We start from the raw sequence: 288,358 nt of genomic DNA on the forward strand, positions 1-288,358 counted from the left end.
AAATTTTCCTCTTTATAACCGGTTTCCTAAGAGATCAAGTCAATTGTGGTAATGGAGATTAAAAACATTAAATGAAATTAACTTATAAAAGCAGTACTGCGGAGGCAGAGAAATAAGGCATCCATGAGTCACAAAGGAACTATTTCCCTCAGATTCATGTTGAGTGGACACAATCTTGTTGCACCCTGAATACCTCTTAGTCTAATTGTCTTACTCAGTTTGGGTTGCTAGAGCAAAACACCTCAGACTAGGAGGCTTAAATAAGGCACATTTATTTCTCATAGTTCTGGGAGGCTGGGAGGCCCAAGGTCAAGGTACTGGCTGATTCAGTTTGTGGTGAGGTCCCTCTTCCTGATTTGCAAACAGCTATCCTCTTGCTGAATTCTCACCTGGTGGAGAGAGAGAGATCATCTCTCTGTGTCTCTTCTTACAAGGGCGCTAATCCCATTCAGAGGGCTCCACCCTCATGACCTAATTACCTCCTAAAGGCCTCACTTCCAAATGCCATCACATTGGAGATTAGGGCTTCAGTGTGTGAATTTTGGGGGGACACATTCATTCCACAGCACTAATGTTAGTATTGTAGAAAGGTACTTATAGTTCCAGTACAAGGAAAGCCTTATTAAGTAACAAAACTAGACTAAGCCTCAAAATCAAAGACACTAATGGATTTCCACTGGCATTTCAAACTACTCCAAGTTCTGATACTGTGATTTATAGTGTTCTCACTCTTCTGAGCCTTTAAATAATTTTGAAAGCATTTTAATACTTGGAGAAAAAAAGAAAAAACTTGGACCAAAGAGAGTACAAGGCACTGAAGTGAATTGTTGATGGGAAATACATATTAGAATGTAATAAGATGGCCTCTTGGTGTGTGCATGCATGCATTTGTATGTGTATGTTTGCAGTGGGGTGGGGGTGGGGCAGAATTTAGAGAAGAAAGGTAAAGAAAGACACCACCTCAGGTTCATCTGAATAGACCAGTGGTGGCCTTCATTTACAATCCTAAGGGGATGTTGGAGCGAATCCATTCACTTCCCATCCTTCAGATATGCCTATTTCCTTTTCCCCCCATTGTCCCTGTACCCATCTCTCCTGACCAACTTTCTCTCCCACATGTGCCCTTTGCTCTATATTCCTTTCCTTGGCCTCAGTCCCGCACTTAATACCAGAGGCAGCGTTAGACACCTCTTCAGCTTGTCCCCCAAAGCCCCTTAGAACTCCAAAATAAGTCCAAGAATCACCTTGATTTTCCAAAATAACTCAAGACTTGCCCTGTTCTCATGGGTAACTGTATGGGAGTTCAGAAGTCATGCTCCCCTTTACATGTGCATGAAATTTCCTTATAGATATTGTCATTTCAGGAGTTCTGCTGTATCAAGCCCTCAGACATCCTTCAATGGAAGATGCAGAAGAAATGATAATGGTCCCAGCCAAGAATTCTTATTAAAAGTGAGTCTAGCCCGACTAGTGTGGCTCAGTGGTTGAGCGTTGACCCATGCACCAAGAGGTCACTAGTTCAATTCCCAGTCCAGGCACATGCCCAGGTTGCAGGCCAAATTCCCAGTGGGGGACATGCAGGAGGTGGCCAGTCAGTGTTCTCTCTCATTGATGTTTCTATCTCTCTCCTTCTCCCTTCCTCTCTCTCTAAAATCAATAAAGAAAAAAAAAAAGTGAGTCTAGTGTAAGTTTAATTTTTTCCAAGTCTTAACTAAGAACAATAGAAGAAATTAGTTATCAAGGGCAATTGAGTGACTCACAATGATTAAAACATCTGCCTTGCTTGTTACTCCACCTATATTTCTTTTGTGATGTTGGGGTTACTGTGTTGAATCCAGACTGGGTTAATGTGTTGCAAATGTTGGGGAGTATCACACCCCTATAAATAGAATAAGGGTTTTCTCTGAAGGGATTCATTTTTCCCAGTGTCATTTATCCAACTGACCTTAATAAATCAAAACTTAGAATACATAACAGGAAACATGTGTCCCATTTGAGGCCTTGTTGTTTTTAGGGATAGATTTGCAAGATTTCAGGGAGGTGAATGTCTGGGTGTGGGCTCCTGGGTCATAGATGCAAAGACGGGCTCTGTAGCCCTGGATGGTTTTGCTCAGTGGTTAGAGCGTCGGCCTGTGGACCAAAGAGTAGCAACCAGTCAATCTCACATCAATGTTTCTCTCTCTCTCTCCCTCTCACTCTATCTGATGATAAACAGAAAAATATCCTTGGGTGAGGATTAAAAAAGAAAGAAAAAAAGATGGCTCTGTAATAAATGTGGCAGTCATAGCTTTCCTCCCTACAGTGCTTTGATTTGAGATAATGTTCTGCCCACAGCCCCTGGAACCCACCACAGTGACCCACTCGCCCCCAGCACAGCTCATAGGACAAGTAGTGGATTCCCAGTTCTAGATGGGTCGATTATATTTAGTTAGGGGAAGTAATGTCAACTGCTCTAATAGATAAAATTCAGTGGTTTGACAGATGCCCTTCAGTGGTTTAACCAGTAGAAGTTTATTTCTAGCTACATAAGGCCCAGTTGGGTGCTCTGGGTTGGTCAGTGGCCTCCCACTTAATCATTCACGGACCTATGGTCCTTCCTTCTTGAGAATCTGGTCTCCTCTAGTGGCTCTTAATTTATAGTTTTGGTACCAATTACTATGCTAAAGTAAATAATGCTCTGTAACAGATAAATTCTCAAACTTCACTGGCTTGACTTAATAGTAATTTACCTCTTGCTCTCACAGAAAGCCAATATGGGATTTCTGGTCAGAGAACACTAATATTTATACAAATTATGCTAATATTAACATTGAATGAATATCAGAACTATTATAAATACTAATATTAGTACTAAAGAATAGAGAGGAACCCACCCATTCAATCTTTCTTAACTGAGGTAATAGAACTATGATTAAGATGTCATCATTGCTCATCTTTTCTGCATGAGAAGTTTTCAAAAAGACAAGAATGGCCCAGCCAGTGTGGCTAAGTGGATTGAACGTTGTCCCATGGACAGAGAAGTCCTGGCTTGATTCCTACCAGGGCACATGCCTGGCTTTTGGGCTTGATCCCCAGTGGGGGGCATGCAGGAGGCAGCCGATTGATGTTTCTCTCTACATCTATGTTTCTATCTCTCTTTCCCTTCTTCTCTCTCTAAAAAATCAATAAACATTTTTTTTTTTTTAAAGACAAGAATGCTTTCCACCTTTGAAGCAGGGGAAAACCACTGCAGGTAAGAAGCACTGTGTCACCTTTTAGTTAGAGTGTGGGGACCACTACATCTGATTAAACATAACAAAAATGAAGAACTCCTATGAGCAGAAAGCTAAAACTAATGTGGTCATACCTGAATGCTCATTTTGTTTTGGTTAGAGAATAAATAGGTATTAAAAATTCTTTTTAGTGGTCTGAGTCTTTTGGCATTTTTAAACCTTTTCCTATAATTTATTTAAAAGAACCAAAATTAGGCTTAATACAAAAAAGGGGGGTGTCATCTTTGATTTTAGCAAGTGGTTAGCACAATTTTTTCCCCTGTCTTCACTTCTGAGCAGGTAGAAGAATAGTAATTTGCAAGATTTTATTGTCTACTTACAAGTACTCAGTTGGAGTGATTTCTCTCTCAGAATTTTCTTTGATTAAATGCCTACATTGTACATATCTTTCTTTAAAAAAACAGGAAATCATTCGCATTATTATTTTTATGTAACAAATACTTATGTGCTGGATGTCAGGGGTGCAGTAGTGATCAACAAGTTTATCCTGAAAACAAATGGTAACTACTGTGAATGAACAGTTTCCAAGTGAGAAATTTGTCAAGCTGAGATTTTGCTTTTGGGGAAAAGATGCAGAGAAGTGAAGAATAAATATTTAAGGTGATACTTCTTAAGAAATGACATTCACCCCTTGCCTCCACAAGCTTGAAAAGTTGGGACATTTTCTGGCTCAGAAGCTGATGTTTGGGGTTAAAATCATCATTATTCAGAATGTTGCTATTTTCTCTCTCCAGCACAGAACATTGATTAAGATACTACACACAAAGTGGCATTCTTTTTTTCTTTTTAAAGAATAGTTTACTGATTTTTTTAGAGAGAGAGGAAAGAAGAGGGAGAGGGAGAGGGAAAGGAAGGAGGGGCAGAGAGAGAGGGAGAGAGAGAGAAAAAGAGATGAAAGCACAATTTTGACTGGCTGCCTCCTGCACACCCCCTATTGGGGATGGAGCCAGCAACCTGGGTATGTGTCCTTGACTTGGAATCAAACCAGCAACCACCTGGTGCTCCAGACAACTCCCAGTCAACTGAGCCACACTGGCCAAGGCAAAGAGGCATTCTTTAAACTTTAAAGAGATGGTAGTTATAGATTGAATTTTGTTTAAGAAATTCATAGAACACACCAGTCATTTTGCTTTACCTTCATAGAAAATGATTTTTGTTTGAAATCATCCTTTCAAGGTAAAATGGGCAGAAAATCAAGCTTTCTGGAAGCTGAAATATGTTGTAGGGCTTTTTGTAATGAATGTGTTATTGTCATAATTAGCTTATTTACTAATATGAATAATAGAAAAAGAGCAAAGGCAAGGCCAGACATTATAACACATGGTCATCTGGGCAGCTTCACCAGGAAGCTACAGCTTCACACTCCCCAGGGAACCAGGGGTCCATTCCCTGTAGATCAATGTGGGAAGGGATTGAACAAAGGGCGAGATGGATACATGTGCAGTGACGACGGGGTGATGTTGGGAAGGTGCCTGCCTGACAGTCTAACCTAGGCAAAAGATCACTGGTAGGAAGGTAGACCGCAATGCAAGCCCACAAAATCTTGGAAGGGTAAAATCTCCAAAGAGCTGCCTCTCTCTTGTGCCCCTTGTTCCCTCTTGCTCTCTTGCTCCATGACCCACACTCGCCTGCTGTGCACTTGCCCACCATGTGGCCTTAGGCAGCCACATGGCCCATGGCCATGGGGACTCCACACACACTGGACTGCAGCTGGGAAGACAAGCTAAGCTAGCACGATGATGGGCTGGACTGGACTTTCATATGGAACAGAAATTCTGGGCCGTGGCCTTAATTCTAACCCTGCTGAAGACAAGACTGGACTTTTTCCATGGTGAGATGGACAGAGATGGGACCTTGGAGGGAAAACCCATTAATTTTACATCATCAATAAAGCTTTCCACAATACCCCATCCTTCTATGGGGGCCTCAGGAAATTCTTTTCCCCACAGTACCCCAAGAACTCTACTTCCACCAATAAATGAATTGGCTTTGTTGAAACAACGTTCTACTATTTAGTGATGAGAGTGAGAGAAAAGCCTCAAATACAAATGCTAAGCACGACACTGACCTGTTTCCACTGCTACCTAATCAATGGGCTGTTAGTGTCCAGAACAAGTGGGGTTGCCCTGAAAGAGAAGAGCCATCCCTTGCTGTTTAAGTGATGATTCCTGTTGGTAGCAATTATCACAAAGAGAGAAAACACTGGCTGGAAAGGAAACAAAAGTTCCTTTCCATTGTCTGTTCCTCTGTAAATTCAAAAATAATCTGTTGAAAAGGAATGGGGGAAAAATCTATCAGACAACTGGTGCTTTGTCTGTACTAGGTCGGATGACATTTTAAAAATGAACTGACTGCAATGAATGGTTGTTTTTGCATTGGGTGGAAACAAAGATTTTAAGATTTATCTGCACAACAGACTCTGCTAGCCTGATGATGACGATGGTGATGGTGACAGAAGATATTATGTATTGAGTGTTTATGATGGGCACATGATCTAATCTCCAATAAGCTAACAAAGTAGGTGCTGTTATTTTCTTCATTGTCCAATGAGGAAATGCTCAAGGTCACACATGCAGCAGAGCTGGAGTATGAACCCAGGCTGGTGAGCTTCAGAGACATATGGAGAGCATGCCAGAGAAGAGCTCATTCTTGTGAAAATTTAACTTGCAAATGCCTACAAACATACGTCAGTTGATATTAAAAACCTAACAATGATAGGCCAAAAATGTCTTGGATTTAAATAACCTTTTTTTTTTTTTTCCCTGAAGAGTCATCTTTTGAAAACACTTTCGCCATCACTGTTTTACACCACGTAGTTATCCCATTTGGAAGAGATAGAAGAAAACAATTTTTAAAAAAAATTAAATTAAATTTATTTTTGAAATTATTTTTATTAATTTATTTTTGTTACAGATGTGTAAAAGACAATTTTTATGTTTGAAAGTCCCTAAAAATGGAAAGTAATATCCATCCATTTATGTAACTTTTTACAGCACATGTAACATACTTTCAAATGATAGTGTTGATACGGTTGGGCATGGTATATAAAAAGAAAATAAGTTTAGCTTGAGAGTAAGAAATAATGTGTCTTAAATTTGGGCAAGCCAACCCATTACTTAGGTGTTCTATATATGTATACTTGGAGTAACATAGTAATAGATTCTTGGGTTACCTGACAAAGACACATGAAGAAAAATGAGATGATGTACAAGAAGCATTTAGAATGCCAAATACAAAGTTACTATGTTGCTCTATTTCACATATATGACATAAAAAACTGTGTTATATTTTAGATATATAGTCTCCCTTTTGGGGGAAGGGATTCACCTTTCAGACAATTTTTTTCTCTCATATCTCATATAGTTTCCAAATCCTGGTGGTTCCATTTCCAGGACATATTTATGGTCCTTCCACTTCTTACCATCTCTACTGCAGCTATGGTTCAAACTACTGTCATCTCTTGCCAGGGTCACTGCAAAAGGCTCCTAATAGTTTTCTCTGCTCCCACCTTGCCTTTTTGTGGTTTATTGGGTCCTATGAAAATGACTTAGTCCTCATGGTAGTGCAGGGTTGCTAATGGGATAGGAAAGAATCTACCTCTTAAAAGCTGGTTTGAAAGCAGATTTTCATAACACAAATTATGTTTGCACATCACTTATAAACTGTAACACAATTTAGAAAAAATGGTTCTAAGTTTCCAATAGTTTCCATTTTGAGCTGGTGATAAAGTGATAAAAGAATAGAAGAAGTATTAACAGTTTGATGTAAATCTGTGTACGTTCCATGCAAGCAAAGACTTTCTCCTTTTTTATTCACCATTGCTTTCCTAGCTCTTTCAACAGTGCTTAACAGATAGTAGTTGCTTGTTAATTATACACTAAACAACTGGACACATTTTGTACATGTCCCCATTAAAAGTAGTCTTATGGAATCAAATAGCAACCTAGTTCTCTCCTTTTATTAATGTCACCAGACAGCTTTCTAAGCAATGAATTTTAGTAGATACACCTCTGTCTATATTTGGGTTATTAGGTAACAAGTTTGATTTCTCCACTGAAATTGCAGTGCTGTTTTTTAAACATATTGAAGGACATAATGCTCCAACTTTGTTTGTTATATATTTTCTCATTTTGATTCTGGTTTGTAATTCAGTTGATTTATTCCCTGATGTATTTATTGAGCACCCACTGTGTGCTACGTCCAGTTAGATGCGGTCATTGAGCTTTTGCAGAGCCCCATGAGAGGTGATGGGTTCAAACTAAGTTACAGGCCATGAAAGCACACAGAGGGGCAGGCATGAACTAACTCCCGGAAGGAGTACGGCCAGGATTCGACAACTGATGGAATGTGAGGGGCAAAGGAAAGGAGCCCTGACTTTCCTGGCTCTTGCTGCTGTTCATCCTGCCCTTCCCCATAGTCACATGGAAAACATCCCTGAACTCCTCTAACTGGAGCCCTGTGAAGAAACCTATCTGCTGTGCATGGTATACAAACACTCACAAATGAGGCTCAGATGGGGACTTGAGATTCAAGGGGAGGAAAAGTTTATGGTGCAGTTCATATGTTAGGATGTCTGTAATTTGCTTTAAGATCATTCAGCATAGACTGAGTATTATTATGTGTTTGTTGTTTAGATTAAACTGCAACCTAAGTGCATTCTGATGGGAGATGACCAGAGCATTCTATCCTACACAGATGATGTTTCTGTGATTACCCACATTGCGATTCAGTTACACAACTACTTAGCAGAGCGACTGTCAAAATGACTATTTTACTGCCATAATTAGTGACTTGTAAAATAGCACAAAGAAAGTTAGAAATGTGTAAGTTCAAGATTTATGGTGAAACACTTTAGATGTTCTCCACACTTGCACATACAGCACAGAAGAGTCAACAGAATCCTGAAATATGTGTCATTAGGAATGTCGTCTTAGACTAAGAGGATTCTCGTCTATTGTTCTTGTCTCTCTAGAGTGGCTAGAGCATCTGGGAAAAAGAAAGAGAAAAGGTAGGGGAGGAGGGAAGTGGGATAGGAGGGAAAGAAAGAGAAGGGTAGGGAGGATAATATTAAACACGCGGTTCTTTTTTATTTTAATTTTTGGCATTCCTGATTGCTGAAGCCTTAATCAAGGCTTAGTTGGCCTAGTGTACAGCCCAGCAAAGCGCACCATGATGCTGTTGTCACTTTAGGCTTCTGGAGAAGAAGTCACTTGGGCATTTTGTGCCTGGTTACTTGTATTCTCTTTCTCTCTGCAAGATGCACCTGCTGATAGGAGAGCAGCCCAAGGACAGGGAGAGAATGCAACTGAAAGTCAAAGGAAGGTCAGAGCAAGGAGCCATGAAGGGACCTATGAAAAAGTGAGAAGAGTTAGGTGTGAATTGCTGAGAAATATTATCACTGCCTGGTGCCCTCAGGGCAGCTGACAGTTGGCATGATATTTTTCATATTCCTTTACACAATGGAAAGTCCATGACCTTGCTTTATTTATGAGGCAACTGAATATTCTTACTTACTCTAAAACGAGTTTTCAGACCTCTGTTTGGCATTTGATTAAAGAAAAACAATCTCTTCATCAGTTTTCAAGCACCCATTTTTTTTCAACCCTTCGGATTTTCTCTTTGTTAGTACGCTAAAACAATTAAGTTTTCATAATATCTGTGAATTGTCACAAATGGAGAAACATAGTACCAAGTTTAGGTATAAAACATATCCTGCTTGCTTTAGTCTTTCTCTTTAATTATCATTTTCTGAACTTAAATTATACAGTTGTCTATCAAAATGTGCAAATAAAAAAATCCCTACCTTGCAACACAATCAAAATAAGATGTTTTGGTACATAACTAAACCACATGTTTATCTTCAATATGTCTTATTCATAACCTCACAAAGAATTTATTTGGCTTTTGGATATTTAAAAAGCTTTCTTTTTAAATGAAGTATTGATTCATGCTGCCACATGGATGAGCCTTGATTTCATTGATATAAAATGTCCAGAATAGGCAAATCTTTAGAGATGAAAAATAGATTAGTGATTTGCCTAGGGCTGGGAAGTGGGGTGAGGGGTAGGGATCGACAGCTGATGGTTGTGGAGTTTCTTTTATAAGGGATGAAAATGTTCTAAAATTAGATTTTGGTGATGTTTGTGAGCCACCCTCTTTTATTTCCCTTTAATCCCCAACAAATTTGCACGTAGGAGTACATACCACTTTAAGTGTTGACATAGCAAAACCATATAATTGCATTTAGTGTTATTCAGTGGTGAGGCATGCTACTGTGTATACCTCATCTTTCACACGTTGGAATGTGGCCAGTGATTTCAAATCCATACACAGGGTGAGCTGTTTCCTGGTATAATTAAACAAGTGAGAATTGAAGTGATTGATGCTGTGTATCTAGTTTTAGTTCAACCATGAAACCATCCTGTAAAACCAGGAACCACAACATAAAGAAATAAATTATATTTCAATAACAATGCTCCATTTATAGAAAATCAAAGCCGATGCCACCAACCCTTCATTTTCTCTGTTCTCATTGTTAGGATCCATGCCAGTCAAGAGGGATAAACCCCTGTGAGAAGTTTTTTCTCCTGCTACCAGTTGTGCAGTGAATGAATACATACTTACACAAAAAGAGATACATTAAATGAAATCACTCATGTGAAAGAAAATAACAGTGTCTTAGTATATGGTGGGTATGTGATGAATAAATGATATAGTAGTTTCTTAAGAAGTAGGAGGAGGTATTTTCTGCTACACAGAAAGCAGGTGTCAGCTTGAAGCTTTTCGCTGATAATTTGCTGTTTTGCTATATGAAGGATCCAGAATATAATTAGTGATTTTCAGTATTTAGACCTTTGCTTTTTGGGCAGGAGTCAGAGGACAGAATATATTGCCCTGGAAAGTATGGCTCAGTTGGCTTGAGTGCACTAAACGGTCAAGGGTTTGATTCCTAGTAAGGGCACATATCTAGGTTTCGGGTTTGATCCCTGGTTGGTCTGGGGCAACAATGTGAGAGAGATACATCCATGTTTCTCTGTCTCCCTCTCCACCTCTCCCTCTCTCGTTCTCCTTTTCTCCCTCTCTAAAATCAATTAAAAACCCTTTAGAGCCCTGGTCGGTTTTGCTCAGTCGTCAGAGCGTCAGCCCGCAGACCAAAGAGTCGTGGGTTCGATTCCAGTCAAGGGCATGTACCTCTGTTGCGGTTCGTCCAGGCCCTGGTTGGGTCGTGTGGGAGGCAACCAATCGATGTGTCTCTCTGGCATTGATGTTTCCCTCTCTTCTCTCTCTCCCTCCCTGCCTCCCCTCTATCTGATAATAAGTAGAAAAAATATCCTTTGGTGAGGATAAAAAACAAAACAAAAACAAAAACTCTTTAGAATACAGAAATATGATCTACCTTTTGTTAGTAGCTACACGTTGTTAGTATGGAGGAAAGGACATTGAATCTCTTTGGTAGCTGTTGGTGTTTTTAACTTTTCACTCTGGCCTCCTTTGAGAACTGTCAGGAAGTTTTAAAATTTTTACTCTTCTGCTTTGACACCTACAAATCAAGAAATTATAGAAGCAGTGTCCTAAAAGACAAGTACATTTTCCAATTTAGCAGCTCTAGCCTTCCAGCTGATTTGAGCGAGGTGTTGAGTACATACATACCACGCCAAATTGCTTTGACCTGAAACAGTAACAGGAGGCAGAGATTAGAGACTTCAGAGAAAACTTGAAGCACGGCAGCTGTCTCTCCAATTTTACTGAATATCCCCACAGTGTCGGTCTTGGTCCCAATCCTTTCTCAGAGCTAGTAAAACCCATTGAATTTCCTAAATGATGAGAGTGTAATTTGAGTGATTGTCTTTCACTATTCATAACAAGCCCCTTTTAACCACACCTGAGTTTATGTTCATGCCCTGACTTTGGAAAGGCCTGAGGTTGGGGGCTGATTGTCAGGGGGAGCAGGCACATGTTTAGGCCTGGGGATTGAGTCCAATTACCAATGGCCAATGATTTAATCAATTGTGCTTATATAATGAAGTTTCCGTAAAACTCCCAAGGATAGGGTTTGGAGTGGTCTGAACTGGTGGACGCATGGAGTATGTGTGGGGAGAGCGGTACAGCTGGAGAAGCATGGAAGATCTACCCTGCCCTCCCCACACCGTGACCTCTGCATTTCTTCTATATGGCTATTCCTGAGTTATATCCTTTTAAAATAAACTGCTGATCTAGTAAAATAAAACAAAACAAGACAAATAAAATAATCCCCATAGTGGGCGAACATCTAACATGTTTCTCCAGCCAAGAGTGGAATATGTCTCCAAATCACCTTCAGGGGCAGTCTGAGGACAGACACAGGTGCTGTGGACCTCCTAAAATTGGGAAGTGGGAGCATTCATTTTAAGGTTGCACAGAAAAAAATGAGCTGATCTCTGGGCAGGGTGCATCATTCATTTACTCATTTCATTCTTTCATTCAGTTCAATAAATAATGAGTGTCAAGAATGTGCTCAGGCCTGTCTTAGGTACTAGAGATAATCTATTAAATCAAGGCATTAAAATTGATAGTGATGCTAAGAAGGAGATGTAAAAAAGAGGAAAGAAAATGTATTAGATTATGATTGTTTATAATCTTCTCTCACCTCACCTCCTAAGAGGTAGAAGCCTAGGTTGCCACTGGCCCACGTTCATGGGGGTAATTGTCAAAATGAAAAAACAAATAGAAACTATGAAGAAATTAGTGTGATTGCATCAGAAATAAGAAAGCTTTACTGGAAATGACAAAAGGTAGCTATGGAAGGGAAAGTAGTGAGGGAGAGAGAAGAGCTTGTTTAAATTAAGTTCGCCTGAAACTCATTTTGAAGATCCTGACGATGAATGGATGAGGGCTTTTGTGGCCACTTCTGAGAATATGCAATTAGAGAAAGAAAGTGTGAGATGAAAAATTTTGTTTGACTAAGTGACTTACTTGTTCTTTTGGAATTTTCTTTTTGGTTAAGTTTATTTATTTATTTTTAATTTATCTGTATTGTTGAATGTATTACAGATGTTCCTCATTTTTCCCCTCTTGATCCCCTCCTCCCCACTCTCGCTCCCCTCCTGCCTTTCCCCGCACTGTTGTCTGTATCCATTGGTTATGCGTATATATATATATAAGTTCTTTGGTTTATTTCCTCCAACCCCCCAATCCCCTTTCCCTTTGAGGTTTGTCAGTCTAACAACAAATTTGTACTTCTTAATCCCTTCACCTTTTTAACCCATTTTCCCAACCCCCCTCCCATCTGGCAACCAACAAAATGTTCTCTGTATCTATGAGAATATTTCTGTTCTGCTTGTTCATTTTGTTTGTAGATTCAATTGTCGATAGATATGTGTTCATTGCCATTTTGTTTGTTCATATTTTTTATCTTTTTCTTCGAGAAGACCCTTCAGCATTTCATATAATAATGGTTTGGTGGTGATGAACTCCTTTAGCTTTTCCTTGTGTGGGAAACTCTTTATATGGCCATTGATTCTAAATGACAGCTTTGCAGGATAGAGTAATCTTGGATGTAGGTTCTTGCTTTTCATCACTCTGAATATTTCTTGCCACTCCCTTCTGGCCTGCAAAGTTTCTTTTGAGAAATCAGCTGACAGCCTAATGGGAACTCCCTTGTAGGTAATTGCTTTTCTCTTGCTGCTTTCAAGATTTTTTCTTTGTCTTGAACCTTTTGCATTTTGATGGTGATGTGTCTTGGTGTGGGCCTCTTGGGGTTCATCTTGTTTGGGACTCTCTGTGCTTCCTGGACTTGTATGTCTGTTTCCTTCACCAAGTTAGGGAAGTTTTCTGCCATTATTGTTTCAAATAGATTTTCGATTTCTTGTTCTCTCTCTCTTCTCCTTCTGGCACCCCCAAGATGTGAACGTTGGCACGCTTGAAGTTGTCCCAGAGGCACCTTACATTATCCTAATTTTTTTGGATTCTTTTTTCTTTTTGCTGTTCTGATTGGGTGTTTTTTGCTTTCCTATATTCCAAATTGATGGTTTTCTTCTTGGCTTTACCTACTCTACTACTGAATCTGTGTAAATTATTCTTTATTTCAGTTAGTGCCTCCTTCATTTCTGACTGTTCCAATTTTATGCTCTTGAGGCCCTAACTAAGTTCTCTGAGGTTCTCACTAAGTTCATTGAGCATCCTTATAAGCAGTGTTTTGAACTCAGCATCTGTTAGGTTGCTTATCTCCATTTTGCTGAGTTCTTTTCCTGGAGTTTTGTTCTGTTCTTTCTTTTGGGACCTGTTTCTTTGTCTCCTCAGTTTGGCTGCCTTCCTGTGTTTGTTTCTATGTATTACTTAATGAGAGGTATGGGGCTAGCTGAGACCAGATGTTGCTTGTTTGAAAGAATTTAAGAAAACCTGAAGCAGGATCTAAGACAGGTCAATCCTGTGGTAAAGCAACTGGCAACAGCTTGGGTGGGCCTGAAAGTGGGGTGGGGCGGGGCCTCAGGGAGTCACCAGGGCGGGGCTACCAGTGTGAGCCAGGTTGCTGGAGTCCCAGATATGGCGGCTGTCTGCTGCCCCAGGGAAGGGCTCACCAAAGGAACAGAGGCTTCTGACAGCACGTCTGTCAGGAGAAAGCTGCCTTTCCAGCCCCTGCTTCAATGCCACACTACTCAGTTCCTCCCTGTATGTCTCTGGTGCCTTTCAAGCTGTCTCCCCCAGCTGGAGCCTGGAGGGTGCAAGTCTGAGTAAGTTCGTGCACAGGCCCTTTAAGAGGAGCTGCCTTGGTCTCCAGCTGCCTCAGCTTCCCTCAGTCTCAGTTCTCGCTGGTTTTTCCAGCCAGAAGTTATGGGGATTCTCTTCCTGGCACTGGATCCTGAGCTGGGCACCTGGTGTGGAATGGGTCCCCTCAGTCCTCAGGGAGGACCTTCCCAGCCGAGGTGTCCCTTCTGATTTTTATCTGCCACATGCAAGTGGGACCAGCCCGTTCGCCTCTGCACCTCCTACCAGTCTCAGTGTGGCTGTTGGTTTAATTTCATAGTTGTAGGACTTCCATTCAGCTTGATTTCAGGTGGTTATGAGTGATGCTTGTTCTGTAGTTCAGTTGTAACTTTGATGTGGTTGTGGGAGGACGCGATACTGCGTTTACCTACCTGCCTTCTTGACCGGAAGTCCTCCAGTTAAATTTATTTTTGAATTGATAGTGCAGGATTTCAGAAAAAATAAGTATATACAGTAAAGATGTTTCCCTCTGAACCTATCACATCATTCTGCGTCCCTAAGGCAGCAATTGTTAATCATTTCTAGTATGTCCTTCCAGTAATATTTTCTGTACATAAAAGCAAATACAAATGGATCATATTTTTCCTCTTTTTGTGCAAATGGTACCACAACATAAAAGAGGGAAAATGGTGAAAATGAGAAAAACTGATCATATCAATAATTGGTGAGGATGTGGAGGAATTGCTGATGGGAATGTAAAATGGAAGAGCATTTTAGAGAACAGTTTGACAGTTTTTTTAGAAGTTAGACATATACTTACCATGTGATCCAGTCATTCCATTCCTAGATATTTACTAAAGAGAAATGAAAGCAAATGTACATAACAATACTTGAACACAACGTTTCACAGTGGCTTTATTTTAAATAGCTGAAGGATGGAAACAACCCAAATATCCATCAATAGATAAATCAATCAGTCAATTAATTAATATATCCATACAATGGAAGACATTAGCAATAAAAGAAATGAACTATTGATACAAACAACAATTTGGGTTAATCTCAAAATAATTATGCTGAGAGAAACCAGAAAAAAAAGAGTATATATTGTGTGACTCGATTTATATAAAATTCTAGAAAATGCAAACATCTATGTTGATGGAAAGTAGGTCGGTAGTTGCCTGGGGCTAGGAAAAGAATGAGGATGAGTGGGAGAGAGGGAAGGAAACTTTGCAGGTGATGAATATGTTCATTATTTAGATTGTGGTGATGGTTTCATGGTTGTATACGAAACCAAAACTTACCAAATTGTACACTTGAAATATGCACAGTATATTATGTCACTTATATACCACAACAAAATAATTAAAACATGCATCTCTTTTGACCAAGTAACTTCACTTGTTATGATATTTATAAAATATGTTTAGTACAGCTAAGTTGAAATTGTAGGAAACTGAGAAAATGCAATGTTCATTATTAGGTTTTTAGTTCAATAAATGTTGATATCTTCATACAATAGAATATAAAGTTGTTAAAATAATGTTATTAATCTTTATACACTGAAGGATGCCTGAGATATTTTAAAATATATTTTTATTGATTTTAGAGAGAAAGGAAAGGAGAGAGAGAAACATCAATCTGTTGCCTCCTGTAGGTACCCTGACTGGGGATCCAACTGGTGACCTTTTGGTGCACAGGATGATGCTCAACCAACTGAGCCACACTGGCCAGGGCTGAAATATTTTAAGTATAAAAAATAATTTGCTTGCTGGAGGTGATGTAAAATGGTACAACCACTGTGGACAACATTTCCTTAAAAAACTAAATCCAGAATTACTATATGTCCCAGAAATTCCACTCCTGGGTATATACCCAAGAGAATTGAAAACATATGCACATGTGAACACTTGTACATGAGTCTTCTCGGCAGCATTACTCATATTAGCTCCAAAGTGGAAACAACCCAGATGTCCATCAACTGATAAAACTAACAAATACGGTATATGAATACAGTGAAATATTATTTAAGTATAAAAAGGAATAAAGTATTGGTACATGCTGCAGTGTGTATTAACCTGGAACACATTATGTAAGCTAAGCGAAAGAAGTCAGACAAAAAAAGGCTACATATTGTATGATTCTATTTATGTAAAATGTCTACAATAGGCAAACTCATAGAGACAGAAAATAGATTAGTGGCTGACAGGTCCTGTGGGAAGGGAGGAATTGGTACAGGGTTTCTTTTTGAGGAGATAAAAATATTCCAGAATTAGATAGTGGTGATGGTTATGCAACATAGTGAATATAGTAAAAACCATTAAAGTGTATATTTTAAAATAGTGAATTTCTTATGTGAAGTATTATATCACAATTAATATATGTTAGTTTAAAAAACCTTTCAGAAAAAAAAACAAACCTATGAAGAATAGAAGATGCAATGCTAGAAAAGGTGATTTGGGTATTGTGCAATAGAGTATGCATAGTAAAATATAATTTTTGTTTAAAAATTATATGTTTATAAATACATTTGGAAGACTATTCACTGAATTGTTAACAAGAGCAATTACTGAAAAGAGGGATTATGGAGGACCTTTACTTTCTAAGTAATACATTTAGGTACTATTTGATTTAAAAATATATATGTAACTTTTGTGATCAAGTAAAACCAAAGACTTTTAAATGATTAAAAAATATGCTAGCAGCCTGGCTGGTGTGGCTCAGTGGCTTGAGCGCCATCCCACGGACTGAGAGGTTCTGGTTTCATTCTCGGTCGGGGCACATGCCCAGGTTGCAGGCAGAAGGCAGCTGATCAATGTTTCTCTGTCACATCAGTGTTACTATCTCTCTCCCCCTTCCTCTCTCTCTAAAAAATCAATAAAAACATATTTTAAAAAATATGCTAGCAGAGTCTTCTATTGGATACATCATATAGAAAATCTTTTTTTATTTTTTTTTTTATTTTTAATCCTCACCAGAGGAGGATATTTATCTATTTATCTTCAGATAGAGTGGGAGGGAGGGAAAGAGAGAGAGAGAGAAACATTGACGTGTGAGGGACACATCAACAGGTTGCCTCCTGCATGACCCCAACCATGGCCCAGGACCAACTGCAACCAAGGTATGTGCCTTTGACAAGAATAGAACCCTCAACTCATTGGACCATGAGCCAACACTCTAACCACTGAGCCCAAGTGGCCAGGGCTCATGTAGGAAATCTTTTAAAAATAATCTTTTGAGCCCTGGCCGGTTTGGCTCAGCATTTAGAGTGTTGACCTGCGGTCCACAGAGACCCGGGTTTGGTTCCCGCTAAGGGCACGTATCTCGGTTGCAGTTTGTCCCTGGCCTTGGTTGGTCGTGTGGGTGGCAGCCACTCGATGTGTCCCTTTCACGTTGATGTTTCTCTCTCTCTCTCTCGCTTGCTCTTCCTTTCTCTCCCTCCCACTCTGTCTGAACAAAAAATGGAAAAATGTCCTCGGGTGAGGATTAAAAAAAAAAATCTTTTGATTATATGAAAAATCACTGTATATTCATTCTGTACAAATTTAGTGGTTTTTTTTGTTTTGTTTTGTTTTTTATCCTCACCCGAGGACATTTTTCCATTTTTTGTTCAGGTAGAGTGGGAGGGAGAGAGAGGAACAGAGAGAGAGAGAAACATCGATGTGAAAAGAACACATCGAGTGGCTGCCACCTGCACAACCGACCAGGACCGGGGACAAACTGCAACCGAGGTACGCGCCCTTAGCGGGAACCGAACCCGGGTCTCTCAGGACCGCAGGCCGACGCTCTAACCGCTGAACCAAACCGGCCAGGGCCAAATTTAGTTTTTTTTAGTCTGGCCAGTGTGGCTCAGTGGTTGAGCATTGACCCATGAACCAATAGGTCACAAGTTTAATTCTTAGTCAAGGCACATGCCCAGGTTGTGGGCCAAATCTCCATTGGGAGGCATGCAGGAGGCAACCAACTGATGTTCTTTCTCATCGATGTCTCTCTCTCTCTCTCTAAAATCAATAAAGAAAAAAAACCTTTTTTTGTTTTTTATATTGAAAGAAATATTTTTTTTTAGTGTATAAGATATATATACTATATATGCGAGATATTTGTATACTGAAATATTTTTTAAAGTTAAAACTTTTTTAAATTTTTCAATGTTGTATTGGTTTCTGGTGTACAGGATAGTGGCTAGGTAATCATATTGAAAGTTTCAAAGTAGTTGTTTTTTGCAGTACAAATTTGACTATTGAAAGAGTATTCAAATATTTTAATATTATTTTTAAGTTTACTACTTTTGGACAGTTCAGACTTCAATTAGGTTAGTCCTTCTCCCTCAATTTTGAGTGTAAGGATCAAAATGATCTCTCTTTCAAACTTGGTCAAATAAGCATCAACACTTCATTGGTGGCTGAGCTGAGCTCTTTGTGATCACAAAGGCCTTTATGCTTTGGTGTGGCAGCTATGAGAATGTGCCTTCCAGATCTCCTACTGCAGGGAGGATAATTAACCAGAGGCATCAGCTGCTGTGCTCTGACTTTCATTACTGTGTTCATGCCAAGACCCATTTCCCCTGGACTGCTCCCAGTGACTGCTCATGGCAGGGATAAGAATGCAGATCCATTTCTTAAAGACATAGGACTCCTCTGAAGAACATCTTGGCTTGAGGGCTCTCTGTGAGCCTTACCAAAACTTCCTTAGAACAGAGCTTCAGTCTAAGATCTTCCCTGTCTCCTTCACAGGGGCCAGATCAGCATCGGCTCAATGGCTCTCCCAGCCTTCTCCAGCTCCTCCCTTTCCTGCACCAGCATTTCCCCAGTACATCTCTTATATAACTAATCCTATTTTAGCTTTTGTTTCTCAGTGACCTAGACAAACACAAGTAGTACCAACAGTGATTAAAGAAAAGACTGTGATTTGCGACTGACCCACTGACCATCCAGTGGGCAAAGAGGATGTTAACCTGGCTGATAGGTGGGGCATGGATAGTCCCTAGCCTAAGGTGGTGACCCAAGTGTCAAAGATTTCACTGATGGTGACTCCTAAATGACCTGGCAAAGGGGAATGCTATGCAGGTGTGATGATTAAGGCATTTGAAAGCTATGGAGAGAACAATGTCCTCAAAGACAGCAGGGTTGGCCGGTTACTGCTAAGCTATACTGATGCCAGCACAAGAATAATGAGAAGCCCCAGCCCTAACTAGCAGTTAATGGCTAAGTGTGAGAGCCAGAGGGTCTCTTTGATAGCTTAGAGAGAGGCCCTGACCTCCTGCAGTATGAAAGAGCAAACAGTTGAACAAGCTGAAGCTTAGACAGACAGAAGTGCAGAGATCCCCAGATGTCTGAATGTTCAGTCAAGACAGATGTGTTATACCAAGGTCAGGGTGCTGGTTGGGGAAAATCTGGGACCCTGAAAACCGGGATGGGGACATGTAGGTGGGTGCCTCTGAGTATATTATCTCTGCAGGATTACCTCCTGTCTCCCCAATTTTTAAGGCTTGCAGAGGTGTCCCAGCCTTCCCTGGTCTGATACAAGACAGCACTTCTATCATGCTAAAAGATACTGCAGAGACGTCTCCTTCACCAGGAACAGGGGCTTCCCTCGATAGCTGCCCTCACCTCCTCCCTGTCTGATAACCAGGGTTCAGTCCCAGCATAAACTAGATGGGTACATGCTGAGAGTGATTAAGGAAAGAAGCTATACACAGAAGAGCTGCAAGAAATAGCATGTACAGGCAGAAGCCAGAGGAATACACCTTGGACTGTATTTTGAGAATACTTGACAAGGGGCCTGAAATTTAACTTTCTCAAGACTTAAGATTTTACACTTCACAAAAACCTCAGGGAATGGGGCAAACTGCTAAGGTGGTTCTTAGAAATGGAGAGAAAGCAATGACAGCACTCAGTGAAGTGAAAATTTCTTAGTTGCCCTCAGTGGGAAAGGATTCTGCAACAGGTCTAGGCTGCAGCACAAGCAACACTGCTCATTGGTCCTTATGATCAGAGGAAGAATAAAGAGGCAGGGGAAGTGGGAACTCCAGAATGTACCCTGCGAACATCCAGGCTCCGGCCACTTCGGTGAAGTTTTTAGGAAATCCAGTGGTGAGGATATCTTCTCCAAAGTGAAAGACAAATTGGTGCATCTTGTGTCCCACAACATAAAGGAAGCTCGGCAGCCTAATTAGTTTTTTGGGCTCGGGACACAATACATTCCATTGTTAGGAATATCATTCTGGTCCTATACTGTGTGGCACAGATAACTGCCAGTGTTGAGTAGGGCTCAGAGCATGAAAGGCTCTGTAGCAGGTGCAGCAGCCCTGTTGCCTGGTCCATATGGTTGGGCAGACCATATGGCTTTGGAAGTATCAGTACTGAGAAAAGATAACGCTTTTCCCAAGCCCCAGTGGGAGAATAACAATGCAAGTCACTGAGGTTCTGGAATAAAACTGTTTGGAGTGCTACTGGGCCCTGGTGGAGATGATGGTTGTGAACCATGGATGTAGAATTGCCCATTATTATTTGGATTCTGTTGAACCTTCTTAGTCATAAAGTTGGATGGACCAGTGGTAGTTTATCATGAGATAGAAATGATACATCCAATATAAAGCCTGTACAGGACCAGAGATCCTGAGTGCATTGCGTAAGCATAGAGTCCAAAGCCCTTTATCACCCTCAGTAGATGCAGCAGTGTCTCCTTCCCATCTCACACCTAAGGACATATGAAGGTTCCCATACAACCAACTGAAGGAAGAAGAAATAGCCTGAACTTGCTTTATGGATAAGGTGGCTAGGTATGAGGGTGCAAACTAAAAATGGGTGGGGTGATCTTGAAAGAGTGTGGAGAGATAACTTCTTTTCAGTGATCAGAGTTGCAAGCAGTGCGCTTGGTCATCCAACTTGTATGGAAGAAGTGTCCTGATGTGAAAATATTTACATATCCTGGGCAGTGGTCATTGGCCTGGCTATCTGGTCAGGGGCCTGGGAGGAAAAGGACTGGACAATTGGGATACAACAGAGTGGGGTAGAGGCATGTGGATGGACATAAACTATGAAGAGTTTTGTTTCACATGTTAATGTACACCAGAAGGCATCCACCATGGGAGAGGCACTGAGCAACCAAGTAGACAAAGTGATCCAGCCAACTGACATGGATCAGACTGGTATTATTCACCTCAGAACTGGCATATTGGGCACAGGAACAGAGTGGCCATGGTAGCAGAGACAAAGGCATCCAACCAGTTGATAGTGGAGGAGGTAGATGGAATAGACCTATGACATGACTATTACTATCACACCATCCAGAAGAAGCCAGCTTCATGGAATGCAGAAACAGCCTTCTAAAGGCACAATGGAAGTCAATACTCTGAAAGTATGGGATGCCATCCTTCAAGGGGCAGTATATGCATAAAACCAGAGACCTCTGTACAGTGCTGTGCACTCAATAGGAAGATGACATGAATTTGGGAATTAAGGGTGTGGATTCAGGAGCAGTCACTACAGTGACTCACTGGGGGAGTTTATGCTTTCTGTCCCCACAGATTTGGGCTCTGCAGGATTGGAGGCTCTGGTCCTCAAACAAGGCACATTCTTGCCAGTTACAGCTGCTGCCTGGGCACTTTGGACTCCTTATGCTTAGGAACCAGCAGGTTAGGAGGGGAATCATTGTACGGATAATTGACCCTCATTAAAGTAGGAAGCAATAGCGTTGCTTTAAACGATGAGGACAGGGAGGAAGAAATGCAGCTGGAACCCACATGACTCACTCAGGCAGTCTCTTGGTACTTCCATGCCCCATTACATCTGCTAATGGAACTGTGCTGCAACCTCAGCCTGAGAAGGGAATTGTTACAAGAGATCAGACCCCTCAGGAATGAAGGTTTGAGGCACACCACCAGGTGAGCCACTGAGTCCTGCCAAGGTGAGGGCTGAGGGTGAGGGGCAATTCAGAATGATGTTGGAGGAGGAAGGAGATGAGTTCTAGCTGTGGCCCTGAGATCAAATGCAGCACCAGGGCTGTGCTTTATCCTACCAACTCTCCTTTTCTGAGTTGTTCCCTCAGGAAGAAAGGCCTGTAGGGATCATGGAGAAGGTGCTCCTCCAACCTGGGAGGGGATATAGATCTGTGCAGTGCAAACAGAAGCCTGTGGTGGCCATGAAATTGCATCTTTCAGATTTTTCTTAATTGACTCACAGACCAGCTGCTGTGCTCTGAAATCTGTGCACAGATTTCTGCTCTTTAGCAGGTCTATTTTATAGAGCCCATCATAACATGATGCTCTACATTAATATTACTTATTTCCCTTTATGACTTTATACTTGTCAAGCAACATTAAGACAATAATTCAATTTTACAATCACTTTGCATTGTGGCTTCTCCCAGCCAATGCCAGAGTGTGGCAGGGATACTAAGCAGGCCTGTACCTGAAGATGCTAGTCACCTCTGCAGGGTCACTTAGGCTTTAGGACTGTCCATAGGCCTGGCTGGAACTTTCTTAGAACTGTGCTGAAGTTTAAGAAGTAACTTCCTTACTCCCTCCCTAGTTTTTTCTTTCTTCTCCTTCAGGCCTGCATCAATGTCCAATGGTTCCTCCACCAGCTCCTTCTTTTTTGGGGGGGGGAACGTGCCCCTAGTGGGAACTGAACCCGGGACTCTCTGGTCCGCAGGCTGATGCTCCAACCGCTGAGCCAAACCGGCCAGGGCAACTCCTTCACTTTCCCTCACAGGCATTTCCTCTAATAAATCTCTTGCACACCTAATCCCATCTTGGCATCTGCTTCTTGGGAGACCCAGACAGATGGCTTGTATATATGCCTATGGGCGTCTAGGGCAGGATGGCAAATATGCCAATGTTGTATGCTAAGCCTGGTCAACCAGTGGCTGCCAGAGCGCAAAGTTGAGACAGATTCTAGAGCTGTATCTGGTCCTTTGTAAAGAATGCTATGATCTATTGGCAAGGTCTGCCACGAGGGCAAGGGAGGAGGGCCTTGACCTTTCATTAGTAGCTATTTCTGAATGGGATGTTTCCAAAATCTCTATTGAGAAGAGTCATGGTCAGAGGGGTATTGTATTTGAAACTTTTATTAATGATGAATAATATTCATAATGATAGTGATTTATAATGGTTATGGTTAGTGATTAATAATAATATTAATAATGACATAAGATTATGTGATGTAATGATGTAATAATATATAAGGACTATATAAGTAAAGGTAACAGTGAATGCTGAATGGTAATTATAAAATGGTATATCATTAAGGAGCCTAAAATCATGCTAACATAAAACAATATGTAGTTTAATTATATGATATAAACAATAATATTTTCTCACTGAAAATGTCACATGGAACCTAGAAGAAAAGATTCAAAGAATAAGGATTTGTTAGTGGTCTCCTTCTCTCATTTGGGGTGACTGTTCTGATGAGCTGATGTGATTATTTCTGCTCCTTAGCAGGTCTATTTTATAGAGCCCATCATAACATGATGCTCTACATTAATATTACTTATTTCTCTTTATGTCTTTATACTTGTCAAGCAACATTATGACAATAATTCAATTTTACAAATAGATTTTCCTACTAGAAACAGAATGTGCTGATCACCTGTTATAGGTATTCATATCTAGCATTTATTTCCTGCAAACATCATTTTTAAAGTTATTAAATACTTTAAAAAGTATAAGCAAGATTTAAAGTCCACTTCTTACCTACAGTTTCTTTTCAGTCCTACTCTATAGGAGTAACACTTTATTTTTTGTTGTAAATTAATTTTCCGCCCTGAATATCTGATGCGCAAAGTGCTTTCTTTCTTTTCTTTTTTTTTTTTTTATACTCACCCATTTTTGCATTCATCCTCAGACAGAGTGGGAGGAAGAGAGGGAGGAAGACAGAGAGAAATATCAATGTGAGAGAGACACATCGAATGGTCGCCACCCACATGACCCCAACTGGGGCCGGGGACAAACAGCAACCGAGGTATGTGCCCTTAGTGGGAACTGAACCTGGGACTCTCTGGTCCATAGGCTGACGCTCTAACTGCTGAGCCAAACCGGCCAGGGCCAAAGTGCTTTCTTTATGACTTAGTTTTAAAAGAATCTCTTGTGTATTTACCCAGAATGAACTAACAAAACTGAGTTTCTAAATACACAGCCCTTTTATTCAAAGTTCTTTTTATCTTCATAATTCAGTTTTTCATTAAGTCTTTTATGAAGGCAAATATTATGCTTTGCAAGTATAAGCTTTAGCTACCTCTCATAGAATATGAGAGATTAATTTAGGAGATTATGTGTAATGTTCTGCTCAGTGCATTTTATAGTTTATTTATTTAGTCTTATGAATTAACACCACTCATTTGCTTTTGTGTGAAATATATTATTTTATACTTTTCTTTTTTTCTTCAATTTTTATTAATTTATTTTTGTTATAGATGTTTCTGCCCCCCCTAAGCCCCCACCTCCCCATCTTGCCTCCCCTACATCCTTAGCATTGTTGTCTATATCCACTGGTTATGCATACATGAATGTAAGTTCTTTGGTTCATCTCATCCACCTCCCCTGCTCCCCTACTCTGAGGTTTGTGGAGACTTTTCACTGTCCCAAGGATAAAGCATGTGTGTGTGTTTAAGAAAAGTGATTTTGGTTTTTGTGTGAACTCAATAGCACCTACTTCAACAGTTTTAAGAAGAATGCATGGTCCTGGCTCAGCGGTTAGAGTGTCAGCCTGTGGGCTGGAGGGTCCCAGGTTTGGTTCCCGCTAAGGGCCCATACTTCATTTGCAGTTTGTCCCCGGCCCTGGTTGGGGTCATGAGTTTGGCAGCCACTTGATGTATCCCTTTCACATCGATGTTTTTCTCTCTTCCTCCCTCCCTCCTTCCCGCTCTATCTGAAGATGAATGCAAAAATGTCCTCGGGTGAGGATAAAAAAAAGAATGCATGAAAACTACTCTGAAATGATGTAGATTATAAATTGGCTCTTTTAAAAAAATAGTTAAGGTTATTATTGGTCATTTTCAAAATCAAAGCAACTCCTGATGAGGAAAATTCGTTCCCTAAGATGAGTACGGGTTAAGCTTTTAATGTAAATGAAATTTATTTCAAAAAATGTTTTTTCATGGAGAACATCTGGATCTTTATTGAAAGCACTTTTATTCAAGGATTTATAGATGACATTCTTGAGCTTAAGATCTCCAAGGAAAATTATTATTTTAGAAACAGAAAATACAACTTATCAAAATATTGTTGACAAAACTATATAGACAAATATAATTTTGTAACTCTAGAAAAACTTAAATAATGGTTCCACTTAAAGAGGGAGAGACTACATACTTTTCCTAAATGCACCAATTTGCAAAATGCACTCATTTTATTTAAGGTTGATGATTTTTTAAAAAAATTTTCATACAAAACCCCAAAATTTTTGTGAAAATAAATTTTTAGGTGGGACAAATATTATGATGAACAATAAATACATATATTTAATAACCATTTGAGACAAAATTACCATACCTTACACTCTTTTTATAACCAAGAACCATAGTGGAATGAGAATGACATTCCACTTGTTGAATCTACTAGATTAGATTGATGGGTTTGATCATTTATTTGAGAGCAATAATTGTTGCTTAAGGAGCTTTAATGGATGTGTTTTGATCTTTTCTTTTTAAATTGAAGGTTACTCATGGGTTAGGCAAAATACCAAGGTCAGAATGAAAATTTGTACACTGCCTTCATATTGAATTTACCTCTGGTTTAGGAGACACAACGCTCTGTCTCCATGAGGATAACAGCTTCACTTGTCCCAGTGCTGTGTGATTTTTAGTGCAGATGCTCAAAGTAAAAATGCAGTAAGACCGCCCTGGCCAATTTTGCTCAGCAATTAGAGCATTGGCCCACAGGCCAGTGAGTCTTGGGTTCGATTCCAGTCAAGGGCACGTACCTCAGTTGCGGATCATCCCTGGCTCTGGTTGGGGTCATGCGGGAGGCAACCAGTCAATGTGTCTCTCTCATATTGTGCCCTCTCTTCCTCCCACTCTATCTGAAGATAAATAGAAAAATATCCTTGGGCCCTGGCCAGTTTGGCTCAGCGGTTAGAGCATCCGCCTGCAGTCTGGAGAGACCTGGGTTCGGTTCCTGCTAAGGGCATGTACCTCAGTTGCAGTTTGTCCCCGGCCTTGGTTGGTCGTGCGGGTGGCAGCCACTCAATGTGTCCCTTTCACATTGATGTTTCCCTCTCTCTCTCTCTCTTCCTCTCTCTCCCTCCCACTCTATCTGTGCAAAAAATGGAAAAATGTCCTCGGGTGAGGATAAAAAAAAAAAAAAAAAAGAAAGAAAAGAAAAATATCCTTGGATGAGGATTTAAAAAAAAAACACAAAAAATGCAGTAAGACCAAATGCATGGGTGTTTGCCATTCTGACATACATCAGTTTGTCCTAGAAAGTCCCAATTTAATTTTGTCCTTATTTCATATAGGTGGAGTGGAAATTTACTTTAAATATCAGCATACATGAACAACCTTTTCATAGCCATTTGAATTGCAATAAAAGTTTTGGAAGCATACTTACAAATGTTATCTCATGGCTCAGCCAGATGATGAAACATTATGAATAAAGTATTAAAATAAACAAATACAATCTAATGGCACATTTTTGGTTTTCTTAACTTACTTATTTTCCAGGTCTGATAGGTCTAGTTTTCATAGATCTGATTTAAACTTGAATTTAGAAGCCAGACCAACTAGATTTAAATTCCCAAAGATACCACAAAATTTGGGGCACAACTAAAATAACAAAATAAACACGTGGCAAGATCAACTTTTGGTTGATATGAGGGCCCAGTAGAACTAATCTTTCTGAAAAATAATTAAGAATCCAAAGTAATCACACATATAAACCAGTTTATTAGATTGTCAGTGATACTTTGAGACATATTCAAGTTATTTTATTTTGCTTTATATAAACAGAAGAAGGGAATAAAGTTTTAAACTTCAAGCTTTGTTCAGCATGTGTGCAGTTAGCATCCACAAAAGCACCATTGGATATGGAAGAATTAGCACCACAGAATTTTAGGACCTAACTGTTAACATGCATCACTGAAAAACTTGGAACATGAAAACAGAAGAAGTACATGGTATGGTCCATTATAAACAATACAAGGCAATTTATGATTTGTTTTCATACAGTACAATACAATCACCAACCAATGAGAACCTAAGTACAATACAGGACAAAAAACACTTTGTACCCTGTTAACACTAAAGCAGTTACAGATTTAAAAACATGTTTCTTATGAGAGGCAGTGGACTGAAATGATCACTCCTCCTCAATTTTTAAATTCAGAGTTATATAGTTACATGATCTCTTAAGAAAGTATTTTCAAATTTATGTTTCTATCTCAATTTTGACAAATTGTGTTTTGAAAACTGAAAAACTTGATAAATTAGAAAACAAACAAACAAGGCTGATAGAGTCAAGAAGTACTCCAGTGTGGTGGAAGACATTCCACATAAGATCAGTTTGAAAAGGTTGCCAGTGGTTTTGACACTTGTCTTCCCTTCCGTGGAGGAATGTCAAGTATAGAAGCTTTGCATTCACGATGAACTTCGGTTCATTTCTTTCACTCAATGCCTTTATTCTGAAGTGTAACATAAGAGACATTCCTTATTCCTCAACAGTTTTTGTAGGGTCATAGGGCTGTTCCTTATGCTGGATTTGACAACAGTGAAAAGGGTTGATATTCTCTCTGGATTTAGAGTTATTTGTGAGCTAAAGAAAAAATATTAATTTATATTTAGCATGTGTGAAATTTTAAAGGGAGTTTCACTATTTTCACAGTACAAACCCATAATGAATATCATTGAAAACCTTTCTGCTAGAAAGCATGTAACAAACCCTCAATTTTAAGTTGGGTCTAGGCCAATTTTGGCATACTAGATTACTGTATAAGAAATGTGCAATAAGGATAGATAGATACAGGTATATTCAGATCTCAATGCATTGATGTCAAGGAAAATATATTTTAATCACCAAGAGAAGAATATACCCCGAAGCATCTATGCAAACACATGAATCAATCATGTGTCTGCCCAACTTCTAATTCTGGAATAGTGATAACAGGGTCATTTAGGAAAAAGTACTCAATTACAGTACGGCAGCAATTTTATGTTGTATATTTTAACACCAAAACATTTTTGAAAATAGATTCAGTACTATACGGTAAGTTTACAATTCACCATTTCTATACTTGTAATACATGCGTTTGTTTTCCCAGTTTAAAAAAAAATCCCACTAGGACCAACATCTTTTAGAACAACAGTCTAACATTAAACAAAACCCTCTAGAGAAAATATTTTTAGCATTACAGAAATTTGAGAAAAGTCTGTTACTCAGCATCACAAAATACTCAATAGATCTACATTTACGATTGTTCATGCCATGACATTAACACACCTTTGGGTTAATATATCTTATTGTAAAAAGAAACAAAGAAACAAACCAAAGAATTAGCATGGAATTTATCTTTAGTCTGTCCTTGGTAAGACAAGACCGACCTCTGATAAACTTGACTCCTTTCCATAAGGATAACTGTGTCTATGAAGCAGCATTTACATTTAATAAAACACATTTTTAAACTAGTGATAGAAAGAATGCCACAGAGAAAGAATTAAAGAAAAATTATAAACACGTATTTTTTTTTTTCTTAAATGAACTGCTCCCAAACAAAAAAGAAAGCAAAGTTTGTTTATTTTGAAATATTCTTCTGTTGAAAAACATTCTTGGATAAAAGCTAGCCTATCCTTATTCATGTCAGGAAGATGTAAGATTTCTCTTGAAAAGAAATTTAACTTTTGAAAAAAATTATCTCCTGCTTTTCTGTTGAATCAGCTCCATTGTATAAATCAACTAGTAATTTTCTGAAGAGAAAACAGCTATACACAGCAGCACACCCAGGTCACTATTTCAGTTTGATGACTCACCAGGCATGGCTGACTTGAGCACAGAAGAAACAGAACTGATTTCTTAATGTTTTAGTGTTAACATTAAAAGAACCTCAACGAAAACAAAATGGAGTTATGACAGGCTGGCTTAATAGTTTTGATTACCTTTACATTGACCAACATTTCAATACAAGAAAGTACAAATTAAAAATAAGATCTAAAAAATAAAAGCTGTCTAAAATTGTTCAATGAAAACGCCTTAACATTTTACATTGTAACCTCAAATGATTGTAGACTTAGACTAACAGTTTTGCCACTATCACATCACTTTTGTTACTTTTGAGTTTTATTTCTGTATTGTTTATTGGTTATATTATGTAACACAATTTTCTGGTAAGTTAAAATAGTTTGACTTATTACATTATATAAGAACTTTAGAAAAACACATAAGTAGGATACATTTATAAAAGGATAAAGAATATTTTATGGGATTTTAGACAAATTCTATATAGATAAATAACTAGTTCAAGGTAATAAAGTGCCTTCGTTTCCAGCTAATTAATTTTTCATTAAAATATTTTAAGGCTTTATAATATCAGAAGTTTGATAATATATGGGTTTTAGAATTAATTAGTATTCTTTTGTAGTACTTATTTCATTTAATCCTTTAATCCATATTAGGTAATTTTTAATAATTAGGAGCTTAAAAAGATACAATTTGGATTGTAAATTCTGAACTCATTTTGTGAGGAAAAGAAGAGATGTATGATTTCTAAGTGCTATGATTTTTACCTAAGACTTACATGTTGCTTCTGAACAATTTAGCTTATGTCATAATATATAGCAGCCAATACCCCTCAAAAATTCAACAGAATATTTAATCCCATGGCAAATAGGACCATCATTTCATTCATTCATTTATTCTGTTGTCTTTACATTGTGCAGCTTCAAATGAAAAAGAGCATAAAAAAAATCTAAGATAAATTCTTCACAAACAAGCACAATAAATATTTTTCATTGCAACAGTTTATGTATAATCTGTATTGATGCCACCATCTAAAGTTAAAGAATTTATATTTGTTTTCATTTTGCTTCTACCATTCATGAATATGTCACAATGAATACTGGTAACCCCACAGAAGTATGTATAATAGCTATAATCATAGAGGATTCTCTTTCTTCTCCTCAGCTCTCTTTGGAGGATATGAGGGTATTTAAGCACAGCTGTGTACTTAGTTGTTTCAGCAGCTTTAGATTTTAAGATAAATTACAATTATATAGACATCAACTACTCAATTGGTTATGACCAATAAAAACTAATTAAAACATTTGAATATTACATTTCAGGAATTTAGTTATTTTTGTCAGAAAATTACTAAAGTGAGGCACAAGAGTAAATTGCCATGACACCTAAAATGCTTTGCTAATTACCATTGGATTAATTTAAAATTGTTCCTTAAATGAAAGGTTTTTGAGGTTAGGATGAAGGAGGAAAGCAAAAACTCATTGCAAAAAACATGGTTTAAATTAAATGTCCCACATAATTAGAAGAATAGGAACTACCAGTAGGAAAAAAGTGCTACTTGTAAAATTGGGTTTGGTTTTTAATTAAAGCCTTATAAGGGTAATTCCTGGGAATTAAAAACATTTTAAATGGCATAAACGTTTATACTTGCACATTCCCTTACAAAAGTGCCACAAGTTACCAATTTTTTTTAAATGCACACAATGCTACTTTTCAAAATACAAGTACATGTAAAGTTTTACTTTTTTCATAATAGTATAGTACAGTTTCACAAACTTGGCACAAATATAACCAGGACGGTGAATTTTAACTTCCTAAATACAGTATTGTGTATTAAAGAAAAAAACCAAAACTTAGAATCTTGGTCATGAGATTCAGATCCAAGTCTAGCCAAAGCATTCCCATAAAATGCAAAAACATCATGAGAGTTTATTTAGGTAAGTTTTAGTAATATTCTGCCATGCAATTCACAGACATACGCTTTTTAAAAAATATTGGTTTAGTTATCCTGTTTTAATCTGACTATATATTATACTTACTCTCTTTAATCACTGAAGCTATAATACATGTAATAACTGAGTTTTAAGAACAGTATTAAACACTGAGGTTTCTAGCCTTACTTGCTCATTTTTGTTAAGCATATAAAATGGTTTGATGCATGGGCTATTAATTTTTATGCTTCTATCTCTATTCTAAATAGAAACACTAAATGGAAATGTATAGAAATAATATAATAAGAACAAAACATGAGACCAAAGTACCAATATATAGAACAAATAAGATAATCAGCAAATGTGTGAAAGTTCTCCATATTAATAAATTTCTTAAGTCAGGGGAAGACAATAAAAATTAAGATCTCTTTACTAATAGTTTATATTAATATATATTTTAAAAATAAATAGCATGCATATAAGGTTAAACTTTAAATATTTTCATTGTTTGTTAAACTAGACATGTGTCTCATTATAAACTGAGACCCCCCCAAAAAAAATCATATTGTTCAGAGGAAGGAGAGAATGTAAGGTTACAATTCTCAATGACAAGTCATCTGTCTTCTATTATGCCACAGGCTAAACATTGTTGGGTAGAACCTCATTTAATTAGGGTGAAAATGCTGGTAAAAACATAAAAGTACTAATGTTAAAATTAGGAGTAGTTCATCATCACGAAACATAAAATGACTATCAAAAGAGATCCCCTTCCTTTTCCAATAGTTTGAGAATCTCAATCTTGAGTATAAATAATGATTATATAAAAGTATGTAAAAGAAATGCCCAATTCTATAAATTCTTCATCTTTGGATAATGTAGAATGACATATAAATTGGTATCCTAATCCTCTGAGGGAATTAACCAACTTTAAAAACATTAAGTAAAATCAGAAGGGATCAGGCATATATCATTGATAACAACTCTCCCAAACCCAGGACACTGACAGGTGAATCACGGAAAGGTTAGATTTGTTCTACATAATTTAACAAACCTTATAGTTTCTGAGTATTAAAATATAATCCCTTGTTGGTAAATAATAGTCTTAGTGGCAACATTTAAAAATTGTTAGAGAACTACTTCAAATAAACATCGAAATGCAGATTTTTAATAGAAGCTGCAGACATGGGGAAACTAAACACTATATGTGATATTCCAACCTGATTTAGTTTATGTAGTACCCAAAATAATGTAAGATTCCACAATCTCTCTTACCAATACACAGATATTTTCTTGACTTTGCAAAACGTAGGCAATTGTATTTATCTAATTTAGCTTTTCCCTGGTAGCAGTCCTATAGTGATGACAAAAATACTGAACATACCTATGAGAACCATCCTACAATATCACTTGTTTTCTATTGTTCAGCTCTTTTATAGCACCTTTCACTTCAAAAATGCCCTGCAATTAATTATAATAATTTCTCACTGTATTTGCTACGAAAAAGGCAAAGTTAATAAATCGCTTGTGCAGTGGTGGAGCTAGGCAGGGTTTTAAAAGGTCTTATGTATCTTCTCTGCCCTGTAGGCAGTTATGTAGCATTGCCCTATGCTATGTATCTACACCACATGCTCCTTGGGTCCAAAGACTAGATCTTGTTGCTGTGTAACCAGACCTTGCAGAATGTTTAGTTCATGCTATATACAATAAACATCTGTTGATTTAATAATGAGAAATGGGATTGAGAAAACAGAACCAAGAGCCTTATCATATGGCCCCTCACCACCACCTTCCCCAACTGAAAAGCTATGCTCGCTCACTCTTGCTTCTCCATTACAATAGGGTAGGAAGTCTTACTCATCTTACACAATACGGTAGTATTACTCTTAAATCACCATGGCAGAGCCCATATGGTATGTGTCCTCCAAAGTACCAATGACATGATTGACTGTTACTACAACTACTTCTAACACTTTGAATTACTCACCTTTCCTTTTGCCCAGTATTTAAATTAAAAGTTGTGCCTCTGCATATGGTAAAGCTAACTCAGGCATGAAGAATCAAAGAAATAATTCTCACAGCTTCAATCATTAGTAGGAATATGGAAAATATAAGAAGGAAAGGCAGTTATACATATATAGCAAAAGGAATTGGGAACTAATGGTTCTTCAATTTCTTGGAAATTAGTTCAGAAAAAGTGGGATCCTTGTGAAGATGGTGATGTTAGTGAACTAGGTGAATGCTGAGGTTAAGCTAGATCACGCCGAGTCTCTTTGAGTTCTAAAATTCTATACCATGCTAACTGATTCCTCCTCTGATAAGATGGTCATCTGTACAGTGGTCAAAGTTTATTTTATTTTAAGAAAAAAAGCATAGACTAAAAAAATTTGATGTTTTGGAACTTTTGAGCAGTTATTCACAGTTGTAAATATTAAACATTGCCTTTAACCCACCATTACTTCTTCTTTTGCAACAATACCATGTAAAGCCTTTTAAATCCTGAATACATCTACTCAAATCATGTCAATATCATGTAGATATATTATACTTTGTACTGTCAGCAAAATTAGTAGCTCAGAGTTTGCTCCCATTTCTACTACTTTACATGAATGTGTGCCCTAAAGAACAGGCCTGACATTCAAGACCTCATTTCCAATGTCAAAGAGAGGAAAGTAACATTATTTCTTATAAAGATTAGAGTTCTGGTTTTAAACACATCAATGGAAAAACAAATGGTTATGATAGCAAGTTTGAATCTCAAATTTAAATTGCTATACATGTTAATAAAAACAGAACTATTAACCAGAACATTTTGACTGAGAAGCAACAAAAACATTATTAATTCCAAAACTAGGAAGCAAAAATCCAATTTTTATTAGCCAGAACCATACATACATAGGAGAAAAAAATGATTTACTATCGGCTTTAATTTCGGGTAAGCTAAGACTTTTCAAAACACTTCAAGCAGCATGTACTCACTGGAAATCAGGTTCACACCCTTCTAACACTAAACTGATATCATTACTCATACTCAGATGGGAGTAAGGGCCATAGTCTCATTTTCCACATGGCAACAAACATTATTGGCAGTTAATTAAAATTTATTACCACAACTAAAATGATGATAAACTGCTGAGAGAATTCTTGGGTACCAGTCAAAAGTAGTTAATCATCTTTATCATTTAGAACATGTATCCTTGAGGCTTAGTATGCTAGCATTGTAAGTCCTCCTACGGGTTAAATTATAGTAATGAGATTCTCTTGGTAATTTAAATGTTACTGCCTTTTTGTAAGAAATAAGACTTAGGATACACTCTACAATAAAGCAAGTCGTGTGAAAGAAATGGTTCAATGCAGTATTTCTTGAAGTTGCAGAATGAAATATGAACATGGCAAAATAATTTAGGAACCTGGAGAAAATAAGTATGACTGGGAAAAAGGAAAGTATGTGTTTTTAGTGATAGGTAGAGAGACAAAATAAATGGAGAAAAAAAAAAAAAGCAAAAGAGATTCAGAGAATGGGAATAATCTGGAACTTTATTAATATTCTCTCAGTAATCTGGCAAAACTTTTTATTTCATTTGAGTTCCCTTTCCCATTGAACTGATAGAACCACTGCAGTACCATATGGTTATTCTTTCCCTTGCTGATAGTTGTATAAACATTGAAATGACACACTCATTTTCATCAAGCTAAGGAAGTGCCTGTTGTGTGTGCCGTTGGTATGTGACACAGTGTTCTGGGATCTCTAGATGGTTCTGCAGGTTCTTATTTTAGAACCTTAAGGAAGGATATGGTGCCCTGGCCAGTTTGGCTCAACGATTAGAGCATCAGCCCACAGACCGGAGAGCCCCGGGTTCAGTTCCTGCTAAGGGCATGTACCTCAGTTGCACTTTGTCCCCGGCCTCGAATGGGGTTATGTGGGTGGCAGCCACTCAATGTGTCACTCTCATGTTGATGTTTCTCTCTCTCTCCCTCCTGCTCTATCTGAAGATAAGTGCAAAAATGTCCTCGGGTGAGGATAAAAATAAATAAATAAAAATAAAGAAGGATATGGTAAGGATTGGGAGGGACCAGCCAAAGGCCAGCTCAGTCTTCTCCTTCATTTAGTTATGTCAAAATTCAGACTCCTTTCCGGTAAGAATGGAATTCTCTTGAAAAAGAACAGAAGAGAGTAAAAATTCCTCCGTTGGAATTACTAGTACACAATTTACGATGGCCTACTAGAGAATCACAGTATAACCTTTGCTTAGGTTTATTGCCACTCCCCAGAATCTCAATGAATCTTGGCTTGAAATTGTAAAATTTAGGTAAATTCAATTAGAACTTTCAGAAAAGCAAAAATACAATCTGGATATTGCTTTCATTGTATCTATTCTCATTTATATAAATTATGATCAAAGTGAGTGTCTAATAATAGTTCATAAGGTCTATGTTATATAATTTTAAGAGTACATAAAACCTACTGAGGTACCATCATATTGATAAACAATGAAAGGTTTTCTTCCAGCATGTTTTGATAATAAAGATATCATGAAAAGCCCTGACCTGTTTGGCTCAGCGGTTGAGCGTCGGCCTGTGGACCAGAGAGTCCCGGGTTTGGTTCCCACTAGGGGCATGTACCACAAAAAAAAAAAAAAAAAGATATCATAAAAAATATCTCCTCACCTGAAATTATTTTTTACATTTACTTCGAAAGGTCAAAGCAGAAATAAAAGTGGAGAAACAATAACAGTTCTGTAGCCATTGCAACTACTGAAGTGCACTCTCTGTTTTTATATTATTTTTTTCTTAATTTACTTTTAGGAAGGGAGAGGGAGAGAGAGATAGAAACATCAATGAGAGAGAATATTGATTAGCCACCCCCTGCATGACCCCCACTGGGGATTGGGCCCACATCCTGGGCATGTGCCCTGACTGGGAATTGAACTGGTGACCTCTTGGTGCATGGGACCATGCTCAACCACTGAGCCACACTGGCCGGGCCACTCTGTTTTTAATAGAATAATTTAGTTTCTCAAAAGAGTACCTCTGATGCATATAACATTAATTAAGATGAGAGAATTGTTTGAATATTAGGAGCACTGTCATTTAATATTAATATTAAAGGTTACTTTGTTCCCTTCATTATTACTATAGGTTTGCTGCCATGATTTTAATAGTAGTATGTGTCAATTAATATACTCAGTAAAGGTCTGCTTACTTCTTACCTGTTAAAAAAAATATATCATCAGCAATAAAAAGGAACAATTTGTTGATAAACTGAACAACATGGATGATCTTTAAACTATTAGGCTGAGTGAAAATGCAAAACATAAAAAATACATGTTACTTTATATGAAATTTCAGAATAGATGAAACTAAGTAACCTGTGGCAACAGAAATAAGATCAGTGATTGCCTTTGGAAGTCAGGATGGGGATGGTGGGAGTGTTGACTGGGAAGGGGGTCATGGGAATTTTCTGGGGTGAAAAAATGTTCTGTGTTGATATTCATCAAAACTGACTAAATGGTATATTAAAATATGAGTATTTCACTTCATGTAAATTATACTTTAATAAAAATGTTAAAAAGCATTACTGCTAAACACAATATTCTTGCTGAAGCATCAGAGGTTGGATAGCATTTTTCTTTTTTGCATTTCAAAACTTCTCTCTGTACACTGTCCCTTAGAGAGCACATATCTTAGAACGAGATCCATGACTAACAGTGTACAGAGGACATGGAATTTATATCAGGGCACTGAACCAAAACAGGTTGTTACTGAATAAAAAAGAAGACAAATTCTTTTACGGACTATACTAAATGTATTGGTTCTAAAAACAGATCTAAAACATGTTTAAAAAGTACCCTAGGATAGAAAAGGTTTCCAAGTCAGATTTGTCATTGTGAAAATACTAGTTTATAAAGCCATAAGATCAATAAAACTTGGTTCAAATGCTACTTAAAAGTGATCGTGGCAGTATGGCCTTCATTCTTTTTTGGTTTCACAAGGATGCGTAGATACTGGTGAAATAAGTAGTATTGAAAGGAGACTGATTAGCTTAAAACATTTAGGTGGAAAGAAAACAAGATTTTACTTTATGCTACTTCGTGCATAATCAAGTATATATATCTATCACATTTAAAACCATTTCAAATGCCTAATTTTTGGTAGCCTCACCATTTCAAATCTAAAGGACCACGTGTTCATCAGCTTTATTAAAGAGGTTACACGCAGAGTCAAAATATCTCATGAGTTCCCAATTTTTCTATAGAAATAACCTTGTAACACTATCTGACAATTCTAGAAATAAATAAGTAAAAAAAAATTCTACTGGTTCTGAGAAGAGAATAGTAGTATCCCCCATAGAACTTATCTATGAAAAATGACAAATATTTGTGGACAAAACTAAAACCGTAATCAAGTCAGATATTTATTTCTCCAGTTTATTCCTTTTTGTAATTCTAATTCAAACCCCCCAAAAGTTTATGCTGTTGTAAATCCACATTTCGTACAAGCACATTTTAAATATATAATTTTACTATTCATCGTCACCTCCACCTGAGATTGGGGGGGGGGGGGGTTGAAAGAATAAAAAAGGAAGCAATTTCCCTAGCACAATGCCTGATCTATGGGAGGAAACTCAACTATTTGTTGAATAAATAACTGAATTTTCTCTCAAATTGCCATTTCCTACCTCACATATTGGCTCCTTACTGCACATTAAAAATTCAGTGTAACTTGAGAGGAAAGGCACAGGCACATCCGTAATTAGTGGGGAAAAAAAAAAAAAAGCACTAAAACCCTTAAGCCACATGTCATTATTGCTCCTACTGCTATTATGACATAAAAAAAAATCACATAAATATAAATCAACACAACTGTAAAACAACAATAAATTGGTACAAGATAACCTATATTTTTAGCTATAAAATTTTCCTTTAAAAAACTCAATTAATGACATTAAAGGGCATCGTTTGCTTCCCTAGCATCAACAACACAAACATAGGTAATTAATAGACTGGATAGCTGTGTGATGATGTTTCATGTAAACATATCTGAGATAGTGAGAGGTTTAAAGGTTCATAAGTACCAAAGAAAAACAGAATACCAAGTGGTAGAAGACAGAAAAACAAAACAAAACAAAAAAACAGTTCAAGATTACATGAAATGAGTGAAAGCTCAGAATCAAGATGATGGTTTGTAGGAGCCTCTTTAGGGTAGTGACAGGGGCTTAAATTATATATTTACTATCCTGAAACCAACTATCAAAGAGCTTTTTTTCAGAGTCAAAATGAACCACAAACATAATTTTGTAGTGGTGTTTTCAATTTTAAAATAAACAGGTGAAAAAACTCTTCCCGCTGGGAGAAGAAAACATATTTCGAATGAATCTCACATACTATCTTCCACTGATTTTGAAGCAAAGTAATAGACATTGGGTAGTGGAAGGACTACTTAATAGGTCTAGTTCAAGTTCTAAAATGACTAAACAATTATGAACAAGTTACATGACATTTAAAATGTTTTCCTATGTTATAAAATGAGGGTGTTACATTACTCCAAAGACTCCTGCAGGCAAAAAAATAAAAATAAAAAAAATAAAAGTTGATGGCAGATTTAGACAAGAAAATCTTAAGTTGTCAAGTCACTGTGGATACCTACACCAATATGAGGAAACAGGTCAACGTTAATCCTTCTACTAGTGGGGCCAATAGTCCCCAAATCTGGCAAACTGCCCAATATTATTTTTTCAAAAAAGGAAACAGTAGTTTTGAGTTACTCCAGCAATAACCATATGCTGTGGTATTTTCCAGTCTGTGGATAGCTTATTTTCTTCATGGTGTCTTTTGATGAGCAGAAAATTTTAATTTTGATGAAATCAAAAGTTTATAGTTTATTAAACTAGGTGAGTGCTTTTTGTTTCCTGTCCAGTTGTGCACGTTCATATATTCAACTGAAAACAGTTTCAAAAGATAATATCCAGCCCAACTCCCTTGCTACTGCTACGCTTGAGCATTCTTGCAGTGAAAGGAGACTCTCTTCCAGTTTTGCATTAATTTTGCTGTACTTTCTAGGGAATGGTCCATTTTATGGATTGGGAAGAATAATGATGTTATTAATATTTATATAATGCTTATTATGTGACAGAAACTTTGCTAATTGCTTCGTGTTACCTTGAGACATTTAATTTTCTTTAAGAGAATTACAGTGGACTGTGGTTCTGTGATGGCACAGAACCTCATCTGTTTTATTATTGATACATCCTCTGGATCTAGACGATCATCCAGCACATAGTGAGTCATTAGTAAGTATAAACTGAATGCTGATTGAATAAACTCACAATAACTCTATAAAGTTATATAATTTGTCCCAAAGTTCACAGTGACAGAATTTGGACTTGAACCCAGGACTGGATGACATTAAAGTCCGTGTTCTTTTTATCCTCACCCGAGGATATTTTTCCATTTTTTGTACAGATAGAGTGGGAGGGAGAGAGAGAGAGAAACATCGACGTGAAGGGACACATCGAGTGGCTGCCACCCGCACGACCAACCAGGGCCGGGGACAAACTGCAACCGAAGTACGTGCCCTTAGTGGGAACCGAACCCGGGTCTCTCTGGACCTCAGGCCGACCCTCTAACCGCTGAGCCAAACCAGCCAGGGCAAAGTCCGTGTTCTTTATCATTCTGTTCCAGGGTCCCTGAGACTGCCTGATAACTCTGGAGTGGGGTGGGGGCACAGAACCTAAAAATACTGCTGAAGTTACTGCTGTTGTTTAAAAGGGTGAAGGAAATGGATTAAAATTATTGTCGTTTCATTCCTGTCACAGAAAAAAGCAAACATGGAATTTCTATGACACTCCTTTCTGATTATTCTAGTAAAATTGATCGTTACATTTATAACTATGTGACAATTTGTGCAGATTGAGCCAATATGAAACTTTAGTGGCCATAGAAATATAGGGACAGAAGAATTCAATCAGCATATAAGAATTTTAATTCAGCCCTGGCCGGTTTGGTTCAGCAGTTAGAGCATCGGCCTGCGGACCAGAGAGTCCTGGGTTCGGTTCCTGCTAAGGGCACGTACCTCAGTTGCAGTTTGTCCCCGGCCCCGGTTGGGGTTGTGTGGGTAGCAACCACTCGATGTGTCTCTCTCACATCGATATTTCTCTTTTTCTCTTCCCCTCTCTCTCCTTCCAGCTCTGTCTGAAAATAAATGCAAAAATGTCCTCAGGTTAGGATAAAAAAAACAACAACAAGAATTTTGAATTCAGCCTGTTAATTCCTTAGCCACGATGCTACTGAACCATGGATAACTGGGAATGCTAGGAGCAAGGTCATTTTATTTCATGGAATTTCCTAGTTGACAGAGCTTTAACTACAATGCTTTTAACCCTATTGAAATTGAATCCTACTGAAGCTTGAATAAAAATAATACAGTGAGTGTGGTTAAATTGTGTGTGTGAATGAGAATACTTCGGAGCTCTAGAACCTCTGTGGTTAACAGCTATAATTACTGTATAATCATGTAAATAAAGGTGGGTTCTTGGGTTAATTCAATAAATACTCAGAATATCCCTTTCAAACACGTTTTTGAAAAAGCCTGCTTCCCACTTATTATGTGAACATTTATCTCTTGTTCATAAGAGTGTAGGGAAAAAATATGTTGTTAAAATTTAATTATTAACTAAACTTACTTACAAGTGAAGTACTGTAGTTTTATGTCTTACATTTTCTAAATAACATTTTTTTGAAGGGTACACTGCAAAGCAGGTACCATGATCAGACTTGTGTCAATAGGACAGGAAGGAATCTTTCTGTATTTTAGTCTTTAGGATTGAGTTCTGGAAGGTTCACTAAGGTGGAAAGCCCAGGCAACAAGACAAAATAATAGAGAGGGATCAGAGACTGAGAGATTTGAGGTGAAGAGGCTGAATCTAGGCAAGTGGTTTGTGTATACTGAATACCAATATTATAACTTGATATGCCTTCTTCCTGGGCTAAACCCGATAGTTGATTGAGTGCAGAATTGAGCCTAAAGATGTGACAAAAACAGGAAAATATGTAGATACATTAAAAATAAATTACTTATAAAAATATGTGTTTAATTGTACCAAATCCTGATTTGAAGATTACTATTTAAAATTTCTATAGTGTTATTATGAAGGCTTCGAGGAGCAGTGGTTTATAAACCTTGGTATTAGATTGTGTCACTAAGTGATCTCAGAAAGTCATTTAACCTGCCTGGCCCTGTTTTCTCCATCTGTTAAGTGAGGTTAATGATACTGAACTAAACTGACCTAAGTCAGTGTTTTCATCAGAATGAAATGAGAAGCAATACGTGAAAGAATTTTGAAAAATATGTGAAATTATATGTAAATTATTATAATTTAAAATTCCATATTCTTCCCCCATATTCTTTTTACATTTAATTTAATTAGAAACTATTTCAGAATTAATGGAAATATTATGGAAAAACCTTCAGGACTAATGAATCTTTTGTACCAGTAAGTAATTGAATTTATCCATTGTTGGCTATTAATTGCAATGCATCTACAGTGAACATTATTATAACTTCTGATTTACTAACAGTCACAGTAGAATCAGGCTTATTTCATTTGGCTAAGACATTAGTGAAGTATTCATAGTTGAGAACACTGATGGAATTTTTAAAAACCAGACATATGGACAGAAAAGGAGTTTGTGAACATAGTTTATATGTGATGAGAGTGAAATAAATGAAAGGATGAATAAATACGAACTAGGGAAGGGAGGGCAAATATGTGACATGACTCTCGCCACTCCTTGCCTTCCTCATCCTCTCCCCAACTGAACGCCCCACGCTCACACAGCAATCACACGGTCTTTCATGATGAGCCTTCATGTGGCTTCACAATCATCTCCAACCTAGAGCTAGGAAGTCATCACAGCTTGAATGAAATAGGCACATGAGATGAAATAGAATTATTATTTTCATCCTCAGAGATTTGGCATGGGGAAGACTGAATTATTATTTAAAATAGTATCACTGTAGTTCTCTAAATTTGCATCAATGAAATACATTTTGAATACTATAAAAGAATATAAATAATTAATCATATTTAAAGGATAAATTGTTAAAGAGAAAATAACACACAGCATTTTATAATAGATAGCTTTAAACACTTCTATATATACCAACACACTGCCCTGAAACATGGCAGGTAATAAGATTAATATCTGTTGAATAAAAAAATGACAGTTTGATTAAGCTCCAACAGCTGCTTTGAATCAAATAATTTTCGACATGGCACACTGAAAGCTAATGGTGGTGAAATATTTTTATTTTGTAAAATGTTGTATTTCTATTCCTCAGCATAGGGCCTAGCACAGAGTAGTAACTCAATATCCACTGGGTGAATGGGACAGAATCATTTATCTATAAAGCAAGAGAAAAAATATTTTTGAAGTAAAATTCGGGATACGCAGGAAACAAAAGATCCCATATTCTACCACAAACTAACTTGTGAGTCATTCTTTGAAATAAAGTGACACAGTGTTTCTTACCAGGTTTTTAAATGATCACTTTCATTCCCACTTGTCCCCATTTTGATTTGTCTGCTAAGTACTGTGATCCTGAAGCAACAAGATTTCAAAGGCAAAAAGAGAGCCGTGATTTTTAAGTGAAGAGAGATGATTTCCGTAATCAGCACAGGTATAGAGGGGAAGAGAAAAGAGGAAGAAACAGTCTCTAAGTTTAAACTTAAATTCAAGTTACAATGATAGGAATTTATATGGGAAACGAAGTTTAAAATTTTAAATATATTTAATCAAGTTTTAGGCTGTGTCTAAAAAAAATCGTTTGGAAGTGGAAGAATGGCCTATTTAAGCTTTGTGTACAGGGTCAAAAGAGATCTATAAAGTTAAGTGGCAGGGTAAAGAGGGATCTGGGCAACTTAGAGCAACAGGGCACTGAAACACGTCAGTGAAGCTACTAAATATGAAGGATGCCAAGAAGGAAAGGATGGTTAATAAATTCCAGAGGAAACAAAGAGGATCTGGAGAAAAATTAAAAAGGCCACAGAAGGAAGTCAAAAGTAACTTTAAGTGAAGTTTCTCTAACTCTAGGGATATAGAAATTGAAAGGGTTCTTAGGGATAATCTATTCTGATCCAATCCCTACACTGATGGATAAGCAGGCTAGGGTCCACAGAGGTAACTGACTTGCCCCAAACCCAGCTAGAAGGCACAGAGCCAGGGCTTCTGAGGATAACACAGCACCCTTCCCTCTATACCTCACGGCTGTACGCCAGGAGGGCAAGGTGAGATTCTTTACATGCCATGAATGTTGGAAACAGTCCAAATACCCAACTAAAATTGTTTGGCTTTATTAATTATTGAACACATGTAGTGAGTAATTTAGCATTCACATTCATTTTATAGTTATTTTGTAACAGAATTATTAAAACTAAGTTGTTTTTGCCCTGGCTGGTTTGGCTTATCAGTTAGAGCATCAGCCTGTGGACTAAAGAGTTACGGATTCTATTTCGGTCAAGGGTATGTACCTCGGTTGAAGTCTGATCCCCAGGCCTGGTGGGGGTTGTGTGGCAGGCAACCAATTGATGTGTCTCTCTCACATCGATGTTTTTTTTCTCTCTCTCGCTACCTTCCTCCCACTATACCTGAAAATCAAAATCAATGGAAGAATATCCTCAGGTGAGGACTGAAAACCAACCAACCAACCAACCAACCAACCAACCAACCAACCAACCAAGTGTTATTTAGAATTGAATTATTGAAAATCTAATTTAAGGATCAAGTTTTGAATGAGGTATCACCTCACACCTGTTAGAACAGCGGCCTTCAACAAATCATCAAACAACAAGTGTTGGCAAGGGTGTGGAGAAAAGGGGACTCTGCTGATGGGAATGCAGACTGGTGCAGCCACTATGGAAAACAATATGGTGTTACCTCAAAAAATTAAAAATTGAATTGCCATTTGACCCAGTGATCCCTCTTCTAGGAATATACCCTAAGAAGCCTGAAACACCAATCAGAAAGAATGTATGTAACCCCTATGTTCATAGCAGCACTATTTACAATAGCTAAGATCTGGAAACAGCCCAAATGTCCATCAGTAGACAAATGGATAAAAAATCAGTGGTACATATATGCAATGGAATACTATGCAGCTGTAAGAAAGAAAGATCTATCCTTTGAGACAACATGGAGGGACCTGGAAAGTATTATCTTAAGCGAAACAAGGCAAACAGAGAAAGACAAGTATCATATGATCTCACTTATTTGTGGAATATAATGAACATAACAGTCTGAGGAACAGGGTAGTCCCAGAGATGTGGAAGTAGGGTACAGACTGACAATCCCCAGAAGAGGGAGTGGGGCGGGGAGATAAACCACAGAACTTTTGTGCATGTATGCATGACCAATGAACATGGACAAAAAAGCTGGGGACAGGGAGGGGAGGGAGGAGGAGGGGGTATCAGTGGGGGAAAAAGGAGAAACATCTGTAACAAAAATAAATAAATTAATTAATTAAAAAATCAAGTTTTGTGTTTACCTAAAATTTTTTTCTATATAAAAGATTTCCATCACATATGATGTCGATTTTATGTAATATGTTTTAAGTCAGAAGCAAATTACCTTAATGGAAGGTATTGCTCGAATCCCAGCTTGGTATGTTATTAAATGTAATATTAGGGTCTTCTTAAAAAAAAAATGAGTCAAACAATAAATGGTGATTAAAAAACCAAACCACACATAGTTACCTAATGACCCAAACAATCCCTTAAATAGTAATATAGCTTAATAATACTTGAAGAACAATAATGTGAACCAGCTTTAGTTATTATAAATCAAACAGGCATCTTTTGTTTTAAGTAAATTTAATATTATAATTGATAAAGTAGGTAAATAATTGTCCAAAAAAGGCTCAGAGCTTGGGGCTTTTTCAGGCTGGATTTACTATATTAAAGAGTCCTACTGGCAAAATATTAGTGCCTAGTTTATGTTAGTGACTACAGAGGAGAGATTAAGTTCTAGGCTGCTGACAGTACACGCTCTGAGGACTGCATAGTGCTAAGTGAATTTCTGTGATTTAAGAGTGATAATAGTGAGCAATGAAAAGAGATCTTAAATAGTGATGGGAACACAGCAAAGAAAAAAAGTAATTGCTCAGCATGTTACTGAACAAGATGCACCACAACTCTTTCACTGAATTTTTTCAACTCAAAATCATTTTCTCCTTACTGAGAATACATTTCTAATTTTATAATGAACACCAAAGGAATAATGAGAGTTGATTGTAAAGAATTTTCTTTGAAGTAAATACTATCAATATGTTGTAGCATATCATTAAAGAAGAACCTGGGTGCCACAAAAATTATGGAATCATATTTTGTTGGGCCTGTGTGATTTAGTGGATTGAGCATCCCATGGACTGAGAGGTCCTGGTTTAATTCCCAGTCAGGGCACAATCCCCAAGGGTTTTGTGCCCAATCTCCAGTGGGGGACGTGCAGGAGGAGGCTGATCGATGTTTCTATCTCTCCCTTCCTCTCTCTCTCTCAAAAAAAAATCAATAACAAACATTCTTTAAAAAATTATGGAATTATTTTAAATTGATCTAAATAAATTGTATTTGCTTTTAAAATCATAATATACCTTGGTTCTCGAACATAATTCGTTCCAGGAGGACGGTCGAGAACCGAATTGTTCGAGAACTGAAGCAATGAAACCAATAGGAAAGCGTGACTCCACAAAGCGTGACTCTCTCTCTGCACTCACACTGATGACGCAAGCAAGGCGCACTGGGCCGAATGAACGCCATTCGGCTCAACTCGGCTCATCTCGGAAGTTCGAGTTCCAAATATTTGTTCGGATTCCGAGACAAAAGTTTCTCGAATCTCCATTTGGTCGAAAACCGAGGCGTTCGAGAACCGAGGTATCACTGTACATTGATATTATAAATGGTTATATTCATAAAGTGAAGAAAGATTCAGTTATCATTATCCAAGAATCACAATCAACTAGTTTTTGTGTCAGTTCCAAGATAATTTAGGCTAAGAAAAGGTACATCTTTTTTTAATGACAGAATCATAAGCATAGTGCTCATAATTATAACATTTCTGGTTATTTAGATAAATATTGCTTGCAGGATTTCAAACTTTATTGATTTCTTGAAAAAATTTAATAACAAAATAAGATAAACTTTTTGCTTATGAAAATATGAGTGTTTTAAGAATGTTTCCTGGGTTGTGGTTTTTTTCATTGCAAATGATTTTGAAAATAATATTTGGAACACTCCATTTGCAGAAAATACACTTTTACTTATGCTTATTTCCTCCCAAATTATGTTTCCAATAAAGCCACTTAAAGGTAAATAGTGTTATATTGTACTAAGCCAAGATTTTAAAATCACTTATCGAATAATAGCACTGTCAAGTTCCAGAAAAATTTCTAATCTACTACATAAGTAATGCAAAAACAATCCTAAAATGTATATAGCAAACACCTATAGAAATTCAAGGCTTTATGCCTAAATGTCCTGGTGACTCTAACCTCAAGCTTTCAATAAACAAACAAACAAACAAATGACAAAATATCCCTCTGGAGTCCTCTAGGTTTCATGAGGAATAAAGGGCTAGCTTTCCCTTTAATCATTGGAAAACTTCCTGGATAAAATAGCCTCTATTTGCAGTTACCCAAAGACTGTAAAAACCTCTTAACATAAGCACAATTGTTTTTATTATAAACCTTTTTACATGTGAGAATTACAACAATACAGAATGCTATATGGATTATACTTGGACAGCTGAGTGGCAATAACTATAAACCCATTATTGACAGGAGTAAGACTAAGCAAATATCTTGATTTAAAAAAAAAAGGTTGAGAAATAAGTAGAATGGTGGTTGCCAGGGGATGACACAGTTTTAGTTTTGTAAGATAAAGAAGTTCTAGAGATTTGTTGTACAATAAGGTGAATATACTTAATAAGACTTAGAAACGATTAATAATGGTTAATATAATAAGAAATGGTTAAGATGGTAAATTACGTTATGTGCTTTTATTTTAATTTACTACAGCCAAAAAAAGATGAACAAAACCAGAAAAGTGAGGTATTTCGACTGACTGAGGATATTTTTTCCTACTTCTAATAAATTGTGAGTGGATCTTAAAAAAAAAAAAAGATTGAGAAAAGTCATTTGAGATTTAGAGGGTCAACTTGTAAAAAAGCAAAAGACAAATCGCCTACGAACTTGAGTCAGAATGTTTTGGTTGTGAAATCTGGGGAACATACAATCAGTGGTTAAATGTCAAGTAGTTTCGAATTTGAGTTTAGAAGGTGGGGAAGAAACTAGGATTCCATATGATTATTGCCCAGAAAACTAGCCAAAATTATAGTACAAAACTTTAAATATTTGTATTTATGTATTTAGCCTCTCTGTTTAAAGCGAGCTCTGGATATGATTTGTATTTAATAGCATAACCAAAAAATTATTATCCCATGGTATTACTTATGGCTGACAGTATTAAAACCTGGACAGTTCTGGCTGGAAAATTATATGGGAGCCCGGCCAGTGTGGCTCAGTGGATTGAGCAACGTCCCATGGACTGAGAGGTCCCAGTTTGATTCCCAGTCAGGGCACATGCCCGGGTTGTGGGCTCCATCCCCAGTAAGGGGTGTGCAGGAGGCAGCCGATTGGTTTCTCTCTCACATCGATGTTTCTCTCTCTCTCTCCCTCCCACTCTCTCTAAAAAATAAAAATAACATATAGAAAAAAAGGAAAAATAAAAAAAATATGGGAGAAATGATGCAAGTCTAAGTCCATGACAGAGAATGGCTTCCAGACCACCTGTCTCACAAACAGCAATTTTTGAACCCCACTCTGGACCAACCAAATCAGAATTTCTGGGGATGGGGACCAGAACCTCCATTTTTAATACATGATGTACATTAATATTTGAGAATGACTGAAATAAAATTTAAAGGGAGAAACTACTATCGTCTTAATGGAGGTTAGAACTCGTAGAGGCAAATATAATGTTTAAGTATATTCTTTTTGTTTTGTTTTGTTTTGTTTTGTTTATCCTCACCCGAGGACATTTTTTGATATTTTGTTCAGATAGAGTGAGAGGGGGAGAGAGAGAGAGAGAAACATCGACGTGAAAGCAACACATCGAGTGGTTGCCACCCGCATGACCCAACCAGAACTGGGGACAAACTGCAACCAAGGTACATGCCCTTAGCGGGAACTGAACCCGGGTCTCTCCGGACCGCAGGCCGACGCTCTAACCGCTGAGCCAAACCGGCCAGGGCTGTTTAAGTATATTCTTGATGATATCATCATGGCCATCATTCTTTGAGTTCCTAAGAGGTGCACTGAAGATTCTCTGCTGCTTTAAAAGAGGGACCTGTTGGGTAAAGGCAATCTCTTTGAATTATTAGAAGAGACACATTCCTAGGTGAGTCAAATGTGCTGCAAGAGCCAGCTGACAAACTAAACATGAAACTTTAAGAGCTACAATGAGAACTTTTACAGCTCTAAAGCAGGGAGGACAAATAGCAAATACCTAGCATGAATGCTGTTCTCTCTTTCCTTCTAGATGCAGATCTGAGATTCTCAATATAGCACTTTAGGGCAGTCGATCAATTGTAGAAACAAACAAGATGAAACCAATTTATCATTACTTCTCCAGGGGTAAGGAAGGGATAGGGGAAAGATTGGGTTCTCTTTATAATTTACACACACACACGCACACACAGAGTAAAATTTACTTAGCTGAATATTTAGAAATGTGTAATACAGATATAGTTTATAGACTTTGGTGTAATACATTTCAATTTAGGCCTCTCTCTCTGAAAGGTGTTATTTGTCCCCTAGACATTTGGAAGTGTTACAGTATCAAGAGAAAGTACAGATGACTAGAAGAAGTGACAGGAAAACGTGGACCCTCCAAGTGAGAACTGAGTTTCATATTGGTTCATAATATTTCCCTGAATTTATATATTATCGTCATAGCTACCCTTCTGCCCTTAACAAAGCCTGAAACTCTCCAGGAGAGAATCACACATATTATTTGCAGCAATAATCAACTTACTTGGAAACTTACTCTCTAACACAGAAAATTTAAGATGAAATACGCAAACTATGTTGTTTTTTCCATCTTAAGTAGTGCAAGAAAAAAATGGAGAATGAAAATATTTTATTGCTTCAACCGTAAATAAAATTTAATCTGGATTTTTATAAACTTTGCTAACATCCATCTAATTAAGTGTATTATCTCTTATGTCTTTCCAAATAAACCTTTAGTATGTACTTTTAGCTATATAAATACTAAATTAATTCCTTCATATAATTGTTTCAAAAAAGTATTAAAAGCGAAAATTTTCTCATAAAAATTAGAAAAGCTAGACTTGATTTTGCAGTGCAGATTTCATAAAACTTACCTCAACTAATCCATTTAATTAGTAAAGCTCATGAAATTTTGAAGACTGTTTCTTATGTTATTTTGCAATAATAAGGGGTGGGAGGGAAAAGTAATTTTTACTATGTTTTCAGAATAATACTGGAAAAACTGAAATCACATTTTAAAAAAATTCAATTTGGTAAATTAACAGAGAACCCGAATACAAGAGTTCCAAGTATTATTCCCCAAAATTCTGTCTGAGAGTTGAAAAGAATCTTTAAGATAATAACAACCCAATTTTTTCCTTAATTTTTAAAATTCCCTTTAGCATCCTACATTAAGTACATGTTTAATCTCTGACTTAAATAATTCCAATAACATGGAGATAACACTGCTTCTTGAAGTTTACTCTCATTTTGAGTGGAAAGCTATAAATCTACCATAAATCTCTATTCTGTCTGAAGCCTACCCAAATTATAATTCTAAGACTTAAATTTTTTAAAATTTAAGTTGTAGCAAGAATACAGAATAGAGAATTAAAAGAAAGTTACACTACCTGTAATAATCCTTTTGAGTTGGATTTGAGTTACACTATCTTGATTATGTCAGGGGTTAATCTTTTTCACAATTACAATCTCATTCATTGTTTTGGAGCACTAATCACTGAAGGGGTAGTAGTTAAAAAAAGACTGCCAAATATCTATAAATGAATGAATTTAGTATTTCCAATAGGATATGATCCACTAGAATGACAGGTATTAAGAGTTTATGTGTAATTATATATATTAATTGTATATATTTATATACAAAATATGATTTTATTATTTTTAATTCATTTTGATCAACACATTAATTATAGAATGTCTACAGGTTGGAAAACATAAGTTATTTTTAAATATATTAATTAAAATTTCAAATAATATTCTCAATGACTGGTCAGATGAAGTACTTCTAAATTTAAGTCAACTTAAGTCCAATTGTTAATTTTTTTTTATTAATTAATTTTTGTTACAGATGTTTCTCCTCCCCCCTCGCACTTTCCCCCCCTCCCTCTCCCTCCCTGCCCTGTCCCCAGCTTCCAATTGTTAATTTTTAAAAAGTACCATAAACACACTACAGTTCCTATATCCTGTGCATATAAATAGGACAGGGAAGATGGTGAAAATATATGCTTTTAAAAGAAATGAGTGTATTTCTTACCACATATATCTTAGGAGATAATCAGCATTTTAAGCTTTAACTTTTATTTTCTGTTTATTTAGACTATTTCAGTAATGATGAACCATCTGAGCGACATGACATGCCACAAAATTTAAAATTAAATGACTAATTATAAGTTCTCCTTAAGTCCTAATATTTAATATTCACTAAAACATATTAATTCTTGAGTATAGAAATTATTCACTTTCCTTTACTAAGATTTACACACCAGAGTTATTTAATAAATTAAAAATATGCTTGTCTCCATAAATCTGAAAGCCAAGCTTTTCATATATGGATTCATAATTGTTCATTCCTATCAGAATTATTTGAAGACAGCTGTCAAAAAATCAGGGGAGAACTAAGAAAAGTTTTTAAATATAGTGAAAGAATAGAAAGAAAATAAAATAATTTTAAATTTAAACTCTGGTCAATTTATAAAAATGTTGTTTTAAGATTTGTTTAACAAACCTTCTAGGTGATTCTTAATCACACTAAAGTTTGAAAATCACTGGCCTCGAGTAATGGAGAAAAATGTCTACTTGTAACTAGCGCAGTCATCTCAGTTTATCCAGCTGGAGTTAAAGAAGAGGAAACTTACTGATTAAATATCAACACGAACAATGTAAGAAGAGTAAGACGGCAGGAAAAAGTGGCAAAAAATCAATAAAACTCTCACTAATATTGATAAGATTTATTTCCAACTGATTTAACATAACCAGTCATTTTTGGTTCATGAAAATAAAATTGTAGACCCACAGTTAAGAGTTATTTGTCCCTTCTCTGCACTTAAGGGTAGAATTGAGATGATCCATCTACATTCTCGTTTGATACCTTTTAAAATTACTGACATTTATTTCAAATAGTTGGTTGAAATCAGAGGTTCAATCTGTAAACTATACTAAAGATCAAATAAATTGTCTTTATTAGCACCATACTTTAACCAACTAGATGAACCCTCACATAAGCAAATAAATGTCTCTTGGTAAAACTAGACCCATTTATAGGAAACAATTTTGGAAAAAAATAATTCCCAGTAATCTAAGGCAGATTTATTTATAATGGTGGTTGTGAGTAGATTGTGCTTTATTATTTAGTGGACTAAATTTCAGAGTAAGTCTTAAAGGCAATGTGGCTTGAATGAGCACAATCTTTGGCTTGTTGTCAATTTGGGTTCAAATATATTAATTCTGAAATATTGAATGAGTTTCTAAATCTCTGGAAAATTATGTTAAAATGGAGATGATAAGAGGGTTGTTATGAGGCTTAAACATAGTAGGTATAAGGGGCCCAGCAATGCCTAATATATGGTTGAGGACTCAATGAGTAATAGTAATTAGTACTAATACATTTTGATTCTTCCTTTTGTTGCCACCTTTTCTTTATTTCCGAAATTACCTGTCAATCATGCTAGTCAAAACATTTTCTGAAGATCCACTGAGTATTGAAAAGTTGAAGTAACTGACCTTTCAGTCCATATCATCCCAAGTGGAATGTTATATAGACATGTGGTAAGAGTGCTGAGATTAGTTAGGTGAAGTAATAGTCCTTCTTTCTCAGAGTCTATAGATCTAGTTCACAGGGTAGTTTCTAAATTTTCAAAGAGCAGCATTAGTCTTTATTGTTTTAATTGTCATCTGAACAAATAAATAGGATGGAGTAGGGCCATGGTCATAGTAGGAGACATTTGTGTTTCTACCCATTTCCAACAGGTTAGAGTGTATGGAGCGAGGAAAAGGAGGGAAGAAATTAACACACATGTGTCTATACACTTCAAAATACACTTGGGTTACTCTCAAACATTGTCTTTGATAAACAGGCACCAATAAGAGATGTCCAAGGAGAAAGGGGCCACTCTTTTTCAATCCTCTCTATTGATGAAGGTGGCGGGGCTGCATACTGGAGGACTGGGGTGCCTAAATAGATGCCTCTAAGACCTTGTTTGTTCTCTTTCCCTCCAATCATCAACCTTTATTGTTTCTCAAAGCTAAAAGCAAATAAACAGACCCATTATAATGTCTTATCTTTGCACACCCTACTACTTACAGGTCCTCTAAAGCAGACCTCACAGTGCTCACAGTTCTATGTCCTTCCTTATTTTCTTTGTTAAACATCATTATTTGTAACATAGGATGTTCAACCAGAACCAAGGAAAAGGAGGTCAAAAGCAGAACTTGATTCTCAAGGATCATTGCAAAGATAGTTGCGGTGTGTTATTTAGCAATGTGTTATTTATAATTATTTTAGAAGCAATGACATTTAAAGAAGTGATGTTCATTTTTAAAATTCTTTTGCCATGCAGAATATGAGAAATGATTATAGACTGTGTAGAAATAAGTGATGATTCCAAAGAATGAGACCTCATATAGATAATAATACTTAAAAAAAAAAAATCAAAGCATAGCTAGCTATGTAGTTAGTATACAACAATTTGGCCTTAAGAAGAAACAGGTACAAAATTTTACTTTGTGTGGCTAAACAGATATATATACATAAAACTGATACTTCTGCATGTTCTTTTGAATATTATCACAGGTTGCTGCATTATTATAGTTGTTTTTAATATAAAGATAGAATCTCTTACACTTTCCAGTTCTGGTATTCTCCATTTTCTTTCACACTCCATTGATATAGCATTTAAAAAGTTTAGAGTAGGGGGGAACCTTAGCTTTTGGCACAATCTTGTTCATTTTCCATATAAGGAAGCCATTCAACAGAAGTTAAATCATTTGCTCTGGGTCAGGCCATACATTGCCAGAATTAGGTATTATTATTCTTTCTCAAATACTCTTTTAAAGGTCAAATAAATATTTAGTTTTGAGAATGACTTACTTCTTCTCGTTTCTGTTAGATTGATTTCTTTTGTTACAGACAAGAAAAATAACATGCCACTACCATTCTCTTCTCTCTTTCTTCTTTTATATTAGCTACCTCTAGGCAATGACCTCATCAAATCCACAAAAAAATAACAAATAATATCCCAAAGAAGAGTATTATCCTACAGAACTATTTTCTCTAAGAAAAAGAAAATACTGCCCTGGCCGGTTTTGCTCAGAGGTTGGAGCGTCGGCCTGTGGATCAGAGAGTCCCAGGTTCGGTTCCCTCTAGGGGCACATACCAAAAGAAAAGAAAATACTAAATATTTCATTATATAGAAGTCTCAAATAAAAGAAATTTTGACTTTAATCAGATCAAATAAAGTAATCAGATTTATACCATTATTTTGTTAAAGACAAAACCAACAATAGTGCCCCCCTCCCCAATCTCACACTTTGAGTAACTCTGACTTTAAAATACTAAGAATACTTTTCTTAGGGATTACTTTCCCTTTTCTTTACCCCTAATATTTCCTGGGAACAATATAACCTTTGAACGGAATAACACAGAACCATGTATATGGGGTAAATGAGAGGACAGACAACTCCTATTCAATCTTAGAAAAAGTCAACAACATTCAAGAAGAAACTGTATATTCCATTTACGTATTTTTTTTCATATTCACATCACAAAATAACTTCATTGTAGCAGTTCTAATTCATTATGAATAAGTTTCATTTACTGGTAAATGCCTCTGACCTCAATAAGAATTAAAAAAAAAATCTCAAAAGGGATATTCAAAAGAAAGCAAAGTTTTTAAAACATAATTTACCACAAAGCATCAACATGTGAAACCCCTTGATTAGTATGGGAAATTGTTAATATTTTTTAGCCTAAGTTTAAGCAAAACTCACTCCTGAAGGTGAATTTACCTTCCTTTGGACCCCTCTAATTAAATAAGGAACAATACATATAAACCATTTTACACTTAAACAAGTAAACACCTGGAGATCTTTACCTATGTTATAGATTCTGCAAAGGATAATTTAGTTTTGTCATTAAACTAAAAGAAACAAACTTTTTTTTTGCTTTAAAAACATGTTTAAGAGGATCCCATCTTCTAAGAATACCTCTCTCATTTTACAAACAGAAAATCATTCCACCAATTATGGAGATATGATTCTAAAGTTTAAACTAATGCTTACATTTTTTAAAACCTTTAAACATTTTTATAAAATTTGCAGAAACCAATCCATTAAAAAAAATTCTTTCTCAACCCACATAGTCTTTAAGATACTCCTAACAGTATTGGATCTTTTACCTTGGTTGGTTTAATTTATGATTAAATAGTATCCCTCAGGATTCAAGTAGAAAACCTTTAATTTTTCGGATAATAATTTTTCTTGGTGGTCCTTAGAAAAGTGACCTCAAATGCCCCCTTGATGTGAATAAAAAAGAGAATTATTATTTGGGGGGGGTTGGGAACTATTAAAGCAGTTTTGTTTACATTTTTAGGAATAATAATTATGCTAATTTCATTTTTAAACAATTATATTTGCTACTTTATATCCTACCAGCAGAGAATGAAGATGGTTTAGTTGTACTTGTAACCTCATAGCACCAATGTTTTTACTCTTTCCCAAAATCATTATGGTACCTTTTGGTCCAAGGATATCTGAATGACTCTGGGTCCTTCAGCGGGGAATCAACACTTTAAACAATCAAGACTAGTTTTATCCTGTGGTTTAGTTTTGGATTTGACTAAGTTGCTAAGTAAATTATTCATTAATAACCTTATGCCTTTCTCATCAAAAACATAAAAGCTATAAATCAAAAGATTTCAACAGTCATAACATAACCTTTTGCTATAGTTCTAGTACTCATTTGCTTTTATAACTCATTTGCTTTTTACTAAAAAATAAGATAATAGTAACAGAACCTGTAAAAACTGACTAAAGTGATAATTTGTTAAAACTTTTAATATGAATCAGCGGTTGGCTCAGTGGTTGGAGCATCAGCCTGCGGACCAGAGTGTCCTGGGTTTGGTTCCCACTAGGGGCACGTACCAAAAAAACACCAAAAAACCAAAAACCAAAAAACAACAACAAAAACAAAACTTTTAATATGGGTGTTTTTCATTAGAGAACATAGTTAATCTAAAATAACACTTGGTTAAATAATTTAATATCCTCCTGGTCCTGATTTGTATTACTTCAGGAAAAAGATCAATACTTTTTTGAGGGAAGAAAGAGAAGGAAGATAGGAAATCAAGATGGCTATGCATAGGGAAGGGAAACTGAATATATATACATTTAAAAATTAATATATACACATAGTATTTGCATTTTAAGTAAATATCAATGGGATTCACTCAAAATTTGAGGTTCTCTTAGAGTAATATAGTTCAGATTACATGTTACGTTAACTAGATCAAATACTGTATCAAAATAAAAGGAAAAAATTCACTTACAGTGACATCTAAAATATGTTTCATTTGTATGTTTAAAAAGAATGTATGTATGTACACATATGCTTGTATATGCAGAGTAATTCTAGAAAGAAATTGGTAACATTGGTTGCTACTTTTCACTTTCTACCCATCTGTAGCATGTAAACATTATGTTTTCCCTATTAAAATATTGATTAAAAACTCAGTACGAAAATAAATTTAAATTACTTAAAAAGTCATATCAAATTAAGAAAAAAAGACTGTTTTTTGTTTCATTATACAAAAAATACACTAACACATATTGTTTTTCTAAGATCCACCTACATAAACTTGGATAAATTTACTTTATGACAGAGCAACTGCAATCTAAAAACTCAGTTTTCACATGACATTAAATTGGGAAAACACATTCTCCCTGTACCTCACTGCTACGATATTGTGGACAATGGATTGTCTTAACAGCATGCTATGATCCTTATTCTCTCTGATGGGCTAGCCATTAGCCACTATTTTCTCTATGAAATTCAAGAAATCTTTAAGGAAACTTCAGAAAGATTTTAAGAATCTTATTTGGCAGTGATAAATATTATACCTGTATTATTCTGGTGGCAGAGAATCCATTTTAACTTCTCTTTGTGGTTTACTTTAGATCTTATCCTGCCAAAGATGTCTGGTGTTTTGGTCAAAACAGACTTCACACTATGTGGTGACTAAGCAAAGTCCTTACATAAAGCTTGGAATCAGATTTTTAGAAATAGTTCTAATGAAAGGCATTTTGAAATAAGCAGGAAAAGAAATCTTACACATACAAAAACATTATTTTTAGGACATCACTTAATAATTCAAATTAAGTCCCATTCATTTAAATATTAAAATAAACCAGAAAACAAAATCTAAAGGAATGATAGCACATTTTTCAATGGTAGCTGCTTATTAAAAATGAGTGTCTGAGGGTATATTCCAATTTCATTCTCTTCAAATGGTGCAGCTCAGATAAAAGTTTATTTTACTGAAAATATTTGCAAAATTACAATATAAATACATGATTATATTAAGATAGGATGACTATTTATAATGTATTCTTATCCATAGATATAAAATGAATGCAGTAAATATAGTATACTCTTGATGAATTGTTAGTACACAGTGTTTCTTAGTAAAGTACATACAACCTATTATTAAGCAACAATTATCTAGTTTTCAAATGTACATCTTAGGAAGTTTTTAGGATGAAAGGATACATTAAGTCCCCCAATACCATTTTTGTTTGGTGAAAGTTAGTTCTTCTGCAAATTTTGAAATAATATATTTATCTTGGCAACTGTTCTTGGGCTCTTTACATTTCCTCAATTTGAAATTTTATTTCTGTAGTCTGGGTGTTTTCTTAATGACACCGTATCAGCCAACCATACGTTCAATTCTAATACAGTCATGTACTGTCTTTTCATTAGTTATTTAAACACATATCAACAATAAAACAGAATCATTAAAAAAAATTATCAGCACAAATTCCCAAAATTAACTTTCAGGGTATTACAGGGAGTCTCAACTAGATATAGTCTCAACTGTAATATTAATCTGGGCTTGATATAGGTTTTTTCTTTTTTAATTGCTTCTAGTCCTTAAAAATACAAATATGAACTCTACTTTAAAATTCTTTGTTAAATGTATTGGGATTTGTTTCAAAAGCATCGTCTACCCTTCTCCATTACACTGATTTAATGGAAACTTGTTACTACAGTAGTTTCAACACAAACATATGCATGCAAGAGATCACCCTATAGATTCTAACTACATAGTTATTGAAACACATTCCACCTGTCAAGTGGCATAATTGTACATCTTTTATATACAAAAGGTAAAGTGCATTATTAAATTAGTGAATTGACAGATTGTCTGCCTGGATCATATAGCTTTCAAATAGACAAATGTGAAATTCTCCCATTAGAACCAATTATTTCAAGAGGTTCCAACTAGCTTTTCCACCCTGTCATTTATTTTTTGGCCATGCTCTTTAGTGCAAATAAGCTTGTGTTTGACTCAAGTTTAAGGGACATGGCAATTTGGGGCTTTAACAAGAAAAATTATAAAATGTGGCAGAACGTTAATACTTTTATAATACATTGCATCTTTTGCATATAAGCAACAGATTAGTGCTGCTTTCAATTGCTAGGAGCATACTGCCAACTATTATGAGGAACCCGTTTCCAAATTTCATAGTATTAGCTTATATTATTACAGTTTGAGTCTGTACCACATTATGCTTGGGTTATTATGTGCAAACATCATCAGTGTTTTACCATTATACAGTGAACTAGTAATTTTGGTTACTAACTTCAATGCTCATTTTTTGACTTCTAACATCCGGATGCCTTAAGAGTATAATGTCTTCAAGGCAGGGATCCTGTTATTTTGAAGAATATCATGTACACTTGCAGCTCCATTTATGTCACAAATGACAATAAATAAAATATATATTGCACAGATAAGAATAGTAGCTTATTTTATAAGATACATGGCAATACATGTCCTAATACCAGAGTTTTGAACTGGATCTTATTTGATTATGGCTAATGATTGATTGGGAATTTTAAGTATAAAAAAATCATAGCATAATTTCATTTTCAATGAAAATATTAACCATGAAAAAATGAAACAAAAGGACTGGCAGAAGGCGTAATGATTCTAAAGCATATTCAATTGCTGGGAATAGATGATATATATGCATCTATCCAATCTGTAGTTTCAAGAAGGTAAAAACTTTGAAGTATACATACAATGTAGAACATTTGGCTGCTTAACTAATTCTTACTTAAATAATTACTGCGAAATTAAACGAATAATATTTACATACAATAAATTAAAGATATTTATCTTTGAGTCTGACAGTATTGTGTGTGTATGTATATATATGTAACATATGTGCACACACACATATATTTATATATATACACACACATACATACATACACACACAAACACACACTCAAATCTTATCAGACTGAAAACCAAAAGAGAAATCATTTAGACTTAACGGATATAAATATTTCAGAAGGGAAGGTTTTACGAGAGAGTATATAGTCACAGCAATAGTGATAGGAACACTCAAATACTGGAATATTCACAGCTCCAGTTTGCAAAAATCTGACAGGTTGATTATTATTAATAGGCACTATGATGGGCAGCAATAGCAATCAGTAGTACAGTAATTCAAGTGCACACCACTCCTTCATATACCCAAAACTATTTTTTATCAAGCCTACAATAGTTATTTTACAGTTAGGACTGTTTAAAGATCCTTGATACTTTTAGAGTCTGAACACCCACCATGTGCTATTAACTTTAGTACTAACATTATCTTCTAACCTTCAGTTGTTCCATAGTGATCCAGATGGTCCACAATTATAATGAACTAATGACATTCCTTTATATTACTTGAGGAAATGTGAAATACAATCTGCAAACCAACACCAGCATATATGTCTGGGTTATTGAATGCTTATTTTTAAGTAACATAAACCAGTGAAATTAATTTTCTTATTTCATATCATAAAGCTTCCTTAATGACCTTACTTAAAACACATTTGGGGACAAACCTCTGAAGGAAAAAATTGTTAAAATAACCTTGAGTTACATATAGCATATAAAAGAAGAGCTATATTCTGATCTCAATCCATGCAGCCAGCTCGCATCAATGAGAGCTATATTTGGGGGTTGAAATCAGTATCTGGCCCTTAAACATGATTATATGGACTTATTGTATGGGAGGGGAATAAAGCCAAGATATAAGACAATAATTTCATTCAGAATAAAATGCAGCTCAACAGATAAAAATCAGTCAGTTAATACAGGGTGGGTTGGTACACATATATACTATAACCACTTGTTTAAAAAATTGCTTAGGTGTTGAAAAATTGTTGTGGCACTTCCTGGAAAGTAATTTTTAATACATGTGAATGGGTGAGTCTTGTGTAAAGTAAACCTTTTTAAGTATTATAAAGAGCACCTTGGAAAATGCCTGAATTTTCCTTTCAAATATACTTATAACCAATCTTCAAATAATATTTTTCCCAGGCTGAAAATTTATATTCTAAATGTTTTATAGAAAACTCCCCCTTTTTGTTCCCTGGAATGAAAACACCTGTGAAAACCAGGTTTATATTGGAAGTGTTGACTCAGTTTTAAGGGTAGCAATTGCAAAAGTGTTACTAAAATATATTATTACAGATGCATTTTTATATGAGTTAACTGGTGCACCAACCCCTCTGAAATAGTGTTAAAGAAGCAGCATAAAATATAACACCTTGAGTCCATGATATATTTTTGGGAAATAAACCTCTCACAATCTTCAAATTAGCATGAAAAGCTAAAACACCAAGATTTCCATGGCAAAGCCACAAGATGAATCTTTACCCTCAATAGTGACATAAAAGTAATTCCTGAAACTTTGAAAAGTCAATAAAAATTTATGATACAATAAACAGAAATGAAGATGGGATTATAACTAGCTTAGAATAACCAATTAAAACTCTCCCATGGCTTTGATATGGCAACTATAAACTGTAGTGTTACCACAAAATTTGAAATTATAGGATACTATAGTAACTAAGATTTGATTCTTTAATGATACTGTTTAATATTAACATTCAGTTATCTAATGGACAATTAATATATTTCAACTTATACTTTTATAAATAAATATATTTATACTATACTTGAGGTCAATTTCTGTTTCTGTGGTAACTGTCCTACAGGTAAGCTTAGCAGCTTTTAATGAAATAGGAATGGGATACTTTTTTGGGGAACTTGTTAAACAGTAATTCACACTTCCATATTATGTATATGTATATTTTTTCAGGGTTATGTCATAGTGCAATATAAATTTTAGTTATGGTATTTAGAAGGTCAGAATGTCACATTTTGTGCTGATTTGCATACTTCAGTAAGTAGTCTGGAGCAGATGAAGCAGCTAAACTATTTAGCTCTGGGAAGGTGGGATTTCCCATAAGAATTATAGTGTTCTATGTAGAACGTAACATGAGAATCGGACTCCTTGAAGTATAAACTATAGAGGTATTACTAATAACAAAGGGCCAAAAAAAAAGAGGAAAAACTTCAAATGATTATGGATCAGTACTTTTAGCCAATTTATGATTTAAAATTTTGCCTGATGGAGTTCAATTTCACTCTAGTCGAGGCATTCTTGTTCTTCACCACTGGCCCTTCTGCCATCCATTCTCTTTTCTTTATGGCTGTTGCATATTTTCCTCATCTCTTCTTCATACTTGATAAAATTCTCCCCAAACCTTGTCCAAGCTTTGAACGGAACAGTAATAGTATTACGGTAAGGTGGTCTCACCTCACTTACCTTCAGGAAAATTCCATATTTATTAGAGCCCACATCAAAGTAGAACCTTTTATTGTCCACTCTGAAAGAAGTCCCCTCTGGGAGTTCAAGTGGGTCATCATCTTCACCTCTTCGTTCTTCTATGTCCCCTTCGCCATAGTCTTCAATTAGCTGAACCAAGGCATCACGAAACTCAATCATTCCTTGTGCTGGCAGGACAATAGTCTGTTCTTGGCCCAAACTGTGGCCAAAATAACCTATCATACCAGTCCCCCGCATCATGGTTTGTCTAATCCTTAGGAAGCGACCCCGCTGATTTTCCTTTAGGTCTAGATAATATTTCCTATTGTCCCTTTCTATGTAGTCTGTTTTGAGGACACTGTGAGGGTGCTCCTCGGACCCCACGGAGACTGGTGGAGAGGGTGCTGAGTGCTTCTGTCTCCTCCTGGAGCCTTGCTCTTTGCTGTGGCCATGCTCTTGCCGGTGGCCTTTCAGGCCCAGGTGGGCGTAATGTTCGATGAAGTCCCCTAGACAGTCCTTCAGCTCCGCTGCCACTGACAGGGAGAGGGTCAGTTTACTCTTTCTGATATTGTCCTGCCGGCCTCTCCCTATCCAGACTTCGGCTATCTTTAGGAACCGGCCCCGGGAGCTTTGCTTCACGTCTAGGTAAAACCTCTTTTTCTGGATGTCCACTCGTTTGGAGGCTAGCTCCTGGATTTCGGCTGCGCCCCCAGGCTGATTAGGGGTGGCTGAAGCCGCGTAGTGGGGGTAGTGGGAGTGCTGGGCCTGGGGATAGAGTCTACTCTTGCTTAGGCCAGAGCCCCCTACATTCTTGCCTCCGCGGCCGCGACCGCCGCCGCTTCCCCTGCGCCTGGCTCTTTCCATCTTCAGCTGCAAGTGACAAACAGACACACGGGGCGGGGTGGGGGAGGGGTGTTGAGAACAATCGCAGACGCCCCTCGGCCTGCGCTGCCCCCGCCTCCGCCCGGGACCCCCACACCGGGTTCCGTTCCCACGGCGCCGGCCGGCCCAGCGCCCAGCTCCTGCCCCAGCCGGATGGTCGGCGGCGGCCAGCGGCATCCCCAGTTCTGCACCGCGCGCACAGCATCCCTCCGCCGCCCCTGGCCTCCCGCTCCCGCTCCCGCTCGCCGCCAGGCGCCCAGCTCGGGCTCGGCAGCCCGGGTCCCCAGCCAGCAGACACTCACATCAGCATTGCCATCACCGCCGTGGCCGATGCCCTTCACGACCGCCGCCGCCGCCAGCTCTCGGCCCCTCTGCTGCAGCCGCCGCAGCCGCCGCCCCCCGCCTGCTCCCCCGACGCCGATCGCACCGCCCCCCGCCGGAGCAGCCCGGCAGGGGCATCGCCTGCGGCGCCCACCGCCGCCACCCCTCCTGCGGCCGCTGCGGGGGCCGCCGACTCTCTTCGGGCACCGGCCCGACACCGGCCGGGGAGGGGGGATGAGACGCGGGGAGGGTGGCGACGCGGGGCGGGCAGTGGACCCCGCCTCCTCCAGCACAGCCGGCTAATGGGAAGAGGGGATCTCGCGTTCTCCCTCCGGGTGCGCCCTGATGGAAGCCTAGCGCGTGAGTGCGAGGTGACGGGACAGGTGTGAAGATGGGAATAAGGACTAGGGTGGCGAGAGTGTTCTGACTTCTCCACGTTCTGCCGGGATGTAGGACTCCTGCGGCCCGCGGCACCCGCACACAGACTACAATTCCCAGAGTGCTCAGCAGCAGCGGGTGTCCCCGCGCACGCGCGCCGCGTAGCCAGACAGTCTGGGACGCCGGGGCTGCAACCCCGAGGCGCGGCGGCGCGCGGGGTGGGGGCGGGCCCTGGAGGGAGGGGTGCGGAAGGTTGCTGAGTGGTGTGTGCGTCGTGACGCTCCAGCGTGCACTCCTGAAGCGCCGGAATAAATTCTGTTGAATTGGTGTCTATCCTGGATGCCTGGGTTCCAGGCCGTGGTGGTGTGGCGCTCCACAGGTCATCCAGCTGAAGAATACCCATTGAACTGGTTCTTCTCAGGGTAATGTGCCCTCCCCACCCCTGCTTCCGCCGGCTCCAGACCCTGGGGTATCACTCTAGCCTTCTCGGATGCTGCAGGAGCCTGCCCCGCAGAGCAGGCCTCTGGGCGGTGTGTGGGAGATGCCGTAGAAACGGAATCTCCTTTCCACCTCCCGAGCACCGGGGAAACGGTCCCCGACCGCCTGCAGGCCTGCTCGGAGCGTCTGCCCGTCAGACACGAGCTTCCCGGCTCCTGTGACTGGTTGCCCTAAGGATCCTGTCTTTCCCCCACGGTCTTTACCGCTGGAGAAATCGAGCCACTCCATATTTACACAACAAAGTGAGAAATAATTTATGTGTAATTTAGCAAATTATGTTGAATTTCTTAAGTTGAGATCATTCAGTCCTTAATGTTTTTTAAGATAATTTTTTATTTTTCAATTACAGTTGACATACAATATTATATTAGTTTCAGCTGTACACCCCAGTGATTACATAACTTACTAAGTGATTTTCCAAATAAATCTAGTGCCCATCTGACACCATACATAGTTATTACAACATAATAGACTGTATTCCCTTTGCTGTACTTTACATCCCCATGACTATTATGTAACAACCAATTTGTACTTATTAATCCCTTTGATATCAGACAAAGTGGGGGGTTCTCTTCCCCACTGGGTACTGCTGGGTGGTGGAATTCTTGATACTCCGAGAAAAAGAATTTTCTGAGACTTGTGCAGGAAAATGAGTGATTTTTATTTGTATGGAATTAAATCCCTGTGTTTCTAAAGCCCCATTTCTCTTAGTCCAGTCATAGAAGAAGTGTAGCTGGGGTTTCAGTAAAGTTAAAAGCAAAGCCAGTGTCCAGAGTTTCTATGTTGGAGACAGGTCCAGTACAACATCAGGCTAGCTGCAGTCTATTAGTCCAGTGTGTGTGGGAGTCCAAATGGCGGTGGGCCACACAGGAGAATGAATGCCAGGAAGTCAAGAGTGGCCCATGAGCCAAGTGTGCCAAGAGGACCCAAGAGAGCCAATGTCTTTGTTCAGGGATATTATATATATCCCAAATTTACTTTGCTTGCTGTGGCCACACCCATTCTGGCCAATGACCTCTGTTCCCAGGTGTAACTGACAGCAAGCACCTTCCCTAGTCTTCCCAACTTTAGTAGGCATGCAGCTATCTTCCCTTTGTCCAGTCCCCTTCTCCCAATGATTTGAGAACATGCCTATAATGTCTGGCCGTCACTTTGCTCTTTTCCTATTATTAATAATTTGCTAATTACAAAAATATCACCTTCATCTTTTTCACCTATCCTCCCATCTGGCAACTGTGAAAGTGTTCTCTGTATCTATGAGTCTGTTTCTGTTCTGCTTCTTCCAGGGTAGGAGTTTGGGTAAGTTTCTTTTTGATTGCTTAAGTGAACTGTGAAGCAAGGTCATAAGTTGAGAGTAAGGATGGGGGAGGAGATACGATACAGTTAAGTAGAGTGGCAGAGGTATGAAATAGAAGGGAAGGATAGGAAATAGATTAGTGAGAAGTTGTTGAATTGCTAGGAAGACTAAAGGCCCACTTGAGGTTGGTAGCCACAAATTTAAGGTGAGACCAGTCACCATGGTTGTATTTTTCACCTGCTACTTTCATTCAACTTCGTAGCTACAGGCAGTCAGCAGAAAACTTGTTTTTAGACAGGGTTCAAGTTTTGCCAAGAGAATGATGAAGCTAAAGATGGGCTGTGAAATGAAGGGAATATGCAAGGAACTGTTACAGCTTCTTTTAAAAAATATTTTTTTCTTTATTGATTTTAGAAAAGAAGGGAGAGGGAGAGAGGGATAGAAACATCAATAAGAGAGAACATGGATTGGCTGCATCCTACATGCTCCCCCCTGGGGATTGGTCCCACAACCTAGACATGTGTTCTGACCGGGAATCGAACTGGCGATCTCTTGGTGCATGGGTCGACCGACGCTCAGCCACTGAGCCACACAGGCCGGGCTGGTTCCAACTTTTTAATTTAAACTGGTCAAGGGGAAGATGACTGGATAAAGAAGATGTAGTATATGTGTATAATGATGGAATATTACTTGGCCATAAAAAGAATGAAATTTTACCATTTTTGAAAACATGGATGGACCTAGAGGCTATTTTGCTAAGTGAAGTCAGACAGAGAAAGACAAATACCATATGCTTTCCCTTATATGTAGAATCTAAAGAACAAAATAAACAAACCAACAAAACAGAAACAGACTCATAGATACAAAGAGCAGACTGATGATTGCCAGAGAGCTGGGTGAAAAAGGTGAAGGGATCAAGAGGTACAAATTGGTAGTTACAAAACAGTCCTGGGGATGTAAAGTACAGCATAAGGAGTATAGTCAATAATATTGTAATAATAATGTATGGTGCCAGGTGGGTACCAGACATATTAGAGGATCAGTTTTTAAATTATATAAATGTCTAACCACTATACTAATACAAAACAATATTAAATGTCAACTGTAATTGGGAAAAAAGAAAAAAAAATACTGGTCAGGGAGGAAATAAAGACTACCCAGGGTGAGCAGAGTGAAAAGGTACTAGGATCATTGGGGTATGGGTCCTAGTTGGATCAAAAAGATTGTTTGAGTTAAGTTTCTAGGGGGAATGAATTTGAAAAATAGGAGATATTGATTGGAGAGCCAGATGCTTGGAACAGATTATGGAAGGATTCAGTTGGTAGTAACATGGTATCCACATGTGAACAGATGAGTATAGAGCAAGGTGGAGGTAAGATTATTAGACAAGAGCTAGTCAGAAAACAGGGATACTCTCTCTCAGATACTGTGCATCAAAGGTTGTGACCCATTGGGCAAGGAAAGGGAGAAAAAAGGTAGGATATAGATATAAATGGCTACAATACTGATGGTGATAGTGATCATAATGGTCCATTAACACCCAAGTCAAATACCATCAACTTGATCTATATCTAACACTTGAAAGTTAGGTAATGAGTTACATATGTTTATATGGTAACTCCTAGGCAACTCTTAAGCACTTCATGGACTTCTGTTGAGTGGCAGGTGATATAAGGCTTCTTTTCTTAGTTGTCAGTTTAAAATTCTTCACCAAAGTCTTATTATAATGCAGATTCTATAGAAGTTTTTGTTGGTTTTCTGTGTGGCTTCTTCTTTGGCTTGGCTTAGCTCTGAGGGCTGTGAATAATTTATTGGTGAGAAGGCAGGCAGAAGAGTACTCTATGACCTAGTAATTTCACATCTAGGAATGTATCCTATAGCAGTAATAATATGAATGTCTAAAGGTACACAGAAGGGTGTTCATTAAACATTATTAGTGATGAAATTTGCAAGCAACCTGTCATCAGTAGGGAATAGTTAATATTCAATAAGGATACCAATATCAATAGAGATATACTAGCAATACAGATAGATAAAGAAAATGGAATTCTATACAGGTTTCAAAAAAATCAGATGAAGAATTGGAATTAGGTTTTACTTATCCCATTCTGTCCACAGGGATGCTTTCAGTTGCAGCTCATGGAAAAACCAAATCAAACTAGCTTTAGTGATGAAAGGTTATTTATTAGCTTAGTTAATTGACACATCCTGAGGCAGATTGACCTTCAGGCAAATTCAGTCAGAGCTCAGACTGTTTTTCTGGCCCCATATTTGGCTTTCTTCCATGAAGAAGACATGAAGGTGCTTTATCTTCAGGGTGATTTCTTGTATGATTTTAAGATAACTGTGCAGCATCCATGGTAGATATTTCTTTCTTCACATCTAGCAGGAGCAAAAGCATTCTTTCCCATACCCTGGAAGGAGAATCCTGAGCTTTGCTACAATTGGACCACTTTGTATCTAATAATTATGGACAGGAATGGAGAGGAGGGAGCTGAGACCTAGGTTGTAGTTCTTATCCCTAAATCTGTCCTGTGGCAAGGGGAATGAGATTTCCCTGTTGGCCTTAAAACAATTGGGTTTCATTCCTGATACAGGTGTTGAGGTCATCCCATTCAAAAAGCTTTGCTGTTCCACATTTGAGGGCCCAGGTGGGGAGGGCTAAATGGGTTTGTTACTCTCCTTTTTTCCCTAGTATTAAGGTAGTCAGACTTTTTTGCCCCTTTCATTCTTGATTTTATTAAAACCATGAGACTGTTTGTTTATCCTAGGATCCCAAATTGGAAAACTATAAATCACTTTTGACTTCATGATTTATAGAGGCCCTTCGAATTACTTCGAACAAGGGAGATAGGAAGGAGAGAAGCAGGGAGTGGGGAGAGAGAGTGTGATCATGCTTATTGAGAAATAAACTATAGACTATTAAAACTCTCCCTCCCTTCACATACCTTACCTCAATTCTATTATTTTCCCTGTAAGGGCTCCTGTTAACTGCTATGTATTCTCCTGGATTGTTCTTTGCATTTACTTAGACACTGATTTCATTTACTGTTTTAAAATTTAAATGGCAACTATACGGGCACTTAGTTTTCCTGTTTCACTTAGCACATATGTACAGAACTTATCATGTTAATATATATATAGTTGTATTTTATTCTTTTACTATTTATTATGCCATATTATGGGTATGTCATTGTTTGTTTAACTATTAATTTACCCTGCTAATTGCTTGTAGAATTTTTGTTATTACAGACTGATATAATGAATACCCTTTGTTTACATCTTTGTGCATACGTGTATGTTATTTCCATAGGATAGATATAATTACTGACTTGAAGGATGTGCATATTTAAAATTTTGATAACTTCTACAAAACATTTTTGAAAATGATGAGCCAGTTTTTGTTCTCTTGCAAAAATTATACATGATTAATTTATTTAATTTTTGCTGATAGTGGTATATTGGAATCATAGACAGTTTTGTTGGGCTCATTTATTGAATACTTTGTTATTTTTTTGTTGTTGATGTTAATCTTCACCTGAGGATATTTTTCCATTGATTTTTAGATAGAGTGGAAGGGAGGGAGGGAGGGAGAAAGAGAGAAACATCTCACATTGATTGGTTGCCTCCTGCATGACCCTGACTGGGTATGTGCCGTTGACTGGAATCAGTCTGCTGGTGATGCTCTAACCACTGACCACACCAGCCAGGGCAATACTTTGTTTTTTTCTTAAAGATTAGAAATGCTTTTTTAAAAATCTTATGTCAAATTTTTATATTTACAGGGATCTGTTTCTGGACATAATATATTTTATTTCATTGATTTATATCTCCATTTTATGCCAGTTCCACATTATTTGAATTACTGTTGTTTTGTGTTGTTTTATGTTTAAGAGAGTGCATTTCCCTTTTTGGTCTTATTTAAAAAAAATATTTACTGTTCTTGGGCATTTTCTCTTTCTAGTGAACTTTAATATAAGCTTTTGTGGTTTCATGAAAATCCTGCTGACATTTTTTTCTTGGTATTGCTTCTTCAGTATATTGACTTAATTAATATATTTATGGTTTTGAGACAAGGTATCCAGGAACTCAGTATATCTCATCTAACTTTTTTGTTGTTGTTAATCCTTACCTGAGGATATTTTTCTATTGATTGTTTAGAGAGAGTGGAAGGGAGGGCTGGGGGGAGAGAGAAATATCGGTATGAGAGAGACACATCAATTGGTTGCCTCCCGCTTGACCCTACTCAGGGCCCAGGATTGAACCGCAACCCAGTGGTGGCCACTATGTGACCTTGACTGGAATCAAACCCACAACCCTTCAGTCTGCAGGCTGTCACTCTAACCACTGAGCAATACCAGCTGGGCTATATTTTCTTCTAAAACAAATCCAGGGGAATGCCTTAGTTTAGGCCTGAGTTTCTGAATTATCATTGTGGTAAGGGGAATGGGGTTACCTTTAGATCAGCTGGGTTTACCAAGGGAGCTTGGAGTGGGGTCAGCTTTTCTTAGCACATTGAATTAAATTTATGGTACTATTAAAAGGGTGTAGGGTGGAATGGATGCTGGATAGGCCATCATCAATGTCCACTAGATAATGAGTCCTATAAAATTTCATCTTAGGCCATATGAACTAACAGTAATAAATATAAACGGAAAAATAGGCAGACTAAGCAAGTTTTAAATGGACTTACTTGAAAACTTTCTCTGCAGTTTCCCAGTTTATAATGGTTGATTTTGCTGACTGGCTATAGCTACTTACAGAACAGAGGAAATTCATTAAAAATAATGAATTATTCAGTTGGATAGTGAGATTCAGTTATAAAGCACTTCACTGTGCCATGGATTCAGTTCCGGTCAAGTCATGTTTTGGTTTATGGGCAGTGCGGCTTTTCCCAGTGACTCAGCATTGGGAGGAGTTTTATCCTTTCCCCTTGTTGCTAGCATTTTAATGTATTTATTTGGACGGTTCCATTTACACTTTATTTCAATTGACTTCATTAATATAAATTTTATTTATACTTTATTAATACAAATTATGTATTATGTAACATTTGGCAGTAATGGAAATTTGGTAGATACTTATAAAGAACTAGGTCTCTCAAAAAAAAAAAAGGAAACAAACCTATCCTGTTTTTTTTTTTAATCCTCACCTGAGGACATTTTTCCATTTTTTGTTCAGATAGAATGGGAGGGAGAGAGAGAAAGGAACATGAAAGGAACACATCGAGTGGTTGCCACCCGCATGACCCAACCAGGGCCGGTGACAAACTGCAACCGAGGTACATGCCCTTAGCGGGAACCGAACCCGGTTCTCTGAGGACCACAGGCCAACGCTCTAACCACTGAGCAAAACTGGCCAGGGCTATCCTGTTACTTTTTAAAATTGCAGTGACTATAGCCAAATCAAATGTTAATAGGTAATTTTATTTAGCTTTTTTAGTTTGCTTGGGTTATTTGGAGGGAAATTAAGATTAGCGGATATCTATCAACAGATTAATGAAAGTCTTAAAAGCCTCTTTAAGGAAATTTAATGAGGGCTTTGTCATGGATTCTTTGGTTCCTCTTTGTTTTTCTCTGTCCCCTCCTATTCCTGTTAGTGCATTGAAAAGTAGAAAGGAATTCTCAAAAACAAAACTGGATAATACCGTATAAATTATATCTTCTACAATAAAGTATAGATTATGTGTATGCATATCTGTATGTGTGTGTATATAAATTAGTTGCTAGTATATTGGGAAGTATAAACTCAAAGGGCGAGGTTACATTTTCAGAAAATATGTAGTATAAAAGTAATATTAAACCCAAAATTTTATAAGTTCATTGCATTGTTGATTACATCTGAAAGGCTTTTTGACTAGAAGCTGCCTTTTCATAAAAATTCCATAACTGTATAGATAAAACCCAAACCGTTAACCAAAATTAGGGCATTGTTAACCATATTGAATTGCTGAAGCATTTAAGCTGCTTTGGTTTTATAAGCTTTCTGTGTTAGGTTATTGAAAACACTTATTAATCCAGTCTTATAATTTATCAGTGATTGAAATTATATTCTATATTTTTTTCTACATACATGAAAAGTTAGATGAATATATGAATATTATTCATTTGTTATGTAGACTATAGTCTCAAACCCCCTGAATATAGTTTGTGAGGTATAGTTAGAGAAAATACATGCATGTTGAAACTCAGTACTCCTTGTGTTAGGTACATGGGAAAGAATGAAGTCTTAGATAAATGAATCCATTTTGTCTTCTCTATTTGAATGTATCATTTAAAAGAACATTCTACCCCAGAAGCACTTCAGTGCTTAATTAACTTTGGGTACATTTATATACTTTGTCTAGTTTGTTTAGTTTTGGCATCTCTATCTAAAGCCACAAATTCGTAATCCCTCTCAATACACTTAAAGGGAATGACATATAATAGCAGTAAAAGATCTATCACTACTCCAATCAGGATACCAACTCATGTATAACTGCAGTTTATTTTTTTTCTTTTACTTTTTTTATTTATTGATTTTAGAGAGAGAGGAACATTGATGAGGGAGAACATCGATTGGCCACCTCCTGCATGCCCCCACTGGGGATTGGGCCCACAACCTGGGCATGTGCCCTGACCAGGAATCAAACCGGTGACCTCTTGGTGCATGGGTTAATGCTCAACCACTGAGCCACACCGGCCACGCTATAACTGCAGTTTAAAAGATGTGACATCGTGTTTATCACTCTTTATCTTCCAATGCTGTGGTTAGTAAGGCAAGTGATATATATATTAAGGCTGGTAATTTAATCCCATTTCTACAAATGAGGAAATAAAAATTTAGAAAAGTAAAAAAAAAAAAAAAATTTAGAAAAGTAAAGTGACCTGTCCAAAGTCACATGGATACTAAGTGGCCAAAGTATAATTATCAAAAAAAGAAAAAGAAAAGAAAGAAAGAAAGAAATTACTCTGTTTTCCATACAAATATAAAATGGACACATCACATTTATTTAGTTCATTAAATAGGAGATAAAATTGGTTCAAAGAGGAACTTAGATTATATAGTATATTAGTCAGGGAGTCAGGGTTCTCCAGAAAAACAGAACCAATAGGATATATATATAGATATACAGAGAAAGATATTTATTATAAGGGATTGGCTCATTCAGTTATGGAGCTAAGAAGGTCCATGATCTGGTATCAGCAAGCTGGAGGCCCAGGAAAGCCAGTGGTATAGTTCTAGGACAGACCTGTAGGCTTGAGAATCAGAGGAGCCAATGATTCAAGTCCTCCCAATTCAAAGGCCCATGAACCAGGATGTGGGAAGGCAGGAGAAGGTGGATGCCCCAGCTTAAGCAGAGAGTAGATCTGCCTTCTTCTGCCTTTTTGTTCAACATATTGGATGATATCTACCCTCATCAGTGAGGCTATTCTTTACTTAGTCTACCTGTGCAAATGCTAACCTCCTTCAGAAATAATATTTTACCAGCTCTGGACTGGTAACTCTTAGCCTAGTCAAGTTGACACATAAAACTGATCATCACATATAGATATTGGAGAAAGAAGTTTGGAATAAGATTGCTAGGTTAGGTTCAAAGCTGTCATATGGGCCAGTAATAACCATAGCCTTTGAGATGATCTCATCTACTGGATAGGATTCAGTTGCATCTTTACCAGATAAAAACTTTCAAGTTAACATATAACTTCATAGAGTCTGAGTTTTCAATCAATGGTAGATAATGAATCAAATAAAGGTATGTTTCCTAATGAAACGATCCTTGGGTGGGTTTGTGCTCCTATAAGACATTGAGAGGACATACTACCCTCTCTGTCTTCTGACTTCTGGATAATTTTTCTCAACCCAAAACAACACAGGACCTTAGGTTTTTTGTTTTGTTTTGTTTTGTTTTTTTGACATACGCCCCTAGCGGGAACCGAACCCGAGACTCTCTGGTCCACAGGCCAATGCTCCAACCGCTGAGCCAAACCGGCCAGGGCAGACCTTAGGTTTTTTGATTCCAAATCCTAATTTCTTTCCACTCTAATTCAACTTTTGCAGTATCCGCTAGCCTTTGTTATTAGTTTTCTTTTGTGCACAGTGATGATGATATAGCTTTCTTCTTCAAAGAAACATTGTGAAACTCAGTGGATATTGTAAAATTTGCATAAATGCCCAAATTGAGAAATGGAAATGATAGCTATGTGCCATGGCTGCTTTTATGACATCTTGCTAGCAAATTTCAGAGCAATTGTAAATATTCTTGCATTATTGATCAAATAAACAGATTTTATAAAACAGTGTATTTCAGCAGATTAGCCTGTACATATTTTGAACAAAATAGAATTGAACTATTTTAAGTAGCAAGTGAAGGTTGATCCACATTAAACAATATAAGTGCCTATTCGAGTTAAGCATTGAACTACTTACTGATAATTTTGTCCTGGACTTGAAATCATTATTTGTATGTGCCGTTTAACTTATCAGTGTTATTATTATTATTATTTTGATGCATTTCAAAAAGTTTGGGATACTGTATTCACTCTAGCCCTCAAGAAATTAGTCAAGTTGCCCTGGCCGCTTTGGCTCAGCCGTTAGAGCGTCGGCCTGCGGTCCAGAGAGACCCGGGTTCGGTTCCCGCTAAGGGCACGTACCTCGGTTGCAGTTTGTCCCCGGCCCTGGTCGGCCGTACGGGTGGTGGCCACTCGATGTGTTCCTTTCACGTCGATGTTTCTTTCTCTCTCTCTGTTCCTCTCTCTCCTTCCCACTCTACCTGAACAAAAAATGGAAAAGTGTCCTCGGGTGAGGATTAAAAAAAAAAAAAAATAGGCAAGTCAGTTACTGTGGTAACAGTAGGTATTAATTTTCTTACCTTAGAGCAGTGGTTCTCAACCTTCCTAATGCTGCCACCCTTTAATGCAGTTCCTCATGTTGTATGTAGATGTATCTGCATGTGGGCGGACCCGCCTGGAGATGGATAGAGGAGCGGTGTCTCAGTTCCTAAGACCATCAGAAAACACATATTCCTTAGGCAGACCCCTGTGAAAAGGTCTTTGGACCCCCAAAGGGGTCACGACCCACAGGTTGAAAACCGCTGCTTTAGAGGTTTTTGGAACAAAGAAATCTGTGAACTAATCCACTGAAACCCATTTTTCTCTTGAGACTGGTGTTAAGTCTGTGCACTCTTTAGAAGATAACACTGTTTTTTGTGGAAAAGTGTTGTGCTCTTGAGATGAATTTCTAGTCTTCCAGACTGAAGTCTGGAGTATGGTTTAAAAGCTAGATGACAATGAAGTATTACTTCACACCTTTCAGAATGGCCGCCATCAACAAATTATCAAACAAGTGTTGGCGAGGGCGTGGAGAAAAGGGGACTCTAGTACACTGCTGGTGGGAATGCAGACTGGTGCAGCCATTATGGAAAACAATATGGTGTTACCTCAAAAAATTAAAAATTGAACTGCCATTTGACCCAGTGATCCCGCTTCTAGGAATATACCCTAAGAAGCCTGAAACACCAATCAGAAAGAATATATGTACCCCCATGTTCATAGCAGCACTATTTACAATAGCTAAGATCTGGAAACGGCCCAAATGTCCATCAATAGACAAATGGATAAAAAAGCAGTGGTACATATACACAGTGGAGTACTATGCAGCTGTAAGAAAGAAAGATCTCTTATCCTTTGAGACGACATGGAGGGACCTGAAAAGTATTATTCTAAGTGAAACAAGCCAAGCAGAAAAAGACAAATACCACATAATCTCACATACGGAATATAATGAACATAACAGTCTAAGGAATAGGGTAGACCCAGAAACACGGAAGTAGGGTACAGACTGACAACCCTCAGAAGAGGGGATGGTAGGGGTGGGAAGAGAGAAACCACAGAACTTTATGCATGTATGCATAACCAATGGACATGGACAACAAAGCCGGGGATGGGGCGGGGGTGATGGGGAGGAGGGTGTCAATGGGGTAAAAAAGGAGAAACATCTGTAACAAAAATAAAATAAAATAAATAAAAAATGAAAACAAAAATAAATAAATAAAAGCTAGATGACTAGAAAGCTATCACTTCTTTGCTAATTTGGAATGCGATTAATCTTAATTCTCCTAAATTTGTTCTAACTTAACTTTTATTGGTGTGATTTCTATTGACATGAACTAGAAGTGGCTCCAGTAGACAACTCGTCTTACTATCTAATTTCTGTCAAATAAAATCAGTTCAGATAAATTTCTTTTAAAATGTGTTATAATTTTGGCAGATAAGCTCTTAACATTTTATTGACTGATGTTACGAGCCCTGCAGCAAGCCCATTCATTTAGCTATCATAAAGTTCACTTAGTTCACTTTGCACTTAATTTTTTAAAAAGGCATTACCAAGAACTTGTATTCTTTTTTTTTTTAAATCCTCACCCAAGGACATTTTCCCTTATTTTGTTTAGATAGAGTGGGAGGGAGAGAGAGAGAGAGAGAGAGAGAGAAACATCAATGTGAAAGGGACACATCGAGTGGTTGCCACCCACACAGCCCAAGCAGGGCTGGGGACAAACTGCAACCGAGGTACGTGCCCTTAGCGGAAACCGAACCTGAGTCTCTCTGGACCACAGGCCGATGCTCTAACTGCTGAGCCAAACCGGCCAGGGCAAGAAGTTGTATTCTTATTATATATTTTATGAATGTATTATGATGATTAAAAGTTAGCTGTTGTGGGATGTTAATAACTGCAGCATTGGACATTTTCCAGTCTTAGAGCATCTTGTCTGTGTACTCCAGAAGCAGTTGGCAAACTGGCCAGTGGCTCACATTTGACTAGCAGCTTGATTTTGTACTGGTTATGAGCTAAGTGGTTTTTATGTTTTTAAGTGGCTGAAAAAAATGGAAAGAATAATAGTTCATAAAATTTATATAAATTTATATTTCATTGTCTATAAATAAAGTTTATTAGAACATAGCCATGCTTATTGTAAGGTAGCCAGGCCCCGCCGGTGGGAGGTGGGAAGAAACCGAAGAGCCAAACAGCCGAATAAGCAGAAATCAGGCTTTATTGGGTACACTCCGGGCGGGTTCACAGACTCTGGGGGTCGAGTCCGAGAAGCCGCGCCCGATGCTGGGGTTTGTGATTTTTATATCCACGCCTATGGCAGCGGGAACTTGTTGTTAGGGTTAGGTCCTGAGGGGCTACGCATGGGGGCCCCTGGAATGTGAGTCTATTGTCCCGGAGCAAACAGTTCCTGGACTAGGACAGGAGAATAGGACAGGAGTTGATCTATGAGTTCGGGGCAAACAGTTCCTGAAACAGGGTGGGAGTCTAGGTTGGGTAAGCGAGGTAAGGCTGAACAGTTTGCCTGGCGCCAGTTCCCAGGCTATCGGACACTTATTTGTTTAAGTATTGTTGATAGTTTTTGTGTTACAATGACAGAGTTGAGTAGTAGCGACAGAGACAATTTTCCCATGAAGCCTAGAATATTTACTATCTGACCCTTTAGAGAAAAAGTTTGCTGACTCTTGTTCTCTAGTATAAAAAAATGTAGCCTTGACTTCCGGTCAAGATGGCGGCGTAGGTAACCGCGGTATCGCGTCCTCCCACAACCACATCAAAGGTCAGCTAAACTACAGAACAACCATCATTCAAAACCGCCTGAAATCAAGCTGAATGGAAGTCCTACAACTATGGAATTAAAGCAGCCACATCCAGACTGGTAGGAGGGCGGAGGCGTGAGGGGTGGCGGCGGCAGCGCACGATTGGCTGGACCCACACCCAAGTGTGGCAGATAAAAATCAGGAGGACTCCTCGGCTGGGAAGGTCCTCCCTGAGGACTGAGGGGTCCCCGTCCCACACCAGGTGCCCCGCTCAGGGTTCCAGTGCCAGGAAGAGAAGTCCCCATAACTTATGGCTGGAAAAACCAGCGGAAACTGAGGCTCAGGGAGGCTGAAGCGGCTGGAGCCCCAGGCAGCTCCTTAAAGGGCCCGCGCATAGACTTATCAGACTCTCTCTCTCTAAGCTTGGAGGGGAGGCAGCTCGAGGGGCACCAGAGACATACAGGGAAGAACTGAGCTGTTTGGCTCTGGAGCGAGGGCTGGAGAGGGGGCTTTCTCTGGGGCAAACGTGCTGTCAGAGGCCTTTGTTCCTTTGGTGAGCCCTTCCCGGGGGCGGCAGACAGTCGCCATATCTGGGACTCCAGCAACCTGGCTCACACTCGTAGCCCCGCCCTGGTGACTCCCTGAGGCCCCGCCCCGCCCCACCCAACTTTCAAGCCCACCCAAGCTGTTGCCACTTGCTTAACCATAGGATTGGCCTGTCTTGGATCCTGCTTCAGGTTTTTCCTAAATTCTTTCAAACAAGCAGCATCTGGTCTCAGCGAGCCCCATACCTCTCATTAAGTAATACACTGAAACAAACACAGGGAGGCAGCCAAAATGAGACAAAGAAACAGGTCCCAAATGAAAGAACAGAGCAAAACCCCAAGAAAAGAACTAAGCGAAATGGAGATAAGCAACTTAACAGATGCTGAGTTCAAAATACTGCTTATAAGGATGCTCAATGAACTTTGTGAGAACCTCAGTGAACTTAGGGAGGGCCTCAAGAGCATAAAAAAGGACCAATTAGAAATCATGGATGCACAGTTAGAATTGAAGGAGCGTTAACTGAAATAAAGAATAATTTACACAGCTTCAATAATAGAGTATGTAAATCCAAGGAGAAAACCATCGATTTGGAATATAAGGAACCAAAAAATGCCCAATCAGAACAGCAAAAAGGAAAAAGAATCCAAAAAAATGAGGATTGTGTAAGGAGCCTCTGGGACAACTTCAAGCGTGCCAACATTCACATCTTGGGGATGCCAGAAGGAGAAGAGCGAGAACAAGAAATTGAAAACCTGTTTGAAACAATAATGCAGAAAACTCTCCTAACTTGGTGAAGGAAACAGACATGCAAGTCCAGGAAGCACAAAGAGTCCCAAACAAGATGAACCCCAAGAGGCTCACACCAAGACACATCATCATCAAAATGAAAAAGGTTCAAGACAAAGAGAGAATCTTAAAAGCAGCAAGAGAAATGCAGCTAGTTACCTACAAGGGAGTTCCCATTAGGCTGTCAGCTGATTTCTCAAAAGAAACTTTGCAGGCCAGAAGGGAGTGGCAAGAAATATTCAGAGTGATGAAAAGCAAGAACCTACAACCAAAATTACTCTATCCTGCAAAGCTGTCATTTAGAATTGATGGCCATATAAAGACTTTCCCAGACAAGAAAAATTTAAAGGAGTTCATCACCACCAAACCGTTATTATATGAAATGATGAAGGGTCTTTTTGAAGAAAAAGATAAAATACATGAACAAACAAAATGGCAATGAATACATATCTATCAACAATGGAATCTACAAACAAAATGAACAGGTAGAAAAGAAACATTCATATATACAGGGAACATTTTGTTGGTTGCCAGTTGGGAGGCGGGTTAGGGGAATGGGTGAAAAGGTGAAGGGATTAAGAAGTACAAATTCATTGCTAGACTGACAAACCTCAAAGGGAAAGGGGTTGGGGGGGGGTAGAAATAAACCAAAGAACTTAATATGCATAACCAATGGACACAGACAATAGTGGGAAAAGGTGGGAGGGGGGTGGGAGTGGGGAGGAGGGGGTCAGTGGGGGAAAAATGTGGAACATCTGTAATACATTTTACATCCAACAATAAAGATTAAAAAAAAAAATGTAGCCTTGATTGTTCATTGAAGAACAATATTTCCCTCTTATATTGGCATACTGCCCCCTACCATTGCTAAGAAAAACATTTTCTTATAAAATTTGCAACATGTAGAAAAGTATAAAGATGAAAATTAAAAACCTTCTGCAGTTGTGGGATAATCATTAATATTTTAGTATATATTCTCCAGACTTTAAAAGATATATAATATATATTCTTATATAATTATACATTATAAAATATATGTACATACACATACACAAACACACACATTTATTTTGTAACATTAATCTAACTTGCTTCTTTTCACTTGATAAATTATAAGAACATGTTTTTAATAACTGCATAGTATTCTGTATTATTTAAACATTTTTTCATTGTTGGGCATATAGTTTGTTTTCAACTTTCTATTATCATAAATATTATATATTACATTTTAAATATATATTTTACATATTTAATGTATATCTTATATTTAAATATATTAATGTATAGTTTAAATGTTATTATATATAACATGGATGACTATCCTTGCATATAAATCTTTCTGGGGTATGTTGGTTATTTTGTAAGACTCATGAAAATACTTCCTTGGCCTGCCTTCATGAGGGAGATAGCTTATCTTCCATTTTGCCTCTGCTCTGGTTAGATATACTAGTTTTTGTACTAGACTATCATGCCAGTTGTTTAAATAATTTGACTCTTAAAGCTTATGGTTGACACTGATAGTTGATAGACTGGAAGAGCTGGGCTCGTGCCCTACTCTGGGTTTATGGTTTTAAGTCACAATTCTGCAGTTTGGGAAAGGAAATAATCCACTGGGTGGGCACTCCTAGCATGATTCTCAAAGCCTTAGAATGAAGTAATGCTCCAGGCCAGTATGAGTTGACACAATAGACTCCGAAGTGGGGTGGGCGGAAGGACATGTACTCCATTCCTAAGATATATTCATTCTGCAGTGTAATTACAAAGATGTACCCAAGCACTTTTCTCAGAGAATGATTTGTGAAGGGGTATTGACTTAAACATTTTTTAGGGATACCCACACCAGAAGAAGTTATAAATTGAGAGGCCTACATGCCAAATTTTGGCTTGCAGAGGGGTCTCAGCGATTGATATGAAATGGAAGGTAGCCTGGTAACATCCAGTACTTTGTCTTCTTTTGAAAAATCAGAAGGTCTGGTAACAGTGGGCCCATTTCTGACTTCCACAAGAGTTTGTTGGAGCAAAGTTTGTGGCTTCCAATTCGTGCTGCAACATAGTGATGTGGGTTGTAGGTAATTTAACAAGGCTTTGATGCTTGCATATTTTTTATAGCTTTTGAACATATAAAATAATTTTATAAAAAAAATGTTCAAAGATTTATAATAGGTAAAATTATATTTGAACATTCTTTATGTAGATCCTTTATAAACTACTTGAATTCAGTCACATGGTCAAAAAGAGTTGTGTTGTGGCTATATCATGTAGTACTTCTGACTTTCCTGTTAAATGATTTCCTACTTAAATTACTTTAATTGTGTATGTGTATGTTATTTAATCATTAGGAAAGTTATATGTGTTTTTGCACATAAAATTCTCTTAATTTTATTTGTCTTAATTTTCAGTTTTACTCTTAACATAGAAAAGAGTATGATTGTTAGCTGGTTATTATTGTATGATATTTAGTGTTCTCTAATGAAAAACAGTTAATTTTGTTAGTTTTTTGCTTGCTATTAAATTTTTAATTATTTATTATGGGCTTTTGATGTGACAGTTTGTCAAACCTGATTTTGATAGGATTCATTATATGTTTGATTTTAGAATTTAAAGAACTAGTGCTTCTATCTAAAAATAATTAGTGCCCTGGCCGGTTTGGCTCAGCGGTTAGAGCGTCAGCCTGCGGTCCGGAGAGACCCGGGATCGGTTCCTGCTAAGGGCACGTACTTCGGTTGCAGTTTGTCCCCGGCCCTGGTTGGTCGTGCGGGTGGCAGCCAATCGATGTGTCCCTTCACGTCGATGTTTCTCTCTCTCTCTCCCTTCCTCTCTCTCCCTCCCACTCTATCTGTACAAAAAATGGAAAAATGTCCTCGGGTGAGGATAAAAAAAAATAATAATAATAAAAATAATTAGTAATTGAACACATGTAATTCAGTTGATTCAATAAAGAAAATATTGGCCTTTATAACTGCCAAAATTAAATATAAAAATATTTTTTGTGATCTAGAAGTATATTTTGTTTACTTAAACATTTTAGTATTAAATTAAATGAAAATAATTATTTAAGTACACTCAATTTCTGTTTAGCCTCAATTAAAAAATTTTTTATAGAGCTAAAAGAAATACAAGAATTCAGGCAAACTGAAAATTGACAAAATCTTTTCCCAAGGAATTAAAGACCTATAGTATTTTATAATACTTTATATTCATTTATTTTCTACAGATGTTTACTTTTTCATTATAATATCTAATATTCTGATTAAAGCCAAAAAGCCATCTAATTCATGAGTTAAACATAATAGTAAATATATAATAAACAGGCAATAAAGGATTATCTCAGAATTGGATGTGGTGTTCCCATAATTCTTCACTTTAGAGCCTAAATAAAATGTAATAGTGGTGTCAAACAAAATACTCGGGTACTTTTTCAAAAAACACCGGTTTTATTAAACAGAAAATTTCAACTTTTGAAATCATCTTTAGTAAAAAGTAAGAACAAAATTCTTTTAAGAGATTGATCAAAAGTGATAACCAGATTGAGTTTAAGAAACTAGTTACAGGAGTGTACAGTTAGTAAAGCCCAGACACCTCACTGATCTTCGTTTCTGCCTGTATGGAACACGATGTTTGGGAGCAGTGAGGAAAAGGAAAGGGAAAAGTTGCCATTTTCAGTTGTTTTATTAGAAGATATGTGGAAGATTTGTCAAAGACATGAAGATAATGGTAATCCAGAAGATCATTTAATGAAAAGGGGTTCCTTGCAGATGGGGATCCATAAATATTGGCAGTGTCCCTCAATTACAAGGCTGTATAGAATTCTTGAAGAAAGCACCTGGAAAAACATTATTTTCTTGGTAGAGAAGTTCCATATCAACTGAGGATGAAATGTTCAAAGTGAAAAAAATGAATGTTTTGAAACAAGATATTATGGAACAGTGGAAGTTTGGAACTGGCAGTAATAGGAAGGTATAAAGGCTTTACCTGAAGTTCAACATTAAAAAAACTAATATTGTCTTATTCACAGAGAAGCTCTTGTAATAATAAAATTTGCCTATAGTTCTGAATTCCACATTCAAAGATATCATAAAAATGGTGAACCTAATGAAATCCAAGCTGCTACAGTGCCTTCTTATCAGCATTAGGTGAATAAATGTGATTAACTATTTCATTGCTAAAGTGTGTCAGCAGTCTAAAGGAAGATTTATAAACTAAAAGGAAAAACTCAAATTATTGTATGTGAATGATTCTCACTTTGCAGATTTGTTGAAGTATAGTTATTGGCTTCAAAAAATGATACCCTTAACCGACATTTTGAGCACTTGAATTAACTTAAAAGTGCAATGATCATGTGTGGAAATAAATTAACGTGTACTGACAAAGTTTATGGGTTCAGAGTAATAATTCAGTGTTGGGAGAGTGAAATTAAAATAGTTTTAGAAGTGATGTTTATTTGGTGTTATTTGAATCCTAAAGAAGAATTAATTAAAGTCAGTGTGTGCCTGAGACAGCTTTAGCATTATATTGAAATACTTGATATAAAAAAATTCATTTGCAGTCAAAACTTATATCATCAGAAGGAATTAACATACTTCTCAGTAGAAGAAAGGGAAAAACTATTAGATTTAAAGATTTTAGCACTCTTGAAGCATAATTTAAAGAGATTGAATTGTTGGAATGCGGGTTAATAATGAAAAAGGAATTTTTAGTATATTGGAGCAAAGCCACCTCCTCTTTTGCCATCTGCTACCGCCTCTGCTAATGAAGCTTCTTTGCAATGGCTGCTATATAGAATATTAAGAAAATGTTTTTAAAAGGTCTTAATTAGAAGTTGTGTGTAGACTTTTTAAGCATAAAACCTAATATATAAAAATTATGTTCATCTAAACAATTTTGTTTTTTATTTAAAGAGTTTGAAAATTTTAAGTTTATAAAGAAGATATAATAAAAGTTTTATAAAATTTTATATTCACATTCCCAGTTGCCCTTTCCAGTGTGCCATAAAAATATATTCATTTCTAAATGTGCCATGCATTTGAAAATGTCAACTCCTGATGTAGACCTTCATTTATAAACTAAATGAGCAACTGAGAGTCATGTATTTGAAAAAAATCAACAGATATCAAGCTCACTAAACTGACTAGTTGACCCTTGATAAAAAATAATTTGTAAACAAAGAAAGAATTTAAAGTCCCTTTAAATTTTATTAATGGATTCAATGGAACATGTGTTTATTAAACAACTGAAAATGATGGAAAAGCAAAATTCAAGGATAGGAAAGGAGTTAAAACATAATTTCCTAAATAAAATATTCAATAGAATTAATGTGGTAGAACAAATATGGCTGAAAATTAAAGAGATATTTGTAGAATAAACTGAACAACTGATTGGTCCAAGGAAGCTTACTTGATTTTTCCTGTCAGAGGACTTCCAGAAGAGGTATACTGGTGGGCTCAATGCACTCTTGGGCTAGACCTTGAGATTATAAATTTGGAGACCTGTAAATAGAGAAACAACCTCCCGATGCTTCAGTAGAAAATTTACAGTCTCTTGGTCCTTTGTTTGCAGCTTCCTGAGGGACACAGAGCTGATAACTGCTGATGGTAAATGGAGTTATACAAGCCAAGTAAAATAATAGTCCACCTAAGAAATCCAGCATTAGTGGAAACAACAATAGAACATATAGAATAGGAAACTCCTATTGAAACAGATCTTTGAAATATTTAGATTATAACTTCTGCAAAAGAAAGAAATGATAAGCACATTTAGGGAGACTCAACTAGAAGACGAAAGAACTTTCTGGAACTAACAATCAAGATCCTAACATTATAAAAATTCTGTTGACAAACTGAAAGAAGAGTATTACTATTGAGAGTGAAATTAAAGTCTTGCAAATGAAGTGAAAGAAGTATCTTAAAATACAGAACAAAATTAAAGAGGTGGTAGTCAGGAAGGGAAAAATAGAGACTGGAAGAAGAAATTCATGCAGAAAGAAATCTACTAGCATGTGAGTAAGTGCTATAGGAGGAAATAAAAGAATGGATATGGCAATTGATAACTTAGTAATAGGGGTATATTAGTTTGTACAGCTGGCCATAATTAAGTACACAAACTAGGTACAGAAATTTCTTGTCCCACAGTTTTGTAGTTGTTGGTAGAGTTGGTTCTTTCTGAGGGCTGTGAAGGATCTGTTTCAGGTCTTCTTTCCATGGCTTGTGGATTACTGTCTTCTCCATGTGTTTTCACATCATCTTCCCTCTATGCATGTATGTCTCTGTGTACAAATTTCCCCTTTTTATTAGAATACCATTAATTTTGGATTAGGAACCACTCTAATGACTTCATTTACCTTCGATTACCTCTGTGAAGGCTCTATCTCCAGGTTAAATCACATTCTGCGGTACTGAGGGTTAGAACTCCAGCACCTTTTTTGGGGGAAGATATAGTTCAACTCATAACAAGGGGAAATTTTTTTAATCTTAAGAAAAGACTTGGAAAGGAGTCCTTCCCAAGGACTCACTGATCCCAAGGATTCATTGATCCTAAGGAGAATAGAATGTACACTTAAGACCTTTAAAATATAAAAATCTTTGAGAGTCTTTCAAGCTCCCAGATGGGAAAGAGATTACTCACAACTGAAAAAAGCATCAGAAAAACAATGGATTTATTATTATTTTTTAAAATCCTCACTCAACGATACGTTTTTTTTAAATTGATTTTAGAGAGAGGAATGGAGAGAAGGAGGGAGAAGCATGGATACTAGAGAGAAACATCCATTGGCTGCCTCTAGTATGCATCTAGGCTGGGGATTGGACCTGCAACCTTTGTGGTGTATGGGAGGATGCTCCAGCTGAGCCACTGGCCAGGGCAATAATGGACTTCTTATTTCAACATTAAAAGGTAGAAGACATTAAGAGAACACCTGCAAACCACTGAAAGTCTGTTACATTGAGTTAATATATCATTCTCCTATTTGAAAAAATTTATTTTGACATGCAGGGATTAGAGTTTATTATCTACATTTTCTATCTGAAGAAAATGAAAAAGTCTGCTAATCAACTGAGTCAGAAATGATATTCAAGGTAGGGTAAAATTAAGGGAAGAGCAAACTATAGTATATATAGTAAGCAATATATACATTTACAAACATTTACATTTATAGATACATTCATATTGAAATAGATGGTGCGATTTAATGTAAATGTTTAGAAAATAGTAAGGATTCTTGAAATATAAGAGCAATACTAAGAAAACTAACCACATATCAGCAAAAAACAGTAGTTTGAAGGGTAAGGAAGTAAGGACATTCTAAGAGTTTTGTCTTGCTAGGTAGAGAGGGATGATGCAAACATAGGGTCTTGGTGGGGAAGGGAATTCGTTTTATTATTTGGCTGAGATAGTATAGTAATAGTAGGATGGACTTTAAAAAAAAAATGTTTTTATTGGCTTTATAGAGAGGGAGGAAGGGAGAGAGAGAAACATCAATGTGAGAGAGAAACATCTATCAGCTACTCCTGCATGCCTCCTACTGGGGATTGAGCCCACAACCAGGGCATGTGCCCTGACCAGTACTCAAACTGGGACTTCTCAGTCCATAGGAGGTGGCTCAGTCCACTGAGCCATACATTGATGTTTCTCTCTCTCCCTTCTTCTCTCTCTAAAAAGCCAATAAAAACATTTAAAAAAAAAAAAAAAAGGATAAGAGGAAACTGAAGAAAGTAAGAGAAATACTAATCAAAGTAAGATGAAAGGGAAAACTCAAATTCTCACACTAACTGTGAATGAGATGAAGTTCCCCATTGGTAGACAGACATGTTCAAATTGGGCTATTCAAAACAAACAAACAAAAAAAAAACAACAAAAATTTCAAGTGTATGTTATTTAAAGACAGTCTTTAAAAAAGTGATACAGGTTGAAAAGTGACAGATAGAATTAAAGGGATAGGCAAGATGATTTCAGGGAAGTTCAAAGCAAATCAAAGCACATTACTTTCTTCAAAGAGGAATTTAAGATCCTTTAATGTTACAACATAAAGCATTATGAAATGATAAGAATTGGTTTTAGAAAATGATGTGTTAAAGTTTGTACTCAATAACGTAACAGCTAAATATATAAATAAAAATTATATTATTCATTGATTATCCCTTCCAAGAAAAATCTATCTGATCAAGGATTAAAACCCTCATGTTTTGAAGAATTTCCCTCTTGCAAATTATTCTACAACTTTTAATTTACTCTATGCCTTTTTTTCTGTCCCAAGATCTAAGTGAATTTGACAAAGATGTTAGGTTTGTACAGAAGCTTACTTTCAGTTGTTTGCTTGGAAGCATCTAGACAGAATTTTATGTGCAAAAGAGAGTATTTACATCTAAAAATTAGACATTTCAAATTAAAATATTTTAGTGTTGTTGGTGGCTGTAAGGAGAGGTATTAAAGTTTATTTTTGTTTTGCAGTCTGAATGAGTTACTTACAGAATTCCAAGATTTTATAGTTTGTTTTTGTAGAGTTGTGTATTATTTGCAGAAACTTCACTTTTCTGGCAGTTTTGCAAATGATCTACTCTGTGTATAGCAACAACTTGTTTCCTAGCTTTATAAAATATATTTTAAGATTAAGAACAGACTACACACACACACACACACACACACACACACACACACACACACACACATTGGGACCAACTTGGCTCTCCTGTCAAGGGTTTTCATTTGTGGAAAATATAAGCTTATTAATAACCACTAACATTTGTATAATGCTTTACAGTGAATAAAGCATGTATATTTTTACATAGTTTATCTTATTACATATAATGCATGTGGTAACATTCAGGACTTGAATTGTCAATTATGATTTAGTGAATCATAGATCTTACCCAATGCCTAATTTTGCTGATGATTCAAAGAATAAAGGGAAGCACCAAATACAGATAAAATATTCCCCTTTTTTTTTCTTGAGGAACCCCAAGTGGTTAGACACAGATTCCAAAAATGTTTTTTTTTCTGCATTAGGACATTTATGGATTTGAAATAACATAATAGTTTTGAGCAAAATAATTACACAAAGGAAGATGTTTTGGTTTTGGATCTCCTGTTTTTTATTTTCTTAATCACACTGCATACTTTACTATCTAGATAGGTACGTACTCTTTGGTATTTTTCTGTTATAAATACCATTGTTAGGTTTACAAGGCTACTATCTGGTTTGAGGTGATTAGAATGTTTACTAGGATCCTGGTTGAAGTCATGTAGTTTTTTATTTTTAATTAAAAAATTTGAGAGAGAGAGGAAGCAGCGGGGGGAGGGGGAAAAGAAGGAAAAACATCCATTTGTTCCACTTATTTATGCATTCATTGGTTGATTCTTGTATGTGGCCTAACTGTAACCTTGGTGCATAGGGACCGTGCTCTAACCACCTGAGCTACTGGGCCTGGGCTGGTTGAGGTTTTTTTTTTTTTCTCCTCCCCTAGTAGGGAGAGTGGGTTATTAGCCTGCTGTTAACCCCTTCCCTCCCAATGATACATAAGAGTGGTGGAGTTTGTTCTATATGGAAACTTTTGCTAAAGTACTCTTTAACGTTTTTCTTCCATAAATTACCAATATTCTCAATTGGGGGGTGGGGATTATGCTTGGGAAAATGAGCGATTAAAATGGATACTTGTTAGATATTGTTCAATTTCTTCAGTGTTTATGTTGCTGAATATCAATAGGGATGACAGGCTATCCCTAAATCATAAATAGTTGTTTTGATTATTTCATATTAATGCCATGTTTCATCATAAGAATCTGCAGGTGTATATTCAAAACAGCTGCCCCTTTAATAGAAATCTGAAATAATCAGAACTAGGGTTGGGGTTTGAAGAATTTTCTTAAGAACTAAGGCTACTTCAATTTAGTATAAGTCACATGAGGGTATGGATTCATTTTACCTTTAACAGAAAGAGTATATCATGGTTCTTCCATTCATTGTTTTCCATAAGCATTCTTGAAGTTCGATTTATACTGAGGAGAGAGCCCTCAAGGCTAGTAACAGATTTTTCAAAAAACATTCTCTAGGAAACTCTCATTCTTCAGGAAACTTGTTCACTTGCTAGGCCAAGAGCAAACAAATGAACAAAAAAACCCAAACCAACCAACCAAATAAAAAAAACCCTTAGTATAGAAAAGCTGTTATCTGTCTCAAAATTCCTTTGTAAGTAGACATGTGAACAACTCTGACAGTTTGCTGAGTTTACTTAGCTCTTAGGACAGTTGATAAGAAAATTAAAGATGTCAAAAATTTATAGCACTACATGCCAAAAAATGAAACTAGACCATCAACTTATACCATACACAAAAATAAACTCAAAATGGATAAAAGACTTAAATGTGACCCGTGAATCCATAAAAATTCTAAAAGGAAATGTAGGCAACAAAATTTCGGACATCATACGCAGCAGAATTTTCACTGATACATCACCTAAGGCAACAGAAACAAAGAAAAAATGAACACATGGGACTACATTAAAGTAAAATGCTTCTGCACAGCAAAAGAAACAACCATCAAAATGGAAAGGAAACCCACTATATGGGAGAACATCATTGCCAATGATACATCAGATAAGGGGTTAATTTCCAAAATATATAGAGTACTCATACAACTCAACAAAATGAAGACAAAGAACCCAATTAAAAAATGGGCAGAGGACCTAAATAAACACCTCTCCAAACAGGACATACAAATGGCCAAGAGACATATGAAGAAATGCTCAACATCACTAATCATCAGAGAGTTGCAAATTAAAACAACAATGAGGTATCACCTCACACCTGTCAGAATGGCCGCCATCAACAAATCATCAAACAACAAGTGTTGGTGAGTGTGTGGAGAAAAGGGGACTCTAGTGCACTGCTGGTGGGAATGCAGACTGGTGCAGTCATTATGGAAAACAATATGGTGTTACCTCAAAAAATTAAAAATTGAACTTCCATTTGACCCAGTGATCCCGCTTCTAGGAATATACCCTAAGAAGCCTGAAACACCAATCAGAAAGAATATATGTACCCCCATGTTTATAGCAGCACTATTTACAATAGCTAAGAACTGGAAACAGCCCAAGTGTCCATCAGTAGATGAATGGATAAAAAAGCAGTGGTACATATACACAATGGAGCACTATGCAGCTGTAAGAAAGAAAGATCTCTTATCCTTTGAGATGACATGGAGGGACCTGGAAAGTCTTATCCTAAGTGAAACAAGCCAAGCAGAAAAAGACAAATACCACTTACATATGGAATATAATGAACATAACAGTCTGAGGAATAGGGTAGACCCAGAAACACAGAAGTAGGTACAGACTGACAACCCTCAGAAGAGGGGGTGGTGGGGGGTGGGAAGAGATAAACCACAGAACTTTATGCATGTACGCATAACCAATGGACATGGACAATAAAGCCGGGGACGAGGTGGTGGGGATGGGGAGGAGGGTGTCAATGGGGTAAAAAAGGAGAAACATCTGTAACAAAAATAAAATTAAAAAAAAAAATAAATAAATAAATAAAAAGAAAAAAATTTATAGCAGTTTATACACCCAAGGAATCTCATTGTTTTTTTGTTTTGTTTTGTTTTGTTTTGTTTTGTTTTGATCCTCACCCAAGGACATTTTTCCATTTTTTGTTCAGATAGAGCGGGAGGGAGAGAGAGGAAGAGAGAGAGAGAGAAACATAGATGTGAAGGGACACATCAAGTGGCTGCCACCCGCACAACCAGCCAGGGCTGGGGACAAACTGCAACCGAGGTACGCGCCCTTAGTGGGAACCGAACCTGGGTCTCTCTGTACCGCAGGCCGACGCTCCAACCGCTGAGCCAAACCGGCCAGGGCAGGAATCTCATTGTTAACGAGATAAAGATTATTCTTTGAAAGGAGCAAAATCAGAGAATAGGATTTTGAAACTGCTAGAACCTTAGAAATCAGTTAAACTGGCTCACTTATTTTAAAAAGAAGAAATACTAAATGTATAGTTATTAGATCTGGCATATTTATATCTATTTCTTTTTCTTTTGCGATTCTATCTGTCATATCCTATATTTAGGCCTAGATGCTATAACTGACTTTACATATGTATGTTTTGTTTCTTTAATAATATCAACAGGCTATTGCTGAGTTTTCTTCAAAGATTGTATTTTATTTATTCACAATGTAATGTTTTTTGGATTAAGCAACAGAATCTTTTAAAGATGAATGAAAAAATATTGGACCGTCTACAGCAGAGGAAACTTCCTGAATGGATGTCTATGCAGAATAAGAGATGTACTGTAGAAGAAAGAAAGGTAGGCAGTTCATCAGTTATTCCTTCGGATGGGAAATTTTATGTAAATTTGACTGTACAGTGAGTCATTCCTTACTTTTAAACCTCAGGTGATTATTTAAGTTAGAGCAGCTATTGTGTGAATGAACTAGAATCTAGTCATTGAATGGGGAGTGGGATGACATTTGGATTGGGTTTATAAAATGAGAATCATTACTCTGCTTTCCTTTTTTTTTAATCTAGTTTGCATGGTTGACCTTACCGACAATATTTACTTTGCTGAATTTTTGTGGTTCAGCAAGTTTAGGTCCTCATAGATTTAAGATCCACCAACCAGTCTTCAGCATTTTACGGCAACATTATTACATCTAGAATATAATTACAGGAAAAAAATCAATAAAATAAATGTTTTTATGAAAATAGCATTAGAAGTGTGCATATAAACTTGTTAGAAAAATAACTTTACTGTGGATGGCTTTATCTATGTCACACTGTCCTTATGACTTCATTAGTCTATAAAGCATTAGTTAATAAAACTTAGAACTATAATTTGAATGCTTCAGGGAGCTTTATTATTTCAATGAACAATTATTATTTAATGTGAACCTTGTTTGTTCCTTTTTGGAATTTTATTGATCTCAAGGCAACTATTCAGAAGAGTGTTTTTGAAGATGACCTCCCCTTCCTGGAATTCACTGGATCCATTGTATACAGCTATGAACCTAGTGATTGTTCTTTCCTATCAGAAGATATTAGGTAAGCGATTTGAATTCCTAGTTCCATTAGAATTTGGACCCTTAAATATTACTAATGTGGTAATATTTGAAGTATATTGAGTTTTGCAGTTGAGGTGTGTTCAGTGGATAATTATACATGTAGAATATGACTGATAAGTTTTAATTCTTTTTTTTCAATTTTTTTTATTATCCTCATCCGAGGACATTTTTCCATTTTTTGTTCAGGTAGAGTGGGAGGGAGAGAGGGGAACACAGAGAGAGAGAGAAACATCGACGTGAAAGGGACACATTGAGTGGCCGCCACCCGCACAACCAACCAGGGCCGGGGACAAACTGCAACCGAGGTACGCCCCCCTTAGCGGGAACCGAACCCGGGTCTCTTGGGACCGCAGGTTGACGCTCTAACTGCTGAGCCAAACCGGCCAGGGCTTAATTCTTTTTAAAATAAAAACTTGAAATCACTGAGTTTAATTACTTGTTTGCCTGTTTGTTCATTCATAAAACTTTGTATTACTTTAGCTAAATTTTTTACTTTCTACACTAATGATGTTATATACAGAACTACCTAATACATTATGTTTATTTCACGAATTGAGGGAAAAAATGCAAGAATTATTCAAACTCTTAAGTGCCCCTTTATATTTCATTAACATACCAACATAGTAGTATTGAATAATGGTTGTGGTTGGCTCTGTTGCATTTAGTTAAAAATAATTATAGCAAATGATTCTTAACACTTGAAATGACTATTAGTATTTTAAAATATTGTCTTTTTAAGTTAATACTGCAATAATTCAAGTTTAAGGCTCTTGAACCACTTTACAAGAAGAAGTAATAGGGAATTCATTCAAGCTTTTTTTTTTTTAAGTTGTTATATCTTTGAGTGGTTTTTTTTCTTTTATTAATTTGTTTTTGTTACAAATGTTTCTCCTTTTTCCCCCATTGTCACCCTACTTCCCTTCTCCCCCGCCCCATCCCCAGCTTTGTTGTCTATGTTCATTGGTCATGCATACAAGCATATAAGTTCTGTGGTTTATCTCTTCCCCCTCCCCAACCTCCTCTCCTCTGAGGTTTGTCAGTCTGTACCCCACCTCTGTGTCTCTGGGTTAATTTTGTTCATCAGTTTGTTTAGTTCATTATATTCCACAAATAAGTGAGATCATGTGATATTTGTCTTTCTCTGCTTGGCTTGTTTCGCTTAGCATAGTACTCTCCAGGTCCTTCCATGCCATCTCAAAGGATAAGAGACCTTTCTTTCTTACAACTGCATAGTATTCCATTGTGTACCTGTACTACAGCTTTTTTATCCACTCATCTACTGATGGACACTTGGTTTGTTTCCAGATCTTAGCTATTGTAAATAGTACTGCTATGAATATAGAGGCACATATATTCTTTTTTATTTTTAGGGTATATTTCTAGAAGTGGGATCACTGGATCAAATGGCAGTTCAATTTTTAACTTTTTGAGGTAACACCATAGTTTTTCCACAGTGGCTGCACCAGTCTGCATTCCCACCAGCAATGTACTAGAGTCCCCTTTTCTCCATACCCTCGCCAATACTTGTTGTTTGATGATTTGTTGATGGTAGCCATTCTGACAGGTGTGAGGTTATACCTCACATTTGTCCCCTTCCCAACTGGGTACTGGGGGTGGGGTCCTTACAGTATCTCGAGAAAAATAATTGTCTGAGATTTGCGAGGGAAAATGAATGATTTTTATTTGTGTGGAATTACATCTCTGGGTGTCCAAAGTCCCATTTCCCTTAGTTCAGTACTGAAATATGTGTAGCTGGGGATTCAGTAGAACTAAAAGCAGAGCCAGTGTCCAGATCTTCTGTTCCATGTTGGAATTGGGTCTGGTACAGCATTAGGCTGGTTGCAGTCCATTAGGCCATTGTGTGGGGTCCATGCGGCTGTGAGCCATGTGGGAGAATGCAGGAGCATGAGAGTGTGAACCAAGAGAGCCAGGAGCCAAGAGTGCAAGAAAGCAAGTTCCTTTGTTTAGGGGATTAGCTATCTCAAATTTCATGCCTTTGCAGTAGCCATGCCTGCTTTGGCCGATGACCTGTTCCCAGGTGTGACTGACAGCAAGCACCTTCCCAATGTCTCCCAGACTTTACTGGGAATGTGTCTGTTCTCCCCCTGTCTAGTCCCTTCCCCAGAGATCTGTGGGGAATAGACTGGTGGCTTCCTGGGGAGTGTTAAACTGCAACTTCCTGACAAAGCTGCACAAATGGCATGCCTGTAATATTTGGCCTTCCTCTTGCCTCTTTCCTGTTATTTATAAGTAGGTTAATTACAACAGTATCATTTATAGTTTCATCAAATTTGAAAAATTCCTTCAAATGTTTTTTTCTTTTATCCTGTTACTCTTTTTTCTCCTCTGGCATTCTCTATATACACAATTTAGATTGCTTGATACTGTGTCATGGGTCCTGAGGCTCTCTTTCCTTTCAGTCTATTTTTGTTTCTTTGTTTTTCTTCCTTTTTTTCTCTCTGTGTTTCAGTTTGAGTAGTGTCTTTTGCCATGTCTTCAAGTTCACTTATTTTTTTCTGTGGTGTCTGCTCTGCTGTTATCTCTTCTTGTGAATTTTTAATTTTATTGTATTTTTCTCTCTAGAAGTTACATATTTTCAAATGTTCCATTTAAAAAATATATATGTTTTTATTGATTTCAGAGAGAGGAAGTGAGAGAGAGAGATATAGAATCATAGATGAGAAAGAAACATCCATTGGTTGCCTCCTGTAAACCCCCTACTGGGGATCAAGCCTGCAATCTGAGCATGTGTCCTGACTGGGAATTGAACCAGTGACCTCCTGGTTCATGGGATGACTGACGCTCAACCAACTGAGCCATACCGGATGGGCAAATATGTTCCATTTTGGCTCTCATCATATTCATGTTTTCTTTTAAATCTTTGAACATATTTTGCATATTTATAATAACTATTTAATATCCTTATCTATTAATTCCATTATTCTAGTTATTTTTTTCTATTAAGTGATTTTTATACTAATCTGTGGGTCACATTTTTCTGTTTATTCTCGTGACTGGGAATTTTTGATTGGACATTGTGATTTTATCTTGTTGAATGTTAGATTTTGTTTTCTTCCTTCAAAGACAGGAGCTTTGCTCTGTTGGGCAATATTAGCTTTACATTTTGAGGCTTACTTTTAAACTTTATCAGCATAGGTTTCTACAGTAGCCTTTACTCTGGGGTTAATTTAGCCATATAATAAGATGTGATCCATTTGGAGTCTTTGCTGACTGCCCCAGGTGATCAATAAGAATCCCTACTCTGACTTTTCAGAACTTTAATGCCTCTTACCTCTATGTAAGCCCAAGGAATTGTTAAGCTCACTTTTCACTATTCTTTGTCCAGCTTCATAGTTTCACTCTGTGCTTGAATGTCCTTACCTGCCTGGCTTCCTCCTCTACAGAACTCTACCCACAGCTTCCTCCTGCCTCAGCCTCTTTGGCTCTGACTTTGTCTCCCCCACTCAGTGCCCTGCTGTGGATTCTCCTCACTGTCCTGTTGTCTGGAAAGTGTTCTAGGCAGAGAGCTGGGGCAGCAGTAGGGCTCACTCTTTCCCTTCCCTCAGAGAGCACAGTCCTGTACTGCCTGTTGTCCAGTGTCTGAAAACTATTTTTTATATATTTTTTCCCATTTTGTATTTATTCAGGGAGGAAAGGTATTTCTGAGTACAGCTATTGCATCTTGACTCAAAGAAGAAATTGAGTTAAAATGTGTTTTTAAAATATATTTTTAACTTTTAAAAATTGTGAAATATGCAAATATAAACAGTATGGATAATAATATAAGCACTTATATATATATTCCACCTAGCTTTATCACATCTTAATATTCACTTTATTTAAATCTTTATTAAGAAATGAAATAATAAAATACTGCTGAAATCCCATGTACATCCTTTCTGATTCTTCCCTTCATAGCCCACTGAGATACCTTCTATCATGAGGTCAGTGTTTAGCAGTCCCTCATATGTTTTCTATAATATGCATAATTTTGTACTACAAAATATATTGTATACATATACATACATAATATACTATTATTTTGCCTATTTCAAAACCTTTAAAAATGTTTTCACTTTATATGTATATTTTGTCTACTTGTCTTTTTCACTCAACATTTTATGTTTTTGATAATTTTTGGTATATATAGTTCTATTTTAACCTTTATATAATATTTTATTATTTCATTGTGCCACAATTTGTCCAATCTTTTGTTCCATTTTTGTCAGTAGTAACGGTATTGTAATAAACATCCTTAGACATTTCTGTCTGGTTGTGAACATATGAGAGTTTCATCTGTTTATGAGAAAAATTTGCCAGGTGATAGTGTTTATATATCTGTAGCTAGAGATTGTCAAAGGTTTTTCCAAGAGGATTTTGTCAATTTAAAAATTCACCAGTATATGAGTGGTCCCACTGGTAGATATCTTTCTCAGTACTTGATGTTGTGTGGCTTTAATTTTTTCTGGTCAAAAGATGTGATATTATATAGATTTAATTTGTATTTCTCTGGTTTCTAGTGAGATTTCATGTCTTCACATATTTATTTGGATATATTGGCCATTTGGATTTCCTTTTGGGAATTGCCTGTTCATGTTTTTCTCTTTTTTATTGAATTATTTGTCTTTTTTATTGACTTTTCAAGTAATTGTTCATATTTTCTGGCTATTCATTAGCTGTTGTATGTATCACAGACATCTTCTACCAAATAAGGCTTGTCTTAACTTTTTGAATGATGTCTTTAGTTATGCAGAAGTTGACATTTTACTGTAATTAGTTTACACCATTTTCCCGCAGCAAGAGTCTGTCAGATGGAGATGTGGTAGGATTCGACATGGAATGGCCACCAATGTACAGTAAAGGGACACTGAGCAGAGTTGCACTAATTCAGTTGTGTGTGTCAGAGAGCAGATGTTACTTGTTTCATATTTCCTGTATGTCAGGTTGGTATCCCTTCTCTTTGCTTCATTTTTATGTGGTGGATAATTATATAATGTCAATTTTATCCCTATAGAATTAAGCTCTTGAATTTGCTGGGACTTCTTTCATTACCTTATTTAAGTATTTATGTTCTACCTGATTCATTCATATCCCTATTTATTTAGTTTTCACATCTCTTTCAGACACTGATATTATTCCTACTTCAGAGAGTAAAGGACTGAAATTTAGAGGCAAAATGACCAGAAATATATGTTGGTGTTAGCAAAGGTAGCATTCAAACTAGCTGTTTTTCTTGTCATCAGTCAGGGCTTTTTGCTTTAAGTAAGAAAATAAATACTCAAAATGAATGTATTTCTTCATTTTAACATGAACATGAATTTAAATATAGACATATAATGTGTCAGAAGTAGAAAATAAATCCATCATACTTGATAGAACCTATGAAAATACTAATAAAATGTTATAGTTTTTCCTCAGGGATTAAAAATGTTGCTTGAAAATGAAACAATTAAAAAGGCAGGTGTTGGAATTGAAGGAGATCAGTGGAAACTTCTACGCGACTTTGACATCAAATTGAAAAATTTTGTGGAACTAACAGATGTTGCCAATGAAAAGGTAGCAATAATACATAGACTGTTTTTCACAAACAAGATAAATTTGTGTTTCACAGAATTTCCCTTCTATTTGAATGTTAGACTTTTTGAAAAAGTAATTTAAGGTGTATGTTTTTATAATAAAGGAGTCCCAAATGAGTGTTTCATGACAAAAACCTTCAGTTCTAATCCATTAGCAAATAGTTTCTTTAAGGAAGCATCTCCCTTTGTTTTATATATTTTCAAATTAGTTTTAATTAGTTTTAAGTTTATCTCTTTAATCCATTTACATCAGTTCCCAATACCTTTTTTTTAAAAATAATGTTTTTATTGATTTTTTAGAGAGAGAGGAAGGGAGACAGAGTAGAAACATCGATATGTGATAGATACATCCATCAGCTGCCTCCTGCGTGCGCCTTACTGGGGATTGAGCCTAAAACATGGGCATTTGCCCTTACGGGAATCAAACTGGGATCTCTCAGTCCGTGGAATGCTGCTCAATCCACTGAGCCACACTGGCTGGGCAATACTTGTTTTTTAAGGAAGAAGATAATGCAGCTCTTGTGGTATGATGCACTTAGCAGAAGTTTGACCATCAGTTCTATCACCCATATTTCACATATTTTATTAATGTAGTCATTATGTTAAATTCTCATATTTAGCCAAGTATTCATTTGGCTGGGAAGTAGAAAGCCTACCAATCTATTCAACTATTTTTCCATGAACAATACTTTTATAGTTCAAGAATTTTAATAACTACATTTGGGAAATTCCAGAATTAAATGCTTATAAACTGCAAATGAAATTTTTTATGACAGGCAATGTATTAAGGACTATGTATGCCTTACATTTTGGTATAATATTTCCAACTTTATTTGTGGCATGGTCATTTGGTGGTATTTAGGAATATATGAAAATAAAATATATGAAAATAAAAGGGAGTGATTTTTGCTCTGTTGGTTGTTCATTACTTCTAGCTAAAATGTACAGAGACCTGGAGCCTCAATGGTTTGGTTAAACACCTCTTCGGTAAACAGCTTCTGAAAGACAAGTCCATCCGCTGTAGCAATTGGAACAGTTATCCTCTCACTGAGGACCAGAAACTATATGCAGCTACTGATGCTTATGTATGTACCAAAGATCTTTAGACTATGATGTATTTTTTAAACCTAAAATAAATTGCTTTAGAAAAATTTTATTGTGGTTGTGGCACATACTCAACTAAGATATTTTAAGTCAGTTTGGCATTAAAAATGTTTAGGAAAGCATTTAGTGAAGCTGTTAATTTCCAATATTAATTAACAAGTACCAATCAACAGATTGTTCAACACTAGTTATTTTTATTGTCATGAAGCCAAAATAATGTCTAATCTGTATGTAAAAAATGTGAGTTCTCTGAAAACATGAAAGGCGAACGAGCTGAGACTGAGTACGCACAAATGGTATTGATGATGTGTCTGATTTATAAGCATTTTCAGAATAAAAATAATTACAAGATAGTTTCTATATTGAAACTGGCCTTATTTCTCATATTTATGTTGAAAATGTGGTAAAGTTTAGAAAAATTGCCTCCAGATTTAGCTTTCACTGCTGTTAGTCAGATGCATTTTCATATTTATATATTCATACATAGTGAAATCTGGGCTTATCTTTATATATAGCACTATCGAGTTTTTTTTCCAGGAAGTATATTTTACGTCCTAGTGAATTTATTTTTTCCTAATTTATGCTTTCATTTGTAGATGGATACCTTTCGTCCCCCCCCCCCTTTTTTTTTGCATCTATTTTTTAGGAATACAAATTTCTTTTATTTATAAACAAAAATATAATTTTGTTAGAAAATAGGTTGTTAATTGTCCTTTATGTTCTGTTAAAAAAAAAATCATAAAACTTGTGCAAATTAGCTCAAATTCTGTATCATTTTTATTCATGAAAAATCAATATGACTTGATGTTCCTATCAACAGTACCTAGAAGAAGGACTGTTTATACACTGATTAATATTTCCAGCTGACTTAATGAGATATGTGGAATGGATATCTGTAGTCAAAACATACTTCTCTAACCTGACTATATTTTGTTAAATTCCATTTGTAAGTTATTGGATTGGATACCTGCTTGTAATATTAGATGTTAAAACACGAGAACTTAAATTTTTATCTTAAAGCATTGACCACTTACTTTCTCCATTCTCACAATTTGTGTGGTGAATAAATGAAGAAGTTTAAATCTGTGCATAACATAATAGGTTGAATTCAACTTTTTGTGTGCTTTGGGAATCATTGTTTTGGATTTTTATAAAGATGGGTCATAATTTTGGTGATTGCTAGTATGCTCTATTCATTTTTCTTTTTTCCCATAGGCTGGTCTCATCATTTATCAAAAATTAGAAATTTTAGGTGATGATGTGCAGTTGTTTTCCATAAATAAAGGTATGTTATGATCTAAAAATAAAAGATAAAATTTGAATTGGCTCTTTTGTGAGATTTAGCTCCAAAAAGACAATCTTTACACCTGTGCAGAGTATTTAGTATTATTACATCTTCTTCAGTGCCTGCAGTTTTGACATTAGGTTAACATCTAATTGGTCAAAGATTTGGGTTTCAGGCATGTTACTTGTGGCAAAGCAGGACTTTCTGCTTTTACTTTTTATCTATGTACCCCTCATTGCAATACTACATTCTTTGACCCTCACTTTTATTCTAGATTACATTATATGTGTAAGTATATTGTGACATCTGAAGTGAAGTAACTTGACCAGGATCTCAATGAATTGTAACTAAGATTTCCATTCCTTTTTTCTTTTCTCCTTCCTTACCTCTCTCCCTCCCTTCCTGTTATTAAGTCAGAGGTGTCAACCTCACCTTTCTCGAACTTCCCTGGTGTATATATAGATGGTATCTTCAAATGACCAGTTTTGGTTTGTATTGTAAGATTATGTTTTTTTTCTTATTATTAAAGGATAAAAGATCAGAACATCAGAAAACAAAAGGATATTTGCACATTGTTTCACACTGTTAAAATATTGGCTTATTCTCAAGATGATAGCTAATAAGCACTAAATGATATAGTAGTTAAATATGTATTTGTTCATTTATTAAATATTGTTGAGTGCTTTACAATATGGGGTTACAGTAGTGAACAAGACAACCATGAATCTGTTTCCTGAGAGGAAAAACCTCCAGTTCTGTGGGAGGTATTAGATGAACAAAAAAGACAACTGCAGTGTGGGTAGATGAGTCTGTTGATGTGGGAAAACAAGGTGGCATGGTTAGCACATAGGAGAGGCAGCCAGTACATATTTGGAGGTATTAAAGAATATTTGCTGGAGAAAGTGATGATTAAGGCAAGACCTGAAATATAAGGAGGAGTTAGCTAGCTGAAAAGTGAAGAGAAAGTGTCATAGGCACAGGGGGTAATAGGTGCAAAGTTTCAGAGGTAAGAGAAATCATGGTATCTATGGGCAATTGAAAGTAGTTCATTGTGATAAACTATTGAATATGACAAGGTGAGGAATGAAGGAGAAGCAGAAAAAGAAAAGAGATAAGCCATGTTAAGGAGTTTACATATCCTCCTAAAGCTATTGAAGGTTTTAAACTCCGGAGTGACATGACTTATGTTAAGTAATAACTTGGACTGTAGAGCAGAAAATGGATTGTAGGAGAGCAAGGGTCACAGTGGGAAGAAGACCTATTAAGAGGGTATGCCAGTAATCCAAGTGAGAGGTGATGGTGACCTGACTTGGTTGTGTTGAGGATGGAGAGAAGTGGATTGATTCAGAGTAGATTTAATAAAGCAGTAGACTCTACAGAATTTGATGTGATGGCGAGAGCCGAGGATCATTTCTGTGTTGGCATGAGCAACAGGGATGAAGAACACTGAGGAGGAGGCACAAGATTTGGGGATGAGGAGTCATACAGTTGATTTTAGGGATGTTAAAGGAAGGAAGCCTATGAGATAGCAAAGTGGAGGTGGCTAGTAGGTACTTAGATATGCTGTAACTCAGAGGACAGTTTGTGTTAAAAATAAAGAATTGGGAGTTGGAGATAAAGAACTGAGGCTAAGAAGCTCGAGGAACCCTTAGTTTTTAATGTTTGAGTGGAGGAGGGACACCAGAGGAGTAGCCATAGGCATACAAGGACATTTGGAGGTGTGGTGTGCAGAAGGCCAAGTGAACATGTTTTAAATAAGAGGATGTTATCAGCTATTTTAAATTCTGCTGAGAGTTTGAGAAACTGAGGACTCAGATTTAATCATTAGATTTGGCAACATGGCAATTATTTGTAACCTTTTACTACAGTAGCTTTGGTGCACTGGGTGACAAGAGTATTTCAATGAGAAAGTTGTCGTTTAGGGCATATGCTATTAAAACAGAAAAGGGTTACCCTGGCTAGTGTGGCTCAGTTGGGTGGGCATCATCCCATGCATTGAAAGGTTGCTGGTTGGATTCCTGGTCAGGGCATATGCCTGGGTTGCTGCTTGATCCCTGGTAGGGGGTGTGCAGGAGGCAGCCAGATAATGTTCTCACATCGGTGTTTCTCTATCTTTCTCTCCCTCTGTCTCTAAAAAAAACACAACACAATAAACAAACAAACAAAAAAAACAAATCAATATAAAACAACAGTAACAACAAAAAACAAAAACAGAAAAGGGTCCACAGGCTTCAGTACATGAAGGTGTGATTGCCTTAGCAAGAGTGGAGTAGTGGAATGATGTGTGTGGAAATCATTCTAATATGAATAGAGGACTAAGAAAGCAGGTGTAAACTTTTTTTTTTATAAGCTTGGTTTGGAAAGGGAATATTCATGTGATCCTATACTATATTTGTTGAGTGTATATTATGGTTCAGGCCCTGTTCCGGTTGCTGGGAAAATTCACTGAATGACATAGTCTAAGCCCCTTCACTTCATTTGACCTGAGTGAGAGGGAATGAGCCACATGGATATCCGAGGGCAGGACACAGCAGGCATAGAGGAAAGAAACAGCAAAGCTTCTTTTGCTTGACTTGTGTGAGGAACATTGAGTATAACCGAAGTGAAATGGGTGAGGTGAGAGTAGTAGGAAAGGAGGCTAGAAAAGGAACTTGAGCCAGATAGATCATTTAGGGCCTTATAGGCTATAACTATGAGTTCATATTTCATTAATTAAAATAAATACAATGATGAGTGATCGGAAAAGCCTTGCAGGATTTGGAGCAGGAGAATGACATGATTAAATTTTTATTTTAAAAGGATTTTTTTTGGCTGCTATAAGAAGACAACTATTTATGCAGGGAAGTCAGGAGGCTATTGTAATAGTCTAGACAGACATAGTAATTGTTTGGATTAGGCTGGTAGCAATAGAGATGAGGAGTGGTAGATTCTGTATATATTTTGAAGGTATATATTGTGAAGGATTTGGTGATGAATTATCCATAAAGGGTGAGATGTCTGTCTAGTCTGAGAGAACAGTCAAGATATTTTGGTTGGATTAAGTGAGTGAATGGAGGGATAAGTTAGTGGAAAGATTATGGGAAAGAGTAGGTTTTGGTGAGAAAAATCTAGATTTAAGTTTTGGACATGCTAACTTTTAATGCTTATTAATATCTAAGAAGATATCTTAGTTGGAAATGTGATTCTGTAGTTAGGGAAGAGGTTGACGTTGGAGATGTAACTTTGGGAACTGGGTGAGATCAACTGTGGAGTCAGTGGAGCAGAGAGCAGAAGAGGCCCCAGTGCTGACATCAAGGGCACACGCGTATCGAGGCAAATGACAGCACAGCAAAGAGGCCTGAGAGGGTTGACAGTGGTGATGGTGAAGCAAGTACAGGAGGTGTGGTGTTCAAAGCTAAGTGAAGAAAATAGTTTAACTAGGAGGAGTTTATCAACAGTTTTAAATACCTTGGAGAGTTTGCATGAGATGAAGAACTAGAAGCAACAATTCAACTTGACAGTGGGAAGCCACTGGTGACCTTTCCAAAAGCAGCTGAGCTGTACTGGTGGGGGTGAACGCTCACTTAGAGTCAGTTTAGGAGAAAATTTGAGACAGAGGGTATGGACAATTCTTTCAAGAAACTTTGCTGTAAATGTGAGTAGTGATAATAATACAGACTAACTGGAAGATTGGGGGTGGGAAGATGAGTTAGTTCTCTTCTTGTTTCTATTTTCTTAGTGAAATAAGAGGTGATTTGTTCCCTGAGTAAAAAGAGAGACAAGCTGACATTGGAGGCTGGAAAGAGGAAAGAGGTATGAAATAGTCATCTTGAGAGTGGGAAAGTGGGAAATGGAAAATGATTAACAATTGTTACTGAAGGTGCCAGATCTGTGTCATGAATTTAAAGCCAAGTGAGGTGAGTCCTCATAGTTTGTTTTGTTTTCAACTATATTCAGCTGCATGGGTCCAGCATCAAGCAGGTAAAAAAGCTGGGTTTAATTAGAGTAGGGGTTTAGCCAGAAAAGTACCTCAGAGGAAGATAGGAGCAAAAGATCTGAGTCCATACAAGCAAATGATTACTGTAATATGAGTAAGCAAGGGAAAGTAAGAGAAAATGAAGAGTGGGGATGGGAAGGTTAATGGGTAAGGAAAAGGCGGAGCCAATGGAATTGGTTCTGAAAGTGTGAAAGAACTGTTGTATTGGGGAAATCATGTTTCAAAGAAAGAGCATGCTGGTGTTCAGAAGGTGGAATGCTTACAATTAGAGTTTGGAAGTGGTTGACTTCATTGGAAGTCAGGGGTATGAGTGTGGGAATGGGTGGCTGAGGTCAGTTGAGGAAAAGATTGTTGGAAATAGAGGAATCATGGAATTGAAAATGCCCCACATTTAGGTGGAGCATCTCTGTGAATGTTGAAATCACTAGGAATTATCACAGGAGCAGTAGTGAATGGAAGGATGGTGAACCAGGTGCTAAAATCTTCAATGGATGAGTGGATGTGAGTTTTCAGAGCATAAGATAACTGCAGCAATCAGGAATAGCAGATGTTATATTGCTCTGAGGAGCTGAACTTTTTGAAGGACAGGAGAAGTGATAATGAAGAGTAAGCTGGGGAATAGTTTGGGAAATGAGAATGGGTTTTGTGGTGTAGAAGGAGAATGATGTGCCAGACAGAATGAAGTTGAGAGTTTGGAAGATGTTCATTGATGGGAAAGGCTAGCATTTTATTTCGGTGATGACTGATAATGAGGGCAGTAAGTAATGGCTGTTGGGTAAGGCGGTGTTTTACCAAACTGTATTTAATACGCAGCCCACGTGGTATTATATACATTTCTGATTTTAAAATAGTGCAGATGGGTTCAGATTCTTATTTCTACCTTCTCTTTCTGTCTTGGTTCATAACCACTGGGTTGTAATATGTATGAATACAGATCATTTTGAATTTATTCTAAAATTTAAATAGCAAAAATTTGACGGGGAAGTAAAGTGACAAGTGATTTGGAGGTGGGATAAAGAAGTCTTTCTGTTGCAATTGAAAGAAAATGAAAATGTGAGCCTTAATACTGTTTAAATAAATAAATATCTCTGCTTTGTGGTTTGCAAATTGATATTGGCTCTTTGTTTTCCAGAGGAAGAAATACTACCTAGTGATGTGAAGAAACAATTGACTTCAATCTCTGAGGAGATGATGGATCTGGCTAAGCATCTTCCTGACACTTTTAGAAAACTGGAAAATCCCCAGAGGTTTTTTTATCATTTGTTTTTTAATCAATTCTGTTTGTTCTTATTGCATATGAGGAATTACTGTTCATTAAGGTAGACTTATATACGTTTGCTTGAATGCACACACAGACTGATATCTAAATTTGAGAAATATATCTTCCCTGTGGTTAAATTATGCATCAAAAAGTTTAAGGCTTTTCTCTGTGCTTTGCAGGATGTTTTATTAAACAAAGCAAAATAAAATTAACGAGTCCATGTGAAGGAAAATATTTAAGATTCAAAGTTGTCTTTTTCTTTGTGTTTTTGGATATCTTTCTTTCTTTCTTTTTTTTTTTTCTTTGTTGTTGTTGTTCAGATAGAGTGGGAGGGAGAGAGAGGAAGAGAGAGGAGAGAGAGAAACATCGTGAAAGGTACACATCGAGTGGCCGCCACCCGCATGACCTAACCAGGGCCGGGGACAAACTGCAACTGAGATACATGCCCTTAGCGGGAACCGAACCCTGGTCTCTCTGGACCACAGGATGATGCTCTAACCGCTGAGCCAAACCAGCCAGGGCATCTTTCATTTAATTATATTTAGAGTTTTCTCACTTGAAATCTATAAATAAAAGCAACTTTATACCTAGTAGCTTCATTTTTTTTTTTTTTTTTTTTTTATCCTCACCCGAGGACATTTTTTTTTCATTTTTTGTTCAGATAGAGTAGGAGGGAGAGAGAGAGAAACATCGACGTGAAAGGGACACATCGAGTGGCTGCCACCCGCACGACCCAACCAGGGCCGGGGACAAACTGCAACCGAAGTACGTGCCCCTAGCGGGAACCGAACCCGGGTCTCTCCGTACCGCAGGCCGACGCTCTAACCACTGAGCCAAACCGGCCAGGGCGCTAGTAGCTTCATTTTTTTCTGGTTATTATTTCATTATTATATAAGACTTCTACCTAATCAGTAGACTATTAGAACAAGAGGCATTCAAATTTTAAAGATTATTTTATAGCTAATGAACTAGATAACTGGAGCTATTCGGATTAATAGACATGGGGCTACTGACTGGTGCTGTGTAGCTCACTCGATTTGGAATCAGGCCTTGACCTAGTCTTCATTGCTGAATGGCATCCTTGTTCAGTGTCTAAAAGCAGGATTGCTGCGGAACAGTGAATGGTTATAATATGGCAATATAATTTCGAGGCAAAAATACTTTATAGAAATATGAAGCAGTTAGTTAAAATGGAATTCTGACTGACAAAATGAATGTTAGTGTATTCTTTGTTGGATAAGATGTGTGGTATTTTTTGATTGAGAGATTTCAAAATATGATACAGAAATTCAGCTCTTTTTCAAAGTCATTTTTCAAAGTTATCCACCCCCTCACCCCCAGCAATTTGTTTTGGAGAATTTTGGAAAGATTTAACTCTCATGGGGAAGGGTACCAATAAAGGCATTTCTTATTCATTTAGTTCACTTTTTTCTATGCGTATTATTCATATTTTTTCACTTCTTATATTTACCCACTGATGGGAAATTCTTTATTCTACTCAGAAGAATTTGTGTCTGGTTTTGAGATTTTTGAAGATACAAAACATCATTATTTTTGAATTATAGCATAAACACTCTTAGGTGTTGCAGTTGGGACTAGTTTGATCAGTAAATTGAAAAAATGTGGTAAAATATGGGGTCATAAACATTTTCTTTTAACTTAACATATTATGTGTATGTGTTTCTAATCTTTTGTTATATATCATGGCTTTTTCATTAAATATAGACCTGATGTGTGGAGTTTTGCAGTGTTTCTTGTTTAAACATACTCTTGTGTATCATTTATAATTTTTATTTTCTTAAAAATGGAGTGAAAACTTAAAACACTTGAAGCAGTCTGAGTGTAGAGTCTTAAGATTTCTTCTCTAAACTTTTATAGTTACTCGAATTATAATCAGACAGAACTATTTTTTTAAAAATATGTTTTGATTTTTTTAGAGAGAGAGGGACAGAGAGAGAGATAGAAACATTGATGTGAGAAATATCAATCGGCTGCCTCCTGCACACCCCCTACTAGGGATCGAGCACGCAACCCTGGGCATGTGCCCTAACTGGGAATCAAACTGGGACCTGAGTCAGTCCATGGGACAGTGCTCAATCCACTGAGCTACACCACCTGGGCGAGACAGAACTATTTTTTAAAAGGAAATTTGCTATGTCTTTCCACATGTTCAACTTAGAATTCAGTGAAGTAGGTTTTTGTTTCAGTGGTCATGTATCATTGGTGTGATTTGCATTTAATTTAATTAGCATAAAAATTTTTACTGGCCTAAACATTTAGTTTTGGACCAAGCACGGCTGCACTTCATAAGCATACAAGTCAGCTGTTGAATGCAAAGGGGCATTGTTGTGTTAGAGAGTAACCTACCAGCCATAGGTATACAGTGGGCATCAGGGAATGAAGAGCAACTTTAATCCACTGTATAATTGAAAAATAGAAACAAAACAAGACAGTGTGTCCTTGAAGTGAAGGTCAGTTTAGAAAGCTTCTACTTATTCAAAAGCATTAAAACTTGTCCTTATAGTTAATGTAACTAAAGCTGAATTAACCTTTCTTACATTTTATTTTTTTTTTAGGGTTTCTATGTTATTGACGGATATTTCAGAAAATGTGCATTTATTGAGGAAGGTGCTATTTGGTTGTACCGAGACTGAACTGAGGCCCAGCATTAATTCTATCTTACCACCACTGGGCAATCCAGCTGCTGGTGAAGAACAGCTGAAACAAGATGATATGTGGGACACAACACTTGATGATTTAATTATACATGATGGAGAAAACGTGCTTGGAAATGAAGTGAAACGAGAAGATGAATTTGAAGATGGGCTAGAAGACAATAAGTTGAAAGAGAATACAGAAGGAATTTGTTTAATGTCATTAGATATTACAGAGTATGAACTCCAAGTTTTGGAACAGCAGGCTCAAGAAAATAATCCTAGTGATGTTACTCACAAATCTCCTGAGGTATTAAAGTAAAGAGAAAACAATTTTCATTCACTAGTAGGGGTTGGCACATTTTTTTTTTTTTTTTAATTCTCACCAAGGATATTTTTCCATTCATTTTCAGATACAGTGTAAGGGAGAGAGAGAGGGAGGGAGGGAGGAAGGGAGGGAGGGAAGGGAGAGAAAGAAGGAGAAACAGAAACATCTATGTGAGAGAGACACATCGATTGGTTGCCTCCCACATGACCTCGACCAGGGCAGGGGACTGAACTTCAACTGAGGTATGTGCCCTGGACCAGAATGGAACCTGAGACTCTGGTCTGCGGGCTGACGCTCTAACTGCTGAGCCAAACCGGCCAGGGCAGGGTTGGCAAATTTTTTATGTAAAAGGGCACGTAGTAAATATTTTCTTTTTAGATTACACAGTCTCTGTTGTAACTACTCAGTTCTGCCAATTTAGCGTGAACGCAGCTATTGACAAATGTAAACAAATGAGCTTGTCTGTGTTTCAATAAAACTTTATTTACAAAAGGAAAAAGTGGGCTGGATTTGGCTTGTGAGCTATAGTTAGCTACTTCTGACTTAGTATAATAAGCAGCATCATAAAGTTTTGTAGTGGAAAGATTTTATAGTGTCCATACACATTTATTGAAATTTGCTATTTTAGAATTTCCTCTGCCTTTTACTTAGTACATATCTCTGCTGTTTTTGGATTCCCTACAAATCTAATAGTGTTTACTCTTCCAAACTTGAGTTTTGAGGGTAGTTTTATTTCCTCATACAGATTCTCTTGCTATTGTGAGAGGGTTTCTAATAAACTGATGTATTTGCTTGTCACTAACCTTTACTGTCATCTGGAGAGTCATTAATCTATTTTTTTTTCTTAATAGATTATCATTAAACATTCTGTATTCTCTTTCAACTTCATGTTTAGATTCCTAATTAGTATATTCTGATTAGATTAATTTGTGAGCCTTTGTTTATCTCCTGGATAAATTAAGCTTGTTTTTTAAATAGCGAGGTTGTATTAGAGGAATCATTATATTTCTTTTATTTTAAAGACAGATCATAAAAAGAGACATCATGTAGCCTTATTGTTTTATCTCATTCATTTCTCATTGGTTTAAAAATTTTCCTATGATTCCCCCATTCAGTAGAATTTCATAATTTTCTTTTACAATAACGAATTGTTTTAAGCTTTTAAAAATTAGAATTAAAAGTCATTTAATAGGGTTATTTCCCCATGAGTTTTCTAATGGCAATCAAAATATCAGTAGTTGAAGAATTCTCTATATTTTGGTTACTATATTAGTAATCACGTCTATCGGTTTAAAAATGCATTTTGTTTTAAAATTATTCTCATACCAATCATTTATAAAACAGATTCCCTTTTTGGGAAATACCTTTTGCTAACATCTGTTACCCTTTAATTTTTTAGAAATTTCATATTATGTGTATACTTTAAAATGATGTTTCATATAGTGGTACAGAATTATGATCAGGATTTCGTGATCTGGCCAATATAATTTACTCTAATTATTGCCATTTTTTATTGTGCAATAATTATTAGCATTTTTTCTTTATCCATGAAAGACCCTATTTAAAATGTAAAATAGTTTTTCTCTCCTTGTATAAAACTTATTTTAAAATCTTAATATTTTCAGGTTAATTAAGGCTATACTTTCTTTTCCTACTTATAATTTAAAGATTAGACATTCTGGGTGGTCTTTCTTCTATATTTCTTTCTTTTTTTTTTTTAATAATTAATTTTTTATAGATGTTTCTCCTTTTTCCCCCAGACACCCTCCTCCTAGTCCCTCCCCGCCCTGGCATTGTCGTCTATGCCCATTGGGTACGCATATATGCATATAAGTTCTTTGGTTTCTATATTTCTTCTGTGCGTTTCTCTTGTTCAGAATCCCATACTACTGAACACTTGCTTCCTTGGGCTTGCCAAATTTTTGTAAAAGTTCCTCATATCTAAACATCAGCAATAGCTAAATAAATAACTTATTTGACACTTTTTTTTTTTTTTATCCTCACCCGAGGATATTTTTCCATTTTTTGTACAGATAGAGTGGGAGGGAGAGAGAGGAAGGGAGAGAGAGAGAGAAACATCGACGTGAAGGGACACCTCGAGTGGCTGCCACCCGCACGACCAACCAGGGCCGGGGACAAACTGCAACCGAAGTACGTGCCCTTAGCGGGAACCGAACCCGGGTCTCACCGGACCGCAGGCTGACGCTCTAACCGCTGAGCCAAACTGGCCAGGGCTTATTTGACACTTTTTAAAATATATGTAGATGCTATTTGTAAAATATTGATTTATTTAAAAATATAAAGGTATTTTTATAATCATAGTAGCTTTTTGATCTTTTTAAAATAAGTGTGTAGATAAGAACAACTGTTGTTCCTGGCTTTGTACAGAAATTTTCAACTTGCAAAGAGATTCTTATGCTTAAAAAAGTTTGGGGAACACAGTTTGACATTGTAATGATAGTTGAACGTGTCACTTTGTATTTTTATTTAGAGTGTGGGCTTTATTTCAAGTCTGTTTATATTATATAATTTCCAATTATATTTCTTTCTTTCTGTTTTTATTTGGTTCTTTGTTTCTGTTATCTCCTTCTTTCTTCCTCCTTACCACCCTCTTTCCTTTCTTTCTATTATTCTATCATATAAAATATAAATATATATTATGAATCTATCTATTAGACAAGAGAATATTTTGTAGAAGAGAGGTATGGAGTCAATTAACTGAAAATTAATGTTGGAAATCTTCTTTTAAAAAAGGATTTATCTTCCAATGATAATGAAGATACATCTTACATAATTGAAAGTGATGAAGATTTAGAAATGGAGATGCTTAAGGTACATTTAAAATTATGGAAATTATTTTCAGTTCTTTCCAAAGGACATTTAATTAAGTAAAATATTACTAAATCTACACTGGTCCCACCACAATGAGATTGCTATCAATTATGTAACATTAGATTTTGTTCCAGTTCATAGTAATTTATATCTTTAATATGGTCTTTGAATAATGCTTTAGTAGTAGTATACTCATTTTTACAAAACGGAAAATATGTTTTGTGTGTTCCCTTTTAGGTCAGTTTCTTTTCATCTTTTCCTGGAGTGTGGGTTGTGATTCAGCTCTCCAGTATTGAAATAGGTTTCTCTTTCTTACCATTCATTTGTATCCTCGTTTATTTGGAAGTTCCATATTTATACATTCAGTATTCTTTTTTCTTTCTTTGGTTTTATTTTCTATGAATATTATTATCTAATGTTTTAAATGGTAGAGTTTTCTCCTGTTGTCAAAATGGAATTAATATTTTGTGACTTGTTTATTTTCTACTCCTTCACCCAACCTCCAGTTTCTTTGTCAGGTCTTGTGAACCAAGGATGGATAGTGAGAATGAAAAGTCTGAATTTAGCCAAATTAACTGAAAATGAAAGTACAGAAGTTCAAAATTATGCATACTGTATTTTTATTACTCATTTTATTTTTGATACTCAGCAGTTGTAATATTACTTAAGGTGTTACTTTTGAAGAGCTTAGTAGAGTCTGCCAGTTCTTAAGTATTTAATAAATATTAGCTAGTAGCAATAATAGAACATAAATGCTAAATTATATTTCTTTATTAGTTACCATTTCTCTGAAGAATGCTGTTCAGGTAGTACATTTATAGGATACTTACACGTTTCTATAAACATATTATATATCGAACCTCTTAGAAGGCAACCTGGACACCCATGTGAGATAACTTTATTTTTAAAATGCTTTTTTAAGTATGTTTGTTAATGTGAATAAACAATCAGGAACAGAACTTTTATTTTTCTTTTCTAGGCCTGAAACGAATATACTTAAAAAATAATCTTTAAAGTCAAATTTATTAAATGGAAGTTTTAATACAAAGAGAAAACTAGAACTGTGGTTTAATGATTTTTCTTGTCACTGTAAAAAATTTTACAAATGAAATAATTTTGAAATATCCTAATAGTCTTTATTTATTTATTTTCTAATAGTCTTTAAATAGATACTCTCCATATAGGAAAGGAAATCAGATATTATCAGACAAAATAAGAACAAAAAACTTTATTTCACACTTGTAATATTTTTTCCTAAAGTTATTTGAATCTTTTTGTTATTGTTGTTTTGACAATATCAAAAACACATTTATTGTTTGTTTATAGTTTAAACCTTATGCTTACTCAAAAAGAATATGAATGATTTGTGATACAGAGGAACTCATTACAAAAGTCACCTTAAAACCTGCATGTACCATTTAGGAATTGAAAATATTCAAGTATGATGAAGAAAAAAATGTTTTAAGTTATCTAAGTTCAAAAGTTATGATAACTCTCCCTAGGGACAGTTCATTATATGCTATTAATGACCTCTGTTTATGCCGAAAGTATCCCATCTTTGGCTTTATGCCTTAGACACCATTTCTGAACACACATTTAAACTGGAGCACACATGTTCTTTTGTGGTATTGCCCGCACATCTGCCAGCTCTGAACAAAATTGTAGGCTCTGTTAATAACACTCTTTTTGTATTTGGTGAGAAAGATACGGCGACACTGTCTGTGGTTTTGCTTTTAAAATTATTTTTAAACTTTCAGTCTTTGGAAAACATAAATAGTGGCACAGTAGATCCAATTCATTCAAAATGCACAGAAATGGAAAGAAATCTGTGTGTTCCTTCTAAAGAAGATGAAGATGAGGATGAAGCTATTGAGGAGGAAGAAGAAGATAGTGAAGGTAAGCACTGTAATATGAAATGACTCACCTCTGATACCTACTGCTGACTTTAATTTAGGGTCCAGTTTTTAAATGTTTTGGAGGTCAAGAATTTTGTGGCATATAGTTGATTAACTGCTATAAACTTGTCATTAAATCCCTTAGTGCTTTGGTCTTCATAAAGCACAACCTTATTATTTATAAAAGCAGAGTAAAAGAAGTATTGTGTCAGTTGGTGACTGTGGTAATGTGAACCTTTTCATCCTGAATTTTATATTTTGTCAAAATTATAAAAAATTATTAGTAAGGAATCATTCATTACTGATATTAAACATTATTATAAATGATATGGATACATAGTGTCTGTTTTATTACTTAAAACAAGTGGCACAATGTCAAATAGCAAAATAGACTGATTTTCATACTGTGTGCTAACTATAGCAAAGAAACCTATTATTTAAATGTAAGTAATTGCACCTATTATGGCAAACTTTGGGGTCATCTCAAGAAGTAGAACTCTAGAGCTAGATTTCATCAATGCTATAATGTGGAAGTTTAAAGTGCATTTTATAGGTGGGAAATACATGAAGATGTTAAAAAAAAGTCTCCCCCTTGCTTTCTTGTATTAAATATATGTACAATATCTCCAAATCAATTTAGTTTTCTATTAGAGTTGTTAAAGCTGAGAAGACTAATAGTGAATTTTCATTTGTTTAGAGATGAATTATCTTGATACTTTGCATTGCTCTTTCTTGGCCACTCATGAGCTCTTTAGCCTGTGTAGAAAATGAGAATCAGTTGGGTAAAGTTAACATCTCCCTTGTGCTATGCAGTTAGAATTTTGGTCAGAGATTTGGTGGAGTGATAACTAAGATGAAAATTTTATTTTATCTGTGCATTTCATTTGTGACTGTAATATAATTTCTGATTACCATTAATTGAAAGTTGGTTATATTATAAAATTTAGATTGATATATCGCTTAGTATGGTTGGGTCTAATGTTGATTTTTAGAAGTATAGCAAATTCCCAAACATCAGTTTTTTTACAGTGCTGGCAAAGTATGAACTTCAATAAAGTTCTAATCCTTAGAATTAGGTAATTATCAAGGTGTTTACCTGGAGTCATGACTGGTACCCAGAGGACAAATTAGTTGGATTTGAGAGACAGAAAATAGTAACCTTCTCTACCTATTCTTTACAAGAAGCCAATGAAATAAAACTTTTATTCCCTTTTACCATATGTACTTCTATTTTAACATAAATACCCATTTTATTTTATTTTAAGATCATTCAATACCAGGACCGAATGCAAAGCAAGTTACTTGCCTCAAGACCTACTTTGGCCATTCCAGTTTTAAGCCGTGAGTGTAATCTCAATTTTTAAAAGAAATTTTAATTTAATTTTTATTGATTTTTAGAGCAAGAGGAAGGGAAAGGGGTGGGGGGAAATGTCCATGTGAGAGCCTCTTGCACGCCCCACACTGGGGATCATGCCCTGACTGGGAATCGAACTAGCAACCTTATGGTGCACAGGACAACACCCAACCAGCTGAGCCACACCGGCCAGGGCTATAATCTCGATTAATTAAATTGCATATTTACTATTTTGTTCACAAGAGTAAAAAGGCAAATTATCCATCCATTTTTCAATAACAGCACAACTTTACTATGGTTTATGTATGCAACACTATTTCCTATAAGTGACCACAAAGTTAGTTTGAAGTAATATTTATATAAAATTCATGTCTGTAAATTATTTATTTACTTATTTTTTAAATCCTCACCCAAGGCTATTTTTCTGTTTTTCTTCTGATAGAGTAGGAGGGAGGGAGAGAGAGAGAAACATTGAAGTGAGAGGGGCGCATCAACTGGTTACCTCCCATACAACCTGACCAGGGCCGAGGACGAATTGCCTGCGAGGTACAAGGTACATGCCCTTGACCGGAATCAAACCCAAGACTCATTGGTCCGTAGGCCAACGCTCTAACCATTGAGCCAAACCAGCCAGGACTGTAAATTATTTTTATAAGCAAGGAAAATGATTTTCCTTTCATAGAGTTCTGGGTAGAAACTAGTTTAAAGACCCTAGTAAGTGAATCTTAATTTAATTCTGACTTGTTTTTCATTAAATATCTGTGTGCCCATTTTGTGCATCTTATTGTCCAAAACATGCTGATCTAACAGAAATTCATAAGACAACAGTTTGAAGAATGGTGATAATCTTACCATTGTTAATATATTTAAATATATTTACATTGAAGGGTGTGCATTTACAAGTATTAATATGAGATGAGGAACAAATAAATTTGACTAAAACTAGTAATAAATGTAGATATCTAGATTTGATTTTTTCTCTTCTGGGAATTTAAAATTTGATCCATGGAAAAATTAAATATTGTTCCTTTTGATCTTAAAATATTAAAAAAATATTTAACTATGTCCTACATGTAGAAAAATGCATATAAATGTACAGATCAGTGAGTTTTCACAAATTAGGTACCCTGTATAACCACTACTCAGATAAGGAAGAATAAGTTGTTATCAGCACACCAGAAGATCAGCTTTCCAATTGATTTTCTTTCCCTCAATATTTTGAAGATATACAGTAAAGTTGGGAGAATTTTTTTACTGTGAATACCTGTATAGTCAACATTTTACTATACTTGTTTTATCACATCCATTGATCATCTCTCTACCCATTCCTTAATCCATCCAGTTTTTAAAAATGTATCTCATGGTCACCTCACACCTGTCAGAATGGCTGCCATCAAGAAATCATCAAAAAAGTGCTGGCAAGGGTGTGGAGAAAAAGGGACTCTAGTACACTGCTGGTGAGAATGCAGACTGTTGCAGCCACTGTAGAAAACACTATGGTGTTACCTCAAAAGGTTAAAAATTGATCTGCCATTTGACCCAGTGATCCCACTTCTAGGAATATACCCTAAGAAGCCTGGAACACCAATCAGAAAGAATATATGTACCCCTATGTTCATAGCAGCACTATTTACATTTGCTAAACTCTGGAAACAGCCCAAGTGTCCATCAGTAGATGAGTGAACAAAAAAGCTGTGGTACATATATACAATGGAATACTATGCAGCTGTAAGAAAGAAAGGACTCCTATCCTTTGAGACGACATGGAGGGACCTGGAGAGTATTATCCTAAGCAAAACAAGCCAATCAGAGAAAGACAAATATCACATGATCTCACTTATTTGTGGAATATAATGAACAAAACAAACTAAGGAAGAAAATAGAAACATAGAAGTAGGGTACAGACTGACAAACCTCAGAATGGAGGGAGGGAGACAGAAACCACAGGACTTATATGCATGTGTGTGTAACCAATGGACATAGACAACAATGCTGGGGACGGGGCAGGTGTTGGGAGGTGGGCTCGGGAGGAGGGTGTCAATGACAGAAAAAGGAGAAACATCTGTAACAAAAATAAATTAATAAAAAAATAAAAAATAAAAATAAAATGTATCTCATGGTAAATGTGGATATCATTACACTGTCCCCTAAGTACTTCAGCATATAAATCATTAACTATAATTAAATATTTATTTATTTATTATTCTTTTGATGTGAAATTTTCATAACAAGAAAATGGTTAAACCTTAAGTGTATGTACATACACAAATCGTAAGTGCACATGTATGCATCCAAGTAACCTAAATTTAAAGTTCTAGGGCTCACTCATTTTTATATTGAGGCTCAAAAATGTAAAAGAAATTCTGTTAGAGGACATGGGAAAATTAAATGGGTTTCAACCTATCTCTTGGGTTTCTTGTTAGTAAAACAAAACAGCCTTGTACTGGACGGTTTTTCTCAGTGGTTAGAGTGTCGGCTTGAAAAACGAAGGGTCTTGGGTTTGATTCCTGGTCAAGGGCTTGTACCTGGGTTGTGGGTTTGATCCCTAACTGGGGTCCTGCTGAAATGTTTCTTTCTCACTCCCCCTCTCTCCTTTCCACTCTGTCTAAACATTAATGGAAAGATGTCCTTGGATGAGGATTAACAAACAAAGAAAACCCCCAAACAGCCTTTTGTGTTTTCACTCTCCAGGGTTCAGTGGAAAGTGATTCATTCTGTATTGGAAGAAAGAAGAGATAATGTTGTTGTCATGGCAACTGGTAAGTTGTACTTAAGCAAATAACCTACTCCTTTAAAAAAATAAAACTTAAAGGTTTTTAACTGCGTAATCTTTTATTAAACTCTCAAAATACAAATACAGTAGTCTTCCCTTATCCATGGTTTATTTTCTGTGGTTTCAGTTACCTATTGTCAGTTATCTATGGCCCGAAAATATTACATGGAAAATTCCAGAAATAAACAATTCATAAGTAAAATACTCACCATTCTGAGTAGCACAATGAATTGTCTCAGCAGTCCCACTCTGTCCTGTCCAGGACATGAATCACCTCTTTGTCCAGTGTATCCACAATGTCCGTTAGTCATTTAGTAGCCACCTCTGTTACCAGATGTGCTGCCACGGTATTGCAGTGCTTGTGTTCCAGGTAATCTTTATTGTACTTAATAATGGCTCCAAAGCACAAGAGTAGTGATATTGGCCAGTAGTGATGTGCCAGAGAGAAGCTGTAAATTGCTGCCTTTAAGTGAAAAGGTGAGTACAGTACAGTAAGATATTTTGAGAGATTACATTCACATAACTTTTAATACAGTATATTGTTATGGTTCTGCTTTATTATTTGTTATTGTTAAAATCTTACTGTCCCTGATTTATAAATTAAATTTTATCATAGGTGTGAATGTATAAGAAAAAAGATTGTACGTATTGGGCTTGGTACTGTCCATGGTTTTAGGCATTCCCTGGAGGTCTTGGAACATACCCGCCATGGTTAATGGGGACAACTGTACAAATACCAATGACGTAAAATATAGAAGAGAGTGAACTGAGAGTAGATGTTTACATTTATGCATGAATTAGCTCTTATGAAGATAGCATATTAATAAGTGATCATCTCATTCAGGTGCACTGTAAAAAGAAATCAAAGTACCAAGGCTTTATTTGATTTCAATGAGTATATTATTTTTATTTTAAGGCTATGGAAAGAGTTTGTGCTTCCAGTATCCACCTGTTTATGTAGGCGGGATTGGCCTTGTCATCTCTCCTCTTATTTCTTTGATGGAAGACCAAGTGCTCCAGCTCGGGTGAGGAATATTTTCATTGTCACGTTATTACCTTTTTCTTCTCTCCTGGGAAGGAAGCATCTGATCTCTCATGTATTTTAAAATCTAGTTTCCAGTAACACATTTCTGTAAGTGTTGCTTTATTTTTATAAGTAATAAATTACATGTTAGTGGAAGAACTTACCTGCTTTCTTAAGTTCTTGTAATTCAAGGCCACCAGTTGGCCCTAATAAAATTTGTTTTAAAGCAAATTTTATGCCAGTTTAAATTGAACTTCTCAATATTCTGTTCTTTCAGTTACGCTTGCTCTTTAGCTCAGTATGAAGTGTATACATGGAAATCTGTATTTTAGTTATGAAAAAATTTTAAACATCTTTAACTCGAGTTTGTAATCTTTTTGGAAAAAAAACACAAAACCCTCCTTAATTAACATCCTGCCTTCTAATATGGCCCTTGAAGGAATTTGTGTATCAAATTAGTTGAGTTACAAAAAGAATGAGGATTGCAAAGAAGAGGAATGTATTTTTTAAAGAATATTTTTTTATTCTTTCTCATCTAAGAATGAAATTGATATGCAGTGTGTACATGGCTCCAGAATGTATGTTTTTTTTTTTCTTTCAGAATGTCCAACATTTCAGCTTGTTTTCTGGGATCAGCACAGTCACAGAATGTTCTAACGGATATTAAGTTGTGAGTAATTTATATGATTTCTGATTAGGTTTCTATGATGTGTGAGAGAATTTTGTACACAAAAAAATTTTATCTAATGCATGAACAAAATGTTCATGATTTTAAAATATTCTTTCATTTTATAGTGCATTTACAAAACTGTTAATTCAAACTGAAAGAAATCTATTATTTCCAGTTCTCTACTGTAATGTTAACATTATAATCATAGGATTGCAAAATTTTGGTTTTGGAAGAGAACTTGGAGAGTATCTAGTTTTGCTCCACTTTACAGGTGAGGAAACTGAGGCTCAAAGTAATTTGCCCAAAATCACTCAGTGATTTAACAGCTGAGCAGGGACTAGATTCTAGATCTTTTGCCCCACTAATCTCATGATGACATAATTCCTTACTAGAATAAAATTGTCAGTCACACACAGAAATATGTGTATATGTATTAATACCTGTATATATAACTACACAAACATACACACATGTATGTACCAAGTACTGATAAATGCATATAAATATGTAACTCAAACACCTATCAAGATATACAATATTACTGTCACTCAGAAAATTCCTGTATGATCTTTCCCAGTTTATTCTTTTATCCTTCATCCTAAAGCAAACCACTATTCTAATTGTTTCTACCATACTTTTTCTTTTTCTTTATTGATTTTAGAGAGAGAGGGGAGGGGGGAGAGAGAGAGAGAGAGAATGAACATTCATGAGAGAGAACACCTGGGCATGTGCCCTAACTGGGAATCAAGCCCACAATCTTTTGGTGTACAGGACAATGTTCCAGCCAACTGAGCCACCTGGCCTGGCCAGAATGGTATTTTATTGTATGAAAATACCACAGTTTGTCTTTCATTCCTTATTGATGGACACCTAAGCTATTACTAAGAAAGTTGCTATGAATATCCCTTTAAAATATTTTTTTGAACATGGTTTCTTTTTTTCTAAATATTTTTTTAAAATATGTTTTTATTGATATTTTTAAAGAGAGATAGAAACATCACTTTGAAAGAGAAACATCAATCACCTGCCTCCTGCATGCCCCCTACTGGATACTGAGCCTGCAACCCAGGCATGTGCCCTGACCAGGAATCGAACTGGGACCTCTCAGTCCATGGGATGCCACTCAATCCACTGAGCCACACTGGCCAGGCTCTAAATGTTTTTGATCGTGTTTTTTTTTTTTAATCCTCACCCGAGGATATTTTCCCATTTATCTCAGATAGAGTGGGAGGGAGGGAGAGAGAGGGAGAGAGAAAGAAAGAGAAAGAGAGAGAGAAAGAGAAATATCAAAGTGAGAGAGATACATCACCTGGACGCCTCCTGCACAACCTGACCAGGGCCAGGGATGAACCACAACTGAGGTATGTACCCTTGACTAGAATCGAACCCGAGACTCTTTGGTCCGTGGGCTGACGCTCCAAATGCTGAGCCAAACCAGCCAGGGCTTTTTTTTTTCTCCCTAAAATTATATATAAATAGAATCAATCATACAATATGTGCTCCTTTTTTGTTTGGTTTAAATCACAAAGCATAATTATTTGAGATTCGTTATGTTGTTACATGTATCGATAGTTCATTCCTTTTTAATTGCTGAATAGATTACATCATATGGATATGTCACAGTTGTTTATTCACCTGTTGATAGGTGTTTGGATTGTTTCCATTTTGGGGCTGTTACAAATAAAACTGCTATGAGCAGTTGTATACTAGTCTTTGTATAGACAAATGCTTTGATTTCATTGGTGTAAACCAAGGAGTGGAATGACTGGATCACGTGGTAGATAAATAAGTTTAATTTCTTAATTGAGGTAAATTTATGTAATTTAATATTCATAATTTTAACCATTTTTAAAAGGTACAGTTCAGTGGCTTATAGTGTATTCAGAATATTATGCAACAGTTTCTACTATCTAATTCCAGAACATTTTCATCAATCTCCCCAAACCTCCATATCCATTAGGCAGTCACTCCCCATTGTCCCTTCCTCCACCCCCTTCCAACAACTAATATAGTTTCTGTCGCCATGATTTGCCTATTCTGGACATTTCATATAAATGGGCTCATACAATATGTGACTTTTTTTTTTTTTTAATCCTCACCCGAGGACATTTTTCCATTTTTTGTTCAGGTAGAGTGGGAGGGAGAGAGAGGAACAGAGAGAGAGAGAGAGAAACATCGATGTGAAAGGGACACATCGAGTGGCTGCCACCCGCACAACCGACCAGGGCCGGGGACAAACTGCAACCGAGGTACGCGCCCTTAGCGGGAACCGAACCCGGTTCTCTCAGGACTGCAGGCCGACGCTCTAACCACTGAACCAAACCGGCCAGGGCCAATATGTGACTTTTGGTGTCTGGCTTCTTTCACTTAGCAGAATGTTATCAGTAGTTCACTTTTTTTTAGTGGATGCATAATCCCTTTCATGGACATACCATATTTTACTTATCCTTTCATGAAGGATGGACATTTAGGTTGTTTCCACTTTTTGACTGTTATGAATAATAGTACTTTGAACATTTATGTACAAGTTTTTAAATGAACATGTATTTTCAGTACTTTTGTGTATAAGCTTAGAGGAATCACCGGACCATACCATGATTCTATGTTTGCTTTTTAAGAAACTTCCAGGCATTTTGAGAGTAGTTTTTATTTTTTTATCTATAGCCTCCGTGTGTCTTATTCTTTTCTCTGAGGAGATAAGCATTCTCAGCTTTTTTAGTCACAAAATAGAAGATTACTTTGCAACTCCTTTATTTATTTATCCTCACCCGAGGATATTTTTCCATTGATTTTTAGACAGAGTGGAAGTAGGCGGGGGACTTCGATGTGAGAGAGGCACATAGACTGGTTGCCTCCCTCACAACCCCGAATAGGGTTGGGGATTGAACCTGCAACCCAGGTGCGTGCCCTTGACTAGGAATTGAACCTGCAAACTTTTGGTCTGAGGGCTAACTCTCTAACTGCTGAGCCAAACTAGCCAGGACTGCAAATACTTTTTTTACGTTACAGGTCTCTCCACTTGCAGAGACTGACTAGTTGTTTCTTGATCAGATCCTCAAATTCTAGGACAGAGACTAATTGACTTGATTTTGATACAGTGTCTAACCCTGGCTCAAGAAAATAGAGGCAGGAGAACAGAATACATAGGTCAGTATAGTTCAACTGGTTGAGCATTGTCCTGTGCACTGGGGGGTCGTTGGTTTGATTCCTGGTCAGGGTACATGCCTGGGTTTTGGGCTGGATCCCAGTGGGGGGCCTGTGGGAGGCAGCTGATCTATGTTTCTCTCTCAGATCGATGTTTCTCTCTCTCTCTCTCTCTCTCTCCCCCCCTTCTCTTTCTTCCTCTCTTTCTAAAATCATTTAAAAAGATATACATTTAAAAAATACATAGGAGAAACATGGATGTTGTGGATGTAATCATGGGGAGGGGCCAGGAGTATGATAATGAGTTGTAGTTCTCCAAGAAGGAGGGTGGTATGTGGGTGGATAGCTAACACATGAAATGTTTACTATAGGCTTGATCATTTAACTCAAGCATTGTAATTTTGTGGCTAGACTACTAGAAACCAGAACCAAGCTTCTACTGTCATCTAAAAGCTGAGTACTCCCTGTCAGGCATTGCCAGTTTTTATGTTGATGGGTTGAAATTAAATCAAAGAACAATGTGTGTGTGTGTGTATAATATTCATTTAGTTTTTAGTAACAAGCATAATGTAGTATTTAAAAATTTATCAGTTATTATGGTTTTAAGATGTAAATCATTAGGTTGTTTTCTTTTTTTTGGGGGGGATACGTGTCCCTAGAGGGAATTGAACTTGCAACTCTCTGGTCCACTGGCCCATGTTCCAAGTGCTGAGCCAAACCGGCCAGGGCCATTAGGTTGTTTTCTTTATTGTAGTATGTTTCTTGTCCTGTTTTTCCTTTGATTGTTGTTTGTTTTTATAGAGGCAAATACCGGATTGTGTACTTAACTCCAGAATTCTGTTCAGGCAACTTGCACCTACTTCAGCAACTTGAGACTGATATTGGTAAGTGATACAATAGGATTCTAATAAGTATTTATTATATTGAGTTATCCTTTAAAGTTAAACTTATGGATGGATATTGGATTTTACTTCTGTTAAAGTTTATTTCAAACATGAATTCTTCCAGGAAATCTCTGACTCTCCAACTTGGTGTCTCTCCTGTCTTATCCCATAGAATCCTGTAATTTCTTCTGCCATAGAAATTAGGCTCCTGTATTATAATTACCTGTTTATATATGTTGTCTTCTATACTACAAACTTTTTTGGGGAAAATACCATTCTTATTTATTTATATTTCTCTAGTGTAATGCTGGGCACATAGTAGGCATTTAAATGTATTGTTGAATGAGTGTTGAATCTTAGACTCTATGAAATGATAATTTTCCTTTTTCATATATTTTGAATGTAAATTAAATCAACATAGTGGTTCTCTATCCTTGTTATTCAAGAGAATACCTTTTAAATTTTTGAAAAATGTAGGATCCTTCAACCTTGAAAAATCTGATTTAATGCCTGGGCTGGGGCCCTGGCATCTGTAGTTTTTCATGGGTAATTTTGACATGTAATCAGGGTTGGAAACCATAGTACCTTTGATTATTTGCCATCAGTGAGTATGATTAATTTTAAAAATAAGGTAATAAGTTAGAACTTTCCCCCTAGATAATTTAAATATAGAGCCAAAAGCTGATGCCATTTCTTTTTTATACCCCAAAAAATGTTGTCTGTTTTTTTTCCTTCTTGATGATTAAGCTCAGCTATCCAAGAGTTGCTATCAAGGATCTATTTCAAATGCACATATTTCAAACATTCAGTTGAACCAACCAATATTTGTTTTCTAATATTATATACTCTTATCTAATTATGTATTAAAATAATTTTACATAGGCAAAGTTTTAACATTGCGATATCTCATTTAATGGTTATTTACATATAACTCTAGGAAAGCAATTAACAATTTTTCCAATGCTATAATGAAAACAAATTTGTGTCTTTTTTGTATGTGTTAAACACCAACAAAAGAATGAGGGCAGGAATTGACATTTGATTAAATATATTGTCAAAGAGTGCATCCATTAGCTGTTAAACTCCCTTATGGGAATATTATATTTTTGCATTTAATGGGAAACAAATTTGGTGTGTCTCTTGTTAAATTGTGTGGAGGTCTTGTGAGTATTTACTTTAGATTAAGCCTAACTACCTTAGAGACATGAATTACCTGGTTTTACTGTAAAAGCTAGGGTCATGTTCATAGTGGTCTGGATGTGTTTTGTTCTGTTTTAACATTTTCTTTGTTTTTGTGATGGAGTTACTGATTTGCTTAGGTCTGCATTTATGATAGAGTTAACAATTAGCTTAAATCTGTACTTTGATCCTTTGACAGTTCTGATTCTCTATTTTTATTTTTTGTAATGGATTAAATTAAGAACACTGCAAACATTACAACAAAATGCTTTGCACATAATAGATGAAAATCTTCTTTTTGGTTGACTCTCAATGTTGAACAAAAGGGGATACATTCTAAATATTTTTCTTTGGGTTTTGTTTGCCGGAAATTGTAAAATGCCTGCAAAAGTGAATATACTCAGGATTTTATTTGTACAGTAGTCTGACATTTAGCTAATCAGATTTTTAGTTTTTATGATAAATGTTACATTATTTAAATAGCATGGATTTATAAAAGAAGCAGGAAACATAATTTATATGGAGGCTCCTTAAAACCAAACACTTGTAATTGTCTTTTAACTTTGGAAACAAAACTTGAGTGACAGATATGCCAAAATGAAATATGTACAGGACCTGCTCAGACACTTGGACTTGCACATTTAAGGTGAAAGTGGCAAAAACTTGCCTAAACTCATTGTGAGGGACAAAATTCAGCTTCATTAAAAGATAGTTAGTCAAACCTATAATTCAAAAAAAAAAAAAAATTGATTTCAGAGAGAGGAAGAGAGGGAGAACGAGAGAGAGAAAAAGAAAGAGACAATGCTCCAACCAACTGAGCCACGCTGGCCAGGGCCAAACCTGTAATTTTAAAGGTTTTAAAATAAAGGAGGAGCCACCATCTTTGTTTTAACCTTTATAATTTAAAATCTGGCTTATTTAGTTTCTAGTGGTAATATTGAATTTTCCTCAGCCACTCAGTAGTAACCAGAGAATTTTGATTCTAGTCAACCCATTTGACTCATATTTAGTAGGTTTATTTTTTCTTCTCCAGCTCTATCATAGTTGGTCACCTCAGTGAATTGTAATTGTTTATTTGCATGTCTATCTCTTCTTGTAGAATTATGAGCTCCTCAAGGTCATGGATTTCATTTTATTTTTATTCTTAGATAAGTGTTAGGATCATAGTGGGCATTTAATAACCATAGAAGAATAGTAATATTTTTTTTATTGAGATCTCTCTTTTATGCCAGGCCCTGTCTTAGCATTTTATGTGAGAGTGATTTAATATAATCATCAGAGTAACTAATAAGTGTTAGATACTATTTTCTACTGTGTGGCATTTTTGAGGAACTCTCTGTAATATCATATATGAACCATCATGGATAGATAGCTATGCACTTAATTCATCTCACTAGAAACATGCTGATTCTATCTCTTGATGGTTAATCAATGAGATAAAATTAAAAGTATTACCTAAGAGATCTGTAATACTTATAATAATAAAGGTTTAAGAAAAAGTATTACCCAAGAGAAATAAAATGCTCTTTTTTCAGGGCTTTATTATTACAGATGGTTCATGAGTAATAGACTTGAGGACAGTATTTCATTTATCTGATGAAGAATGATGAAAGCTGAAATCTAATACATATGTTGTTTGAATAATATACAAATACTTCCTTCTTTTATCTGTATACTTTTAATCTATTTATTTCCCCTGTTCTCCATAATGATTTCTGGTGTTACTTGATACTATCTATGCTTGTGTTTTCATATGAAACAAATAGTTTGAGTTGGTTATTTATTCTTTCTGTAATATTTATATATATAAGTGAAGAAGGTGATATAGATTTAGGTGACGTTATTCCTTCTTTTGGACTTTAATTTCTTTTCCCCATTTATTTATTGTTCTTTTTTAAATAGGTATTACACTGATTGCTGTGGATGAGGCTCACTGTATTTCTGAGTGGGGACATGATTTCAGACATTCATTCAGGGCTTTGGGCTCCCTAAAAACAGCATTCCCATTGGTAAGCTTTGTCAAGGACAGTGTCTTTGGCATCCTTAGTATTTGTCTCCTCATTTGCTAGGTTCCAGCTACCCTCTTCTCCTTGATTTTCTTCAAACATGCCAAGCATGCTTCTCTGGTAGGGCTTTGTTCCTGCTCTTCCCTGTTCCTGAATACTTTTCACCCAGGTGATTCACATGGTGTGGTCCCTTACTTCGCTCAGGTCTTTGCTGAAATATTACTTTTTCATTTAGGCCCCCTCGGCCAGCATATGAAAAATTCCAAATTAACCCCTCCTTCAACATTCAACATTTCTCATATTCCTTTGCTATTTTTTTGTTGTTGTTAATCCTCACCTGAGGATATTTTTTCATTGATTTTTAGATAGAGTGGAAGAGAGGGAGTGAGAGAGAGAAACATCGATGTGACAGAGGCACATTGATTGGTTGCCTCCTACTACTCTGACTGGGGCCAGGGGTCGAACCTGCAACCCAGGTATGTGCTCTTGACCTGGAATCAAATCTGTGACCCTTCAGACCAAGGGCTGCTACTCTAACTGCTGAGCCAAACCAGCCAGGGCTCCTTTGCTATTTTTTTTTAATTCCTCACTCGTTTTTTCCATTTATCTTTAGATAGAGTGGAGAAAGGGAGAGAGAGAAACGTCAGTGTGAGAGAGACACATCCATTGGTTGCCTCCTGCATGACCCTGACCAGGGCTGGGAACTGAACTGCAACTAAGGTATGTGCCCTTGACTGGAATTGAACCCACGATTCTTTGGTCTGCAGGCCGATGCTCTAACCGCTAAGCCAAACTGGCCAGGTCTCCTTTGCTGTTTTTTATTTTTTTATTTCTCACCCGGAGGAGGATACTTTTTTATTTATCATCAGATAGAGTGGGAGGGTGGGAGAGAGAGAGACAGAGGGAAACATTGATGTGATAGAACCATATCGACTGGTTGCCTTCTGCGTGCCCGACCAGGACCCGGGACACCGAAACCCAGGTACGTGCGCTTGGCCGGAACCAATCCTGCGACTCATTTGTCCACAGACTGATGCTCTAACCACTGAGCAAACTGCCCAGGGCATCCTTTGCTATTTTTTAATAGAACTTATCACTGTTGAACTTACTGTATTCTCTGTGGGAGGAGTTTTTGATGGATTGGTTTATAAAATCTAGAATAGTATATGGCATGTAGTGGTGCTCTATAAATACTTGGGTAAATGAATAAATGCCTCTGATGAGAAAGTTGAGAATGAGAAGTAACTTTCTCACATGGGCAGTGAGTAGCAGAGTTGGGCAATAGCTATGCAATGGGACACTGCTAGTTTCCAAAGCAAACAGTTTGAAAGAAATGTAAAGCATAGTTTCTGTCCTAAAATAGCCAGTAAAGGAGTTTATATTCATGCCTCTAAAAATAGAAGCTATAGTTCCAAACAATAATAAATGGTATATGGAGTAGTACAAATAATATAGGAAGATCAACAGTGTTAATTGTACATGTAATAAAGAAAGAAGATATTTGTACAGTGAAAGTCACAAGGCCAGTGTACCTTGAGGACTACTTTCTATTAATTTAGAATGGTTTAAGGTAAGCTTTTAGAAACAAGGAAGATTGCTTTCTGTAAGCCTTACCTAGGCCTTTGGTTCTAAAATGATTGTGTTAGAGGAGTTTTAAATATTCTGTGTAATTTTAAAACACATTTTAGTGTTGAATCAAGGCTTTTATTATATCTCGCTTTGGACTCCGTTGGATTATTTTCATTTCTTGGGATGATTCAGCATTGCACAGCGTGGTGGTCCAGCAATGGCTGAGAAAATCTTTTTCCCCTAGTATTTTCATGAATTCTTTTTATTAGCTCTGTGGTGAGAAATGCCACCTGGTGGTTGTGGGACTCGCGTTTTCCTCATTGTTCTCGGTGTCTTTTCTCTCCTTCCAATTGCAATTGCACTGGGATGACTGGTGTAAACCTGCAATGCTTCACACCACGTTATTTCAGTACGTTCACAAATAGCAAAGAAATCACTAAACTGTTTGGCACAAAGATTCCAGTTTGCAGAGAATCAGAGTGAGTCTCGAGAAAGCAGCCTGGCAGAAAGCTCTACATCAGTCTTAAAATTCTATAAAATTCAAATACTTTCAACAATAAAGGCAAATAAAAAAAAACACACACAAATAAGAGGAATTGTCAGATCCATCAGACACGTTGGTTCTTTCCATTACCTTCTCCCCAGACCTTTTACAAAGATCAGTGCATAGTACACACTCAGTAACTAACTGGAATGCATGAATAAATGAATGAAGCATGAGGATGTTAACAGACGGGGACCACCCCAGAATGAGTCTGCCTTGGGCCAGCCGAGAGTGTGTGGGTTCTTGACTTTGTGCAGGAAAGATTTCACAACACAAATCAAGATGATTTTGAGAGTTTGTTTCTTAAAGCTGGGAACAGTGAAACTAAGGAAGGGCTTAGGGTAGAAGAAGTATCAGGAGAGAGCCTGGGTGGGGCTCTGCCTTGTCTCCCCAGAAATGTTGTATAGGAAAGAAGTGAACCAAGACGGGACTGCTGATAGCCCGCTGGGAGGTAAAATTCACAGCGAAAGAAGTGAGCCAACATGGGGCTGCTTTTAGCTCACTGGAAAATCTGAGCAAAAGGGGGCCTTGGAGACATGTGAAGGGACGAGCTGCTACTGCCTAATGCCCCACTGATTTCAAGTCTTGTGGGGGCCCTTAGAGTTGAAGAGAAAGAAAATAAGAAGTTCATGCCTGAGAAGGGACATGGATGGTCTCCAGAGAGAATCTGAGCTGGCATCCTTTGTCTTGAGGGTTTTATCTCTCTTCTTTGGGCAAGAGTCTTAGTGGAGGGTTTCAGCAGAATATTCATCAGCTTTCCAGGTGCATTTTTAATATGCTGACGTATCAAAATGAGCATAGAGGGGAGTTTGGGATAATTCTCTGGTCAGCTTCACTGCTTTACTATTACCTTGAATCTGTCTGGCTGGAATAGGATTTTTGTTATTTGTTACCCTGACTTCATTCATCTCTGGGTTTGGCTGGTACAAATGGCATTAATTGGGTCTCTGTCCTCTATCTCCCCAATCATGGTGATTTAAGGTATTTATTCTCTGGTTAGGGAGGAGCAGTATAAACCATTTGTTCTCAAGTATCCTTGGTCAGCGAAGATAAGTTCTTGCTGTCTATTAGTTGTTCAAGTTGTTTGATTTCATTAAATTATTTTGTTTCTTCCCTAGCCGGTTTGGCTCAGTGATTAGAGCATTGGCCAGCGGACCAATGAGTTGCGGGTTCACTTCTGGTCAAGGGCACATAGCTCAGTTGTGGTTCATCCCTGGCCCTGGAGGGGGTCGTGTGGGAGGCAACCAGTCAATGTGTCCCTCTCACATCATTGTTTCTCTCTCTCTCTCTCTCTCTCTCTCTTCTCTCTTCCTCCCACTCTGTCTGAAGATAAATAGAAAAAAAAGAAATCCTCAGATGAGTATTAAAAAAAATTATTTTGTTTCAGTTTCCCCATTCCAGGAATTTTTCTAGCTAGCCTTAGTTATTATGGAGTACAGTTAGAATTAGTAACATGACCCAAATTTAGAAGCAGATGAAATAGTTATAATTTTCTGAATCTGTAGGTTCTATACCATTGAAGTATATAAATAATTCCTAAATGTGTAACCACAAGATTAATTTTTATTTTCTTGCTTGTTTTAACAAAACCTTGACATTACCAAGGACACATGGTTTTTTAAATTAATTAATTAATTAATTAATTAATTAATTTTTTAAATATTATTTTTGTTACAGATGTTTCTCCTTTTCTATCCCATTGGCACCCCCCCTTCCCATACCCCCCGCTTCGTCCCTGGCTTTGTTGTCCATGTCCATTGGTTATGCATACATGCATATAAGTTCTGTGGTTTATCTCTTCCCACCCCCACCACCCCCTCTTCTGAGGGTTGTCAGTCTGTACCCTACTTCCATGTTTCTGGGTCTACCCTATTCCTCAGACTGTTATGTTCATTATATTCTGTATATAAGTGAGATCATGTGGTATTTGTCTTTTTCGGCTTGGCTTGTTTCACTTAGGATAATACTTTCCAGGTCCCTCCATGTCATCTCAAAGGATAAGAGATCTTTCTTCTTACAGCTGCATAGTACTCCATTGTGTATATGTACCACTGATTTTTCATCCATTCATCTACTGATGGACACTTGGGCTGTTTCCAGATCTTAGCTATTGTAAATAGTGCTGCTATGAACATAGGGGTACATATATTCTTCCTGATTGGTGAAGGAAACACATTTTTGCCAGCTTAAAGTATAAGAGTTTTATGAGTTAAGAACTTGAAATAGGTGACGGTATAATTTATTGTCTAAACCTTTTTGCTTTAGACAATTAAAGGGTGCAAGATATTAATAATTATGCCGTGATGACAGCATAAACTGGAATGTCCCAGCAAACCAGGATGTATGGTCACCTTTCTCATAACCAACCTATATGTTATTTTTAAGCTTCATCCTACTTTATAAATTTTAAATGTCGTAAAGCACAAGTTCTAAGAGAAAAGATTCTATTCATTTCTGAAGTGAAAGTAAATAACTATTGTTTAAGTTTAATATATTCTATTACTTTATTTCATTTTCTGTTTGCAGAAGAAACATTTTTAACTGTGACTTTCTAGAATGTTGGAGACAAGACTGAATTTATAGTGATTTTTTTCACTGTTGGCAGGTCACTTGAATAGGGAGTTTCTAGTGGCAAAGTGGGAGTTTTTGTTAGAAGAGAGTCTAACATCAGGTAGTCCTCTCTGTCTCATATTTAGATGAAAAAAAAACCCCCCAAAAAAACAGCCCAGGAGAAGTTAGCCCTTACCAAAGTCAGTGGCAAATCTGGGAGTAGTGCCCATGGCTCTGGAGTTCTTGGATAGAATTCTTTTCAATTGTTGCAATAACAGTAATAGCCGAAACTTTTTTTGAATGCCTACTGTGTAGTATGCATTATGTTCAGACATAATATGTTTTATCTCATTTGGTCTTCACAATAACTATATAAGATTGTTGCTATTATTTGTAGCCACTTTATAGATGAGGAAGCCAGTGAAACATGCAGTTCAAAATCTCACATCTGGCTAGTGGCAAAGGTAGGATCTGAACTCAGACAACTGATTCTAAACCAGAGTTTTTCACTAATGAGCTGCTGTTTTACCTGCCTTTTCTGTTAACTTCTTCAAGAGGTGTCAGTGTTTCATGCTTATTTCCTTATTTTCAGAAATACATTGCCCATCCACTCATACATTACTTAGAAACAAATCAAACCCTCTTTTCTTACAGTTTTTTTTTTTTTTTTGGTACATGCGCCTCGCGGGAACCAAACCCAGGACTCTCTGGTCCTCAGGCCAATACACTAACCGCTGAGCCAAACCAGCCAGGGCTCTTAGTTTTTATCTTGAAAACTTCTTTCTTTATCTGTATATGCATTTAAATGGCGAGTATTTTATTAATGCGTTTATTAATTGTTTCAGTAAAGCATTTAAAATGATGAAAATGCTTTGTTGTTGTGTGGGTGAGAATGTGCATGTCCTAAGAATGCCTAATATTTAAACTTTTCTTATTCTTAGCCTTATATTTGATACATATATTTTTATTATATGTATGTACACATATATGTGTGTGTGTGTTTGGTTAGAGAAACTAACTGCTTTATAAATTCGCCTCTTTATCTCTAAGTTTTAGGCAGGTACTCTATAAATTCAGAAAATTGTCTGATTATAAGCCAGAAATCAGTGAAGTTAATTTGGGGATTACCATTTTAAATAATTTCACAAAATTTAAAAATAGGGAAAACAAAAATCCTAACTACCTGGTCACATTGGTTTTGATACATATTTTTCCAGTTAAAAAAACTGCTCTCAAACTTAATTGACACTTTTTACAAGAGGTTGGAGATAATTTTTCATTAAAACCTTACTGATTGTAAAAATAGTTTATAGTTTTTTTTTTTATCCTCACCCGAGGACATTTTCCATTTTTTGTACAGATAGAGTGGGAGGGAGAGAGAGGAAGGGAGAGAGAGAGAGAAACATCGACGTGAAGGGACACATCGAGTGGCTGCCACCCGCAACCAGGGCCGGGGACAAACTGCAACCGAAGTACGTGCCCTTAGCGGGAACCGAACCCGGGTCTCTCCAGACCGCAGGCCGACGCTCTAACCGCTGAGCCAAACTGGCCAGGGCACTTTATAGTTTTTAATAACTTGTTTTTCAAATCCTGTAAGTGCTTTATTTACAAATTGCACATATATTTTCACTTAGAAGAGAATTTTGTAAACTGATTTTTGAGGTAGATGTAGTATATTTAAAACCTGTTTTATGGCCCTTGCTGGTTTGGCTCAGAGGTTACAGCGTTGGCCTGAGGACCAGAGAGACCCAGATTCAGTTCCCACTAAGGGCACGTACTTCGGTTGCAGTTTGTTCCTGACCCTGGTTGGGGTCGTGTGGGTGGCAGCCAGTCGATGTGTCTCTCACATCGATGTTTCTCTCTCTCTCTTCCTCCCTATCTCCCTCCTGCAAAAATGTCCTCGGGCGAGGATAAAAAAATAAAATAAAATAAAACCTATTTTATGAGTATATTGTTTACTATATTTGTTGTGGGCCAAAAGGAATATTTTAAGAGTCCTGGCCGGGTACTCAGTTAGTTGTAGCATTGTCCTGATGTGCCAAGGTTTCAGGTTGATCCCTGGTCAGGGCACATACAAGAATCAATCAATGGATGCATAAATAAGTGGAACAACAAATAAATGTTTCTCCCTCTCTCTCAAAAAAAAAAAAAAAAATATATATATATAATTTTTGTTTGTTTGCTAATCCTCACCAGAGGATATTTTTTCATTGATTTTTACAGTGAATGGAAGTGGGGGGGCATGTATGTGAGAGAGACACATTGATTGGTTGCCTCCTGCACACACCACAGGTGTGGCCAGGAATCAAACCTGTAACCCAGGCACATGTCCTTGACCGGGAATCGAACCCCAGACTCTTTGGTGCTCAGGCTGAAGCTCTGAAGCTCTAACCACTTAGCAAACTGGCCAAGGCAAAAAAGAATATTTTAAGAAAGTTGTATTCATGGATGTAAAACAACTAATGATTTAGGAACAGCTTTAAGGTGCAGTCCATTTTTTTTTCTGATTATGAAATAATAGTATAGTTGATTATTACTCCCTATGATAATAGGGACTAAGTGTTAAATCTAGTTTCATGGGAGATAATGTTATCCTACTTTAGAATTTCTGAAAGATTACATATTCATATTTTTCCCGGTATGTGCTGTGCCTCCTGCTTTGGCTTGTAATCCAGTAAAAAAGTCTGTGCTAGGCTGAAAATAGAACATGGCTTGGTTGCTCAGGAATCAATTAATAATAGATGTTTCATTTTATGCATTTTTCTTATTTATAGTATGCCAACATTAACTGGAGAGAGGATATTCAGGTCATTGAGAGCTTCTAGATCTGAGAAGCCATAAACCAATATATTTAAAATCAGAAACAAAAAAGGCTGATTGCTTTGTATAATTAGATTTTTTTCAGTGAATGAGTTTATAATTTGTGAATTATAGATTAATAAAAAATAAGGCATAACAATACCCTCATTTATAGCAGCATGATTATAAATTCATATAATGTTAAAAAATAATAAATGGAGAGGTAGATAGCTAGAAGGTAGCCTTAATTTAGTAACACAAGGTAGATTATATTGTGAAATCTAATGGATTTAGTATATTATTTAACTGATTCCTGATTTTTAAAAAAGTAAATGTATTTAGAGGCTGAGAAACACTTAAGTAGGAAGTTTTTTTGTTCTCAAATAAAGTAATTTGAAAGTTGCATTTTAAACATTGTTTCTCCTGTTATTGTTTTCCAGTCTCATTGTAAAAAAGCAGTAGGCTTTTTAGGAATTAATGAGCTCTTTCCTTTTTGAAAAATGGACATACTTCATACAGGTTCCAATAGTTGCTCTCACTGCGACCGCAAGTTCCTCTATCCGGGAAGACATTGTGTGTTGTTTAAACCTGAAGAATCCTCAGATCACCTGCACTGGCTTTGATAGACCAAACTTGTATTTAGAAGTTGGACGCAAAACAGGAAACATCCTTCAGGATCTGAAACAATTTCTTGTCCAAAAAACAAGGTGAGGATTTCATGGTTGATAAATTTTTGAAAAAAAATTATTTTTATTTTTTTAACGTTTCTAATGCATATTTTAACATACTTCAAATTCTACTTAGCTTTGGTTCTAGTCAAGAGTGGTGTTATATAATCAAGATAGTGACTGAGGAAAAGTCAATTTTTGAAGTAAGAAATGAATTCTTCTAATATTTAATACTCCCTACTGTTGCTTGAACAGGACATACACTCTTAATAAAATTGACAAGTAAATAACAGAAACAGATGAGTCTCCTATCTGAATTCTATCTAGTTCACTAATTATATGACACACTTGAGTATTAGGGAATTTTTAAAAGTCATCTTAATAATAAACGCTTTTGAGCCTATATCACGTACCAAGTACTGTCTTAGGCACTTTATGTGAGTGACTAGTTTAATCCTTATAACTGTTCAGTAAGCTACACATTATTTTCATTTTACTGATGAAGAAACTATCACTAGTACTTCTTCCAATGTATTTTGTTTGAAGGCATTTTATATGTATGCTAAGAGACTTTCAGTGTTATTCCCTGATCTGTCTGCTTAGTGAAAGGCTTATAATTTTCATGTTTTGAAATGTGTTTTTAGGTCAGAATACATGGAAATAATCTTTGTTCTACTGATACAAACACAGAAGAAATCTAGTCAAATAGAGTTTAAAGAAGATCATTAGTGTTTTCCTTTTTCAGAAAGGGATTAAAAGAAAAGAAGATCCATTCTAGGTTAAGGAAACCCTGTAATAACTCTTGTAGGCCTTTAGAATGAATGTGAATGTAGGGTTTGCCACTGGCTTGACTGTCTTATATTCAGAATAAAACAAGAATGTAATGAATGTATTCTGAATGGTCTGGCTGGTGTAGAGATCTCCCAGAAGTGATTACTCATTGTACTTCACTTCCCTTCCATTCTAAATAGAAACCCTTCTTTTTTTTTTGTTATCCTCACCTGAGGACATTTTTCCATTTTTTTTTTTTTTTGTTGTTCAGATAGGGAGGGAGAGAGAGAGAAACATCGACATGAACGGGACACATGAAAGGGACACATCAAGTGGCTGCCACCCGCACAACCCAACCAAGGCCGGGGACAAACTGCAACCGACGTTCACGCCCCTAGCGGGAACTGAACCTGGGTCTCCCTGGACCGCAGGCTGATGCTCTAACCTCTGAGCCAAACCTGCCAGGGTGGAAATCCTTCTCTTGGAGAAGGTTGTTTAACCTAGGCTAGAGTCTCCTGGGTGAGATCATTATCTACTCTCCTAATCTTTGATCTTTTTCAGTCCATATTCTCAATCTCTATGGCACTTTCCCCTACCCACTCTCTCCTTTTTGAAAGTGTTTACTTTTATGTGACATTATGACATCCTATCTTTCTGATAGCATTGGCCTCTTTGATATCTTAATCATATGTTTTCTTATGATCTTTTATGGCAATTCAGCTAACTGAAGTCTTTATTACTTTTTAGCCCAGATTATTATAATCTCTCCTAACAGACCTTCCTGTTCCTCAGTGTTCCTTATTGCATCCTATATATACAGTTTTCAGATTTGTCATCTGAAAGCATATCCCCAAATCTTAGTGTTCCTTTCAGGGGGTGGCTTGCTGTTGCCTGTCTACTGAAGGTCTGACTCCTTAGCCTAACTTCAAGACCATCCAAGATTTTGATATTTAATGTGACAGTGGTTTTTCTGAAAGCAGATCAGGAAAGATTTTACACACATTTTCAGTCCTCCAAAAAGGTTTATGATAGCAGGGAACCATTGCTAGTCAGAATGCTTTCTATAGATCTTAGGCAAATAGAAATTTTCCTCTTAATTAGCAATGAGATGAAGGGTATTAACACTTCAGAGAATTGCTTTTTATTTCCATTTTTCTTTCCTTCATTTAATTCTGCCATTTTCAAAATCAGTTTTCACATTTTTTTCTACTCATTGAGCTAACAAGTTTCTTAAACTCTGAACTTATTTTCTATATTCATGATACATTTAAATTAGATGGATAAGTCTCTCTCATCTACCTAATTTATTTATTTATTTATTTTTAATTTATTAATTTGTTTTTGTTACAGATGTTTCTCATTTTTCCCCCATTGACACCCTCCTCCTCTCCCCCCCACCCCATCCCCAGCTTTGTTGTCTATGTTCATTGGTCATGCATACATGCATATAAGTTCTGTGGTTTATCTCTCCCCACCCCAGGTTTGTCGGTCTGTACCCCACCTCTGTGTCTCTGGGTTAATTTTGTTCAGCAGTTTGTTTAGTTCATTATATTCCACAAATAAGTGAGATATTTGTCTTTCTCTGTTTCGCTTGTTTTGCTTAGCATAATACTCTCCAGGTCCTTCCATGCCATCTCAAAGGATAAGAGATCTTTCCTTCTTACAGCTGCATAGTATTCCATTGTGTATATGTACCACAGCTTTTTTTTTTTTTGTGGTACATGCCCTTAGCGGGAACCAAACCCGGGACTCTCTGGTCCACAGGCTAACACTCAACCGCTGAGCCAAACTGGCCAGGGCTGTACCACAGCTTTTTAATCCATTCATCTACTGATGGATACTTGGGCTGTTTCCAGATGTTAGCTATTGTAATTAGTGCTGTTATGAACATAGGGGTACATATATTCTTTCTGATTGGTGTTTCAGGTTTCTTAGGGTATATTCCTAGAAGTGGGATCACTGGGTCAAATGGCAGTTCAATTTTTAACTTTTTGAAGGGACACATCGAGTGGCTGCCACCCGCACGACCAACCAGGGCCGGGGACAAACTGCAACCGAAGTATGTGCCCTTAGCGGGAACCGAACCCGGGTCTCTCCGAACCGCAGGCCGACACTCTAACCGCTGAGCCAAACTGGCCAGGGCCCCTCTATTTATGTTTTTAATTACTTTGCCATAGTCCTTCTTAAATGCTTTATATATATTTAATTTTTAATGTTTGCTTAGTATTTTATAGTTGAATGTATAAAGTGATGAACATTTAGATTATTTTTCACTATTATACATTTGCTATGAATATTTGTACATATATATCTTTCAGCCAATGTGTAAGTATAGTTGTGAAATAGATTACTAAACTTGAAATTGTATCAAAGGGTATATGTATTAGAAATTAAATAACTTTTCCTAAATCTAAAATAGTACATTCTTTTTATAGTTATTAAATCAGCATAAATGAATGTTTGTATGGAAATGAATATATTAAGGAATTAAGTAAGATCTATGGAAATCATCGTTTACACTTTTAATAAATAAGCATAGGTTTCTAAAACAGACTTTCTAATAGATGTTTTCCATAAAAGTCTGTCTCAAGATTACTAGTAAATACTTCTTTGAACTATAAAAATGTTCTCTTAATATTATAAGAAAGTTTTTGCTTTTTATAAATAAATATATAGAAACTCAATTTTATTATCATAAGAGAGAAGAAGAAGAATGTAATATAACTTTTATTTACTCTCCTATGTAAATATTTACTAACCTTACGTAAATAAAGACTAATTGTTAAACTGGTGCTTTGTACTTCCAAAAGTATGGAAATTGCACTTCCACTAACTTCTAAGTTTTTATCAAGGCTTCTGCTTAAATAAATAAACTTGTTTCTGGTTTTAACTTTAATTTGAACAAAAACTGAGTCAAAGGTGTTTGGGGTTTAATATAATTCATTTTCGCATTTGGCTTGCCATAATTTTTTAGATTTTTACGTAGTTAAATATATCAATGTTTGCTGTATGCTTTCTCCTTTAAGTCTTTTACTAAAAGGGAAAATTAAATAAAATTTAAACTGGTTCTTATGTTCTTTTTTTTTTAGTTCTGCCTGGGAATTTGAAGGTCCAACTATCATCTACTGTCCTTCCAGGAAAGTGACAGAACAAGTTACAGCTGAACTTAGGAAACTGAAGATAGACTGTGGAACATACCATGCAGGCATGAACATTAGCTTAAGGAAAGAGGTTCATCATAGGTTCATGAGAGATGAAATTCAGGTGAAGATCATCATTACTTTTCTATTCTCTGCAGTGGAAACAGATGTTTCTCTACTTATTTGCCAAATCTTTATTGAATACCTTCTTTGTACTGAGTGTAAAACAGTTCTAAAAAGAGAATCAAAGTATATTGTGGGAGATAGATATGTGAACAAACTATTGCAAACCAGTATAATTAGCAGCCTGTACATGGTGCTTAGGTGCACAGAGGGAACACGAACTGTTTAGGTAGGTTGTGTAATGGGATGGTCCACCCAGAAAGAAGCAATTTGAGTAGAGCCTGAACAAGTGAATAGAAGTTTGTCAAGTGTGCAAGGCCAGTAGGTGGAGAGGGAAAAGAAATTGGTTGTAGAATTCCGGGAAGGAGGGCTAGCATGTGCAAAGCACTGAGATATGAGGGTGCATGCAGGAAATGTGAGTAGTTTGGAATAGTTGGAGAAAAAGGGAGTGCGGAGTAGGAATGGCTTAGAGTAAACATATAGAGGCAGAAAGGAACTGTTAGAGACTCATAGGAAAGTTGAGTGGGTTGGTTGGCCAGGTTATAGAGGGCCTTAGAACTTGCAAAGAGGCAGGCTGGGATTGGTGTGAAGTGCCTGTACTTTGTGCAGACTACTTTAGCCGTATACGTATTTATTTATTTTAAAATATATTTTTATTGATTTTTAGAGAGAGAGGAAAGGAGAAGAAGAGAGAGACAGAAACATCAATGAGAGAGAACATTGATTGGCCACCTCCTGCATGCGCCCCACCGGGGATCGGGCCCACAACCCGGGCATATGCCCTAACCAGGAGTCGAAGCAGCGACCCCTTGGTGCATGGGTCGATGCTCAACCAGTGAGCCACATCAGCTGGGCTACAATTTTTTATTTAAATGAAATTTTGTCTAACAAGTAATATAGGTTAAGGTAGAATAGTTCTTACTGAAGTTGATGTGAGGGGAAAAGGGGTCCAAGAGCCTTTTTATCTCTAAGACAGTCTTTGTGGTTGTCCTCTAATCCCCAGAGCTCCATAGCGTGCAGTTTGAGCACCCTCTAGTCTGTGGTTTTTGAACAGGGTCATATAGTGTAGAAACATGAGACTGGCAGCACTAAGTAGGTTTGGTTTGAAGGAGAAAAACTGAAGGGAGGAAGGGTATCGATGAAGTGATGGTGAAGGGCTGCAGCTGAGATTCCTGTAGTGATTGCAGTCATGTAACGATTTCAGTCTTGAGTGATTGAATCCTGGCTCCGTGGGTGTCATAGAGAATATTTGGGAAGATTTAAATTCAAGTCACATTAGTAGGTTTACATCAACAACTTCCTACTATCAACATCATATCCACAGTCATAAGCCTGTAGACCAGTCTTCCTCTCCAGTTAAGAGATGAACTTCTACCTTGCATTTTTGGTCCAGTTCTCTCTATTTCAGCCCTCTCTATTACATGTAGTTGTTAACCACCCCAAAGCGGTATTGTTCAGACAACTTAGCTCAAGTCTTGTTTGTGTGCACTCTCTATAAAATTCACTATGCACTGTCGTGCTGAAATGCACACCTGCCTGAAAGCGTCTATTCTCTTTCTTTTCAAAGATATGAACAGCTATCACAACTGCCTAGAATAGAGATGTTATCCACGTTCTTTTTTTTTTTTTTCCTCACCCGAGGACATTTTCCCATTTTTTGTTCAGATGGAGCGGGAGGGAGAAAGAGGAACAGAGAGAGAGAGAAACATCGATGTGAAGGGACACATCAAGTGGCTGCCACCCGCACGACCAACCAGGGCCGGGGACAAACTGCAACCGAGGTATGTGCCCTTAGCGGGAACCGAACCCGGGTCTCTCGGGACCGCAGGCCGACGCTCTAACCGCTGAGCCAAACCGGCCAGGGCTTATCCACATTCTTAAATGCTTTTATTTTATTATCTCAGGAGCCTAAATCTTTACAATCCGTTTTTGAACCATTAACTGACCAACAATTTCATCCGTTATGCTGTATTACTAATTATTGATTTAGGTAAAACATCTCCTAAGAGACAGGAGAGAGTATAAACTTTATCTATATATAATTTGTGGTGATGGGAGACTTGTTGGATGCATCTGGATTTCTTGCCAATACACATCTTAATTGAAACACTGATTTGAAAAACGGCTTTAAAAACCTCACAGCAATCCCTAGTTATACCTAATATCTAGAAGGGTATATGTTTCTGTGTGCTGTTATATTTTTCTGTTTATGACAGGATGTCACAAATTTTTATCCACATTTTGAAAATTAACAGATTAACATTGATTTTGTCACTCTAGGCTGACACCAGGGTTTCTGTTGTGTCTGACAACTGGCCAGTGTACTCTTTCTTTGCCATTATAAATAATTCTAAAACTTCACATACAAATTGAGACTTCTCAGACACCTTCTCAAGATGATAAAATACATTTCCTCATCTATATAGAATGGTCTGGTGCTCTTGGTATTGATTACTTGCCATTGAGTATTTATTGAGTGTCTACTGAATGCATACGTGTACAGAATTCCAAATATTCACACCCCTATCTTTTTACAGTTGATTTATACTTTAGTGTGAGCCTAAAATTAGAGCTCATCTTCCTAGCTCATCTTCCTGACTCTTACTGTCTTGGACTGAGTGATGCTTAGAATCTTAGTATTTTCTGTTTTATAATTTTAGAAAAATTGTTTTTCTGATTATTCATAACCAAATCTAACCACCTTTAGATATAGATTTGCATTTTTAGTCTATGATCATTCATTTTTATCCTAACTTTTAGTTTTATGTATTTTATTTGCATTTTCAAAATGGCTTGAATTTCTTCTCTTTCTGGAATGAGGTTGTGAATTAACTATTTGATAAAATATCTTTATTTACATCTGAGAGAATAGGTTGGATTCATCTAAGAATAATATCATATGATGAAAATTAAATCTTAAAAGTTGTCTTCACACACACACACACACACACACACACACACACACATGCTAACTATGTGAGATGATGAATGTGTTAAGGATCCTTATTGTAATCATTTCACAATATGTATGTATATCAAACCGTCACATTATACTTAATGTTATATGTCAGTTATATCTCAATAAAGCTGGAAAAATTGAATAAGAAATAACATTTAAAAAATTAGAATTATGCTGCTTATTCACTCTTAAGTATAGCAAAATTGCCTAGTCTTTTTTTATTCCTCATCTGAGGATACTTTTCTATTTATCATCAGATAGAGTGGGAGGGAGGGAGAGAGACAGAGACAGAGAGAAGCATCCATGTGAGAGAGACACATCGACTGGTTGCCTCTTGCACGACCCGACCAGGGCCAGGGATGAACCGCAACCAAGGTACATGCCCTTGGCCTGAATCGAACCCGCGACTCATTGGTCTGCAGGCTGATGCTCTGTCTGCTGAGCCAAACTGGCCAGGGCTAAAATTGCCTAGTCTTATTTACTCAAAGCTTTTTCTTAATATATTTCCATTCCTATATTTATTTTTCTTTCACCTTTATTGTACTTCCTTTTATTTGTTCAGCATTTTCATTTTATTTCTTCCTTTTCCATGGCTAATGTCGGTCCATATCAACACATTTTTTTTATTTATTTATTTATTTATTTATTTGTTTGTTTGTTTGTTTGTTTATTTATTTTGGTACATGCCTTTAGCGGGAACCAAACCCAGGACTCTCTGGTCCGCAGGCCGACGCTCCAACCGCTGAGCCAAACCGGCCAGGGCCATGTTAACACATTTTTAAAAAGCACTTTAATTTTCATCAATTATGCATGTACATAAATAATGATATAGTTCTACAGTTCTGCCGTGAAAATCAGCCCCTCATTCCTTTCCCACTTTTGTTTCCCATTCCAACTCTTTTAGTTGATTACTTTGGTGTTTATTGCTATATCTTGCAATAATTTCCTGATACTGCTACTACTTAGTTTTTAAAAAACCTATTCTTTATTAGTTTTAGGCATTATTTATTAACTTCCCACTATGAAAGATGAAAGTTTAGCTCTTTCATATCCCTTCCTGCACTTCTGCTCAGCCTATTTATGTATTTCTAACCCCCTTTCCTCCCAATATTAATATAAAAATTTTGATTAGATCAATATATATTCAAATATATATGTGTACATAATTGTTTCTCGGTAATTGCTTTTTATTGCTCAGCCATGCAGTATATTATAGTTACTATTCTTGCACAACTTCTTGTAGTCTTACTGCTAATACTTTTTAAAATTTTTGTTTAGTTTTTTGTGTCCTTGTTGTTAATTTTTTCTGAAGTTTCTCCAGTTATGTAAATCTTCATCCTAGTACACTGATATATGTTAGCTATTCTACCACTTTTATCCTTTTAAAGATGCAGGGATAAATTTATGTTTTATTTTAGTACCTTTAATGAGCTGTTTCCTTTCATCTTAGAACAATGCTACAAAATATTAAGATTCTGTGCAATCAGGTAAGGACTCTCGAAACATTATAGTAACACAAAAGTCTTCATTTAATATGAAATTATTTTAAGAGCCTCTTTTGTGTCTTAAACTTATAGGTAAAGAGAAAAACCACTTTATTTACTAATTTTTATAGAGAGGAAACAGAAGTCCTATTTTGTGGTCTCTAATTCTTAATCTATAAATTGGCAGGTAATCTTTGAATCTTAAGTGATTGGTTGAAATTATATTAGATTCAGTTTTATGTCAAGGATTTTAGTTAATGAACTAATTCTTCTTATTAAAAGGTAAAAATATAAAATTTTAGTTCTGCCAAGTGTTTGTCAAACTATATTGTTATTTATTCTCAGTGTATCATAGCTACCATAGCTTTTGGAATGGGCATTAATAAAGCTGACGTCCGCAAAGTCATTCATTATGGAGCTCCTAAGGAAATGGAATCATATTACCAGGAGATGGGTAGAGCTGGCCGTGATGGACTTCAAAGTTCTTGTCACCTACTCTGGGCTCCAGCAGACATGAACTTAAATAGGTAAAAACGTGTATTACTTTCATGTTTGCAGATTTTTTTCTTTCTTTCCATATAAGCTTTGAAAGCATTTGAGGCAGCCTCCAGAATTTCAAGTAATGCATTTAAGCGCATTTAAAATGAAACGAAACAGAGAACATCTAAGAACATTTGTGGTAAGTGCTGCCACCCAGAGGAGCTGACCTCTTTCAGCCATACCTTATTTAGTGTGCAGAATTAACTAAATCAGGACTCTGCTGGGCATGTAGCATAGATCCCATGTAGTAATTGCCTAATATTGTGCACCGAGGAGCTGTTTTTTTCTCCTCAGCTGCTCTCGAGTTTAGATTTGTCTTCAGCCACAGTTAACTTCAGATACCATTATTTTCATTATTGGTGTTTTCATTCCATGCTACAGTGGTGCCTATACCAAATGACTTCTGCTCTTTCCTGTTAGGATATCGTTGCTCTCTGTTTCCTTTGTCAGTTCTGTGAGAGCATGCCCCTGCCCTTGACCTTGTGTGATAATCACGTTGCTCTGTACTGATTGACTGTCATGAAAAAAATTGAGTGTTTAGTGTTTAAATACAGGAAAACCATTCTACGTAAATACTAAACAGGTATTTTGTTGGCACTTTAGTTCTGTGAAATTTATATTCAAAAGGAAAACTTCACCTTGCAAAACTTTTCAGGGCAGGGTTTAGCAACCGATTTTCTCATCCACTGGGGAGGAGGGGGGAGGGGTAGTGGTTCAGGAAAAAAGTCATATGTGGTAGCTGATGGGCCTGCTAAGGTGAAGAATTTTCAAAATGCACTTCCATGTAGTTGAATACATTGAGCTCTTGAATGGACATATTAGCCCATTTTATTAAAATTATGAGAATGTCTGTCCAATGCAGTTTTAATTTATTACTTAAAAATTTTTTGTTTGTTTGTTTGTTTGTTTTTTTAGTGCCCACTGTGTTCCAAGCTTGATGCTCCATGCTGGGGTACAATGATAAATAAAAGCAGATACGGTTCCTGTTTTCATAGAGCTTACAGAATAATAGGAATGTCAGATCTTAATCAGAGAATCATGCAACTATGGATACAGAGGGTTCATTTTATTATTATCTTTTTCTGTTTGAAAATTTTAAGAATCAGGAGGTTTTTTTTTTATAAAGGATCATGCAAATATGTGTAAAATTACAATTGTGCTATGAAGGAAAGTTGCATCGAGTAGTGGGTGTGTGTTTACCAAGGTGTAAAGGTCAAGTAAATCCTTCTTTAGGAAGTTATCAGGTAAATTGAGATCTGAAAGAAGAATTAGGGATTAATTAGGTGAAAATGTTTGGTATAAATTTTAAGCTCTTCCTTTTAAGGGTAGTCAGTAGCTTTTGTTTCTTAACAGAGAGTCAATAAAACATCCTCTCAAACAGACAATTGTTGGTTTTCATTTGCCACTAGTGTCAGTGTAAAGTTTTTATAAACTAATTTAAAATAATTGGTGGGATATAACACAGCTCTGCATGCTACTACTCAGTTTGGGATTGTATCAAGCGTAAGTTGATTCCTGTTGGTTCTTATTTTATTTGGGAATTATCCTGAAGATGATGAAGACAGCCTGAGTTTTATATTGTGGCTTTGCAGGTTCATCGATAGAGATGGTTCCTGTTTTTCTAGATCTCAAAAGATACTTTAAATGTCTTTTTCATTAAGATTTAACAGGATGTAACAGTGATTAGTAATCAAATAGTGGTGCCAGAAAACTCATACTTGAGTCTTTAGTATAGACAGGATGTTCTTTGTGTCCATCCTAAGGGAAATACAACTAGGGTTAATCAGCCCTGGCTGGTTTGGCTCAGCAGTGAGAGCGTTGGCTCATGGTTCGATTCCTGGTCAAGGGCATGCACCAGGGATTCCTGGTCAGTTGTGGGTTTGGCCCTTGGCCCCAGTCAAGATCGTGTGGGAGGCAACCAATCTATGTGTCTCTCTCACATCAATGTTTCTTCTCTCTCTCTCTCCCTCCCTCCCTCTTTCCTTCTCCCTCCCTCCCTCTCTCCCTTTTCCCCTTCCTCCCTCCCACTCTGTCTAAAAATATCAATGGAAAAATATCCTCAGGTGAGGATTAAAAAAAAAAAAAAAAAAGAATTCAGTAAGGATTGAGGATGCATCTTTGTCATACTTGTGACAAACCTCTTCTGTTAGAAAAAGCAAAATGTTTAGTCTATCCTGTGCTAGAATCCTGTGAGAGAAGAAACTGGTCCCGTCATCATTGTAAATATGTAACTTTGTATTTCTTATTGCAGAAGCCATAGCATTGGCAAAGTCTCAGTGTCTGTATTTGCTATTATTTTAAATAGTCAAACCCAAGAATTATTGTAATTTTTAAGGAAATAATTTGCAAATTAATTTCAGTTTAATAAACCTTCCACTGGCTCCAGTTGATTCCTATTTATTGTATTGTTTTCAGAAATTTTCCTCTTTTTCAACTTTTATTCTGTAGGATTTTGCACTTTAATTATTGTAATACTCCCAAAAGAAAAATAAATATTTGTTTGATTGGATATTAGAGACCTGTAGTTTTATTTTATAAAAGTTGTCACTAACACTGAGAAGATTAGTTGAATGTACATCATCTGAACCAAATATAAGAGAGGATCTAGTCTTAGAGTGGTAGACATTTGTTTTCTTTCTTTTTTTAAAATATGTTTTTATTGTTTATTTTTGAGAGAGAGGAATGAGGAGAAAGATACAAACATCGATGTGAGAGAGAAATATCAATCAGCTTCCTCTTGCACACCCCCTACTGGGGATTAAGCCTGCAACCCGGCATGTGCCCTGACCGGGAATCAAACCAGAACCTCTCAGTCCATGGGACCTCTCAGTCCATGGGAAGATGCTCAATCCATTGAGCCACACCAGCCGGGTGGCATTTGTTTTCTTTGTTGTTTTTTAGAAGGAGTTGAGCTAAACAAACTAAAGCAAAAAAGGCACTAATTTTTAGCCTATGATCTAGGAAGAATGAGATTGGATATAACCTAGGAACTAGAGTCAACAATTGTAAGAGACTTTAGGAAATTACAGGCATACGTTGTTTTATTGCACATCACTTCATTGCGCTTCACTGATACTGCATTTTTTACAAAATTGAAAGCTTGACCCTCCACCAGTAAAAAGATTATGACTTGCTTTATTATGATACTTGCTTTATTGCAGTGGTCTGGAACTGAACCTGCAGTCTCCAAGGTGTGCCTGTACATGGAAGGGCGATAAGTTGTGTCAAATGATAAGAATGATTTTGAATAAGAGATCATATGTGTTCAGATATTCCAGAAATCACCTAACTGTATTCCCTGTTGGTGTCGTCCTTGAGAATTGTGCAGAGGTATTTTTATCAGTCAGAAGTTGGGATAGTCAGAATATGAGTTGTCAAGGTCCGTTTTGAGTTGTTAAGGTCCGTTTTGATGACAATCAGTCTTATCACCTAGCTCTTATAGGTAAATCATTTTTTTCTTTTGAAATGTCTGAAATGTATTAAACTCAGATGTCTATTCTTGGAAAGAATTCTTGAAAATATATGCAAGGCTGTTTGGGAGATTGTCATAATCTGGAACCTGATATTCATAGAATTTCTTCATAGAAGACTGGAATAAACAGGATACATTGTAGCAGCATTAACTTAAATACAAACAAACATGTCTTTAGAGTTATTTAACCTTTTTTGTTGTTGTTAATCCTCACCTGAGATATTTTTCCATTGATTTTAGATAGAGTGAAAGGGAGGGAGAGAGAGAAAGACATCAACATTGATGTGAGAGAAATGCATCAACTGGATGCCTCCCTCTCGGGGTTGGGGATCCAACCTGCAACCCAGGTACATGCCATTGACCAGGAATCCAACCTGTGACCCTTCAGTCCGAGGGCTAATGCTCTAACTTCTGAGCCAAACTGATCAGAGCGAGTTATTTAACCATTTTAAATAAATTTAATATTTTGAAAAAAACATTAGTAATAGTTGTTTGAGGAAAGAACTTAATTCTGGTACTTTACTGGTGTCCCATAATACCCTATAATACAAACAGAAACCCTCTGAAGAGCTAATAGGGATCTAGGCTCATATTTGGATCATGACCCTCTTTCAGTATTCCTTACATAGATGCTCTTAGTTTCTCATATAAGATAAGTAAAAGAATAACTTTTTACTGGGAAAAGGTGAATATTCATATATAACAGAAAGCTTGCCAAAAAGCCATGTAGCATATAAAAGTAAAAAACTTTAGGGTTTATAAAAAAATTTTCAAAGACAGCTAAAAAATTGATGCTTGGATACAGGTCGAATTCTTTGAAAAATAATTTTCCTAAAATATCAGAAAAATGCTTGCTTCTTGTGAGGGGCATTGACTGGGAAGGGGCACGGGACTTCCTGGAATGATAGAAATGTTCTTTATCTTGATGGGGTATGGAGTTATAGGTTATGAAAAGTGAACAGTAACAAGTAAATAAAAAGTAAAAAAATCACTAATGCAATTTTACATATTCTTGTGATATTTTTAATTGACAGACAGCGCCTTAGTGAGATACATAATGAAAATTTTCGATTATACAAATTAAAGATGATGGCAAAGATGGAAGAATATCTTTATTCCAGCAGATGTAGGCGACGGTATGTATGATTTGTTTTATATCAGTTGATCACATAGATTTATGGATGGTATTCTTTTGAGGAAAATGTTTTGCAAAATTATTAGAAGTATTTAGAAAGGATATTTTGTTGGTTTTGCATATGTGCTGAATTTTTAAGGCAACTTTCTTTTTGCCTCAGTAAACTGAAGCCAAATAATGAGATCCCAGGTGAATCAATTAATGATGATTTCACCTCATTATTTTCTGCAATGAATTTAACATATATGTTTTTGTTCTTTTATTTAATTTAAAATTTTCTCTTGGGTAGAATCATCTTGTCTCATTTTGAAGACAAACAACTACGAAAGGCCTCGTTGGGTATTATGGGAACTGAAAAATGCTGTGATAATTGCAAGTTCAGGTAAAGATTTCTTCTAAATGGACATTCAGAAAGTCTTTCTCTTCCTTTGCAAATAGTTTTTAATTGAATTTTTGTTGAAATGTATTATAGTTTTTTTAAAACAAAATAATACATTTATTTAAATAAATGACAAACAACAATATTTTGCTTTATAAATAGACAAACCAATAAAGTGGAAGACCTAAATCTAAAGATATCAATAGTTAAATTAAAGGAAAATGGTCTAAAATGCCATTTAAAGGCTGACATTATTAGACTTGCTTTAAAAATATGACTGAACTATATGCTGTCCGTAAGAAATCTACTACAGGTATATAGGTAGGTTAAAAAAGAAAAGGATAAAAACTAATACCATGAAAACAGTAATGGAAAGAAAGTTAAAGTTGTTATTTTAACATCAGACAATGGAGATTTTGGAGAAAGAATATTACCAGAGGTAAATAAAGACATTGCATGATGATAAAAGGGTCAGTCTATCAATGTCTCAGTCAGGATTCTCCAGAGAAACAGCCCTCTCAACACACACACACACACACACACACACACACACACACTCACAGATTTTAGGGAATTGGCACATGCTGTTGTGGGGTTTGGCAAGCTGGCAGGCTGGAAGGTTGGGCAGGATTTCTATGTTAACAGTCTTGAGTCATGATTCCTTGTTCTCCAGCGAACCTCAGATTTTGCTCTTTAAGGTCTTCTTCTCATTGGGTGAGATCCCCTCACATTATGAAGGGTAATTAATCTCCTTTATTAAAAGCAACTAACTATGGTAAATATTAATCACATTTAAAATACATTTATAACAACATCTACATTAGTGTTTGACCAAACAACTGAGTACCATAACCTACCCATGTTGACACATAAAGTTAACTGTCATATCCAAGAACACATACTCCCACATATGTATATATTTAACAAGACAAACGGAACTGAAAGGAGAAATAAAGAAACCCATAATTACAGTTGGTGAGTTCAACATCTTCTCTCAGTAATTAAAAGAACTGGTAGACAAAGTCAGTAAAAAGATAGGAGAAATGAATAGAACTGTCCACAGGCTGGATCTAACTAACTTTTATAGAACACTCCACCTAACAGCAGCAGAATAAACATTCTTTTTGGGTGTAATAATGTTCACAAACATGGACCATATTCTGGGGCAAAAAGCAAAACCTTAACAAATTTAAAAGAATTGTACTCATACAGATTATGTTTTCTAGCTATAATGGAATGAAACTAGAAATCAGTAACAGAAAGATAACAGGAAAGTCTCCAAACACTTGGAAATTAAATAACATGCTACTAAATAATCTAGTGAGTCAAAGAGGAATTCTCAGGGTAAATCAGAAAGTATTTGAACTGAATGAAATGAAAATATAAAATATATGGCATGCAGCTAAAGCAATACTCAAAGGGAAATTTAGAGCACTAAATACTTATAATAGAAGAAAAGTTTTCAATCAGTAATTAAGCTTCTACCTTCAGATGCAAATAAGAGCATAGTAAGCTAAAAGGAAGCAGAAGGAAGGAAATAAGAAAGAGCATGTCAATGAAATAGAAAACAGAAAAACAGTAGAGAAACCCAAAGATCTCCAAAGCTCATTCTTTGAAAAGGTCAATAAAATTGATTGAAACTTCTAGAAAAAACAAAAAACAGGAGACACAGACTACCCATATCAAGAATGAAAGGAATATCACTACAGACCCAATGGAAATTAAAGACTAATAAGGAATAACTCAGTACATGAGATGAACTGGAGTAATTCCTGATAACCTCAAGCTAATGAAACCCACAGTGAAATAGATAATCTGAATATTAATACAACTGTTAAAGAAATTAGATCCTTGTTAAAAGCCTCTGAAAATAAATTTCCTAGCCCAAATTGTTTCAACAGCAAATTATACCAACATTTACAAGAAGAAATAATGCCATTTCTACAGTATGATTCCATTTACATGTATATGACATTCTCTCAAACATGAAACTATACTATAGGAATGAAGAAAAGAAGAGTGGTTGTCAGAAGTTCTAGGGAGAGGGAAGGTATCATTACAAAAGAATGGCACACGGAAGTATTTTGCAGAGATGGATTTATTGCGTGTCCTGATTGTGGTGGTGGTAATGTTGTGGGGGTGGTTAGATGAGTCTATGCATTTGACTTCATGGATGTGTTTAAATTTGTAAAACTTGACACACACAGACATACAGTCAATTTCACTTTATGTCTGTTGTTTATTTTTTCTGTTTTTAAATCCTCACCCGAGGATATTTTTCCGTTGCTTGTCAGATAGAGTGGGAGGGACAGAGAGACACACATCAATGTGAGAGAGATACATCGATTGGCTGCCTCCTGCACGACCCCAACCAGGGCCAGAGATTGAACCGCAACAGAGATATGGTGCCCTTGACCAGAATCAAACCTGTGACTCTTTGGTCCGAGGGCCGTTGCTTTAACCACTGAGCCAAACTGGCCAGGGCCAATTTCACTTTATATTAATTGAAAAAATAAAGTAAAAACCAATGGTATACTTAATCGAATTAACTATACACCTGAATGTGGTAGTTCTATTACTATTAGACAAAAGAAGTATTGCTGAAGATGGAGATGTTCTCTCTGTAGTGATAAATGGTTCCTTCACCAAGGGGACAGACTTATTCTATGTACCTTAAAAAAATATTACAACTCTTGCCCTGGCCCATGTGGCTCAGTGGTTAGAGTGTCGACCTTTGCACTGAATGGTAGCGGGTTCAATTCCTGGACAAGGGCACGTACCTGGGTTGCAGGTTTGATCTCACGTGTGGGAGGCAACCAATCCATGTGTCTCTCTCACATTGATGTTTCTCTCTCTCTCTCCCTCCCCCACTTCCACTCTCTCTAAAAATCAATGGAAAAAATAACAAACAAACAAAAAACCAACTCTTCAAATGTATCAAGCACAAATTGACAGAACAGCTGGAAGAAATCAACAAATCTACCATCAAAGTAGGAATTTGATATAAATTTTTAATTATTGATAGGTTGAGCAATAAAAAAATTAGTAAGCTCTTGAAAATTTGGTCAACATAGAAACAAGTTTGATTTATCAGACACATGATGTATAGAATCTTGTACCATACAATTAAAACAGTGCATCTCAAACATTTTTCTTCATGCCTCCATAGTTAATGATAATGCCTGTATAGCGCTTGAGGCTGGTTGATTCTAGGTTGTCCAGAACCCTGAGGTCTGAGGGATCAACCTTTCAGCATACCTGTATCCATTTGCAGCACCCTGGATGGGAAGCACTGAATTAGACGCTACACGTCTTACACATATATGGAATATTTGTAAAAAAAATTGACTATGTATTAGAGCAGGGGTTGGCAAACCATGGATGTGGACCAGACTTGCTGCCTGTTTTGTGATGAAGGTTTTCTTGGCACCATGCCCTTTTCTTTACGTACCACCAGTGGCTGTTTTGCAGAGTTGAGCTGAGGAGCTGTGGCACAGCGACTATGGCCCACAAAGCCCAGACTGTTTACTCTCTGACCCTCATAAAAAGTTTCCCAAGCCCTGTGCTAAACTGTAGCAGGTCCCCAACGTTTTCAATGTGTTGGAGTCAAACATACCACATTTTCTCTAGAATGCAGCTGAATTAGAAGGAGATAAGAGGATAAACAAATTCTCATTCATATGGAAATGGTAAATAACATTTTTAAATAACTCATTGATCAAAGAAGATATCAAACTGGAAATGAAAACATTTTAAAAGCTTAGTGATAATTACAATAATATACATTAAAACTTTTGAAAAGCAGCATACGTGGTACTTTGTGGGAATTTAAATTCTTATATTAGAAAAGGAAATGAATGAAATAAGTATCCTGTTAAGGAAGTTAGGAGAATAAACCTAGTCTTTGTTTCCCCTAAATATATTTAGTATTATATCAGGAATACTGGATATATTCTCATTGCTATTTCAGAGATATTTATTATAAAGAAAGCATTTGAATTAAGTAGTTCAACAATATTAGTTGATATTCTCTATGGAGTTCTTTTGTTCTCAACCAACTTTAAAGGATTCACATTTATATTAATGATAATTTCAAATGTACCTTAAGGATAACTAGGAATTTAACTTCTTAAAAGGACTTAAATGACAAGTTTATCATCTCTGTGTCATATTTTACAGTCATTAGAGTTAACTAAAAAATTATTACATAGATTTGCTTTTAAGTTAAAAAAATTTTTTGGCACCAAACCTCTTCTTCCACCCAAACCTAACCCAGAAGTCCAGTATTTATATAATCAGTAATGTGAGCTCTTCGAGTTGTACTTCTGCTCTCTGATTGCTTGAACTTCTTACTCTTTTGTCTTTGGTCTGAGGTGCCTCCTGTGAAACTTGGGTCCTAGGGCACTAGTGTTAAGAACCATCAGTTTACGGCTGGCTGGTGTGGCTTACTGGTTGAGCATCGACCCATGTAACAAGAGGTCGCCGGTTCGATTCCCAGTCAGGAGACATGCCTGGGGTTGTGGGCCAAATCCCTAGTGTGGGGCATGCAAGAGGTGGCCAGTCGATGTTCTCTCTCATTGATGTCTCTCTCTCTCTCTAAAAATATCAATAAAGAAAAAAAAATTTTTTTTTAAATAACCATCAGTATAACATATCTGTGATGCTATATTGTAGTTTGTATTTCATGTTTTACATTCTTCACACGTGTTTGGCTATAAAGAACTTTATTTGTAGCTTCTGAAGCAGTTGACACATTTGAGATATTTTTTTACTTGGCTAATCATTATATTAAATCTTTATTTCTAAATATTCACACTATAGCTAAGCTTTCTAACATATTGTTATTTTTATTTAGATTGTATCATTGCTTTTCCATTGATGACTCAGATGATACGTCACAGGACTTTGGTCCACAAGCATTCCAGCTATTATCTGCTGTGAACATTTTAGGAGGAAAGTATGGAGTTGGGGTTCCAATTTTATTTCTCCAAGGATCTGTAAGTATATCTGTGAATCACCTTCATAGTTCTTTTACTCCTATTAAACTTTTCTTCAGAGGTTTGCTGTATTACAATTGTAGCTTTAGCTTTAGATGAGTTATTAGAAACTCAGAGAGTCATATTAAGTTCCAGTTAAGGACTGCATTCATTACTTTTTTTTTTTTTTTTTATCCTCACCCAAGGACATTTTTTGATATTTTGTTCAGATAGAGTGGGAGGGAGAGAGAGAGGGGAAACATTGACGTGAAAGGGGCACATCGAGTGGCTGCCACCCACATGACCCAACCAGGGCTGGGGACAAACTGCAACCGAGGTACATGCCCTTAGCGGGAACCGAACCCGGGTCTCTCTGGACCACAGGCTGATGCTCTAACTGCTGAGCCAAACCGGCCAGGGCTGCATTCATTACTTTTGATAAAGCTGTGTGTATCACATCTTCTGCTGTTTTCATATTTCAAGCTGATATTGAGCTCTGAACCGCAGTCTGGAAGCAAGTTTATTACATTGTAGCTGGATAATCCTTAGACTGGTTTTTCTTAGGATAATTAAGAAAAAAGTTAACTTTCATTGTGTTAAGGGACAAGTAGTACAGAATTCTATCTTTTGTTGTCCTGGCGAGTAATAAATTATTTGAGTAAAACTTTAATGTTAGTTATTATTTTTAAAACCAATCTTATTCCTGACTTAGAAGTCTGCAGAGCAAAGCTAAGTATTGTATATTGATACTAATTGAATAAATCAAAAGTGGGATAGAGCCCTTTGCAAATATTTATATTTATTAAAAATGTACTTAAAAGAAGAGATTAAAATTTCTCATTTCGTATATAGAATTTAAAAAATAATTTAGGTAAGCATTTATTTGTTAAATACTTGAATATTTTATGTAAATATTTTCTGACTTTATTTTGCTTAAAAGGGGGATTATTCGTTATAAATATTTTTTATGAAATATGTTGAAAACATGTTAACTTTTTGGGTACTGATTCTGAATGGAGTTAAAAATTTGTTTTAAATCACACGTTAGATTAGAAATTTAATGATAATGTTGCCTAAGGAACTTGGTTTTAGCTGGTATGAGTTTTATTTTTTTTTAATGAGAAGAATTTAAGTTACAAGGAAAAGTTAAATATAATTGAGATCTATTAAAATTTCTTTTGTCTCTGCCATCTTTAAAACCTGTATATCCCAGTTGAATGTATAATTTATCAAAATTATCCTTGTTTTAATTTGGGATAATCCAGTAGTATCCAGCATCAACAAATAAGTGTAACTAGGCTCTTAGACAAACTTGAACTGGTCACAAGAGGGATCAGATTTCACCTATTATACGAAAACCAAGTCAGCCTGCTTATACTGACAGTCTCTTCTGGGAGTCCTCAAATTAAGAAGTTTATTCTTTGTGAAATTTTATACTACCCTTGCTAGATAAAGGTGTAAAACTTTTTAAAAAGTACCACTTAATGAAAATTTGTAGACATTAACTGCAATGAAAATAAGGCACGTCCCATACTCCTCCTTCTATTTCAGTGATCTTGGTATCTCCTAAGATACTATTTTAAAATTTAGAATTGTAATCCCTTTGGGAATTTAGTAAACTGTCCACCTTAACTAATTTAGGCAAAAATCAATGTTTGTAGATAATTTTGATCTGTAAGATGGTAAATATCTTAAACTAGGAACTCTTGGAGTTTATTTAAAGATTTGTACATATATATAACAAATATAATTTCAGCAGTACATTATTCTTCTTTCTTACATAAGATTTCTCTGAATAGTGTAAATAATTATGCAGCCCATCCAGGTATTTGTGAATGGAATTTAAAATTTTGTTTTTTGAAGTACAAGTTTAGTTAGAAATTAAATAGTAGAAATGTAGCCTCAGAAACTTTGTTTAGTTGCCTGAATAGCTCACCACATAAATATCTTTAAATACTCTGTGAGAAAAAGTGATAAGATATGAAGGTATCTTAATTTTATAGATGAAGAAACAGAAACACAGTCATAATTTGCATTACTAGAAATTAAGTGAAACCTCTTTCCTTATCACATTATGGAAGTGCTAAACCTTATCATGGTTCTAGAATTAGATAACATTTTTGCTAAAATATGGTTTCACTATAGACAGCCATTGGAAAACTATTGGTAGTTTTAATTACCCTTTCTAATTTTCAAACTAACATTTAATTTTCTGGACAAACTTTTTCTTCTGATTGAATTATATTCCTAGAGATAATTATTGTTACTTTAGTTTTTGCTATTATTTTGTACATAGATTAACAGCTCTAGAAATGACTTTCTTAAACCCTGAAGTGGCAACCATGAGCTTCTTTGGCCTGTAGGAACTGGAAAAGAGGCAAAAGAAAAAAAAAAGTAAAAATATAAATAGAAACTATGGGCTTGTTTTGTACTTTAAGAACATAGAGATTTAAAACTTCTTAAGTTAGAGTTTATAACTATTTTTTTACTAATATGTTATTAAATATATATTTTTTATAGGGTACTAGACTGTTTTGTGGGGAATCCAAAGCTGAGTTAGTTGAGATTTATCTAGTATGGAAGGTGTTACTTGGGAAGAAATAAGTATAGTGCCCCTTATTTTTAAAAGATGATTTTTAAAGAAAATAATTAGATAATAATTTCCCTTTTTTAAATACGTCCCATAAAAGTATAGATACGTAGAGCAAAGAGGCTATTTGATCCTAAGGCTTTATTTTATAGTGGTTGACACCAAGTCCCAGAAAGTTAAATGGTCTGCCCTAGACCACACTGTTGCTTTGTGCCAGAATAAGGACGAGTAAGTTTCCTGACAACTATTCTAGTGTTTTTTCTATGTATTATATGAATATAATATTTCTGTGTATTATATAAATATACTATAATATGTCATATTTCTGTTCACATGCAGTTTTAATTTTTTATTGAATGATCTAGAGGTGCTAGAATGAAAATATGTGATTGGTAAGGGATGTGTGTGTAAAATGCATGCTCCTTAAAATTAATGCCCAAATCTCTGTATCTTCTATACAGAAGCTTTCTTTGCATGGTAATTGCCATGGAAACAAGACACTGTAAATTTAATTACACAGTACACAGTATTCACGATGATTATTGATCATGAGGGGAAGGGACAATTCCTACTGATTAGAAAAAAATCTCATCGCTTCATACTAGCAAATGTGTTCATTCACTTTATGTTTTTCTCTACTTATTAAAGGAAGGGCTAGAGGGATAATTTTAGTTTCCAGATTGTTAATAAGAACTAGTTAGGGCACTTAATACCTTGGTGTTATTAGTTCTCAAGCAATAGAATCTCCTACTGCAAAGGTAAGTCCTGGCAGATGTAGTGTGCCATTACAAGTATTCCAGGGAAAACTAACCAGATACCAAGTCATGGTTTTTGCTTTTGGATTAAGAAATTCAGGTTGAGTTAAAGGATCAACTGTTAACTAATGTAAACAAAGTTAATGCTGTTGAACCAGGCTCTGTTCTGGCTTCTCACTATTTGCATATACCCAAGAGATAGAAACTATACTTGTGCAGCAGTTCAGGAAATAGAAGCACGTAGAAGTAACTTGCCCAAAGTAAAAATGCTAGTAAATACCAGAACTATGACTTGAACCCAGGTAGTCTTGCAGTACTAACTACAATCAGTGTGTATGGAAAAGTATATGTATGTGTATACATATGTATATTAGTGTGTGTGTGTGTGTGTGTGTGCACACGTGTGCATGCAGTATAGTAATAAAAGATTAGAACTAGTCACCTGGAAACCTGTGTTCTAGTCCTAGTTCTAGTACCTTAGCCTACCACTTAACATCTTTGAGCCTCTCATTGTTTGTTAGCAACATGAGTAAAAAAATGACTAAGTAGGTTAATAGTTCCAGTGTTCCTTCCAGCTCTGAAATTCTATGATGTTTGATTCTGAACATTCTACTCAAATCAACCCAGTGTTAGTTAGCATAGGTAGGGATTGCTAACAAGGGAAAAGGTGTCTTGTTGTACCTTTCTATTTCTGTAAATCCTGTTCTAATAATATTTTTGTAAATATAATCATCATGATACTAAACCTTATTACTTAGCTATTTTAATAAAAATAATTGTATTTCTATTTTTATTTTAAAGATGTATGTTACAGACTCTGTTAACTAAACTTATCGGAATCCTGTGTTTTAAGCTCAGTATTAAGGCATTGATATATCTCTGATGAGAATGTATCCCAATTTAATCTAATTTCAGCCTAGATTTTTCTTTGTGTGAGAGGATTTACTTTATTTAGGCTATTTCACTGTATTCACATATTTAATATTCCAGAATGATAAAGTTGTAACTATAACATCAGTTGAGTAAAACCAGTGCATTCATGATATTCTTATAGTGCCCAAGTTATGTCTACTGAACTCAATATATAAATTCATTTGATTTTCATCCCTGCATTTTATATGTATTAATTGTTAAACCTGCATTTGAGTATAGACAAAATTGAAAATGTTGAGTGACAGGCTGTGCCTGTTTCTAAAGTTTCAGACTGCATTTTATATTAAAATATTTAGAATACACTAAATTCTTGACATGCACAAGGGATTAATGTTTTTGAAACACAAATATAACCTAAAATATAGTGTTTATATTAGAAAGCTCATAATTACTCTGTTTAAACAGAAAGGTCCTTATTACTGGGCATGCAATAACTTATAGTATTGTTGATATGACTGTATTACAAAATAGTCCACCATGAGCTGCTGCCTCTTCTGTGATCAAGAGGTTATTTGTCAATTTCAGAAGCTGCCAACACAGTACCTGACCTCAAAGTGCTCTGACTTGGGTTGCTCTGACTTGGGTGCTGTAACAACCAGAAAGGCTCTACTTCTGCTTGCTCTGGGAACCACCCGGAACCTGCTGTGATCTGTTTCAACAAAATGGATGCTTCTTGAGACTTAGGAAGCTAGTCGGTGTATGCTGGACTCTTGGCTAACACTTTCTTGTAAAAAGCAAACCGCTCCACAATCATGCACCTGCAAAAATAGCAGAGGAGCCCCTTGCCTCACTTTCTGCTTATAGATGTCATGGAAATGCCTCTGATTAGTGGAACATAAATTGTATTCAGAACCCTACCTGAAAGGCAGTTTGAGAAATAGTGTTTTTAAGTTCCCAGATTTTTGGTAGAAGTTACAGTGGATGAAGGTTAGAATGACCCTTGAATTACAATCTGCCATATTCACCACAAATACACTGGGTAGGAGCAATTTTCCATAAAGCCCTATGCTCATATACTACTATCTGCACTTGAAAGTAGTCTTTAAATATGTGGGCTGAATGTAAGAGGGCAAAGTGAATGGGAAAGTTCTTTATAGAGAGTGAATGTGGGGTAAGTCATCTCCATTAGAGGATGAGAGATTACGTATGACAGACTAGCTTCCCCCACATTTCTAGAACTTGATGGCTATGAAGAGTCTGCCATTGAAATGCTCTCTTCACTTAGGACAAAATATCTCAAAAGCAGCAACTGTTTAGCATGCACCTGCTTTTCCTGGTATGTCTGAGTGAAGCAGCTAGATCAGAAATGATTAAGTAAACTGTGCAGTGCACCATGAACCAAAGCACAGTCATAACCATGCAGTGGAAACTGAGTCGCTACACTGCGCTCACTGATTGCCAGCTACTGAGTCACACTGCCGTTCACACCCATGCTTCTAGTCGAGAGCTGTAGATTAGGGTCACTGCTTTCAAACACTAATGTGAGTATGTTCCTGAAGGGTTTAAGTTATCAAAGCTTAAATATTCCAAACATATCCAAACCTGTACATTGGGAAATGCAAGCGAATTATGTGTGAAATTCCCTGCCATTATTTTTAAGACACAAAAGGAACACTATTTTGATTATATATTTATTTGTGATATAACTATTTAGAGCAAGCAGGATGGATAAAATTTTTGTAGATTTTTAAAGCTGAAATTTAGTATTAAATGCAAAGACTCAATAAACAGTTTTGTGTTTTATTGAACCTCTTTTAATAAACAAGCATTTTTAGATATTGATTTTTATTCCTAATTTCAGAATTCGCAGCATCTTCCAGCTAAATATCGCAGCCACAAATTATTTGGCATTGGCAAGAATCAAACAAAGAGCTGGTGGAGGGCTTTTTCCCGTCTCCTCATGACTGAGGGATTCTTGGTAGAAGTTCCTGGGCATAACAAATTCGTAAAGATTTGCACCCTTACCAAAAAGGTAAACAATGTAGAAGTCTACCCGTTTGATTTATTTTTTCTCACTGTGCATTAAAAGAGTCTTCTTGTGTTCATTAGGGTAGAAATTGGCTTCATAAAGCCAATACGGAATCTCCTGAGAGACTTATCCTTCAAGCTAATGAAGAATTGTGTCCAAGGAAGTTTCATCTATCAAGGTTCATTTTTCAGCTTTTTTACTTTTTATTAATATTTGGATTTTTTTGTTGTTTAAGTTATTCAAATTGTATTCAGTTTGTAGGCACCACACAGGTAAAGTGGATAAAGATACTGTTTTTGCATATCTTTTTTGAGTCATTTGGGGGTTAGAGGTCAGTGGGAGAAAGATAAATTGTAGAACACTTTCTTGTTTGATAGGAAGTGGTTGAGGATTGTATTTAGAAAGCTGCTTTCCCATTGATTAAAGAAGCAGCATTGTGTCAGTGTTGAAGAATCCGTATACCATATTTCCTGCTTATAGGAAGGGAATACACTTGTTGCCTGCTTTTTAGTACCTTTACATGTTATCAATCATTTATCAGGTTTTAAAAATTGGCATATAATTGACATAACATTGTTTAAGTATGAAGTGTACAACGTTTTGGTTTGATACATTTATCTATTATAATATGATTATCACAGTAGCCTTAGCTGATACCTTTCTCTTTTTTTGAGGAGGTACGTGCCCCTAGCGCAGCACAGTTCTCAACCTGTGGGTCATGACCCCTTTGGGGGTCAAACGACCCTTTCACAAGGGTCACCTAAGACATAACAGTAGCAAAATTACAGTTATGAAGTAGCAACAAAAATAATTTTATGGTTGGGGGTCACCACAACATAAGGAGCTGTATTAAAGAGTTGTGGCGTTAGGAAGGTGGAGAACCACTGCCCTAGTGGAAGCCGAACCCAGGATTCTCTTCTGTAGGCCAATGCTCCAACCGCTGAGCCAAACCGGCCAGGGCTGATACCTTTGTTTATAAGGTCACATAATTATTCTTTTTTTTTTATCCTCACCCAAGGATATATTTATTGATTTTAGATAGAGAGGAAGGGAGACAGAGAGAGACAGACAGACGTCATGTGAGAGAAAAACATTGATCGGTTGCCTCCTGTACATGCCCTAATCTGGGATCAAACCGAAACCAAGGTATGTTCCTTGACTGGGAATTGAACCCGCAACTTTTTGGTGCACAGGATAATGCTCCAACCAACTGAGCCACTAGGCCCGGGCTTATTATTTTTTGTGTTGAGAAAAATTAAGATCTAGTCTGTTAACAACTTCCAAGTGATAATATAGTATTGTTAACTATAACCACTGTGTTGTGCATTTGATTATAAAAAGCTTAAAATACCCCAGAGCTTTTTCTGGGGAAAAAAAAATCAATTTTAAAAATCATTGGTTCTAAAAGTAATCTCATCTGCCTTTCTGAGCATGGAGCTAGGATGATTCACACATTAGATAATTACATTTTAACATTGGCAATAATTTAACTATTATTTTTTAGTTCTAAAACTGGGTCTGCAGGCACTGAACAGCATTCCCCTCAGCAAGGGTCAGTTGGATTCACTGCGGAGAAGAAGGTTTGTTTTATTGAGGAGGTGGTTCTTATTTATTTCATTTTTTTTATTGATGTAACTTCTGTGTTAAAACTTTACATTTTAATTCCCCTCCAGTTAAAGAGGGGCATGCCATATATTTATATAAATAAGTAAATAAATAAATAAATAAATAACATTTAGAAAGAGAAGTAATATGAACAGAATAAAATGTGCAGTGTATGATTTCTGGGGTTAATAGGACAGTTAGAAGTATTTGAGAAAGTAACACACTGATTCTTTTAAACATCTTTCATAACTCCTTTGGCTTGGAGTTTTCTTTACATGTTATGATACTTATAGTGGATAGAAAAATAAGTCTGATTTCTAAATTATATCATTAAAATTACACACACACACACACACACACACACACATTCTTGCTTTGTTTTTGAATCTTAGGTAACTATTACAGATTAAATACTTACCCACAAGCAGACTTCAGCTAATTAGAACACTGGGGTAATAGAAAATATCTGCTGAATTAAACTTTTTATGCTTGATTGAACTAATGCAGAATGTAATTTAATCATTTTTTTAAACTTAGGCTTTTGCTATGTCTCAAAGAATTATTTTGATCATATATTTTTCTATAGATTTGGGAGGAATGGAACATTATGTTGCATTTCTAACTGCTTATAGAACCCTAGAAGTTAGTAATTCAAGAGCTCATTTTCAGGTAATTTATTTGATAACTTGGTTAGTCAGAGGAAAAGTTGTCATTGTGAGGTATTGTATCTTATTTTCTTCATATTTAAAAGTTTTTTTGAAACTTCTAATTTAAAAAAATGGACTTCTCTATGTTTTAAATCAGTCTCACTTGGAGAAGATGTATTCCTACAAAGCATTTGATAAAATGTCTTCTGGGAGTAACATTCCTACAAAAAGGTACAGTTAAAAATTTTTATTTTCTATACGTACTTTATCAACTCTTTCCTTCTTTCATAAAAAGAGAAAGGCCTAGCAGCTGTTCAGCCATTTCACTGGCAGAAGGAAGTAAAGCAAAAACTTCCAGTGTTATAATTGTTAAAGCAGACCTATGAAATGATAGTAGTAATATTAATATAATAGCTAATACTTCTGGGTATTATTGTTTTCCATACTCTATGCTAAGTGCTTAGCATTTTATATGTAATAGCTCATTTAATTCTTATAACAACCTATGATTTAGCTACTATTTATCTTCATGTTATAGTTGAAGATTACCAACGGTTAAGAAGTTAGCTGACTTGCTCAACAGCATATAGCTAATGACAGAGCTGACTTTCACATCTATATTTATCAACCTCTAGCATCTAAATACTTGTATTTGTATGAAATATTCTCATCTAAACACTAATTAATTGTATTTGTATGAAATACATATTCACTCACATTTAAAAAAGATTTTGTGGCAACATAAAATGGTAGGTATTAGAGTTGGTAGAGAATAAAGGTAATGTACTACAGGTGTGGGCAAAGTAGGTGTACAGTTGTGAGTATGAAAAACACAGAGTTTATTGTTGATTAATGATTGTATTATTTTCCATACGAACAATTGCAAACCTACTTTTGCCAACCCCTATATTGTACTTTTGAGTTTAATATTTGACTTGCTGAGTCAAAAAGTATGGAGAAAATACAAAATGACAGGTCTTAAGATGGAGAATTTGAAAACCTTGTTAGGACCTATATGCAAATTCGATGGACCAAGTTTACATACATATTAGATTAAAATAAGTTAATGTGCTTTAATAGTCGTTTTTCTAATGATTTGCTCTCTTAGATAGATAATACTACTTTGATCCAACAGAAACATTTATCATAATACCAGTCTTCCATCCAAACAGTTTCTTTTTGTTTGGATATGTAGTATGTGATTATTATGTTTTGTATAAACAAAGGTTCAAGGAGTACAAAACAACATATTCATTCAGTGTGCTGAAGCAGTTCTTCATTCAAACATTCACTGTGTTTTTACCAGACCCTGGGATTCAGTGGGGAATAATAGAGACATAGCCACTTGTCCTCCCAGTTTGTACTCTAGTGGGATGCACAGGTGAGGGAGCATCAACCTACCATTCAAAGTGTTAACACTTTGAAACAGATTTTGGAAGTTACACGTAGACTTACTCAGAAGTTAGGTGAAGTGAGGAGAAGTTTTCTAAGTAGAGGAATGGCCCATATACGAAAACCTGAAAGCAAGAGAGGGTATGACATGACAGGAACTCAACAGGATGCTGGCGATTCCCTGGAGAGGGAACCAAGGGAGTGGTAAAAGTTAACACCGGAGATTGATTGATTGATTGATTGATTGATTGATTGATTGATTTGTTTGTTTATTTAATCAATCCTCACCCGAGGAGATTTTTCCATTTTTTGTACAATTAGAGTGGGAGGGGGAGAGAGGAAGAGAGAGAGAGAGAGAAACATTGATGTGAAAGGAACACATCGAGTGGCTGCCACCCGCACGACTGACCAGAGCCGGGGACAAACTGCAACCGAGGTATGTGCCCTTAGTGGGAACCGAACCCGGGTCTCTCAGGACCACAGGCCGACGCTTTAACCGCTGAGCCAAACCGGCCAGGGCAACACCGGAGAATTAAATAGGGCCCAGAATATCCACGTCCTTTCAAGCACTCCAGCTGGTCACAAAGGCAGTTGGGAGCCAAGGAAGGGTTTTAAGTAAAACTGACCTGATCAAATATATGTTTGAGAACAGGGTTGGCAGACATTTTCTGTAAAGGGTCCGATAGTAAATATTTTAGGTTTTGAGAGCCATGTGGTATCTGTGTCAACTACCCAACTTCACCATTGTGGCCTCACAGAGCCATAGATGATATGAAAATGAATAAGTATAGCTATGTTCCAATAAAACTGTATTTATGGACACTGAAATTTGAATTTCATATAATTTTCACATCACAGAATGTTCTTTTGATTTTTTTTAACTGCTTAAAAATGTAAAAGACCATTCTTAGCTTACAAGCTTTACCAGAACACACAGATTTGGCTTGTGTGCCCTAGCAAGCAAGCCCTTGATTGGTGACTGGGAGTGGAGGGGATGGACTGCAGGGTGATCAGGGTGGTAGAGACACAGGTTAGGAGGCTGTTGCAGTAGCATTTGTAAGAGGTGACGGTTGCTCACACAAGGGAAATGGCAGTGGCATGGAGAGAAATAGACTTATAAGACAGGTAGGAGAGCCCTGGTCGGTTTGGCTCAGCGGTTAGAGCGTAGGCCTGTGGTCCGGAGAGACCCGGGTTCGGTTCCCGCTAAGGGCACGTACTTCGGTTGCAGTTTGTCCCCGGCCCTGGTTGGTCGTGCGGGTGGCAGCCACTCGATGTGTCCCTTTCACATCGATGTTTCTCTCTCTCTCTCTCTTCCTCTCTCCCCCTCCCACTCTAATTGTACAAAAAATGGAAAAATGTCCTCGGGTGAGGATTAAAAAAAAAAAAAATAGACAGGTATAGGAGAGATTTGTTAGGACTCAGTGATTGCAAAGATAGGTGGGTTGAGGAAAATGGAGTTTTTGAACATAACCCTTAAGTTTCTGCCTTGGCAGAAACTTCTATTCAGTGAGTAATTCTATTCATTATATTCAGTGGGTAATATAAGAGGAACATAGGCTTGAGGAGTTGGATGTTTAGGGAATGAGGTTAAAATTAGGAGTTTAGTGATAGACACACTGAGTTTGAGGTACCTGTTGAGTGGTCCAGAAATTAATTTTAATATATAAGCTTAGTATACAGAAATGAGAAAGATGCTTACCTATCAATAACTATTATTTTATTTTATTATTTTTGTTAACCCTCACCTGAGGATATTTTTTCCATTAATTTTTAGAGAGTGTAGAAGGGAGGGAGATAGATAGGGGGAGATATCGATGTGAGAGACACACATTGATTGGTTGCCTCCTGCATGCACCCCAACTGGGGCCAGAGATTGAACCTGCAACCTAGGGACGTGCCCTTGACTGGGAATCAAACCCTTGACCTTTCAGTGAGTGGGCAGATGCTCTAACCATTAAGCCACACTGGCCAGGGCAATAACTATTATTTTAAAGTTTATTTTCATTAAAATAATACATGTACATGGTTTTAAAGTCAATTGGTACCCAAAGACATAACAAAGTATACCAGTTCACACTCTTCCCAAACCCACTTTGTTCTGTTCTATAGAAGTAGTCCCTATCAAATATTCCAGCTCGTTTCTTTGGTATTTGCCACCATATTGCTTTCTTTTTTTTTTTTAGATCTTCACCTGAGGATATTTTTTCATTTATCTTCAGATAGAGTGAGAGAGAGGGAGAGGAGGAGAGAGAGAGGGAGGGAGGGAGGGAGAGAGAGAGAGAGAGAGAGAGAAAGAGAGAGAGAGAGAGAGAAGGAGAGAGAAAAAGAGAGAAAGAAAGAAACATTGATGCGAAAGAGACACGTTGACTGGTTGCATTCTCGCACAACCCGACCAGGGCTAGGGACGAACTACAACAGAGGTGTGTGCCCTTGACCAGAATCAAACCTCGGGCCAACGCTCTAACCGATGAGCCAAACCTGCCAGGGCATTTGCCACTGTATTTCTTTTTCTTCTTCTTTTTTTTTTTTTGGTATATGCCCCTAGCGGGAACCGAACCCAGGACTCTCTGGTCCGCAGGTCAATGCTCCAACTGCTGAGCCAAACCGGCCAGGACTGCCACTGTATTTCTAAGTGACATGCTCATATTACTATTTTTTGACTTAACAGTTTTAGAAATTTTCTGTTGACACCCCATAATGGTAGAATAGGGTGTATCTCCCATATCCTCTTCCCTTTTTTCCCCTTTCAATCCCCTTCCCAACATAGTTATATTTCAGGTTTTGGTCACATTAATAACTTGTTTTTATATTGTTATATCCACTCAAATATTACTAAGCCAAACTGCGTTGTTATGGCCACCACTAACTTAATTTTCCTTAATGATAATAATTGTATTTTTTGTTTTCTTTGCTTGATTTTTAGTTTTCCTGTCATTAATTTTTCTTTTCTCCGAATTTTCAAACTCTTTGTGTTTGTATACTCTCTTGGAGAGTTCCTTGACTTTATATCCCTTCCCATCTAATGAAGTTTTAATTTTAATGATTACATTTCCACTTTTTACAAATGATTTCTTGCTCTCTTCTTTTTTTAATATATAGCAGTCTTTTCTTGTTTCATGGATACAATATCTCCACTTACCTCTTTGATGATACTCATTATAGTTACTTTGAACTTTTCTTCTTTGTACTTGTAATAGTATTCATAGGTAAAATATTTTTTATTTAACCTTTTCCACATGTATTTCTGCTTCAGGGACATGTTACCCAGAATTTTGCCAGTATATATGATAATAAAATTTATTTGTGAAATGATTTAAAATGCCATTTTTGCAAATAGTGCATTATTATAAAGATTTCCATAAATGATAAGATGAAGGTTAATATAATTATATTATTTAAAACAAATTTATAATTGTCTTGTCTTGAGTAACCTGATATGCCTAATTTTTTGCACTGCAGTTATCTTTCCTTGGAGTCAAATCTATTTAATTTTAGTGATAGGATTTGATAATTGTGAAAATGAAATCTTCCTTGTACATGTAGGTTTTGAATTCTTACAACAGAGAGATTTATAAACCGTTCTTAAATGGCAAACATGTTCTCCCCAAAAGCAGGAATTTATTTAAATTTGGCATCTTTCATATAAACTATTCTATATAATCTCATGTTTATAACTTTTCCCTTTATAGTTAATCAATGAGATACATTACTTGTAGAAATTGATTTTCTATCTAGTTTGCTGCCTAGTACTTTCCATATGTTGTTTGCTAATGGGGTGTTATATATCCTTCTTTTTAGGAGTCAAAAGCAAAATTAGTTCTTTGGTTTACTTTTGTTTGTTTGATTTTGAAGAATATTGTGAATAATTTGATTAATTTTGTGCTGATGTTCCCCACCATCCAAAGATTAGTGATATCACAGCAAAGAGTCATAGATTGTATCCCTCTTGGCTAAAAAGAAATGTTATCTTACTTCTGTATAGATAAGGAGTATTTTCCTTCGAAGCATTTGGCTGAGGAGGAAGATGGGGCAAATGTTGCTCTTAAGTACACCAATTTTTTGATGAACCCAGATTACAATTTTAACTTTACCATTGTAATGAATGTGTTTGACCCCAAATGTTTTAAGTATAGGCTCTCATATAAGTAACAGTTACTTTACTGGTATTGGGAAGAATAAGTTAGTATAAGACTTGGAAAGATATTCTCATTTTGGGGTAAAATAATAAATGAACTTGGAGAAAGAAAAGCTTTTATTATTTATTTTCTTTGAACTATTTTAGCATTGTGGTGCAATCACCAGGAAAATCTTGCAAGTCTTCAGAACCTGTTATGTCAGCTCAAGAGCTGGAGACTCAGGTATGACTTTTGTAAAACGGCAGTAAGTTTTTAAAAAATATATGTTTTTATTGATTTTAAGATAGGAAGGGAGAGAGAGAAACATTGATCAGCTGCCTCCTGCATGCCCCCCACTGGATCGAGCCCACAATCCGAGTGTGTACCCTATCTGGGAATGGAACCAGAGACCTCTTGGTGCATGGGATGACGCTGCACCACTGAGCCACATCAGCCGGACAAAAGGCAGTTCGTTTTTGAGAGGATAGTTAGGATTCTGTGCATGCTTAAAATTCTGTTGCCAGCATTTTAGAAATTGTTCTTTAGTTAAGAGTCTGAGATAGAGTTCAGTTTATTTTTCATCCTAAGGGAAAATGTAATACCTGAAGCTCTAAAAATGAAAGACTGGATTTTTCTAAGTACATTTTAAAAAATACTGAGTTGTTTCTTTGTTCTTTGTTCAGACTGCATTATATGGCAAACTGCTGGACGCTAGGCAGAAACATGCCAGTAAATTGGATATTCCTCCAGCTCTTCTGGCAACAAATAAGATACTGGTGGATATGGCCAAAATGAGGTAAACTATCTATTTGCTGATGTTCTAACTTAATTTTCTTCTCACCTAATAGATTTGTAAAACATATCTTAAGTGACAATGTCTGTGGCTCCAAATGTCTGTCGCATATGACATCGGTCACATCTCTTGGTGACTTCCAGATCTTCCACGTGCTACCAGTGATCGCCTCACTGAGCTTTGGTCCCATGTTTCTCCGTGAATGAGAACCAGCTGCTTCCAGCCATCAGATTCAGTGCATAAACAATCTGTCATAATCCACCAACACTCTATCCGTGGCTTTCATGCAAATACCAACACTCTTCTTTCTGAATTCCTTGTTTTTGTTAGTCATACCATGATGATCCTAATCATGCATGTTTAAACCTCTGATATTATTTTCACTCTTCTAACCTATGTCCCCTTGTTACTCTAATTTAAATAGTTTTTAGACCTTTTCATTTAAATGTTTCTTGTGTGTCTGTCTCTGCCTTCCTCCCTCGTTTTAGTATCACCGTGTTTGTTCATATCACCTTGGACTGTTGCAAAAGCCTTTTAACTAGTTAGTTACTCTTTCCTTAGCCCTCTCGCTCTCTGTTTCATCTGATATATGACTACCAAATTCATCTCTGTCATGTGTACTTCTGCTTAACTAGTTTCCCACTATGTTAATTTCTTTAGCTTACAACTCAAGGCCCTCCATTATGGACTTAAACCTACTTTTCCATCTGAGTCACAGAAGCCTAAGTGGTGGGGTTTTTTTTACCATTTGTTGAAGACCCCTTTTCAACTTCCATATACTTATATACAATGGTGCTTCTGCCTTTTAGTTTCCTTGATTCCTCAACACTTCTGTTAGGAAATTCTTCAAAATCTGGCTTTATTATTATTTTCTCCATGAAGTCTTCCATGTTCATATTAGTAAAGTAATTCCTCTCTCTGAGATTCATAAAGGATTTCTAACTATACATTTTCAAGATGCTTCTATGCCACTTATCACACAATGCTTTATTTATTTTTTTATTTGTGACATGCATATGTTATATCATCTAGATTTTAAACCCTGTGCGTAACAATATGTTCCTTATCCTTTCGTGTCTTTCTTTTTTTAAAAAAATCCTCACCTGAGGATGTTTTTCCATTTATTTTCAGACAGAGTGGGAGGAAGAGATAGAGAGAGGGAGAAACATCAATGTGAGAGAGACACATTGATTGGTTGCCTCCCGCCTGACCCCGACCAGGGCCGGGGACCAAACTGCAACCAAGGTTCATGTGCTTGACCGGAATCGAACCTGCGACTCAGCTAATGCTCTAACTGCTGAGCCAAACCAGCCAGGGTCTTTTATGTCTTTCAAAGCACCTATCACAATGTCTACTAAATACTATGTGGCCAGTAAATATTTAAATGGAATTATTTCCAAAGGATAGTTGTCTTTTATGCCTCCTTTTAAAAAATTGTTGTTACAGAATAGTCATGGGGATGTAAAGTAGAGCATAGAGAATGAAGTCAATAATATTGTGTTAACTATGTATGGTGTCAGATGGATACTAGATTTATCAGTGATCACTTTGTAGGTATATAAATGTCTAATCATTATGTTGCACAACTGAAACTAGTATAATAATGTATGTCAGCTGTAATTGAAAAATAAAAAAATTATTTATGTCACTAAATTTCATCCAAGAGATGTTTTATTGGTGTAGAATTTTCTAATATTATATAGTACTGATAACTATTTTATTAAAAATAGATATTCAAAGACCATACTAATATTCAGTGAAGATATTTACTGGAGTAAATCATTAGACTGGCATATTTTTAGAAAGAAGACATACAGTCTCTTAGGTATTGGATACAATTAGAAATATTGAGTTTAAAGACTAAAGTAGATAGGTTTATTGTAACAGGTAAACACTTCATAAATACTGCATGAGATTTTCTGAGTTTCTTAGCCTCTTAGTTTTCCTCAGTTAGTACCTCATAGTTTTTCTTTTCATATCTATACAAATAATAATAGTGGTAAGATCAGTAATAGAGTAGAACATTAGCCTATTTATAATGGCCTATTCACCAATTGGTACTGTGGTGGTGGTTTTATTCATAAATTGCTAAAACATCTAAATATCAACCATGTTGCTGGAATGATAATGTTTCAGTGATTTATTGACTTAGTTTTTTTTTTTTTAATGACAGACCTACTACAGTTGAAAATGTGAAAAGGATCGATGGTGTTTCTGAAGGCAAAGCTACTATGTTGGCCCCTCTGTTGGAAGTCATCAAACATTTCTGTCAAATAAATAGTGTTCAGGTAAAATACTGTAGTTTATAGGAGCTCTGAAAGAATAAACATTTTTGACGATTTCAGAAACACCCTTCAGATGCAACATTTCCTCCTTTTATTTTCATTTCCATACCAGATACTTGGAGAATGAATTCAGATTGTGTCTACAGTAAGTCAGTTAATAAAAACATGTTAGTTACCTAATCTTTCAGATGATAACTAAAGTAGTTATCCCAGCTATTCATGTCTTTTATTTTGTTGGAGGTTTTAAATTTGAATTAGTGCTCTATTTTAGGTTGATATATTATTTTACCTTCAAATATAGATACAAGTTATCCTTGCTATCAGTTGGTAAGGGGCCCAGCCACTGTTTTTCTTACTATTGTTGTATTCCCTGATTACCTTCCCCTTCCAGTTGAGCTGTCTTTTGATATTAAGGAGGTTTCATGGTATTCTCTCCATCTTAATAGTGCTTTCTTCGTATCCTTTCATTTCTTCTTGCTCCACCCATATAACTCCACTTGCAGGCTCCGGCACAGAAAATGACTGGATTCCACTTTAGAAAGCATTCTCTAACTATAAGTAGAAAACCCTTCTGCCTTTTGGATGTCACATATCCCTCTTTTAATTTTTCTTTTCATCTGTCTTTGGTAACTTTAATTTTTCTTTTCATATGCTTGTACAAGACATTATGTGAAAATTTCTTATATTTCACATTGGATATTTTTAAACAATTTGATAAAGAATACCATACCAGTGGTAATTGAATGAGTTTTCTCTTTGGACATTTGATGGTAGGATCTTCATTCATGAATTAGTGGTTTTATTTAGTAATGAAAGAATTATCCCCCCAGACCCTCTTCAGAAGAATAAGTTAAAGTGTGTGGGGGGTGGTTAACACTCCAAAGGATAGGTATAAAATTCTTTTGAACCTTCTGGATAGAAAAAAAATGCCTGTTAATTTCTGGTGGTTAGGAACCATGCCTGCACTATTATAGAAATTGAAACTATTTTCTGAAGAAAAAAATTAGTAAATGTTAGTGTTTATTAAGTCAGCTTTGTTATTCATCACTTTCATTAAGCTTTTAATATATTTACTTCAAATTTTGAAGCAAAACTTAAATACTGTCATAATGTAAATCAAAAGTTATAAGTATGAGGACATGAGTATTAAACCCATTAAGATGGCCTTTTAGGAAAAATAAGTTAAAATCACTTTGTAGAAATGCATTTTATGAAAGTTACAGTGTTTTTAAAAATGTCAGCCCCTCCAAAGATGAATTCATAGTTGGCAAATACTTAAGAAATCCCGAAAAGAGATAGACAACTCTTTTTTTAACTATACATAAAAAGTATATAGAAACAACATTCTGTAGTCATAATGAAACCTGTAACAAAGTAATTAAAAAAGTTAAAGAGCCTAGTCTCTTGATGAATAATATTGGAATAACTTTGATTAGGTTATTTATTTTTACGGTTCATTATATTATGTATAAATACATGAGGAAGAATATTGATGAGCTTCTATTTGGGAAATTAAATTTTTATATTCATATTATATAATTTAGGAATTTTAATGAAAAATTATATTAGTTGAATATTAGTTTACTCCTTGGTGAAAAATAGAAATGTTTCTGTTTGACTTTTTCATCTATATCACATTATCATATATATGGTACCCAATTTTAGAATTTGAATTATCTGACCCAAGGCAAAAAAAAGGTATTTTCTAAACCTTTTTGGCATTTCATTTTGCATATTTCAGAAGAATAACAAGACTATACTTTCACATTAACACAAAATGTAATTCCAATCAAGTAACCCTAAGGGTAAGAATTTGGAGTTGTGAACTGTTAATACACTGAAATAAAACATAGCCAGGTGTTATATATTTCTGTTTCTATTTTAAAGCTTCAGAATAGCTATGTATTTCAGTTTTTAGGAAAACGTGTATCAAGACAGAATGCATATTTTCTGGGGAAGCCTAGCTGGCTAGCCACACTGTGGCATTTGCCATGGTCTAGTCTAGAGGCTCAGTCCTCATCCTTGCAATCTTAAAAGTCTTGTCACAAAATAGTTGTATTTTTCATTATCCTTTTTTGTGGACTTGGTTTTACATATGTGTGTGTATATATAAATGTATATAGATTAAAATGCAAACTCATTTATTTATAGTGAGAAATACAACTGTAAAGTTTCACTTGACCAACCAGTGTGTTCTCTTCTATAGAAGATATATGGGAAGCTGGCTTATCTGGAAGTTGTTTAATGAGCCTGGAATATAAGAAGGAAAACTCTGAGAGTGTCTTAAGTAGTCTCTCAGTAACAAAGGCAGGTTGAGGCATTCTTACACACCACTTGCCAAAGACATGGTATTATTCAAATCTAGTTAGCTAAGACTTCCCATCTGAACAGCGTTTGGATAGGCATTGCCTACTTTTGTTTTCCTGCCTTTCCTATTTATGTTTCCATAATTGATTGTTCTCTGTTCACATAGCCTTTCATCTACATAGCACATGATTTGATTAGATTTTTTTTTGCTTGGTAGAATCACATTCTAGTGCTACTTTCTTGAGCTTATTACTCTCATATTAATTTACCTAGTATTTTGATGTTCCTGAACCTCTTAGATATACATTTACAGATGATATATGATTTTGTCCCATAAATCCTAAAATCTATATGTATTTGCTAGTATAACTCCCAGTGGTCACATTTCTAAGACCTTGGTATAGAGGTATCTCATTGTTGACTGTAGGTATAGACTATGCTGTAATCCTGAAGACTCTGGCTAGTGGAATTAGGTTTTAGGCATCCCAAGAAATTTAAGGCCGAGTTTGACTGTGTTAAGGTATCAGATGGAAAACACTTTAATTTCATTTAATAAAAAATGCTCTTCTTTGAAAATCTAGGGATGCCTAGAAACAACTTGGAGACCTTAGGTCTTAGGGTGTTGTCTGGCCTCTCTGCTTACCAAGCTGCAGTTAGTTTTACCAGGTATCTGTGAAGTAGTCTGCGGACTCACTTTTTGTTTGGGGTACCAGTGGACTAGTGTGGGTTACAATAAGCCAAGTTCTGTTGGATTTAATTATTTTAATTTAGTATTGGTTCTTCTGTTTTGGAAGGTAAAGTTGGCATTTGGAAGAAAACTATTTATATATCTATGTGAATCCTATATCATATAATTCTATTATAACTATCACTTGGCCTTTACTTTTTCCAGGCTTTAAAAAAATTCTAGTATTTCTTCATGAATCTTATTTTTAATCATTTCTCCCTTTCTTTCCTTTTAAATATCTTAATGAATCATATTTAATAATTTTACATAATACTTCAAGAGCCATAGTTTTTTGTTATTGTTGATGCACTTATTTATGCACTCATTGGTTGACTCTTTTTTAAAAAATTTATCTTTATCATTAAATATATTACAGATGTCCCTGTTGACCCCATCCTCCCCGCTCCCACCCCTCTCCCGCCTTCCCCACACTACTGTCTCTGTGCATTGGTTATGCATATATGCATATAAGTTCTTCGGTTTATCGCTTCCCATCCCCCCTCCCCGCTTCCCTTTGAGGTTTGTCAGTCTAACAACCAATTTGTACTTCTTAATCCCTTCACCTTTTTCACCCATTCGCTCAACCCCCCTCCCATCTGGCAACCAACAAAAATTTCTCTTTATCCATGAGTCTGTTTCTCTTCTGCTTGCTCATTTTGTTTGTAGATTCAATTGTTGATAGATATGTATTTATCAGCATCTTATTGTTCATATTTTGAATCTTCTTCTTCAAGAAGACCCTTCAACATTTTAAACTGGTTTGGTGGTGATGAACTCCTTTAGCTTTTTCTTATCTGGGATACTCTTTATATGTCTATCAATTCCAAATGATAGCTTTGCAGGATAGAGTAATCTTGGTTGTAGGTTCTTGCTTTTCATCGCTTTGAATATTTCTTGCTACTCCCTTCTGACCTGCAAAGTTTCTTTTGAGAAATCAGCTGATAATCAGCTGACAATCTTATGGGAGCTCCCTTGTAGGTAACTAACTGCTCTTAAGATTCTCTCTGTCTTTAACCTTTTGCATTTTGATGATGATGTGTCTTGGTGTGGGCTTTTTTGGGTTCATCTTGTTTGAGACTCTTTGTGCTTCCTGGACTTGTATGTCTGTTTCCTTCATGAAGTTAGGGAAGTTTTCTGTCATTTTTTCAAATAGGTTTTTAATTTCTTGCTCTCTCTCCTCTCCTTCCGGCCCCCTCATGATGCGAATGTTGGTTCACTTGTAGTTATTCCAGAGACTCCTTATATTGTCTTTATTTTATTGGAATCTTTTTTCTTTTTGCTGTTCTGACTGGGTGTTTTTTGCTTCCTTATAGTTTAAATCGATGGTTTGCTTCTTGGCTTTACTTACTCTACTATTGATTCCCTGTAAATTATTCTTTATTTTAGTTAGTGCCTCCTTCATTTCTGACTGTGCGTCCTTTGTTTCTGACTGGTCCTTTTTTATGCTCTTGAGGCCCTCACTAAGTTCATTGAGCATCTTTATAACCAGTATTTTGAACTCTGCAGCTGGGAGATTGCTTATCTTCATTTTATTTAGTTCCTGTCCTGGAGTTTTGTTCTGTTCTTTCATCTGGGACATGTTTCTTTGTCTCCTCATTTTGGCCGCCTCCCTGTGTTTGTTTATATGTATTAAGTACAGTTGCTATTACTCCTAGGCTTCAGAGGGTGGTCTGTTGTGATAGGTGTCCTGTTAGGGTCCAGTGGCACAGCCTCCCTGATCACCCCAGCTGGGCCCTCGAGGTGCATACCTCGTGTGGACTACACACCCTTCTGTTGTAATTGAGTCTTGGTTGCTGTTGGCTTGTCAATGGGAGGGATTTACTCAGGCTGATCAGCTGCAAGGACTGGCCGTGTCCACTGACCACTGGCCTCTGACTACCTTGGAGGAGGAGCTGTGCAGGGGTTCACCACATGGAGTAAGACTTCAGCAGGTCTCTGGTACTCACTGAGTCCACTCATTGAATGTGTTGCTTGTGGAGGTGGTTGGGTAGTGGTGCTTCACTGTGGTCTGAAACTGTCCACTGGGTGTGCTGGCTCTGGGGCAAGGTCAGCCACTGCCTATGTTCTACCCCAGACCACCAGGCATAAGCTACAAAGTGATCTGCTGATGGCTGCTTCTTGTGCTGGGCTTGGAGATACCCAGGCAAGGCCAAGTTGTGAACCAAGCTTGACTGCTCCCAGTGCCAGATCTGGGGACACTTAAGGAGAGGTATGGGGCTCGCTGAGATCAGATGCTGCTTGTTGAAAGATTTTAGGAAAATCTGAAATGGGAGTCAAGACAGGCCAATCCTATGGTAAAGCCACTGGAAACAGTTTGGTTGGGCCTGAAAGTTGGGTGGGGCGGGGCCTCAGGGAATCACCAGGGTGAGACAAACAGTGTGAGCCAGGTTGCTGGAGTCCCAGATGTGGAGCCCATCTGCCAGCCCCAGGGAAGGGCTTGCCAAAGGAACAAAGGCCTCCACCAGCACATCTGTCTGGAAGAAAGCTGCCTCTCCAGCTCTCGCCCCAATGCCAAACAACTCAGTTCTTCCCTGTATGTCTCTGGTGCCTTTCAAGCTGCCTTCCCCATGCTGGAGCCTGGAGGGTGCAAGTCTGAGTAAGTCTGTGCCTAGGCCCTTTAAGAGGAACTGCCTGGGTCTCCAGAAGCCTCAGCCTCCTTCAGCCTCAGTTTCCACTGGTTTTCCAGCCAGAAGTTATGGGAATTCTCTTTCTGGCACTAGAACCCTGAGCTGGGTGCCTGGTGTGGGACGGGAACCCCTCAGTCCTCAGGGAGGACCTTCCCAGCTGAGGTGTCCTCCTGATTTTTACCAGACACATGTGGGTGTGGGACCAGCCCATCCATGCCTCCACCTCTCCTACCGGTCTCGATGTGGCTTCTTTAATTTCATAGTTGTAGGACTTCCATTCAGCTTGATTTCAGGTGGTTTTGAATGATGGTTGTTCTGTAGCTTAGTTATCATTTTGAGCGATTGTGGGAGGAGGCAAATACCGTGTTTACCTATGCTGCCATCTTGACCGGAAGTTAAAGGGCCATAATTTATATGTATCTTTAAAAAATATATATATATACATATATATATATATATGTAGTTATGGCATTTTTGTCCTTAAGATATGTTAGCAGAATTTGTGGTTATAGTTCCTAAATTTGAATATTAATTTTTATTTTTATTATTCCTCATGCAAGGATATATATTTTTTTATTGTTTATTTTTTTAGAGACAAAGGAAGGGAGAGGGAGAAAGAGATAGAAACATTGAGGAGAGAGAACATCGATTGGCCACATCCTGCATGCCCCTCACTGGGGATTGGTCCCACGACCTGGGCATGTACCCTGACTGGGAATTGAACCAGCAACTTCCTGGCACATGGGCCAATGCTCAGCCACTGAGCCACACCGGCCAGGACTAAGGATATTTTTTTATTGAATTTTGTTTTTTAGATAGAGTAGAAAGAAGGGAGGGATGGAGAGAGAAACATTGATGTGAAAGGGACACACTAATTGGTTTCCTCCCACTTGTCCCCTGACCAGACCAGGGATTGAACTTGCAACCCAGGTACATGTCCTTGACTGGGAATCGAACCTGAGACCTTTTGGTCCTCGGGCCAGTGCTCTCCCTGCTGAGCCAAACTGTCCAGAGAAGAATATTAATTATTTTTATTCGTTCATTCAGTATTCACTTCCAGGAGGTTAGGGGACTCAATATTTAGAGGCAGAATGGTCCACATTGTAGTTCAGTTTTTCTTTCTTTTTATTGGCTAAAGGGAAGACTAGGAATTTCTAGTTCTACAACATGTCTATTATTACAAATATTTTATTAAAAACATATTCCCTCTAATCTTATCTTACCTATTTAAATTAATATTTAAAACAAATAACCAAAATCCAAAAACCCTTTTTTGAGCTTCTCATGAAAAGGTAATTTTTAACTGTTCCTTAGAGGTTTTGTGTCTCCCCCCCCCCCGGCAATGCCTACTGATCATATCGATATTCTTTCTACCATTATATTGATATTATTATTCATCATTTGTGCTACATTTACAATTTTATAGACAAACCTCTTTTCAAGTACAAAACCTCAAGAAGAACAGAAGAAAAGTCTGGTGACCTTAAACAAAGAGTGCCCACTCTCACAGTCTGCGGCCATCACCTACTCCTTATTCCAAGACAAGAGGATGTCTTTGGTAAGCGATCCGTTCATGTTAGAGGAATTTTAAATTTGTCTAAACACGTTTTATCAGCTTTTCAGTATTAAAGTTGCAACGTGGGGTAAATTTCTTCTAATTTGACAATATTTTATATTGTTCTACTTATATTTAATTTTAGAACAGAATGCCATTTTCTTTTTCTGCTAAGCCTACTTCTGTCAATGAAGTAAAAACAGGAAATAAAATTTGACCATGATTATGTTATAGAAGTGATGTCAGAGGTACTGATAAACATATTTATAGGATATTCAGCGATATTAGAGCAGCCATATTTTAAGACCATTAACAATCGGATTAATAGTTTAAAAACTATTAGTATATGTATAAGAAATCATCTCCAAGATACATTAAGTTACAAAAAAGGAAGATGTGAAAACAAACATATAAATGTGTATATATGTATGCTTGTATATTCACTAAACTTGCTTTTCACTCTGTATCCTCTAGTTCTGTTCTATTTTTTAACCATTCCTGATACTCTTTGAAATAAATCTAATTACTATGAAAAATAGCCATATTTAATGTTTTTTCACTGTTCTGGCATAAATCCTTAAGGCTGTTGAATTTTTTTTTTAAGTATACAGGCCGGGGCAAAAGTAGATTTACAGTTGTGAGTACATGAGACACAGAATTTATTCTTTTTTTTTAATCCTCATTCGAGAATATATATTTTTTTCCATTTATCTTCAGATAAAGTGGGAAGGAGGGAAGGATGAAGGGGGAGAGAGAGACACACATCAACTCGTTGCCTCCCGCACAACCCCGACCAGGGCTGGGGACCAAACCGCAACCAAGGTATGTGCCCTTGGTTGGAACCAAACCCGCAACTCCTTTATCTGCAGGCTGACGCTCTTACCCTGAGCCAGACTGGCCAGGGCCAGAGTTTATTCTTGTACTATTATTTATTAATTGTATTGTTTTTTATATGAACAACTGCAAATCTACTTTTGCCCCACCCTGTACAAAATAGAGAATATATATTAATGGAATAGGGACGGAATGAGTCTTCCAGCTAAGTTTAACTAATTTGAATTCCTATCCTCTCTGACAATAAATTGGTTTAAAACAAGCTATATGGTCTAATACCTGGTTTTCCTATTCTGTGTCTTCATGCACTAGGCCACATTACACACTTTTTATGCTGGTTAAGGTCCAATATAAATAAGAATAAATAGTTCATAGCTAGTCTTAATTACTTAGTAGATGTTCTAATTAGATAGTCAAATTCCTTAATTAAAAGTACACAAGCCAGTACACAGGAATCCAAATAATTCCAGTGTACTGTTTTTGAAACAAATTACATGATAAATAGGAATTTAAATAGTAACTTAAATTTACATGTTAAATATACTTGTATATGCATAATTTGACCATATATGTATGGTATAACTGAATATAGTTTCTAAGAAAATTTGGTGAAGCCTTCAAATTTTCTGAATAAAGTGCATGCTAATCCTCAGCTAGCTATGAGGCTTTATGTATTGTATTACATATTCATGGTTAAAAAATATGAAGAGTAACACATCTTCATTTATGTCTTTTGCTATTATTTGGTTGTATATTATTGTGTAATATCATGGTTTAATTATCTCTGCCTCCCAGGAGTCTGAGATAGTCTTGCCAGTTAACCACAGAATTAAACATGCCTAAGGACTAATTAATCAGGACCAATAATACAATTAGTTTTAGGTAACTTGATGCCTGGTGTCAAGTAACCCTAGTATTATGTACACATGGTGCACACTGTCTACTAGAAAATGGTAGACATTTAATGAAAGTAATTTAAAACCTACCTTTGAAGGGTGAAAATATTGCTTTAAAGGCTCTTTCCTATGAAAGCATCAACATTTACACAAATACAACCCAAATTCAGGCTTTCAGGATATAGTAAAAGAGAGTATTATGAAATAATTTAGAGCTGAGTGACTAAACTCAGAGTGTTTAAAAGAATGTTATATCTAATATATATCTTAAATGGATTTGGAGCAACATTTGTTTAAAAGCTATAGAAAAATGCAACGTTGTCCTAAATTTAACACAATTGATGTTTAATTCAATTCCAGGCACATGATATATTATTTCAAGAATATAGAATATTAGGTTACAGTTTTACTGTATTCAAAGGTTGTGGTAGCTTTTAGACTTAACACAAACTTACTGCTCTCTGCAACTAATAGTTTTTTAAAGTGAATAATTACAGAAAGATGAGGATTGATTTCTTAGCTAATTCTGGATGATTTTGTTGTATTCAGTATAATTGTAAAAAGTAAAATCTGTGGAGTTGTATAATGTAGGTAGTTTTAAAGAAATTGCTTATTAAAATGAAAATTTTAAGTGAAGGTTGAGTACATTGTTTATTTCTCAGAGAACATTTATTACCTGAAGGTTTTTGACATTGTGTTTTCATATAGTACCGTGGCACTTTAAAAACTCACTCATTGTTTTGCTGCTGTTTCTCTAGAAGAGTGTAGCTGAGAACAGGATTCTGCCTCTTGCAGCTGTTGGCATACACTTATCCCAAGCGGCGAAAGCTGGCTACCCGGTCGATATGGAGCGAGCGGGCCTGACTCCAGAGGTTCAGAAGATTATTACTGATGTTATCCGAAACCCTCCCATCAACTCAGGTGATAACTACGACCCTAGTCTGCAGCTTTAATGACTTGAGTCATTGAACCCAGATGAAGTATACAAGCAATCCACCAATATTTTTCAGTTTAACAGCCATCAGCCCATTATGAAAACTACTTTTGTAAGGCATTTTATTGTGTAAGAAAAACAGCCTTTCTTCCTATTATCACTCAGGGGAAAGTCTGAGTCTGGGAAATCCTTGTTTTTCTTTTTCGCTTCAGATGACAACTTACCACCCATCCTGGAATAGTACACTTTTATTCTTTTCTAATGTCCACCTCATCACTTGAAAAAAGCATACTGTACCCAGTTTTTTCTATATTCATTCCCCAAAACACTGACTCCTAGTTTTTCCTATGTCTTTCTGATTCCTTGTCATGGGTTTCACTTAAGTAGCCTTTCTAATAATTACAGTCAGTGGTATCTCTCTCACTGTGACTTTGAAGGGATGGACCACGTTCTCCAGGCCCTTGTAGGAGGGTCCCCTTTTCTCACTTTGCTATAGAACCTCAGCTGTGCTCACTTTGCTGCCCTGCAGAAATTTTTCAATATGCCTACTTTAAAATTATGGTCCTTTTTTTTTACAGAAGTAAAGATGAGACACATTAGAGGATTTTCCCTCCTAAAGGTATAAATATGAACTGGTACATTAATAACTCAATAAATCTGACGAATTTATTCAGACTGTTAGGACAGAGCAGTGGACATACAAAAAGGCTTATCTCCAAAGTTGCAGTGCAAATAACTTCTTTTATTATCTCAGATTCTTTCCCTCTTGGGAATAACTATACTATTCCTTCCCAACATTTGGAAATAAGAATAATGACATCACCCTTTAAAAGCACTATCAATACTAAATTGATCAGAACAAAGATATTCATGTCACCTTAAAAGGCAGAATTAATTCTAGGCTTGAGGCAGACTTGACTGAAGGTCTAAGAAAGAACACCTCCATCCCTTCCAGTGATCAACCATAGAAGCGCAGGAAAAGGAGAGACACAGAAACAAGTTTGGGCAGTGGTTGTCTGAGTCGATTCCAGGGAACTAAAGTTTTTCCCAGTACTATACCATGCTAAAGCTGTACTGCCAACTATTTAGTAGAAAGAAATATGCAATTTCTAATCCTGGCCAGTGAGACTTCAAGTATTAAGGGCCTGTTGATAAGTTATATCAAGATATTATTTGATGAACCTCTTAACACATTCTGTTTCTTTATCACTTCTTGGCTTTCTGTTCATCATTTGATTTTTTCTTGTAGATCTGTCGACAGGGAACTTATGTACTAGTCATGCTAATCTGAGTACTTATCTATGTGATCATTGTGAATTCATACTTATAAATTAATAAATTGGCATTTTGTGAACTTGGTTAGTGTAGATCTATTAAGGTTAAATTAGGTTTCTAAATCTGAAAATCTGAGGACTAAAGTTTGGACTGTGATAAAATTTCATGGTAATTTAGCTGTGAAACATCTTATGAACAAAGCTAGACAGCACCCCTGGTCTCATTGCAATCTATTTTTTTGTTTGTTTTTTTTATCCTCATTCGAGGACATTTTTCCATTTTTTGTTCAGATAGAGTGGGAGGGAAAGAGAGGGGGAGAGAGAGAGAGAGACATCGACGTGGAAGGGACACATCGAGTGGCCTCCTCCCGCACGACCTAACCAGGGCCAGCCGGGGACAAACTGCAACCAAGGTACTTGCCCTTAGCAGGAACCGAACCCGGGTCTCTCTGGACCGCAGGCTGATGCTCTAACTGCTGAGCCAAACTGGCCAGGGCCAATCTTTCTAATTTTAGCAGCCATTTTACTAGAAATTAAATCAGAGGAAGGAAAACATAATCACTTTGTAGGATTAGAATTGTGATTATACAGTACCACTCTTTCTCCAGTAGAAAGTGAGATAGTCAAAGATTCAGATGCCTTCTTGATTTGAATCCTCTGGAATTATTTTTTTCATCTATCTATCTATCTATCTATCTATCTATCTATCTATCTATCATCTATCTATCTATCTATCTATCTATCTATCTATCTATCTATCTGTAGAGAGAGTTTCTCAGGACTCAGAGAAATGTGTATCTTTGATGAGCTAGCTTTTGGATAGTAGGCAGTATTCTCTGAAGAGGCTATTTTTTTCTATTGACGAAAATGTTTGCAATCATTTTGCTGCCTTTCTTAAATCCTGAAGACTGATGGGTGGTGTTAGCCTAGTTAGTGATAGCAAAGGCTCTGTAACAGCTGATCTGTTTCAGGTCTTGGCTGTATCATTTCAGAGCTATGTTACCTTGGGTAAATTAATTACCCAATCTCCTTAAGTTTCAGTTTCCTCTTAAATAAAGGAGGGATAATATGCCTTTGTTACAGAATTGTGAGAAATAATTAGATACTTCACAGAATGCTCTGGCACTTCGTAAGTACCGTGTGCCCTCTGGATCCACGGGTTTACATCTGTGGATTCAACTAACTGTGGTTCGAAAATATTTGAAAAAAAGTTCCAGAAAGTTGATTCCTAAATAATACCGTTATACTAACTGTTTACATAGCATTTACGTTGTATTAGGTATTATGAGTAATCCAGAGACCATTCAAAGTATACAGGAGGATGTGCATAGATTATATGCAAATTCTATGCCATTTTATATAAGAGACATGAGCATAGGGTTCTGGAACCAATCCCCAGCCCAGACCAGGAACAACTGTATTTCATAAGTGGTGGTGGCGGCAGTGGTGGCAGTGATGGTGAACATGGCGATGATAGGAGAAGTAGATGGTAAGATCTGATGGTTTCTTTTTTTTTTTTTTAACATTTATAAAAAATTTTTTTTCTTTATTGATTTTAGAGAGGGAGGAAGGGAGAGGGAGAGAGAAGAGAGGGAGAGAGATGGAAACATTGATGAGAGAGAATATCCATTGGCTGCCTCCTGCATGTCCCCGACTGGGGATTTGGCCCACAATCTGGGCATGTGCCCTGACCAGGAATCAAACTGGTGACCTCTTGGTGCATGGGTCGGTTGATGCTCAACCACTGAGCCATATTTTTATAAATATGTTTTTATTGATTTTTAGAGGAGGGGAGAGGTAGAGAGAGATAGAAACATCGATGAGAAAGAACACTGATTGGCTGCCTTCTGCATCCCTCCTCCCAGGGACTGAGCCTGCATCCTGGGCATGTACCCTGACCAGGAATCGAACCTGTGACCTCCTGGTTCATGGATCATTGTTCAACCACTGAGCCACACTGGCTGGGCTGATCTGATGGTTTCTTAAATATACCCTTTATGATTACTTTAATACTCTATTCTTTTAGGAGCTAATTAAGAAAATCTGAAGTTCATAAATAAGTATACCAGAAGGGAACCTTCAAAACAACTTCAATAATTCAGGCAGGTTATAATTATTATTTTTCAAGTATTGAATAATTCTTGAGCAGATATTCTAGAATGACAAAATGGATGTTCTAATTTCAGTTCATTGTGGGCAGGGGAAAATGAGAGAGGAAGATTTAAGATTCTATTATTCAGTCAAGTATTGACATCTATTTTATTTGGCTATGGAGAAAAATTGAAGAGCTGCTAATTTGCTTTCTAAATCATATAGTTGTAAAGTTGTAGGATTTTTGATTTGGAAAGGAAATTTGAAATCATTATATTTTCATTTTCCTACTCCCACCCTGTTTCAGAGAGAGAAATCTGAGGCCTAGAGGGTTGCACATGGTTTTATTATCATGTCCAGGTTAATGACTGAGAAAGTTTTTCTTTTTACTATACCGTGTTCAAGTTGTACTGCCAAGTGTTTAAAAGAAAGAAATATGCAGTTTCTAATCCCGATAGAGGAGTTGAGTTTATAAACCTCTAATTGATGAGTAAAATAAATGTACTTAATTATATTCGGTTTACTATCTGTATCCATCTAGTATCTTTAAAACTTCTCTCCTTTATCTAGTACCCTCTACATTCTGAGTTTAGAAATTTCAGTTTCTTATGTTATAACTTTTTAAAGTAAGAAATATTAATATCAAGCAGAATATATAAACATGAAAAGTTATCTATAATTGCACAGCCAAATTCAACAAATGACAGGGAGATGAGGAAAACATTTGTAATCAATAGTTTAAAATATTTGTCTTGCCTGGTCAGTGTGGCTCAGTGGATTGAGCATTGTCCCACGGACTGAGAGGTCCCAGTTTGATTTACAGTCAGGGCACACACTTGGGTTGTGGGCTCGAACCCCAGTAGAAGGGGTGCGGGAGGCAGCGGATGAATGTTTCTATCTTTCTCTCCCCAAAATCAATAAAACATATTTAAACAAACAAACATTTGTCTTTACCACTGTATACTTGTTGCCAAAATTGAGAAAGTTAGGATCACAAGAACCATGAGCTCTAAATTTAATTTCTTTTGATTGTATATTTATAGCTTTTGAATTCTTGTTTTATCTTGATAAAAATTATTTGTTCTTTTATTGGAGAAATGTGTTATAAATTATGATAAGAAATGAGGATATACATAGTATATTAATGATTCAGAGATGTTATTTTTATCTTTTATTTAATTGTAGCCATATTTTATAATTCGGTGTTTTAATGAACAAGTTTGGTATTTAAATTTTACACAATCCTGAAATGAGAATTTTCTATATTTTATTATGGCATAATCTTATACTTGAAAATAGACTATTTGAATATTTATAAATTATAAATATTTATAAATTATAATTTATAAATTATATCTAATTTGCTAAGTAGCTTTGTTTTTATAACTTAAGAGTCAAGTGAATTCTGTACCTTTTTATTCTTTTAGTTTTATCATGTTTGTATACTTTTCAACTTCTTTTATGGAGTTGAGATTCTAACTATGTTTAATAATAAGTTAAGCAAGACATTTAATGAGGTGCCTGGATAATATTTTGAATAATTTCATTTTCTCATTCTTTATGTGCATATGTGCCTGGAAAAATAGGGGTGGCTCCCAAGGGACCTGCCACAAAAGGAGGGGTAATGTGATCTCTTTCAAAGCAATGAAGGAGTGCAGCCAGTGTTTATTTGTTTTCACTCTCCAATAGATGTTTTCATTACTTACCTGCATGGAAAGTTAGGGCGGAATAATATGCATCTTTAAACGTAGATGCCACTTATTTACATATGTATATTATAGGATGACTTTTATTTGCATATGTGTATTACAGGATGACTTTAAGATAAAAATATAGAGTACTTATAAAAATGAAATTTCTAATTATATCTTGAAATTATATTCTAATTATGGTATAAAACTGTACATTTATTAAATCACTAATAGTGGTTTATTATATAGGCAGATATTTATATGTCATGATTTTATGAAAAGACATTCTAATTTGAGAAATAAATTGTTTCAAATAGAATAAAATATCTTATTTTTTTCTTTTCAAAATAATTTACTTAGCCAGTGATGCTTGATAGACAGGATTATGTGGCTGTATCCCAAAAAACTGATTTCTAAATTTTACATTTACAATATGATGAAACTAAGGATGTATAGTTTGTTTATCCAATATTTAAATACCCACAGAAGAAAATGAATTTAGTACAGTGTAGTGTATTAGTTGGCTAGAGTACAGGAAAATTTGATTATTCAAAAAGAAATATAATGTGAGCTACATAAGTAATTTAAAATGTTCTAGTAGTCACATTTAAAAAGTAAAAATAAATGTAATTAATTTTATTCATATAACTTAACCCAGTATATTAAAAATGCTGTCATTTCAGCATCTAATGATTATAGAAAATATTGACGAGGTTTTTGTGGTAAGCCTCTGAAAGCAGTTATGTATTTTACATTCCCCACATATCTCAATTCTGATGCTAAATTTTATTTTACTTATTATTATTAATTTTTTAATCCTCACCTGCAGATATTTTTTCTATTTATCATCAGATAGAGTGGGAGGGAGAGGGAGAGAGGGAAAGAGAGTGGGAGAGAGAAACATCAACGTGAGAGAGACACATCAACTGGTTGCCTCCCACACAACCCGACCAGGGCTGGGGACAAGCCACAACCCAGGCATATGCCCTTGACCGGATTCAAACCTGCCACTCATTGGTCTGCCGGCTGACGCTCTGACTGCTGAGCCAAACCGGACAGGGCTAAATTTTAATTTGAATTGCTTGGTCTATATATAGCTTTCATAAAATTTACATTTCAAAAAAGTAAATGAAGATACCCACTTTGTTCCAAACATACTTTAAAATTTTCCGATAACTGAATCAGTTTCAGTTTTTAAATTTAATTTGGTTTTAGTTTCCAATCAAGCTTTTTTTTTTTTTCATCCTCAGCCGAGGATATTTTTCCATGTTTTTGTTCAGATAGAGTGGGAGGGAGAGAGAGAGAAACATCAACATGAAAGGTAAACATTGAGTGGCTACCACCCGCGCGACCAACCAGGGCCAGGGACAAACTGCAGCCCAGGTACGTGCCCTTAGTGGGAACCCAACCCGGGTCTCTCTGGACCGCAGGCCGATGTTCTAACTGCTGAGCAAACTGGCCAGGGCTCAATCAAGTTTTTAATGCAAAGGTCATAAAGTAAGTTTCTCATCACACACATTAAGACTTCATGCTTCTGCCTTGGTCCGTTGGAGCGTCGGCTTGCGGGCCAAAGAGTCCCGGGTTTGGTTCCCACTAGGGGCACGTACCACCCTGCCCCCCCCAAAAAATGCATGCTTCCGAATACTGTTGTTGATGAATTGCTTTCTTATGACACTTGAGGGCTACATACTGGCATTAGAATTACTTAAAATAAAAAATTGAGTTCCTCAGCCCTTTCAGCCGCATTTCAAGTGTTCAGTGCTTACATTTGGCTACTGGTTATTGTGTCAGACAACACTTATAGAGGTAGTTTGGTAATATGTATCAAAGGCTAGAACCTTTGAACTAGCAACCTCACTTCTGGGAATCTAGAAAGATGGAAAGATACCGGTAATATATTCATCAGAACTCTTTTTTCAAAGAAAAATTGAAGACAAATGAAAGGGAACTCTAAGTAAATTCTGATAGATACATACAAAACAAGATGATTAAAATGATGTAGTAAAACTGGCATTAAATTTCAGTGGTATTAGTGTGGTATAATGATGAAGGGACAGATAACATTTTAGTTTGGTTGATAGCTATGGTGGTCACATTGTTGATTTTATTACATTTAAAGTAATCCTTTCCAAGGTTTTGATTAGCATTGGTTTTACATTTTAAAACTTTAAAGTTAGAAACACTACAAGCCAAATAATTAGATAGCCCACTGTCCTAATATCTATTCGCTGTGTTACCTTCTCTTCCGATTTTAAATATTTTAATTTATCTCCAGTTTTATTTGGGAAGTCCTGGAGTAGCAAGATAAGAACTTTGAAAGGAATGAAGAATATAAACCTGAAAACTGTAGTAATTTGAAGACCCCCTTTTCAGAGTGTCATTTAAAAATACTTGGTTTCGGATTGTTAATTTGAATTGGGTGTCAGAAATACTTGATACCAGTTTTGTAAAGCTCATGAAGATGAGTGAATAGGTTCCAAGCTGCTTAGTTTTACCATACTCTGGAGAATTGCAGATGAATGTGATGTTGGAAGGGAGTCCTTAAAACAGATAGTGGTCTGTCGGACATTGCTACATAATTTGTAAAGGTGTGAAGAGACTGACACAGAGTGAATCAGTTCTGTTGAATTACAAAAATTAAAAATTCCTTGGTTCTGCAAATAAGATGTACCTTTTCCAGAAAACTCACTTGGTTACTAATATGCATTTTAAGCAATGGAAGTGTTATGTTATGCTACAATATCCATTGAAGGATTCTTTTATGGACATCTTATTTATAAGTGTGATTAGCTTCTATTTTAAGAATAAATTATTTTCAAAAAATTAACTTGTGATTAATATTTGGAATTTGAAGCATACGTAATTTCTTTAGAAACAGTTCGGGAAATTGTGGCCTGATTCTCAGTGTGAAACATAATTTATGCAGAGTTGATGGCACTGACCTGATTTTGGATCTTTAGGTAAAGGGGTAGGTGGCGCAGGTATAGGGGACACATTTGACCCCATTTCCTTTCTATAGGACTAGCGGCATTTGAAAAAAGAACATTTTCTTTGGCTACCTTCCTCCTTTTTTTCTCCAAAATATTTCACCATTTCCAGCTCATATGTTTTCTAAAATGTTCTGTGTAATTTATTTTTAAATCTTATTTTTTCATCCTTTACAGAGTTGAATAAAATTAAACTAATTAGAATGTTTGTTCCTGAAAACATTGACACGTACCTTATCCATATGGCAATTGAGATCCTGGAAAAAGATTGTGACAACAGACTGTTATGCCAGCCTTCCTGTGATTCCACCAGAAAGAGATGTTTTCCCAACTTAAAAGAAAGCTGTTCAAGTTCTAAGAGAAGAAACGAGGAAGTAGGCCCTGATACCAAGGTGTTAATTATATGTAGAATTTTCATGAAATGTCAGTTTGTTCAATCTGCATATTTTAGTTATCTAACACTTGAATGCTATATTTTTTAAACCGTCATAAATTCTGATATAAGTTTACTTTTCTAATTTTATGTTGTATTTCCTTTGCTTTTCATAAATCTGAGCTGAGAAGAGTGGTTTTTAAATGACAAAAGGTGAATATAGTCTGTCTTTTTAGCTTACTGTGTGGAATGTTAGCTTAAATTTTTTCTGTACCTCATATAGCCAGGAGATTATCTTTCTTTTGTAAGTGTAATTAAAACTGGCTTTACGCATATGGCAGTTTATGCGATTAATGAAAATGAAAACACATTCTAGTGTAAATAACCTTCCAAACTGGTTTGCTTGTCGTTCTGTCACTATCATGCTCTGCTGCAGTTACAGTATCTCAGGTACAGGAGAGTTGTGGCTCACGGTCCTGAGCGTATTCCGTGCGTTTTTCATGATCAGAAGAAGACCCTGAATGTAGTAGTATTTTAGATGGCACGTTTTATTAAAACCAAATGCTTTGAAAAATTATTTCTGTGTCTGGTGTGAGAAAAATACTAGTCTTTGATAATGACTCTGTTAAATGACTGTATAAATTTGAAAATTTGGCCTTCAATATCTTCCAGGTCTAAAATTACACAACTCCATGATAAATGTTTGTGAAAACTAATGATTAACTAAAAATTATTTTAGTTCCTAGACGATAAATTCAGCGTGGTTGCTAATATTTATATTGGAGAATTAGGAGCCTGTTTCAGCTCTAAGGTCATCTTTATAGGCTTCCCAACAGCTGAACTCCTTTTCTCAGTAGCTTAGAAAGAAGATAACTGGTCCTATTTAGTTCTGAACTTCAGTTAGGTTTGTATATGGTCTTGTTCTGTATAGTCTAATGAAATCTGATTTGTTGGAATTCTTTACATTATTTTGACAATTGAGCTAGCTATAAGAAGGGTGTTTAAGAAAATATATGTTGGGCCCTGGCTGGTTTGGCTCAGCAGTTGGAGCATTGGCCTACGGACCAGAGAGTCCCAGGTTCAGTTCCCGCTAGGGGCACGTACCAAAAACAAACAAAACCCAAAAGAAAATATATGTTGGGTGATGTTAGTGACATTGGCTTCTGTTGCAGCCTTTTATTTCTGAAATCTGTACCAGGTGCCTAAGACCTTATTTTTCTCCAACTTCAACCAATAATACAGGAAAAGGTATAACTTTTCATTTTTCCTGAATATTGAAGCACATTGATATAAAGTATTATTTTAACCATACATCAGCATTTTTGCCTTTTCTCTATTGAAATAACATCAGATGCTAACAACAAAGTGAGGAGATATTGGGGGTGGGGTGAGTCTGGATTTAGCCTTTCTTCCCCATTTAGGGGAACAAAGATTTGGGGACTGGGAAGTAGATTAAGAAATGAGTGAGGTAACCAAAGTATTTTCTTTCCTCATCTCTACTGACCTGGTTGTATCCCTTCATGTATTTCATCTTATTATGAGGCTTCTGATAAAAAATAATGTCAGGACAGCTTTTTATTTTTATTAGCTGATGTGTTGTTTGATTTACAACTATTGTGATTGCTATTAAGTATAAGGCCCACTTGTGCCTGTGTTTAATTTTTTTTTTCTTTATTGAATTTAGAGAGAGAGGAAGGGAGAGGGAGAGAGATAGAAACAATGATAAGAGAGAATATTGATTGGCTGCCTCCTGCATGTCCCCCACTAGGGATTTGGCCCACAACCTGGGCATGTACCCTGACTGGGAATCGAACTAGCGACCTCTTGGTGCATGGGTCAATGCTCAGCCACTGAGCCACACTGGCTGGGTCGTGCCTATGTTTAAATGAGAAAGATTATGTCTTGATATTTGGTAGTTCTGAATTAATATACAGTGGGATCTTTAAATATGTAAATATTTAATTTCAGAAGGTTTCTAATAGTTTTTAAGATTTTGTTTATTTCAGGAAACTTTTAAGTTTTACTTCTCATTTCTAATTCTCTCTTGAGCTTTTTTTCACTCAGTTTTGAGTTTTTCTGATATTGGTTTATGATGTTCTTCCATGTTTTGAATCATTTTCTTAATGTTTTTCAGCTTGTTGTAAGAGGTTATAGTTTTATTCTTTATCTCAGGAAATCTTTCTGGTGTCTGAGATTTGACCATGATACTTTTCTGTGGCTCATTTTTATGTGAAGTTAATTTTCCTGCACTTTCGAAAGAAGGCATGGTTCAGGATAGTTATTTTCCAGGTTCACACATCTTTCTCTTCTTTTGTTTTTGTATAATGTTCAAAATATGAAAACTTGGCTTATGAGATACACTTCTCTGCCCCTTCACCTGGGCTTTCTCGTCTCTGTCTCTGTACACCTGTCCGGCTGGATTTTGATTTAACCGCAGCAGTTCGGTGAGCAGGCCCTCTGGAAGGCAGCACCCCCTGGTCAGGAGAGTTCACGGGCCGCAGCCACACAAGGGACTGCTGTGCGCCCCTTCAGTCACCTGCGGAAGCCCCCCCCCCCCCCCCCCCCCCCCCGTCAGGCTTCTCACATGAGTCTGTCCTACTTTCCAGTGTGTGCCTGGGGGCCGTCGGGGCTTTCCTGTCCCAGGCACCTCTCGCTGGCCTCTGCTTTCTCCCATGCGGGTCTGTGGCTGTGGTTTGTCCTCACAGGATTATAGTTTGGGTTTCCTGAGGCTGCCTTTCAACTTTCTTTCATTGTAAATGTCGATAATGAATTTTTGTTTCTTCTACCTGGTTCTCTCTGTTTTATTGCTGGGATTCAGAGAAACTAAAAAGCTATGCTGGTGCTTCCACCCTCTTCCCAGAACCCGCTCCTCCTGTTCACTTGATTCCTCCTTGTTTCTTCCGACTGCCCGAGAGAGAGGGGGGGAGAGAGGGAGAGAGAGAGAGGGAGAGAGAGAGAGAGGGAGAATTTCCTGCCCTGCCACTGAGTTTATAAATTAAAATATACAATATGATTTAAAAACTATTTTAAGATTCTTATAAAAACAACACTCCTCATAAAAATGCTCTCTGGGTAATATTATTACAATCATTGTTAAAATTCAGTATTTCAGAATAACAATTTTATTTTAAAATTAAATGTATTGGGGGTGACATTGGTTAATAAAATTATATAGGTTTTAAGGGTACAATTCTATAATATATCATCTGTAGACTGTGTGTTCACCACCCAAAGTCAAGTCTCCTTCCGTCACCATATATTTGACCCCCTTTACCCTTTATTACATCCCTCCCACCCCCATTTCCCTCTGGAACCACCGTAGTATTGTCTGTATCGATGACTTTATGTTTGTGTGTTTGTCTTGTTTGTTCATTGGTTGCTTTCAGTTTTATATCCCACATATGAATGAAATAATATGGTCCTTGACTTTTCCCACCTATTTCACTTAGCCTGATATTCTCAAGATCCATCCATGCTGTTGAAAATAGCAGTATTTCAACAACAACAACAAAAAGAATTTTCTTCAGCTTTACTTTTTTAGGAATAGTATTTTTTAAAGAAAATAGTGCATGCTCACCCTGGCCAGTTTGGCTCAGCAGTTAGAGTGTTGGCCCGACAATGAGTCGCGGGTTCAATTATGGTCCAAGGTCACGTACCTTGGTTGCGGTTTGTCCCCGGCCCTAGTTGGGGTTGTGTGGGAGGCAACTAGTTGATGTGTCTCTCTCATGTTGATGTCTCTCTCTCTCTCTCTCTCTCTCTCTCTCTCTCTCTCTTTCTCTCCCCCTCACTCCCTCCCTCTCCTCTCCTCTTCCTCCCTCTCATTCTATCTAAAGATAGAAAAATATCCTCGGGTGAGGGTTAAAAAAAAAAATAGTGCATGCTGTAATTAGTTTGTACACCATTAAAGTATTAAAGATTGATGGAAAACATTTTGTGATTTTTTTCACTGAAGGATAAGAGTCACAGAAATTCACTAACTTGTTGGAGTCAGCCATCCGGTGATCCAGAAATAAAAGATTTATTTACAGATTATCAGTTACAGGTAAAATTGATTTAGTAAAGTAGTTTTTGTGACAAATACAGTAGGCTTGATAACTCATATGTTTAGATATATTTTCCTTGTCGATGAAATTAAATACAAATATAACATGCATATTCTCTATTTGCCTACATATACATGTACACACATAATCAAATGAGTTAATGTTTTGTATGCTCAACTTAATGATAATGGTTTGTAAATAGAATTTAGAGTATCAAAAAGATGTAAATACCACCTTAAAATGTGATTATGATTGCTGGGGATTTTAGTCTTCTACTGGTGAAGGCAGTAGTCTCTGACAGGCTTTGAGTCTGTTAGGTGACCTAGACTTCATAATTAAAGTCTCCCTGGATACTTATTGTTGAGAATCAAAAGACACTCAATGTAAGTAAGCTTTCCCCCTCTTTCTCAATGAAATAGGATAACTATTATAATTATGGGAAAAATGATGAAGATCATATTATATAGAAATGCAAGAGAAAAGACTTTTAATGATATTAGCCACCAGTTAATGAGCGTCATGAATAAATCAGAATGTGTTTTGATATTTTGCATATATTCTCATTTAATTCTCCAAATAATCTAGTAATGTTATGTAACATTATTCCCATTTTCCGTGTGAAGAAAATGAGGTTTAAATGACATCATGAGGTCATACAGTTAGCAAGTGACTCAATTAGAACTTAAACCTAGTTCTGCGTGGTGTCAAAGTCCTGGCTTATTCCATGGTATTTGCCTACAAACAGACGTAGAGCTTTTTCCTCTGCTCGGTCACTGTTCAGATTTCATGCCATGTTTTAGTTTTGGGCTTTTCTGTAATCTCAACTGTTCTTCTTCCTCCAAATGCACTCAGGGCCCTGCACTAATTGCAAGCAATGGTAGCTGTCTGCGGCCACAAGGGATGTTGCTATTAAGGTTTTTTAAGAAGAATACTTGTTTCTGGGCCAATTTTATGTCTACCCAAATGCCTTTTTTCTGTGCTACTTTATATCCCTAATATTTATTATTTCTAAGGCAAACATGATGATAAATCTAATAATCTCTTCTGGTTATCTCTTTCCTGAGGAAATAAGTACTCGGGAGAAATTTTTTTTTTTTTTTTAGTTTTTGCTAAAGTGTAAATAGTCCTTTCTTCTACACTGAATTTCTTTAATTAAGTTGGAACAGCTAACAGTTTTTATCTTTTTAAGTATAATTTTTAGAGGTTTTTTTTTTTTTTTTTTTTTAATCCTCACCCAAGGACAAGCTTAGAGAAGGGAGGGAGAGAGAGAAACATCGATGTGAGAGAGAACTGTTAATTGGTTGCCTTCTGTACATGCCCCGACTGGGGATTGAACCCACAACTGAGGTATGTGCTCTGACTGAGAATTGAACAGGACGATGCTCAACTCACTGAGCCACTCCCGCCAGGCTCTGCCAAGGATCTTTTACTGTTGTTCCCCCATCCTTACATATTTGAAACCATTTTTTTTTTTTTATCCTCACCTGAGGACATTCTTTCCCATTTTTTGTTCAGATAGAGTGGGAGGGAGAGAGAGGAAGAGAGAGAGAGAGAGAAACATCGATGTGAAAGGGACACATCGAGTGGCTGCCACCCGCACGACCAACCTGGGCCAGGGACAAACTACAACTGAAGCACATGCCCTTAGCGGGAACTGAACCCAGGTCTCTCTGGACCGCAGGCTGACGCTCTAACCGCTGAGCCAAACCGGCCAGGGCTGAAACCATTTTTAAATAGAAAGCATAATAAAATAGCAAGAAGTTAATGAACAATATATAGATACAGTCTTTATTTTTGAAATGGGATAAATCATACTTTTGTACCTTAGGCTAACAGACATTGTAACTTAGATGAGTCCACCCTATCATAGTCATTCAAATAGTTCTGATAACTAAACTAACTCTGTTGGATTCCAAGGTGTACCAGTGTTAGAATGATTTTCTGTCGTGTTAGTTTGAAGACCAGATCCTCAAAGACAACACAGAGTAATACCATTTTAGACTTTTGAACACTTACCTACTTGAAACTGTTTTATTTATTTTTTCGTGTACTCATTGTTTAATATACAATCACTGCCTTTGGTTCTTAAAACAATTTTTGTTCAGGGACTTTTAGTGTTCTCAGGCTTCATGTGATGCACGAGCCCCTAAAATTGTGCCAAGTATTGTGCATGAGTATGTTTGTGTTTTTTTCTTGGAAGTGGGTCTCTAGTTTTTAGCAGATTCTCAAGAGTCTATGAAATGGAGAACAATTTTTAAAATTTACTCAGCAAATTTAATTTAGTATCTGCTATGTCTCAGTAACGCTGCAAGGTGCTGATGATGACTGAACCACCCTTCTACCCTGTCTGCCATCGTAGATGTAGAGGTTACATGCCTTTTCAAATGCCTAATACAACTGTGTGTGTGTGCGTGCGTGTGCACACACGTGCCCAGGCAGACATCTTCCTTAGAACATTAAATTCACCCCAAAGCACATACACCATGGGACATAGACCTGAAATAATACCTAGCTCTTTCCTTCCCAAATGAGTGTCTACACTTGAATGTCTAAGAATACATAACAGGATGGCAAGTAATTTGCCTCAAGCATTTATATAGTGATTTTTGTATCTCTTTTATTTTTTTTTTACTTTTTGATCCAGAAATAAATTCTATAGATCTCTCACTGTTTTGTTTTATTTGGCAGGGGAAGGATGGTGGGTATATATTTAGTAATCTATGCTAGTTTTGTTTTTGACACACATTTTCAACAGTACAAATATTTTCTTTTCTGTTTCTTTCCTATAGACTTCATCTGAAACCTCAAAAAGAAAATTACCTGAATGGTTTGCCAAAGGAAATGAGACCTTAGCTGATACTAGCAAGAAACCAATGGCCAAAACAAAAAAGAAGGGTCTTTTTAGTTAAAATGGCAGCCGCCAGAAGAATTATGTTTGTCTTGCTGTATTATAAGAGAGGTGCTGTATTTTATCTCTGGAAGGAGTAGGCAGTAATATTTCAGTTTAAAAATTATTCCAATCATTGATCAGCTGGCATCTTAAAACAGCCTTGTGCAATTCCCCTAACGTTGAGTCTTCTGAGTACATCATAGAATGCTGAATTATTTCTGTTAAGATACTTTAAGAAACTGTTACTGCTCTGTGTTCTAATCTCTTTATTTCAGCAGTATATTTGAAAATGTAATGTGTGGTAATATATTAGAGATAACAGATTAGTAGTTGTGTGGTGATAATGTGTGTGATATGAAACATTCCTGTATTACCCAGATTCTGTCTTATACATGAAGAAAACAGTGATTTTACAAATTGTTTTTACTATCTTTAGACAATACTTACATCCAAATTGTTAAATGGTATTAGGGGACCAGAGCAGTGAAAATGAAACATTCTGGGTTCCATGTAAATAGGGATAAAGAATATAAAAAAGGAGACCATTTGCACTAGAAAATTGTATTTTTTACACTATGTATTATTTTTTAAAATAATAAACTTTAAAAATGTTATTCATACAGAATTTTATAAAGATTATATATAAATCTATTTGAAGCTTTCATTTACTTAATAACCTTATTTTTTGAGGATGTCAGAATTTGATTCTAAAGTCTATGTCACATATATACTTAAATATCTAAAACCCATATTCTTGACATTGATTTGAGTAAGCCATAATTCATACAGCTTTAAGCAGTTTACCATATGGCCTTAATTGACTTTTGCTAAGTGAAATAAGCCAGTCAGAGAAATACAAGTACCACATGATCTCACTTATTTGTGGAATATAATGAACACAATAACCTGTCAAACAAAATAGATCAGAGACATGGAAGTAGGGAACAGACTGACCAGCCTCAGAGGGAAGGGGGGTGGGGGTGGGTGGGAAGAGAGAAACCAATGAACTATGCACATATGCATAGCCAGTGGACACAGAGAACAAATGTGGTGAAGGGGACGGGGGTGGGCAGGAACGAGGAGGGGGATGTCAATGGGTGAGAAACACAAATGCAATACTTTCAACAATAATATATATATATATAATTTATATATATATAAAACTGTTGTTAATAAAGATGAGGTACATGATTATTGCTGAGAAGTGAAAAAAAAAATCACCAATAGTCCCACCAGTTAACCCTTTTATGACATTTGCCATAACTTTTTATATTCACTTCTTTTCCAAGTTTGTTACATGAATAATAAAGAATTCTCTTCTTAAAACATTCAAGCTATACTTCAAACACAAAAGTCCTCATAGTCCTATTTCTTCACATTCCATTACTGGCCCTTTACCAGAAAGTAAATTCTATTATATATATGGTTCTCTAGTCATTTCTTCTGTATTTACATGCCTTTACTTGTGTATCTACACATTTTTTTTTAACACAAATGAAATCATGCTATATGCAATTTTCTGCAACAAACTTTTTTACTTAATATATCATAAAGCCCTGGCTGGTGTGGCTCAATTGGTTGAGTGTCATCCCATGCACCAAAAGGTCGCCTGTTCAATTCCTGGTTGGGACACATGCCCAGGTTGCGGGTTTGATCCCTAGTCAGGGTGGGTACTGCAGGCAACTGATCCATGTTTCTCTCTCATATCAGTGGTTCTCTCTCTAAAATCAATAAAAACATAAAAAATATGTATCATGAAGACCTTTCCATGTCAGTATATCTTGGTCTCACTGTTTTTTACAGCTACATACTATTCTTTTACATTCCATAATTTATATAATCATTTTTCTATTGGTCTTTTCTGTTTTGTTATTTTTCAATATTTCAGATTGTTTTTATTTTTTTTTAATCCTCACCCGAGGACATTTTTCCATTTTTTGTTCAAGTAGAGTGGGAGGGAGAGAGAGAGAAACATCGACGTGAAAGGGACACATCAAGTGGCTGCCACCCACACGACCAACCAGGGCCGGGGACAAACTGCAACCGAGGTACATGTCCTTAGTGGGAACCGAACCCGGGTTTCTTGGGACCTCAGGCTGATGCTCTAACCACTGAGCAACCAGCCAGGGCCAGATTGTTTTTAGGAGTAGAATTAGAGAGTGAAACATAAACATGTTTCTTATCTTTTATTTGAATACATTTTGAACATTTTTGTCATTTACTAATCTTCCACAGATCTTGTTTTGTCGCTTTATACAGTACAGTGATTCTCTCGGTGTGGTCTGCAGGCCGTTTGGAGTCCCTGAGACACTTTCTAAGGGGTCTGCAAAGGCAAAAATATTTTCATGACACCAGAATGTTATCTGCCTTTCGTATTACGTTGATATTTGCAACGAGGGTGCAAAGCAATAGTGAGTAAACCAAGTGGTATTTTAGTGCAAAGCAAGGCAATGGCACTGAATTACTGATTTTATTAATTCTCAGTCCCTTTCAGTATTCTGTGTGATGCAATGCGAGCACACATCAAGCCCAAGTGTGATGGTCATCTGCGGGAAAAGCACTCCTTGGATTGTTTGGGTTGTAGTTTGAATTGCTGTTTTCCCCGTGAAACATCATTTTTACTGAAAAGAATGACTGATAGAAAACTAGGATTGGTCATTCAGACTTGGGCGTTCGGTGGACAGTTCCTCAAAACTGAACAAAGTCATCCTCTCATTTCAACGAAAACTCAGTATTTGTTGCCAATGATACAATTTAAGATTTCTAGCAAAGTTTATAATTTTGAAAAATGTGTTTGCAGCCAGGAGTTTGAGAGCTTCTCATAACACAGACTTTTCTAATGAGATGGGTAAGGTTAAATATATATATATTTTACATTATATAATGATTTTTGTCAACATTTAGAAGATTTGCATAACTCAGTGAATAATATTTTCTGGATGATTAATATATGATCTTATAAAATTATGCATGGGTAAAAGATCCATTCAAAGTGCACAATGGACCAAAGGATTTTAACATAACACAGCATGAAAACATTCATTTATAGTTTCAGATTACACACTGGAACCAATCTTTAAGAAACTAACACTTGTCCGGTTTGGATATAGTTTCAAAGAAGAATGTCTACAATTATTTGGAAAGGCTAATAAAATACTCATCTCTTTTCCAACCACATACCTGTTGGAGGTCAAACTTTCTTCATCAACTTTAGCCAAAACAGCGTTATCGAAACCGATCGAACGAAGAAGCAGGTCTGAGAATCCAGCTACTTCCGTTACACCAGACAATGATGTCACTTTTCTCACTATCGTGGGAGGGGTGGGGTTTCAAAAAACTTTGTTAACGTAGTGGAATTAACTACTGTTATTTATAGAGAATAAATTTTAAAAATTTTTATCTCAGTTTTAATTTCCAAAAATGGTAAATACTGATAGCTGTTACCTATGTTAACAAAATCTCTTTTGGGTCCTTAATAATTTTTAAGACTATAAAAGGGTCCTGAGATCTAGGGGTTTGAAAATTGTTGATATGACATTTTATTATATAGACATGTATGCATTATTTAACTGATTTCATATTATTGGACATTAAAGTTGCTTCCTGTTTTTCTGCTATTTTAAGGGCAGCTTTGAGCATTCTTGAAATGAAATATGCTATAGTCTCATGCCAAATACATAGCCAGAAGGAGAGAGAAAATTAATTTTGTTGTTTACATAGTGGACTTTGTGCCTTCCCAGCCTACCTGTGCTAAGAACCATGCTGCTTACGACCCTAGATGGGACCCACCTTCAGGCCACCTGTCCCCATGGTTTCTGTTTGGGTTGCTTCAGGAGAGTAATTCTAGCCTGGCTATGGGATGGCATCTGGGACCTCATCTGAACTAGTCTTTGGCAACAGTGTTTGCATTTGGCAACAGTGTAGGCATGTGACCTCAGCTGTTCCAATCAGAGTGATTCTCAGGACTTGTTATGGAAATGCTGAAACAAATACCTTCTCTTTCCCCTGCTGGTACTAATGAAGTATAAACCTTGGGAGTGTTGGAGCTATTTTGGGACCACGAGGAATCTTCCTGACTCTGAGGAAGGCAGAGTAGAAACATGGCACAGAAATCAGGTTGCTGGTGATATTTCTGGGCCACTAGTTCATGCCTTTTCTAAAATCAGACAGACGTACGTTTGAATATTTCAGATACATTCTCTGGACATACAATCAATCAGGGCATTGCATTCTCTTCACTTATATTAAACCTGTTTTATGAGGGTGTTTGTTTTCACTTCCAATTGTGTGCAGTTGTACAATAGTGGTCATGTGATTGATAGACCCTCCAACAGACACAGAAGATACAAAGTTTCTTTAATGGCAAAGGATATAGAATGTCACTGAGATAGTTCCACAAAGTAGATGACAAAGCAGCCTGCAGCAGTACACTCTGGTTTCTGTACCTCCTCTTCCTGCTGCCCCTGCCCCCATTCCCCACCAGCAGAGTGTGTTTTGGAAGCTATGTACCTGTCTGATCACCAGGTGCAAGTAACTGGTACAAATGATCACAGCACATTATAGGTATTTATTGTAAGAACAGATGCACCAAACTTGAATTTCCCGGGTATAGCACCATTCTTTAGTTGTCTCAGGCCTCAAGTCTATCTCAGGCCCATTCTTAAAAACAAGGAGCTTCTTGTAGGGTATTATTCTTAATGCTATCTCCTTCAGAAAGTATTAATTACTTTCTCTTCTATATTGTCATTGGACCATAGAACTGTGACAACAGTCAGGCAAATCCCTGACAGTTATTTAGAATTCAATGACACTATGGTCCCACCAGACTGTTCAAATAAGAGAAGAATAGAAGAGCTGTGACAGGATTAAATAAGAGCCCGAAAGATCCAGTGGAACGACCTTAAAGTCATTTTAGAGCTAAATAGACCGTAGGAGTAATAAACAGCTATTCTCGGACTTTGTCTATAGGAACGCGACAGGGAAGCCCCATTGTAATCAGAAGGCTGTTAGTGGTTTGGTCAAAGAAAGGGGAGTTAAGTAATTCTGACATTTAATGGCACCAGGCTAAATTTCTCAGTGCACCAAAGTACTTTATTTTTCACTTAACGACAGATACACACTTAAGAAAACAATTGAATAATAAAGTTTTTGGAAATTGATGTAATAGTTTGAGTCATAAATTGGTATCAAGACAGTCTTAAAATTTCTGAATATAAATTACTTTTAATTTCCTTAAAGGCTTATTGTAGCTGATTAAGCGCAGGGACATGTAAGCTGGGGAGTGCCGAAATGCAAGATGGTGAGGAACAAGGAGAGAAGAGGGCATCTGCTAGAACTCTGGGGGCCTTAGCGGAGATGTGGGGCCCGACAAGCCCCGGACCCTCTTTGTCTTAGGTCCTAACAGGGCAGTTTGTTATTTTTATTGATGGACTTGCATTTTAAACAGTTGAAAGCATCAAGAACCCACAGTTTATTTATTTTCAAATTTTTAAATTAAATTTATTGGGGTGACCCTGGTAATAAAATTACACAGGTTTCACTTGTACAGTTCTACAGTACATCATCTAAGCAGTGCGTCGTGTGTGATATAAAACTGAAAGCAACAAATGAACAAAAAAAGACAGTTTGGTGTTGTTCCTTTGGCTCCTTTTCACGCTGGGAGTAACTAAAGACAGTGACTCCACTGGTTCAAGCACACCATCTCCTGGTCAGTTTTGTAATTTCAAGTTACATGGTGCACAGGAAAATCAGACCATTGGTTTCTGGTTTGGGTTTCAGGTGTGCCACTAGTGCGGGTTTACTCTGGGCTGGTTTCTGTGAGCCAGAGAGAAGCTGGAATCTGTTCCTTCATTTACAGAGTAGCAGGAATTTAAATCTAAGTCTGCTCATTAGTTCCTATTTGCTGGGCATAACAGAATTTACTTCTCTGTTGTCAACTGGAAATCTTCCTTTGACCTACATTGAGAAAAGTCCTTTGACCTGTTTTGAGAACATTCTATGGCTCCCCACATTTCAGAAGGGAGCTCCTTAAACTTTTGTTTTCTTTTCACCTACCCTAGTCCCCAACATAGAGAACTGAGCCGAGAGTCTCACAGGTGGAATGAGGGCTATGTTGGTTCTCATTTAACAAATCTCATGATTATATCTAGTCTTCAAACCTAGATTCGAAGTGTCTTAAAGGTAGAAATGAATTCCTGTAGAGAGTACCTCTGAAGCCTGTGCTAAGAACCATACTGCTTACGACCCTAGATGGGACCCACCTTCAGGCCACCTGTCCCCATCGGTGATGACTGTAGTCCCAGGATAATAGTGTGTTGTGAGCTGAATTGTGCCCCCAGCTTCCCCCAAATTCATATGTTAAAGTCTCAACCCCTAGTGCCTCAGAATCTGTATTTGGACATAGGGTTTTTAAAGGGGAAATTAAGTTAGAATGAAGATATTAGGCTGAACCCTAATTCAACGTAACTGATGTCCTTATTAAGAGGAGATTAGGACAGTTGCACTAAGAAGAAAAGACCAGGTCGAGCCCAGGGAGAAGGCAGCCATCCACAAGTCAGGAGGGAGGCCTCAGAGGAAGCCAAACCTGGACTGCAGAACCGTGAGAAATAAATTCTTTTGTTTAAACCACCCTAAATTTAAACCACTAATAAATTATATGGAAGCTCCAGCAAACTGAAACACCTTGAGTCTCTCATTGTTTAAATGTATCCTGTAAAAGAGATTGAAATTTAAACAGTCTTTCTCGGAGCAATGGTTTCCCTTCACACACATCCCATGGGGTCCTGGGATTCTATTTCTTCCCTATTTAGACCACATTTAGGAGATGCTGATCTCAATGGAAAGGGGAATGGAGGAGAATCAAGCCAGGAGTAAGCTCCCTGATGTCTGCATATGCCCTGTCTGCATTTTTTAGGGGCTCTAGGAACCTTTCAGCCTGAAACACAAGGCCTTTTGCAGCTTGGCACCACTTTGCTTAGATTAAACTTAAAAGCAAAGTTGCAAATATGGCACATGTTCATTAGAAAAACAAATTTCCATAACTTCCCCACTCAGAATTAACTATGGTTTTCAATGAAGGGTATGCTCTCTTGTTCACTTTGAAATAAGTTCTGACAGCTCATCCTGACCATAACCCATTTTTAATGGCCACACAGCATTCTGTGTGTGATGTGCTTTATTTTATTTAATTTTGGATAGTTAGAATATTTCTATTTTTTGTCACTATGCTGCAATAGACATCTTTTAAAGTACTTTCAAGAAATGAAATTCTGGGATATGGATTTGCAGGATCACAACTTCCCATTGTAAGGCTTTGACACCTGTTATCAAGTTGTTCTCCATATATGCACCCCTATGTTCATAGCAGCACTATTTACACTTGCTAAGATCTGGAAACAGCCCAAGTGTCCATCAATAGATGAGTGGATAAAAACGCTGTAGTACATATATACAATGAAAAACTATGCAGCTGTAAGAAAAAAAGATCTCTTATCCTTTGAGATGACAAAGAGGGACCTGGAGAGTATTTATTATGCTAAGTGATATAAGCCAGTCAGAGAAAGACAAATACCACATGATCTCACCTGTTTGTGGAATATAATGAACAAAATAAGGTGATGAACAAAATAGACCCAGAGACATAGAAATGTGGTTCAGATTGATAAACTTCAGAAGAGGGATGCGGGGGGCAGGGAAGAGATAAACCAAAGAATTTATGCATATAAGCATAACCAATGGACATAGACAACAATGCTGGGGGGTGGTGTCAGCAGGGGGAAAAGGAGAAACATCTGCAACAAAAGTAAATTAATTAAAAATAAGAAAAAAAAATTGTTCCCCATAAAATGGTCATTTCCTCACCCTCACCAGCACTGATATTATCATTCTTTCGTATTTTTGCCAACCTGATAGGTCAAAAATGGCCCCACCCAGTATATAATATGAAATTCTTTTATTATTAGTCAGGATCAAACATTACTTCATCGGTTTCTTGGTAATTGTACTTTTTATTTATTCATTAAAATTAAGTCTTTAAAAGCACATAAAATGATAAAAATGTTCTTATGGATTAAGAATTAACTTTCTGTTACATTTATTTCTTAATTTTTTCCTGTTTTGCCATTTACCTTTTAATCATATTCACATTTTCCCAAACAAAATAGAAATATCTGTATTAGAAATGTATTTATTTATCCATTTATTTATTTTTTATCCTCGCCCGAGGACATTTTTCCATTTTTTGTTCAGGTAGAGTGGGAGGGAGAGAGAGGAACAGAGAGAGAGAGAGAGAGAGAAACATCGACGTGAAGGGACACACCGAATGGCTGCCACCCGCACGACCGACCAGGGCCGGGGACAAACTGCAGCCAAGGTACATGCCCTTAGCGGGAACCCAACCCGGGTCTCTCTGGACCGCAGGCCGACGCTCTAACCGCTGAGCCAAACCGGCCAGGGCTTAAGCTCCATTTAAAAGTATTTCCACTTCTCATTTATTTTGGAGAAAGGAGTGAGATGCTACTCTAGTTTTCTAATGATTATCCAGTTGCCCTGTGACCAATTATTGAACAACTAGTGCTTTTCTGGTATTACCTACTAAATTATTATAGAACTGGATCTTTTTTGGCCCCTCTGTTGTGTTTCACTGATGTATCAGTTCCTGTGCCAGTGCCCTGCTACTTAAATTGCAACTCTATAGCATATGTTCTATATCTGTAATGTATATTATATTATACATGACATAACATATATTAGCATCTGCTATGGCAAATCTTTTCTCATGATTTAAAAAACATATTGTTTCCAAAAATAGTTTTATTTTTTAATCAATTGAGGTAATTTGTATCTGTAGATTTCATTAGTTTTATAAAATAATCACAATTACCATTAAAAATTAAATGTATATTGTGCTATAATTGGAAAAAAAATTCCCTCTATTTCTGTGGTGATAATTCATTTCTAATTCATTGTATTTTCATTTTCTCCCTTTTCTTCTAGGTTAGACGTGCTGATGGTTGTCTTTTATTAGTCTTTTCAAAGAAAAACCTTGATGTTTAGTCAATTGTGTTTCTTTATAATTTTATAATTAATAAAATATAATTTTAGCCCTGGCCAGTTTGGCTCAGCGGTTAGAGCGTCGGCCTGTGGTCCACAGAGACCCGGGTTCGGTTCCCGCTAAGGGCATGTACCTTGCCTGCAGTTTGTCCCTGGCCCTGGCTGGGACGTGTGGGTGGCAGCCACTCGATGTGTCCCTTTCACATCGATGTTTCTCTTTCTTCCTCTCTCTCCTTCCTGCTCTATCTGAGTAAAAAATGGAAAAATATCCTCGGGTGAGGATAAAAAAATATATATATATATATATATATATATAATTTTATAATTCTTTTGATTTGACCATGATGAATTCCCATCTTCTGCTTTAACTTGGTTAATTTTTCTAGTATTGTCAATTAGTCTTTTATTTTTATTTAAAAAATTTAATAATAAAAATAAAGTTCCAAATCTTACTCTGAGTACTTTGAAGTTATTTCATGTGTTTGTTTTGTAGAATTATATTATAATTGGTACAGATGGCATTATAATTCTTACTCTCTCATAAATCTAAGGATCACTAAGGAGACTGATTGACTTTTAAAAATCTGCCTCCTTTTTTATTTCTAGTTTTATTCATGGAGCAGACTGAATAAGCTGCCTAACACCCAGTTCTTTTTTCTTTAGAAACTGAACTCCGGTTTTGTCAAGGGCAGCAAAGGATCTCGCTAAGATGACTCAATTTTCCGTCTGCTGGCAGTTCCTTAGGAATGTGGCACAGTTCTGACAGTGCAGGGGAGGCCCCGTTCCTGTGGAGGGAGTTGCTTTGGGAACAAAAAGGCAAAAAGACAACCAGGAGAAAGCCCACTTGCGTCTTTGCTTTTCCCTCTTCCTCCTCGGTAAATCCCCTCACTGAAATGCAGAGGTGATGTCTGGAGGAAAAGACGAGCATAATGAGAAACTCCATCGTGCTAAGAATGACCGAGCAGAACGACAGAAAGAAGCCGGGCCCCCAAAGGCAGGGTTAAACAGGTGCACCAGCTCAGGACTCTGGTCTTGCAAGTGAAGACCTAGGACACTGATGGTTGTTTCCTGTGACCCGCAGCTGAATGCAGTACTAATGGACACAAGACCCTGCACTCAGAGAATACGGCTTGCTAACAGTCCCCTTCCTGTAGTAACTATGATGTGCTAACTGCTATAACATACAGACTGCACAATGTAAATCGGAGTGGCCCATTCTCTTTGTTTAGGGTTGGGCATGGAGCTTTGTTTTGACCAGTGAGACAATTAGAGAGATCTCTTGGGTCCTTTTGGGCAAGGTTTCCCAAACCTTGGAAAAATGACTCACAAGGAAAAAGCCTCTTTTTTTGGTGTAATAGTTGGTGTAGGAATGTGAGGCCTCGAGCTGTTGAAGACAACTGATAGACTGCAGGCTTACAGCTGACACTGAGCCAGTGGAGTACAGAGATGGAAAGAATCTGGATCTTGCTAATAGGGCTGAGAGGCTGCCCTACCTTGGGACTTCTATTTTTGCGAATCAATGAATTCCCTTACTGTTTAAGCTACTTTGGTGGGGTTTTCTATTACTTGTAGCCAAAACATCTCTGGTACATGGCACCATCTACTTCATCCTCTCATTCTGCAGTTCTTATCACACGTATATTTATGTTTCTGGATCTGTTAGTATTATTAGCATCGTCATTTTCATCAGCATCACCAGTAACATTTCTAAGTGTTAGGCCCTGTGCCACATTCATTATGTACATTTTCTCATTTAAATCTTACTACACCCCTGTGACTCAGGTATTATGGTTACTGAACCTACTTTATAGATGAGGAATATAAGGCTTAGAAAGGCTATGTAATTCCAGAATCACCCATTTAGTAAGTGGCAGAGTCAGGATTCAAACCCAGGTCCAAGCGACTCCAAGACTAGGCTAACCCACTCTGATACAGCCTCCCATATCTCTTCTGTCACTCATCACCATGGTATCTTTTCCTCTGAGTTCTGAGATAATTTCTCGGACTACACTTCTAATGTTCTCATAATTCACACAGCCTGTAATTTCCTTTACATCTAAAACTGACTTTCCTGATCTTGAATTGAATTTCTCCCATTTCGTAGATGCAACATCCTTCTGAATTGTAGCAATAATGCAATAGGGCATATTGAAATTTACTGTATGTTTCTTGCAGAAACGTTATTTTATACAGGGATTCGTACTTCCATTCCACAAGTCGGTCCACTTTCTCAAACCATGAGTCTGGTGACTTCCCTTTTTAGCTTCATCTTATGGGTAAATTTGCCTATAATTTCCAGAGTTAGAAATGGACATTCAGAGATGCTGTGAGTCTCTGTTTTAATTTTTCAGTCCCAGGAAAAGAAGAAAGAGGGCCACCTTTCTTTTCTATAGTTTTATTTTGTCAGTTTAATTTCTAATTGACTGTGAAAAGCATCAAGAGAGCTACAGCCCATGGCAATTGAATGGCCCAGAACTTCACAACTGAGCCAAGCTATTTCTTTTCGAGGTTTATTGTAGCAGCAAAAGTCAGCAGAGGCCATGCTCTTGCACTAACTGCCTTGTCACCCTCATTAGGAGCCTACCCGGGCAACAGCCCCACTCAACACATGACAAGTGAGGTGGGCACTAAGGCGCTCTTCCCTGCACATCACCCACATTGCATTTTCTGCAGTTGCTTATGGGGTCGGGCTTGTGTCCTTGTCACCATCAGCTCTAGCCCCTGCCTCTCTGACTTGGAGGATGCTGTTTGTGCTTGATTACAGCCTGTTGGAAGTGGGGCTGAGGCCAGAGCCAAAGTCAGATAAAATAGGAAAGTCTGGTGCTCTGTCAGTTGTCTTCCAGATGTTGCTGATCCTCTTCCTTTTCACTTCACAAGGGTTGGCCTTCTCTCTCCTACAGAGCAATATAAAGGTTAGGTCCTCGTGTCTCTGACCGTCCTGCCCTCAGATCTTATACACCTCCTTCTTCAAGATTCTTATTTGGGTAACCCCTGTCCTCCCTCAAGAAAACTGTACCCATTTCACAGGAGCTCTTCTTGGTTCCTCTCTGGGTCCACTTTGCTTCTCTGTGAGTTTACCAGAAAAAATGTTGCAATTTGCCTCTGCACAAGTTGTCAGGCAGGAGGGTGGGCTGGAGTCCAGGGAGGGGAACAATGGTTCAATTCCAGTATGATCTTCCTGTCAATGGAACTGCTAGGCCATCAACTAATCAACTGTCTATAAGGCAATTTTAATAAACAACACAGTCTAATCCTGTACAAAGAAAAGACTAATCTTTTAATAGCAGGACTCTGGCTCTGCCCTCAGGAAGAATGGTTTCCACTATTGTGCTAAAGTATATCGGGCTATTTCTTGCTTTTGATGAGTTACTGGAACATTCATCTGGGCCTCACCAGATTTTAATGTCTGCTTTGTTTATCAACCAACAGTACTGAAAATGATTACATTCTATTAATTTATACTCTCCTGAAGATGGAGAGATTTTCTGAGTGTTTTCAAATTCTTCCCATCATATGCTACATTCCACATGTCCACGGGTTACCATCCTTCACCCACTCACCTCTCCTGCCTCCCTCAGTGACCGTGGCATAATTAGCTTGGATTCTCTGCCAGTGCACCTTGGAAGAATCAAGAGATCACTCCATACCTTAAAAAAAAAATTAACCCAGGTTGTATGTACTTTGCTTCTGTGTCAAGAAGTGCATCCTCTTTCCAGCTTCTTCCCCATCCACACCAGTACCGATGGGACACTTACCTTCAGAAGAATGTATTCCCACAGGAAGACTTGAAGGGCCTCATGGCTTGCATAAACATTTCAGCAGGGAGGAGTGTTCATGTGGAGGGGTTTACACTGTACAGTCCAGCCGGTACATCTACCTGGATGTTCTTGTTTTCCTCCAAGTCTCCCCCAGGCTCCTACATCACTGTGGGTGTCCTCAGGCCTGACCAGCCCCCAGGCTCCTTTCCTTCCTCCCACCCTAATTTCTCCTGAGGACTTCAGGTTCTTCCCCGTAAGCAGGACGGGCCCTCACTTTTATTTGATTTTTATTCTTTTGAAATGTAGGCATAAGGCAGGCCCTTGGCAGGAACTCACCTGCCTCCAGACTTACCATGGCATTGTCTCAGGGAGAAAGTCAGCGCTTCATGCCAGAGGGCTTCTGAGGAACACAGTCACCAGTCTCTTTAATCCGAACACACTGCCCATTTTTAGTGTTGGCTGGGAGGAGGGGGGTGGGGTATGTTCTGGTGGCTTAGCGCCTCCTGCCCTTCTGAACTGCATTCCGGGGTGGTGTCTGGCCTCTGCTGCGCCCTGCACAGCCCCCCTCTTTCCGGGTTTATGACTCAGTGTTTATGACTCAGTGTTTGCTGGGATGTATAATTTTTTTTTCCTATCTGGAATCCCAACTCGTTATTTCCTGCCTACTTTGCTTTTATACGCTAGAAGTTGGAATGGTAGGACCTTCGATTTGATTTGAGTTGTACTATATCTTATAGAATCTCTTCTAGTAAATACCATGCTATGTTCCAGAGCTGATATTTGAGAGGGAGTTAAATAAGTGGACTTCCAGTGCTACCCGACAGTAGGCAACAAGCTCTCTGTGGCCTCATCCCCGTACATTTTTCTCCACGAATTCTCTGTCTCCCAGACAAGTTAGCTCAGCCACTGGGAGCTCACTCTAAACTCCTTTCCATGGGCTGGACTGCTCTATTCCTGTCTTACCTCTCAAATGCTAGCTTTCTTCACAAGCCAATTTAATTCTTTCTGCTCTATACAATCTCCCAAAGTCTTCAGACCTTTTTGGAACACCTTTACCTTTTTCTTTGGTAATTTATCAAGGACTACTTTGTAGTCTCTCTTCTATTGTTATTTGCCCAATACACGTTTGAATTTTGTTTCTACACATACACTTTAACTTACCAAGGACAGGAAGCATCTATGTATGTTTCATGGTGCTCAGTAAATGTAGATTCTGTGTATTTTAATTTACTAGGCAATAGTTTCTAAACGCTCATTAGGAAAAGTGGGTAGATAATAGTAAGATGAATATAATACTTTGATTTAAGGTAGAAGTTATTCTCCAAGTAATTCATAATTTTAATAGTATCTGTAATAATTATATGTGATTCTCTTGGGGTTAGGGAAATGGATTCCTTACACCTTTATCACAGCCCAGAATCGCTTCCATTTCCTCTACTCCCAACACCAAGAATTGCATCACCCGGGCATTCTCTTTCAGGGACTCTAGGTTAATGACAAGGTGACAGTGGTTGTGGTAGTGGTGGTGGAAGGGCTGGAGAAGGATTGGAGAAAGTGATGCCAACAACAGAGCAGGTTCGGCGAAATGCAGCTCTGGGGGGATTCGTGCAGCTGGGGTTAATGGCTGCACATAATGAGAGCAAACAAAATTTGAAGTCCTTAGTTTTCCCAGATGACCCTCAATTCCCAGCAATGCTCTTGGTTTTCACTGTCATTTTCTAATTAATCACATGAACTCTGCCCTTCAAAAAATGGTAGGATCAGATTGCTGTATCTTTACTAATTAATCCTGCTATGTACTTTGGTAAGTCTTCTCCATAATTCATAGACAAGCATCTCAGCCTGCTGATCAATCAGTAAGTTTTCTCAGAGTTCTGTCAAGCGAGCCAAGATATTGATTTACAAATAAAATAATGTGCTGCCTGGTTCTGATGATATTACAAAGGTAACTAATTTCTCAAGAGTGTGCTAATTCAGTATAATATAATAAAGAAAATTGACTTGCATTAGAGAGAGGTGATTTCAGAACATACCCATTAGCCTGCTTCCAAAGTTTATTTCCTCAAATGGAGAAGAATTACTTAGTTCAGATGGCTTTAACCCTGATATATTGGTGATAAGATGCCCTAAATATATTCAAGTCACTCGTTTTTTTGTTTGTTTGTTTGTTTTATCCTCACTCGAAGACATTTTTGCATTTATCCTCAGATAGAACGGGAGAGAAAGAGGGGGGAAGAGAGAGAGAGAAACATTGATGTGAGAGAGACACATGGACTGGCTGCCAACCACACCACCCCAACTGGGGCCAGAGACAAACTGCAACCGAGGTACATGCCCTTAGCGGGAACTGAACCAGGGACTCTCTGGTCCACAGGCTGACGCTCCAGCCGCTGAGCCAAACTGGCCAGAGCTCAAGTCACTAGTTTTATGGGTTTTTCTTAAGCCAGATATATTGTCTGGGATGAGGAACAGAAGTCAAGTCATTTTTTATCATTTTTGCTGCAATCCAGGACTTACAGGAGGTGTGTGTGTACACTTATATGACTATACAAATTCCTATAAATAAGTGATTTTCAATCTTTTTAATCACATGGCACACATAAACTAATTACTAAAATTCTGCTGAACACCAAAAAATATATTTTTTGCCTACCTGGCAAAAAAAGGTATAATTTTGATTCATTCACATAGGACAGCTATTGTTGTGTTGGTTGTTGTCACTTTTTATTTGACAATCTAAAGGACAAGAGGTCAGTGTCCCTGACTAAAGAGTCAGGTATTGCATGTTCTAAAAATTCTTATGGCACACCAGTGTGCCACGGTACACCAGCTGAAAATCACTGTTATAAATCAAACTCTTGAGACAACATGAACCAACCATGAATGCTAAATTGGAACTGGTCAGATTAATTTCCTGAACAGTGAGTTGTGTGTTCCTTTACAACAATTTCTTAAACCCTAAGTCCAATCATCTTTTTACAATAAAAGATCTGAGTTTATTTTATATATATTTCTTCTTTCTTATTTTAATTTCCCTTCTCTTTTCCTTTACCTTACCTTTCTCTCTCCTTTCCCTCTATTACCAACTGACGCTAACCAGTTTTGTTGTATGATTTCTTCCTTAGCTGTTTGATAGAATTCACCAGTGAACCTATTTTGGCCTTAATTTTCCTTTTAAATTCACGTTGAGTTTTCTTGATTCTTGGTATGGAAAGTAACTTTTTAAATTGCCTCCTGGACAATATGGATATTGTTGTGAGACTCCAAATACTATTTAACATCCTTTTTTTTTAGCAGGCAGTTAGTTCCCTGTTGAGGCGTAGCTGGAGGGCCAGGTATGCTAAGCTTTCTGCTAAGCCCTGCTGAGTACTCTGGAGAAAGTGGGGCACTGATTCACTGTTGCCTCCTGGCAGACAGGTGGGTGGAAGTTCAGCTCCACACCTTGGCCCTGCTGTTAGCTTCCTGGTCTGCACCACCTCCTTGCTCCAAGTGGAGGTGTAAGATCAGCTCCCCACTGGGCCCTGCTGCCACCAGGGAGAGGTGGAGAGGGAATGGAGTGTTGACTCACCCACCTGATACCACTTTAGTTCGCCTAGTTGCTGCTGGGTGGGATGAGGCTCTGGTCCGCACGGGTCCCTGCAGACAGTGTAGCTGGAAGGGCAGGCATACCATCTGGCCCTGCTTTGCATGGCCTCATCCAGTCTTGTTATTGCCAGCTGGGGCTGGGGCTGGGGCTGGAGGCTGAACTCCCCCGGACCTTGCTGACGCTCTGCTGGTGGGGGAATCAGAGCATCCCTTGCTTCCTCTAGGGGGTGATGGAAGATCAGCCCCCCACTAGGCTCCACGGGTACCAATGCCACTGCATGTCTGTTTCCATGGGGTGGGGGGTGGGGGGCCGGCAGGTTGATTCCCTTCTCAGCCCTATTGAGACCGCAGGGGTTGGGGGTGGCTGTGCTTTTCCCCTTTGGTGTTTGTCTGGAGTAACGCAGGCTTTACCAAAAAGATTTGTTGTTAGGTCCCCATTTCCCCAGGACTTTGGCTGGGAGGGATGGATTTTTCTTGGCGCTTTTCCCATCTGTGCCTATTGGTGACTCCAGGTTGGAGGCTTCTGCAGCACGGCACCCAGGATGTAGGGGCGGCCTGCGTTAAGTAGATTGCCCTCACCGGTGTGGGTGGGCCATCATCCAGTCTACTGAGGAGCTGAACAGAGCAAAAAGGAGGAGCAAGGGCAAATTAGCTCTCTGCTTGGGTGGGACATTTATCTTTTCCTGCCCTCAGGCCTTTGAGTTTGGAGGACCTATGCCACTGGACTTCCTGGGCCTCTCGCTCTCAGAAGGCGAATCATGGAACTTCTTACCATCCGTCATGTGTGAGCAAATCCCTCATAAGCTCTTTCTATACATCTACGTACATACTATCGACTGTGTTTCTTGGGAGAACCCCGACTAAAATACCCGGGGGGCTCACCACTGTGTCATGTCTCAAGTCCTGAGGTTCCGAGGTGTTCCACCTTCTTCTCGCCACCTTCCGGGGTCTTCCAATGCTGCTTGCGTTCTGCCCAGGACTTCTGAGTTGTGGAGGGAGGACCTGGGGGTACGGGGCTACTCTTTTATCTTGGAGAAAGCAGATCCAAAAGTTTTAATGTGTGAAATTTAGCTGTTGGTATTGTCTTAATATAAATAACCTTGGTGAGAAAAATAATCTTGTGAGTAAGAATGTAGTAAGTCCTCTGCAAAGTATTCCAAATAACTATGACTGGGAATTATGGATAACTTCAGAAAGATGGTAGCTTGAGGGGTTAAAACAATTAGAAGGGGGGGAAAGTGTCTCTTTTGGTAAAATAATTTGTAGTATAATAATTTGTCACTGTAGATATTGAAATAATTTTTATTTAATCTTAATTGATTCCTCCTCTTGAGTTGTATTAGGAACATGCTTACTAGTGCCTAGATCTCATTTTTTTCCTCCTTAAATCAAATGTACTTGGTAAACTTCAGGCTCATGTTGGTATATATTAATGATGTTCTTCACATCAAGCCTGAACCAAAGGAACTTATGCTTTAGTTTTCATGGTACTTGTCCCAAATGTTTAAACTGTATTGTTCTGACTACTTGGGTATTCTGACTGAGAGATATTGGCTAGGTCTTTATGAAAACTTTCTTCATTTTCCTTTTAAATTCTATTTAACGTATTCTCTTTGTGTTAGAGCTTTTGGAAAGGTACACACTTCTCTCTGTTCCCACCAGCCACAGAGATCTGAGCAGCAGTGCCCTGCTCTGGGGGAAGGTTATTCCTGCAAAGGCTCCTCCTTAGGGAGAGTGGTTAGAACAGAGACAGGGAAACTTGGTCCTGCCTAGAACTGACAGCCACCTCATGGCTATGCTGTCGCGAGAACATTCCGGCTCCTGTGAGAACTGTTTTGTTGTCGTCGTTGTTTTTAATTTCTACTTTTGCATCCTCAGGCAACCTAATCGAAGAAGCAAATCATCTACAAGGGGGAAATCAGACTGTGCCCCCACTTCCCCAATATTAAATGGAAATTGTCTACAGAATTTTAAGAGAAAGAAGTTTTGACCTAAGGATATCATCGCCATTGGAGATGTTTCCACCACTGGCTTCTGGCACACATTCTAATGCAAAAGACATGCATGAAACACTCATGGATATTTCTTTGCGAATGAATCTGGGAAAATAAGACAAGTCAAAATAAAGAACATAAGAATAGAGATGCTGTACCAAAATGACTGGGAGGTGCATTGAATCCATCTTAAGAGCGATCTCATACTAAAATCCATAAGAATGATGGTTACAGAATACTATCTAAATGATAGGAATCTGAACCATGTTAAATAATAATATAACTAAGAAAATCAAGGGATTAGGAGAAGGGATATGGGAAAACACTTTCATATCAGAGTGGTAGTAAGTTATGTCAAAAGTTGAAACATATAAGAAAAAATAACTAATGATTGAAAACTAAATTTGCATCAATCTTTTTTTTTTACTCTTTAGAAGGATATTTTAAGAAATAATATCTCTTATGAAGAATAGACACCAGCCCTGGCCGGTTTGGCTCAGTAGTTAGAGCATCGGCCTGCGGTACAGAGAGACCCGGGTTCTGTTCCCGCTAAGGGCATGTACTTCAGTTGTAGTTTGTCCCTGGCCCAGGTTGGTCGTGCGGGTGGCAGCCACTCGATGTGTCCCTTCACATCGATGTTTCTCTCTCTCTCTCTGTTCCTCTCTCTCCCTCCCACTCTATCTGAACAAAAAATGGAAAAAAATGTCCTCGGGTGAGGATAAAAAAAAAGAATAGACATCAATTTGATTTTAACATTTTTTTCTGTTAATTTCAAGTGAAATTAAATCCAATACATTTTCTTAAAAGTGATAGAACCTCATTTACTAAAGAAATGCCACTTATTCCATCTATCTATACATTGTTGATCCATGCATCCGTCTGTGGGTACATATGCATAAAGGCGTCCTTTGAGAACGGGGTGACGGTATTCAAGCCCAAGCCCAACTAGCTGCAAGCACTTCCATAGGGCCAAACGGATAGCTTGGGAGTGTGTTCCCCACAGCTGGGAGACACGAGCACCGGGGCCTGACAGCGGCACAGGAAGCCAGAGGGGGAGAGAGGGACTGTGCTGGGAGCAGCCTGCTCTCCTAGAATTTGTCAGGACACAGGATGTGTGATCGTCTCCTATGGCCACATGTGGATCAAGTGGGAGAGAGACGTGGTGTGAGGTCTTCTTGGGGCCTGTTGTACAGGGTTGGCTGATGGAGGAGAACTCAGCACGAGGAGGCTGGTAACATCACCTCTGGATGCCAAAGCTTTGAAGAAGGAGTTGCCAAGAGGCCCCTGGGGTCATGGGAACTCCAAGGACCTTCTAAAGATTGCATGGACGGCACCACCACAACTCCAGACCCCTCAGCAGACCCCTCGGGGATACTAGTGAAGCAAGAGAACCCCTCACTTCCTCACTCATTGTCACCCCCTGCACCACAGGAGGGGTGTGAAATTGTAGCTTCCCTGTGGGGAAGAAGTAGCTGGTAGAGAAGAGAGGACAGAAGAACTAGACACCTCTTCCCCACTTCCAAACTGAAGCCAGAAAATGTTGAAGGACAGAGAAGATATAGCACTAAGCTAAAATCTGGGACTTCCACTATCATATGGGGCTAAGTAGTTCAGCTTTTGAACTAGGGCTATTTTTATGGCTAAAAGTGACTGAAGGATATTTTATTATCTCCCATGAGTCAGGGGCGTGTGCACCTGCCCCCAGCCCATGTTCACCATGGGTACCGCACCTTCATGCTGCTCTGTCTTCCTAGAAAGCTCTCCACTGAGTGAAGCCCTGCTCTCCCCAGTTCCAGTGTCACCTCCACCATGAAGCTTTCAGGGATCTACCCAAGTGGAGACTTCTGTTGGTCCCTCTACACCCTGTTAGCGCCTTGGTTATATTATCGGTTTAGTACAGCATAGACTGTACCTAGAATTTTGCCGAAGTCCATGCTAAGCAAAACTAGGGTACTTTTCTACCACTGAAACAAGCCAGTTGTCTCTTCTGCATCTATGTCTCTCTGTGCTCCGGGCAAAGGAGAGCAATATCACTTCAGATGTGAGGGAAACGAAAATTAAATTCTTAGCTCTGGGGCCCATAAAGTTGTGAACTGTTACCTTCACCAGTCCCAGCAAGGGTCTGCCCCTCCAAGACTGGTGCGTTCAGGAAACAGAAGCACAGCTGAAGAGAGAGGTTTTTATTTACCCTTCCTGCCGGCGACAGACCACACACATCATTTTATTCCTGCGGTTTCCGAGGAGCTGAGATCTGAGGCTCCCCCCATCCCGACAGCCCCTTCCTGCCAAGCGATGCTGCCTGGGGGTACACAATATTGCATAAAGTGGAACCAGTCACAGAAACAGGTCACAGAAAATGTTAGGACCTTGTTGAGTTGGAGAAGTCACTAAATTGGAACCACAATGGCTATGGAATCCCAGGGTCCCAGAATGTTGGCGGAACTGGGGATTTGCTTTGTATGATATTTTGTGGCGGCTGGGAATGTCTGTCTAAGTGAACCCATGTTCTATATCTACAGGAATAACAACGTTACGGTCACCTAACGCTAAGTAAAACAAGTGAGATGTGCCACATTCGGAGATGTTGGTGTCACCCCCAGTTGAGGTGGCCTCAGCGATGGTGTTAGAAACAGTTTGGTTAAGAAGCAAAGGAAATTATGAAGTGCGTCCCCCCTCCCCACCCTGTCCCTTGTGCCCAGTGAAAACTTAGAACATATTCTTGGCTAAATGGTTCAACTTTATCCATTTCTTCAATGAAATTTCCAGTTTATGTATGTTAAAAAAACTTCAATGGCTTAATAAAAAAAAAAAAATGACTGTTTACCTGCAAAAAAGGAGGATTTTTCTAACATCAAAATAAAGACAAACAAAGTGACCAAAAACCCTCCCTTCAGAAATGACAATTTGGTGTGAATAACTAATATTTAATTGGCTTCCAAATACCTGTGATATATCTCAGTTACTTTGAATCATTTTATTTAGCATTTCCAGGCTTTTACAAGCTAAACTCCAAACAATAAAACAAAGAGGAAGAGATAATCCTGTTGCATAATACAAGGATCATACTTCATAGCATCCTTCCCGGAAGCATGGTTCAGGTTACCTGGGTTTTAGCTAAATGAGTGTAAGTATGATGTTTTAAAAATTAATATGGGGATTAGCTATATTGTTAGTCAAGAAAGCAAGTTTCCAAACCTGCCTTAACCTGTGAAGGTTTTCGGTTGTTTGAACAGAGGAGGCCAGGAGAGCTTGATTGTTTTGCTAAGAGACCTGTGAAGAAAGTAGAAAAATCAAAATCTCAAAGTAGTCCACTTTTGGAGTAAGTGTATGCCTAGTGTTCTGAAGGGCCCTTTCAGTGCAATAAAGAGGGTTTTCTGTCGTGGTATTTAGAAAATCTAAGAGTTGCATTTTTAGGCTCTCCAACATTTGTAAAGAGCTGGTTTTCTCCTCAAACGGTGTACAGCTTTTTTGGTAGGAGAATCATTTTGAGAAAATGCTCCTGTATATGAACTTTCAAAGCTATTTTCTGAACTGTTAAACTTTTTTTTTTTTTTTTGGCATCGAACACTTTGTTATAAAGAACAAATCACTTGAAAAATAGATGCTTCCTTGCCATAGTCTTACTTTGAGTGTAAATGGAAAAGATTGCTTTTAGCTTTCACTACTCAGTTATTATTGGGGGCCCCTCTTCCTGGCTTTGCCTCTCGCCCACTTTCTTTAAGTGGAGAGGGTTCAGTTTCAGTGCATGAGTTGTGTACTGTAGATTATTTGCTAAAAGTGACGGGGAGAAGATGTAATAGAGCTTTATTGTGTTCTCAGGACAGTACTGCTGGGTAGAATGCTGCTTTCTTCTCCAGTATGAAATCGGCCTTGGTAGGTGGGGAGAGGGGCATGCCCCCTGTGTTCAGGTGGGACACTGAGGCAGCATACTACACCTTTTCAGTCTTTTAAAAAAAGATTTTTACTCTTTGATTTTACGGGGGTGGGGGGGGGGTGGGAGGGAGGGAGAGAGAAAACACTGATTTGTTGTTCCACTTATTTATGCAGTCTTGTATGTGCCCTGACCGGGGATGGAACCGCAACCTTGGTGTATCAGAACGATGCCCTAATCAACTGAGCAACCCAGCCAGGGCCTTCAGTCTTATTTTGCTTTTGCTTTTCTCTTTTTCTTGTTTCTCCTCTCTACCCATGCCCCCTACTCCCTTTCCTCCTTCCATTTTGTTGTTACCCCCTCCCAACCCCCCCACATGGACCTCCCTCAACCTCTTTCCAGAGTTCGCCAGAGTTCAACGGAGGGGACTCTGGCTCAAGGATCCCAAGATTTAAATCTAGAACAGATAGAGAAGCTGCTCTTAAATCCAAAGGAACTTACTGATGGACCCACACTGTGGTCTGATTCCAGAATCAAGTCTCATGCATTTACACTAGTGTCTTCAGGAAATCACGAAGTTTGTGGTTTCAATGGGGATCAAGCTGGGACCCAGCAATAAGCCACCTGGCCACCCCTACTCCCTCTGACATTTCTGGGTACATAGTTCTAAGGGCTCACTTACCCTGAAGATGGTCACGTCAGCATTCAGGGGCTGCCCTCATCGGCTCGACTGTTTCTATCTTAGTGCAGCACGTATAACACCAGCAGGAACCAGCACTTTAAACACCCCCCCTTTTTTTTTTATTGCTAGTAGTTTCTGAAAAATAACTTCTTTTGCTCCCTAAGAATGATATTTTCAGTACTGGAACATGCTCTACACTGATTTTCTACACTGATTTTCTGTTGTCAATGCAATGATGCCAATTCCCCTTTGCAGGGAAGGACTCATCCTCCCGGGGCTGGGGGTGTTGCCAGCAGACAGCCTTCGGCTCCCTCTGGACACTGCCGGGCTGTTGTCGGGGGCAGCCTGCAGCATCGACCAGTTTCTGGGAGAATATGAAGCCAGTTGCCCTTACTGCAGTGCAGGCCAACTCTGAAGGGCCGCCCGGCTTCCTCGTGCCCGAGGCGGGTGGCCAAGGCCTCTGCAGAGGCTGCATCACGGCTCAGCCGTCTCCCTGCTCCCCTCCATCTCTGCCACAGCGCCGAGCCTGAACACGCCCCGCACGCTCGTCTCAGTTCGGAGCCCCTCTGACCCGTCCCGCAGGTCGAGCAACGAGGACTCTAGAGGGGGAGTGAGGATGAGGAGGGACAAGAGACACAAGAAATGGAGACAAGACAGGGCTCTGATCAAGTCTGGTATATTCTGGGGAGATCCACAGTATATATAGGGCAAGGAGCAGAAAAACAAGAACATTTGTTGCCAAGCATGTCTGTGGTGACCACCCCGAAGCAATTTCAAGTAAACATCATGTAAATATCACAGGTGGAACAAAAGACAAACAGCATAACTGGCTGAGTAAATGGTTACTTAAAGGAATGCAGAAACATTGTATGCAGAGATGCAGACAGAGATATCCTGCCTTGGGGCAGGAGATGGCAGAGCAGACTTTTGCAAAATGGATGCCATGCAAACAGTCTCCCACACCCCTCCAATGTCACGTTCTCCTTCCCCGTCTTAGCAGGGAAGATAGTCATAAACAACACTAAAAAATGCTTTCATCAGTTATTGTAACAGTACATTACAGGGCACTGTGTGTTAGCATGTCAAGGTCCAGCACTCAGCTTTGGTTGGGCCACAGAAATAGGGGTAGGACCCTAAACGAGGGGATGGAAGAACAGAGATTTAAATTTACAGAATAGAAATCACCAGAACACATCCAACACCAAAATAGCAACATAGACGCAGCTGCCGGCAGACCGAGGGCACAGACGATAGACAGACTGGCTTAGCTTGAATTCTTGTCTCTGTGCTCCGCTCTCCTCATTAGTAAAACGAGAATAAGTGCCTATCCTGTGGCGTCAGGAGAGGCTGAATGTGCAAACGAGCAATGGCCCGACCATAAGTAAAAACAGAACTCTTACCCACAATGCAAAGCGACCGGCCGGGGACACCACCCCACAACCCGCAGGAAGCAGCCCAGGAGGCCGCCTGCCCTCTACAAGTCGGACAGGTGGAAAATCAAACCCCTATTTCTAGCGGGCAATCCAGGAAGACAGACAATAACCCTGTAACAACTGGCCCCCAAACAGCCAGGATTTGAGTCATAACTGACAGCTTTTCTAAATTTTGTCTCTGCTTCCAACTTAGGACCAAACAGAGAAAGGCAGATGCGCCCTTAGCCAATCACAGAGGCTGTCCTGCTTCCAGTTCACCCTACAGCTTCCTCACCCACCCCGCGGCCCCAGGCAGGGGTGCCTGAAGCCTTCCGCCTCTTCCACCGTGCATTTCCCCCACTCTGCCTGCCTTTGGGTCTCTGCCAGATGCAAGCGGTGGCGGCTGAGTCCCTCCCGCAGCGCTGGGTGAACGGCCCCTGCTTGTTCTCATTTGGGCAGTCTCTGTTTATTTCTACAGTGTTATAAGGAGTAAATGTGTTCAAGTTTGTAAACCTCTTAGAAACAAGGCTTGGTGCATAAAGTGATACAAATGTTTTTTCTTTTTTAAAAAATTTTATTTTTGTTACAGATGTTTCTCTTTTTTTACCCCATTGGCACCCTCCTCCCCATCCCCCCTGCCTCCATCCCCAGCTTTGTTGCCCATGTCCATTGGTTATGCGTACATGCATATAAGGTCTGTGGTTTATCTCTGCCCTCCCCCCTCCACCCCTTCTTCTGGGGATTGTCAGTCTGTGCCCTACTTCCATGTTTCTGGGTCTACCCTATTCCTCAGACTGTTATGTTCATTATATTCCATAAATAAGTGAGATCAAGTGGTATTTGTCTTTTTCTGCTTGGCTTGTTTCACTTAGGATAATACTTTCCAGGTCCCTCCATGTTGTCTCAAAGGATAAGAGATCTTTCTTTCTTACAGCTGCATAGTACTCCATTGTGTATATGTACCACTGATTTTTTATCCATTTGTCTACTGATGGACATTTGGGCTGTTTCCAGATCTTAGCTATTGTAAATAGTGCTGCTATGAACATGGGGATACATATATTCTTTCTGATTGGCGTTTCAGGCTTCTTAGGGTATATTCCTAGAAGTGGGATCACTGGGACAAGTGGAAATTCAATTTTTAATTTTATGAGGTAACACCATATTGTTTTCCATACTGGCTGCACCAGTCTGCATTCTCACCAGCAGTGCACTAGAGTCCCCTTTTCTCCACACCCTTGCCAACACTTGTTATTTGATGATTTGTTGATGGCAGCCATTCTGACAGGTGTGAGGTGATACCTCATTGTTGTTTTAATTTGCATCTCTCTGATGATTAGTGACGTTGAGCATTTCTTCATGTGTCTCTTGGCCATTTGTATGTCCTGTTTGGAGAGGTGTCTATTCAGCTCCTCTGCCCATTTTTTTAAATATTTATTTATTTATTATCCTCACTCGAGGACATTTTTCCATTTTTTATGCAGGTAGAGTGGGAGGGAGAGAGAGGAACAGAGAGAGAGAGAGAGAGAAACATTGATGTGAAAGGGACACATTGAGTGGTTGCCACCCGCATGACCAACCAGGGCCGGGGACAAACTGCAACCGAGGTACGCGCCCTCAGCGGAAACTGAACCCTGGTCTCTCGGGACCACAGGTCAACACTCTAACTGCTGAGTCAAACCAGCCAGAGCTCTGCCCATTTTTTAATTGGGTTCTTTGTCTCCCTTTTGTTGAGTTGTATGAGCACTCTATATATTTTGGAAATTAACCCCTTATCTGATGTATCATTGGCAATGATGCTCTCCCATACAGTGGGTTGCCTTTCCATTTTGATGGTTGTTTCTTTTGCTGTGCAGAAGCTTTTGAGTTTGATGTAGTCCCATGTGTTCATTTTCTCCTTTGTTTCTGTTGCCTTTGGTGATGTATCAGTGAAAATTCTGCTGCGTATGATGTCTGAAATTTTGTTGCCTACAGTTTCTTCTAGAATTTTTATGGATTCACGGGTCACATTTAAGTATTTTATCCATTTTGAGTTTATTCTTGTGTATGGTGTAAGTTGATGGTCTAGTTTCATCTTTTTGCCTGTAGCTGTCCAATTTTCCCAACACCATTTATTAAAGAGGCTGTCTTTACTCCACTGTATGCTCTTGCCACCTTTGTCAAATATTAATTGAGCATATTGCCTTGGGTCCATTTCTGGATTCTCTTTTCTGTTTCACTGGTCTATATGCCTGTTCTTGTGCCAGTACCAGGCTGTTTTGATTACAGTCGCTTTGTAGTATAACCTGATGTCTGGTATTGTGATCCTACCTGCTTTGTCCTTCTTTTTCAAGATTGCTGTTGCTATTTGGGATCTTTTTTTGGTTCCATATGAACTTTTGAAGTATTTGTTCTAGTTCTGTGAAGTATGTCGCTGGTATTTTGATGGGGATTGCATTGAATCTATAGATTGCTTTGGGTAATATGGACATTTTAATGATGTTAATTCTTCCAATCCATGAACAAGGTATGTGCTTCCACTTTTTTATATCTTCCTCATTTTTTTATTTCAATGTTCTGTAGTTTCTGTGAATAGGTCCTTTACTTCTTTGGTTAAGTTTATTTCTAGGTATCTTAATTTTTTTTGCCGCAATGATAAATGGGATTGTTTTCTTAGTTTCTCTTTCTGTGAGTTCATCATTGGTGTACAAGAATGCCGTCGATTTCTTGACGTTAATTTTGTATTCTTCTACTTTGCCAAATTCATTTAGTAAGTCTAGTAAATTTTTGAAGGAGTCTTTGGGGTTTTCTATGTATAGTATCATGTCATCTGCAAATAATGACAGTTTCAGTTCCTCCTTTTCAATTTGGATCCCCTTTATGTTTTCTTCCTGTCTGATTGCTGTGGTTAAGACTTCCAGTACTATGTTAAATAAGAGTGGTGAAAGTGGGCATTCCTGTCTTGTTCCTGTTCTTAAGGGAAATGTTCTTAGTTTCTGCCCATTGAGCATGATGTTGGCTGTAGGTCTTTCATATATGGCCTTTATTATGTTGAGATATGATCCGTCTATTTCCACATTGCTGACTGTTTCTATCAGAAATGGATGCTGTATTTTGTCAAATGCTGTTTCAGCATCTATTGATATGATCATGTGGATTTTATTCTTCATTTTGTTTATGAAGTGTATCATATGGTGTATCACATTTATTGATTTGCAAATATTGTACCAGCCTTGCATCCCTGGGATGAATCCCACGTGGTCATGGTGAATAATTTTTTTGATGTATTGCTGGATCCGATTTGCTAGTATTTTGTTCAGGATTTTGGCGTCTATGTTCATCAGGGATATTGGCCTGTAGTTTTCTTTCTTTTTAGTGTCTTTTTATTGTTTTGGAATTAGAACTATGTTGGCCTCATAAAATGAGTTTGGAAGTCTTCCTTCTTCTTGAATTTTTTGAAATAGTTTGAGGAGAATGGGTGTTAGTTCTTTTTTGAATGTTTGGTAAAACTCCCCCATGAAGCCATCTGGGCCTGGGCTTTTGTTTGCTGGGAGAGTCTTGATTACCTTTTCAATTTCCTTAGTTGTTATTGGTCTGTTCAAGGTTTCTATCTCTTCCTGGTCCAGTTTTGGGAGACTAGAAATTTGTCCATTTTGCTTAGATTGTCGAATTTGTTGCCATATAATTGTTCATAGTAGCTGTTAATGATCTTTTGTATTTCTGTGGTGTCAGTTGTTACTCCTCCTCTTTCATTTCTGATTTTGTGTATTTGGGTTCTCTCTCTTTGTTTCTTGGTGAGTCTAGCTAAGGGTCCATCAACCTTGTTTATCTTTTTGAAATACCAGCTCTCTGTTTCATTGATCCTTGGAATTGTTTTTTTTTGGTCTCTATGTCATTTATTTCTGCTCTAATCTTTACTATTTCCTTCCTTCTACTTGCTCTGGGGTTTTCTTTTTGTTTGCTTTCTAATTCTTTCAGATGTGAGGTTAGACAGTTAATTAGAAATTGTTCTTGTTTCTTGAGGTAGGCCTGTAGTGCTATGAACTTCCCTCTCAGAACTGTTTTTGCTGCATCCCATAGATTTTGTGATGTTGCGTGTTCATTTTCATTGGTTTCCAGGAAGTTTTTTATTTCTTCCTTGATCTCCATGGTAACCCATTCATTGTTTAATAACATGCTATTGAGCCTCCATGTGTTCAAATGTTTTTCCATGTTTTTGTTGCAATTGATTTCTAGTTTCATGCCATTGTGATCTGAGAAGATGCTTGATATAATTTCCATCTACTTGAACTTGTAGAGATTTAGTTTGTGTCCTATCATGTCGTCTGTCTTTGAGACTGTCCCATGTGCACTTGAGAAGAATGTGAATTCTGTACATTTGGGGTGTAATTCTCTGTAGATATCTATTAAATCCATTTGGTCTAGTGCTTCATTTAGAGTCTCTGTTTCCTTGCTATTTTTTTTTTTTTCTACAGGATCTATCCAGTGGTGTTAACGGGGTGTTGAAGTCCCCTGCTATGATTGTATTGCTGTCGATTTCTTCTTTGAAGTCCTCCAGAAGATTTTTAATATATTTTGGTGCTCCTATATTGGTTGCATATATGTTTATCAAGGTTATATCTTCCTGTTGGATAGATACTTTCAATAGTATGTAGTGGCCTTCTTTGTCTCTAGTTATGGCCTTCATTTTGAAATCTATTTGATCAGATATGAGCACTGCTACCCCAGCTTTTTTTTCCTTTCCATTTGCTTGGAAGATTTTTTTCCATCCCTTCACTTTCAACCTATGTGAGTCTTTTGTTGTGAGGTTGTAAACAACATATAGATGAGTCATGCATGCTTTCTTATCCAATCAGCTATTCTGTGTCTTTTTATTGGAGCATTCAGTCCATTTACATTTAAGGTGATTATTGATATGTACTTATTTATTGCCATTTTTGTTTAGTTTGGTTATATTTTTCTCCCCATTTCTCCTGCTAATTATAGCAGTCCTTTTAACATTTCTTGCAGTGCTGGTTTGGTGCTAATGTATTCCCTTAGCCTTTTTTGGTCTGGGAAGCTCTTTATTTGACCTATTTTGAATGATAGCCTTGCTGGTTAGAGTAGTTTTGGATTCAGATCCTTGTTTTTCATGACCTTGATTACTTCATGCCATCCCTTCTGGCCTATAGTGTTTCTTGTGACAAGTCAGCTGAGAGCCTTATGGGGTTTCCTTTGTAGGTAACCTGTTGCTTATCTCTTGCTGCTTTTAGGATTCTCTCTTTGTCTTTAATTTTTGGCATTTGAATTACTATGTGTCTTGGTGTGGGCCTGTTTGGGTTCTTCTTACTTGGGGTTCTCTGCGCTTCTTGAACTTGAATGCCTTCTTCCTTCACCAAATTAGGAAAGTTTTCTGTCTCTATCTTCAAATATATTCTCTAACCCTTGCTCATTGTTTTCTTCTTCGGGGACTCCTATGATGTGAATATTATTACGTTTACAGTTGTCCCACAGTTCTCTTAAGCTGTCTTCCTATTTTTTTAATCATTTTTTCCTTTTGGTTTTCTGATTGGTTGATTTTTTTCTGCCCTGTCTTCTAATTCACTGATCTGGTCCTCTGCTTCCCCTACCCTGCTGTTTAGACCTTCCAATGTGTTCTTTATTTCTGATATGTCATTTTTAATTTCTTCTTGGTGATTTTTAATTTCCAATTGGTTGATTTTCAGCATCTCTATGTCCTTACTCATGCTGTTGACCTTCCTCAAGATCATGGCTCTGAATTCTACCTCTGTTAACTTGCCTAACTGATCCATATTTATCTCATCTTTGGTAGAGGTCTCTTGTTCTTTCATTTGGCTTCTGTTTCTGTGTTTCACCATTTTGGCTATCACAGTGGGCTTTGGATCCTGCCAAGTTTTTCCTGTGGGTGTTGGTGTTCTGCTGTGTGTGGCTCCCTCTCCTGGGTTTGGGTGAGCGAGGGAGGACCCCATTAAACACCACTGTCAAGTCTTACTTTCCTGGTTAGAGTTACTAGCCCAGGAATGGTAAAGTTATCTTCTAGCTTTTTGCCTGGAGGGTATCAGTAGATTACTTGAAGAGTTTTGGGTTGTTAGTTGATTGAAAAACTCCTTCAGGTGCTCAGTGTAAGGGGATTTCCCAAGGGTGGGCAGATGCTGGTTGTTAGTGAGCCTCAATTTTGCATTTCAATAGCCCACAGGGTGGGGTTGAATCTCCAAGAGAGGGGCTGCTGCCTCTCCCCAGAGCCCTGGGAAGGAGCAATATGGCCACCGTCTTGCGTGGCTGGAACTCAGCAAAAGCTCTGAGCGCCCTCCAAATCCTGAGTGGCCCCACACAGTTCCAGTCCAGTCCGCCCTCCCTCTGCTGGAGCCCAAGGTGAGTGGCTGTGGCTATTTTAGCCTCTGTCCCGCTCTGTGCTGTGGAGCCGCCTGGGAGTTTAACCCGAGGGCGCTGCTCCCAGCTAAGGCCGCTGCCGAGCTGCTGTCTGTGGGCTCCCAGCCCCCTTCTCATGCCTCCGCAAGCCTACCGGGATGGAGTCAGTGTCCCTGGTTATATGATCCTCGCAAGCTGCCTTTTCCTGTCGATTTGTCTGTGTTTTAGTTGTAATTCCAGTTTGGTTCTGGGAGACGGTCTGTGTAGCTTCCGTTCACTCCGCCGCCATTTTGGAGTCCCAAATGTTTGTTTTAAGTAAAATAAATAAAAAGCAGTTCATAGCTTAGAGGTAACATCCACCGTTAATAGTTTCCTCATATATATTTTGTCTGATAGCCTGGGAACTGGCGCCAGGCAAACTGTTCAGCCGTTACCTCGCTGACCCAACCTAGACTCCCACCCTGTTTCAGGAACTGTTTGCCCCAAACTCATAGATCAACTCCTGTCCTATTCTCCTGTCCTAGTCCAGGAACTGTTTGCTCCGGGACAACAGACTCACATTCCAGGGGCCCCCATGCGTAGCCCCTCAGGACCTAACCCTAACAACAAGTTCCCGCTGCCACAGGCCCGGATATAAAAATCACAAACCCCAGCATCGGGCGCGGCTTCTCGGACTCGACCCCCAGAGTCTGTGAACCCGCCCGGAGTGTACCCAATAAAGCCTGATTTCTGCTTATTTGGCTGTTTGGCTCTTCAGTTTCTTCCCACCTCCCACCGGCGGCGCCTGGCTACCTTACATATTTCATTTGGTATTGTATCCTTTTTTGTTATAATAAGCCACTTTTATTTCCAATGGTTATTTTAATTTTCAGAAGTGCTGAAGTGGAGAAATCTACCTACATAGTCTGGAGAAGGTTCTGTAGCAGACACTAAGCCAGATGAATGTCCTTCTCATCCCTCTGGTGGCTTCTAGAATGGTTTTCTCAACACCCCATCTTTAAGGTGCCGGTGTTAGTTTCTCAGGTTTCCTGTTGACCCCTTTGATTTCGTCTATCTAGGCTCAAAACTTGGTTCTTGGCTCAATCCACGCCCCCCCCTCCCCCCTTGTTATACTATTTTGTGGATCCTTAAAGAAAACTATCCTTCTCTACTATGTCACTTATGCTATCTTTTCTGACCATGGCTGAAGGGAAAAATTCCATCAGGAAATTCTATGTACAGTAGTCTCCACTTATCTGTGGGGCATGTGTTCTAAGATCCCCTCCTCCACTGGATGCCTGAAACCGTGAACAGTACCAAATCCTGTATAGATTGTGTTTTTTTCCTTATGCATACATACTTCTGATAAAGCTTAATTTATAAATTAGGCACAGTAAGAAACAAAACAACAACAAATAGTAAAGTAGAACAATTATAGCAACATGCCATAATAAAAGTTATGTGGATGTGGTCTCCCTCGCATTGACCTGTACTCACCTTTTCACTTAAAGGCAGCACTTTATGGCTTCGGTTTGGCTTATCCGAATTGTCAGCCTCACTACTCTTGAGCTTTGGGACTGTTATGAAGTAAAAAAAGGGTGACTTGAACGCAAACACTGTGATACCATGACAGTTGATCTGATCACTAAGATGGTACTAAGTGACCAAGCGGTGGGAGCATCCAAAACATGGAGACGCTGGACAAAGGGATGATTCACGTCCCAGGTGGGAAGGAGCGGGTCAGCATGAGAGCTCATCATGATACTCAGCATAGTTAAAAACATATGACTTATTTCTGGAATTTTCCATTTAATAATTTTGGGTTGTGGTTGATTCCTGGTGACTGAAACCATAGACATGAACACCATGGATAAGAAGGGATTACTATACACCAGTTTACATCTTCAATCTACCAGCCTATAAGAATCATCCTATAAAGTGCCTAGAGATACAGAGAAATGTGTGTGACTCTTATTTCTACCTTAAGACTGCAATATGCAGAAACTTCAGCACCTGGCTCATCAGTTGATTACACAGTCCTCCAGACTGGGGATTGGGGATGAATGAAGCCCTGGCCTTGATCTCAAGGAGTTCAAAATTTTACTTCAGCAAACTGGCACGTCTGGGCTTCAGATGTTTCCTGTCTTTCAGTGTCCTGGGAACATTTAGGTTCATTCCTTTGGGTTGTATGTACCAGCAAACTTATAAAGAGTCAGTTCTGAGCCAGAGATTGATAGCGACTGAGGGGGTTTACCTAAACTGTGTATGGATTTCAGTTCAGTTTCAATCAGTGGTGCTGAATTGTCTTTCACATGGCTGTGCTAGGGTACTGATGGGTGTGGGTTTCTGACTTGGTTCCCTGTGGCCTAGGAAGCAGAAAATCCAGCTGAGTTAGACACATAGGCTTGTGCACCACTGGGAATGGGGAGGATGGCTGTGGTGGCTGGCGTGGGGTTCTGGTAGACCAGCCTTGGTTCCACATGATCATGGGTCCTAGGGAAAGTGAACACTGGGGTAATTGTGTCACTAGAAATTTCTAAGATGAACCTCTCATGTCATTTTAATTTTCCTGGATCCTAAAGCCCTTGGTCTGGTAACTGGTACCTTGCATTACCAAGGAGGATAACCCTTAGGGCTACCTGGATTTCAGGGTCCTGACCAGGGCTTCAGAGTACCCTTATTGGTCTTAAGCTTGGGACCAATTCATTTTACTGAAACTACCCATCAGAAAGCAGGAATCTTGTTGCATTGAGCTTGGCCTATTGCCACTGAGCTTGTTTTTCTTTTCTTTTTTTTTTAAAAATATGTTTTTATTGATTTTTTTTTTTTTTTGAGAGGGAGAGAGAGGAAGGAAGAGAGATAGAAACATCTATGTGAGAGAGAAACATCCATCGATTGCCTCCTGCATGCCCCCTACTGGGGATCGAGCCCGCAGCTAGGGCTGTGCCCCACCAGGACTCAAACTGAGACTTGTCAGTTCATGGGACGAATCCACTGAGCCACAGCGGCCGGACTGGGCTTGGTTTTTTAATGTTTTCCCTATAAGCTCCAGGCTATGTTCGGATTTGGCACCTCTATTTTGGTAAAAAACAAACAAACACGCAGACCACGTGAATTTAGTTACATGCTGGTTGGAGAACTTAATCTCTTATATAAGCAGCCCAACAGTGGGCCAGCTAGCTCTGAGATGAGACTCTGGCGTTAGGACTTGGCCTTGGTCTGTGTAGTCAACCAGGTAGGCCCTTTGGGAAGAAACATCAACACTTCGTTGGAAAGAGATTAATTGATATTAAAGAAAATTAATAATATGTAAACACTTAACAGCTGAAGAAAAAGGAAGTGTGGGGAACAAGTTTCTTTGAGAAGAGGTGACAGTTGGACTTGAAAGCTGTGGAATTGTGGGAGGGGTTTGACGGTGAGGAGGCTGGGCTCCAAGATGCGGCCAAACCTTTTAAAGAGTCACCATCCACTGGGGAGTGAGCCTTTCCTCGCGAGGTCTGCTGGAGCCTCCATCCATGTGGAATCAGCTCATAGAAGGGACTCCTTAGAATAAAACTTTGTAGCAAATTATGAGACTGAGGTGCTGCCTACTGTGCTAAGGAGGCAGGTGCTTTGTAGCAAATTAGAATGGACATTTTAAGAGAAGAAACTGCTCAGTGATAGCTGACAGCAAGTTGGAGACAGAAGAACTATGTAATACAGCAGGTGACTGAATCATCACGAATGCCCCTCAATGTATTATAGCATGCAGAGCATTGGGTAAGTAAATAAACTCTACACCGAAGTTGTTTATATACTGAAGTCTTTTATATTTTTTTAGAAAAAGATTTCAGAATCAGATTCAGCCCTGGCCAGTTTGGCTCAGCAGTTGAGCAACGGCCTGCGGACCAGAGAGTCATGGGTTTGGTTCCCGCTAGGGGTACGTACCACCAAAAAAACAAACAAACAAACAAACAAACAAACAAACAAAAAACCCCAATAAGAATCAGATTCATTTCCGACTGCTCAAATGCTCCCCTCCCATATCCCAGGTTCCCACTCCTTCACCGCCAGTTAATACATCTCTTAAAATCGGGCTTGCTCTTGGTCCTCAGCCACATCTTTGTGACTGCACAAGATCAGGGACTCTTTAAACCCTGCCCTTGAATCTTTCTGGCTTTTCACTTGTGTTTTGAGTTGGATGGTCACAAACTCCAATTTCTTTTTTTCTGTGTGTTTTCTAGGCCATCAGAAGCCAGCCAGCCCCACGATCTTTATAATCAACACCACAAATTTTATAAGCACCGTTGTTATGGCAGTGATATGTCCCAGACATTTTATCTCTCGGCAACTTGCCTTCTACTTGCAATTCAGCTCATGCTCTGTGATAATTTGAGTAATTGTGATGCCGACACATGCCATGCGTTACTCACATCCCACTTCCTCTTGACAAGGCTGTTACGGCACACTTCTCAAATGCCACAATTCCATTTGAAAGCCTTCTTCCTAGGAACACACTAGGCACCAATTACTGAATCAGTCAGAAAACATGGTGCATTCGAACTAGTTGTTTCGAGGAGGGTTTACTAAGGGATTCTTTACAAAGGCGTGGTAGGGTTAAGGAAACCCACAGAGGATAATGCAGTGACGCGGGTTGGTAAGTGGGGAGCTGATCTGACCTGGCTGAGGAGGCAAGGGGAGGAAGTGGTGACGGAACCTGGAGGAGCTCGGAGGAGAGGGCTGGCGGTAGAAGCAGTGGCCTCTGGGAGGAGCAGCCAATTCAAAGCCACCTGGGAGGGAGGAAATGAGAGGGAGAGAATGAATCCCCTGACCCCACTCCTTCTCTCCTCTAGTCTCTTTCTATTGCTGACTTTTTCCATTGGTTAAATCCTACCAGAAGCCAGAAGGCAAAGGATCCCATTGGTATAGTCTCTTCTAGTCAATCTCCTCAGGCTCACATCGGGGTGGTGAAAGACTGAGACCAAATATAAGACGGCAAATAAAGATTTCCGACCTAGGGGCTGTTAAATGAATGAAACAAGGGGTCTATTAGACAGACTGAGGTGGTTTAATATCTTAGCAGCCTGTGTAAGCAAACTCAAGCCTAAGCCTGTAGAAGCACCGCAAGGTTACCAAATCAAACCTTAGGGGCATCTAATCACAGACAGCCAACTAGGCTTTTCCAAACAATGCAAACCTGAAGCTACAGTCAAGCATATCATTGCCTTACTTTGCTTCCGTCTTTTCTCTGTAAAGGTATTTCCTCTGGCTCCTGTTGGTGCGGGGCTCCTGTTGGTGGGGGGCTCCTGTTGGTGCGGGGCTCCTGTTGGTGGGGGGCTCCTGTTGGTAGGGGGCTCCTGACCACTTCCCGTTTGGCACTGCCCCTTTCTGATCAACTTTTGCTCAAATAAACTCTTAAAATTCTTACTATACCTCAGTTTATCTTTTAGCAGGGCTAACTGTAACATAGTCTGACAGACTGGCCTGCCAGGCAGAAATTGGTTTCAAGTTTCTCCCGTAGTATAAATATATATATTATATACATGTATATGCAGTACATATGCTATTCTGCACTATCTGGTTTAGAAAAAGGATGTAAACTTTACGGGAAGCTTTCTGGTTAGATTTAGATTGATATATGTACCTTGAAGAAAGTCCCTTGAGAAAGTGTTGCCAGTGGAAAGGGGTCCTCGCGGTATTGCAGAAAAGCATTTTGGGGCCACCTTAGGTGGGAGGATGAGGTGCGGTGGGAGGATTTGTGAAGCTGGAGCAAATGCAAAGGACGGTGCTGGGTCCAGCTCCACCCCACTGTGGAAGAAGCCAGCCTTGTTTTCATCAAGCCCAGAAGAAAGGCCAGGGTGCAGCAGTTCTCTGCCATTGGTTCAGCCCCGTCCCCTTCCTGCCTGCTGACTCTGTTTCTCACTGTGCTCTGGGTGGGTGCTGCGTTGCTGTGCCCAGACTCGGCTTGGAGCCTGTGCTTGGAGCCCAGGTCGAGCTAGGCCTGCATGGCTGCTACAGGGAGAGAATGCATGAGCAAAGGGGTGAGCAGGACACACACACACACACACACACACACACACAGAGAGAGAGAGAGAGAGAGAGAGAGAGAGAGAGAGAGTGAGAGAACACTTGCCTTTGTTAAGTTCTGATTATATTATCTCGAGCTTGGGAAGGACTAGGTGCTCTTTCAAATTAACCAATCATTTTCTGAATCCTTCACAGGTTTGTGCTGGGCCTGCCTCCTAACCAATCAGCTCTTTACCCCAGGCTAGACCCCTCTCCTTCACGGCACCGTCTTGGCTCCCACCACTTATGGGCCCAGCAGAGAGAGTTCTCCTTTATTGTTTTTATTTCTCCTTAGGTGATCTTGGCAAATGGTCAGTAATGATCCTCCTGCCTGCCTGCTTCAGAAATTAGGTCCTGCGGGCAGAGGATGCAGGGGTCCTTGGGGAGCCAATGAATGCTGCAGCTTCCTGGTGAAGCAGGCTTATTGTCCAACTCAGCTTCCTAGTTTATTTATTTATTTTTAAATTTAATTTTATTTGTTTATTTATATATTTTTTGGTTAATCCTCACCTGAGGATATTTTTCCATTGATTGTTTAGATAGAGTGGAAGAGAGGGAGGGAGAGAGAGAGAGAGCAAAACATCAATATGAGAGAAAGACATCGACTGGTTGCCTCCCACATGACCCCGACTGGGGCTGGGGATCAAACTTGCAACCCAGGTAGGTGCCCTCAATTGGGAATCCAACCCATGAACCTTCAGTCAGCCAGCAGATGCTCTAACCACTGAGCAACCAGCCAGGGCTCAGCTCCCTAGTTTATATTTAATGTCTGATTCCCTTTGCTCCCTTCCTTTACTAATCCTGACTAGCTACCTACTGCTAACAAAAGTAGTGGTCGCATTTCTCAGTAGTTCCAGACAAAGCCTCGTTTGTTTTATGTTCAATAGAAAAATAATTAACTTCCAATATAAAAATAATTAACCTTTTATTCTTCCAAATTAAACAAAAATCACAACTAAAAGGAATGACTTCAATTTTGTAACCAGGATTGCTTCTCACTAATGAGGTGATGAGGGCAGAGACAAGAGACACATTTTAAAGATATTAAAGTGATATGATTGTTAGGCTTTGTAGTTCGGGGAGGAACCTGGAATGGTGCCCAGTGCCATGTGGGTGAATGCAGGGGAGCATACCCCCTGCAACAAGAGAGTCAGGAGCCCAATGTGTAAGAGAGAGGGAACTCCTTTGTTTAGGAAATCTTCCCATGTTTGCAGTTGCCACCTACTCTGGCCAGTGACCTGCTCCTGGGTGTGACTTACAGGCCAGTACCTTCTGTACATTACCCAGACTTTACTGGGTATGCATCTATTCTTTGGCCTTCCTTTTTCTCCTTTCCAGTTATTCATAACTTGGTTATTACAACAGTATCAGAATGGTGCTGTTTTAACCAAGACAGGGCACTGGAGGTATTGTAGGGCTGGGTAGAAAAGATAGTTGTGTCTCTGCTGAGTTTAGGCATACTTCTGAAATGTGCTGGTAGCAATGTAGAGAAGAATAAATTCTGGAATGGATTTCAGGAGAGAGTTCCAACCTGGAGACGCAAATTTGGGTCCTGGGTTTGGAAATGTTCTTGTGACATAGATAGAGGTGCTGATTACACGAATTTTCTTCAGAAAGGTCCTAGTAATAAGACAAACCACGGGAATCACATGTCTCAAGGGAGGGGATAATATACTTCTGCGCAGGAGCCGAGAGGGGTTGCAAAAGTGTACATTGGAAAGATACCAGGGGCACATTCAACTAGTTCACAGTTTTGTCTTGGGTTGGCCCAGATGGTGTTTCTGAAGAAATGCAGTTTCAGGGTGCACTGAGCTGCCTCCTAGCTGGGCTCAGAGTATGACTCACTGTCAGTGACAGCCAGGGGTGTTGAGACAATGAAGTACTGGCCACCTGCCTCCCTTTAGGGCTGAATTTAGCTGACAGTTTCTACCTTTTGTCATGTTAAATGGTGCCTGCCAATGTCTTGCTTCCTGGAGGCTTGTGCTTAATCTGTGAGAGAAATGAGTGACTCACTCCCGATTCCCAGTCTGCTCTTAAAGAACTCAAGCTTTCTTAAAAGGACCCCAGGGGAACCCCTTCAGGTTCAATATGAAATTCATCTTTATTTCTGAATTCCTCCTTTCAAACTTGTTTCCATTTCCTAGGGAGAAGCAGCTCTCTGCCCTTTTAATACTTGTTTCTTGGGGGTCCTGTGTGAATTCCTCCTGTTTGCTAGGGTTCTTTTTATACAGCATCATCTAAAGTTCTCCTAGATGTTGGTAAACTGGCAACCTTCAATCTTTTAAACCCCCTTGATTGTTTGATAGCCTGTTCTTATCAATCCAATATCCAAATGTTCCCAGGGTAATAGCCATGAGGAAGAGACTGAGAAGAGAATAATTTGTTTTCAGAACAAACACCCATTTCAGTGTCAACTCAGAGTCCCCAGAAGGTTCACTTTTCAAGGGCTTTGGGATTTATCTTTCTTTGCATTAGGCAGGATAGATAGCTGCTAGAGCAGATGAAGAAGAAAGGGGAATTTATCTCACCCACTGAACAAAGAAGTCAGCAATTTTGGAAATTACCAAGGTAAAATTGCCAGATGTTCTCATAAATTCTGGAAAAAAGCCACAACAATATAAAAGGGAGACCTTGAAATCTAGTCTATCTGGCAGGGGAACCTTGAAATCTATAGGGGGACAAGGTATAAAACACTTGAACTCCTACCAGGTGGGGCACTCAGACTAGCTGAGTTGCCTGCTTTTGCTTTCTTAATAAATTCTTTCACTTTGCTTCCTTAATAAATTTGCTTGCTTTGCTTCAGCAATGCTTTCTGTCACTCCCCCAAATTTTTTCATACGAGCGTGACAAGAGCCAAGGAGGGGAGAGGCCCCTCTGACTTGGCCAGTTCTCCAGTTACACTAAGATGTACACTTTGGTCTCTGAGTTGATTTACTAAAATTGTCTTCATCAGGTGTGCTGTTGCTCAGGTCATTAACTTTAAGGTTGAACATGCTCCATGCCTTACAGAACTGGAGCTTGTGATCTATAACAATACAGGGTTTGAGGTCACCTCTAGCTACCTCTGTTTGTAACTTCAGGACATCAGAGCAGAAAAAACAAGTTTTTTTTCCCTTAGGAAAGTGATCTAAAATGGCTTTAAGTAACATTTATAATAAAAAGGCTTACATTAGACAGCCACCCTAAGGAGTTTCTTTTTTTAAAATTTTTTTTCTTTATTGATTTTAGGGAGAGAGAGATAGAAACATCGATGAGAGAGAACATCGATTGGCCACCACCCGCATGCCCCCCACTGGGGATTTGGCCCACAACCTGGGCATGTGCTCTGACCAGAAATCGAACCAGCGACCTCTTGGTGCCTGGGTTGATGCTCAACCACTGAGCCACACCAGCCAGGCTGGGAGCTTCTTTTTTAAGAGGCCACAGAAAGAGATGAGGGAGAAAGAAATCCATAACCTTCCTTTTCAAAGCCTCTTGCAGCCTCGCAGGCCATTCAGCTCCCTTGTGGCTCAGAACAGTCTGCTTTTTTACTAGCGGAGCAATGGCACTTTCCAGAGGAAGCTCCTGTTGCATCTTTACTTGTAAGAAGTAGAGTTTTCTGTATTTTCTTTTTTTTTTTAATTGACTTTTTAGAGAGAAGAAGGGAGAGAAAGAGTGGGAGAGAAAAACATTGATGTGACAAAGAAACATTGATTGGTTGCCTCCCATATGTGCCCCAACCAGGGATTGAACCTGCAATCTGGATCTGTGCCCTGACCAGGAATCAAAGCTGCCATCTTTTGGTGTAGGGGATACTGCTCCAACCAATGGAGCCACCTGGCCAGGGCTCCTACATTTTCTTACACCCAAAATCCATCAACATTTTTTTCTGTGAGGACTGTTAGCACTGGAAAATGAGAGGTGGATTTCCCTTGGTTGCCAGAAGCCCTGGTTCATGATTAGTGACTACTTTTTAGGTAACACACAGGCTTGACTTTAAAATACACAAATATGGCCAAGAGACATATGAAGAAATGCTCAACATCACTAATCATCAGAGAGATGCAAATTAAAACAACTATGAGGTATCACCTCACACCTGTCAGAATGGCCACCATCAACAAATCATCAAACAAGTGTTGGCGAGGGTGTGGAGAAAAGAAGACTCTAGTACACTGCTGGTGGGAATGCAGACTGGTGCAGCCACTATGGAAAACAATATGGTGTTACCTCAAAAAAATAAAAAAATTGAACTTCCATTTGACCCAGTGATTCCACTTCTAGGAACATACCCTAAGAAGCCTGAAACGCCAACCAGAAAGAATATATGTACCCCTATGTTCATAGCAGCACTATTTACAATAGCTAAGATCTGGAAACAGCCCAAGTATCCATCAGCAGACAAATGGATAAAAAAGCAGTGGTACATATACACAATAGAGTACTGTGCACCTATAAGAAAGAAAGATCTCTTATCCTTTGAGACGACATGGAGGAACCTGGAAAGTATTATCCTAAGTGAAACAAGCCAAGCAGAGAAAGACAAATACCACATGATCTCACTTATATATGGAATATAATGAATATAACAGTGAGGAATAGGGTAGACCCAGAAACACGGAAGTAGGGTACAGACTGACACCCCTCAGAAGAGGGGGTGGGGGTGTTGGGAAGAGATAAACCACAGAACTTATAAGCATGTATGCATGACCAATGGACATGGACAACAAAGCCGGGGAGGGGCGGGAGGGATGGGGAAGGGGTGTCAATGGGGTAAAAAAGGAGAAACATCTGTAACAAAAATAAAATTAAAAAAATAAATAAATAAAATACACAAACATGGAAATTTACCAAAGGTGTAAATTAGGGGCATGACGATTTATATCACAAATTACATGTCTTCGTTCTTTTTTAAAAAAATTATCTTATGAGACCCCCCAAAATGGTTTAATCATTTGAAATTTGATTTTACACATTCAGATATATCTAACATATAGATAGTTACTTCAATTTTGATACTCATCTTATTAAAAAAAAATGAAGTGTATACTTCTAAGCCAAAAAAGTGGTTTATTTGTTGATTGGAAGGGCATCAGTATTCAAATATTAACTTTATTATTTTATGTCCAATGCTCTGATGTCTACAACATAAGTTTTGTGTCAGCTAGCTAACAAGTTGTAAAGAAAATTACTCTTCCTATGTATCTCTGACAATAATCAAACTATGGTGTTACTTTCATAAGCAGACTTCAAGATCCTACTTCTGGCGTGTGGTTGATTTACTAGGAAGCTGGTGAAGGAGAAGGTTCGAGGTGTATTTGCACTGTTGGGCAATGGATGGGGGTGGTACCTGTGAGTGGCTGGCAGAGGCCTTGGACATCTTTGTGTCCATTCGTGGAACACGTGGACAGAATCCAGCTACATGAAGGCAGAACAAAGATGATGGTTTTCTTCCCCATCTCATATGACTTCTGTGCAACTAAATGGGAAATGAGGAAGGTGTTGAGTTTGTGGATGGATCTGGTAAGAGTTGGCAGAGGACTATTCCTGTGTTTATTTGGGCCATTTCAACATGCTGTGTGACTTTTGATGTATAGAGGGTTTGCTGCTCTGAGGGGACAATGTTCTTCATTGTCCCTGCTCTGAATCTCACAGGGCAAGCCTCCACTCGAAGATTCTCATCTAACAGGTGGCCCTTCATGTCCCACATGAGGGAGATTTTACGCTTGTCCTGCAGTTCCCATTAGAGTTCTAGAAAAACTCTGAAAGGAGTCTAATGCTGATGGGAATCTCTTCTCTTGAGAGGTTTTTGGTTATGCTAAGAAGTAAACTGCGACAGTGAGTCGGAGAGACATTGGTTACATGGAAAAAGTATAGTCTGACTTATTGATGAAGAAGAGAGAGCTATGATTTCAGTATCCACTGAGGTTGAGAAAAACACTCAGTGTACTCGTGTACAAAATAAAAACATTTAAAAACAGACTGTGCAGTTATCAGAAGCTAAAGGGTGGATCGGCATGGTATAACTATGCAGATAAAATTGTTGTGGGATTTAAATATTTGCAGCCGCGTGAGTATGTGAATGTGTGTGTATGTCTGCCTGTGTGGTGCATGGTGAGTAAGGAGGGTAGGAGAGTTTGAGTCTGTAGGTTAAAAAAAACCCACAGGATTTTCTCCCTGGAAAACGTTGCAAATGTGATTGAAGAATTTATTTTTCACTTCTCAGTGGTGATACACAACTTTTTAAAAAATAGGATCCAGTTTCTATTTGCTATTCTTATAGAGAAATGAGTTTTAATTCCTGATTTTAGCTGTTGGATAAATGTGCCATTAACCTTGCTGCTTTATCGAGTCAGGCCCGCTAGTAGCCCCTAACAGCTTTTCTTCCTAACAGCCCCTTTGATGTCCTAAATGGACAGTGTGCTCTCGCTGTGTGTGTTCAGGACTCACATTTTGAAATGCAGTGACATGTGTCATATATTAAAGGAGAGAGTAGACTCATCAAGGAAGGGGATTTGAAAGTCCAAGGAGGCAGAGTACAGTCTTAGGAGCTCCACAGAATTCGTGTGCCCATTTATGGTACATGTAGAGAGAATTCAGCTGCACGAAGGATCCCACTGTGGGTTGAAACATTGAGGACAGTCATGGGACCAAAGACAATAGTCAAACCCAACAATGTGCAGAAACCTGAGAGAGAAATCATAGCTGCAAAAGAATTATTGGCCCACTTAAAGAAAAAAGGAAAAGAGTCTGCCAATGGTGGCTTTCTGGGTAATATTGGAGGTAAAATAATCAGTTCAGCTCCCTGCTTTCTGTAGGGCCCAATGGGAATGAAGATGAGCCAGGGCCCCATGTCGCTTTCTTCTGAGAGCCTCCTACCTCTTTGGAGGACTTTTCGGACACAGTGGGCCTCATGCTGCCTGCTGGCTGATCAGGATTATACTGACGTGTATAATATCAGGACAAGATTCATGCTCCAGTATTCCTACTTTGAACTCAAAATTTGCCAGTCTAATGACATGTACAACTTGAAGTTCTGCTAACTGCTCTATAATGGGACAATCTGCAGGTTAATTCTTCTAATATGTTGTTACCTAATTATTTACATTTCCCCCCACAAGTCTAATATCTTAACACGGTCAAAATGCACACTTCGTTTTTAAAAGACTTGAGAGTAGTTCTTATGGCAACATGGAGCTGGAAGAGATGTTGAAGGTGAATCAAGTCCAATCCTTTCATTTTATAAGTGAAGCGAGAGAGGCCCCTGATGTGAAACCACCCTACAGAGTCACACAACAACTTATTGCCTGGGCAGAAATCGGTCCCTGGCCTCTTGACTCTGTATCTTGTGTGGTGAGAATTGGAGTCAGAATAGCAGACAAGGGTGGGATATTTTTGGTTGATTTTTAGGAGGCAAATGGAAGCTCCCTAAATCACTGAGCCCTTTATACCTGTAGGACACTGTCGTGAAGCTGGTAATAAAAGAGAGGGGAAATACCGATCCTGCTTTGGGGGGGAGAGAGAGAGAGAGAGAGAGAGAGAGAGGAGGGGGGAGAGAGAGAGAGAGAGAGAGAGAACAAAGTTAGGAGTAAGAGAGAAATCGCAATCCTAGAGACCGTTATCTATACTGATGTATGCGGAGCAAAGAACTACTCCTGAAAAACTGGGTCTCATACGACCCATATAGATCCCCCAATTTCCGTTTGCTCTGCATTATACAACCATCAAGTATCAAATGCCTCATCTTTTTTCTTTTGTTTCTGAGATTGAGAATAAATTCATTTGAATTATGCTAAACCCTGAATTTAGAAGAAAATCGAAGGGCCTGTCCCTGGAATACAGGTATCTCTAAGAATCGGGTTTGTCCTGAAACTCAAGGAAGAATAAAATTGGTAAAAGTGTGTTTTAGGCTTGACTTCAGAGTAGGAATACAAGCCTACCACGGAGATATTGTGGGTTTGGTTCCAGATCACTGCAATAGAGCGAGTATCACAATAAAGGGAATTGTTATTTTTTGCTGGTGGGCAGGTCTTGCCTCCAATTTCTAAGAAAGCACAGCATCTGTGAAGCACAATTAAGCAAAGCACAGTAAAACCAGGTCTGCCTGTACTTGGGAAGTGAGAGGAAAATGAAGAAAATCTGTTACTTGAGCCGGAGGAAGAAGAGAATGTCTTAGGAAAAGATTGAGATCTTAGAGGTCAGGTCAGACAGACATGAAACACCTGTGTTCCTTTCAGCATCGACCTTAGGACGGGTTCTTATGATAATTAGCAAATTGTTGAGTTGAGAAGTACCCAGTTTATAATATCACTCTTTCCTGTCTGGATTCTAACTAGTTAAGTACGAAGATGCTAGAAACACAAGGCTCAAAGGGAAATTGGACATGAAAAGACTTTACATTATATGGAATGGATCCCGGGGAAGAAAGGGAATCTCAGGTAAAACCTGGAGACCTGGAGGCACCACCTTGCAGATTTCTCTATGTTGCGATGTTGGAAGAGGTCATGGGAGGACATGATTGCTTGTTGACCCTGGAGCTTGACCTGAGCAGTCAGAGGCTCGGAGCCCACCTCTTCCCCTCCTTGGGAAGTAGGTTCCACCCTCCATTCCCACAGCTGGAGCCATTTTCAAGGACACAGCCTTGAGAGAGCAAAGTGTTATTGAGATCATCTGGATGGTATAAATGACGGAACCTCATGAAGACCTCTGTATAAACTAAGATTCTGGTGAGTGGGTGTGGAGATCTGCTCATCTTGTGGTGTCCAAGTCTCCTAAGTAAGTTCCTTTGCTTGTTAAACCTGCCACCCACCAATCTGGATGGTCTGTCTCTTTCTTAGGACTCTCCCTGCCCTCCGAGTAGGGGAACAGTTTCAGATCTTACCTGGGAAGCTCCTGAGGTTATGAATCAACATGTTAGAAGACAGAGGTGTCTCAAGTGCCCTCCTGCAATAGGCATAGGTGAATTATTTTTCTTAGAAAAGCAGATGTATAATATCACAATACACTTTTGATCGTATTTTTCTCCTAATGTGATTCTGGATTGTTTTAAATACTGGATTTGGAGAATATGTTTTTGTTTGGAGTAACTAAACAGGAGCTGGTCGTTTCTGTTTGCTACATTTTGTGCCTGGGTGTTAATGCTTGGTGTCTTCTTTTTCCTTTTCACGCGGACTCTTCGGACAAGTCATTTAAGGGAGAGATTTGAGTTTGGTTCATTCAGCTTGGGAGGTGATGAAAGTGAGCCATGGTCACTGAAGTTCTGGATCTCCCCAGGCTCAGGGTGAGCACCTCGAAGACTAAGCAAAATAAGAATTTGGGAAGAGAACATTTTGGGGATTAAATTTTTTCAGCCATAATATACAAGAGGATTTCATTTCTGGAGTCCAATTTCTCTCTAGACACTCAGTATTTGAGGGGATACACATAGTTTAAATTTGGTGCATATTTATATTATTGCTAAAGAATTGGGGATTTAAAATGTGCTTTTTGCTCCTTGCACATTTCTTGGGGAGCTCATTAGACAGTGTAGATGGGCATAATTGGAGGGGAAGTAGGGATGAATCTTGGCTCAGGGTGCAGTTTGGCCTGGAAGTTAATTTACTAAATATTCTATTTTGGCCATTTCAGAGTCTTTAGGTACAAAAATATTATCCACATGAACCCAAGGAAGATACATAAAGAGCAGTAACAGGTGTAGATGGAGCGGTCTCATAAAAGTGGAAGCAAAACTACTCTGATGATGCTACAAGTTTTCTTCCCTGAGAGAGCCATGTTCCTAGCTCATTATGAACTTAGTTGTTCCAACACTGAGGTAGAAGAGTAAAGGCTGTTCATGTATGTGTGTGTGTCTGGGAGGGGGGGGGGGAGGAAGGGGAGAGAGGGGGAGGGAAGAGGGAGAGAGGGGGAGGGAGGTGTTGTAAGAGGTGGTGGTGAAGGGAAGTTGTCTCCATTATTATTTTTGCCTGTTATGCAGAGAATTTCTCCCTCATAATTTCTGCTTTCAGGGAGGGGCTAAGCAGTTGGTTGGATCCTGCTTTTCTGGGAAGAGAGGGTTAAATCTGTCAGAGGTCACAGCTCGTACGTTATATGGTTTCTTCCTATAAGACCTTATATAGGAGGTCTCTTTGCTCTGGGTTCTCCAGTTTTCTAACTTCTTGGTGTTAAGTTAGTGGGAAGTTGCGTCAGGTTGGCCCTCTGCTGGGTGCCATCAGGGGGTGTGTCGGCTGTCCTATCTTGAATTTGCATAAGTACTGTACACTGTGTGTGTGTTTGCAATTTTTATGATAGCCACTGGATGGCAGGCTCAGTTCACAGAAACACAAATCCACGCTTCCAGAATTTCCTTTTTCTAACTTTGTTAACAAAAGGAAGACACTCACCAAAGTCATGTGAAATGGCTGCCATGTAGAATTAAGATAGAACCTTAAAAAAATAATACTTCTATTGAATAATCAATTTGGGCATTTACTGCTTGATGTGTCTTAAAGAAGCTTATTGCTTTTTTATTCCCTATCTCTCCAAGAAACTTGATTTGAGAAAGCAATCAATAAAGATTAATTTAGACAACCAGGTGCCACAATCACATTAATGATCAAATTCTGTTCCTTAACTAGACCAGCTGATTTCATTCTGAGACCCCACATATCTAACGTACCCCTTAGTCCTTGCTCTGGACTGAATTGTATCCCCCACTCAAAGTGATGCTATTTGGAGATAAAGCTTTTGGGAGGTAATCAAGGTTACATGAGGTCATAGGGTGGGATAGTAATTCTATGTGATTGATGGCTTTAAAAGAATAGGATTTAACATTTCAAGATTATTTGAATGATAAGAACTGGGGAGTTGAAGAAGCCCTAAGACAGAAGAACAATATAGTATTTTTTTTTTTCATTATTCCCAAGTCTTTTAAACAAAACAAAACCCCCTAAAACTTCCTGCTATTAGGGAAGGGGTGTGTGTGTGTGTGTGTGTGTGTGTGTGTATTCATATATGTATTTTTTCTTTTTTGTTTTGTTTTGTTTAAGAAGTTAGCTGATATCCAATTGCACAGAACCAGAGAAAAGTGATTTGACAATCTATGACCAAACCTTCTGGAGTCTTCTTTCCTGCCAATTTTCCATTACATTTGTTAAAATATATTAAGTGGGGACAAGGCCATTGATTCTGCAGTTTGGAATAAAGCTTAAAAGTATATATCCCTATCTGGCCGGTGTGGTTCAGTGGTTGAGCATCGACCCATGCACCAAGAGGTCACGGGTTTGACTCCCAGTCAGGATACATGCCCAGGATGTGGGCCTGATCTCCAGTGGGGGGGCATACAGGAGGTGGCCAATCCATGTCTCTCTCTCTCCCTCTCACTTCCTCTCTCTCTAAAATCAATAAAGGAAAAAAAATTATTAAAAAAAGAAAAGTATATACCTCTAGCCCTGACCATGTAGCTCATTTGGTTAGGGCATTGCTCCGATATGCCAAGGTTGTGGATTGATCCAGTGAATGGCACATACAAAAATCAACCAATGAATGCATAATAAGTGCATAAATAAGTGGAATAATAAATCAATTTCTCTCTCAAAGTCAATTTTAAAAAAATACATATCCCTAGAAAATGTATTGTCTTAAATCCATCCCAAGGTATAAAAGATACTTCAAGGCAATAGTGTGTGTGTGTGTGTGTGTGTGTGTGTGTGTGTGTGTGTGTGTAGGGAGGGGTGGTGGTAATAAAGAAAGGGAAAGTTGAGGAAGATATAGAGAATGAAGGGTAAGAAGATAAATTATCCCCTGGTCCAGATCTGGTCAGTAGCCTCCAGATTTTGTAGATTTTTTTGTCACTTACAAAAGGAATACACTTAGAATTGAAAATAATCCTTTGGAAACAATCCAAGTGTCCATCAGTAGATGAGTGGATAAAAAAGCTGTGGTACGTGTACGTAATGGAATACTATGCAGCTGTAAGAAAAAAAGATCTCTTATCATTTGAGATGACATGGAGGGACCTGGAGAGTATTATGCTAAATGAAACAAGTCAAGCAGAGAAAGACAAATATCACATGATCTCACTTATTTGTGGAATATAGTGAACTAAACAAACTGATGAACAAAATTGACCCACAGACATAGAGGTAGGGTACAGACTGACAAACCCCAGAAGAGGGGGTGTTGGGGGAGAAGAGATAAACCACAGAATTTATATGCATGTATGCATAACCAATGGACATAGACAGCAAAGCTGGGGATGGGAAGGAGGGTGTCAATGGGGGAAAAAGGAAAAACATTTGTAACAAAAAAAAATTAATAAAAATAATGAAGAAAGAAAGAAAGAAAGAAAGAAAGAAAGAAAGAAAGAAAGAAAGAAAGAAAAGAATCCAAACTTGAATCTCAGATCAGAATTTGAAGTTCAGTTCTGACACTTGTGCCTTAGGGCAAGGTGCTTTCTGAGCCTTGTGGAGCTGTCTGAGGTGCAAAGGAGATGATGCCTATGGAGCCTCTAGCCTTGTGTGGCTCAGAGTTGGTATTTGGAGTGATTTAGAGGGGTTAAGCATCATAGTCAAGAATACAGCATTTGGGGTCAGTTTGGCCACTAACTAGCCAGGCTGTTTGAACAATGTGCTTTACAATTTCCTCATCTGTACACCGAAGGTCATATTCACTTCCTGTTGTGAGGCTAAGACAACATGCACCTGGCTTTCTGGGTAGAGAGGGCTACTCACAGGAGCTCAAAAACCAGCTGATACGTCACCCATAGGCTGGGACACTGAGCTTGACACTGGGGAGAATCGGGATGGACACAGCAGGTCTCTTCTGCTCCGGGCCCTGCACATGCTTTCACACTGTCCTCCTTACCTAGATCTGATCACGTGCTCTCTGTTGATGCATCAGACCTGCTGCCACACTGCTCAGGTTTCAAACCATGACTCCTTTTGATAGATGTAAAAAAATAACCAACCCTCATATTTCTTTCAAGATTTTGATTTCCTGCCCCTCTGTCCACCGTCTACTCCTATTTGGGCATTGCCTTCAGGGGATAATATTCCTTTAGAGGTGCCATTGCCCAAGGCAGAACTTCTACCTGGGCCAAGGCCTCCAGTAGCTTGTAAGGGTGGCAAGGAAATGATTCTCTCAGCTGGGTGGGGATCAGTCCATCTCCTTCTTATTTCCTCGTGCAGTCTCATTAATTCTGTAAGTTCCCCCTCAGCCATCCCTTCTTTAGGATCCATTTCCTAACATGACCCTTGTGGTAGGCAGAATTCCAAGATGACCCCAGTGACCCATGTCCTTGTGTAATCAACTTCCTGTGAATGTGGGCAGACCTGTGACTAGGAAGGGATGTTGCTCCTGGGATCATGTTACATCGTATGGCAAAGTTAAAGGGATGTTGCAGATGTAACTAAAATCCTGATTAGTTGACTGACTGTCCTGGGTGGGCCTGGCAGACACTTTCCTGCTGGCCTTGAAGGCGCAAACCACCACACTGTGAACTGCCTGTGCAGTGAAGAAACAGCAAGGAAGTTCAAGTAAATCCAGAGAGAGGAATGTGCAGAGTTTGAGAGAGGAAGAAGCCAACTGCTTCAGAGTAGTAAATAAAGGCTGAGAAACACCCATTTTATTATCCAGCTGTCAGGTGGTCAGGGTACATTTGTTGGAACAGCAGGGACGAGGTCAGATTGCAATGATATGAGTATAAATGTAGGATGATGAGTAGATAAAGCAAGCACAGATAAATCTTTCAAGCAGTGGCACTAGGAAAGAACAAGAGGGCAGTAACTAGAGGGGACCTAGGACCTCAAGATGGTTTTTCATAATGAGAAACGTAGATGCTCCTGGGAAGGACAAAGCTGACTGAGCAGTGAGAGGGGGCACTTCACGGCGTGAGGTTCTCAAGGAAGTAATTCTGAGAAGAGATGGAGACTTTCCCCTGGGCAGGGGTGGGCTAGTTCCTCCATTGCCCTTGGGAGGAGAGCTGGGTTAGAGCTAGATGCAGATGAGAAGGGAGAGTGGTTGATCAGTCAGGTAGAGCAGGAAGTCGAAGCATTCTTACCGAAGACCTCTATTTTCTCTGCAAAGTCGGAAGAAAAGTCATTCACTCATAATGAGACAGTGAGCGTTTGGGCAGGGTTTGTGGTGTGGACTTAAAAACAAACAAACTTTCAATATGAAATTATAACATGCAGAGAGTAAAGTGCACAAATCATCATTATACTTACCAGTAAATGATTACAATGTGAATCTGCACATGTAACCACCATGTTTTTAAAGACCTTCCCATGCCCCCACCAAGCAGCTAATGCTTCCTAAAGTGACCACTACCCTGACTTCTAACACCATAGATTCATTTTGTCCATTTTTGGTACTTTTAAAAAAATATGTTTTTATTGATTTCCTTAGAGAGAGAGGAAGGGAGAGAGAGAGAGATAGAAACATCGATGTGAGAGAGAAACATTGATTGGCTGCCTCCTGCCCACCCTCAACTGGGGTTCAAGCCTGCAACCTGGGCATGTGCCCTGACCAGGAATCAAACAGGGATTTCTCGTTCATGGGCCAACACCCAATCCCTGAGTCACACTGGGCTTTTGGTACTTTCTTTTTTTGTTGTTGTTGTTGACTGGAGTTACATAGCATGTAATGTAAAACTCTTTGATACTTCATTTTTCTTGTTCAACATGGTGTTTGCAAGATTCATCCAAGTTATTGAGTGTAGAACTAATTCATTAACTTGCATCGCTGTATAGTATACCACCTATGAATATGTCACAATTTATTTTTCTTGTCTAATGTTGATAAACATTTGGATTGTTTCCAGTTGTGGTTATCACAAAGAGGACTGCTATATATGTCTTTTGGTGTCTATATAGTACATTTCTGTTAGATAGAAATATAGGCTTGGAATTGCTGTGCATTAAGTTGTACATGTGTTCAGTTCTCAGATCTATTGCCTGGGAAGGAGGGAGCTGACAGCAGTCCAGCAATCAATTTTCTCCCTTTATTGGGGATGCCTGGGAAAGAGAAAAATGACCCAGGTAAACCCTCTTATAAACCTGCTAATGAAAGACCTGCTGGCAGATACACTAATAGTATTTACTACTGTAAGAGTTCTTATCTATGGAATGCTTTTTAGCAGCATATACTTGAAGAGTTTATGTTGCTCTTTGTAAATAAACCAGAAATGTATGTCCTTATAAGATATGGCTTCCAAGAAATGTCATCTAAGTTATTTAATTATCAGAATAGAAAATGTAGGTGTTTCACAATGGAAACAGCTCCCACTGGTCCATGAGATGCCCGTACGCTTCGCTCACAGCCTCCTCACATGACAGGAAAGAATGTGGAGCGTGGACTGGGCATTACCAATCTCCTTGCTTTGCCTGTGCGTCACAGTTACCTGTATCCTTGTAATTATTTGTTGATATAGGGGAAGATCTCTGAATCTTCTGAGTTTGATTTGACAATCTGATTCTTTGTGCTATCTCACTACCAAATAATCTTTCACAGGGATTGTTTCAATTTATTCTTCCAACAGGAGTGTGGGAGAGTTGCAATTGCTTTCATTCTTGCTAACACTTGGCAATATCAATCTTTTTATTTTAGACATTCTGAAGTGTGTGTTAGTTTTTTTTGTTTTTTTTTTGTTTTCAAAATTGCCTTGACTATTCTTGACTTTTTTATTTCCATCTTCATTATAGAATCAGCTTATCAATTTCCACAACAAATCTGCTTTAGTTTTGATTAAATTTATACACCAATGTCATAGAAAGGCCATATTTCCAATACTTAATGTGGGTTGAATTGTTTCCCCCCAAAAGTTATGCTGAAGTGCTAATTTTGATGCCTATAAATACAACCTTATTGGGATGGAATAGGGTCTTTGCAGCAGTGACCAAGTTAAAATGAGGTCAAACTAGATCACGATGGGCCACAAGTCCAATGACTGGTATCTTTATTAGGATAAGATAATTGATTTTCAGCCTTCTTTCCATTTAGATATATGATTAAATTCCCTTCTAAATATCGACTTAGTTGTACTGCTCCAATTGCAGTATGCTTATACATTCATTTTTATTTAACGAAATCTATTTTCTAATTTTGTCGTTTCTTTTTTGACCAATGGGTAATTTTGAAATGTATTGTTTAATTGAAAAAAAAAAAAGGGTAATTTCTAGTTATACCTCTGTTATTGAGTCCTAGTCTAATTTTGTTATGATCAGAGAATGTATTTTGAATGGTTTTGATCCTTTGAAATGTATTGAGACTTACTTTGTGGCACAACATATGGTTAATTTTGGTAAGTATTCCATATATACTTGAAAAGAATGTACTTCAGCAGTTGCTAGGGGCAGTGTTCTATATAAATAGATCAATTTTGTGTTTTTACATTTTTTTCTATCCTTAACTGATTTTTTTTGTGTCTGCTAGTCCTATCAGCTTTTCATAAAGGTATGTTAAACTCTCTCAATATGATTGTGAATTTGTCTATTTCTCCTTTAGTTCTGTCAGTGTTTCATTATTTGTTTTTAGGTTATATTGTATGTGTGCACATTTAAAATTGTTCTAACATTCTACTAAAATGGTACTTTTATCGTTGTAAAGTATCCCCTCTCATCTGTAATAAGTGGGAGCTCTTTCAATTGTGAGACGTCTACATCTGCGATGCTAGTAGAGGCACATGAATTCTTTTTGGTTAGTGTTTGCTTAGTGCACAGTGCATCTTTTTCCAGTTTTTACTTTAAGTCTTTTGATGTTTTCAGAATTAATGCATGTTTCTTATGAGGAATATAGAGTTAAGTTATTTTTTTCTTAAAATCTACCAATGTTTGTCTCTTACTTGAACTATTTAGTGAGGCTAAATTTGTAATTACCCAAATATAGGTTTTCTAACCTATCATATTATTGTTTACTTGATATATTTTCAATATATTCCCCCCCCCCTTTCTGTTTTCCTCTTTTGTACGTATGCTAGTAATAAATGCTTCCAGTTTCTTTGGTTGTTTCAAAATGGGCTTATTAAAATTTTCACTTTTAAAAAGGTATTTCTACAGTGCGTATATAGTACTTTAGGTTAAAGTTCTTAGAGGATACACCTTCTCCCAGTTGTTCAATCAAACACTAATCTTGGTGCTGCTTAGAGAGATTTTCCAGATGTAAGTAAGATTCCAAATCAAATGACCTTAAAGTAGAGGGATTATTTGGATAGACCTGATTTAATATCACGAGCTCTTGAAATATGGGTCTAAGACAGAGACAGAGAATGACAAAGATTTGAACCATGAGGGAGATTGAGTGTGCAAGGATTCCTCCATTGTTGACTTGAAGATGCAAGGGTGCACATGGCTAGAAATGCAGGTGGCCTCTAGGAGCTAAGAATGGCCCCTGGCTGATATTCAACAAGAAAACCAGTACCTCAGTCTTACAACCACAAGGAACTAATTCTGCCACAACCATGTGAGTTCGAAAAATACATTAGTTTTCGAAGACTGCCATAACAAGACACCACAGACTGGGTGGCTTAAACAAGAGAAATTTAATTTCTCACGGTTCTGAAAATCAAGATGTTGACAGGGTTAATTTCTGGTGAGAACCCTTCCTGGCTTGCAGATACTGCCTTCTCACTGTGTTCTCATATGGCTTTCCTCTGTATGAACTCATGGCAATGTGATGTAGGGTGTGTGAGAGAGAGAGGAGAGAGATTTCTGTTATCTCTTCTTCTTCTAAAGACAGTAGTCCTCTCAGATTAGGGCCCCACATTTATGACCTAATATTTTATTCATGAAGAAAGTCATGCCCAAAGAGCTACAAAGAGTAAAGTGATTTGTTGAAGTTTACTCTGCTAGTTAGAGTTGAAGAGAGATAAGTACTCAACAACATTATGCTCAGTTTAGACCTCTTAGTTTTTATTACTGACCTTCTGCTGATGTAGCCAATGAGGTTTTATTATAAAAAAACACAAAAAACAAAAACCACACTTTTTTTTTTTTTGCCTCAAACTCCCCTTCCTTCTGCTTTTCAGAACTTTGCACAGGATTCTTGTTTAATTCCTACCAGCATCTCACTCCAGAGATTTACATCTCCAACTTCTAAATAGTTCTTCCTTTTGGTTCACTTTGTGCAGGATTTGTATAAAAATGGTCCATAGACCACCTCTACTTGACTTACCCATGGCGCTTGGTAAAATGCAAATTCTTGTCAACTCCCCCCAACCCCCAAGAGATTCTGATTCAGTAGGTGATGCTGATACACAATAAACTTGCAGAAACACTATGACATGCTTTATGCTGCAGTGTGTGCCCTTTCCTACTTGTTGGCTCCTCAGAGATTGCAAACATCTGTTCATCATTCTATGCATAATAAGCACGAGCATAATTTTGATTACCTCATTCCCACAAGACTCAAGCAAGATGGGTTTATCTTATAATCACTGGAACGTGTCCAATGGTAGGAACCTTAATTCTTACCTCTGCACTTTGCCTGTTTTTTTCCAGGCTGCTACCATGTCATCTTTCCCTTTATTCTGCTTGATCCAGCCAACCTCATTATTACCAAAGAAGAATGGTTGTTAGGAAACACCTACATGAACCCCCATGATTAAGAGCCTTCTATTGAACATTTGGGGTTTATATAAAGAGAGCCTGATGGTTTGATTCTTGAATGCTGTTAACATCAAGAGATTTGTATTTTAGACCATGGTCGAAGTTCTGGATTTCATCTCTTTCTTAGACGTTGGGGGAAAAGCCCTGCACACTTTGTTAGAAATCAAAATGACTACCATTTTCCCTCATTAAGCACCAAGGTACTGCTTCTCAGTCTGTGGTTTAAATGATAGGAGTCTTTGCTTTCCTTTCCTTATTTGGTTCCCCAACCATCTAGAGTTAATTGCTTTTAACATTCATATTTGCTTTGGTCAAAGTGCTTGCTTTCTATTTGGGCACATGGTCACACAAAGTTCATTGGTCCATTCTACATATTATGTAAGGAAGTTATAATTCTCAGGGGTCTGACTGTCATGTATGTTTTGGATCTAGTGAGCAGGAGGATTACTCTACTGTGGGCTATTCTTTTCATAAAGATGTACACATTTATTTATTTTCTTTTGACCATTTTATTTTATTTATTGAATTTATTGGGGTGACATTGGTAAATAAAACCATATAGGTTTCAAGTATATAACTCTATAACACATCATCTGTATATTGTATTGCGTGCTTACCACCCAAAGTCAAGTCTGCTTCCACCACCATTTATTCTCCCTTTTCCATCTTCTACCTCCCCACAAACCCCCCACCCCTTTTACTTCTGGTAATCACCATACTGTTGTCTGTCTGTTGTTTTTTTTTTTTTGCTTAATACCATCACCTTTTTCACCCTCCTCTCTGACAGCTGTCTGTCTGTTCTCTGTATTTATGATTCTGTTTCTATTTTTTTTGTTCATTAGATTCCATATAAAATGAAATTATATGGTATTTGTCTTTCTATGACTGGCTTATTTCACTTAGCATAATGCTATTCAGGTCCACCTATGTTATTACAAAGGGTAACATTTCCTTCTTTTTTATTGCTGAGTAGTATTCCATTGTGTAAATGTACCACAGCTTTTTTATCCACTCATCTACTGATGGGCACTTGGGCTGCTTCCAAATCTTGGCTATTGTAAATAGCACTGCGATGAACATAGAGGTGCATGTATTCTTTCAAATTAGTGTTTAAAATGTATTCTGATATATTCCCAGAAGTGGAATTGTTGGGTTATAAGGCAGTTCCATTTTTAATTTTTTGAGGTAGTTCCATATTGTTTTCCACAATGGCTGTACCAGTCTGCATTCCTGCCAACAGTGCATGAAGGTTCCCTTTGCTCTACTTCCTTGCCGACTCTTATTGTTTTTTAACTTATGGATGGTAGGCATTCTGACAGGTGTGAGGTGTTAGCTCATTGTGATTTTAATTTGCATTTATCTGATGATTAGTGACTTTGAGCATCCCTTCATATGTCTATTGGCTCTCTGTATGTCCCCTTTGGAGAAGTGTCTATTCAGGTCCTTTGCCTATTTTTAAATTGGATTGTTTGTTTTCTTGGTGTTAACTTGTCTTAGTTCTTTATAAATGTTGGATATTAACCCTTTATCAGATGGATCATTGGAAAATTTATTCTCCCTTTCAGTGGTTTGTCTTTTCATTTTGTTGATGGTTTCCCTTGATGTGCAAAAGTTTTTAGTTTGATATAGTCCCATTTGTTTATTTATTTTTTGTTTTCCTTGCCTGAGGAGATATATTGGCAAAAATATTGCTTTGAGAAATGTCTGAAATTTTACTGTCTATGTTTTCTTCTTAGATTTTTATGGTTTCATGACTTAATTTAAGTCTTTAATTTACTTTGAGTTTATTGTGTATGGTGTAAAGAGATGGTCTAGATAATTTTTTTGCACATATCTGTCCAATTTTCCCAATACCATTTATTAAATACACCTTTACCCTACTATATGTTTTTGCCTCCTTTGTTCAAATATTAATTGACTATAAAGGCATGGGTTTATATCTGGGCTCCCTATTCTGTTCCATTGATCTATATTCCTGTTTTTATGTCAGTACTATTCTGTTTTGATTACTATGGCCTTGTATAGTTTGATATTAGGTAGCAGCATACCTCCAAATTTGTTGTTCTTTCTCAAGATTGATGAGGCTATTTGGGTTCTTTTGTGGTTCAATACATATTTTTGGAATATTTGTTCTAGATCTGTGAAATACGCCATTTGTATTTTGATAGGAGCAGCATTAAATTTATAGATTGCTTTGGGTAGGATGGACATTTTAATGATGTTAATTCTTCCTATCCGTGAACACAGTGTATGCTTACACTTATTTGTTTCTTCTTCAATGTCTTATAATGTTATGACTACAGGTCTTTTATGTTCTTGGTTAAACTTATTTCTAGGGACCTTATTATTGTTTTTTTGTAATCATAAATGGGATTGTTTTTTTTAGTTTTTCTTTTTTTTCTTAATTAATTAATTTATTTTCGTTACAGATGTTTCTCCTCCCTCCCAACTCCCCCTCTCCTGCCCTCCCCGCCCTGTCCCCAGCTTTGTTGTCCATGTCCATTTTTCATGCATACATGCATATAAGTTCTGTGCTTTATCTCTCCCCCACCACACCCTCTTCTGGGGATTGTCAGTCTGTACCCCACTTTCACATCTCTGGGACTACCCCATTCCTCAGACTGTTATGTTCATTATATTCCACAAATAAGTGAGATCATATGATACTTGTCTTTCCCTGTTTGGCTTACTTCGCTTAGGATGATACTTTTCAGGTCCCTCCATGTCGTCTCAAAGGATAAGAGATCTCTCTTTCTTACAGCTGCATAGTACTCAATTGTGTATATGTACCACTGATTTTTTATCCATTCGTCTACTGATGGGCATTTGGGCTGTTTCCAGATCTTACCTACTGTAAATAGTGCTGCTACAAACATGGGGGTACATATATTCTTTCTGATTGGTGTTTCAGGCTTCTTAGGGTATATTCCTAGAAGTGGGGTCACTGGGTCAAATGGGAGTTCAATTTTTAATTTTTTGAGGTAACACCATATTGTTTTCCATAGTGGCTGCACCAGTCTGCATTCCCACCAGTGGTATACTAGAGTCCCCTTTTCTCCACACACTCACCAACACTTGTTGTTTGATGATTTGTTGATGGTGGCCATTCTGACAGGTGTGAGGTGATACCTCATTGTTGTTTTAATTTGCATCTCTCTGATGATTAGTGATGTTGAGCATTTTTTCCTATGTCTCTCAGCCATTTGTATGTCCTGTTTGGAGAGGTGTCTATTTAGTTCCTCTGCCCATTTTTTAATTGAGTTCTTTGTCTTCCTTTTGTTGAGTTGTATGAGCACTCTATGTATTATAATTTAACCCCTATCTGATATATCATTGGTAATTATGCTCTCCCATACAGTGGTTTGACTTTCCATCTTGATGGTTGTATCTTTTGCTGTGCAGAAGCTTTTGAGTTTGATGTAGTCCCATGTGTTCATTTTCTCCTTTGTTTCTGTTGCCTTTGGTAATGTATCAGTGAAAATTCTGCAGCGTATGATGTCTGAAATTTTGTTGCCTACAGTTTCTTCTAGGATTTTTATGGATTCATGGGTCACATTTAATTCTTTTATCCATTTTGAGTTTATTCTTGTGTATGGTGTAAGTTGATGGTCTAGTTTCATCTTTTTGCTTGTAGCTGTCCAATTTTCCCAACACCATTTATTAAAGAGGCTGTCTTTACTCCACTGTATTCTCTTGCCACCTTTGTCAAATATTAATTGAGCATATTGCCTTGGGTCCATTTCTGGTTCTCTGGTCTATATGCCTGTTCTTGTGCCAGTACCAGGCTGTTTTGATTACAGTGGCTTTGTAGTATAATCTGAAATCTGGTAATGTGATCCCTCCAACTTTGTCCTTCTTCTTCAAAATTGCTGTGGCTATTTGAGGTCTTTTTTGGTTCCATATGAACTTTTGAAGTATTTGTTCTAGTTCTGTGAAGTATATCGCTGGTATTTTGATGGGGATTGCATTGAATCTATAGATTGCTTTGGGTAGTATGAACATTTTAATGATGTTAATTCTTCCAATTCATGAACAAGGTATGTGCTTCCACTTTTTTTTTTTAATATATATCGTCTTCTATTTATTTTTTCAATGACCTGTAGTTTTCTATGAATAGGTCCTTTATTTCTTTGGTTAAGTTTATTTCTAGGTATCTTAATTTTTTTTGCTGCAATGGTAAATGGGATTGTTTTCTTAATTTCACTTTCTGCGAATTCATCATTGGTATATAAGAATGCCATCGATTTCTTGACGTTAATTTTGTATCCTGCTACTTTGCCAAATTCATTTAGTAAGTCTAGTAAATTTTTGATGGAGTCTTTGGGGTTTTCTACATATAGTATCATGTCATCTGCGAATAATGACAGTTTCACTTCCTCCTTTCCAATTTGGATCCCTTTAATTTTTTCTTAGTTTCTCTTTTTGATAGTTCATTCTTGGTGTATAAAAATGTCATAAATTTTGCCCTGGCCAGTTTGGCTCAGCGGTTAGAGCGTCGGCCTGCGGTCCAGAGAGACCCAGGTTCGGTTCCCGCTAAGGGCATGTACCTCGGTTGCAGTTTGTCCCCGGCCCTGGTTGGGTTGTGCGGGTGGCAGTCACTCGATGTGTCCCTTTCACATCGATGGTTCTCTCTCTCTCTCTCTCCCTCCCACTCTATCTGAACAAAAAATGGAAAAATGTCCTCAGGTGAGGATTAAAAAAAAAAAAAATGTCATAAATTTCTCAATATTAACTTTCTTTCCTGTTACTTTACTGAATTCATTTATGAATTTTAGTAGTTTTTTGGTGGACTCTTTAGGGTTTTCTATATACAATATCATGACATCTGTAAATAATGATAGTTTTACTTCTTCCTTTCCAATTCGGATTTCTTCTTGTCTGATTGTTGTGGCTAGGACTTCTAGTACTATGTTGAATAAGAGTGGTGAAAGTGAACATCCCTGTCTTCTTCCTGATCTTAAGGAAAATTCTTTTAGTCTTTGCCTATTCATATGATGTGGCTGTGGATTTGTCATATATGGCCTTTATTATGTTGAGGTATATTCCCTCTATTCCTACTTTGCTGAGAGTTGTTTTTTTTTCTTTTTCATCCTCACCTGAGGACTTTTTTTTTTTTTTTTTTTTGCATTTATCTTCAGATAGAGCAGGAGGGAGAGAGGGGGGAAGAGAGAGAGAGAAACATCAATGTGAGAGAGACACATGAACTGGTTGCCACCCACATGACCCCAACTGGGGCTGGGCACAAACTGCAACTAAGGTACATGCCCTAAGTGGGAACCAAACCCGGGACTCTCTGATCTGCAGGCCAATGCTCTAACCATTGAGAAAAACTGGCCAGGGTGAGAGTTTTTATTTATTTATTTATTTAATTATAAATGGGTGCTAGATTTTAACAAATGCTTTTTCTGTATCTATTGATCTGATCATGTGGTTTTTATCTTTCATTTTGTGTATGTAGTGTATCACATTTATTGATTTGTGTACCAACCTTGCATCCTCGAAATAAATTCCACTTGATCATGGTGTACAATCTTTTTTAATGTATTGCTGGATCCAATTTGCTAATATTTTGTTGAGGATTTTAACATCTATGTTCATCAGAGATATTAGCCTATAATTTTCTTTCTTTGTGTGTCTTTATCTGGTTTGGGAATTAGGATAATGCTGGGCTTGTAAAATGAGCTTGGGAATCTTCCCTCCTCTTGAATTTTTTGGAATAGTTTAACATGGGTAGGTGTTAATTCTTCTTTGAATGTTTGATAAAATTCACCTATGAAGCCATTTGGTCAGGACTTTTGTTTGCTGGGAGTTTTTGATTACTGATTCAATTTCATTAGTTGTAATTGTTCTATTTAGATTTTTTGATTATTCCTGACTCAGTTCTGGAAAATTGTGTGTTTCTAGGAATTTATCCATTTCATCCAGATTGTCCAATTTGTTGGCATATAGTTGCTCATAATATTTTCTTACAATCCTTTGGATTTCTTTGGTATCAACTTTTTACTTCTCTTTCATTTCTGATTTTATTTATTTGGGTCCTCTTTTTTTTTTTTCTTGACAAGTCTTGTTAAAGGTTTGTCAGTCTTGTTTATCTTTTCAAAGAAATAGCTCTGTTTCATTGATCTTTTGTATATTTTTAAAGTCTTCATGTCATTTATTTCTGCTCTAATCTTTTTTTTTTTTATCCTCACCAGAAGACATTTTTGCATTTATCTTCAGATAGAGTGGGAGGGAGAGAGGGGTGAAGAGAGAGAGAGGGAAACATCGATGTGAAAGAGACACATTGACTGGTTGCCACCCACACGACCCTAACCAGGGCTGAGGACAAACTGCAACTGAGGTACATGCCCTTAGCGGAAACTGAACCCAGGACTCTCTGGTCCAGAGGCCGATGCTCTGACTGCTGAGCAAAACCAGCCAGGGCTCTTCTCTAATCTTTATTATTTCTTTTCTTCTACTTACTCTGGGCTTTGTTATTCCTTTTCTATTTATTTTAGGTGTAAGGTTAGAGCATTTATTTAATATTTTCATGCTTCTTGGGTAGTACTGTAATGCTATGAATTTCCCTCATAGGACTGCTTTTGCTATGTCACATCAATTTTGGGTTGTTGTGTGTTAATTTTCATTTGTCTCAAGATAACTTTTAATTTCTTCTTGGATCTCACTATTAACCTATTTATTATTTAGTATCATGTTGTTTAGCCTCTATGTGTTTGTGTGTTTTTCAATTTTTTTAATTGTAATTGATTTCAAGTTTTATACCACTGTGGTCAGAGAAGACACTTATTATGATTTCAATCCTCTTGAATTTATTGACTTGTTTTGTTTCCTAACATGTCATCCATCATAGAGAATGTTCCATGTGCACTTGAACAGATTGTACATTCTGCTGCTCTGGGATAAAATGCTCTGTAAATACCAATTAAATCTGTCTGATCCAGCCCTGGCCAGTGTGCTCAGTGGTTAGAGCATCAGCCTGTGCACTGAAGGGTTACAGGTTTGATTTCTGGTCAAGGGCACACACCTGGGTTACAGGTTCCATCCTGGCCCCAGCCAGGGTGCATATGGGAGGCAACTAATCAATGTGTCTCTCTGTCATCAATGTTTCTCCCTCTCTCTTCCCCCTTTCCTCTCTCTTCCTCCCTCCCACTCTCTCTCTAAAAAAAAAAGCAAAAGAAAAATATCCTCAGGTGAGGATTAACAAACAAACAAAAAGTCTATCTGGTCCAGTGTGTTGTTTAAGGTCACTGTTGCCTTGTTGATTTTTTGTCTGCAAGATCTATCTATTGATGTCAGTGGGGTATTAAAATCCCCTACTATGACTGTATTACTATTGATCTCTTCCTTTACGTCCATCAATATTTGCTTTAAATATTTAGGTGCTCCTATATTGGGTACATAAATGTTTACAAGGGTTATATTCTCTTGTTGGATTGTTTCCTTTATCATTTGTAGTGTCCTTCTTTGTCTCTTACTATAAAGGCTCTACTTTGAAGTTGATTTTGTGTGATATAAGTATTGCTACCCAAGCTTTAATTTTTGATTTTTCATTTGTATGGAATATCTTTATCTATCTCTTCATTTTCAGTCTATGTGTATCTTTTGTAATGAGGCTGGTCTCTTGTAGTCAGCATATATATGGGTCATGTTTTCTTATCCATTCAGCTACCCTATGTTTTTTTTTTTTTATCCTCACCCGAGGACATTTTTCCATTTTTTGTACAGATAGAGTGGGAGGGAGAGAGAGGAAGAGAGAGAGAGGGAAACATCGATGTGAAAGGGACACATCGAGTGGCTGCCACCCACACAACCGACCAGGGCCGGGGACAAACTGTAACCGAGGTACGTGCCCTTAGCGGGAACCGAACCCGGGTCTCTCCGGACCGCAGGCGGGTGCTCTAACCGCTGAGCCAAACCGGCCAGGGCTGTTTTTTTTTTTTTTTTTAAACAGGGAATACTTTATTGAAATCCATCAGTAAAATGAACAGGTTGGGTCTGTAACAAAGCATAGGCTAGTAATTGTATATGAGAGTATATACTACTACATACAGATTAACTGATCAGATCACAACTTTTCAATGTTTAAAACAGATAAGCTTCTCTGTAAAAGCAGCACTGTCGTGACATTTTAACTTTAGTATTCTTCTCCTTCTTCTGTACATACCCTATGTCTTTTGATTGGAGCATTTAATCCACTTACATTTAAAATTATTGTTAGGTACTTATATATTGTCATTTTATTCTGTATACCTATGTTCCTATCTCTCTTTTTTCTTCTTCTTCTTAAAGCAGGTCCTTTAACATTTCTTGCATTATTGGTTTGGTGGTAATGAACTCTTTTTGGTTTTACTTGTCTGAGAAGCTTCCTATTTTGCCTTCAATTTTACTTTTTTAATCCTCATCTGAGGATATTCTTCCATTGATCCTCAGACAGAGTGGGAGGGAGGGAGGGAAGGAGAGAGAGAGAGAGAGAGAGAGAGAGAGAGAGAGACAGAGACATCAACATCAATATGAGAGACACACATCAATTGGTTGCTTCTCACATGACCCCAACCAGGGTCAGGGATTGAATCGCAACAGAGGTACATGCCCTTGACCAGAATCGAACCTGCAACTCCTTGGTCTGTGGGCCACTGCTCTAACTACTGAGCAAACCAGCTAGGGCTTACCTTCCATTTTAAATGATAGCTTCACTGGATAGAATAATCTTGATTGTATGTCCTTTGCTTTTCATCACTTTGAATATTTCATGTTAATCCCTTCTGGCCTGAAATGTTTCTGTTGAGAAATGAGCTGACAGCCTTATGGGAACTCCCTTGTAAGTAACTTTCTCTTGTAGGTAATTGCTGCTTTTAAGATTCTTTATATTTAACCTTTGTCATTTTGATTATGATGTGTCTTGGTGTGGACCATCCTGCCAAGCTTGAGTCCTGCAGAAAGGTCTGTTGGCTACAGCTAACAGGGACCTTTGGCATGTTCTTTTTCTGAAGAAGCTCTTGGCAGACACTCAGATAGTCATTGAGCTGTGTAGTTTTGGAACAGGGGCCAGTCTTGCCCCACTCTTGCAAGCATTGGGCGCCAGCCCCACCCACTCTTCCCCAACCTGATGAATCTCTTGGCCTGTCCTTTTGACTCCCAGTGGTTCTGCCCTGCTGAGCTCAGTTGTGTGAGATGAGGGGAGTGCTCCACAAAGCTGGGACCTTTGGAGCACATCTCTCTCAGAGGCTCTTGTTTGGGACTTGGAAGTGTGCTGGGTTGTGATGTTTTAGCACAAAGGGGGAATGGATATTCTTGAATGGAGTCCTGTACAAGTCCATTTCAGAGGGTCCTGAAATCAGTGGTCATTTCCCCATTTCTGAAATATTTACTTAGAATGGACAAACTTCTAAGTAATCCATGGATCAGAAACTAAATCACAATAGAACTTAGGAAATATTTTAAATTGAATGATAATGAAAACATAAGACATCAACATTGTAAGATGCAAATAAAGCAATGTTTATAGGGAAATTTCTAGCTTTAAATGCTTTTATTACAAAAGAAGAAAGGTCTCATTGGAATCAACATACTTGGAAGCTGGTAACACTACCACATTGGTTTTTTGGTCTATGGGTTAAGAGCTATCATATGGAGAAGGCATACTGGAAGCCTCATAAATTGTCCTCCTCCTGGGGAAGAACATTCCAGATTGTGGAAATAGCAAGTACAAAGGAAGCATTATACTTGGTGTGCTTAAGAAATACCAGGGAGGCCAGGCTGGAGGAGAGTAGGCAAGTGGCGAGAGTAGTAGGAGATTGGTAGCCAAGGCTAATTGTGGTTTGTAAGCTTTTATTCTGAGTAAGATGGGAAGCCAATGAAAAGTTTTGAGTAGGGGAGTGACATGATAAGACTTAAATCTTGGAAGGATTGTCTGGATACTCCATTGAGAATAGACTCTTTAAAGGCAAAAATAGAAGGCAAGGAGATCAGTTAGAAGCTTTCAATGTATTTTGAGGGAGAGATGATGGTGACTTGGAATAGAAGGGTAGTGGTGGAAGAAGTCAGAAGTTTATTTTGAGTATAGAACCAAAATAATTTGCTAGTACATTTATTATGGTGTGTGAGATAGAGTAGTATAGATCAACTCCAAGATATTTATCTTATTTTTAAATATTTTTCCAGTTTTATTGAGATATAATTCACATATAACATTGTATAAGTTTAAAGTGTATATATTGTGAAATTATTACCATAACAAGTTAATTAACATCTATTACCTCACATAGTTACATTTCTTTTTGTTGATGGAAACTTCTAAGAGCTACTTTCTTAACAATTTTCAAATATACAATATAGTATTCTTAACTATAGTCATCATGTTGTACATTGCATTCTTAGAACGTACTTCATGTGATCTCACTTATTTGTGGAATATAATGAACTAAACTAAACAAACTGATGAACAAAATTGACCCACAGACATAGAGGTAGGATACAGATTGACAAACCTCAGAAGAGGGAGTGTTGTGGGGAAAGAGATAAACCACAGAACTTATATGCATGTATGCAAAATCAATGGACATAGACAACAAAGCTGGGGATGGGGCAGGGGAGACGGGGAGGAAGGTGTCAATAGGGGAAAAATGAGAAACATCTGTAACAAAAACAAATTAATAAAAAATAATTAAAAAACAAACAAACATGATGAGATACTATTGAAAAAAAAGAGAGAACTTACTTCATGTGTCTGGAAATCTGTACATTTTAACCTTTATCCAATTCCTCCACCCCTCAACCTCCACCTCTGGCAACACACCAATCTGATCTCTATTTCCAAGAGTTTTCTGTTGTTGTTGTTTTTAGATTCCACATATGAGTGAGATTGTATGGTCTTTCTTTATGATTTATCTCACTTACCACAATTCCCTCAAAGTCCATTTAGATCATCACAAATGGTAGAATTTCATTTTTTAAGGCTGAATAGTATTCCTCTCTCTCTCTCTCTCTCTCTCTCTCTCTCTCTCTCTATCTTAATATACATATACATATCGATCACATTGTTTATATTTATTAGATTCTCAGATATTTTGCTAGGGCCACTGGAAAGATGAAGTTATTAGATAGAAACAGTGTACTAAAATTGGGGGCTTGGTTTTGGTCATGTTAAAAGATACCTACTAGGCAACTAAGTAGAGATGTGGAGTGGACAGTTCCATATACATATCCTGAGGACAGAATTTTAAAATAAATATGTAAGCCAGCAGCATAGAGATGGTATTTAAAGCCGTGCACTATATGAGAATACCTGGGGAGTGAGTGCAGATAGAGAATATGTGTATATATGTAGATACTGTGTAGTATGCATGTCCAAAGGACCTTTTAGAAATTCAAGTTTGATGTAGGACAGGATTAGTATAATGTCCTGAAGCAGAAAGAAATCTCAGAGAGAATTACAGAGAAGTTTGCAGTCTTTAATACTCTATGAAATGGCTAACATGGAAAAAGTGAGAAACCATGGAATTAGTTACCATAGAGACTTCAACATTCTAGGAATGATAAGCTGACTGGACCTAACTGTGACTTGGGAGCCCTATGTAAGGGATAGGCTGCCAACCAAAGCAAGACTTTCTTTCTGGGACTTTGACAAGTAACCTTTTCTCACAGGAAGGAGCCAGATGGCTTTTCAGAGAACCATCATCAAATTAAAAATATATTCATCTTTACTTTGTCTAGTCTAGTCTTTATTAGAATCTGATGTCCAGGACATTTTCCACAAGAAAAGATTCATAGGAGATCAAGATTGGCAGGAAGAGAGAAGAATAAAGATGGGAGTTGACCACATGAACCAGAAAGGGAACAAGTATGAATGTGGGGACCTGGGAAAAGAACCGTATAGAAATGGTACCTTTTCCTAGAAGGGTATGATCAGAAAGGTAAAGATGGAAGTGCTATTAAGTGATGGGTTAAAGATGTTAATTTTTCTGTCATTCCCAATTCTCACTGAATTGAGAGTAAAATAAATAGAACTATAAGGTTTTAGAGAATAGGAGAAAAGGCAACAATGGACAGGAGATAAGAACATATTTTTGGAGGACTGAAAGCAGAACAGAGGAAGATGGAAACCAAGTATTGTTGATAAGAATTTAGACCTGTTCTGGAGTTGACAGCACAGGTACCATGAAGGATGAGATTGAATCAAAGAGTTAAAAATAGGTAGGAGGGTCACTTGAAAGTTTCATTATACAGTCTGACCATATCCCCTACCCCATGTGAGAAGGCAGACCTACATCCCCGAGAATTAAACATAAAGAGGGTCTGATTTAAGAGACATAGAATACACACACACAGATACACACACGCACACATATATGGGCTGGCATATATATAATATGTAATATGTAAAATGTGAAATATATAATATATAAATATAATGATGATAAATAATATAAAAATTATAAAAATAGAAAAATGAAAAGTATAAGTATATAAAAATGTAAAATATACAAAAATATAAAAATATATAATTAATATATAAATGATATACTAATGTATAATGAATATATAAACTATATACTAATATCTACTACATAATTAGTATCTACTATATAATTAATATATATTATATATACTATATAATTAATATATAAACTATACAATTAATATATAAATATATGTACTATATAATTAATGTATACTATATAATTAATATGTAATTAGCATATATACTATGTAATTAACATATACTTAGTATATATATACTATGTAATTAATATATACTTAGTATATATACTATGTAATTAACATACACTTAATATATACTATATAAGTAATATACACTTAATATATATACTATATATTAGTATATTGCATATACTACATAATATATACATATATAAAATATAACATATATGTATAAGACAAATTTATTTCATTTGTCTTATATATTTATCATATATTCCCTAAATGTTTTTTTTTAAATCTTTATTGTTGAATGTAGAATGTATTACAGATGTTCCACATTTTTTTCCCCCATTGACTCCCTCCTTCCCACTCCCGCCTCCCTCCTGCCTTTTCCCACATTATTGTCTGTGTCCATTGGTTATGCATATAAGTTCTTTGGTTTATTTCTTCCCACCCATCAACCCCTTTCCCTTTGAGGTTTGTCAGTTTAGCAACCAATTTGTACTTCTTAATCCCTTCACCTTTTTCACCCATTCCCCCAAACCCCCTCCCATCTGGCAACCAACAAAATGTTCTCTGTATCTATGAGAATGTTTCTGTTTTGCCTGTTCATTTTGTTTGTAGATTCCATTGTTGATAGATATGTATTCATTGCCATTTTGTTTGTTCATATATTTTATCTTTTTCTTCAAAAAGACCCTTCATCATTTCATATAATAACGGTTTGGTAGTGATGAACTCCTTTAACTTTTTCTTGTCTGGGAAACTCTTTATATGGCCATCGATTCTAAATGACAGCTTTGCAGGATAGAGTAATCTTGGTTGTAGGTTGTTGCTTTTCATCACTCTGAATATTTCTTGCCACTCCCTTCTGGCCTGCAAAGTTTCTTTTGAGAAATCAGCTGACAGCTTTATGGGAACTCCCTTGTAGGTAACTAGCTGCCTTTCTCTTGCTGCTTTTAAGATTCTCTCTTTGTCTTGAACCTTTTGCATTTTGATGATAATGTGTCTTGGTGTGGGCCTCTTGGGGTTCATCTTGTTTGGGACTCTCTGTGCTTCCTGGACTTGTATGTCTGTTTCCTTCACCAAGTTAGGAAAGTTTTCTGCCATTATTGTTTCAAACAGGTTTTCAATTTCTTGTTCTCTCTCTTCTCCTTCCAGCACCCCCAAGATGCGAATGTTGGCACGCTTGAGGTTGTCCCAGAGGCTCCTTACACTATCCTCATTTTTTTGGATTCTTTTTTCTTTTGCTGTTCTGATTGGGCGTTTTTTGCTTCCTTATATTCCAAATAAATGGTTTGCTCCTTGGATTTACGTACTCTATTATTGAAGCTGTGTAAATTATTCCTTATTTCCGTTAAAGCCTCCTTCATTTCTAACTATGCATCGATCATTTCTGACTGGTCCTTTTTTATGCTCTTGAGGCCCTCACTGAGTTCATTGAGCATCCTTATAAGCAGTATTTTGAACTCAGCATCTGTTAGGTTGCTTATCTCCATTTCGCTTAGTTCTTTTCTTGGGGTTTTGTTCTGTTCTTTCATTTGGGACCTGTTTCTTTGTCTCCTCATTTTGGCTGCCTCCCTGTGTTTGTTTCAGTGTATTACTTAATGAGAGGTATGGGGCTCGCTGAGACCAGATGCTGCTCGTTTGAAAAAATTTAGGAAAACCTGAAGCAGGATCCAAGTCAGGCCAATCCTATGGTTAAGCAAGAGCCAACAGCTTGGGTGGGCCTGAAAGTTGTGGGGGGCGGGGCGGGGCCTCAGGGAGTCAGCAGGGTGGGGCTACCAGTGTGAGCCAGGTTGCTGGAGACCCAGATATGGTGGCTGTCTGCCGCCCCCGGGAAGGGCTCACCAAAGGAACAAAGGCCTCTGACAGCACGTTTGTCCCAGAGAAAGCCCCCTCTCCAGCCCTCGCTGCAGTGCCAAACAGCTCAGTTCTTCCCTGTATGTCTCTGGTGCCCCTCGAGCTGCCTCCCCTCCAAGCTTAGAGGGAGAGAGTCCGATAAGTCCATGCGCGGGCCCTTTAAGGAGCTGCCTGGGGCTCCAACCACCTCAGCCTCCCTGAACCTCAGTTCCTGCTGATTTTTCCAGCCAGAAGTGATGGGGATTCTCTTCCTGGCACTGGAACCCTGAGCGGGGCACCTGGTGTGGGACGGGGACCCCTCAGTCCTCAGGAAGGACCTTCCCAGCCAAGGTGTCCTCTTGATTTTTATCCGCCACCCGTGGGTGTGGGACCAGCCCGTCGCACTGCCGACCCTCCTACCAGTCTGGATGTAGCTTCTTTAATTCCGTAGTTGTAGGACTTCCATTCAGCTTGATTTCAGGCAGTTTTGAATGGTGGTTGTTCTGTATTTTTGTTGTAACTTGGATATGGTTGTGGGAGGACGCGATACTGTGTTTACCTATGCCGCCATCTTGACCAGAAGTCTATTCCCTAAATGTTTTTAAGAAATGTATGTGTAATTTGCCTTTATCCTTTCTGTATTTTGTTTTCCTTATTGAGCTTTTCGTAAGAACTGGTTTATATTAAGGTCCTCCTCAAGAGACTCATTCACAGAAGGGTTCTTTTGGTTAGCATTTTATTGAGATAGAAATCATCTGTGATCTGTACCCACAAACTTCTCTCCAAAACTTTTTATGTCAATTTTCCCATCTAGTTGCTTTCAAGTTCCTTACTATCTGGCCAAACCATCAACCATTTCTCATGAATTGAGAAAGATTCATACCTCGGGCAATCTTTCCAACTCAACAAAGTAGGCAACTAAATGTTCTTAGAAGGTTTAATTTACTCATATAATTCAGAGCTATCTGTAAAAAGGAAAAAATATTTTCATTCTTCATCAACTTAATGTAGGGACCTCCTTATGAGGTCATAAATATGTGTTGATGGCAACATGGTTGAACAGCATGAATAAGTACACTGGGAAAATAAAGCAAACTCATGCATTTTGTGCCTTAATGTCTATTTGAATTCTATCTCATTTATACCTCTTTCACTTGATTATAGAGTCTTCTTTAGGCATACGAGTCTTTATGGCTTAGGGGATCTGATAATAATACCCAATCCAGGATGAGCCACTCCAGTTGCTTGTTCATTTGATGTTTCATGGTCAAGCATGAACTCTCTACCAAGGTCTATGTTTTTTTCCACTGGGGTTTGCTACACTCTTCACACAGTATCATGGTGGACTATGCACATTCGAAACTTGAATTTGTAGGGTCAAAGCTCAAGTGGCAGAGTTGCTTGCTCTGCAACTGGATAGCTGGAGAGCTTTCTCTAGTTCTAGCTCACTCATGTTTAATAGACTTTTGAGTCACTCACTAAATAGAACATTGTAGCCCACTCAGGTAATATATGTTTTCCATAAAATTCACGTGAATCACAAACATTAATTAATGCTGTGTTGGTGAGATTAATGTACAGCAACTTGTTTTTCATATTGGAGATAATCTAGTGTGGCTCAGACCACTGGACTCCCAGAAACTTTATAGAAGTAGCTTCTGAATTGGATTTATTTCTCAGTTGCTGACATGCATGTGTCTGGTACCTGCTACTTCCTGTTCACTAGATTCAGTCAGCATGATATCAATGTAGTAAACCAATGCAATGTTATGTGGGATGGTAAAGCAACCAGTTGTGGAGACGTGAAATAGTACTGTCAAAATTTTGAAAAGTTATCCTTCTGATCCTGCCAAATAAAAGCAAAATGATCCTGGTATTTATGACTTTGAGGGTTAGATAAAAAGTATTTCTTAGAACAATATCAGCTATTATATAAAGTGGACTTTGTTGATCTGTCACAATGAAGAGACCACATCTGGAACAGAAACTCCAATTAAAGTTAGCAATGATTCTGTGCTATCTTGTAAGACCCAGTTGACTTCTGGAATAGACCAAATGGTGAGTTAAAGGAACACCAATCCTCTATCTTTCAAGTTATTCTTGGTAGCATTAAACTCAGAGTTTTCCCTATATTTTTCCAATTTTCGTATATGTGCTGCCAAAGTGAACACTAATCTCAAAATTTCCCACAAGGATATAGTATTACTTTTGGTTTTCTATTTTGGTAGAAGAAGGTAGATCCAGGGACTTTCATCTGGCCCTTAGCATAATAATTATTCTTCTTTTTTTTTTAATCCTCACCCGAGGGCATTTTTTCATTTTTTTGTTCAGATATAGTGGGAGGGAGAAAAAGGAAGAAAGATAGAGAGAAACATCGACGTGAAGGGACACATTGAGTGGCTGCCACCCGCACAACCCAACCAGGGCCAGGGACAAACTGCAACCGAGGTACGTGCCCTTAGTGGGAACTGGGAACTGAACCCTCGTTTCGTGGGACTGCAGGCCAATGCTTAACCACTGAGCCAAACTGGCCAAGGCCTTTTTTTTCTTTATTGATTTTAGAGAGAGGAAGGGAGAGGGAGAGAGAGATAGAAACATCAATGAGAGAGAACATCGATTGGCTGCTTCCTGTATGCCCCCCACTGGGGATCTGGCTCACAACCTGGGCATGTGCCCTGACCGGGAATGGAACTGGTGACCTCTTGGTGCATGGGTCAACACTCAACCACTGAGCCACACTGGGTGGGCAGCATAATAATTCTTAGTGGGTCAAGGAGCCAATGTGGATGTTCTGTCAGTTGCTAAATATATCTATTCCAACCATATACATAGAAACTAGAAAAATATTCCTGGAATAGGTTTAGCATTCCATTGGAGTAGTCATGTGGAGACATAGGTCACATCTCTATTTGCCATATGGCTTTCATAAACTTCCTCCCTGATTTGAAGATTGCACTATGTATGCTCTGGGTCCACAAGGATTAACCTTAGGTCAGAACCTGTGGATAGGAAGACTCACCATCATAAAGATGTCAGTTATGATCCACCTATTGTTGACCATGTAGGCAAAGGTTCTCCATTGAAGTGTCAATAAATGCTGGTTTAATTGGATCTCAATACAGAAAAATGAATCTTGACACTTACCTAACATGATGTACAAAAATAAATTCCAGATGAATTTCAGATTTTGCCATGAGAAGTAAAACAATAAGTTGCTTAGAAAAAAAATAGGAGACTATTTTTATCTGGGAGGAGGGAATCTAGGATAGATTCTTAATGGTACACAAAATAGTACACAGAAAGGGTCACCATAAAGGAAAAATTGATAAATGTACCATATTAAAATTAAGAGTGTGTTCATCAAAAGAATGGTTAAGAAATGGAATGGGCAAACTTTAGGTGAGACTTGTATCCATAATATGTAAGAATGTCTATAAATTAATAAGAAAAAGGCAGAATGACCAATAGAAAATAGCTAAAAGATGTGAACCCAAATGAGCATATCCAAATGGTAAGAAACATTGGAAATGATGGTCAAATTCACTAGCCATCAGAGAAATGCAAATTAAAATCACAATGTGATACTTACATATTCACACACTCACTAGAATGGCTACATTGAAAAAGACTAATGGTTAAGTGTTGTCAAGGATGGTGGGTGTGGGAGGCAATCAGAATTCTTGCACACTGCTGATGGAAGTTTAAATTAGTATGATCACTTTGGAAATTGTTTGACAGTATCTACTAACTTGAACATGCACATACTCTATGAACCATTTGTTGGTATACACCCCCAAAATGCATACCTTTTCATCAAAAGACATGCAAATAATAGTAATAAAAATAAATCATAAAAATTATGAAAATTGGTTAGCAGATAACATGTCCCAGTGAATTCTTAGAGTGGAATCCTAAACCCCCACTGATCCATCTCCATCTCATATATTTTAAAATTCTGACCCTTTCTCCATATACCAGGACTCTTTTGTTTCATAGTAGAAAATGAAATGTTATTGAGAATGCCAAATTGTTATCTGAAGATTCTTGCTTGATCCTCTAGTGAATAACTTCCAGACATATGCTCATTTGATCCTTCAGAAAGACAGTTTCTTTTATTGCTTTGCTCTATTTCCCCCATAGACTTCATGCTATTTTTTCTAATTATTGACTGTCAAATATGCTGAATCCTTTCAACCTTACTGTATGTCACCATAAAGTGTGTAGAGATTGCACTTGTCCCCACTCTCTGCACTTGATTTATGGCTAATTGCCCCTCTAGGACCTAACAAGTATTCATGTATGTTCTCCTCTACCACTAAGGTATCCCAAACCCACAGCTCACTTCTTCAGTAGTTTGAACCAATGTATACTGGACACACTGCAAGTCCCAGAATGTACATATCATGACTAGATTTCTTCTTGTCTTTACACCCATCCTGCGCATTCTCTCCCTGACATGAGCACGGAGCATAGCAAGGAGAACTTTGAAAAGCTCACATTCAAAACTATACTATATGTATCCATAAACTTTCTATGTTGTAACTTTAGGATTTTCATTTTCTTAGCCTTCTTTGTGTTTTTTTTCCCCCCTCTTTTCTCATGATCACTAGTAGGTGGTTTCCTTGAGGCATCATTTTTATGATCACTTTATGAATGTTGCTTCATCTGGAAGGTGAACATAGAACTCTAATGCTATTTTGAGATGTGGGAGCTGGGATGTCAGCTGTGCTCACTCACTCCTTAAACGACTCATTTCAGTTCACCAACTTTACAGAGTATGCAATACCAATTTGTGCTTCAGCAGGCTTTTAAATTTTAGAATTTCAAGAGTCTACTGTTTTGAAGTTAAAACATTAATTAGGTTTTTCCTTAATGGTCATCATTCTAATTTCTGTTGGTACTTTCTCAGTGGAAGACCAAGATCATTCAAGAATAGATGAGACAGGTATCGGAATCTAGCAATTCAAAGGAAGATAATTGATAGAAAATTATAACCATCATTTCTCTCAGTCTCTGGTTCACTTATGTTGAATGCTACTTCTTTGATTCATTTTTGTTAGGTGCTATTTCTTCCTGTACTACTTAGATCAAAGGATCAGTTTCATGGTTTCTGTTCTTCACTTTTAGAACTCTAGACTTTGTTTATATGGTCTATTTTTGACACACTTTGTAAGAGAATAACAAGACCAGGCCTAGGAATAGCTGTGAAATAAATGAGGCATGTCTTCAGTGCCCTCAGATATGTTGTCCATTCTCCCTTTCTTTTCCTTTCCTTATTGTTTCATTAAGTAAAATCTATTATCATGAGATCCCTCTACAAGGACTGAGCCATTTTCATGGTAGAGTATGATGTTACAGGAACATTACAGTGACCATCTACTAATGGAAGTGACGTTAGAGGAGCTGATACCAGATTGCTAGGTTGCAATTTCTTAAGTGAGATAAAATAGTTAACTGATGAGCATTTCTGCTTTTTCATTTATAGATATATTCTTTTTTTTTTTTTTTTTATTTTATTTATTTTTTATTTTTTTTATTTTTTTTTGTTACAGATATTTTACCTTTTTACCCCATTGGCACCCCCCACCCCACCCCCCCTCCACCCTGTCCCCGGCTTAGTTGTCCATGTCCATTGGTCATGCATACATGCATATAAGTTCTGTGGTTTATCTCTTCCCACCCCCCACCCCCCATCCCCTCTTCTGAGGGATGTCAGTCTGTGCCCTACTTCCATGTGTCTGGGTCTACTGTATTCCTCAGACTGTTATGTTCATTATATTCCGTATATAAGTGAGATCATGTGGTATTTGTCTTTTTCTGCTTGGCTTCTTTCACTTAGGATAATACTTTCCAGGTCCCTCCATGTCGTCTCAAAGGATAAGAGATCTTTCTTTCTTACCGCTGCATAGTATTCCATTGTGTATATGTACCACAGCTTTTTGATCCATTCGTCTACTGGTGGACACTTGGGCTGTTTCCAGATATAGATATATTCTTTTAAGAAACTTCCAAAGAAGTAAGTACATTTAGATTTTCTATTCACCATGCCTTAAGCCAGTGGATAGCAAACTTCTTCTATCAAGGACCAAATACATATTTTAGGGTTTCTGCTGCAACTATTCAACTCTGCTGTAGTAGCATTAAAGCAGCCAAGACTTTGTGGGAACAAATGGGAGTGGCTGAGTTCCAATAAAACTTTATTTAAAAAGTTGATGTCAGGGGAATTGGCCAACAGGCTATGGTTTGCTAACCCCTGGTTTATGCCTAAGATTATCTATTCTCTTGGGTCATTGTAGTTTAATCTCTCCTATGTACTCCAGGTCCCCTAAAGAATGACACGGATTAAAATTATAATGAGTGTTCCACAGTATTAAGGCATGTAAAAAAAACCCAAAACACCAAAAACACAATTCTAAAAAACACAATTCTAAAATTTTAGGCCACTTAGGATGTTATTCTCCTGCTACTGAGTCTAAATCTTAACTTTTGAATTAGTTATTTCTAGGGTTACATTTCTAGTCTCTGTATATGACTTCTTTTTTTTTTTTACTGACAAGATATTCTCTGGGGAGGACAGATGCCCTAAAATTGTACTCACCATCTGGTCAAACACAGTTGGAACCAATTGTCTTTGAGGGCAAGGTGTGAACACCTGTTCTTGCAGATTGAAGATTTACGGCTGCAGGTATACGAAGTTGCGTTTGCCCACAGCTATGGCAGTTAAGCCTATTTTTAAAGCTTGAGTAAATACATCCTCAAGTTGGGCTATGGTCGGTTGATTTATGACTCAAGAACGATAAATTCGCACGTTGGAATCTGACCAGCAGTTACATAGTTCTGCACACTGCCTGCTGCTTCCTACACAGATAATTACCAGAGGCTAATTTACAGATGCCAGCGGGAACGGAAATGGAGTGAATGGCTGCCCACAGAGCTAGGAATTGGATTTTATCAGGAGTCATGGAGAACATTTGCTCTCAAAAAAAAAAAAGTTCAGGAAAGTGACTAGTTAAGAAATGTGACAGCAAAATGACTTGTCCAAAGGGCACTGCAATATTCAAAGGTGTGTTTTAGAGTTAGACAACCTGGATTTAACCCCTAATTACTCCACCTAATAGGTGGAAACTTGGCTGAATTATTTAACCTCTCCAAGTCTCAGCTCCTCATCTGCAGCATGAAAGTAATAGTAGGATCTGTTTAAAAGTTGGAAGGATTAAGTAAAATAAACACATGTAGAACATTTATCTCTGTTTCTGGAACATAGTAAATAATGAACATAGTAGATAGTAAAACTTTTTTTTACATGCCTATACTGTGGAACACTCATTAATAATAAACAGTAAAATTTAGTTATTATATTCTAATTTATGCATTCAATCTAGTGATTAGTTTATTTTTTAAAATACTTTTTTCTTTATTGATTTTAGAGAGGAAGGGAGAAGGAGAGAGAGATAGAAACATCGATGAGAGAGAACATTGATTGGCCGCCTTCTGAACGCCCCCCACTGGGGATCAGGCCCACAACCTGGGCATGTACCCTGACTGGGTATCAAACCAGTGACCTCTGGGTGCATTGGTCGCCACTCAACCACTGAGCCACACTGGCTGGGCTCTAGTGATCACTTTAAATTTTCTTCTGTATTCAACCATCATAAACATTTTCACCTTCCACATTTTCTCAAGGTTATTGGAGATTTCAAGGGTGTTTGAGTGCTCATCTTATAGAATAGAAAACTTGAGATCCATGAATTTAAATGAATTGCCCAAGGTTAGAGATTGATGGAACCAGAATTAAAACTCACCCATGATCCTCTTGTTAATACAGAATTTCCAAATTTGAGCTTCTCCAGAAGGGTACACTGACCATTTTTGACTCAGCTTAGTTCTTATGTTATTCTACTAAACAGTCAATTTATAAATGATGCCCTGGCCGGTTTGGCTCAGCGGTTAGAGAGTTGACTTACAGACTGAAGGGTCTCAGGTTCGACTTCTGGTCGACAGCAGGTACCTGGGTTGCAGGTTTGACCTTTGGCCCTAGTTAGGGTCATGCAGGAGGCAACCAATTGATGTTTCGCTCTCTCTTTCTCCCCTCCCCCCTTTTCACTCAGTCTAAAAATCAATGGCAAAATATCCTTAGGTGAGGATTAACAACAACAACAACAATCTTATAAATGACATGACTTCTGGTGAATTATATCCTCTGATGTCAGTTTTTCATTTTAAAATTTGCAAGTTGGTATGTAGAGATGATGTCTACAATTATTTTTCCCCCAATTCTGGAATTCTAACCTTAAAGACTTTATAGAGAAACTTATCACTGAGGAGAACAGCTAGTGTCATGGAAATAGGTAGGTGATGGTTGACCCATGCCATCGTTTTTATGAGGGGATTGGTAATTAGAGTTAAAGACAAACTCAGGATTGCAACTATCACCAAGACTGGATTTCCGACACCTGTAAAATGCCCTTGCTTTTTTATTCGGTGGCCAACAGAGACTACTCTGGAATTCGTATCGTGCTGCCACAAGGGAAGGACCAGGGATTTCAGTGTGTGAGGAAAGCAAAGTATATAATGAATCAACTGTGCCTTTTTTATTGAACAATTACTTAGGCAAATTTATTTTTATCTTAGAAATTATTAGTCTCATAGGTTTTTTGTTTTTAATCCTCACCTGAGGACACTTTTGCATTTATCTTCAGATAGAGTGGGAGGCAGAGAAGGAGGAACAGAATGAGAAACATCAATGTGAGAAAGACACATCAACTGGTTGCCACCCACACGACCTCAACCGGGGCGGGGACAAACTGTAACCGAGGTATGTACCCTTAGCGGGAACCAAACCTGGGACTCTCGTCCTCAGGCCGATGTCCTAACCACTGAGAAAAACTGGCCAGGGCAGTCCCATAGGTTTTTAACAATGAAAGTGATGCTATTTAGAAATCACACACACACACACACACACACACACACACACACGCACATAACACGTCCACTTATTTTGCCAGTTACATTTCTCAGTGCTTAGAGCGTTTAAACTGAACTACATCATGTTTTAGGAGGAATTTAGTAATGGAACTGAAGAGGGCTACCTAGTTTCTTAAATTCCAGTATGATACTCAAATCACTAAATTAAGATATTCTTTTTAAAAATAGCATGGAGAAAGCAGCAGAAATATTTAACAAGACTCTTATAGAGTATTTAGAAGTATTAATTAGAGCTGGATATTGTTTATGAATTTATATGATAACTGAATACTATATATGTAATGCTACTACAGCTTTTAACAGTAATCAAAGTGTAAACTTGGTATAAACATTATCTTTGATATACACACTTCAAAATCAACAGAGATTTTCAGAGATTTACATTTTTCCCCCTTTATTGATTTTAGAGGGAGAGGAAGTAAGAGGGGGAGAGAGAAACATTGATGAGAGAGAACATGGATTGGATGCCTCCTGCACACCCCCCATTGGGGATCGGGCCCACAACCTGGGCATGTGTCCTGACCAGAATCAACTGGCGACCTCTTGGTGCGTGGGTTGAGGTTCAACCACTGAGCCACACTGGCTGGACAAGATTTACATTTTTTGAGTAATCTCAAAAGATAGATAATTCTGTATAATGTAAGATACACTATTCTGTAAAATGAAATGCATCAGTAACCTGAATTAGGCAGTCAATACACAAATCATAATTTTTGGAGTGCATCACATTTAGGGAATATAGTGTTGTGGTTAGAGTGGCCTCTAGACTTGCATTTGTTTTAGGTCTTTGCTTTACTCAGCTAAGCAAAGTAGGTGACTCAGCTAAGTCTCAGTTTCTTCATTGTGAAATACAGACAGGAATAGTGACTATTTCAGCGGTGGTGTGGAAAGAATTGAGATAATTACATTTAGCTCTGGCAAATTTGGCTCAGTGGTTAGAATGTTGGCCTGTAGACTGAAGGGTCCTGGGTTTGATTCCTGGTCAAGGGCACTTATCTGGGTTGCAGGTTCAATCCACAGCCCCATCATGTGGGAAGTAACCATTTGATGTGTCTCTCTCACATCAATGTTTCTCTTTCTCTCTCTCCCCCTTCCACTCTAAAAATCAATGGAAAAATATCCTTGGGTGAGGATTTACAACAACAACAAAAGAGATAATTACATATAATTTGCTAAGCACAGTATTTGCTTTGTACCTTAATGGGTGAATAGCTTTTGCAGAAACATATACAGCTCCCAGTTAATAGTGCAGGGAGGGTGGGGGCTGTGGCAGGTTTCTGTCTACTCTGTTATCTGTGACGTCAGAAACCAGGTGAACAGTAGCAGGTGATATAAACATGCAAGTGTGGCGAGTTTTTTAAATTCACTGATCAAAACTTTTCAAGTTTGCATTTTGAAATGAGATTCTTTTTAAAAACTCCTCACCCAAGGATATGTTTTTATTATTTCAGAGAGAGAGAATAGCAGGGAAAAGAAGGGAGGGAGAGAAGGAAGGAGAGAGAGAGAGAGAGAGAGAGAGAGAGAGAGAGAGAGAGAGAGAGAATGATGTGAGAGAGAAACATTGATCGATTGCCTTCCTTATGAATCTGCAACCTGGGTGTGTGTCCTGACTGGGACTTGAACCGACGGCCCTTCCTTTGGTGCACAGGAGGATGCTCAAATCAACTGAGCCCAAACAGCTGGTGTAAATGCCTTTTATTTGCTTTTCACTGGGTGTAGAATTCACTCCTTGGCTTTAGTGGATATTTCAAACCACCTACATTTGCCCACCTCTTTTTAATTTTTATGGAACTCTGACTAATCTCAGTAGAGATATGTATTAGAAAATTAAATCTGATAAAAATTATTTATCTTTTTGGAACTTAAGCTATAGAGAATTCCTTATAGATTTTTAACTTTATGGAAGAAAAACTATTCTATGAACTTTTAATGAGAAGTAGAATGTCTTTTTGTCTACTTATATAAAGAAAGCCATCCATTTTTAAACTTTTCTACTTCAGAAATTTAGATTCAGTAATTATGTAACATTTTTAGCTCAATTAACTAATTTATATACTATGATGGGGATAAATTATTCTTTTTATTTTTATAGAAAATTAAATAAACTTTCAGTCCTTTGGAGTTCATTTAAATATGTGTAATTTCATTGTACTGGGGTCCTCCCTTTTAAAAAATTACAACTAAAAATTGCTTTTTCAGTTACAGTTGACATACAATATTGTGTGGAAACCAAGTGGAGGGGGCAATGGGAGAAAAAAGGGGGGCATCTGTAATACTCTCAACAGTAAAGATGAAAAAATATCATATTAGTTTCAGGGGTACAACATAGTGATTAGACATTTATATAACTTACAAAGTGATCACCCTGCTTAAGTCTAGTACCCATCTGATACCATACATAGTTATCACAATATTATTGACTATATCCTTACGCTTTACTTTACATCCCTATGACTGGTTTTATAACTGTCAACTTATACATCTTAATCCCTTCCCCTTTTTCACTCAGCCTTCCTAACCTCTCCCATCTGGCAATCATCAAAATGGTCTCTGGCCTGGCCAGTGTGGCTCAGTGGTTGAGTGTTGACCCATGCACCAAGAGGTCACCAGTTCGATTCCTGGTCAGGGCACATGCCCAGGTTGTGGGCCCAATCCCCAGTGGGGGGCATGCAGGAGGCAGCCAATCCATGTTCTCTTTCATCAATGTTTCTATCTCCTTTTCCCTCTCCCTTCCTTTCTCTCTAAAATTAATAAAGAAAAAAAAAATTTTTTTTTAAGTCTCTGTATCTATGAGGGTTTTTTAGTTTTTTTTAGATCCCACATATAAGTGAAATCATACAGTGTTTGTCTTTCTCTGTCTGACTTATTTCACTTAGCATAATACCATCTAGTTCCATCCATGTTGTCGCAAATGGCAAGATTTCATTCTTTTTTGTGGCTGAGTAATACTGTATATATGTACCAAATCTTTTTTATCCACTCTACCACTGATGGGCACTTAGATTGCTTCCATATCTTGGCTATTGTGAATAATGCTGCAATGAACATAGGGGTGCACATGTCTTTTAGAATTCATGTTTTGAATTTATTTGAATAATACACAAAAATGGAATTTCTGGGTCATATGGTAGTTCTATTTTTAATTTTTTTGAGGAACCTCCATACTGTTTTCCACAGTGGCTTCACCAATTTATAATCAATGGAATTATAAATTTTTGTAGTAGGTGAGAACTCACATTGACCCTCAGAATTGAGCTGTGGATAAAACATAGTGATAACGAGAAAATTATTCCAAGTTAATAAAAATAGATATGAAAACTATTTACAGTTAGTATATACAATACAAATAATTTAATGTGTGGAAAACAGAATAGTGTCTACACATATGTGTTTATATATGCCAGATGTTATTACTATGATGATGTCAGAGGAGAATGCAATTACAAATAATAGAATAAGAAAAAGAATGGGTTTTCATACTTAATGGATAACATGACTTTCACTTGATGGTTGATAACACTTAGCAACAGGTGCTGTTAGAACAAAAAAATTAGGGTCCTAATTTATTATTTAAAAATATATTTTTTTTCTTTATTGATTTTGGAGAGAAAGGAAAGGAGAGGGAGAGAGATAGAAACATTGAAGAGTTAGAACATCGACTGGCCACCTCCGGCATGCCCCCCACTGGGGATCAGGCTCCCAACCTGGGCATGTGCCCTGACTGGGAATTGAACCAGAGACCTCTTGGTATATGGGGTCAATGCCCAACCACTGAGCTACACCGGCCAGGCATAATTTACTGTTAAGAGTACAAATGCTGGCATACTTAATAGGGTTCAGTATTTTTTTCATTTGATTAAGAAAATGAGTATATACATTTTATCTTTCAGAGAAGTAACAATTCGCGGAGTCTGTAAAAGGGGAGCAAATATATTCTGCTCACCAATATGATAGGTTATTTTATTCAATTGTTAATTATAATTGTAGTTAACAAATTTATTAAATCCACATACCAGAAATGTTCTCCATTTTAAGACTTTTGACTGCTAGACTGATAGGGATTTAACTTTCTAGCGCATGGTCATTATGAAGTAGTCTCTTTTTCAATTGCAACCTTATGATTGCCATTGAATATTCTTGGAGGCTACAAACCTTTTAGTAGCAATTCTTAACATTTAGAGGGAACTTGAGAGTCTACAAAGTGCCATCACTCCCGTTACCCCATTTCCTTGTGAGACAGGCTGTATGATTCCCCATTTAGCTGTGGTTCAGACAAGTTGCTCGCCCCAGGTTCTTCTCATCGTAAATCCTAAGACAACTGCTCTTTCTTCTACAGCACAGCTTCTTGCAAACCATGTGCTTATATATTGAGATGCATCGCAGTAATACTTAAAAATAAGTAACAGCTTTAATGGTCTCATTTCATTCTGTCACTATAGCTAAATGTATTTCTTCTGTGCTTACTTGAAATCACAGGGAAGACACTTCCTCTTCCCTCAGTATTATCTGAGAGTGAAAGGATGAACGCCAAGGGAATAAAGAACAATGCTCCCTACTCCTTTGTGATTGCTCTCCCATAACTATGTGCACTGGCATCCAGGTAGATCCGGAGAAAAGAGCTGGTAAATATGACAGCAATAGGACCTAGAAAGTTAGCAATGATAAGGAAGACATCGCATTTTTAAATAAAATGGTCCACTAATGGGGAACATTTTTGGGGGAGTCCCCTGCAGCCACTGTTTTAAATTATTTGTTTAAACTTCTCAGTCATGTACCGTAAGAGCGAGGCAAGTCAGGGGAGCTGTTCTTGCTTCTGAACAGTGAGCTGGGTTCTGTTCATTCACTCTGACGGAGTCGGTTTCTACAGAGGTCACCTGCGTGGAGGAAAGTCGTTTCCATCAGGTGGGTGCCCCGAACAGCCCACTTTCCTCTCATTCCAGGTGCTATTGTCACAGTCTCAGTTTTGAAGAAAACTGAACCAAAGTACAAAAAGTCTGGCAGATCAGCAAGGTGAGGGGCAAAGCCAGGAGAAACTGAGCGATTACATCGCTCTCCTCTGATAGAGGCCACAGCTCCGGGAAAGCAGGGTCCCTGAGTCGCGGAGTAATGCCGTATCCTTTGATTTCCGAGCCCTCACACCCCTTTCACTGAACGTCCTTCTCTTTGACACTGTTTTCTAACTTCTTACACTACTAATAAAAACTAGTTTTTGTCACATTTTCCCATTGATGTTATAAAAATCAAATCAATTGTCCTAGAATTTACACCATTTTGGTTCTTTCTTTGTTGTTTAACTTAATCTGTTGTTCCCTGTATTTTCTATAATAGGAGTTAGTCCAGAGGGTCGATTAGATTAAAATCCAACGTTTTGGACAAGAACGCTTCACAGCTGGGCCCGTGTGCTTCTGATGGCACCACATCAGTCTCCACGTGATAGCTGGCTGTTCCTTTTTGAAAGTTTACAAATCCAGCCCGGCCAGTGTGGCTCAGTGGTTGGGCGTCGACCCAGGCACCAAGAGGTCGCCGGTTCGATTCCTGGTCAGGGCACATGCCCAGGTTGTGGGCCTGATTCCCAGTGGGGGGGCGTGCCGAAGGTGGCCAGTCTATGTTCTCTCTCATGGATGTTTCTCTCTTTCTCTCCCTCTCCCTTTCTCTCTCTCTAAAATTAATAAAGAAAAAATAAAAGAATTAAAAAAAAATTTACAAATCCAGTCTGAGTCCCCAAGTAGCTTGTAGGATGCTAGACCTCACCATTTGTTATCCACTTGCCTGCTCAAGTGAGGTGTGAGCCACGTTAACCAGAGAGTTCAAGTGCAATACACCTCTACTGCCAAGTACCTTGAGAAAGGTACTTTGAAAAAGGATTTGCGGCACCTTCTATGAAAGAATATCAAAAGATATAATTAGAATATTAAAATACTGTAATGAGGATGGGGGTGGTGGAAATTGACGGGATGCCACGGTGGGGTGTGAAGTCTGAACAGGAGACGGAGACTGAGGAGGTAGCGTATGACACGAAAGCTACTGGTGTCCTCCAGCAGATGAGCATGCCTGTAAGTCTCTGGTTGAGATCATCCCAGAGGATTCTCTGCTTCTTCAGAGGTTGATTTTAATTCTGCAAACATCTTCTGAAAGCCTATATACTCAGAGAATTTGCTAGGTTTCATGGAACACTTAGGAAGATGAACCAGTCAATTTTGATCCCTCAAGATGCTCATAATTTACTAGGATGACACACAAAGTTGCTTTAATCTAGGTCAGACGGTGTTAAGTGCTGTAATAAAAATGCTTATGTCAGGGCTACGGAAGCATAGTGGAAAGAATGAATGATTTCTGACAGATTGGATAAGGGAATTCCGCAGAGGATAGGGCATTTGGATTGGATTTGAAGAAGATAAATGGATTTCACTGTGTGGAAGGGAGAAGAAGGGACTTGCAGCTCACAGAAATAGCTTGAGCAAGATAAAGAAATACTTCCAAGTGTATGATGTTTTCAAAGAATGATAGAAGGTTCTTCTAAAGAAGCACACGGTGCATATCAGTACACGGAAAGGAACCCTAAAAGCTGAATAGGCATACACCTGAAAAAGAAGGTAGATGACCAGGCTGGGAGCAGTTTTTAAAGCCATGTTAAGTTTTTAGTTTTCTGCTGTGAGTAATTGGAACCTTTTTTAAGAAGAAAAGAAACATTACAAAGTTAATATTTTATGGAGGGCAATTCTGTGGGTGGCCTAGAGAATCAGTAACAGCAGGTAGAGAGAGAATGACCCATTAGAAGGTCACTTTACGTGTTTGGGACCCTGTGAAGGAAGGGAGGGTATGGACTCAACAGGCAGTTTAGAGGTTGAATAAAAAGGCCTCGAGAAACAATTCAATGTGAATTGAGAGCAGGGAGCAGTTAAAGATGACCCTCATACTGTTAGCCACCCAGTAGATGGTTGTGCCATTTAACTAAAACAGAGAATTTAGGTTGATGAACAATTCTGGTGTAGGCAAAAAAGAGCGAGAGAGAGAGAGAGAGAGAGAGAGAGATATGAATTTGAGACTCTGGGGTTGAACCTGTCTGGTGCATATTTGTTTATTTAACGAATGAATGAATGATACATCCTGTTCTAGGTACTGGGAATAGAGGTTTTAAAAAGCAAACAGTTAAGGCTCCAGCTCTTATGGAGTGTGCTTTCTAGTAGGGGAACACTGACAAAAACCAAGCAGAAAAACAATAATTTCAGATTCTAATGAGCACCCAATAAAAAAATAAAATAAAAGAAGGTAATGGAAAGAGAATGACTGGGCTGGGGATGCTGCTGGAATGGTTAGGAAAGTCTTTAGGACTTCCAAACAGAGACCTGAGTACTGAGAAGCCAGCCATAAAGGACCTAGAGTAAGAGAAGTCTGGGCAGATGCAAAGGTGGCAAGATAGGAACAAGCACTGCATGTTCGCCGATGAGCAAACCAGTATTGCTAAGGGACACAGAGATAGGTCATGAGTTCAGCCGGGAGCAGGGATGCTGATTGTGTGGCCTTCTACCACGAGACATTTGTTTTTAGTAAGAGCACACAGAAGAGTGGAAAACAAAGAAAAGATATTCTCTGGTGTATGTTGTAAAAAGACCGCTCTGTTCTGAGAGGAGAGTGGAAGTGGCGAGTCCGGTGAGGAATCTCTTGTGGATGACGGTGGTGGCCTGTGTCAGGGGTGGTGGTCATGGAGGTGGTAAGAAGTGCTCAGCCTCTAGATACATTTTGAAGGTTGAGCCAGTTGGATTGCCAGTGGGGTGGGTGTGAGGGTGAGTATAGGGGGTGGCATTTGGTGAGAGGATGGGATGTAACGGGGAGGGGAGAAGTTTGGTGGCCCAGGATCAGGCATGTGGCAGGAGTTTGAAAATAAAATTTTAATCCCAAACGTTTAATTCTTTTTGTGTGTGTTGGTCTTTAACCAAAGATAGTTTTCCATTTATTTATTTATTTATTTATTTATTTATTTATTTATTTATAGCTAGAGCGGAAGGGAGGAAGGGAGGGAGGGAGGGAGGGAGAGAGAGACAGACAGACAGAAAGAAACCCGAGTGTGAAAGAGGCACACCAACTGGCTGCCTCTCCCATGACCCTGACCCCAACTGGGGCTGGGGATAGAACCTGCAACCCAGGTAAGTGCCCTTAACCAGGAATCAAACCCACAGCCCTTTGGTCCCCAGGCTCATGCTCTAACTGTTGAGCCAAACCGGCCAGGGCCCAAACTTTTAATTCTTGTTTTCACAAAATAATGTTAATGATAGTTATTAATACGTGTTTATTATTTCTTCATATATGTTATGTCCAGGTGCTTTTCTATTTTTTAACTTTTTTCCCCTTTATGTATCTTTAGAGAGAGAGGGAAAGAGAGTAGAAACATCAATGAGAGAGAACATCGATTGGTCGCCTCCTGCATGCCCCCACACTGGGATTTGGCCCACAGCCTGGGCATGTGCCCTGACCAGGAATCGAACCAGCGACCTCTTGGTGCATGGGTCGAGGCTCAACCACTGAGCCGCACCAGCCGAGCTGTCCCAGTGCTTTTCCTTCCCAAATATTTCTCAGCCTACTCTGCTCTGCTCCATTCCTGTGGTCACCCTGTCTGGCCAAGCCACCGAGTGTGGCTACTGCATTCATCACCTTACTGGTCCAGGGCAGTGTTCTCAGAAACAGGGGGCATTTGGCAATATCTGAAGACAGTTGTGATTGTCATAACTGTGGCAGGGGCGTGACTGGCATTCAGCAGGTAGAAACCTGGGATGCTGCTAAACATCTTTCAACGCATAGGCGACTCTTCAGACACCACAAAGAATAATCTGGTTCAAACTGTCAATTATCTGGTTCAAATTGCTGTTGAGACACCTTGACAAAGGGACATCCACTCTTATCATCTGCCTTCCCCGATAAAATTTCTCCAAAGAACTCTGGATAATCTCAACAATAAACATAGAATTTTTTATTATTTTTTAAAAGTGACATTTCTATGCATTACTGAAGTCCAAAATGGACACCTATTTTAAACTAAAATGACAAATCCTATTAAATAAACTCAATTATTCTAATAATTAATGATTGTTTTAATAGTTAACATTAGGAAAACATTGGTTATTTTAATATACACTAGTAAGCAACTTTCTCTGCGTTACCTTCTCTATAATGTGGCTGCTCTTGTTTATTTCTTTTATAACTCTTATGTTTTTTACATTTAAGAATATGCTCCCTATTAGAACCTGCATATATGATATTCAGTGTTTAGTAATAAAACTTAATTAAAAATCCCAATAAAACAGCAAATTCCAAGAAAATAAAAACAATGCAAACAACATCACATTCACTAAAATTGACACCATGAAGATAACAATAAATGAAATTAGCCCTGTTATAAACTGTGTCGCTCAAATCAGCTAAACACAACTTCTTCAAAACAAGCATTAAAAATCACATGGCAAATTCGGTAGCTGTACAGTTAGCTGCTTCCTGGCCCTCCCCTGAGGATGTGCTAGCACAGCTCAAACTCCTAGGAGATGTGAGGGAAAAATGCTCCTTAGTCTGAGGGAGGATTTCAAATGAAATTCCGGAGATCTTTGGTCTCTCGTAATGAAAATGGATATAGTAGGGTATGACTATATTCAATTTATATTGTTTTTATATTACGCAACAACATAAGAGTGGAACTAAGTATGTCATATCCTGCTTAGCATCCTCAGTGGTTTCCTTTGCCATTTGTATTGTCTAAATTCTTGCCTAGAGCTTAAAAATCTATGCAAGACTCCATCTCAACACACGCCACTCTCTGCGACCTTCCGCTTGGCCTTCCTGCACATCCTTCAGAGCCGTGCCCATGTGATGCTCACTCATCCTTCTATCTCTGCTACTTTGCATGTGCTGTCTTCTGTCTGGAACATTCTTCCCTCCCCTAGTTCTAGCCTCCTGTCAGGCTTCTCTACCCCCTTTACCTATTTGCTCTCGGCTTTAGACTGATTGCTGCTTTGCCCGCAGTGTTGGAAATTCCCAATGTTTCTGTGAGGCTCATTTAAGTTTCCACGAAGGTATACCCCACTCCTAATTTAAAAAACCGATCAGGCCCTGGCCAGCTTGGCTAAGCAGTTAGAACATTGGCCCATGGACCAGAGAGTCCCTGCTAAGGGCACGTACCTCGATTACAGTTTGTCACCAGCCCCGGCTGGGGTTGTGTGGGTGGCAACCCCTTGATGTGTCTCTCTCACGTTGATGTTTCTCTCTCTTCCCTGCTTTCTCCCTCCCACTCTATCTGAAGATAAATGCAAAAATGTCCTCAGGTGAGGATAAAAAAACAAAACAAAACAAAACAAAACAAAACAAAAAAACCTAAACTGATTAGAAGCAAAGTAATAAGTATTGTATGAGTTGTAAGTGTTGTGCTCCATCAATGCCATTGACCTTTACTTAAAGCTTGGGTTTTCCATAACACAATTATGATAGTATACACCTGGACGAACCCTCACAAACTATCATTCCCAGTAAAGTGAGTGGAATCAGTGAGAAATGAAGGCAGAGAGTGCACCCCTGGGAAGCTGGAGGCCAGAAGAGCTCACACTCCTTGAAGATTCCATACAATATTCTTAATCATTCTCCAACACTTCCATAAAATTTCCGAGGGGTGATCACTTTCTTTGTAATGAGAATAGATAGTTAATTAAATCTGGTTATGCTATTATCATCTCCAAGTTAATGATTTCTGTATCATTTTAAGAACTAACTTTTCCAAGTTGGAATGTAATTTTCATCTGGAACCTTCTCGTTAGAAGAGAAAATGTAAAAGTCGTCTTAATGCTTAGCGACTGGGAGGCTGTGTTGCAGACTCACCCTGGGATGTCAGGAAGTCCAATTTGGCTCAGTTTGAATTCTGGTTCCCGACAGGGCTGTGCCCTTGCTCTGTAAGTCCTCTGAGTTTTTTAGCTGATACTATTAGGGAGTAAAGTATGATAATCTTTCAAACTGTCAGTGACTGCTTTCCTTAAATGTAATAGGAGCTTTATGACCAAATGGCAACATTGTTTGATTTTATTTTACTTGAATAACAAGTCTGCATTGATGTATAAGACATTGTGCTGTATGTGTACCTGTCAGGAGTGAGCAAAGGTATGTTTACAGTTGTGAGTATGCGAAATGGAGTTTATTCTTGTATTATTTATTTGTATTACAACTGTAGACCTAGTTTATGTTATTGATTAAAAAAAATTATGTCTGGTTATTCACCTAGATGGCCAGGTTTTATTAAGGGCAAAGACTTGACTTGGCTAGCTGTGTGCTATGTGCCATAGAGTGTGCTCTGAGAGGTTTTGAATATTTGAATTCTTAGAACTAAATGAGTTTGCAAGTGGCAACAGTGAGGCCATGTTAGCAGTGACCCACAAAACTGTATTAAAATGACAGTGTCAAGGAACTAATCATTTTAAAATTCTGGGAAAGAGGGGTAGCATAATTGTCAGGAGCTCATGTGGAGTAAACTGTTATTTTAACCACAAAGACACAATTCTGTTTATACTGTAATTTATTAGCTCAGAGAAGCATATGGTAGCCAAGAGGGTTGGAGAGGTGTCAGAGTGGAGCCTATGTAGAATGTCTTTCTACTAATTATGACATTTAACTAAAAAACAAAATAAAACAAACCCTAAAATTGTACGTAGTGTGGACACGGCCTTCCTAATTCAAAGGGATTAACGTTAGACAGATGGTAAACCTAAGAGCAGTCAGTCATTTTGCCTTGGGAGATAAACTGAAGTGAATTCTATTCTAATGCATTGCTCACGAATAGAATTAGTTTAGTTTGGCCACAGTTCAACACAGAGTTGGGTGCTACAAAAAGAGAAAATTTTTGTCTTTCATTTGTTATTATTATTTTTTAATCTTTACCTCAGGATAGTCTTTCATTGTTTTTTTTGTTTTTTGTTTTTTGTTTTTGTTTTAGATAGAGTGGAGGTGGGGGGGAGAGAAATATCAATGTGAGAGAGACACTTCGATTGGTTGCCTCCCGCACAACCAGGGACAGGGATCAAACCTGCAATCGAGGTACGTGCCCTTGACCAGGAATTAAACCAGAGACCCTTAGGTCCTTGGGCCAATGCTTTAACTGTCAGGCCAAACCAGACAGGGCACATTTTGTCTTTTAATATTGCAGACTTTATTTAATAAGTTCTGATGTTTTATGTTACCTTCCTCACATTTGAAAGCTTCCTGGGCTATATGCTTTGATTAGTTTATTAAATCATCTAGCATGGGGTCATCTAGACAATAAAAGCAGCCAATTTTTGTGTGAGTCTATTATTCTAGGCACTGTACTAGATATTTTACTTATGTCATTTAATCATTTCAACAAGCTCATAATGTGCATATTTCTTATTTCTTTTCATAATATTTATGAAATTCCTACTATTTTCCAGGCACTGTATTAGATGTCAGTATAATTAGTTCCATTTTACAATGAGAAAACTGAAAATTTCAGAAATATTTATTTAACTTTGCTAAGGTTACTGTTGTAGGGCTGCACATATAACTATTTGTTAAAATCATAATATATAGGTATTATTTATGATCCAGTAAGAAAAGATAAATGGTAGAAAAATTGACAAATGATCTCTCTTGGCATTTTACACAAGAATAAATGTAGACTTATTAAAAATTTGAATCTCATGAGTTATTTATACCAATAGGAGAAAGCAAAAGTGTGAGACTTCAGCTTTGTTTTTATAAATAAGTTTATTTTTCCAGCCTTGCACACCATCATCCTCCCTAACCTCTTCATTAGGCATCCTTGTCTTCATCATCCACCACTTAGCATAACGGGCTGGTAAATAAAATGTACTTTTGAAAGTCTCAAGTGGGTTTGCTTTCTTTGTTAGGGTATAGTACAGCATCAAGACACTATTGGAGTCAAGTTCCTAATATTTGCCTTTATTTCAATTGCATGAGTTGTGCTTATCAGTTAAAAATCATAAAGTTTATAATTTCACAACTTGAGTTGATTTTTTTAATTAATTTATTTATTTATTTATTATTATTTTTTTTTAATGAATTTTTTATTTATTTATTTTTTTGTTACAGATATTTTACCTTTTTACCCCATTGGCACCCCCCACCCCACCCCCCCTCCACCGTGTCCCCGGCTTAGTTGTCCATGTCCATTGGTCATGCATACATGCATATAAGTTCTGTGGTTTATCTCTTCCCACCCCCCCACCCCCCATCCCCTCTTCTGAGGGATGTCAGTCTGTGCTCTACTTCCATGTGTCTGGGTCTACTGTATTCCTCAGACTGTTATGTTCATTATATTCCGTATATAAGTGAGATCATGTGGTATTTGTCTTTTTCTGCTTGGCTTCTTTCACTTAGGATAATACTTTCCAGGTCCCTCCATGTCGTCTCAAAGGATAAGAGATCTTTCTTTCTTACCGCTGCATAGTACTCCATTGTGTATATGTACCACAGCTTTTTAATCCATTTGTCTACTGGTGGACACTTGGGCTGTTTCCAGATCTTAGCTATTGTAAATAGTGCTGCTATGAACATGGGGGTACATATATTCTTCCTGATTGGTGTTTCAGGCTTCTTAGGGTATATTCCCAGCAGTGGGATCACTGGGTCAAATGGAAGTTCAATTTTTAATTTTTTGAGGTAGCACCATATTGTTTTCCATAGCGGCTACACCAGTCTGCATTCCCACCAGCAGTGTATTAGAGTCCCCTTTTCTCCACACCCTCGCCAACACTTGTTGTTTGATGATTTGTTGATGGCGGCCATTCTGACAGGTGTGAGGTGATACCTCATTGTTGTTTTAATTTGCATCTCTCTGATGATTAGTGATGTTGAGCATTTCTTCATATGTCTCTTGGCCATTTGTATGTCCTGTTTGGAGAGGTGTCTATTCAGCTCCTCTGCCCATTTTTTAATTGGGTTCTTTGTCTTCCTTTTATGGAGTTGTATGAGCACTCTGTATATATTGGAAATTAACCCCTTATCTGATACATCATTGGCAATGATGTTCTCCCATACAGTGGGTTGCCTTTCCATTTTGATGATTGTTTCTTTTGCTGTGCAGAAGCTTTTTAGTTTGATGTAGTCCCATGTGTTCATTTTCTCCTTTATTTCTGTTGCCTTAGGTGATGTATCAGTGAAAATTCTGCTCCGTATGATGTCCGAAATTTTTTTGCCTACATTTTCTTCTAGAATTTTTATGGATTCACGGGTCACATTTAAGTCTTTTATCCATTTTGAGTTTATTTTTGTGTATGGTGTAAGTTGATGGTCTAGTTTCATTTTTTTGCATGTAGCTGTCCAATTTTCCCAACACCATTTATTAAAGAGGCTGTCTTTACTCCACTGTATGCTCTTGCCACCTTTGTCAAATATTAATTGAGCATATTGCCTTGGGTCTATTTCTGGGTTTTCGGTTCTGTTCCACTGGTCTATATGCCTGTTCTTGTGCCAGTACCAGGCTGTTTTGGTTACAGTCGCTTTGTAGTATAACCTGATATCTGGTATTGTGATCCCACCTACTTTGTTCTTCTTTTTCAAGATTGCTGTGGCTATTCGGGGTCTTTTTTGGTTCCATATGAACTTTTGAAGTATTTGTTCTAGTACTATGAAATATGTCGTTGGTATTTTGATGGGGATTGCATTGAATCTATAGATTGCTTTGGGTAGTATGGACATTTTAATGATGTTAATTCTTCCAATCCATGAACAGGGTATGTGCTTCCACTTTTTTATATCTTCCTCTATTTCTTTTTTCAATGACCTGTAGTTTTCTGCAAATAGGTCCTTTACTTCTTCGGTTAAGTTTATTCCTAGGTATCGTAATTTTTTTGGAGCGATGGTAAATGGGATTGTTTTTTCAGTTTCTCTTTCTGTGAGTTCATCATTGGTGTACAAGAATGCCGTCGATTTCTTGACATTAATTTTGTATCCTGCTACTTTGCCAAATTCATTTATTAAGTCTAATAGATTTTTGATGGAGTCTTTAGGGTTTTCTATGTACAATATCATGTCATCTGCAAATAATGACAGTTTCACTTCCTCCTTTCCAATTTGGATCCCTTTTATTTTTTCTTCATGTCTGATTGCTGTGGCTAAGACTTCCAGTACAATGTTAAATAAGAGTGGCAAAAGTGGACATCCCTGTCTTGTTCCTGTTCTTAATGGAAATGTTTTTAGTTTCTGTCCATTGAGTATGATGTTGGCTGTAGGTCTTTCATATATGGCCTTTATTATGTCGAGATATGATCCCTCTATTCCTACATTGCTGAGCGTTTTTATCAGAAATGGATGCTGGATTTTGTCGAATGCTTTTTCAGCATCTATTGATATGATCATGTGGTTTTTATTCTTCATTTTGTTTATGTGGTGTATCACGTTTATTGATTTGCGAATATTGTACCAGCCTTGCATCCCTGGAATGAATCCCACTTGGTCATGGTGAATAATTTTTTTGATGTATTTCTGGATCCGATTTGCTAATATTTTGTTCAGGATTTTGGCGTCTATGTTCATCAGGGATATTGGCCTGTAGTTTTCTTTCTTCGTAGTGTCTTTTTCTGGTTTTGGAATTAGAATTATGCTGGCCTCATAGAACATGTTTGGAAGTCTTCCTTCTTCTTGAATTTTTTGAAATAGTTTGAGGAGAATGGGTGTTAGTTCTTTTTTGAATGTTCGGTAAAACTCCCCCGTGAAACCATCTGGGCCTGGGCTTTTGTTTGCTGGGAGAGTCTTGATTACCTTTTCAATTTCCTTAGTTGTTATTGGTCTGTTCAAGTTTTCTATCTCTTCCGGGAATAGTTTTGGGAGACTGTGTGTTTC

The 288,358-nt window shown here is 37.7% G+C and overlaps 2 protein-coding genes across 14 annotated transcripts; one reads left to right on the forward strand and one right to left on the reverse strand.

Annotated features, from left to right (window-relative positions):
- Nucleotides 1–26,823: 26,823 nt before the first annotated feature.
- PURG (purine rich element binding protein G) lies at nucleotides 26,824–62,501 on the reverse strand. Of its 2 annotated transcripts, XM_036250211.1 has the most exons (3): nucleotides 62,240–62,501; nucleotides 61,056–61,925; nucleotides 26,824–27,705 (listed from the first exon to the last, which is right to left on the reverse strand). In XM_036250211.1, exons 2-3 carry the CDS (start codon nucleotides 61,917–61,919, stop codon nucleotides 27,601–27,603), a joined length of 969 nt encoding a protein of 322 aa, XP_036106104.1. In that variant the 5' UTR covers nucleotides 61,920–61,925; nucleotides 62,240–62,501; the 3' UTR covers nucleotides 26,824–27,600. The 2 variants fall into 2 exon arrangements, with proteins under 2 accessions (XP_036106104.1, XP_036106103.1); XM_036250210.1 differs by lacking the exon at nucleotides 26,824–27,705 and having other exon boundaries at nucleotides 60,876–61,925; nucleotides 62,240–62,275.
- Nucleotides 62,502–62,965: 464 nt separating this feature from the next.
- Nucleotides 62,966–194,034, forward strand: WRN (WRN RecQ like helicase). 12 transcript variants are annotated; one of them, XM_036249937.1, is made up of 35 exons: nucleotides 62,966–63,058; nucleotides 89,509–89,625; nucleotides 90,247–90,359; nucleotides 95,177–95,322; nucleotides 95,787–95,935; nucleotides 96,891–97,040; nucleotides 98,275–98,344; nucleotides 103,453–103,567; nucleotides 106,158–106,545; nucleotides 109,318–109,395; nucleotides 111,153–111,291; nucleotides 112,556–112,631; nucleotides 115,336–115,403; nucleotides 116,334–116,442; nucleotides 117,043–117,111; nucleotides 121,057–121,139; nucleotides 124,221–124,327; nucleotides 132,306–132,493; nucleotides 136,315–136,489; nucleotides 141,277–141,458; nucleotides 145,978–146,079; nucleotides 146,368–146,460; nucleotides 151,313–151,454; nucleotides 157,513–157,683; nucleotides 157,761–157,858; nucleotides 159,185–159,260; nucleotides 160,090–160,163; nucleotides 165,607–165,682; nucleotides 166,123–166,235; nucleotides 168,406–168,520; nucleotides 175,605–175,736; nucleotides 178,222–178,384; nucleotides 186,618–186,832; nucleotides 190,766–190,855; nucleotides 193,646–194,029. In XM_036249937.1, exons 2-35 carry the CDS (start codon nucleotides 89,533–89,535, stop codon nucleotides 193,763–193,765), a joined length of 4,278 nt encoding a protein of 1,425 aa, XP_036105830.1. In that variant the 5' UTR covers nucleotides 62,966–63,058; nucleotides 89,509–89,532; the 3' UTR covers nucleotides 193,766–194,029. The 12 variants fall into 12 exon arrangements, with proteins under 12 accessions (XP_036105830.1, XP_036105831.1, XP_036105829.1 ...); XM_036249938.1 differs by having other exon boundaries at nucleotides 62,968–63,058; nucleotides 89,515–89,625; XM_036249936.1 differs by lacking the exon at nucleotides 62,966–63,058 and adding an exon at nucleotides 88,128–88,170 and having other exon boundaries at nucleotides 89,515–89,625.
- The last annotated feature ends 94,324 nt before the right edge of the window (nucleotides 194,035–288,358 follow it).

This window comes from Molossus molossus, unplaced genomic scaffold (assembly GCF_014108415.1).
Source record: "Molossus molossus isolate mMolMol1 unplaced genomic scaffold, mMolMol1.p scaffold_m16_p_9, whole genome shotgun sequence".
Lineage (NCBI taxonomy): Eukaryota > Metazoa > Chordata > Mammalia > Chiroptera > Molossidae > Molossus > Molossus molossus.

Coding starts and splice junctions, on each gene's coding strand:
- PURG (XM_036250210.1), bottom strand. CDS start 61,919: ATGGAAAGAGCCAGGCGCAGGGGAAGCGGCGGCGGTCGCGGCCGCGGA.
- WRN (XM_036249937.1), top strand. CDS start 89,533: ATGAATGAAAAAATATTGGACCGTCTACAGCAGAGGAAACTTCCTGAA. Junction 160,164..165,606: donor AGTAACATTCCTACAAAAAG/GTACAGTTAAAA, acceptor GAACTATTTTAG/CATTGTGGTGCAATCACCAG. Junction 166,236..168,405: donor GTGGATATGGCCAAAATGAG/GTAAACTATCTA, acceptor TTTTAATGACAG/ACCTACTACAGTTGAAAATG.